The sequence below is a fragment of the Meriones unguiculatus genome, chromosome X, assembly GCF_030254825.1.
Source record: "Meriones unguiculatus strain TT.TT164.6M chromosome X, Bangor_MerUng_6.1, whole genome shotgun sequence".
Classification (NCBI taxonomy): domain Eukaryota; kingdom Metazoa; phylum Chordata; class Mammalia; order Rodentia; family Muridae; genus Meriones; species Meriones unguiculatus.
Window position 1 is genome coordinate 762,961 of NC_083369.1, and position 288,358 is coordinate 1,051,318.

Below are 288,358 nucleotides of genomic sequence, written 5' to 3' on the forward strand. Positions count from 1 at the left end.
TTTTACTTATGCCTGATTGTCTGGGTGGTGCAATGTGCAAATTAGGTCATGTGCCTGTGGAAGGCAGAAGGCAGTGTCATATTCCTGCAAAGAATGTCAGCAGATCTGATAATTCACAGTAAATTATATTAAGGCTTTGCATGAAATAAAACATAAATTGCTTGCTTTGATCATTGGTTAACTATAAAGATGCAAAGAAGAGTTCAGCAAAGGTTTACTTCAGTAAAACATATTTTATAGTTCTCATTACTTCTCTTATTTGTGAAGGTGTCATGATGCTACTATTTATTGGGGTATTTCAGCACATGCTTAGGGAGGTAGAGCATTTGTTTTTCATTGTTATTGTTTTGTTTTATTTGTTTGTTTGTTTGTTTGTTTGTTTGTTTTGGTTCATCTATTTGGGGCCTGTGACTAAAGTTGGGAAGTTTTTCAACTGTCACTGTATAAAAAGAGAATTCATCCTTCTCATTTATAGCTGAGATTACCTTATATTTTATATATTTCAAATAACTTCTTTGTCCTTATATTAACATCATTCTTGCTAACTGAGTATTGTACTGAGTATAATAAAGGGATTTTTAATTAATTTTTCTCAAACAATGTATTTTTATCACATTTCCTCTTTGCCAACTTTTTCTTGATCCTCCCCACCATCCCCATATAACCAACTTCATATTTTTTCTCATGATTTAAAAAATAAAACAGGAAAACCATCAACAAAAAGAAACTAAAAGCAAAAATGTAAACAAACTAACTTAAAAAGACATAATCAATAAAACAAACAAAAACAACAAAATAAAATGAAAGGACAAATATACACAAACACACACACACACACACACACAAATCTATGGAGTCCATTTTGTGTTGGCGCACTACTTCTAGACATAGTATGGTTGATGTACCCAGTGGCTCTCCGTTGATGAAAACCTACTTCCCCTTTCCCAGCAGATGTTAATTACAAAGTTTCTGTTTTAGAAATGGGACTTTTTGTACCCTTTTCTCTTTCAGTGGTGAGACTGCATCTGATGCATTGAACCTGAGCAAATTTTATATTTGATGCCACAGTCTTTGTGAGTTCATATATGTATCAGTCTTACTGTGTCTTGATCATATTGTTTCCTTGGAATCATGTACATCTTTTGGCTTCATAATATTTCTGCCTCCCTGTTTGCATAGAACTCTGAGCCTTGAGGGGAAGTATTTGCTGAAGACATCCCATTTAGGGCTCTGTGCTCCAAAGTCTTGTACTCTCTACATGCCCAGTTGTGGCTATCTATGCCATTTATCATCTCTTGCAAGAAGAGGTTTCTGTGATGAGGGTTTAGTGGTGTTTTGCTGTATGCATATTGAAAAATGTCATTAAGAATAATTATATTGCTATGTTCATTTAGAGGGATATTAGAATTAAGTTTTCCTCTAGGCCTTTAACATACCTGTTTATGAGTTCTTTGTCAGTTTAGTAGTGTCATATGTGGGTTCTTTCTTTGAAAGTGGGCCTTAAATCCATTCAAAAAGTGGTTGACTACTCCCATAATATTTATACCACTGTTAAACTGATATATATTGAATGCAGGACTGTGTTGTTGGTCACAGGATTTGTATCTGTGTAAAACTGACGATTACTTTTCTCCTCTACTACTCTACAAAACAGCTGCCCACACCATAATACCTAACCAGGAGGGGTGATTTCTCCTATCTCTAGGGACTAGGTTTATTTCTCCATATTGCAATAATAAATAAGCTGTATCAACAACAATAGTACCTTACCATCAGGTTATGGAGATGAAACAATACTCTTTTTTTTTTTTTACTTCAAAATTTTGCTTTATAAGGAAGTAACACAATGTAGGGTTTAGATGGAGATGCAGAGGGACTAATATGTCACATAAATGAACAGAAACATTTCTCAGAAATATTGGTCAGCATTCCCAAATTCTTTATGTAGACTTTAAAATCAGGTCCCTGAAAACAACTAAAACCAACAAAAACCAATAAACAAACAACATCAAAAAAACCCAAGTTTATGTTAAAGCCTTTTTGGGAATGTTTTTTTTTTAACTTTTATTAATTACACTTTATTCACTTTGTATCCCCCCATAAACTCCACCCTCCTCCCCTTCTAATCCTACCTTCCCTCTTCTTCACGCATGCCCTTCCTCAAGTCCACTGATAGGCGAGATACCCCTCTCCTTCCTTCTGATCTTAGTCTATCAGATCTCATCAGGAGAGGCTGCATTGTCATCTTCTGTGGCCTGGTAAGGCTGCTCCCCCCTCAGGGGGAGGTGGTCAAATAGGTCAATCAGTTTATGTCAGAGTCAGTCCCTCTTCCCATTACTATGGAGCCCACTTGGACACTGAACTGCCATGGGCTACATCTGTGCAGAGGTTCTAGGTTATCTCCATGCAAGGTACTTGGTTGGAGTATGAGTCTCTGGAAAGACCCCTGTGTTCAAATTTTCTGGTTTTGTTGCTCTTGTGGATTCCTGTCCTCTCCAGATCTTCCTATTTCCTAATTCTTTCAGAAGATTCCATTCACTCTGCCCAACAGTTGGCCATAAGTCTCAGCATCTGCTTTGATAGTCTGTAGGGCAGAGCCTTTCAGAGGTAGGTTCCCAACTTGTTTCCTGTTTTCTTCTTCTGATGTCCATCCTCTTTGCCTTTCGGGATGGGGATTGAGCATTTTAGTCAGAGTCCTCCCTCTTGATTAGTTTCTTTAGTTGTACAGATTTTAGTAGGCTGGAGAGGTTGTGGAGAAAGGGGAACCCTCCTCCACTTCTGGTGGGAATGTAAACTTGTACAACCACTCTGGAAATCAATCTGGCACTTTCTCAGACAACTAGGAATAGCGCTTCCTCAAAATCCAACCATACCACTCCTAGGCATATATCCAAAAGAAGCTAAAGTACACAATAAGGATATTTGTTCAGCCATGTTTGTAGAAGCTTTATTTGTAATAGCCAGAAGCTGGAAACAACACAGATGCCCTTCAACTGAAGAATGGATACAGGAATTGTACATCTCCGCAATGGAATATTACTCAGCAATGAAAAATAAGGAAATCATGAAATTTCCAGATGAATGGTGTGAACTGGAATGGATCATCCTGAGTGAGCTGTTCCAGAAGCAGAAAGACACACACAGTATATACTCACTCATATAGACATATAATATAGGATAAACCTACTAAAATCTGCACATCTAAAGAAACAATACTCTTGAAAGTACCCTCTGATGTTTGGGGAACCTATGTGAACCATTTGTGCAAGAACTCAACAATAGATAACACATACCTAGTGCTATAGGTTTTACTTGTTAGCATAAATATCTAGTTAAGGCATTGCCTCCTTCATTTTATATTATCTCTATTTGAGGAAGCTTTTACAGAAATAGACGTTCATGTTAATTGTTGCTACTTGTATTTCATCTTTACCCTGACATGCAATCCTTCCACTTAATACTACTATTCTAGTTTCCCTTTTATTTCTTTATAATATTATACTTTATTTCACTTCTCTTGGGAGATCTCCTCCTCACCCTGCCCCGAGACCTTTACTAGCTACCTGACATCTGTGGGTATACATACTGCAACACAGATATCTAAGGTTTAATGTCTAACACACACATAAGAGAAAATATGACATATTTGTCTTTTGTGGTATAGATTACCATAGCTGAGATTATTGTTCCATGTACGTGTAAATTTCATGATTCGTTTTTCTTAATATCTGAATAGAATTTCCTTATATAAATATATCATATTTTCAGTATCCAGGTTGATGAATGTCTCAGGTGTTTTCAATTTCTGGCTATTCTAAAAAGAACAGCAATGAACATGGATAAACCTCTCTACATCTAGAAGAATGTAGAGTCATGAAGGTATATGCATAAGAATTATAAAGCTGAATCTTGTGATAGAAATACTTTCAGCAGAACAGACATACCAGTTTCTATGGGGGCCCTGTCAGTTTACACAGCCAATGAGTTCAAGCCTTTTTCCTATCAGATGCAGGATATCTGGTTGGATGTTAAGGTCTTTGTTTCATTTTGTGTTGAGGTATGTTGTTTTTGTTGTTGCTGTCTTGTTGGTTGGTTTTTGGCAGAGTGACAGATGTGGATCTATTTTCATTCTTCTACCTGAAGTCGTCTAGTTTGCTCAGCGCCATTGCTTGAAGATGATGTGTTTTGTTGTGTTGTTGTTGTTTTCCAGTGTGTATTTTTGGCTTATTTGTCAGAATTCAGGTGTCTGTGGGCATGTGGAGTTGTGTTGAGGTCTCCAATCCTATTTCATTAGTTAATAAGTAATTTTATTCCAATAACATGTGCTTTTATAATACAGCTCTGTAATATGACTTAAAATCTGGAATGGCAATGTGTCCAGAAATCCTTGTACTATTCAATATAGTTTTATATATCTTGGATTGTGCGTATATGTGTGTGTGTTTCCATATGAAAATGAAGACAATTTTTACAATTTTCATGAAGATTTTTGTTGAAATTTTGATGGGGTTGCATTGAAATGGTAGATTTCTCTAGGTAAGATGGCCATTTTTAGTACATTAGTTGTACTGGACCAAGAGCTTGAGCATTCTTTCGATCTTCTGGTGTTTGAATTCAGTGCGTAGATTTTTTTCAGAACTGTGATATCTTCTTGGTGGGCTTTTTCTTTAAGTTATATGTAGTATCCTGTTTATTCTGATTAGCTCTGCTTTGTTATCTATTTTGACAGATATTAAAATAGCCACATCTGTTAGCTTCTTGCTTCAAATTTGCTTGGAATACTTTTCCCCATCTTTTAATATAAGATGATGTCTGTCCTTGCTGGTGAAGTTTGCTTCTACGATGATCAGCTGGGACAAGTGTCTCTTCGGAGTGGCTACAGAAAGATGAAGGTTAAATTCTGGAGAGACTGGAATGGAGGACAAGAAGGAGATGAAACTTTGCTATAGCGTTCCAGCCTAGTGTAGCAGCTTTGGATCCCTGGTAGGTTGGAGGACAGTGGAATAAAAATGGACTGGAGAAAAGGAAAAATGGGCTAGTAGAAAAGGCTGACATAGGTCACCAGGAAGAACTAAGGGAATCCCTAGCCAAATATTTTAACTCAAAGACTATAAATATGCTTATATTTATAAAAATACAATATGTGCTCTCCAAAATATCACCAAATTGTATTTTTAAATTGAGTTACTTGACATGGGATGATAATATTTCATCCAAGAACAAAACATGGTCTAACAAAAACTCCAGTGTCCTTCATGGGACACCTCCCTTTTCATTGTTATTCAAAGGGATCCATGGATGAGCATCCATGGAAACTGCAGTCCTATGACTCTTTGCACAACTTTCTGGCAGCTTTAAAATAAAACCTAAGACAGCAAATGTTTACTGTTTATATAACTTTGAATAGGAACAACCAAATCTTCTAAAATTTTGAGATTGCATAATCTTATGAGTCCTCTCTTCTCTCATGAGGGAATGCTGCAATTCAGAAGAAATTACTCTACAACAGTAATGAAAATACAGAAGAAAGAGGACTCTAGATTATATTTTCATCCTATTTTACTATATACTTTCATATCCTCAGATAAAGTCTGTGTTGACACCACGTATAAAACAATATGAAACATGAATGAAAGATCTGAAGAAAACTGAAAATGGGAGGAAGGGGAAATTCAGGCAACTTAACCTAAGAAAATAATAGTAGGTGAAAGCAATTACAGTATTGTTCCTTTTGTTGCTGCTTGTAATTCTGAAATAAGGCAAGCAATTTAAATGTACAACATGTCAGCATTTATGTTACTCATAATATTGAATAAGATGAAAACATTTAACATCATAATATAGGTGTATGCTGACATTGAAAGACATCAAAGATAAATTGTTTAACCAAAAATGTCACAAGACATGTAAATGTTTTCATATATATTATGTAAAATACACAGAATGTTCATAATGGCTTTTGTGCAATAAATGATTAAGTAAAATTTTATTTATAAATTTTGGTGTTCTAAATGTTAAATTATAATCAAAAATTTCTGTTGTGATTCAAAAATGGAAGGAAGTACAGGGATATGCATTGATAGCACATGTTTCTGAGCTGTAGAAAGCAATTAACTGGGGTTGCAGACACAGAAACCAGGTACAGAAGTGAAGACATTCTGAGTGGGGACCAGTACAAAGTATGATATTACTATGATACACATAAGTGTTGTTTCTTTCATGATGGAAACTTATGCAGAAGTTGTTTGTTCAAATATTAACAATAACAACAGAATGTTAAATATTCCATAGTTTCTCACCTCATAGGTTAGTGATTTGGGGCTCATTGAATCTAATCATGAAAGATCAATCAGTGGTTAGATATGAATGATCCACAAAGCCATTTATTTCCCTTTCAGATTATTTTGTTAATAAAGAACATTGATCTTTAGGCATTCACTTTTCATTTTACTATCTTAGAAATTTTCAGCCTTCCTCTTCCAAGTAACCAAACTAACTTCACCAAGTAAGCTATTCCCAGTCTACTTTTTGTTCATATATTTCTGGATAAGTGTAGAGGTTACTTAGTTGTATATGACGAAAGTGCATATATATTCCACGTTTTAGTCTTTCTTAGGTTAATGTTTCAGCATAGTCTTATTTGTCATTTTATTTTGTTTTAGAAACATACCACTGCAATCTGCATGCCATTCAGAACTAAAATATCACACTGAGGAGCAAGCTCCAGTTTATATACAAGTTTAAAGCTTAGGAAAAGTTTCCTGACGTTTTGGGTATAATGAGAATAAAATCAAAAGGGAGCAAGAATAAAAATTCAATCAGGCTGTCAGGGATTTTTTGTTTCGATCTTCTCACATGTGTCCTTTTATCACATGGCATTGACACAACAAGTGCCAATTATTTTCCCACACTCTGAGACCCCTAATCGCTTTTCTCAATTATCAAGAGACTTTGTTCTTGGGAATTAGGGAACAAAGGAGGATTTCTACACACAATGTGTAAGGACTGGTTTCTCAAGGTAAAGTGAAAGATGATATGTTTAGTACAGCTTAAACACTGCATATTTTTATTAATTTTTTGTTTTTTATATAACTTAGAGTTTATTAACTTTGTATCCCAGCTGTAGCCCCCTCCCCATTCCTTCCAAATCCTACCTTTCCTCTCTCATTTCCTCCCTGCCCCTCTCCAAGACCACTGATAGGGGAGGTGCTCCTACCCTTCCATCTGACACTAACTTATCAGGTCTCTTCAGGACTGGCTGTAATGTCCTCCTCTGTGGCTTAGCAAGGCTGTTCTTCCTTTGGGGGGAGAGGTCAAACTGCCAGCCATTGAGTTAATGTTATTGTTCCCCTTATCAGGGTACCCATTTGGATACTGAGCTTCCATGGGCTATATCCAAGCAGGAGTTCTAGTTTATATCCATGTATGGTCTTTGATTGAAGAAACAGTCTCAGAAAAGACCTCTGTGCCCATATATATTTGGACCTTGTGGAGCTCCTGTCTTCTCCAGGTCTTACTAATTCCCCATTCTTTCATATGATTCCCTGCACTCTGCTCAAGGTTTGGTTATGAGTCTCAGCATCAGCGTTGATAGACTGTTAGGTAGAGTCTTTCAGATGCCCTCTGTGGTAGACTCCTGTCCTGGTACTTGTTTTCTCCTACATCCAATGTCCATCCCATTTGTCTTTCTAAGTGAGGATCGATCATCTCATCCCAGGTCCTCTTTCTTTATCTTCTTTATATGTACAGATTTTAGAATGTTTATCCTATCATAGGTCTAGTACCAACTTATATGTGAGTATATACTGTGATTATCTTTCTGTTTCTGGGAAACCTCACTCAGGATGATCTTTTCTAGATCCCACCATTTGCTTGCAAATTTCATGATTTCCTTGTTTTGTTTTGTTTTTTTTTTTTTTTTTAATTGCTGAGTCGTATTCCATTGTGTAAAAGTACCAGAATTTCTGTATCCATTCCTCAATTGAGGGGCATCTGGGTTGTTTCCAGGTTCTGGCTATTATTAATGAAGCTGCTACAAACATTGTTGAGTAAATGGCCTTGTTGTGTATTTGAGCATCTTTTGGATATATGCCTCCCAGTGGTATAGCTGGATCATGAGGAAGCACTATTCCTAATTGTCTGAGAAAGAGCTAGACTGATTTCAAAAAGAGTTGCACAAGTTTACATTCCCACCAGAAATAGAGGACAGTTGACCATTCTCCACAACCTCTCCAGCATGTTTTGTCACTTGAGTTTTTGATTTTAGCCATTATGATGGGTATAAGGTGAAATCTCAGGGTAGTTTTGATTGGCATCTCCCTGATGGCTAAGGATGTTTAGCATTTATTTAAGTGTTTCTCTGCCATTCTATATTCCTCTACAGAAAATTCTCTGTTTAGCTCTGTGCCCCATTTTTTAATTGGATTACTTGATTTGTTGCTTTTTAACTTCTTTAGTTCTTAATATATGTGTGTGTGTGTGTGTGTGTGTGTGTGTGTGTGTGTCCATAGATTGTTTTTGGCAGAATGGCCTTTTTCATTACTTTAATCCATGAGCACAGGAGATCTTTCCATCTTCTGTTATCTTCTTCAATTTCTTTCTTCAGAGACTTGAAGTTTTTTCAAGCAGGTCTTTCAATTCCTTTGTTTGAGAAACAACAAGGTACTTTATATTATTAGTGGCTATTGTGAAGGGTGTTGTTTCCCTGATTTTTTTCTTGGTCTTTTTTCTTTGGTATACAGGAGGGCTTCTGATTTTTTTCTGTTAATTTTGTATCCAGCAAATTTGCTGTAGGTGTTTATCAGCTGAAAAAGTTCTCTGGTTGAATTTTTGGGGTCGCTCATGTATACTATCATATCATCTGCGAATAGTGAATCTTTTGACCACTTCCTTTAGGATTTGTATCCTCTTGATCTCCTTTATTTGTCTTATTGCTCTAGCTAGGACTTCAAGAACTATGTTGAAGAGATATGAAAACAGTGGGAAGACTTGCCTTGTCCCTGATTTCAGTGGGATTGATTTAAGTTTCTCTCCATTGAGTTTGATGTTGGCTATGTTTGCTGTAGATTGCCTTCCCTATGTTTTCTTTTCATTTTTGTTGGGACATTATCTGTATGCCCTGTTTTCTTGGGTGAATTTGTTTTCATTGGATTGGAGTTTTCCTTCTAGTATCTTCTGTAGGGATGGTTTGCTGTGTAGATATTGTGTAAATTTAGTTTTGTCTCTCCAAGACTTTAAACATGAATGGGTGTTGGATTTTTTCAAATGCTTTTTCGGGATCTAAGGAGATGATCATATGGTTTTTCTCCTTTAGTTTGTTTATATGGTGGATTACATTGATGGATTTCTGTATGTTGAACCAAACTTGCATGCCTGGGATGAAGCCTACGTGGTCATGATGGATGATATCTTTGATGTGTTCTTGGATTCGGTTTGCAAGTATTTTTTTCAGTATTTTTGTATCAATATTCATAAGAGTTTTGGGTCTGAAGTTCTCTTTTTTTGTTGGGTCTTTGTGTGGTTTAGGTATCAAGGTGACTGTGGCTTCATAAAACAAGTTTGGGAACGCTCCTTCTGTTTCTATTTTGTGGAATAGTTTGAAGAGAATTGGAGTTAGCATTTCTTTGATGGTCTGGTAGAATTCTGCACTGAAACCATCTGGCCCAGGGCTTTTTATGAAAGGGAGACTATTGTTGACTGCTTCAATTTCCTTGGTCAAGCTCTGCCAGCTCAGTGGTGCTGGAACTGCTGAACTACAGAGTCCAGATGCAGCTACAGCTGCAGAACTGGGAGGCTGGTCTAGGTGCCTGCTTGGAAGCCCTGGGAGCCACAACTGTGGTCCACAGACCTAGGTGGCCAGGCACCTGATGTGCTTGGTTTGTTTGGCTGCTCTGCTGGACTTCGTTGGCTATACAACCAGCTGTCTGCCACTGAGGGATTAGGTGGCCCATACAGTCACTGGCTGGGAGGCCCTGCAGTATTTGTATGGCCGCCTCTGTTGTCTCAGTCTCCAGGCAGTGAGTTCTGTGCTTGAGGGTCTCTGGCTCTGTGGGCCAGCTCTGCTGAGGAGGGAGGCCCAAAAGAGGGAAGTGCAAGAGGTTCAAAAGTTTGCTTCTCTCAGTCCCCAGAGAAGTTCACAGGAGACCTGAATCTAAAGATCTCAACTCATGTGATGTTCCTCTTGTTCAGGAAGCCCCGATGTCAATTTTCTGGCTTTAGCTGGCCCTCCACTCACAAATTTCAGGGTTTCAGATCCTCTGCCTCTCAGAAACTGTGTGCAATGGTTACTGCCATCTTGGATCTCCCCAAAATATTGCTTTTGCTATGGCTAATGATGTCATTATGTTCCAGACAAAAAAAGCTATGAAACTACATTTCTCCATTTTTTATTGAGATGTATGTGTAATATGTGAACTTCCTTCAATGGGATGATGATGAAAGGATTTTTAAACATTACGGCAGGAACAGGTTTTCCAGATGACTATACCTTTTGCTAACTCTATTTCACATGATTTCTCTCACTTTTCCTCAGGTTCCACTTTTTCAATAGTGTTACTCTTTAGTCATAGTCTTTAAGCTTCTCTCTCTTCCTTTTATAACCATTTTGTCTTTGACTTACTAGGCAGATGGTTAATTCCCATTGCTTTGACTACTGGTTTTCTGTGCTATTTCATTGCAATGTTCAGTATGCTATAATCTATAAAATTGAATCGCTTTTACAAGACATGAAAATTGTTTTACTTCTAAATTGGTTAAAATAATAAATCTACCAGTTAAATTAATATAATTCTGTCCAAAGTTTGGCTGTGAGTATCAAATTCTGCTTTGATTCATTGCTAGGTGTAGTCTTTAAAAGAATGTCTATGGTAAGGTCCTGTCTCGTTCCCTTTCTTCTACCACTTCCAATGCCTTTTCTGTTTTCACTTCTGAATGAGAATTTGGCATCTTACCTAGGGTCCTCCTTTTGTTTAGCTTCTTTAGGTCTGTACATTTTAGTATGTTTATCCTATCTTACATGACTAACATACACATATGTTGGTATAGACCATGCATCTTGTTCTGCTTCCAGGATACCTCACTCAGGGTTATCTTTTCTAGATCCATCCATTTGCTTGCACATTTCATGTTTTCTTTCCCTTTAATAGATGAGTAGCATTCCATTGTGTAAATGTATCAAAATTTCTGTATCCATTATTCAGTTGAGGGACATCTAGGTTGTTTTCAGATTCTGGCTATTTTGAATAAAGCTGCTATGAACACAATTGAGCAAATGCCTTTGTTGTATACTTGAGCATCTTTCTTATATATACCCAGGAGTGGTATAGCTTGGTCTTGGGGCATAGACAGTCTTACGGAAGAAGACTGTCTATAATATGACCCAGAGAGGACAGGAGTCAGACAAGGAGACCAACAAAGGCAAAAAAACCTTTACCCAGGGTCCCCTGCAGAGACTGATGGCATCAACCAAAGACCATGCATAGAGAGGATCTAGATCTCCTGCTCAGATGTAGCCCATAGACAGCTCAATCTCCATGTGAGTTCCCTAGTAAGAAGAGAAGAGACAGTCTCTAAAACGAACTCAGTTGCCTGATCCTTGATCACTGCTCCCTGATGGGGCAACCTAGCCAGGCCACAGAGGAAGAGGATCCAGGAAGTCCTGATGGGACCTGATAGGCTAGGGTCAGACAGTAGGGGCTGAGGACCTCCCCTATCAGTGGACTAAGGAAGAGGGATAGGAGAGGAAAAGAGAAGGAGGATGGGACTGAGAGGAGATGAGGGAAGGTGCTACAAGTGTGATATAAAGCAAATAAATTGTAAATAATAATTATTATAACAATAAAAAGAAGTCTTAATATATGTTATCACCAAGTTATAAAAATAAAAAAAAATTATGGTATATATCACTTTCAAAATTATGGCAGACTCAAGAACAAAGAAGAGCCAATGTATGAGCATCAGTTTGAAGAGAGGAAAATGTTAAGCTCAAAAAAGTCAAGAAGAAATTATCTCTTATTCCTGATAGAGACAACAACTGAGTTTTTCTTATTTCTGTTCTAGTGACTGAATAACTCACCTCCATTATGAAGTACAATCCCTTATACATAGTTTGTCAATGTAAATGGTAGCCTTATTCAAAAACACTAACCAAATAAATCTAAAGCAGTATTTCATAGAATATCTGAGAACCCTACCGCTTAGACAACCTGAACTACAAAATTTATGATCACACTGTATATAGTTAATTGAAATGTTGATTTGCTAGAACTAAACCTCTGAAAATAACCCTCTTGGGATAAAATGTTTTTGTAATAAATATGAAGCAGAAAACTGAGAGATACTTTAAAATATATGTATGTAAAACTTTAAGGGACAGATATTAAATATTGTGTAAAGAATTTGTGCAACACAAATATTTCATGATAGTCACTAATTTTTACTCAAACTATGAAAATTATAATAGTGAAACATCAAAGCTTCCATTTCCATTGCAAAAGGGTGCTCAGTTCCCACCACTTCTAAATTTATACACACTACATTTTCCTTATAACTAAAACTTGAACACATTGGCAGGTGAATCTGTTTGTGTTATACCAGTATTCAAAGAATAGTAGTATTATAAGACGGTAATTAATTTATATTATTCATCAGGACAAAGAGAGTTAAAATAATTAAGCTTTATTAAAAGAGAGAAAAAGTACAGAATCTAAATAAATACATAGTTCATTTAAGACATGGACTTGTAGTCTGAAATTAAATTAAGAAACAATTTAATTTACAATATCATCATTAGAATGAAATACACAGGAAAATGTAATCAAAGGTGTGATAGACATCAGAAGAGGAAGAAAACAGGGAGTAGGACAGGAGCCTTACCACAGTGGGCCTCTGAAAGACTCTACCCAGCAGGGTATCAAAGCAGATGATGAAATTCATAGTCAAACTTTGAACATAGTTCAGAAAATCTTATAAAAGAAGGGGGAGATAGAAAGACCTGGAGGGGCTAGGAGTTCCACAAGGAAAGGAACAGAACAAAAAAATCTGGACCCAGGGGTCTTTTCTGAGACTGGTACTCCAACCAAGGACCATGCTTGGAGATAATGTAGAACCTCTGCACAGATGTAACCCATGGCAGCTCAGTCTCGAAGCGGATATCCTAGTAAGGGAAACACAGGATGTTTCTAACATGAATTCAGTGTCTGGCTCTTTGATCACCTCCCCCTGATGGTGGGGGGGGGGGCATTCTTAACAGGCCACGGGGAAAACAATACAACCAGTCCTGATGAGACCTGATAGGCTAGGATCAGATGAAAGAGGAGGAGGATCTCCCTATCAGTGGACTGGGGTAGGGGCAAGGGAGGAAAAGAGTGAGGATGGGCAGGATTGGAAGGGGACGTAGGAAGGTGCTAGAGCTGGGATACAAAATGAATAAATTATACTAAATAAATTAAAAAAGAAATGTGTATAAGTGTATGAAAAATCATCATGTTTTTGGATTTAAGAGCATTTATGAAGCTCATATTGTCAATATATCCATGGTATATGAGGAAACATCAGTAAGACAAAAAATAATGCCCAAAATAATATGAGAAAAAAATTCTGTGAGCATACCCTTGAATTCATTTTGTCTGGCCATAAGACTGACCTACCCTTAAGTATGGTTTAAAGAACTCATGAGACTCATTTGGGGCAAAATACTTTTTCCTTTGCAAACAGATATCAATTGCACGTACTTTCTTGGTTAGGGGTAAGAGTACATATCTACCTTCCCCTCTCAGTTCTCAGATCCCATCTTGCACAGCGTTTGTCTCATATTATTTTGGGAGGTTTTTTTTTTTTTTCTCTTACTGATCTTTATTAATAAGACATACTTCACAGTGTTGTGTTTTTATAAAGTGTGTGTGGATGTGTTTCTTATACTTTTTCTTTCTAATTCTTCTCTAATATTTTCATTATCTTTAACTATTTCTGTTCTGGTTGTCTATTGTTTCTTTGAATTAATTTATTTTTTATTGATTACAGTTTATTTACTTTGTATCCCAAATATAGACCCCTTCCTCATTCCTTCCCAATACCATCCTCCTTCCCTTATATTCCCATGCCCCTCCCCAAATCCACAGAGAAGGAAGATCCCTCTCCCATTCCCTCTGACCCTAGCATATCAGGATTCATCAGGACTGGCTACATTGCCTTCCTCTGTGGCCTGGTAAGGCTGCTTCTCCCTCAGGGGGAAGTGATCAAAAAAATAGCCACAGAGTTCATGTCAGAGACATTCCGTGTTCTCATTACTAGAGAACCCATTGGAAACTGAGCTTCCATGGACTACATCCGTGCAGGTTATTTCCATGCATGGCCCTTGGTTGGAGAATCAGTCTCAGAAAAGACCCCTGTGAACAAATTTCTTGATTGTGTTGCTCTCCTTGTAGAGCTCCTGTCCACTCCAGGACTTTCTATCTACCCTTCCTTTCATAAGATTCCCAGCACTCTGCCCAAAGTTTGGCTGTGAATCTCAGCCTCTGCTTTGATACCTTGTGGGTACAGTCTTTCAGAGGCCCTCTGTGGTAGGCTCCTATCCTGTTCCCTGTTTACTGCCTCTTCCTCTGTCCGTCCCATTTCCCTTTCTGAGTGAGGATGGAGCATCTTACCAAGGGTCTTCCTTAGCTTCTTTAGGCGTGCAGATTTTAGTATGTTTACCCTATATTATATGTCTAATAACCACTTATAAGTGAGTATACACTGTGTGTGTCTTTCTCTTCTGGGATATCTCACTCAGGATGATCTTTCTAGTTTCCACCATTTACCTGCAAATTTCATGTTTTCCTTGTTTTTAATTGCTGTGTAGCATTCCATTATGTGCTACAATTTCTGTATCCATTCTTCCATTGAGGACACCTGGGTTGTTTCCACATTATGGCTATTATGAAAAACACTGCTATAAACATGGTTGAGTAAATGTCCTTGTTGTATACTTGAGCATATTTTGGATATTTGCCCAGGAGTTGCATAGCTTAATCTTGAGGAAGCACTATTCATAATTGTCTAAGAAAGCACCAGATGATTTCCAAAGTGGTTGTACAAGTTTACATTCCCACCAGCAGAGCAGGAGGGTTTCCCTTTCTCCACATCATCTCCAGCATGTGTTCTCACGTGAGTTTTTGATCTTAGCCATTTTGATGGGTGTAAGGTGAAATCTCAAGGTAGTTTTGATTTGCATTTCCCTGATGACTAAGGACGTTGAACATTTCTTTAAGTGTTTCTCTGCCGTTAGATATTCCTCTATTGAGAATTCTCTAGCTATATACATCATTTTTATTTGGGTTACTTGATTTGTTGCTTTTTAACTTCTTGAGTTCTTTATATATACTGGATATCAGCTCTCTGTCATATATGAGGTTGGTGAAGATCCTTTCCCAATCTGCAGGGTGTTCCTTTGTTCTGATGGCAGTGTCTTTTTTTTTTTTTTTTTCAGTCTCATGAGGTCCCATTTATTGATTGTTGATCTTACAACCTGTGCTGTTGGTATTCTGTTCAGGAAGCTATCTCCTGTGCCAAAGAGTTCAAGGCTTTTCCCAACTTTTTTTCTAACAGGTGTACTGTGTCTGGTTTTATATTGAGGTCTTTGATCTTTTGTGTAGGGTGATAAGTATGGATCTATTTGAATTTTTATGCATGTAGACATCCAGTCAGACCAGCACCATTTGTGGAAGATGCTATCTTTTTTTTCCATGGGATTTTATATTTAAATTTTCTACTTTTAAAAAGCTTTGTTGGAATAGTGCTACCTCAAGATCCAGGTGTACCACTCCTTGTCATATTCTCAACCATACAACAAGGACATTTGGTCAACCATGTTCATAGCAGCTTTGTTCATAATATCCAGAATCTGGAAACAACCCAAATGTCCCTCAAAGGAGGAATGGATACAGAAATTGTGGTACATTTACACAATGGAATACTACTCAGCAATTAAAACAAGGAAATCGTGAAATTTGCAGGCAAATGGTGGGAACTACAAAAGATCATCCTCAGCGAGATAACCCAGAAGAGAAAGACACACATGGTATATACTCACTTGTAAATCGATAATATACATATAATATAGGATAAACATACTAAAATCTGTACACCTAAGGACGGTAATCAAGAAGGAGGACTCTGGCTAAGATGCTCAATCCCCATTCAGAAAGGCAAAGAGGATGGACATGAGAGGAGAAAGAAAACAGGGAGCAGGACAGGAGCCTACCACAGAGGGTCTCTGAAAGGCTTTACCCTGCAGGGTATCGAGGCAGATGCTGAAATTCTTAGCCAAACTTTGGGCAGAGTACAGGGAATCTTATGAAAGAAGTAGGAGACAGTAAGACCTGGAGAACACAGGAGCTGCACAAGGGGAGCAACCTACCCAAAAAGTCTGGGTGCTTGTGTCTTTTCTGAGACTGATTCTCCATCCAAGGACCACTCATGGAGATGGCCTGGAAGCACTGCACAGAGGTAGCCCATGGCAATTCAGTGTCCAAGTGGCTTCATAGTAATGGGGACAGGGACTGTCTCTGACAGGAACTGATTGGCCTGCTCTTTGAACACCTCCCCCTGAGGGGAGAGTAGCCTTACCAGGATACAGAGGAAGATAATGCAGCCACTCCTGATGAGACCTGATTGTCTAGGATTAGAGGGAAGAAGGGGAGGACCTTCTTTATCAGTAGACTGGGGGAAGGGATTGGATGGGGAACAGGGAGAGAGGATGGGATTGGGAGAGGAAGAGGGAGGGAGTTACAGGGGGGATATAAAGTGAATAAATTATCATTAATAAAAATAAATAAATAAATGATGAAAAAATCATTTTCCTGTGTCTCCCATGAATCAAAATACCCATTGCTTTCGGGGGTTGCTGGTGAATCAATGATGTCCTGTTTTTGTTGGATGTGTTCTTTTGATGACTTCTAGCCATCTCCTTATCCATAAACTTAGGTGTTTGTTCCTGTACTTTAGACTGGGTCCATCTATCTCTGGTGTCTGGAGTATTCTTCAGCAAGATGAGAGAGGTACACAGATTCCAGAGGAGGTGTTGGTGTTTTGGCTGTAGCTAAGGAATCTAGAGTATGTAGATTCATAAAAGGGTAGTGCTTAAGTGCAAGAGGGGGTGTTGGCATTGTTTTAGGGCTCAATGTGCATGTGCAGGTTCTCTGAAAACGTTAGTGGCCTACAGGCCTGTCATACTGTCCTACTGGTATTCAAATCTGTCTGGGCTCCAGGGATTTTTTTACCTGGAAACCACTGGTATACCTGCAGAACAGGGGCTTCAATGTTCAGAACACAGTCACAAGGATCCCTGTGTTGTCCACTGTGGGAGTCTCGGTGAGAGGGATCTGATATCTGGCTGCTAGGGTAGAGGGACCCTGGATCTGTGGCTCAGTGCACACTCACTTGAAGGCAGCCTCACTAGCTTGGAGGCCTAATCGGGAAGAGGGGTTCTCCCTGTTCTCTGCTCTCAGATTTGGGTCAGCAGGCACAAATAAGAGTGTAAGATATCTGTCAGCTGAGTGGTGTCCACTATTTGCCCACCTGGCAGGGAGACCCATATTTGGGACAGCTGTCTCTGCTGTTTCCTCATTGAGCATGAAAGCTCCTTCTTGGGCTAGCAACAGCCACAGACCTGGAAAGCCCTTACATCCACCAGTCACAGCCCTTGCCCTAGGATGCCCATAGAGCCACCTACAGAAGCCTCTGACCTGGGATAACCTTGCAGCCACCTGCTGCAATGCTAAACTGGGATGCCCTTACTGCCACCTGCCGGAGCCACAGGCCTGTGAGGCTTTCTCCCTCCTCTTTTGATGTCTCAGTCACTGAGCTCAGAGGCTCCTTCTTGGGGCAACCAGAATGGAGTCCCTTGTTTGGGACAAGAAGGAGTGCATAGCTTAAATATTTGCCACTCTCAGTCCCAGGAAAAGGCCAAGGTTGACCTGGATACAAAAAGTCCCAGCTCACAAGTTCTCTCTCACCCAGGAAGCCTCATTGTTGATATTCTGGATTCAGCTGCCCCTCCACTAACCAATTTTGGAGTTTTGAATCCTGTGTCCCTCAGTTACTGTGCATGGTGATTGACATCATCTTGAACTCTGTTTTTTTTTAATTTTTATATTAATTACAGTTTATTCATTTTATATCCCAGCAGTAGACCCCTTCCTCATTCCCTCACAATCCCACCCTCCCTCCCTCAAATCTTTCCATGCCCCTCTCCAAGGCCACTGATAGGGGAGGTCCTCCTCCCCTTCTATCTGATCCTAGCTTATCAGGTCTCATCAAGACTGGCTGCATTATTCTCCTCAGTGACCTGGCAAGGCTGCTCCTCCCTCAAGGAGAGGTGATCAAAGAGCCAGACACTGGATTCATACTAGACACAGTTCCTGTTCCACTTATTAGGTAACCCATTTGGATACAGAGTTGACAAGGGCTACATCTTTGCAGGGGTTGTGGGTTATATCCATGACTTGTCCATGATTCGAGTATCAGTCTCAGAAAAGACCCCTGTGCCCAGATATTTTGCTTCTGTAGCTCTCCTTGTAAGTTCCTGTCATCTCCAGGTCTTGCTGTCTTCCCCTTCTTTCATAAGATTCCCTTCACTCTGCCCAAAGTTTGGTTATATGAGTCTCAGCACGTGCTTTGATACATTGCAGGGTAGAGCCTTTCAGAGGCCCACTGTGGTAGGCCCCTGTCCTGTTTCCTGATTTATCCTACTTCCAATGCCCATCCCCTTTGCCTTTCAGAATGAGGATTGATCATCTTACCCAGGGTCTTCTTTCTTGTTTAGCTTTTTAAAAATTCTTTTTTAATTACAATTTATTCACTTTGTATCCCCCTGTGGTTCCCTCCCTCCTCCAGTCCCCATCCCTCCCTTCCTCCACCCTCTGCATGTATGCCCCTCCCCAAATCCACTGATAGGGGCGGTCTTTTTTTCCTTCCTTCTGATCTCAGTCAATTAGGTATCATCAGGAGTGGCTGCATTGCCTTCTTCTGTGGCCTGGTAATGCTGCTCCTCCCTCAGGGGGAAGTGATTAAAGAGTAGGCCAATCAGTTCATGTCAGAGACAGTCCCTGTTCCTATTACAATGGATCCCACTTGGATACTGAACTGCCATGGGCTACATCTGTGCAGGGGTCTTAGGTTATCTCCATGCATGGTCCGTGGTTGGAGTATGAGTCTCAGGAAAGACCCCTGTGCTCAGATTTTTTGGTTCTGTTGCTCTCCTTGTGAAGTTCCTGTCCTCTCCAGATCTTACCGTTTCCCACTTCTTTCATAAGATTCCCTGTACTCTGTCCAAAGGTTGCCCATAAGTCTTTTCAGGTTCACAATTTTTGGTATGTTTATCTCATATTACATGTCTAATATTCACTTATGAATGAGTATACACCGTGTGTGTGTCTTTCTACTTCTGGGATACCTCACTCAGGATGATGTTTTCTAGATCCCACCATTTCCCTGCAAATTTCATGATTTCCTTGTTTTTAATTGCTGAGTATTATTGCACTTTGTAAATGTACCATAATTTTTGAATCCATTCCTCCTTTGGGGGAACACATGGGTTGTTTCCAGGTTTTGGCTATTAGGAATAAATCTGCTACGAACATGGATTTAGCAAATGTCCTTGTTGTTTACTTGAGCATATTTTGGATATATACCTAGGAGTGTTATAGCTGGATCTTGAGGAAACACTATTCCTAATTGTCTGAGAAAGTGCCACATTGATTTCCAAAGTGGTTGTAATAATTTACACTCCCACCAGCAATGGAGAAGGGTTCACATTTCTCCACATCTTTTGCAGCATTTATTGTTACTTGAATTTTTTATCTTAGCCAGTCTGATGGGTATAAGGTGAAATATCAGGGTCGTTTTGATTTGCATCTCCCTAATTACTAAAAACATTGAACATTTCTTTAAGTGCTTTTCCGCCATTCTTTATTTCTCTACATAAAATTCTCTGTTTAGCCCTGTACCCCATTTTTAACTGGATTACTTGGTTTGTTGCTTTTCAACTTCTTTAGTTTTTTATATACTCTGGATACTAGCCCTCTGTCACATAGAGGGTTGGTGAAGATCCTTTTCCAGTCTGTAGGCTGTTGTTTTGTTCTGAAGACAATGTCCTTTGCTTTACAGAAGGTTTTCAATTTCATGAGGTCCCATTATTGATTGTTGATCTTAGAGCCTGTGCTGTTGGTGTTTTATTCAGGAAGTTGTCTCCTGTGCCAATGAGTTATAGGCTCTTCCCCATGTTTTCATCTAACCAATTTAGTGTATCTGGTTTTATGTTGAGGTCTTTGATTCACTTAGACATTACTTTTGTGCAGGATGATAAATGTGGATATATTTTTATTTTCCTTCATGTAAAAATCCAGTTAGACCAGCACCATTTGTTGAAGATGCTGTCTTTTTCCATTGTATGATTTTTGCTGCTTTGTCAAAACTCAACTATCTTTAGTTTTGTGAGATTATTTCTGGGACTTCTACTCGATTCCATTGATTTACCATTCTGTTTCTATGCCAGTACCATGGAGTTTTTTATTACTATTGCTCTGTAGTATAGCTTGATATCAAGGATGGAGATACCTCCAGACAATCTGTTGTTGTACAGGATCATTTTGACAATTCTTCATTTTTTTTTTAATTTTTCCATTTGAAGTTGAGAATTTTTCTTTCAAGGTCTGTAAAGAATTGTGTTGGTATTTTTATGGGAATTGCATTGAATGTTTAGATTGCTTTTGGAAGGATGGCCATTTTCACATTGTTAATCCTACTAATCCGTCAGCATGGGAGATCTTTCTATCTTCTGATATCTCCTTCAATTTATTTCTTCAGAGAATTGAATTTTTTTAGAACAGGTCTTTCACTTGCTTGGTTAGAGTCACACCAATGTACTTTATGTTATTAGTGGCCATCGTGTAGAGTGTTGTTTGTTCTTATAGTGAAATGAGGGAAAGAAGACATGAACTTAGGATACTGATTCCAAAAGGCACAGAGAAAATCAAGGAGGCTGATGTCTGACTTTACTTGGAGAGATCTAAACAAATGTCTCCCTACTCAAGATAAACAAAAGTAATGATCCCACCAAAGTTCATCCCCATAAATCACAGAATTTACTGATGTTAATTATTTATATGATTCTGTGTGTTTGTTATTTACTGGAACAACATGGACTCAATGAAGCCTAATCATCGAATATCTTTCATCAGCATAGACAATAGACAGATTGGAGTGTCTCTTTTCCCTAGCAGTTGTTTTTGTTTAGATATTCTTTGGGGAGGAATATATATTCTAAGTTTCAGAAACTTCCAGAGATGTCATTTCTTTACTTGCTGAATATTAATGAGACTTTCTCTTTGGTGGAATATCATGATTTTTACAAAATTGCTGTACAACAGCAAAATGACCATCTTACCAAAAGTGACTTAGAAATTCAACACAACTCCCTATCAAAATTCCAATACAATTCTTTATAAACCTTGAAAGAACACTACTCCACTTCATATGGTAAAACAAACAAACAAACAAGCCCAGATATCTAAAATGATCTTGTATAATAAAAGAAATTCTAGAGATATCACCATCCTTAATTTTAAGCTGTGCTATATAAATAGAAATAAAAACCACATAATATTGGCATATAAACAGACAGGGAGATCAATGGAATCCAATTGAAGACACAGAAGTAAAACCACACAACTATAGAAACTTGTTTTTTTTTTTTTTTTTGTCAAATTAGTCAAAATTATACAGGGAAAAACAGACAGCATGTTCAACAAATGTTGCTGGCCTAGCTGGATGTCTGCACATAGAAGAATACAAATAGATCCGTATTTATCACCTGGCACAAAACTTAAGCCCAAGTGGATTAAACACATCAACAGAAAACAAGATACACTAAAGCTGGTAGAAGAGAAAATTGGGAAAAGCATTGAATGCACTGTCATAGGAAAGAACTTCCTGAACAGAACACCAATAGCTCAGGCACTAAGGTCAACAATTAATAAATGGAACCTCATGAAATTGAAAAGGTCACTCTCAAGAGCACCAAACAGCAGCCTAGAGAAGAGTAGGAGATCTTCACCAACTCTGCATTAAAAAGAGGAATGATATCTAAAATATAAAGAACTCAAGAAACTAGATATCAACAAACCAAATAAACCAATATAAAAAATGGGGTACAGAGCTAAACAGAGAATTCTCAACAAAGGAATCTCTAATAGAAAGAGACATATTAATAAATGTTCAACATCCTTAGTCACCATAGAAATGGAAATCAAAATGACTCTGAGATTCCATTTTATACCCATCAAAATGGCTAATATAAAAAACTTAATCAACAGCTCATGCTGGCAAGAATATAGAGCAAGGGAAACACTCCTCTATTGCTGGTGGGAGGGTAAACTGGCACATCCACTATGAAATAATTTTTTTGTTTTTTCAGAAAATTGGGACACAGCTATAACATTCCTTGGTACATGCCAAAAAGATGCTCCAGCATACTACAAGGACTCTTGCTCAACTATGTTTATAACAGCTTTTTTCATAATAACTAGAGACTGGAAACAATGTAGATGTCCATCAACCAAACAATGGATAAGAAAAATGTGGTTCACTTGCACAATGGAATAGTACTAAGCTATTAAAAAGCTCATTATGAAATGAGCAGGCAAATGAATGAGACTAGAAAAGATCATCCTGAGTGTGGTAACCTGGACCCAGAAAGACAAACATGGTATGTAATCACTTTTAAGTGAATATTAGCCATAAAGCACAGGATAACAATCCAGAGCCCCAAAGAACCTAAATAATAAGCCCAACAGGGGACTCTTGAATCTCATTGAGAAGGGGAAATAGAATAGATATTGGGGGTGGAGGAAAAGGAGGTTCTCAGAGTCCTTCTTCATTCTGGGCTCAGGGGTCTTTTCTAAGACTGATACACTAACCAAGGACCATGCATAAAGATAATCTACAACCCCTGCTCAGCTATAGCCCATGGCAGCTCAGTCCCCAAATGGGTACCCTAGTAAGGAGAACAGGGTCTGTCTCAAACAAGAACTCAGTGGCTAGCTCTTTGATCACCAATCCCTGAGGGTTACCATGCCACAAAGGAAGACTATGCAGCCAGTCCTGATGAGAACTGATAGGGTAGGGTCAGATGGAAGGGGAGGAGACACTCCCTTATCAGTGGACTGGGAGAGGGACATCTAAGAGTAGAGGGAGGGACAGCAGGATTGGGAACAGATGAGGGAGGGGGCTAGAACTGGGATACAAAGTGAACATATTATAATTAAAAATATAGGGAGGACAGAAAGAATCCTAGGAGAGACAACTGGAATGTGAGGGACAAGCTAGAAAACTAGAACAATGGAAATTCCCTGGAATCTACAAGGGTCATCACAGGTAAGATTCTGAGCAATGATATAGCAAGATCTTGAGGCAGCACTATTTCTAATTGTCTGAGAAAACACCAGATTGATTTCCAAAGTGACTCTACAAGTTCACATTCTCACCAGCCATGAAAGAAGGTTCCCTTTTTCCACATCTTCTTCAGCATGTGTTGTCTCTTGAGTTTTTGATCTTAGCCATTCTTATGGGTGTAAGGTGAAATCTCAGGGTCATTTTGATTTGCATTTTCCTGATGAATAAGGACCTTGAACATTTCTTTAACTGTTTCTCTGCCATTCCACATTCCTCTATTGAGATTTCTCTGTTTAGCTCTGTAACCCATTTTTTTAATTGGGTTACTTGATTTGTTGGTGTTTAAGTTTTTGAGTTCTTTATATATTCCGAATATTAGCCCTCTGTCAGATATAGAGTTGGTGAAGATCCTTTCCTAGTCTGTAGACTGTCCTCTTGTTCTGATGACAGTGTCCTTTGCTTTACAGAAGCTTTTCAGTTTCATGAGGTTTTCATGGGCTTTTCAGTTTCCATGTATTGACTGTTGCTCTTAGAGCCTGTGCTGTTGTTCTGTTCAGAATGTTGTCTCCTGTATCAATGACTCTACCTAGCATGGTATCTAATCAGATGCTGAGACTAAGAGCCAAACTTTGGGCAGAGTGCAGGGACTCTTATGAAAGAAGTGGGAGATAGAAAGACCTGAAGGGGACAGGAGTTCCACAAGGAGAACAACAGAACCAAAACCAAAAACCAACCAACCAACAAACAAACAAACACAAAACCAACTGGGCACAGGTGTCTTCTCTGAAGCTGATACTCCAACCAAGGACCATGCATAGGAGATAACCTAGAACCCCTGAACATATGTAGCCCCTGGCTTCTTGGTCTCCAAATGGGTTCCATAGTAATGGGAACAGAGGCTGTTTCTGACATTAACTCAATGGCTGGCTCTTTGATCACCTCCCCCTGAGGGGGAACCTGCCTTACAAGGAGAAAGAGGAAGACAATGCAGCCAGTCCTGTTGAGACCTGATAGGCTAGGGTCAGATGGAAGGGAGGAGGACCTCTCCTGTCAGTGGACTGGGTAAGAGGAATGGGAGAAGAAGAGAGAGGGATGGCAGGATTGGGAGGAGATGATGAAGGGGAATACAGCTTTGATCCAAAGTGAATAAATTGTAATAAATATAATCAATAAATAATTTTTAAATGTAATAAAAAAGATTCCTAGCAATGTGGGATACGTAATGTGAAGCTCCCTGTTAGACCAGTTAGATCAGCACAATTTGATGAAGATACTTTCTTGTTTCCATTGTAAAATTTTGTCCTCCTTGTCAAAAATCAGTGTCCATAGGTCTGTGAAATTACTTACAAGGGTTGGATTTTGTTCCAATGATCAAACTGTCTCTTTTTAAACCAATACCATGTATTTTTATTACTATTGTCCTGAAGTCCAGTGTAACTAGTTAAGACTCCTAGCAACGGGGGATATAGACCCTGAAATGGCCATTTTCTGTAAGCAGGGGAGACTTCCAATGCAGGGATTGGGACAGGAACCAAGGCACAAAACCTTCAACCCACAAATTGTTTTTATACAAGATGTTCAGGGATAAAGATGGGGCAGAAATTGAGAGAATGGCCAACCAATAAGTAGCTCAGCTTCAGACCCATGCCAAGACAGAGAATCCAGCCCTGACACTACTAATGAAATTTTGCTATAGTTCAGACAGAATCTTAGTGTAAGTATTATCAGAGATGCTTCACCCAGCAACTGATAAAAATAGATGCAGAGACTCAAAGCCAACCATTAGGTCGAGCTTGGGGAATCCAAGAGAAGATGGGGAGGAAAGATTGAAATAACAAGAAGTGTCAAAGACACCCCATGAAAACCTACAGAATCAACAAAGTTTGGACCATAGGGGTCCACAGAGACTGAATCACCAACCAGAGAGCATGCATGGGATGGACTTAAGGCCTCTGTATACCTATAACAGATAATGTAGCTTGGTATTCAAGTGGGACTCCTAACAGGAGGAGTAACTGTTGTCTCTGGCTCTGATGCCTACCTTTGGATCCCTTTCTTATAACTGGACTACTTTGTAAAGCCTCAAAAGGAGAAGATGCTCCTAGTCTTACTAAAACTTGATATGCTAAGGTTGGTTGATATTCATGGGAGTCTTTCTATTTTCTGAGGAGAAAGGGAAGAGGGAAGGTTGGGGAAGGGAAAGTGAGAGGGAAGTAATTGGAGGAAAGGAGGGTGTGGCAGCTGAAATCAGGATGGGATGTAAACTGAATAAATTAATTAATAAAAATTATGAAAACAAACAAACCACAAATAAATGAATACATTTTTAATGCCTTGTAGTACTGGAATGAGGGATGATATAAATATATTAATCATGTTCTCTAGGGGAAAAACAAATAAATTGAATGTACAATCATATAAGCTTAGAGGAGCGGATTATAAGTATTACTATAATGGAACAGGCTGGAAAGTTCAACCATGAATGTCTGTACAGAGAAGAGGCTGACAACAAGGCTTATTTTTGAGAAATAAAGTCTTGAAAATTTCTGCTGAGCATCTGGTCTTCTACCCTCAATTAATCTTTTTATATTAATACTTTCATGAACTACTGCTTGTTTGATCCAAGATCTAATCCAGATGATGAGAATACTAAACATAAAATGTACCAAAGAAAATCCAATGAAGAGTGAATATTCTTTTCAACAAATGATTTTAGGACAATTAATTTTACATCCACAAGTAAAGCAATCTTTGTTTCTTATCACACTCAAAATTACTTTTCCATTATCATAGACATAAACAAAAGAACTAGATGTGTCTATAATGCCCTTTTTGCTTTTACAATTCCTATCCTCTGATAACCATGATTTTACTTTGAACTTCTTTGAAATCAACTTTTTAAAACCTCACATTTGAGTAAAATTATGTAGTACTTATCACGCTGTGCCTAGTTTATTTACATTAGCATAATGATCTCTAGATAATTTAAGCTGTTGCAAAGGTGAGGCTCATATTTTTAATTGGTCAAATAACTATTTCATTGTGTACATGTACCACCTTCTATAATCCATTCTTGAGGTTATTAACTTGAGGTTCACTCTACATTCTGGGAATTTTGACCAGTATTGTGATAAGAATCAAATTGTGGGTGATGTTTTACTGTGTTAGTTTTATTTCTTAAAGATATATACTTCAGAATTATTTAAAATCAAAAGACATAAACTTATTTCAGATATATAGTAAATATAAAACCAAATGTAGCCAGGGGCTGGAAGAAAAATAATGTACAATTTTCAGAAAAATAATGTACAAATAAAGTACAAACTATGTCAAAACCCACATTTATTTTATTATTGATTTTACATTTTCCAAGGCATTAGGTACATATGAGTCTGTTGCTATTACTTCCTTTTGTATCTTTAAGAAGACATTGATCCATGTTAAATGCTTACTCAGCTAGTTTTCATAGACTTATATTATTTTTTTATATTTTTAAATTACTATCATTTAAAAATTATCTGCTTTGTATCACAGTAGTAGTCCCCTCCTTCATTTTCTCACAGTCTCATCTTCTCTCTCTCTTTTTCCTCTATCCTTCTTCTCTAGTCCACTGATAAGGGAAGTCTTCCCCTACTGTCTGACCCTAGCCTATCAGGTTCCATTAGGACTCCATCGATCCTGGACCCAGATTCTTTTGGCTTTGTTGGTCTACTTGATTCCTATCCTCTCTATGTCCATTTATATCCCTCTTCTTCCATAAGACTCCTTGCCTTGCCCTCTGTCCAAAGTTTGTCTGTGAGTCTCTTTATTTGCTTTGATCCTGCAGGGAGGAGTCTTTCAGAGGACATCTGTGGTAGGCTCAAGTCCTGTTCCCACCCATCCACTGCTTCTGGTGTCTATCCTGTTTACCATTCTGAAGGAGAATTAAGCATCCTCTCCAAGTTCTTCCTTGTTGTTTAGCTTCTTTAGGTCTGTATATTTCAGTATGTTGATCCTACATTATATGGCTAATATCTGCTTATAAATGAGTATATATCATGTATGTCTTTCTGAGTCTGTGACACCTCACTCAGTATCTTTTATAGTTCCGTTCATTTGCCTTCACATTTCATGATTTCCTTCTTTTTAATAGCTGAGTAGTATTCCATTGTATAAATGCGCCACAATTTCAACCTTTTATAATTATTAAAGCCAATCTTTTAAATAAACTTCTCCATTTATCTCCTCATTTTAAATACATTTCTTATAGATTCTGATTCTTTGGAACAAATATGAATCAGTATTATATATTCTAGTCATGTTACCTCCATTCAAAACATATACCTACCTTCAGAAAACCCTTATTTTTGTTTTTGTTCATGTGCTTGCTTGAGACAAAGCTTTACTATGCAGTCCTTGATGGACTAACTCTAACCCTAACTCTCTATGTAAGTCAAGCTGCCCTTGAACTCAGATTCATGTACCTCTGCCTCCTTATTGCTTAGAGTAAAGGCATGTGTGTGGATCACTTGCAACCTCTTTGATATCATGTAATTTCAAACAGCAACTATTCTGAGAGATAATTCTTAGTGACTCTTAAAGGTTCAATATGTCTGTAATCATGTATCAGTGTGTGTGTGGATGCATGTGTGCCTATCTGTGCCTTTGTCTGTGTGTATACTCCTGTGTGTTGAATTTCTAGTCTATTTACCACTATTGAAGTTGCATTTTGTATTTCTCATAAAATTTGCATTTCTTTAATAATATCCTTTCTCTTGGGATTCTAATTGGAAATTCTAATACAATGTTCAGCTGGAATATTTTGTTCACTAATAAAAGAAAGAAAGATTTTCGTTACTACTATATTTTCTGTGATTATGTCTCTGATACTCATACATTCTCTAAGAAGATGATTTATAATAACAATGCTTTTGTTTTGAAAGAGAAAGTTGATTAAGTATCTAACAAACAGGAATGAAGTAATTAAACATAAAATGACAACTAACTGAGAAACCCCTGGGAACCAAATATGTGAACTGAAGCTTTTTGCCAAAGAAAGTCCCAGGTAGAATGTTTTCTTTTGGGGCAGGGCTTCTAACAATGGCTTACCAACTTCTGGCAGAAACACACTGAGGAAGTCCTGTTAAGGCAGCAGCCTGTAGCACCCCAGCCAGAGTCTGGAGCAGAGTGTCCCCTCAGGAAAGACTTGCAAATGAAAAACAAACAACAGAGATTTCATCATCAAACCTTTTGCTCACAAATTACAGCAGAATTTGACTGAGGAAGTTTGTACAGTCAGCTGGAGTTTCCAATTGAATTTTCTCTCCATAAATGAATTTCCCAGTGTCTAAACCTCCAGTTTCTATTTCCCAATGTAAGCATTTTATGTCATGGGATAAGCAACAACAAACTCCTTTAGAAATAATTTGTCTCCTAGCTGTTCTCAAGCACATAATGGTTTTCCTCTTGAGCTGTCTTGTTCTCTTCCTCCCTGTTCCAGAGTTAGGTGAAGCTTCTCATTCCCACACAAATAAGTGACCTTGAAAGGCACTTAGAGACAATATGTTTGGGTCAGATATGAATGATAGGGACACAGTCCCACATCTAGAGCCATCTTCTCAAGGCATTAAACAGCATATGAGAACTGACCAGCACAATGTACATTACAACAAATGAATGAGAAGACTTGCCTAAAACTCAATCTTAAATTCAACATGAGGTTAGCTGAGGTAAATTCATTTTATTTCTCCAACCCAAGAATAGTTATAAGTAAATTTTGAAAAATAGTTGCAACTGTCTCATTTTGTGTGAAATTCCTGATGTAATAACTTTTTAGTCAATTTTTGCACCACATAGCCAATAATTATTAAATTGAAACTGCTATTAATAGAGGTGTTTGTGATGTTAGTAGATTAATTAAATCATCATTTCTAGTTTGAATAGTCACTAAGACCCATTTTCTTAGTTCCATGCATAAAATGTTTTTCTGCAAAATGTAGTTCATTTTATTTCTCAACCTGTAAAGAATGCATACAAAGATTAGTGGAACTCAGAAGCATTTTTTTAAGCCACTCTAAATAAAAGACAATAAATTTCAGCCATTAGAATATGTGATGGATCAAGATGGATAACAGAAAAAAAATATAGAAGAAACAATGAAATTATTGAAATTGTATACATAAGATATTCTACCTGAAAATTCTGATTAAATATAAGGAAATTTCAGATATAATTTTCCAAAGTAGCCAACTTTTAAATACACCTATCATAACACAGTCCCAGTCCTTGAAGAGTTTCTAAGCAATCAGAAAGCTATTACTAATATGATGTTCTTGTTGATCACAAAGAAATAAGTTTTGTATTTTTATAAAAGTAAAAATTGCCTGAATAAGTTTGCAAAATTCCTGGTAGACCTGGGTATACACATATTCTCAACAAAATGCTTTTTAATTTTTACTGCAGATATCTAAGAACACTTATTCTTTTACTTATACTTAACTTATACTTAACTTTCATAACTATATTTATTTGATTTTGGTTCTTTTTATTTTACAATTAATGATACTTTCAATTAAAATATAATTACATCAGTTCTCCCCAGCCCTCCATTATTCCTTCCTTTTCAGATTCATAGCCTCATTTTCATTCTTTTTTTTTTTTGGAATTAAATCAGAAAATTTATTGAAATTTCACCCTTCAGATTACAGAAATTCTTTTTTTCCAAATTTTTATTTTTTATATTAATTACAGTTTATTCACTTTGTATCCCAGCAGTAGCCCCCTCTCTCATTCCCTCCAAATCCCCACCCACCTTCCCTCATCTCCTCTCTTCCCCTCTCTAAGTCCACTGATAGGGGAGGTCCTCCTCCCCTTCCATTTGACCCTAATTTATCAGGTCTCTTCAGAGCTGGTTGCATTGTCTTCCTCTGTGGCCTAGCAAGGTTGCTCCTCCTTCTGTGTGGGGGGAGGGGAGGTCAAAGAGTCAACCACTGTGTTCATGTCAGAGACAGTCCTTGTTCTCTGTTCTAGGGAACCCACTTGGATACTGAGCTGCCATGGGCTATGTCTGAGCAGGGGTTCTAGGTAATAGCCATGTATGGTCCTTGGTTAGAGAATAAGTCTCAAAAAAAGAACCCTGTACCAGATGTATTTGGTCCTTGTGGAGCTCCTGTCCTCTCCAGGTCTTACTAACTCCTCTTTTTCATAAGGTTCCCTGCACTCTGCCCAGGTTTTTGTTATGAGTCTCAGCATCTGCTATGATACCCTGTTAGGTAGAGTCTTTCAGAGGCCCTCTATGGTAGGCTCCTATCCTGTTTCTTGTTTTCTCCTATTTCCCATGTCCATCCCATTTGTCTTTCTAAGGGAGAACTGATTATCTTACCCTGGGTCTTCCTTCTTTTTTAGCTTTTTTAGGCTTACAGATTTTAGTATGTTTATCCTATTTTATAGGATAAACAGTAAAGTATATACTGTGTGTGTCTTTCTGCTTCTGGGATACCTCACTCAGGATGATCTTTTCTAGATCCCACCATATGCCTGCAAATTTCATGATTTCCTTGTTTTTAATTGCTGAGTAGTATTTGATTATGCAAATGCACCGCAGTTTCTGTATCCATTTCTCCATTGAGAGAGATCTGGGTTGTTTCCAGGTTCTGGCTATTACGAATAAAGCTGCTACGAACATGGCTGAGCAAATCTTTGTTGTGTACTTGAACATATTTTGGATATATGCCTAGGAGTGGTTTATCTGAATCTTGAGGAAGCACTATTCCTAATTGTCTGAGAAAGTGCTAGATTCATTTCCAAAGTGGTTCCAAAGTGTTTCTTAACAATTATTTTTGTTACATATGCATATATGTTATATATATATATATGTGTGTTATATATAACATATATATATGTAAGTACATGTATGTGTATTTACAAATGAATAAATATATAAATATAACTTTTTAGTCCATTTAGTGTTGTTTATAGTTGTATGCTTTTTGGACTTACTCCTTGGTAATGAGCATATCTTATTTCAGACTCATTCTGTTAATTTTTTTTCTAATTCATCACTTTTTCTTCTCCTCAATTAGACATCATTGTTTGGGATTAAAGGTTTGTCCTATAGTTGTGTCTGTATTCCAGCTAGAGGGATTAAAGGTGTATACTCTGTAGTAAGGGTGTGCCAGCATTCTAGCTAGATGGCACAGACCTACATTTTTGGATGTGAGCCCTTGCCAGATTAGCCATGTTGCTGGATTAAAATTCCTCTACAGGTCATTTTTGTGGTTCATATGCTTTAGAGCTAAATAGGACTATTGGTTGATTTTCTGTCTTGGAAGCTTGCATCTACTTAATTCTCAGTCTCTATGTGGATTGCAGAGAAACAGGAGCAGAGGCTGTTTCTGTCATGAACTCCATTTCCCACTCTTTGATCAATTCTCCCAGGCAATGTGGCCTTGGCAGGCCACAGAGGAAGAGGATCTACGCAGTCCTGATGAAACTTGATAAGCTAAAGTCAGATGACAAGGGAGGTGAGCTGCCCCTTTCAGTGGACCAGGGGAAGGGGATATGAGGGATGAGTGAGGGAGGTTGGGACTGGGAGGAGATGAGAGAGGGGGCTAACAATCAAGATATAAAATGAATGAGTTGTAAAAAAATAATAAATAAATAAATAAAATAAAAGGGACTCATATTATTTAAAAATTACAATTTCATTTTTCTTTACAGTTTAATAGTATTTAATCATATATATGTACCACACTTTAATTACTTATTTATTGAATGAAGGACATTTAGGTTGTTTCCAGGTAATTACTTACAGAAAACATGCTGGTTCTTAGGAAATGAAAGATACCAAATGATCACTAGATTACTAATTTGTTCCAAGAAAATACTGAATTTATCAAATACTTTCTTGTCAATTAACAATAGAGATTGATTGATTCATGCCCTGGAGAAGCCAAACAAAGAAAAATATTCATAATGATCCAAAGTTAGGGCTGTTTGACCATGAATTAATTTTGTGCAAGAAAATGAGTTCTACAATGACCTATAACATCTTTTTAAAATCTCTGTAAAGTAAATTGGTGTAGTAGGATGTTCTTGGGATTTGTAGTGCCAATGCCTGGGATTCAAATACTGACATTCCAATTATTAATCATTCTGTTTTCAATACATGAATCATTTTTAAACTCAAGGAAGATATAAGTTAAAATTAAAGCCTATGAGTTCAAATTATTTATGCTGTGCATTTTTCTTCTCCAATAAAATTTTAATATATACTTAGGTAACTCATTTATATAATTAAATTCATTCTATTTTAGGACATGCTTAGAGGATTTGTATATTAACTAAATGTTGTGGATATAAACATGCATTGGTTTCGGTCCCAGGTGTGGATGTGGGACTGATTCAGATGGTCCAGAGCAGCAGACTATTTGCTTTGTGCCGGCTTTGAGAGGAGCTCTTTGCCAACTGCAGATAGTTTAAATCAGAGGACTCTGGAAAGAGAATGAATGCCAGAGCCCTGAGAGTGTGGAGACCTGAGAAAGAACAATGCTGTTCCTGCATACCCATTGCTGCTACTAGTTGCTGTTGGGAAACAAGAAGTTGGAGATCTACTGAAACAAGGATTGGACTGGCTCTAAGGAACCAGACAACTCTGACCAGCAGGAAGCAGCTAAAAAAAAAAAAACTAAACAACAACAACAAAAAAAAACTGTGACCCCTATCCTTTTCTATATCCTTTCTCTCTCCTACCTAGTGTTGAGGTGTTGGAATCGATTGAGGTGGAGTAGAAAGAAAAAAATTAAAGATGTAAATAAAAGAGTACAACAACAACTAAAAGACTATAAAACTAATTAAGAATTAATAGTTTATATATTTACAGAATTTTTAGTTTATACATCCATATTTTTGAAGTAAATCATTATGATAGCTCCAAATTATGACATTGATTATTTCCAAGAGTATATAGAAATGTGGTAAGATATTTCCAACAGCCAATTAGCAAACCTTTTGAATAAAATGTTCTTCAACTACTTCATTACAGGTATATCCACTCTCAAAATGTATTTTCCAATTAAAGTAATATAACACTTCTATCATGCTTCAATGGCTATGAATCATGACAATAAGAAGCATAGCAAGATATGCATAAAAGAGCAATAAGTTGTATTTTCATGTCAGTAGCAAAAAAACAAAACTCTAACTGCATTTAACACTAATTCCAATGTAGAGAAATAATGCTAGGTACTGAAAACCAAGCCAGCTTCCCAGGGCTAGTGTGGTCATGGACCTCCTAACCATGTATTTCCTCTATCATTTTGCTATAGAGGCATAATTACTTATTATATTGTAAATGTGTAAATGATTTCTTTATTAACACAGATCCATGTGGCTAACACTACTCATTGAAGAAGTCTTTCTTTATAGGTAGTGGAGAACACCATAGAAATCCACAACTGGACGTAATGCAAAGACCAGCAGATTGTGGGGAGTTTATCCTCAGCAAGATACATCTTCATCACAGTTCCTGCATCTATTGTTCAGGGAACAAGTCCAAAGAGTCAGCAAAAAGACTAAAGATCCAGAATGCCAAAATATTCTGTGAATCAGTCTGTTCGCTAATTGACAACATAAACAGAACAAGGGAAATAACATTATCAGTAGACATGTTATTGTGGAAGGGAGAACATGCTATGGTATCCCACACCTAGACAAATAATTATAGTTACAAATAACATTGTTTGTAGAAAGATTATCCTAATCCAGGGATGAGCCTATGTCTTGTTTCTATATGCACGGGAATCAGCCCTAAAATAACATAAACATGGTTGAGCAAATGTCCTTATTGTGTACTTGAGCCTCTTTGGGGTATATGCCTAGGAATGGTATAGCTGGATCTTGAGGAAGCTCTATTCCTAATTGTCTGAGAAAGCACCAGATTGCTTTCCAGAGTGATTGTACAAGTTTACATTCCCACCAGCAGTGGAGGAGGGTTCCCCTTTCTCCACAACCTCTCCAGCATGTGTTGTCACTTGAGTTTTTCATCTTAGCCATTCTGGTGGGCATAAGGTGGAATCTTAGGGTCATTTTGACTTGCATTTCCCTTATGACTAAGGACGTTGAATCTTTAAGTGTTTCTCTACCGTTCGATATTCCTCTATTGAGAATTCTCTGTTTAGCTCTGTACTCCACTTTTGAATTGGATTACTTGATTTGTTGCTGTTTAACTTTTTTAGTTCTTTATATATATTGGATATTAGCCCTCTGTCAGATATAGGGTTGGTGAAGATCTTTCCCAATCTGTAGGCAGTCGTTTTGTTCTGAGGACATTGTCCTTTGCTTTACAGAAGCTTTTCAGTTTCATGAGGTCCCATTTATTGATGGTTGCTCTTAGAGACTGTGCTGTTGGTGTTCTGTTCATAAAGTTGTCTCCTGTGCCAAAGAGTTCAAGGCTCTTCCCCACTTTTTATTCTAAGTGGTTTAGTGTGTCTGGTTTTATATTGAGGCCTTTGATCCACTTGGACTTTAGTTTTGTGCAAGGTGATAAGTATTGATCTATTTGCATTTTTCTACATGTAGATATGCAGTTAAACCAGCACCATTTGTTGAAGATGCTGTCTTTTTTCCATTGAATGGTTTTGGTATCTTTGTCAAAAATCAGGCATCCGTAAATGTGTGGATTTATGTCAGGGTTTTCTATTCAATTCCATTGATCCACCATTCTGTTTCTATGCCAGTACTATGCAGTTTTTATTATTGTTGCTCTATCGTACAGCTTGAGGTCAAGGATGGAGATACTTCCTGAAGGTCTTTTACTGTAGAAAATTGTTTTAGCAATTGTGTGTTTCTTGTTGTTCCATATGAAGGTGAGAATTTTTCTTTCAAGGTCTGTGAGAATTGTGTTGGTACTTTGATGAGAATTCCATTGAATCTGTAGATTGCTTTTGGTAAGGACATTAGCTCAACCATATTTGTAGCAGCCTTATTTGTAGTAGCCAGAAGCTGGAAACAACCCAGATGCCTCTCAAATGAGGAATAGATACAGAAATTGTGGTATATCTACATAGTGGAATATTACTCAGTAATAAAAAACAAGGAAATCATGGAATTTTCAGGTAAATGATGGGATCTGGAAAAGATCATCCTGAGTGAGCTATCCCAGAAGCAGAAAGTCACACGCCATATATACTCACTCATATAGACATACATATAGGATAAACATACTAAAATCTGTATACCTAAAGAAACTAATCAAGAGGGATGACTCTTGCTAAAATGCTCAATACCTATACAGGAAGGCAAAGAGGATGGATATCAGAAGAAGGTAAAAAGAGGAAACAAATCAGCAGCCTGACACAGAGGACCTCTGAAAGGCTCTGCCCTTCAAACTAGCAATGCAGATGCTGAGACTTATGGGCAAACTTTGGGCAGAATGCAGGGAATCTTAGGAAAGAAGTGGGAAACAGTAATATCTGGAGAAGACAGAAACTCCACAAAGAGAGCAACAGAACAAAAAATGTGAGCACAGGGGTCTTTCCTGAGACTCATACTCCAACCAAGGCCATGCATGGAGATAACCTAAGACCCATATAGCCCATGGCAGTTCAGTATCCAAGTGGGCTCCATTGTAATAGGAACAGGGACTGTCTCTGACATGAACTGATTGGCCTCCTCTTTAATTACCTACCCCTGAGGGGGAAGCAGCATTGCCAGGCCAGAGAAGAAGACAATGCAGCCACTCCTGATGAGACCTAATTGACTGGGATTAGAAGGAAGGAAGACTTCCCCTATCAGTGGACTTGGGGAGGGGCATGCATGCAGAGGGTGGAAGAAGGGAGGGATTGGGACGGGAGGAGGGAGAGAACCACAGGGGAGATACAAAGTGAATAAAGCGTAATTAATAAAGATTTAAAATAAAAAAATAAACACAAATGACAAACATAACTCAACATTTTGATATATATATATATATATATATATATACACATGCATATATATCATGTACACATATACTCCTATATGTGTAAAATGATAATTAAAAGAGAAACTATCATTTTTTGAGTGGGGATAATATCACAGACTTTTGAGGGAGGGCATTGGGGAGAGCCTTGAGGGAGAGCAGAGAGAGCAAATAAATTATGAAAATTTATGTCAGTTAAAAACATTTTCAAATGTCCTTGTTGTATACGTGAACATATTTTGGATATATGCCTAGGAGTGGTATAGCTGGAATTTGAGTTAGCACTACTCCTAATTGTCTGAGAAAATACCAGATTGATTTCCAAAGTGGTTGTACAAGCTTATATTCCCACCAGCAATGAAGGAGGGTTCTCCTTTCTTCACATTCTTTCAAGCATGTGTTGTCACGTGAGTGTGAGTTTTTGATCTTCGTCATTCTGAAGGGTGTAAGGTGAAATCTCATGGTCTTTTTGACTTGCATTTCCCTGATGACAAAGGACATTGAGCATTTCTTTAAGTGTTTATCTGCCATTTGATATTCCTCTGTTGAAAATTGTGTTTAGCTCTGTACCCCATTTTATAAATGGTTACTTGATTTCTTGGTGTATATCTTCTTGAGTCCTTTATATATTCTGGATAGTAGTGCTCTGTCAGATACAGGGTTGGTGAAGATCTTTTCCCAATATGTAGACAGTCATTTTGTTCTGATTACAGTGTCCTTTGCTGTACAGAATCTTTTAAGTTTCATGAGGTTCCATTTATTGATTGTTGCTCTTAGAGCCTGTGCTGTTGGAGTTTTTCATCTTGGCCATTCTGATGGGAATAAGGTGAAATCTCAGGGTCATTTTGATTTGCATTTCCCTAATGGCTAATGACATTAAGCATTTCTTTAAGTGTTTGTATGGCATTCGGTATTCCTCTACAGAGAATTCTCTGTTTAGCTCTGTTCCCAATTTTTCAATTGGATTACTTGGTTTGCTGCTTTTCAGCTTCTTTAGTCCTTTATATATACTGGATATTCGCCTTTTGTCAGGTAGAGGGTTGGTGAAGATTCTATCACAATCTGTAGGGGGTTGTTTTGTTTTAATGATGGTGTCTATTGCTTTACAGAAGCTTTTCAGTTTCATGAGGTCCCATTTATTGATTGTTGCTCTTAGAGCCTGTGACGTTGGTGTTCTGTTTAGGAAGTTGTCTCCTGTACCAATGATTTCTAGGGTTTTCCCCACTTATTCTTCTAACTGATTTAATGTGTCTGGTTTTATGTTGAGGTTTTTGATCCACTTGGACTTTAGTTCTGTGCAGGGTGATAAGTACAGGTCTATTTGAATTTTTCTATATGTAGACATCCAGTTAGAACAGCACCATTTGTTGAAGATGCTATCTTTTATCCATTGTATGGTTTTGGCATCTTTGTCAAAGATCAGGTGTCCATAAGTGTGTGGGTTTATTTCTGGGTCTTCTGTTCAGTTCCATTGATCAACCATTCTGGTCCTATGCCAATAACATGCAATTTTTATAACTGTTGCTCTATTGTACAGCTTAACATCAGGGAAAGAGGTACCTCCAGAAGATCTTTTATTGTAGAGGATTGTGTTAGCAATTCTGGGTTTCTTGATATTACATATGAATTTGAGAATTTTTCATTCCAGGTCTGTAAAGAATTGTGTTGGTACTTTGATGGGAATTGCATTGAATCAATAGATTGCTTTTGGTAAGATGGCCATTTTTACTATGTTTATCCTGACAAGCCATGAAAATGGTAGATCTTTCCATCTTCTGATACCTTCTTCTAATTCTTTCTTCAGAGACTAGAATTTTTTTTTTCATAAAAGTCTTTGACTTGCTTGGTTAGGGTTACACAAAGTTACTTTATGTTATTAGTGGCTATTTGTGAAGGGTGTTGTTGCCCATATTTCTTTCTCAGCCCTTTTGTCTTTTGTATACAGGAGGGCTACTGATTTTTTTTGAGTTAATTTTGTATCAGGCCACTTTGCTGAAGGTGTTTATCAGCTGTAGGAATTCCCTGGTATAGTTTTTTGGGGTCACTCAGGTGTACTATCATATCATTTGCAAATAGTGATAATTTGACTTCTTCCTTTCCAATTTGCATCTACTTGATCTCCTTCAACTGTCTTGCTCTAACAAGGACTTCCAGAACTATGTTCAAGAGACATGGAGAGAGTGGGCAGCCTTTTCTTGTGTCTGATTTCAGTAGGATTGTTTAACTTTCTCTCCATTCAGTTTGATGTTGCTTGCTGTATATCGCCTTTACTATGTTTAGATATGTGCCTTGTATCCCAGATCTCTCCAATACTTTAATCATGAATGGATGTTGGATTTTATCAAATGCTTTTTCAGCATGTAGGGAGATTATCATGTGTTTTATTTTCATTCAGTTTGTTTATATGGTGGATCACATTGATGTATTTCCATATACTGAACCACACCTACATACCTGGGATGAAGCCTACTTGGTCATAGTGGATGATATCTTTGATGTGTTCTTGTATTCGGCTTGCAAGTATTTTGTTAAGTATTTTTGCATCAATATTCATAAGGGAGATTGGTCTGAAATTGTCTTTCTTTGTTAGGTCTTTGTGAGGTTTCCTTTCCTCGGTGACTGTGGCTTCATAGAATGAGTTTGGTAATGTTTCTTCTGTTCCTATTTTGTGGAATAGTTTGAAGAGAATTGGAGTTAGCTCTTCTTTGAAGTTCTGGTAGAATTCTTCACTGAAACCATCTGGTCCTGGGCTTCTTTTGGATGGGAGACTTTCGATGACCGCTTTTATTTCCTTGGGGGATATAGGACTATTTAATTGATTTACCTGTTCCTGATTCAGCTTTGGTAAGTCGAATTGATCAAGGAAATTGTCCATTTCATTTAGATCTTCAAATTTAGTGGCATATAGACTTTTGAATTAAGTCCTAATGATTGTTCAGATTTCTTCAGTGTCTGTAGTTATGTCCCCCTTTTCATTTCTGATTTTGTTGATTTTGATGATGTCTCTCGCCACCTTTTAGTTATCTAGGCTAAGGGTTTGTCTATCTTGTTGATTTTCTCAAAGAACCAACTCTTGGTTTCATTGATTCTTTGAATTGTTTTGTTTCTAATTGATTGATTTCAGCCCTGTGTTTGATTATTTCCAGCCATCTACTCCTTTCTGGTGTGTCTCCTTCTTCTTTTTCTAGGGATTTTATGTGAGCCATTAAGTTGCTTGAATGAGCTGTCTTTACTTTCTTCTTAAAGGCACTTAATGCTATGAATGTTCCTCTTATCACTGCTTTCATTGTGTCACATAAGATTGGGTATGTTATGTCTTCATTTTCATTGAGTTCTAGGAAGATTTTAATTTCTTTCTTTATTTCTTCCCTGACCCAGCTGTCTTTTAGTAGCAAGTTGTTCAGTTTCCATGTATGTGTAGGCTTTTTGCTATTTCTGTTGTTGTTAAGGTCCAGCTTTATTCCATGGTGATCAGACAGGATACAAGGGATTATTTCAGTCTTCTTGTATCTGTTGAGGCTTGCTTTGTGACCAACTATGTGGTCTTTTTTGGAGAAGGTTCTATGAGATGCTGGGAAGAAGGTAAATTCTTTTGTGTTTGGGTGTAAGGTTCTGTAAATATCTGTTATGTCCATTTGATTCATGACCAATGTTTGAGACATTGTTTCTTTGTTTAATTTTTCTTTTGTTGACCTGTGCTGTGTTGAGAGTGGGGTGCTGAAGTCTCCCACTATTAATGTGTAGGGATCTACATGTGGATTAAGTTTTATCAGTGTTTCTTTTACAAATGTGGCTGCTCTTGTATTTGACATAGATATTCAGGATTGTGATGTCTTCCTGGTGGAATTTTCCCTTGATGAGTACCAAGTGTCCCTTCTCATCTCTTTTATTAATTTTGGTTGTAAATCGATTTTATCAGATATTAGAATGGCTACTCCTGCTTCCTTCTTGGGTCCATTTGGTTGGAAGGCCCTCTTCCAACCCTTTACCCTCAGGTAATATCTATCCTTGTGATTTAGGTGTGTTTCTTTTTTTTAACTTTTTAAAATTTTTTTATTAATTACACTTTATTCATTTTCCCCCCATAAGCCCCTCCCTCCTCCCCTCCCGATCCCACCCTCCCTTCCCTTTTTGCATGCATGCCCCTCCCCAAGTCCACTGATAGGGGAGGTTCTCCTCTCCTTTCTGATCTTAGTCTATCAGTTCTCATCAAAAGTGGTTGCATTGTCCTCTACTGTGGCCTGGTAAGGCTGCTGTCCCTTCAGGGGGAGGTAATCAAAGAGCAAGCCAATCAGATTATGTCAGAGGCAGTCCCTCTTCCCATTACTATGTAACCCACTTGGACACTGAAATGCCATGGGCTACATCTGTGAAGGGCTTCTAGGTTATCTCCATGAATAGTCCTTGGTTGGAGTATTTGTCTCTGGGCAGTTCCCAAATTTTCTTGTTCTGTTGCTCTCATGTGGAGTTCCTGTCCTCTCTAGCTCTTACTATTTCTCACTTCTTACATAAAATTCCATTCACTCTGCCTGACATTTGGCAATCAGGCTCAGCATCTGCTTTGATAGTCTGCTTGGCAGAGGCTTTCAGAGGCCCTCTGTGGTAGATTCCTAGTTTGTTTCCTATTTATTTCTTCTGGCTTTCTGAGGCCCTCTGTAGCAGGTTCCTAGATTGTTTCCTGTTTTCTTCTTCTTCTGATGTCCATCCTCTTTGCCTTTCAGGATGGGGATTGAACATTTTAGTTAGGGTCCTCTCTCTTGCTTAGTTTCTTTAGATGCACAGATTTTAGTGGATTTGTCCTATGTTATATGTCTATGTGAGTGAGTATATACCGTGTGTATATTTTTTGCTTCTGGGAAAACTCACTCAGGATGATCTTTTCCAGGTACCGCCATTTACCTGCAAATTTCATGATTTCCTTATTTTTCATTGCTGAGTAATATTGTATTGTATAGATGTACCACAATTTCTGCATACATTCTTCAGTTGAGGGGCATCTGGGTTGTTTCCTGCTTCTGGTTATTACAAATAAAGCTGCTACAAACATGGTTGAGCAAATGTCCTTTTTGTGTACTTTTGGATATATGCCTCTTTTGGATATATGCCTAGGAGTGGTATGGCTGGATTTTGAGGAAGAGCTATTCCTAGTTGTCTGAGAAAGCGCCAGATTGATTTTCAGAGTGGTTGTACAAGTTTACATTCCCACCAGCAGTGGAGAAGGTTTCCCCTTTCTCCACAACCTGTCCAGCATGTGTTGTCACTTGAGTTTTTCATCCTGGCCATTTGGGTGGTTGTAAGTTGAAATCTCAGGGTTGTTTTGATTTGCATTTCCCTAATGGCTCATGAGGTTGAGCATTTCTTTAAGTGCTTCTCTGCCATTCGATATTCTTCTATTGAGAATTCTCTGTTTAGCTCTGTTCCCTATTTTTTTAAGGGGATTTCTTGGTTTGTTGCTTTTCACCTTGTTTAGTTCTTTATATATACTGTATATGAATCCTCTGTCAGATAAAGGTTTGGTGAAGATTCTTTTTTTGTTTGTTTGTTTGTTTTTGTTTTATTTATTTATTTATTTATTTTTCAATGCAGTTTATTCAGGAATCTTGAACAATCATTTGACCCTGGGGAAAGCCAGCCCACAGCTTAAATAGCCTCTGGGTAGCCTACCCCAGCGTGCCACGTGGGCAATGCAGATAGGTCCACATACATGGAAGCAAGCCAGATCCTCAGCCTTAGCCAAATGTGGAGTTGTTCGTGACAGAGAGCACTCACCATCGGGAAGGTGGAAGGCGGAAACCAGCTCCATCTTTAAGGCACAGCATTCCGCAGCTCTCTACAGTTCCCCCTTTTTGTTTTAGACGCATCAGGCAGGAGTAGAGGTCTGATCTCTGATATTAGAAATAAATTGGGACTTTGTACTGATGTTCATTTAGGTGTCATCCACCCAAAGAGCATCAGACCCGTCCAATACCTTTTTCTCAGAGGCGGGACCTGGGACATCAACCCGCATGCAATCAGACATGCTCTTCTCTGGGTCCAAAGCGGCTGACCCTGAGTGCAGTGCTCAGCCTCGCATCCTGAGCATAACATTTTAGCTTTTTATGGTAGCCAACCATGCTTGGGGAGACTGTCCTGCTTCAATGGCTGTAAAGGCATGAATGATCATGGCTGCATTACGCTGTTGTGAGACTCTAATCTTTCTTTCCCAATTTGTAGGCTTTGTTTTGATGACGGTGTTCATTGCTTTACAGAAGATTTTCGGTTTCAGGAGGTCCCATTTATTGATTGTTGCTCTTAGAGCCTGTGCTGTTGGTGTTCTGTTCAGGAAGTTTTCTCCTGTACCAATGAGTTCTAGGGTATTCCCCACTTTTTTTTTCTAGCCGATTTAATGTGTCTGGTTTTATGTTGAGGTTTTTGATCCACTTGGACTTCAGTTTTGTTCAGGGTGATAAGTATGCATCTATTTTCAATTTCCTACATGTACACATCCAGTTGGACCAGCACCATTTGTTGAAGATGCTATCTTTATTGTAGAGGATTGTTTTAGCAATTCTGGGTTTCTTGTTATTCCATATGAAGTTGAGAATTTTTCATTCCAGGTCTGTAAAGAATTGTGCTGATACTTTGATGGGAATTGCAATGAATCAGTATATTGCTTTTGGTAAGATGGCCATTTTTACTATGTTTATCCTGACAAGCCATGAAAATGGTAGATCTTTCCATCTTCTGATACCTTCTTCTAATTCTTTCTTCAGAGACTAGAATTTTTTTTTTTCATAAAAGTCTTTGACTTGCTTGGTTAGGGTTACACCAAGTTACTTTATGTTATTAGTGGCTATTTGTGAAGGGTGTTGTTGCCCATATTTCTTTCTCAGCCCTTTTGTCTTTTGTATACAGGAGGGCTACTGATTTTTTTTGAGTTAATTTTGTATCAGGCCACTTTGCTGAAGGTGTTTATCAGCTGTAGGAGTTCCCTGGTAGAGTTTTTGGGGTCACTCACGTATACAGTCATATCATCTGCAAATAGTGATAATTTGACTTCTTCCTTTTCAATTTGTATCCTCTTGATCTTCTTCAACATTCTTATTGCTCTAACAAGGACTTCCAGAACTATGTTGAAGAGATATGGAGAGAGTGGGCAGCCTTGTCTTGTCCCTGATTTCAGTGGGATTGCTTTAAGTTTCTCTCCATTCAGTTTGATGTTGGCTATAGGCTTGCTGTATATCGCCTTTACTATGTTTAGATATGTGCCTTGTATCCCTGATCTCTCCAATACTTTGAACATGAATGGATGTTGGATTTTGTCAAATGCTTTTTCAGCATGTAGGGAGATTATCATGTCGTTTTTTTCTTTCAGTTTTTTAGTATGGTGGATCATATTGATGTATTTCCGTATATTGAACCACACCTGCATACCTGGGATGAAGCCTACTTGGTCATAGTGGATGATATCTTTGATGCTTTCATGTATTTGGTTTACAAATATTTTGTCTAGTATTTTTGCATCAATGTTCATAAGGAAGATTGGCCTGAAATTCTCTTTTTTTGTTGGGTCTTTGTGAGGTTTAGGTTCCACCGTGACTGTGGCTTCATAGAATGAGTTTGGTAGTGTTCCTTCTGTTTCTATTTTGTGGAATTCTTTGAAGGTCTGGTAGAATACTGTGCTGAAACCATCTTGTCCTGGGGTATTTTTTTTTTCAATGGGAGACTTTCGATGACTGTTTCTATTTCCTTTGGGGATATAGGAATATTTAATTGATTTACCTGGCCTAGGTTCAGTTTGGTAAGTGGAATCAATCAAGAAAATTGTCTATTTCATTTAGATTCTCAAATTTTGTGGCATATAGACTTTTGAAGTATGTCTAATGATTGTTTGGATTCCCTCACTGTCTGTAGGTATGTCCCCTTTTTCATTTCTGATTTTGTTGATGTGAATGCTGTCTCTCTGCCTTTTAGTTAGCTTGGCTAAGGGTTTGTCTATCTTTTTTATTTTCTCAAAGAACCAGATCTTGGTTTCATTGATTCTTTGAATTCTTTTATTTGTTACTAATTTATTGATTTCAGCCCTGAGTTTGATTATTGCCAGCCATCTACTCCTTCTTGGTGTGTCTGCTTCTTCTTTTTCTAGGGATTTTACCTGAGCCATTAAGTTGCTTGAAAGCGCTGTCTCGAATTTCTTCTTGAAGGCACTTAGTTCTATGAACTTTCCTCTTAGCACTGCCTTCATTGTATCCCACAAGTTTGGGTATGTTGTGTCTTCATTTTCATTGAGTTCTAGGAAGATTTTAATTTCTTTCTTTATTTCTTCTCTGCCCCAGCTGTCATTTAGTACCAAGTTGTTCAGTTTCCATGTATGTGTAGGCTTTTTGCTATTTCTGTTGTTATTGAGGTCCAGCTTTATTCCATGGTGATCAGATAGGATACAAGGGATTATTTCAATCTTCTTGTATCTGTTAAGGCTTGCTTTGTGACCAACTATGTGGTCTTTTTTGGAGAAGGTTCCATGAGGTGCTGAGAAGAAGGTAAATTCTTTTGTGTTTGGGTGTAAGGTTCTATAAATGTCTGTTAGGTCCATTTGATTCATGACCTCTGTTAGAGATATTCTTTCCTTGTTTAATTTCTGTTTAGTTGACCTGTCCTTTGTTGAGTGTGGGGTGTTGAAGTCTCTCACTATTAGTGTTTGGGGATCTATGTGTGGTTTATGTTTTTTGTGTGTGTGTGGTTTATGTTTTATCAATTTTTTTTTTTTCACAAATGTGGGTGCCCTTGTATTTCGGGCATAGATGTTCAGGATTGTGATGTCTTCTTGGTATAATTTTCCCTTGATGAGTATGAATTGTCCTTCGCCATCTCTTTTGATTAATTTTGGTTGAAAGTCTATTTTATCAGATATTAGAATGGCTACTCCTGCTTGCTTCTTGGATCCATTTGCTTGGAAAGCCGTCTTCCACCCCTTTACCCTCAGGTAGTGTCTATCTTTGTGACTTAGGTGTGTTTCTTGTATACAACAGATTGCTGGGTTTTGTTTACGCATCCATTCTGTTAGTCTGTGTCTTTTTATTGGAGAATTAAGTCCATTGATTTTGAGAGAGATTAATGACCAGTGGCTGTTAGATCCTTTGAATTTGAATTTGGCTGTGTTCATAAGGTTGTGTGCTTGGTTGCTTTTTATTTTACTGTAGTGAGGTTATTTATTTCCTATGTTTTCTTGAATGTAGTTAGTTTTCTTGGGTTGTATTTTCCCTTCTAGTGTCTTCTGTAATGCTGGATTTGTTTGTAGGTATTGTTGAAATTTGTTTTTGTCATTGAATATCTTGTTTTCTCCGTCTATGAGGACTGAGAGTTTTGCTGGGTATAGTAGCCTGGGCTGACATCTGTGTTCTCTTAGGGTCTTCATGATATCCGTCTAGGCCCTTCTGGTTTTCATAGTCTCTGTTGAGAAGTCAGGTGTGATTCTAATGGGTTTGCCATTATATGTTACTTGGCCCTTTTCCCTTGCAGCTTTTAGTATTTTTTTTTTTGTTATGTATACTTACTGTTTTGATTATTAAGTGGTGGAAGGATTTTCTTTTCTGGTCTAATTTATTGGGTGTTCTGTAGGTCTGTTGTATTCTTATTGGCCTCTCCTTTAAGTTGGGGAAATTTTCTTCAATGATTATGTTGAAAATATTTTCTGTGCCGTGGAGCAGGGAATCTTCTTTTTCCTCTATTCCTATTATTCTTAGGTTTTGTCTTTTTATGTTGTCTTGAATTTCTTGGATGGTCTGTGTCAGGAATATTTTAGATTTAACATTTTCTTTGAAAGATGCATCTATTTCTTCAATTGTATCTTCCACACCTGAGATTCTTGCTTCCATCTCTTGTAGTCTATTGGTTATGCTGACCTCTGTAGTTCTTGTTTTCTTCCCTAAGTTCTTTCTTTCCACATTTTCCTCCACTTGTGTTTTCTTTAATTTTTCCAATTGTATCTTCAGATCTTGAGCCTTTTTATTGATTTCCTTCACCTGTCTGACTATATTTCCCTGTTTTTCCTTCAATTCCTTCAGCTATTTGTTTGAACAATCCTCTGTTTCTTTTATTTCTTTCAGTGATTTAAGCATTTCCTCTCTAAAGGCCACTAACTGTTTGGCTGCAACTTCCTGTTTTTCTTTACAGATGGCCATAATCTGTTTGTTTTTATCTTCCTCTATTTGTTTATGAATGGCCATAATCTGAGTTTATCTTCCTCTAGGTCTTTATGCATTTTATTTGTTTCCTCTGTTATCCTCTTCATGAACATAGATGTTAGGTCATCTTCTTTAATTTCAATTATGCTGGGGTGTCCAGGGTTACTTGCTCCTGGATAACTGGGTTCTGGAGATGCCTTATTGCTCTTTCTTTTGTTAGTTGAGCTTTTATGCTGGCCTCTACCCTTTGGGCTATCTTAGGTGTTTGGAGTTAGTTTCTGGTGGTTCCTGCAATCCTGTGTAGGAGAGAATCCACCTGGCAGGAAGATGGGTTTTCCTGAATGAAGCCTTCTCAGCTTTTTGGTATAGTTACTCGATTGCCAGTGTTTTTCAGGAGTTGCTGCTGCTCACCTCAGGCATAGAGATGAATGGTAACTGTGGTTCTTGTTAGTCAAGAGGGCTCTCTTCTCACCTGGAGAAGTCCTGAAGACAGCTGCCTTGCTTCTGGGTTACTTGCTCAGTGATCTGCTGCTGTAACCTGTGTGTCCCGGTGTCCTGTGGTTTGGTCAGTTTTTTTAGGGATAACTGGTTGCCCCTTCGAGCAATATCTTGTGGTTGATCTCGGGGATTCTGGGCTTCTATAGGTCTGAGGTTGGGGTTCTGTGCCCCAGTACCCAAGCAGTAATCTGTGGCAAGTCCCTGGGTTGGGCCTGTCTGAGGGCCCTTTTCCAGGGATATACTTGGTAGCCTAAGTCTGTCCCCTTTGCTTTGTTCCCTGTGAGGATTTCTCCCAACAGTGACTCCCAGTCTCTGGTGCCCTGGGCGCACAGCTCTGTCTGTGCCGGAGAGCTGGGCATGAAGCAACTGTCTGTGATTGAGGCTGGAACCCAGTTCAGTGCTTTCAGCTGGAGCCCAGTTCAGTGATGGTGCCTCGTACAGGCTTGTCTGCCAGACTTTTTCCGGGGAAAGACTGGGTGACCCAAGTCAGTGCTGTTTCCTTCCTTTCCTGTCGGGTTTTCTCATGACTGGGACTCCCAGTCTCTGGTGTTTTTGTGCCCACTGATCAGCCTGGTAAGGTGATCAGGACATGCAGGCGTGTGGCTCTGGTCTGGTAACCTAGTGCCTGCTGGACCTGGGATCTCTTCCGGGTTGTGGCTGGGTGACCTGAGCATGGACCTGACTGATTCCCTAGCCATGGGGGTTTCCTCTCACCTGGGAAACATTATCGCCCAGAGTTCAGTGTCTTGGTTGATGTATGGAAAATATTGTCCTGCTCCTCAGATGCAGTGTTCTCCTGGCGCCTCAATCGTGTCCCCCACTCCCACATCTGAATTTCACCTTAGCAATTCCTGATTACATATTATTAGACAAATATTTAAATTCTCTTACTCCCAATTTCCTCATACAAAGGATTGATGACTGATTTAAAAAATTTGCATTTCTGTATATTAAACAAAATACAGTTATTTACGCAGTAGAAATTCATTTTGTAAATTTCTAATCAAAATGAAAAACAAAAACTGTGACTTAATGTACTGTTTTAACCTTGGGATAACTCAGCCAATGTCATTAAATATTTTTTTACTTTTAGGTAAGTCTTAACTGATTTCCTTCCTTAGTAAAATATTCTGCATAGCTTGCAGTTTGTCTTCATGAAAAGAAGAATCAACTGAACCAGCCGCAGTTATTTTCATTTAATCTTTTCTAGGTGTCCAGTATAGAATAGTTAACTATGTTGAATACAGGAAAAATACATACTGCAATCCCTGCACTTAATGAACTCAGTATCTAATTATAGAGGGGGAGTAAAAATCATATACACATGAAAAGTTACATTAATAGAAAAATATCTGCAAGGCTGAACAAGATGGAGAAAAAGATGCTGAAGAGGGGACTAGGATGTATTGCTTCTGGCTAGTTTCCATTGTCCACTATTTGTCTTCAATAATTACCATTTCAGTATGCTATGTTAATAAAATTGATGTGAAGCCCAATTCAATATTAAATATGAGATGAAAAATATATTTGCAATCGATTTTCATGTTTTTGATGCCCACAGAATAAGTTTCATTTTCTTGTTATTTAGAAAGCAAACATTAGTTTGGAACACTTCTTTAATATCATGATTGGGGCTGAAATTTGAACAGAAATGAAAATATGAAGAAATAATCTGCCGTTTCTTTAAGATTTCCTTATGGAAAATGAAGTATGACTACTGTGTTATTTGGTAGTGGCTTTAATTAGGGTGTGCAAAGAAACATGCATGAGCACAGCTGACACTTGTAGTTTTTACTCATTAAATCATTTGGGATTCTGTGCTTAGCTCCACTTCATTAAAAGCCTTGCTTTAGGAGTAAATTGGAAAAAAGCAGTGTATTGTTCCATGGTGTAACTAAGGAAGTCTGCTTAAGGAAATATGACACATATTATCCATTTTGTTCCAGCCTACAGTATTATTTGCTTCAATATCTCAGCACTCTAATTTCTACTGCTTCCAGAATGTTTTGTGTTGGGTCAGTATCCTCCCAAAATCTTTCTTGTTGACTAACTTAACAGATTATCACTAAATTTCATTTCAATTCTATAACTTATCTGCTTGAAGACTATCACCTTAATTAGATAGAAGTATATATAGGTAGAACACAATAATAATATATTTAGGGGGATAATAATTGTTTTGGCTCATTCATGAAAATATCTCTTGAGAGCTGCCACTGCTAAAGGTCAAAATTCCTTCTCTGATCTGTATTGTAACAAAAGGTTTTTTTGACAAAAATATGAAAATCTTACCCTAAGACTTATTTTCATCAACATCTATTAGAACAGATTTCTTTCTCCCTGTATTGCCACAAAGTTTAATCAAATAAATCACTTTTCCATATATTATATATATTAAATATATTTTCTCATATATATAATGTATTCTATAACACAGACAATATAATATATAATATGTATTATTATAAACTTAATAGAATACATAAAATCATATATTATATTATATATTTTTATCATTTATCCTATATTACATATTAAATTATATATTTCATATATATATTAAAAATGTCAGTTCCATTTTAGCTTTCTCCTCCAACTAATAAAAAGTTTTGTTTGACAACCACATGGGAACTAGAGGAGTAAATACAAATTATCTTGGATATATGTCTATGAATAAATGATGTTCTAAAATTATTTTGCTTGATTCATTATTTTTGAGACAGGGTTTAAGGTAGCTCTGAGTGGCTATGAAATCACTAGGAAGATTAATATGACTTTGAAATTTTCAACTTCCTCCAACCCCAGAAATCTGAGATTATAGGAGTATGCCACATAATCATTTTAATATTCTTAGATATAAGAAACTTAATCACAGTCACCTTCTGAAAGCAAACATTAGATATAATTGCCATATTATTATTATTTGAAGCAATAGCAGATATATACAAGATAATTTGATCACATCAAGTTTCACCATTAAAAATAACCATCCTAGAGTAAATCCAAGATGCCAGCAACCAGCTTGCACCATGTTTGTGGGGCATAGGATCTGAAATTGGTGAGTGGAGGGACAGCTTAAATCAGAACATTGACACTGAGGCTTCCTGGGCAACAGAGGACAACCTGTGATCTGGGACAGTTTGGATCCAGGTTACCCATGGACATCTCTGGAGACTGAGAGTGGTGAATATTCCAACCCCCCTGCACTTTCCCTTGCCCCAAGCATAGGCCTTCTTGCTCAGCAGAGGAAACAGAGGCAGCAGAAATACTAGCCTCCCAGGTCTGCAGCTGTGGCTGCTGAAAGCTGTATGGGCTGAAGCTAGCCCAAGAAGGTTCTGTGACTGAAACTGCAGAGGCAGCTGCCTTAAATACTAGCCTCCTTGCTCTCAGCAAAACAGTGGACACTTACACATGCACATGCGCCTTGCACCCTCAAACAGCCCCAGTTACCCCTCCTGTGCTTAAGCTCCACCCTTCGAGGCATAGACGCACTCTAACTCCCTGTCGTTCAAGGTAAACTTCCACACACAAGTCCAAGCTTGTGCACATGCTCCTGAGAAATCCCACCCTTAGTTATAACTGAAAAAACAACATCTACTCTCAAACTAGTGGACCTCTGTCATCTTCCCAAATAATATTCCAGATACCAGAGACAGATGGACCCAGTCTGAAGTACAAACTCCAGAAACAAACAGCGATTATTACAGATAAGCAGATGGCTACAGGTCAGCATAAGAGCACATCCAACAAAACTCAGGATATCGTGTCTTCATAAGAAAATGCAAAAATCAATGGATATTTTTATTCATCACAAACACAGGTCTCAAATCTATGCTTATACAGTTATTAGAGGCACATAAGGGGAAATCAAACAAAGATCTCAAAGAAATACAGGTAAATACAGCCACATAGAAGCACAAGTAAGAGGCATTTAGAGAGGAAAGGAACAAAAGCAACAACAAAAACAAAAACAAAAAAAGAGGCATTTTGGAAAGCCAAGAATCCATATTCAATAGGATGAAGGAATGAAGGAAATTGTGCAAGACACAAAACAGAATTAGAATCAAGAAAGAAAACATAAAAAGAGAAAATCCTGGATCTGGAGAACTTAGAGAAAAGATCAGGAAACACAAAGGTAAGTGTCACCAACAGAATACAAGAGATGAAAGAAAGAATCTCAGGCATTGAAGATACAATTGCAGGAATTAATATGTCTCTCAAAGGAAAAGTGATATTGGAAAAGTTCCAAACACAAAACATCCAAAAAATGAAGGATGCCATGAAAAGACAAAGTCTAAGAATAATTGAAATAGACGAAAAAGAAGATTCCAGGCTCCAAAGTCCAGGAAAAAATTTCAAGAATATCATAGGAGAAAATTGTCTAAACTGAAAGAAAAAGATGACCATAAACATATAAGAGGCCTAGAGAACACCAAATAGACTAGACCAGGAAAGAAACTCCTCATATCAAATACCAGTCAAAACACTAAGTCTACAGAACAAGGAAAAAATACTAAAAGCAGCAAGGGAAAAAGACCAAGTAACATATAAAGTAGACCTCTCAGAATCACACCAGACTTCTCATCAGAAACAGTGAAAGCCAGAAGGAACTTGGCAGATGTCATGAAGACTCTCAGAGTCCACAGAAGCCAAATTACTATACCCAGCAAATTTTTCAATCAGGATAGATGGAGGAAACAATATATTCTGTGAAAAAACTAAACAAATATATACACAGCAACGCAGCCCCTACAGAAGATACTAAAAGGAAAACTCCAATCTAACAAAATCAACTACACCCAAGAAAACACAGGATACAGATAACTTCATAACAAAAATTAAAAATATAAGAAAATAAGCATAGAAACACAGTAACATCACCAACTCTACAATAAAAAGAGGTAAGGTTCATTGGTGACTATTATCTATCAACATCAATGACTCAACTCTCCAATAAAAAGACACAAAATAACAGAATGGATGCTTAAACAAGACTCAGCAATCTGTTGCATACAAAAAAACACAACTAAGTCACAAAGATAGACATTACCTGAGAATAGAGGGTTGGGAGACTGTTTTACAAGCAAATGGACCCAAGAAGGAAGCAGGAGTAGCCGTTCTTATATCTGATAAAATAGACTTTCAACCAAAATTAATCAAAAGAGATGGGGAAGGTCATTTCTTACTCATCAAAGAAAAACTCCAAGAAGACAACACAATTCTGAACATCTATGCCCCAAATCAAGAGCATCCACATTTGTAAAAGAAACATTAATAAAAATAAAACCACACATAGATCCCCACAAATTAATAGTGGGAGACTTCAACACCCCACTCTCAACAAAGGACAGGTCAATAAACCAGAAATTAAACAAAAAACCAATGACTCTAGCAGAGGTCATGAATCAAATGGACCTAACAGACGTCTACAGAACCTTACACCCAAACACAAAAGAATTTATCTTCTTCTCAGCACCTCATGGAATCTTCTCCAAAATAGACCATATAGTTGGTAACAAAACAAGTCTCAACAGAACCAAAAAGCAGGAAATAATCCCATGTATCCTATCTGAGCACCATGGACTAAAGCTGGATCTCAAAGACAACAGAAATAACAAAAAACACATGGAAACTGAACAACTTACTATTCAATGACAGCTGGGTCAGGGAAGAAATAAATAAAGAAATTAAAGTCTTCCTAGAATTCAATGAAAATGAAGGCACAATATACCCAAACTTATGGGACACAATGAAAGCAGTGCTAAGAGGAAAGTTCATATCACTAAGTGCCTTCAAGAAGAAATTCGAAACATCTCATGCAAGTAACTTAATGGCTCACCTAAAAGCCCTAGGGAAAAAAAAAAGAAGCAGACACACCAAAAAGGAGTAGATGGCTGGGAATCAAACTCAGGGCTGAAATCAATAAATTAAGAACTAATAGAACAATTCAAAGAATCAATGAAACCAACAGCTGGTTGTTTGAGAAAATAAAAAAGATAGACAAACCCTTAGCCAAACTAACTAAAAGGCGAAGAGACACTTTCCAAATCAACAAAATCAGAAATGGAAAGGGAATAGATACTAAGAAAATCCAAACAATCATTAGGACTTACTTCAAAAGACTATATGCCACCAAATTTGAAAATCTAAATGAAATGGACAATTTTCTTGATCTATTCCACTTACCAAAGTTGAATAAAGAACACATAAATCAATTAAAAAGTCCTATATCGCCTAAGGAAATAGAAGCTGTCATCAAAAGTCTCCCATCCAAAACAAGCCCCAGACCAGATGGTTTCAGCACAGAATTCTGCCACACCTTCAAAGCATAGCTAAATCCAGATCTCCTTAAATTATTCCACAAAATAGAAACAGAAGGAACACTACCAAACTCATTCTATGAAGCCACAGTCACCTTGGTACCTAAACCTCACAAAGATCCAACAAAGAAAGAGAATTTCAGGCCAATCTCCCTTATGAACATTGATGCAAAAATACTTAATAAAATACTTGCAAACCAAATACAAGAACACATCAAAGATATCATCCACTGTAACCAAGTAAGCTTCATCCTAGGCATGCAGGGGTGGTTCAATATACGGAAATCCACCAATGTGATCCACCATATAAATAAACTGAAAGAAAAAAAAACACATGATAACCTCCTTAGATGCTGAAAAAGCATTTGACAAAATCCAACATTCATTCATGTTTGACAAAATCCAACATTCATACATGTTTAAAGTCATGGAGAGATCAGGGATACAAGGCATATACCTAAACATAGTAAAGGCAATATACAGCAAGCTTATAGCCAATATCAAACTCAATGGAGAGAAACTTAAATCAATACCACTGAAATCAGGGACAAGGCAAGGCTGCCCACTCTCTCCATATCTCTTCAACATAGTTCTGGAAGTCCTTGCTGGAGCAATAAGATAATTGAAGGTGATCAGGGGGATACGAATCAGAAAGGAAGAGGTCAAAGTATCACTATTTGCAGATAATATGATAGTATACTTAAGTGACACCAAAAATTCTACCAACGAACTCCTGATAAACACCTTCAGCAAAGTGGCTGTATACAAAATTAACTAAAAAAAATTAGAATGGCTAAGATTGAAAACTCAAGTGAAAACACATTCTGGAGAAGATGTGAAGAACGGGGAACCATCCTCCACTGTCCACTTGGGAAATCAATATACAAACACTTTGGAATCAATGTGCTTTTTCTCCTTCAGTATGTTTATATGGTGAATTACATTGAAGGATTTCAATATATTGAGCCACCATGCATGCCTTTGATGAAGCTGACTTGGTCATTGTTGATAATATATTTTATGTGTTCTTGAATTCTGTTTGCAAGTATTTTATTGAGTATTTTGGCATCAATGTTTATAAGAGAGAAAAGCCTGAATTTCTCTTTTTTGTTGGGGTTTTGTGTGTTTTAGGTATAAAGGTAACTGTGGCTTCATAGAATGAGTTAGGTAATCGTCCTTCTGTTTCCATTTCGTGGAATAGTTTGAAGAGAATTGGAGTTAGCTCTTCTTTGAAGATCTGGTAGATTACTGGCCTGAAAACATCTGGCCCTGGGCTGTTTTGGAAGCAAAACTTTTGAGGACTGCTTCTATTTCCTTGGAAGATACCGGACTATTTAATCTATTTACTCCGTCTTGATTTAATTTTGTTAGATGGAATCTATAAAAAAAATTGTCCATTTCATTTAGATTTTCAAATTTTGTAGCATATAAACTTTTGTAATAAGACCTCATAATCGTTTGGATTTCCTCAGTGTCTATCTTTATGTCCTCCATTTCGTTTTTTACTTTGCTAGTTTGAATACTTTCTCTCTGCCTTTTAGTTAGTTTGGCTAATGGTTTGTCTATCTTGTTGAATTTTATCAAAGAACCAGCTCTTTGGTATCATTGAATCTCTCAGTTGTTGTTTTTTTTTTTTTTTTTTTTTTTGTCTCTAATTCATTGATTTCTCTTCTGAGTTTGACTATTTCCAATTGTCTACTCCTCTTGTGTGTGTCTGATACTTTTTGTTTTCTAGGGCTTTTAGATGTGCCATTAAGTTGCTTGTATGAGATTTCTCAGACTTCTTTTTTTTTTTCAATGCAGTTTATTCAGAAACCTTGAACAATCCTCGGACCCTGGGGAAAGCCAGCCCACAGCTTAAATAGCCTCTGGGTAGCCAACCCAGGCGTGCCACGTGGGCAATGCAGATAGGTCCACATACATGGAAGCAAGCCAGATCCTCAGCCTTAGCCAAATGTGGAATTGTTCGTGACAGAGAGCACTCACCATCGGGAAGGTGGAAGGCGGAAACCAGCTCCATCTTTAAGGCATAGCATTCTGCAGCTCTCTACAGTTCCCCCTTTTTGTTTTAGATGCATCAGGCAAGAGTAGAGATCTGATCTCTGATATTAGAAATAAATTGGGACTTTGTACCGATGTTCGTTTGGGTGTCATCCACCCAAAGAGCATCAGACCCGTCTGATACCTTTTTCTCAGAGGCGGGACCTGGGGCATCAACCCGCATGCAACCAGACATGCTCTTCTCTGGGTCCAAAGCGGCTGACCCTGAGTGCAGTGCTTAGCCTCGCATCCTGAGCATAACATTTTAGCTTTTTATGGTATCCAACCATGCTTGGGGAGAATGTCCTGCTTCAAGGGCTGTAAAGGCCCGAATGATCAAGGCTGCATCACACTGTTGTGAGACTCTAATCTTGCATATATACCACAGGCAAACCAAGGAGACCAAGACTTCTTTCTGGAGGCATTTAGTGCTATGAACTTTCCTTTTAGCACTGCTTTCATTGTTTCCCATAAATTCAGGTCAGTCATGTATTCATTTTCATTGAATTTTAGGAAGTCTGTAATTTTTTTTGTTCCCTGACCATACTGTCATTGTGTAGAGAGTTGTTTAGTTTCCATGTGTATGTGGGTTTTTTATTTCTGTTACTGTTTTAGGCCATAGTGGTCTGTTAGGATACAAGGGATTATTTTGATCTTGTATTTGCTGATGCTTGCTTTGTGACCAAATATATGGTCAACTTTTGAGAAGGTTCCTCGAGGAGCTGAAAAGAAGTTATACTCTTTTGAGTTTGGGTGAAAAGTTTTGTAGACATCTATTAGGTCCATTTTATTTAGGATCTCTTTAAGTGTCATTATTTCCCTATTTATCTTCTCTCTCGATGATCTTTCCCTTGGTAAGGGTGGAGTGTTGAAGTGTCCCACTATTAAGGTTTTGGCATCAATTTGTGATTTAAGCTTTAATAATATTTCATTTATAAATGCAACTATTCTTGTGTTTGGGGCATAGATATTCACAGCTGTAATTTCCTCCTGTTGATTTTTCCTTTGATGAGAATGAAGTGCCTTTCCTTATCTTTTTTTATTGAGTTTGGTTGAAAATCTATTCTATTAGATGTTAGGTTTGCTGCTCCAACTTGTGTTCTGGGTCCGTTTGCTTGAAGAACATTTTTCCAGCCCTTTACTCTGAGATAGTGCATATCTTTGTTGCAGTGGTGTATCTGTCAGATTGAACAGAATGTTGGATCATATTTCCACAACCATTCTGTTAGTCTGTGTCTTTTTATTGGGGAATTACATCCATCGATATTGATATATAATAGTGACCAATTAATGTTTATTCCTTTTATTGTGGAGTTGGTGGTGTTACTGTGTTTCTCTCCTGGCTTCTTTAATATTTTTTTTTGTGAAGTTATCTATATCCTGTGTTTTCTTGGGTATAGTTGATTTCATTAGATTGGAATTTTCCTCTAATAGCTTTTGTAGGGCTCTGTTGCTGTGTAGGTATTGTTTAAGTTTAATTTTGTCATGGAACATTTTGTTTTCTCCATCTATGCTGACTGGATGCTTTGCTGGGTATAGTAGCCTGGGGTGGCATCTGTGGTCTCTTAGAGTCTTCCTGGCATCTGCCCAGCCCCTTCTGGATTTCATATTTTCTGTTTTGAAGACTGGTGTCATTCTGATAAGTCAACCTTTATATGTTGTTTGGTCTTTTTCCCTTGCTGTTTTTAATATGTTTTCTTTGTTCTGAAGATTTAATGTTTTGACTATTACATGACATGAAGAGTTTCTCTTTTGGTCTAGTCTAGTTGGTGTTCTCTAGGGCTCTTGTATGTTTATGGATATATCTTTCTTTAAGTTGGGATAATTTTCTTCTATGATTTTCTTGAAAATATTTTCTGAACTTTGGAGCCTTTAATCTTTTTTTGTTTATTCTTATTATTCTGAGATTTCTTCTACTAATGGTATCCTTGATTTCTTGTTTTTTTGTGTTTGGAACTTTTCAGATTTTACTTTTTCTTTGAAATGTGTATAAATTTCTGCAATTGTATCTTCACTGCCTGAGATTCTATCTTCCATCTCTTGTATTCTGTTGGTGATGACTACTTTTGTTTTTCCTGATCTTGTCCCCAAGTTCTCCAGCTCCAGGTTTTTTCTGTTTTTTTTTTTAATTGATACTAATTTGCCTCTATTGTTTTGTTCATTTCCTCTTTTTGTATCTCTGTATATGCCTCTATTTGTTTGGCTGTATTTTCCTGTATTTCTTTGAATGCTTTGTTTATTTCTTCTCTGTAAGCCTCAACTTGTGCTATTTTTGTTTGGCTGTATTTGCCTGTATTTCTTTGAGAGCTTTGTTTGCAACCTCTTTGTGTGCCTCCAGTAACTAGACAAACGTAGATGTGTGATCATTTTCCTATGTTACACCATGTTGGCTCCAGGAACTGTTTGCCTAGACCTCCCCTGGCAGAACCACTGAACAGGGGCTTCAATGTTGAGAATGCTGTCTCAGGCTGGAGAAATGGATCAGCCAATAAAGGCTAGGCTTACAACCATAAATATAAGAGAATGTTGTCCCAAGGTTCCCTATGTTGCCCACAGTGGGAATGTCAGTGGGAGGGATCTGATGTCTGGCTGCTAGTTTAGAGGGACCATGGATCTGGGGTCTACACACACTCAATAGAAGGAGCACTCAGTGTCTCTCATGCTTAATCAGAAAGCACAAGGATACCTCGGTTCTCTACTTAGATTTGGGCCTGCATGGGCAAGTAAAAATTTAGGAGATCCTTTAGCACAGTGGTGTCCACTGTTTGTTTGGGGGAAGGGAAACTTGTACTTAGGGAAGCTGCCTCTGCTGTCTCAGTCACAGAACAGGGAGGCTCCTGCTTGAGGTGGCAGTTGCCTGCCAGAGCTGCAGACCTTGGTAGCCCTTACAGCAGCTATCTCGGTCATCTCTGTCATGGAGCAGGAAGGCTCATGCTTGGGGCAATCATTGCTGCCTCTGCAGAGCAAGGAAGCCAATACTTGGGGCAGTGGCCACTGCCTGCCACCTCTGCCATGCAGGGAGGTTTTTTCTTGGGGCAAGGGTAAGTGTAGAGGTGTCAGATATTCATCATTCTCAGGCACTGGAGATGTCCATGGGTGACCTGATCCAAACTGTCCCTATTCACAGGTTGTCACCTCTTGCTCAGGAAGGCTCAATGTTGATGTTCTGGCTTCAGCTGTGCCATCTGCACCCCCCTCCATTCACCAGTTTTGTAGTTTCAAATTCTGTGCCCCTCAGATAAAGTGTGTGCTGTTCGATGAGATCTTGCACTCCTTAATTTAATCTTAAATTTTTAAAACAGAGAAAAATATCACTGGCTCAAAAGGATTTTGAGGTTTTTTTTTTCATTAAAACATCATACGTGAGTGCATTCAGAACTTTGCAAGTTATATATTCAGGTAATGTATGTACCTTTAGGAGAAAAGCATTGCTTCAGTCTCTTCCAAAGTAAGTATGTTATGTACGATTTCAAAAAATACTGGGGTTGATTCACCCAGCCATCTCATGTTTTGTTTTTTTTTTTTTGTTTGTTGTTTTGTTCTCAAGCTTGATTTTCCTAAGGACTACTGAAAATATCTCTATTGCACTCCCATACAGTTTAAGCAGTTTTAAATTCTAAGGTATGTGTATCTGTCCCTAATTTATTATCCACCTTTTCCCATTTAATTGTGTAAATTTAATTTCTGACACTAATGACTTGCCAAATAGCTATTTTCTCTGAAAGAATCATAGAACAATGTTGACAAGCAAAATGCACTTACTCTAACATATCTAATTGTGACAAGGTTTTGCCTGAAGCTTTGCCCTGTATCATGTTGGGACTTGATAGATATCTTCATGTTTTTCAATCAACTTCTTTTCAAATAGACACAACTGTTTAAAAATACCCCTTTAGGTAATACATTTGATTTTTCTGAATTATGCTGTCATCAGTGGAGATAGTGTTCTTAGAATATATTGTAAATGCCACATTGAAAACATCCTTTAGTGCCATATATGAATACCTTCATTCTGTGCAATCTAGCTACTTCTTGTCACTTACATGGCAATTAACAACTTCAGTACCTAATACTGATAACACGCCATTTACTGTGGTTGAAAGCAACAGCAAGATTAACGTTACTCTCTTGCTAAAATTTACTTCCATCCTACAGGAAAGCTCAGTAGCACACCAGTATCTCATTAGCTTTTTCCATCCTTTTCTGTTATACAACATAATCACTTGTATTAAATCCAGAGTTACAATGCAGGCAGGTTGATAGATGCAGGAAAAATAGAGAGGTGCATGTCATCTCAGAGGAGGAATTTTAAGGAAAAAAGGGCCAGGTATACTTTATAAGAAAAAAGTATTAAGTAGTAAGTGCAGGTTTTCCTTTTGTAAAGACTTAATAGAAGGTCACAAAACTCATAGAAGTAATTAAAGTGAGGCTGTGCTTACATCTTGAGAAAAAGGAATCACCTATTTAGCACACTTAGAAAAAAATTGAGATAGTCATAGTTTCACTGTAAATTTCTTTATTTATTGGTAGACTGTAAATATCTAATAAAGATTTCAGCATTAACCATTGTTTAAAACCACAATTAATGTTTCATTTTTCTTTTCTTACAATAATATATTTGTTCTGATTAACGTTGTTGAACTAAGTGTACTATGTTCTCACACCAGAGAAATATGGGATAGTAAAAGTTGTGCTTCTACTAAATTAAGGTTTATCGTTGCAAGGGTAGTCATTTAACCGTGTTTGCTTTGTCATGCATATTAGAATGCTTAGAACCAATACTATGTTCTACTTTTTCATATTGCAAAAGGCTTCATGGTATTTTTTCCTTCCTAACAAAGCACTATTAACTCTCCTTTCATTGCTTTCTTCTTTACCTAACATTCTCCTTTACTTTCACTTACTCTATTTTTTTGGGTTACATTGTATTTATGAACTTCCGGTTTGCCTTGTAATATGTTTGGAAAATGAGGTAAAGAGAGAGAGAGAGTGAGAGGGAATTAAAGATAAGAAAGATAGAAAAAAGTAGCTTGCCTAATCAACATGTTATATCTTTTTAACCCCAGGGTGTATTCAGATTTCTGAGAGAAAGACAGAAGGGCAATTTCAAGAAAAGTCAAAAATCTTCCTCCTCTGTGGCCTGGCAAGACTACCAAACGCTAACCCTAGGGGGAGGTGATCAAAGAGCAGGCAAACAAGTTCATTCCAGTGATTGCTCCTGCTTCCCTTACTAGGGTACTCACATGGAGACTGAGCTTCCCATGGGCTACATCTGAGTAGGGGTTCTAGGTTTTCTCCATGCATGATCTTTGTTCTTTGTTGATTAGTCAGTCTCTGCAGAGCCCCCTGAGTCCAGATTTTTTTTACCTCTATTAGTCTCTTTGTGGAGTTCCTGCTCCCACCAGGTCTTTTTATGTCCCCCTTCTTCTATAAGATTCTATGCACTCTTCCCAAGGTCTCAACACCTGCTTCCATATCCTGATGGGTAGTGTCTTTCAGAAGCCCTCTTTGGAAGGCTGCTGTCCTGTTCTCTGTCTTCTCCTGCTTCCAATATCTACCTGTTTGCCCTTCTTAATGAGGATTAAGCATCTTCCCTAAGGTCCTCCTTATTGTTTAGCTTCTTTGGGACTATAAATTTTAGTATGTTTATCTATGTTTATCCTATATATCTAATATCCACTTATAAGTGAATATATTCCATGTGTGTCTTTCTGCTTCTGAGTTACCTCACTGGGGATAATCTTTTCTAGTTCCATCCATTTCCTGCAAATTTCAGGAATTTGTTGTTTTTAATTTCTGAGTTAGTATTCTGTTGTATAAATGTATCACAATTTCTGTATTCATTCCTAGGTTGAGGGGTTCTGATGAGATCTAATAGGCTAGGGTCCGATAGTAAGGAAGGTGGACCTCCCCTATAGGTGAACTAGGGGAGGGGTATAAAAGGAGAAGATGAAGGGAAGTTGGGACTGGGATCAGATGAGGGAGGTGGCTATAGCCAAGATACAAAATGAATAAATTGTAATAAATAAATAAATTTAGAAAGAAAGAAAGAAAAGTAAAAAAAGTGAATAATTAATCACATATAACCATTTATATCTAACCAAACATTAAGTTGTACCATAACAGTAAGTTGTAAGTTCTTCAAGCTGAAAAAAACAAACAAAAACAAAAACTCTTGGAAAACATTTTTTCCATAGAGTTAGAATCACATCTCTTATCTGTTTGTTCTTTTACTGTAACTGTGTTGTGTACTTAATTATTAAGACCCTTCAACTAATTGGTACCATTTTTATCTGACTCAGAAGAAACGACATATAAGAAGAAAATGAGTTGTCAGCTCAATATAATCATTTGTATATTACCTCAACTCATTGTTCATGTTACCCCCACAGTTTTATGTGTGGTGAGTATTCTTCTTAAAATACACTAATTTCTCACTCAACAGAGTAGCAAACTAATAATTTTTCTAGGCTTCACTCAAATTGTCCTTTCCCAGGCAGTCTTTTTGAACCAACTACAGGCTTTTTGGATGTTTCCCTCAGTATTGCCATAAGATCTTTGTCTACCCCTTGGCACACATGGAATTTATTTCCACCTGTTTCTATCTAATAGATTCTGTGCAACTTGAAGGGACAAACATGTCTTCTATATTTATTGCTGTCCATAACACCTTTCTTTATATCTTTTTGCAAGATGTATATAATCAAATGAGTTGAAGGATTGTTTGAAACTATCATTCAGCAGTTTAAGTCACCAGAGCCTCAGATAATCTAAACACATTAAGAAAACAGTAGCCTCTTTGACAATTTTATGATGTGACTGATCTTGAAATGGACACATCCAGAATGTCATCTCTCTAAATATATCTATCACTATGTCTAATTTAGTGACTTCGCAGTTGGAAAATTCCTAGGATAAACCCCAGACTATTTTTAAGTATTTAAAAAATTATTTGTTTTATTAATTACAGTTTATTCATTTTGTATCCAAGATGTAGCCCCCTCTCTAGTCCCATCCCCATCTGACCCATTGTTCATCTCCTCCCATGCCCCTCTCCAAGTCCATTGATAGGGGAGGTCCTCCTCCCCTTCCCTCTGATCCTAGTCTATCAGTTCTCATCAGGCCTGGCTGCATTTTCTTCTTCTGTGGCCAGGTAAGGTTACACCCACTTCAGGGGGAGATGATCAAAGAGCAGACCACTGAGTTCATGTCAGAGACAGTCCCTGTTCCAATTACTAGTGGACCTACTTGGACACTGAACTGCCATGGGCTACATTTGTGCAGGGGCTCTAGGTTACCTCCATGAATCATCATTGTTTGGAGTATCAGTCTCAGAAAGGACCCCTGTGTCCAGATTTTTTTATTTTCTTGTGGAGTTCCTGTCTCCTCCAGATCTTTCTATCTTTCCCTTCTTTCATAAGACATGTAACATAAGATAAACATACTAAAATCTGTACAGCTGAAGAAGCTAAGCAAGAAGGAGGACCTTGGGTAAGATGCTCAATCCTCATTCAGAAAGGCAAATAGGATAGACATTGGAAGAAGGAGAAAACGGAACAGGACAGGAGCCTAGCACAGAAGGACTCTGAAAGACTACCATGCAAGGTATCAAAGAAGAGGCTGAGACTCACACCCCAGTCTTTAGGTAAGCTTACAAGGACATTCTTCTGTAGGTGGCAACTGCCCACAGAATACCTGCTTTTGGCCTATCTTCACTAAGCCCAAAATCACTAGGCAACTTTCCACCCAGTGTCTACATACATTGAAAATTCCAGTAATATTTTTCAACCCTGCAGAGGCAGTTAAATTCTTCAGTTAGTAAGGACACAACCAAATTATAGTGAAAACTGCACAATCTTTTAGATAAAATCAGTAATGCTAATACTAAGGCACTGGATGCCTGGATTCTGCACAATATTGTGGAAGAATTTCTCATTTTCCTCAATACTATGTTATAAGATCCATTTCTGAAATGCAAATGTCATGGATGCCCTGATGTGCCAAGTTCTAGACTATCATTATGGTTTTCTTCTTCTTCTTCTTCTTCTTCTTCTTATTATTATTATTATTATTTACTCAATTTGTATCCAGCCTGTGGTCCCATCCCTCATTTTCTCTCTGTCCTTCTTCTCCTTCTCTCCCTAGTATACTAATATACTAGGGAGAGTATATTACATCTGAGTAGGGGTTCTATTTGACACTATTCTATCAGGTCTCACCAGGACTGATTGCTTTGCTGATTCCATCAATACTTATCAGTGTTTTTTTTTAATGAGAATCTGAAATTCAAAATTTCTCATGCAAATGTGCTAATAGAAATCCTCATTATTTTAAAGTTCGCACAAAGACCTTAGCTGCCAGAGTACATTTAATTGTGACTTTCTGAAAATATTTGTCATTTCCTACAGTCCATAATTGTACACTTAGAAAAAATTTTTTTCCTGAACATGAGGCAGAGGAAATTATTACAAAGAAGAGGGGTTAATGAAAATTTTTGCCAGTAGGGTAAATAAACAAGGGAGAGAAAACTGAGCAATAGGCTGATTAGCAGCTTTGTGCCTTAAATCATGCCTTGTTAGAGATAGAGAGTCTACTCAGTGTGTTTAAGTGGAAACAGATAGGTTGAATTAAGCAACACTGTACACCTAATGTTTTTGTGGTGATAAGGTAGTTACTGTTTTTCCATCAAATTGAGTAAGTACAGCTGTACAAATGTATTTTACTGATCCTCTCATAACCTATTAATAGGGAAATAGTGATTACTTTTAGGAATAGTGATTACTTTTAGGAACAGTTATGAAAGTACCAACAAATATGTTCTCCTAAACATGGTACCAACTATATACATGACTGACAAATTTCAAATATTTATCATATGATTATTTGGACAGTAAATATCTGTATATTTAAGAGCTTACATGACCTTTAGGAGTATCTTATTTTATTCTCTTCCTTTAGTTTGAAAATAAGAAAAGTGACTTTGGGAAATTCACATAGCTCCTTGGTATGTTATGGACAAGAATAAGATAAGCCTGATTTAAACATTGGCATTTTAGTCATTTGTTTTCAGAAGTGGCATTTTTCTTGTCCTATATTAATGATAGACTTCCAAAGTAATGACAGCATTAGTGAAGACAGTGTCAAATTGCATATGTTTGTTTTGTAATATAACAATCTTTGTAAAGTATGAAAAGGACAATTTTGGAGTTTCTTAGCTCATTTATAGAAACAAGAGAAAGCAGAAACATGGTTTGATATCTGTTTTTTCATTGCCAAAACATATTTTAATATGAATAACTTTAGCTATTTCTGAAGATCAATGTAGCCATTGTCTCACAATGTGAAGTAGAATTAAGAAAATAGGGACACAAAGTAATTTGGGAGATAGAACAGAGGGCACGGAAGATTTAATAAGTTGAACTTCTCTATCATTAGTCAGATCCGATGCTATGTGGGAGAAAAGTAGAACATCTCTTTGCATGTTTCTGGAGAATAAGAGTGAGGCAAGCACTTGAACTCATGGGTAAACACTGAGAAAGGATTCAATAAAATTGCTCTGCCAACAGATGGTGTGGTAGTCACTGATGGCTTTGATTCTAAATTCAGAATTTATAACTATTTTAGGAGAAGAATTAAAATGCAGAAACAACCATGAGAAATAACTGATATATAATATCCAATTAAACAGTTTCATTTTGTTCTTTCTCTTTCCTTTCATCTGTTATCTCTTACAGAAAGGAAAATATGCCTGGTATGTATTATAGCAGCTTTACTGTACTCTATTATTCTTTTACCTTGAATTAGTTAAAATGATCACATTTATCATTATTTAAATTGTGAAAAACAGGCATTAGGTACTGAAAAGAAGGAAGCCTTGAAGAAGTGTCCTTGATGCTTATACAAATGGCAACCTATTGAGCTCAAAATAAATGAGGCAATTACTACTCAGTGTTACAAATGGAAAGGCTGAGTCACAAGGACATCAGTGACTTACTTAAGGTTACAGAAGAAGCCATTAGCAGTATTGTGTCTCCATATCCCTTTTCCCCTTCTTTTGTGGTTTTTGTGGTACAACAAGCAACAAAGAAAGACAAATATTCTTTTTATACTCAGCTTGGTCACTATTCTCTATCAACATCAAAGGACTCAACTCTCCAATAAAAAAACACAGACTAACAGATTGGGTGTGGATACAGGAGCCAACATTCTGCTGCATCTAAGAAACATACCTCTGCAACAAAAAATAAACAATACTTCAGAGTAAAGAGCTGAAACAAATGTTTTTCAAGCAAATGGACCAAGAAAACAAGCTGGGGTAGCTATCCCAATATCTAATAAAATAGACTTTCAAACAAAATTAATTGAAAAGATGAGGAGGGACACTACATTCTCATCAAAGGAAAAATCCACCAAGAGGACATCACAGTTCTGAACATCTATGCCCCAAATACGTGTGCCTACATTCGTAAATGAAACATTATTAAAACTTAAATCACACATGGATCCCAACACCTTAATATTGGGAGACCTTACCATCAAAGGACAGATCATCTAGACAGAAGTCAAATAGGGAAATAAAGTCACTTACAGAGGCCTTAATTCAAATGGACCTAATAGATGTCTACAGAACTTTTCACCCAAATTCAAAAGAGTATACCTTCTTTTCAGTACCTCATGGAACCTTCTCCAAAATAGACCATATAATTGGTCACAAATCAAGCCTCAACAAATACAAGAGTATCAAAATAATTCCTGTATTCTATCTGACCATCATGGACTAAAGCTGAAGTTCATCAACAATGGAAATAACAAAATACTTACACACACTTGGAAACTGAACAACTTGCTACTCAGTGACAGCTGGGTTAAGGAAGAAATAAAGAAAGAAATTAAAGACTTCCTAGAGTTCAATGAAAGTGAAGGCACAACATACCCAAATTTATGGGAAACAATGAAAGCAGTGCTCAGAAGAGAATAGCACTGAGTGCATTCAAGAAGAAATTTATAACTTCTCATACAAGCAACTTAATGGCCCAACTGAAAGCCCTCCAAAAAAGAAAAAAAAAAAAAGAAGCAGATACACCCAAAAGACTCAGAAGGCAGGAAATAATCAAACTGAAATCAATCAATTAGAAACAAATAAAACTATTCAAAGAATCAATGAAACCAAGAGCTGGTTCTTTGAGAAAATAAAAAAGATAGACAATGCCTTAGCTAAACTAGCTAAAAGGCATAGAGAAACTATCCAAATCAGCAAAACCAGAAATGAAAAGGGGGACATAACAACAGACACTGAGGAAATCCAAACAATCAGTAGGTAGTACTACAAAAGCCTATATGCCACAAAATTTGAAAATCTAAAAGAAAAGGACAATTTTCTTGATAGACTCCATCTAACAAAATTAAGTCAAGATCAGGTACAAAGATTGAATAGTCCTATATCGCCCAAGGAAATTGAGGCAGTCATCAACAATCTCCTTTTCATAAAAAGACCTGGGCCAGATCATTTCAGCTCAGAATTCTACCAGACCTTCAAAGAAATGCTAACTCCAATTCTCTTCAAAATATTCCACAAAATAGAAACAGAAGGAACATTCCCATCTTATTCTGTGACGCCACAGTCATCTTGATACCTAAACCACACAAAGACCCAACAAAAAAGAAAACTTCAGACCCATCTCTCTTATGAACATTGATGCAAAAATACTCAAGAAGATACTTGCAAACCGAATACAAGAACACATCAAAGATATCATCCACCATGACCAAGTAGGCTTCATCCCAGGTATACAAGGGTAGTTCAACATATGGAAATCCATCAATGTAATCCATCATATAAACAAACTGAAGGAGAAAAACCTGTGATCATCTCCTTAGATGCCAAAAAAAACATTTGACAAAATCCAACACCCATTCTTGTTTAAAGTCTTGGAGAGATCAGGGATACAAGGCATATACCTAAACATAGTAAAGGCAATATAAAGCAAGCCTATAGCCAACATCAAACTCAATGCAGAGAAACTTAAATCAATACCACTGAAATCAGAGACAAGACAAGGCTGTCCAGTCTCTACATATCTCTTCAAAATAGTACTTGAAGTCCTAGCTAAAGCAATAAGACAATTGAAGGAGATCAAGGGGATACAAGTCGGAAAGGAAGAGGTCAAAGAATCACTATTCACAGGTGATATGATAATATACATAAGAAAACCAAAAATTCAACCAGAGAACACCTTCAGCAAAGTGGCTGGATACAAAATTAACTCAAAAAAACAAAAACAAATACAAAAAACAGAAGCCCTCCTGAATACCAAAAGCTAAAGGGCCAAGAAAGAAATCAGGGAAACAACACCCATCACAATAGACACTAACATAAAGTACCTTGCTGTGACTCAAACCAAGCAAGTGAAGACCTGCTTGAAAAAAACTTCAAGTCTCTGAGCAAAGAAATTGAAGAAGATATAAGAAGATGGAAGGATCTCCTGTGCTCATGGATCTGTAGGATTAACACAGTGAAAATGGCCATTCTGCCAAAAGCAATCTACAGATTCAACACAATTCCCATCAAAATAGCAACACAATTCCTTACATATCTTGAAAGAAAAATTCATAACTTCATATGGAGAAACAAAAAACAGAATTTCCAAAATGAATCCTGTGCAACAAAAAATCAGCAGGTATTTCCATCCCTGATCTCAAGTTGTACTACAGAGCAATAGTAATAAAAACTTCATGGTATTGGCATAAAAACAGAAAGGTGAATCAATGGAACCGAATAGAAGACCCAAAAACAAACCCACGCTACGAAAACTTGATTTTTGACAAAGAAGCAGAAACTATTCAATGGAAAAAAGACAGCATATTCAACAAATGGTGCTGGTCCAACTGGATGTCTACATGAAAAAAAAATGTAAATAGATCCATATTTACTACCCTGCAGAAAACTAAGGCCCAAGTGGATCAAAGACCTCAACATAAAACCAGATACACTAAATTGGATAGAAGAAAAAGTGGGGAAGAGCCTAGAACTCATTGGCACAGGAGACAACTTCCTGAACAGCACACCAACAGCACAGGCTCTAGGAGCAACAATCAATAAATGGGACCTCATGAAACTGAAAAGCTTCTGTAAAGTAAAAGACACTGTTGTCAGAACAAAATGACAGCCTACAGACTGGGAAAGGATCTTCACCAATCCTGTATCTGAAAGAGGGCTAATATCCAGAATATATAAAGAACTCAAGAAGTTAAAAAGCAACAAATCAATCAATCCAATTAAAAAAATAGGGTACAGAGCTAAACAGAATTTTCTGTAGAGGAATGCAGAATGGCAGAGAAACACTTAGAGAAATGCTCAACATCCTTAGCCATCAGGGAGATGCAAATCAAACGACCCTGAGATTTTACCTTATACCCATCAGAATGGCTAAGATCAAAAACTCAAGTGACAACACATGTTGGAGAGGATGTGGAGAAAGGTGAACCCTCCTCCACTGCTGGTGGGAAAGTAAACTTGTACAGCCCCTTTGGAAATCAATCTGGCACTTTCTCAGACAATTAGGAGTAGTCTTTTCTCAAGATCCAGCTATACCACTCCTAGGCATATATCCAAAATATGCTCAAGTACACAACAAGGACATTTACTCAAAAATGTTTGTAGTAGCTTTATTTGTAATAGCCAGAACCTGGAAACAACCCAAATGTCCATCAGGAGTGGAATGGATACTGAAATTGTGATACATTTACACCATGGAATACTACTACGCAATGAAAACAAGGAAATCATGAAATTTGCAGGACTATGGTGGGATCTAGAAAAGATCATCCTGAGTGAGGTATCCCTGAATCAGAAAGTCACACATGGTGTATACTCACTTATAAGTGAGTACTAGACCTAAAGAACCGAAACAAGAAAGAGGACCCGGGTTAAGATGATCAATCCTCACTTAGAAAGACAAAGGGGATATACTTTGGAAGTGGGAGAAAACACGTAATAGGACAAGAGCCTACCACAGAGGGCCTCTGAAATACTCTACCTAGCAAGGTATCAAAGCAGATAATGAGACTTATTAACCAAACTTTGGGCAGAGTGCAGGGAATCATATTAACGAAGGGGGGAGTTAGTAAGAACTGGAGAGGACAGGAGCTCCACAAGGACCAAATATATCTGGGCATAGGCATCTTTTATGAGACTGTATCTCCAACCAAAGACCATGAATGGATATAACCTAGAATCCCTGTTCGGGTGTAGCCCATGGGGGCTCAGTATTGTGTACCCCAATAAGGGGAACAAGGATTATTTCTGACTGTCTCAATGGCTTGCTCTTTGACTCTCCCGGCCCCCACCCCCAAAGGAGGAGCAGCCTTGCTAGGCCACAGAGGAGGACATTGCAGCCAGTCCTGAAGATACCTGATAACCTAAGGTCAGATGGAAGGTAAGGAAGACCTCCCTTATCAGTGAACTTGGAAAGGGTCAGGGAGGAGGTGAGGGAGGGATGGTGGGATTGGGAAGGAATGGGGGAGAGGGCTATAGCTGGGATACAAAGTTGATAAACTGTAACTAATATTTAAAAAATAAAATTTTAATTAAAAATTTTAAAAAACAAGAAAAATTGTCCTAACAGCACGAAAAATAATTCAACTGAGTATCCATATTATGGAAATCTGAAATTGCTCTGAAATCTAAAATATTTTCTAGCCTCACATGACATGTTAAATGTTTTGGGTTTTAGAAGATATTGAAATTTGTTACATTTTAGGTTTGGGTGTTTTATATTGATAATGTTCAACTAACAATGTGTAATAATCTAAAATATCTAAAAATATCAGTTTTGAAATTTGAACCATTTACTTTCCCAAGTTATCTGAATAAGATATAATTGTATAAGATGAATGTCATATCCTTTGTATTTTAAAATTTGGAGTAGCCTTCTTTGAAAATTTAGACTTTGAGTGGGTTTCTTCTTTTTCTACATTACTTGATATTAGGATATAGCATGGAGTACTCTTAACCTGAAAATCATTTCAATATATGCTTAGAGTAGTACTGACACATATGTAATGAACTTCAAATGACCTTATTATGTTCTACCATGTTGTGGGAAATAAATATTTTTAATTAATTACAATATATTCAGTTTGTATCCTGGCTGTAGTTTGCTCCATCTTCTCCTCCCAGTACCACCGACTGTCCCTTTCCTTTCCTAAGCCCCTTTCCTAGTTTCCTGATAGCAGAGGACCTCTTCCCTTTGATATGAACATGGCCTATCAGGTCTCATCAGGGCTGGTAGCATTGTCTTCTTCTGTGGCCTGGCAAGGCTTTACCTACCAGGGGTAGGTGATCAAAGAGCTGGCCACTGAGTTTGTGTCAGAGACAGCTCCTGCCCTGCTTACTAGGGAACTCAATTTGAAACTCAAAATCCTGGTGTCTATATTTCTCAGATAAGAGGAAATAAATATTTTTAAAATAGAAAGTTTATCACAGTCTCCTTTTGTAATTTATAGCTAACATTTTCTCCTTAGCATTTGGAAAAGAAGTTTTTGCTTGATTAAACCAGATGTCACATCTATGCTGCAACCTCCAACTACTATCTATACAGAGATTAGTTTGTTTTTACTGAAAAAAAAAAAGTAGGAGACCTGTAAACAAATAAGAACTGTTGAAAACATAAAACTTCTAGGGGAGTACCCTGGATTTATGTTAGAAAAAATATGGACTACACCAATAGATGCATTATATTTATTTTGTTGTATTTTATTTGTTTGTCTGTGTGTTTGCAATGCCTTGTGTATTTTGATATGCATGGAGTCCAGGAGAGAATGTCAGATGCTCTGCAGCTCAACATCTTTAGAAATTACCAAATTGCTAAATAATGAAGACCTTCTATAAAAAGATCTTTAGGCATAAGTCAAATAAATATTTCCAAAAACATTTAAGTCTATTTGAAGGCATCACTAGGATGTTGGTCACACCTCAAAGAAGTGAGAAGAAAATTAAATAATTAAAAGAAAGATGAACTTTTTGCATGACTGGCTTGATTTTCCTCTTTCCTCTTTAACCTGTCTGCTCTTCAAAACTCAGAGAATGTGAGAGCAACAACGTTTCTGGTAAAAGCTTCTGCTATATCAAGCAGGTGTAATGAATTATAAATCTTTAGAAGATAATGACTAGAAGTATGACAATGGGATATTTTGCTAATGTTTAATGTGTTTGAGTATTCAGGATACAAGGTGAAATAAAAATAATTTTTCATAAGACATGCAAGTGTACTTGTGTTACATTCATATATCTACCCAAAAATGTTGGGAGTTATGTGTCTCTATGTCATCTGAACATTTCAAAAATACAAATAAATAAAAGTTAGATGAACATAAGTCATCAGAGACCACCTTCTGAAACTTTTATTACACTTAATATACTGGTATAGGATATATACTCCTAAACAGTATCTTTATTTGGTTTCAATAGTACTTTTATTACAGTCACTGTAGCTTTTATTTCTAAAATATGTAAGAGAAAAGTGTCATGGTGGTAATTATTTACCATGTATTTCATAGCTTCACATTTGTGATTGGTATTTCTGATGACACAGATTACAGAGGGCACACTGTATGATAATTATACAGGGTTTTATATCTATATGCAAACCATAGATATAAAGGTTAAAATGTGCCCAAACAACAATGCACCTCTTTATTCCCAGCATTTGGGAGGCAGAGACAGGAGGATATCTGTGAATTTGAGATCAGCTTGAATTTCAAGACCCTCAAGATACTTAGTGAGACTCCGACTCAGAAAAATACAAATGAAACCAAACCAAACAAACAACCCCCCCCCCAAAACAGCCCCTCTAAGTCCAAATAACCTTTTTTTCAAACTTTTATTTTTTTATTTTAATTTTTGTTAATTGCAGTTTATTCACTTTATATCCCCCCTGTAGATCTCTCCCTCCTCCCCTCCCCTCCTCACCTTCCTTTTCCCCTCTCCATCCATGCCCTTCCCACAGTCCACTGATAGGGGAGGTCTTCTTCCCCTTCCTTCTGATCATAGTCTATCAGGTCTCATCAATGAAGCCCATGGTAGCTCAGTAACCAATTGGTTTCCAATAGTAAGGGGAACAGGGATTATTTTTAACAGGAACTCAATGGCAGGCTCATAGACCTCCCCACCGTCCAAGGGAGGAGCAGTCCTGCTAGGCCACAGAGGAGGACTTTGCACCCAGCCCTGAAGATACCTGATAAAACAGGGTCAGATGAAAGGGGAGGAGGTCCTCCCCAATCAGTGGACTTGGAAAGGCGCAGGGAGGAGGTGAGGGAGGAAGGGAGGGGTTGTGGGAGTGGGATACAGCTGGGATACAGAGTTAATAAAATGTAACTAATAATAAAAGAATAAAATAAAATAAAATAAAATAAAATAAAATAAAACAAAATAGACAATCAAAAAAAGAGTGCTGCATTGTCTTCCTCTGTGGCCTGGTAATACTGCTTCCCCCTCAGGGAGAGGTGATTAAAGAGCAGAGCAATCAGTTCATGTCAAAGACAGTACCTGTTCCCATTCGTATGGAACCCACTTGGACACTGAACTACCATAGGCTACATTGGTGCAGAGTTTGGTTCCGTTGCTCTCCTTGTGGAGCTCCTGTCCTCTACAGGTCTTACTGTTTCCCACATCTTTCATAAGATTCCCTGCACTCTTCCTAAAGGTTGGCTATGAGTCTCAGCATCTTCTTAGATACCCTGCAGGGTAGAGCCTTTCCTAGGCCCTCTGTGGTAGGCTCCTGTGCTGTTCCCTGTTTTCTCCATCTTCTGAGGTCCATCCTCTTTGCCTTCCTGAATGGGGATTCAGCATCTTAGCCAGAGTCCTCCTTCTTGATTAGTTTTTATAGGTATACAGATATTAGTATATTCATCCTCTAATATATGTCAAATATTCACTTATGAATGAGGACATACGCTGTGTGTCTTTCTGCTTCCGGGATACCTCACTCAGGATGATCTTTTCCAGTTCCCACCATTTACCTGCAAATTTCATGATTTCCTTGTTTTTCATTGCTAAGTAATATTCCATTGTGTAAATGTACCACAATTTCTGTATCCATTCCTCAACTGAGGGGCATCTGGGTTGTTTTCAGCTTCTGGTTATTACAAAGAAAGCTGCTAAAACCACGGTTGAACAAATGCCCTTGTTGTATAACTGAGTATCTTTTGGATATATGCCCAGGAGTAGTATAGCTGGAAATTGAGGAAGCGCTGTTTCTAACTGTCTGAGAAAGAGCCAGATTGATTTCCACAGTGGTTGTTCAACTTTACATTCCCAGCAGCAATGGAGGAGGGTTCCCCTTTCTCCTCAATGTCTGAAGCATGTGTTTTCACTTGAATTTTTGATCTTAGCCATTCTGATGGGTATAAGGTGAAATCTCAGGGTCACTTTGATTTGTATTTCCCAGATGACTAAGGACTCTGAGCATTTCTTTAAGTGTTTCTCTGCCATTTGATATTCCTCTACAGAGAATTCTCTGTTCAGCTCTGTACCCCATTTTAAAATTGGATTACTTGGTTTGCTGCTTTTCAGCTTCTTGAGTTCTTTATATATTCTAGATATTATAGCCCTCTCTCAGATGTAAGGTTAGTGAAGATCCTTGCCTTATCTGTAGGCCGTCGTTTTGTTCTGATGACGGTGTCCTTTGCTTTACAGAAGCTTTTCAGTTTCATGAGGTCCCAATTTATTGGTTGTTGCTCCTAGAGCCTGTGCCGTTGGTGTTCTGTTCAGGAAGTTGTCTCCTGTGCCAATGAGTTCAAGGCTCTTCCCCACTTTTTCTTCTAACAGGTTTAGTGTGTCTGGTTTTATATTGAGGTCTTTGATCTGCTTGGGCGTAAGTTTAAGTATGATTTATTTTCATTTTTCTACATGTAGACATCCAGTTAATCCAGCACCATTTGTTGAAGATGCTGTTTTTTTCCATTGTATTGTTAGAAACCGCCTGGTAGTTTTCCAAAGTAAGGGGAACAAGGACTATTTCTAACAGGATCTCAAGGGCAGGCTCTTTGACCTTCCCCCCCCCCACCAGGGGAGGAGCAGTCCTGTTAGGCCACAGAGGAGGACTTTGCAGCCAGCCCTGAAGATACCTGATAAAACAGGGTCAAATGAAAGGGGAGGAGGTCCTCCCCTATCAGTGGACTTGGGTAGGGGCATACATGAGGAAGGGGGAGGGAGAGTGGGATCGGGAGGGAAGTTGGGAGGGGCTTATGGGGGAATACAAAATGAATAAAGTGTAATTAATAGTAAAAAATATTAAAAAAATTTTAAAAAGAAAAAAAATAAAAAATAAAACATAAAAAAAAGAAACCGCCTGGTGGATCAATAGAATTGAATAGAAGACTCTGAAATAAACCCACAAACTTATAGAAACCTGATTTTTGACAAAGATGCCAAATAACCTTTTTTATTTATTAAATTATGTAATTTTTTAATCATATTAAACCCTCAAAATCAATTATCCCTTAGCTTCATGTAGTCTTGGTTAAAAAATGCTATCGTGGAATAAGGAGACGATTTTAATACTTTCATTCTTAGCACCTACAATAAAAGTCTTGTATGTAGACTGTGAAAGAGACAATTTTCTTTTACGTATCCTTGAGCATTCAAAATATTGGAATATCCAACTGTCACAACGTTATTTCAATTCACAATTTTCAGTATTGTGATTTTCATTGCCACGTTAAGATTAGCAATCCTCTGCAGAATTATTTTTTTAATTTTTGTGAATTTAAAGATATATTTCCAAGTATATTTTTCATATCAATAAATTTAAATAGGATCAAAAGAGATTTAGTAACTTTCATGTATATATATGTAAATATATATGTTCTTGAAGTGTAAGTGTACATATATGTATATATACGTACACTTGAAGTATATGACTTTATGAATCCTCAGTCTAAAAAATACTCTGATTCAGAGACGTACAGAACAATAAGAATGGAATTCTATTGCTTTTTTTATTCATAATTACATATATTAAAATGGAAATTATTTTAATTGAGTAGTAGGTGAATATATTAGCATTGCTTTTAAAACTTCTTAAAATTTTATTTATTTTTTCTTTTATTTATTTATTTATTTTCTAATTTTTTTATTTATTTATTTATTTTTTTTTTCAATGCAGTTTATTCAGGAACATTGAACAATCATCGGACCCTGGGGAAAGCCAGCCCACAGCTCAAATAGCCTCTGGGTAGCCAACCCCAGCGTCCACGTGGGCAATGCAGATAGGTCCACATACATGGAAGCAAGCCAGATCCTCAGCCTTAGCCAAATGTGGAGTTGTTTGTGACAGAGAGCACTCACCATCGGGAAGGTGGAAGGCGGAATTGAGGAAAAATTTAAAAAAAAAAAGGGAAAAAATAATTTAAGAACCTTAAATGACTTTCAAAAGCAGAGGAAAACATGGAGTTAGTCAATTTACATGGAGCACATCTCGCCCCTGGGGGAAATGGTCTCCTGAACCTACTCAGACCTCAACACCACCACTGCTAGTTCTATAACTGATGCAAGATGGTCCAACGAGGGGGTTAAGGCTTCTCATAATATTTCCTATAAGCCCACACCTGTTTGTTTATATCCCCCATTTTTATTCATTATTAGCCAGATAGAGCCAAGTAATTGTGGTGATGATACTTGCTTTTTTGCCCAATGCTGGAATGCTAGTGAATTTAGGTATGCTCTGGTTACTCACATGCCTCGCTGGGTGCCTGTGCCCGTTGATGCCCCTCACGCTATGACTCTCTTCAGACAGAAAAGGGATCTTGGAATTACAGCCACCACTGTTACTGCCATCTCATTGGCGGCTGTTGGAGCTACCACCGTGGCATTAGCCATGAGTCATACTGGGCAGACTGCTCAGACCCTGAATAATCTTTTAGCCAATGTAGCTCATGACTTAGATGTACAAAAAGGAATTAATGCTCAACTAAAAGGAGGCTTGATGCACATCCCATCTGTCTTTCTAAACGAGGATTGATTATCTTACCCCATGTCCGCTCATGGACATCTGGACAGGAGTCTACTGAGCGCATCTGAAAGACGCTAACTAGCAGTGTTTTCAAAGCAAAGACTCATGACCAATCCTTTGGCAGAGTACAGGGAATCATAAGAAAGAAGGGGAGTTAGTCTGATGGGGAAAGGATAGGAGCTCCACAAGGACCAAATATATCTGGGCACAGGGTCTTTTCTGAGACTGACATTCAACCAAGGACCATGTATGGATATAACCTAGAACCTCCGCTCAGATGTAGCCTGTGGTAGCTCAGTAACCAATTGGTTTCCCATAGCGAGGGGAACAAGGACTATTTCTAACAGGAACTCAATGACTGGGTCTTTGGCCTCCCCACCCCCGAAGGGAGGAGCAGTCCTGTTAGGCCACAGAGGAGGGCTTTGCAGCCAGTCCTGAAGATACCTGATAAAACAGGATCAGATGAATGGGGAGGAGGCCCCCCATCAGTGGACTTGGAAAGGGGCACGGTGGAGATGAGGGAGGGAGGGAGGGACTGGGAGGGAATGAGGGATCGGGACACGGCTGGGATACAGAGTTAATAAAATGTAACTGATAAAAAAATAAAAATTTAAAAAAAAAAAGGAGGCTTGATGGTGTTCAATCAGAGGATTGACCTCGTGCAGGAGCAAATTGATACCCTACGGCAAATCGCTCAACCTGGCTGCCAATGAAAGTATGCTGGACTTTGTGTCACTAGCATACAACATGAGAATTTTTCCTGTGCTGCAAATCTGTCTAAACAATTGTCTAGCTATATTTTAGGTAATTGGACTGGAGAATTCGATACTACGATGGAGCAGCTTAGAGTGGCCATTATCACGGTAAATTCTACCAGAGTGGACGCAGGACTAGCCACAGGATTATCACCATGGAATGCTGCAGCCATGAATCATCTGAAGGAATGGGCGGGCATGGGAGCGTTAGCAGGCCTTCTGGTGTTGGTCTCCTTGGTTTGCCTGTGGTATATATGTAAGATTAGAGTCTCACAACAGTGTAATGCAGCCATGATCATTCAGGCCTTTACAGCCATTGAAGCAGGACAGTCTCCCCAAGCATGGTTGGCTACCATAAAAAGCTAAAATGTTATGCTCAGGATGCGAGGCTAAGCACTGCACTCAGGGTCAGCCGCTTTGGACCCAGAGAAGAGCATGTCTGACTGCATGCGGGTTGATGCCCCAGGTCCCGCCTCTGAGAAAAAGGTATCAGACGGGTCTGATGCTCTTTGGGTGGATGACACCTAAATGAACATCGGTACAAAGTCCCAATTTATTTCTAATATCAGAGATCAGACCTCTACTCTTGCCTGATGCGTCTAAAACAAAAAGGGGGAACTGTAGAGAGCTGCGAAATGCCACGCCTTAAAATTTTATTTTTGAGGTTATAACTTGAACATTTCTTCCTTCCTTTTCTTTACTCTAAATTTCATATACTTCTCCCTACTCTTTTAAATTCATGACCATTTTACACCAACTGTTATTACATGACTCTTAAAATAATTTCAGTATCATATGTTATTACTGAAATCATTAAATATCTTTAGTATCTTTAGTAGTATGGGTAATTTTATTTAAAAATTTAGAATATTCAAAGGTCAAAACTTACTATTATTAATAGATTCAAAAGAAATAATGTTATTAACTATAAGCAAAAGAGAATGTGTTACTAAATCATAAATATATAACATAGCTAAAGAATACAAGACACCACATTTAGATTAAATAGCTGAAGGTAAAACATCTGCAACTTTTTTCTCTGACTCCATTTTCTTGTCTTTAATTGAAAATAAAATATTAATATACATAATTGCATATAATTTCAAGTTGATTTTTATTATGGAACTATATTTTATGTAATAATTTATACATAAGGTCCAGGTCAAGATTTTAAGAAGTATTTCATACTATTACATGAACCGTAATTTTTTCTTACTTGTTTTCTACAGGTTTCAGTCAGTATGAAGATATATTTTATATGGTACAATGTGAAAGAGGGCTTTTAATAGCGCCTAATTAATTGTTTCTCATGAAAGATTTAAAAAAGTTAATATTTATGCTGAATTAGTGATTGGAATGTGGTAAAAACATCACAACTATTCACAAGTATTTGCTGTTTATTTTTACTTTACTTCATAGTGAAAGATCACAGTATTCTTCTCTTGTCTACACCACCTCATAGCCTCCAAAATTATTCTGCTAAGGAAGGAGAACTACTTTCAGGATAACATATTTTGGAATACCAACCATGTTGCTGAGACCTTGAATTCTAAAGTATTGACCAGAAATAGTGTAGGTATCTGTGGGGTTCACAGTATATTCAGCATATAAATATGTGTGTATCTAGATAGATTATTTGAAATATATATATATGTGTGTACATATAGTCATCCAATATATAACTTACTAATGCAATTAACATAAGTACACATATATAATATGCTATATATACTATAGTGGATAACCATGTTATAAAAAAATCAAGTAATTTTTATATCTAATTAAAACACTTAGGGCTATTTCTATTATGATAGCAATTCATTAGTAATCCATCATAAAAGAAATGTGATTAGTAGCATGGAATTGAATGAGGTTATCAAAAGACTGTCCCTAAAGTTCTCCTACACCCAGTAAATGCTTTCTCACAATTTATTTCAGTTTTGATGCAATTTTTAACACGAATATGAAGAAATCTTATAAAGAAAATGCCCTCTGTTAAGAACATGTAATGCTGGAGAGGACAGGCGCTCCAAAAGGACCTAATATATCTGGGCACAGGGGTCTTTTATGAGACTGTATCTCCAACCAAGGACCATGCATGGATATAACCTGAAACCCTGTGTACCTTAGAAAGGGGAACAGGGATTAGTTGTAACATGAATCCAATGACTAGCTCTTTGACACTCCTCCACACCCCCCCCCCCAAGGGAGGAGCAGCCTTGCTAGGCCACAGAAGTGGACATTGCAGCCAGTCCTGAAGAAACCTGATAAGCTATGGTCAGATGGGAGGGGAGGAGATCTCCCCTATCTTTGGACTTGGATAGGGGCAGGGAGGAGATGCCAGAGGGAGGGTGAGATAGGGAGGGAATAAGGGAGCAGGTTATAGGTGGGATACAAAGTTAATGAACTGTAACTAATATTTAAGAAATAAAATAAAAAATAATAAAGAACATGTAATGTAGGCTTAATACACAGTTTTTAAATCAACAGAAGGAAAACAGTGAAATCCTTAATTAAGCCATAGATAAGGTGCTTTTTTGCCACCATTTTTTTAGGTTATATCTTTGAGAGGAAACAAACCGTCACATGTCCAACTTTATCCCATTTATATTCAATAATAGATACCAACCCTACAGCTGGATCCAGAGTAAAAGAGTCATCCCTGCAGAAATGAGGATTATAATAAATAAAACCATTTTCCAATAAGATCCAGTTAATTATCCAATAACATCCCCTCCATCCACTCTTACATGTATGCATAAAAGTTGTGAAAAATAGCTCTTTCCACCTTACAATCTTTTTATTGTTTCGTTTTTGTTTGTGTCATTGGGAAATGTATAGTTGTACTAAAGAAATTTTATTTTACCTACTTTTTAAAATATAAAATAGAACACTCCTATGTAGAAGACTGAATGATTCCTTTTTATTTTTAAAACCATTAACAAAACCATATCCATCCAATAATTTGAAGATAAACATTGCAAAAATTATAAACTTGTTTTTGTTTTAACTGGGAATAATGATAAGGGAAAAGCATATATCCCATTCTGTTCTTCATCTCTAAAATGAACTGAGCTTTAGAAATATTTCCAACTTTGTTTTCTGGTTTTAAGATGTGCAGTATTTTTGACTTACCAATAGGTGGCAATATAAGATAAAGAAGATTATTATCAGAAAAAAAAAGGCGAAACAGGCCTTTGGAATATAACTTCGGTAAGGCAAATTCAGAAATATAAAATGTGAAAATTACATTAAATCTTATTTTCCTATTTAGATTATATAAAACCAGTAATTTTTTCCAGAGAAACATTCTAAGATATGAAGGTACTTATGATTTTCAAGAATTAGTAGTAGTACTAGTTAGCAGTTCAAAAGAACTTGTATTTTAATTATTTTTTATTAATTTATTATAATTTATTCATTTTGTATCCCAGCTGTAGCCTCCCCTCATGCCTTCTCAACTCCTCCCTTCCTTTTTTCTCCTCCATGCCCCTCTCCCAGTCCAGTGATAGGGTCAGTCCTCCTCCCCTTCCATCTGACCCTTGCCTATCAGGTCTCATCAGGCCTGGCTCTATTGTTTTCCTCTGTGGCCTGGTAAGACTACTACCCTCTTAGGGGGTGGTGATCAAAGATCCAGCCACTGAGTTCATGTCAGAGACATCCTATATTCTCCTTACTAGGAGAGCACTTGGAGACTGAACTGCCATGGGCTACATCTGTGCAGGGGTTCTAGGTTATTTCCATGCATGTATCTTGGTTGGAGAATCAGTTACAGAAAAGTTGCCTGTGCCCAGATTTTTTGGTTCTGTTGTTCTCCTTGTGGACTTCCTGTCCCTTCCAGACCTTAAATCTCCCCATTATTTCATAAGATTGCCTGAATTCTGCACAAAGTTTGGCTCTGAATCTCAAAATCTGCTTTCATACCCTGCTGGGTAGAAACTTTCAGAGAACCTCTGTGGTAAGTTCCTGTACTATTCACTGTTTTCTCCCTCTTCCGATCTCTATCCATTGGCCTTTCTGAATGAGGACTGATCATCTTACCCAGGATCATCCTTGCTTAGCTTCTTTAGGTGTACAGATTTTAGTATGTTTGTCCTATATCATATGTCTAATATCCACTTATAAGTGAGTATATACCATGTGTGTCTTTCTGCTTCTGGGATGCTTCACTCAGTATGATCTTTCCTATTTCCCACCATTTGCCTGCAAATTTCATGATTTCCTTGTTTTTAGTTGTTGAGTAGTATTCCATTGTGTAAATATACCACAATTTCTGTATCCATTCTTCCACTGAGGGAATTCTGGGTTGTTTCCAGATTCTGGATATTATGAATAAAGCTGCTACAAACATGGTCAAGAAAATGCATACTTGACTATATTTTTGATATACGTCAAGGAGTGGTATAGCTTGGTCTTTTAGGTACCAGTACTCCTATTTCTCTGAGAAAGTGCCAAAATGATTTCCAAAGTGGTTGTTCAAGTTTACATTCACACCAGCAATGGAGGAGGGTTCTGCTTTCTCCTCATCCTCTTCAGCATGTTTTATCACTTGAGTTTTTGATGTTAGCCATTTTGATGGATGTAGCATGACTTCTCAGGGTCATTTTGATTTGTATTTCCCTGATGACTAAGGACTTTGAGCATTTCTTTAAGTGTTTCTCTGCCATTCGATATTCCTTTATTGAGAATTCAGTGCTTACTTTGTACATCATTTCTTAACTGGATTACTTGATTTGTTGCATTTAAGCTTAAGTTGTTTATATATTCTGGGTATTAGCCCTTTCTCAGATAAAGGTCCTTTCCCAATCTGTAGGCAGTCATTTTGTTCTGATGACTGCATCCTTTGCTTTACAGAAGCTTTTTAGTTTCAAGTGGTCCCAGTTATTGACTGTTGATCTTAGAGTCTGTGCAGTTAGTGTTCTGTTCAGGAAGTTGTCTCCTGTGCCAATGAGCTCAAAGCTCTTCCCCACTATTTCTTCTAACCTATTTAGTGTGTCTGGTTTTATGTTGAGGTCTTTGATTCATTTATACTTTAGTTTTGTGCAGGGTAATAAAAATGGATCTATTTGCATTTTTTACAAATATATTCTAATTAATCCAACACCATTTGTTGGAGATGCTGTCTTCTTTCCATTGTATGGTTTTGGCTTCTTTGTAAAAAATCAAGTTTCCATAGATGTGTGGATTTATTTCTGGATCTTCTATTCCATTCCATTGATCCTCCAGCCTGTTTCTCTGCCAGTACTATGCAGTTTTTATTACCATTGCTCTATAGTACAGTTTGAAATAAGGGATGGAGATACCTTCAGATGGCCTGTTGTTGTTCAGGATTGTTTCTGCAATTACGGGTTTTTTTGTTTTTCCATATGAAATTGAGAATATTTCTTTCAAGGTCTGTAAAGAATAGTGTTGGTATTTTGATGGGAGTTGCATTGAATCCATAGATTCACCTTTTTACAGGATTGCCATGTTCACTAAGTTAATTTCGCTGATCCATGAGCATGGGAGATCTTTCCATCTTCTAATATCTTATTCAATTTCTTTCTCCTGAGACTTGAAGGTTTTTTCATACAAGTCTTTCAGTTGCTTTGTAAGAATCACACCAAGGTACTTGATATTTTTAGTTGATATTGTGAAGAGTGTAGTTTCCCTTATTTTTTTCTCATCCAGTTTGTCTTTCATATACAGTAGGGATAATGACTTCTTTGAGTTAATTTTGTATCGAGCCACTTTGCAGAAGGCATTTATCAACTGAAGGAGTTCTCTGGTTGAATTTTTTGGGGTCATTCATGTATACTATTATATCAGCTGCAAATGGTGGTACTTTAACTTCTTCGTTTCCAATTTGTATCCCTTTGATCTCCATTAGTTGTCTTATTGCTATAGCTGGGACTTCAAATATATTGTCAGTAGAAACAATAAGAAAGTGACTTGTATCTCTGATTTCTCTAAGACTTTAAACATGAATGGCTGTTGGATTTTGTCAAATGATTTTTCGTCAGCCAAGGTGATAATCATGTGGTTTTTCTCCTTCATTTTGTTTAAATGATAGAATACTTTGATTGATTTACATATATTAAACCACCCCTGCATGCCTGGAATGAAGCCTACTTGATTACATTGGATGATATCTGTTATGTTCTTGGATTCCGTTGACAAGTAGGTTACTAAGTATTTTTCCATCAATGTTTATAAGAGAAATAGATCTGAAGTTCTCTTTTTTCTTGGTTCTTTTTGTGGTTTAGGTATCAGTGTGAGTGTGGCCTCACAGAATGAGTTTGGTAATGTTCCTTCTGTTTCTATTTTGTAGAATAATTGGAAGAGAATTGGAACTAGCTCTTCTTTGAAGGTCTGATAGAATTCTTCACTGAAACCATCTGGCCCTGTGATTTATTTTTGTTTATGTTTTGAAGGGAGACTTTTGATGACTGCTTCTATTTCCTTGGGGGATATACGACTATTTACCAGATATGATTTATTTTTAGTAAATGGAATCCATCAAAAAACTGTCCATTTCATTTAGAATTTAAAATTTTGTGGCATGTAGGCTTTTGAAATGAGACCTGAAGATTGTTTAGATTTCCTCAGTGTATGTAGTTATGCCCCCCTTTTCATTTCTGATTTTGCTGATTTTGATAGTTTCACTCTGCCTTTTAGTTATTTTGGCTAAGGCTTTGTCTTTCTTGTTGATTTTTTCAAAGAACCAGCTCTTGGTTTCATTGATTCTTTGAACTGTATTCTTTGTTTCTAATTCATTGGTTTCAGCCCTGAGTTTAATTATTTCCAATAGTCTACTCCTTTTCAGTGTGTCTGCTTCTTTTTGTAATTAAATGTATATTTTTATATTCATTATAGTTTATTCACTTTTTATTCCAGCTGTAGCCAGCTCCCTCATTCCCTTCCAATAACAACTTCCCTCCCTCATCTCTTCCCATGTCCTTCTCCAAGTCCACTAATAGGGGAGGTCCTCCTCCCCTTCCATTTGTCCTTAGTGTATCAGGTCTCATCAAGACTGGCTACATTGTCCTCCTTTTTGTTCTGGCAAGGTTGTTCCCCCCTCAGGGAGTGGGTTGTCAAAATTCAGCCACTGAGTTCATGTCAGAGACAGTCCCTTTTCCCCTTACTAGGGTACCTACTTGGATACTGAGCCGCCATGGGCTACATCTGAGCAGGGGTTCTTTTTTTTTTAAGTAAGGCTTTTTATTTGTGCCATTAAGTTGCTTTTTTGAGATGTCTCACATTTCTTTCTGAAGGCACTTAGGGTCTGTCTATTTGTAGTTTCCTGTCTATATGCCTCAACTTGTGTCTCTATTTGTTTGGCTGTATTTGCCTGTATTTCTTTGAGAGCTTTGTTTGTTTCTTCTTTATGTGCCTCTAATAACTGCATAAGCATAGATTTGAGATCATTTTCCTGTGTTTTTGATAAATTAAAATATCCATTGATTTTTTTTTTTTTGTGGTTGTTGGTGAAGCCATGTTCTCCTGATTTTTGTTGCATTTGCTCTAATTCTGACCTCTAGCCTTCTGCTCATCTCTAACCTCTGCTGTTTCTTCCTGGTGTCTTTACTTCAGACTGAGTACATCTGTTGTGGTGTCTGGGGTATTTTTCAGGAAGATAAGAAAGGACAACTGGTCAGAGAGTGGGTGTTGGTGTTTCTGGTGTAGGGTAGAAAGTTGCAGGCACATGTGTGCAAGTGCAGGAGAGTGAGTGGAAGTGGCCTTGAAGGAAAGGGTGCTAGTGTGCATACATCACTGGAAGGGGGGAGCATAACGCCAGATGTGGGTGCTTGTTGCGACCTGCGTAATCGTCTCACCAGCAAGAACGCACGCGGACAACAGGATCCTTCTGCAGCAAGCTTTATTACAATGAAAAGAGGAAGACCCCGAGCCCCGAAGTGGCGCTGTTTATATAAGCCCTGCTCGCACCAGAGTGGTGTGAGATGATGTATCATTCCCTGATTGGCTGCTCACCCATGGTGTGAGATGACGTATCATCCCCTGATTGGCTGCTCACCCATCACCCCATATGACGCCCTGGGCTGGGCTCGTGACTTGGCGCGCTATTGCCGAACGGTCATGCGCTCTAGGACTTGTTTACCAGTTTTGAGGGCGGAAGCCAGCGCCATGGCGACCAAACCCCAGCTCTCCACAGGTGCTGTCACTGTTTCCAGGCACAATGCACATGCACAGGTACCCCGAATACCTCAATGGCTCCAGGACTGTTGTCCTGTCTTCCAAATATTCAGATCTGTCTTGGTTGCACCATCTTGGTTCCAGGAATTGTTTGCCTGGACAATTGTTTGCCTGTGGTAGATCCACAGAACAGGAGTTTCACTGTTGCTCCCAGTGAGGGTGTGGGTGGGAGGGACCTGATATCTGGCTGCTAGAGTAGGCTGCTTAGAGTAGGCACATTCGCTTGCTTGCATGCCTAATCAGAAAGCAACAGGGTTTCCCCCTGTTCTCTACTCTCAGAATTGTGCCTGCAGGGACAAATGAAAGTGTAGATCAGTCACCAGAGTGGTGTCCACTGTTTGTTTGTTGGGCAGGGAGCCCCGTTCTTGGGGTAACTCTTCTACTGCCTCTGCTGTTTCAGTCACCCAGTACAAAGGCTCTTTCTTGGGACAGCTGCTGTCTGCCACAGCTGCAGACATGGGAGGCCCCTACAGTGGCTGCCCTGCAGCCTCAGTCACAGAGCAAGGAGGATCCTGCTTGGGGCTACTGCTGCTGCCTCAGGGAAGCCAGTGACTGGGGCACTGGGAAGTGCAAGGGGGTTGAATATTTGCCACTCTAGGTCCTAGGAGAAGACCCCTTGTGACCTGGATCCCAACTGGCCCAGCTTGCAGGTTGTGCTCTGCCCTCCCCTAGGAAGTCTCAATGTCATTTTTTTTTTCTGGTTTCAGCTGCCCCTATCCCCCATGACCAATTTTGGAGTTTAGGATCCTTTGCCATTCAGATATAGTGTGAGTTGTTAGCAGCCATCTTGGTCTTCTCCCCCCTTGTATTGTAATTTAAATTTGTACCAAATGTATTATTTAGAACTTTCTGTAAAATTTCAGCAATTTAGAGCATTTTAGGTTTTTGAAAATGTAACACAATCAAAAGGACACACACAAAGATAGAGTTGGCAGCTTTGGCATTCAAAGAAATGAAATACAGACAAGTAAATTGTTACTTAACTATTTCAGTAGGACATACTTTCCTTCTCTTATATTTTGGAATATGTGGAGCTAGATTGCTTCCATTTATATTTTATCATTTTCTTCTTTGTCCATGAATTTGTTATTTACTTCTAAGTGTCCAATAAGCAGTCAGCTTTTTTGGGGTGTGAAATTCAAACTTTAACAAAATTAAGAAATAAATAAAATGTAGTGTCTACATATATTTGAAGTTAATTTGGGGCTCACATTTTTAACAATAATGCCTTTTAATTGAACAGAATCCTAACAAAACTTATTTCATGTTGGGGATGCAGTCAGCTAGCTATCAGCAATGAAAATCCTTCATTCATGATGAATACTAATAGAAAAGAAGCCTTAGCTTGTGTGTTACTTTGTAGTGATCTCCTGACTAGAAGAAAATCATCTTCCTTTTCTTGCTATGGCTTTTCAAAATAACTCTTCTCTTTCTTTATTGTTTTTCCCCCTTATGATATTTAGAAAAGTATGGTATGAAGTGGACAAAAATGTGGGACTTGGAGAATAAAAGGGATGGAGCTACAGTTAGGATACAAAAGGAATTACTAAATAATTAAATAAATATAAAGAGGATAAAACAACTTAAAGGATTGTTAATCCTTCTTAACCTAATTAAAATAGACCCAGTCTTTTTTTATGTGAAGGAACTGTTAAGATGAACATTTTATGGAAAGATATGTCAGAATGTTACGGCCTCCTATGGTTTTATATTCCCAATCCTTTAGGTACTAGGTTTTGGGCAATTACTTCCTTGGAAAATTGAACTGAGGTGATTTGGGGCAACTGTTTTTGTTGATTCTCTACACAAAGCAGTAATTATCAGAGGTACCATTTGGTTTTAAGAACTAGAAAGAAAATAGAAAACTCTTCTGTATAAAGTTTCCTTTGCTTCTCCCTTCTCTACAAATCCTAATACAAGTAACTCATCTAAGGTAGCTATTGTTTTTGTTTGTGCTTGTTTGTTTGTTTCCTCAGGATTATACTTAGTTCATTTTTCTCTAATGGTTTTTGAAATGTTCTTTGTCTACACCACCTAACACAGTGAATAACATAAATGTAATCTGGTAAATATCTGTTAAATTGAGGTATAAATAATGAAAAATTTCTAATTCCAATCATATCTATTTTGTTGAAAAGAACTGTTAAAAAAGTGTTTTCTTTCTAGCTGAGGTAGAAATCAAAACTATCAGATTTAGATCTCAATGTAAATGTATACAATGCTGTGCTGGAACAAAATGTAAATAGGCAAAGGTGAATTTGTTCAAATAGATCTTTTCTACCTCTTCTCCGTCAGTACTCATTACTTGCATGTAAGAAACTAATGATATAGTGAAAAAGTGTTTGGGTTTTCCCATCACATAAACTTGCACTTGATTCTTGGACTCTAATATGAGAGTGACCACTTACTACCCGGTGGTTTTTGAGTAATTCATAAACTTCAGTTCCTCTGTTCATAAAATAACAATTTTAATAACCATGTAGTTTTCTTTTCTCTATTTATCTTGCTGCCTCCCTTCTCTTCCTCTCTGTTTCTATTTTTTTCTTTCTCTCTCTCTCTCTCTCTCTCTCTCTCTCTCTCTCTCCTTCTTTCTGTCTTTTGCAAACCACTTTCTTTATAGTCTTTGCAATCAAACAGAGGATCTTAGATATACTAACAAAGCTTGCTATCACTTAGCCCAGGGTACCCACCTAATGTATACACTTACCAAAAATGACTAAAATATTCCCCAAATACCTACCACTGAGTTTGACATGAAGCTGTTCAGTAAACATTATTTCATTTCCATGATTACTATCTGTCAAAAAAGTTCATGAAGTAAACATATATATACACATGTATATGAGTATGTACATATGTGCTCTTATCAATAAGAGTAGTATCATCATGAGAATATAGGGTAGGAAATAGAAGCTAAATGTAATTAACTGACTTGACATGATAACGAATAAAAGATGAAAAATGTGTAATTCTTGAATATGCTTGAATTCTTGACATTCCAGAATCTATGCTACTAACTCTCCAGTTATTTTATTTATTTATTCATTCATCTTTTTGCATGTTTGTTTTTGTTTTTTTAAGACAAGGTTTAACTATTAAAGGTTATTCTTGGGAACAGAAAAGTGAATGATGAGTCATTGCCAGAAAATATTCTGTAGTTTTCCATAAAATGCTCTATATATTTTTTCATTTATATAGCAGAATTTCACAGATTTAACCTTTATTTTAACAAGCTCTCCCAATAATTTTCTCACTTTGTTAGGAACTCTGAACCTTACCTAGATTATTAGAAGATCAAATTAAGTTAGAAAATCATTAATGTTTTCTGGCTTGACTCTTTTGTTAACATATTTTAGCCCAGTAAGTTAATGCATGTGCCTTGCATTAGTTTAATAAGGAGAGATTCATGGAAACCAAAACTACACCACATTTGTTTCCTGAAGTGTAAGGCACTCATTAGGCAAACCAATCTAATTTAGAAAATGTTGAAAGATCCAAAGATTAGGACTGAAAAAAATATAAATCAGCACGTTCTAATACAAAGATTTTATTTTCAGAAAAAAAGACATATTTAGTACCCAATGTACCACATTTTAATAGAACACTCAACATTTTAAATGATTGTAGAAAAAATGGAAGATATTATTAAACTAGGCATGATAGTTTAGTGAATAATATTTGTGCAAGCTTTAAAATCAACAACTGTATGTAAAAAGTCTAGTTGGTTCTCAAAAGCAAATAAATAGCTCAAATTCTTGAGACTTACAAATGGTTTTACATTAGAATTCCATTATAATATATAATGCTTCTAGAAATATCAGTTCGAGTAAGAAAGCCTAGAGATAAAATAGAAGAAGTAACTTTATGCTGTTGGGTTAAAAGAGCAACTCTTAGCATATTTCATAGGACAGTTATAAATATATAGTACACATATATGCAATTTTTATTATTTGCAAGGATCAAATTTTCATTAAGGAAGTTTTACCAAACTATCCCAGAAGGTTTCTTTTCAAGAGTGTTAGTCAAATAATATCTATTGTAGTTTTTCATCTTTCTCTTAGTAATTTATCTTTTTTTTTCAATTTGTTCCAATGTTCCAACACTGAAGACACCTCCCACTGCTCTTTACCCTATTGTCCAGAAGACAAAAGGATCATCAGTGGATTCAATACACTCAATGCTTCCCAGAGTGCAAGGCTTTTGTGCCTGAGTGAGTTGACAGTGATTTACAGCAGTTTCTTTCTCAATATACAGATTTCTTTGTTGCTTATGTCCTATAAGAGAAATATTAAATTTAAAGAAAGGAGAAAATATGTTCTGAAGATATAAAACATCCCTGAAGAACGTGTTAATTTTTTCTTCTCCAGCTTTCAAAACTAAATTATCATTTGTGATTAAAATAACCTATGTATGTACGGAGGTATCAGATACATGTTTTTTTTTTTTCTTTCAAAAGATAGTTACCACATTGCAAATAACAAAAAAAAATCCATGTTTTATAACCAAGTATAGTCCACAGATTCATGAGTATAGGAAGATGGGGAATACTGAAAGAAAATTACTGCTTGATAATAAAAACCAAAGCTGTGAAATTGTAAAATTTTGATTTTTCCCTAGCTCCTCTTTTGAAGAGTAAACATTTTGTTCCAATAAAAAACAAAACAAAACAAAACAAACCTCTATTATTGTAGAGCAGCTAGTGAAAGAAGCATACACAGTCTTAATAATGACAGTTTTGAAGAACTGTCTAATGCCTAAAACACCCATTCCGAGCACCTTTAACTCTTTTAATGTTTTTGCCCCCAGGACATTGCTGCTTATTATCTGATTGGTGAACAACTGCTAGACTTGGCATAGCTATATGTTTTTCTCTGTTAAAGGTAGTTACATTTTGCTCTAACATTTTACAGAGGGTAACTTTTGGTTTAGTGTTGTTTCTCCGAATCAATGAAATAGAGTCTAACTGTAAATTTTGCTACTAACATGCCTACCAGTCTTACCCTTTAACAATAGTGAAGGTCATGTTGTTTTGAACCTAACTTTTTTTTTTGCTCTGTTTTTCAGTTTGTTCAGAAACAGATGAATCCCTTCAAACCTCAATTATATGCCAGAATATTCAACTAAAATGTTGAATGAATAACCTGTTTCATTGTTTTATACTCATTCATTGAACAATGGAAAAATACAAAGAACAAATTCAAAATTTAAGCATAAACTCCGGAAAAATATTAAAAAAATGTGTCATATACTTCAAATTCAAGAAAGTTTTGAACCTGGAAACCCTGTAACTGTGAAACTATCATGTAACTTTGTGCTGGAAATTTTACACATTTTCACAGAAAATGAAGTATAGAAAAGATAAAGCTGAAGTTAACTGAAAATATCTTTTGTCTTCCATCAGATAAAATGTGGAAAATCATTATACTGATGGACATATTTGGTTTATAATGAAAACAACTTTAAAGAATGACTCACTAACACTTAAGGATACACATACACATGCATGCACTTACATACACACACACACACGTAACATATCCATAACAAATTTAATTTATTTTTTTTATTTTTGGAAGGAGTCCAAGATTATAGCAACCAGCACACACAATATCTGATGGACACAAGATAAGAAACTCCAAAATTAGTGAGTGGAGGGGCAGGTGAAGACAGAATATTGACACTGGGCACAGGGGTCTTTTTCTGAGATTGATACTCCAACCAAGGACCATGCATGTAGATAACCTAGAACCACTTCACAGAAACAGCCCATGGCAGCTCTGTTTCCAAATGGGTTTCCTAGTAAGGGGAACAGGGGCTCTCTCTGACATGAACTCAGTATCTGGCTCTTTGATCACCTCCACCTTAGTGGGGAACAGCCTACCTAGAACACAGATGAAGACAACACATCCAGTCCAGTTGAGACCTAATAGTCTAGGGTCTTATGGAAGGCGAGTAGGACTGCCCCTTTCCGAGACTGGGAGAGGGGCAAGGGTGGAGAAAAGGGAGAGAGGGTGGAATTGGGAGGGAAGATGGAGGGCACTACAGCTGGGATACAAAGTGAAATTAATTGTAATTATTTAAATTTTTATTTCAATTATTATTATTTATTACAATTTATTCACTTTGTTTCCTGGCTGTTTCTCCTTCCTTCATCTCCCCATAATACCACCCTCCCTTCTTCTTCTCCCCCATATGCCCCTCCTCTAGTCCCCTTATAGGGGAGGACCTCCTGCCCTTCTATCTGACCCAAATATATCAGGTTTCTTCAGAACTTGTTGCATTGTCTTCCTCTCCCAGGGGGAGGTCATCAAATAGCCTGCCACTCAGTTCATGCCAGATACAGCCCCTGCTCCCCTTATTAGGTAACCTACCTAGAGACAGAGTCTATGGGGTACTTGTGAGCAGGGATTTTAGGTTCCTTCCATGCATGGTCCTTGGTTGGGTTATCAGTCTCTGCAGAGCCCTCAGGGCTCAGTTTATTTATTTATTTATTTTTATCTGTCATTCTAATTTTGTAGCTCCTGTTGCCTCTAAGTCTTTCCATTTCCTCCTTCTTTCATAACATTCCATGCATTAGGCCCAAAGTTTGTGTATGAGTCTCAGCCTCTCCTTTGATACCTTGATCAGTAGAGTCTTTCAGAGGCCCTCTGTGGTAGGCTTCTGTACTGTTCCTAGTCTTCTTCTTTTAATCTCTATCAAATTTTCCCTTATGAATGAAGATTGAGCATCTTCACTATGCTCTTCCTTATTGTTTAGCTTCTTTGTTATTATTTTTTATATTAATTACAGTTAATTCACTATGTATCTCAACTGCAACCCGTTCCCTCATCCCTTCCCAATCCCACCCTGTGTCCCTCATCTCCTCCCATGTCCCTCTCCATGTCCACTGATAGGGGAGGTCCTCCTCCACTTCTATCTATCTAACCCTAGCCTATCATGTCTCTTTTGGAGTATATATTTTAGAATTTTTATCCTAGGTTATATGTCTAATAACTATTTATAAATGAGTATATACCATGTGTCTTTCTGCTTCTAGATTACCTAATTTAGGATGATCACTTGTTCCATCCACTTGCCTGCAAATTTCATGATTTCCTTGTTTTAATAGCTGAGTAGTATTTCATTGTGTAGATATACCACAATTTCTGTATCCATTCTTTAGTTGAGGGATATCTGGGTTTTTTCCAGATTCTGGGCTATTGTGAATAGAGCTCCTATGAACATGGTTGAGCAAATATCTTTGTTGTATAGTTGAGCATATTTCAGACATATGCCTAGGAGTGGTATAGCTGGATCTTGTGGTAGCACTATTTCCTAATTGTCTGAGAAAGCAACAGATTGATATCCAAAGTGGTTGTACAAGGTTACATTCCCCCCAGCAATGGAGGAAGGTTCCCCTTTCTCGTCATTCTCTCCAGTATGTGTCATCCCTTGAGTTTTTGATCTTAGCCATCCTGATGGGTGTAAGGTGAAATCTCAGGGTTATGTTATTTGCATACGCCACCTGAATAAGGGCAATGAATATTTTTTTTACTATTTAATTTTATGAATTACAGTTTATTTACTTTGCATACCATCTGTATCCCCCTCCCCTATCCTGTCCCATTCCCAGCTTCCCTCCCTCTTCTTCTCCTATGACCCTTCCCCAGTCCAATGATAGGGGAGGTCTTCCTCCCCTTTCATCTGACCATAGTCTATCAGGTCTCATCAGGACTGGATTATTTGTCTTCCTCTGTGGCCTGGCAAGGCTGCTCCCCCTTAGCTGTAGGTGATCCAAGAGCCAGCCCATAAGCTCATGACAGAGAAAGTCCCTGATCTTATTATTGGGGAACCCTCTTGGATACTGAGCTGCCTTGGCATACTTCTGTGCAAGGGTTCTAAGTTATCTCCATGCATGGTCCTTGTTTGGAATATCTGTCTCAGAAAAGACCCTTGTGCCCAGATTTTTTGATTCTGTTGCTCACTTTGTGGAGCTCTGAATATTTCTTTAAGTGTTGGTCTATCATTCAATATTCTTCTATTCAGAATTCTCTCTTTAGTGCTGTACCACATTTTTTAAATTGGATTACTTGTTTTGTTGATGTTTACCTTTTTAATTTCTTCATATATTCTGAAAATTATACCTGTGTTAGAATAGAGTAAGTGAAGATCTTTTTCCAGTCTATAGGCTGTTGATTTGTTTTCATGACAGTATCCTATGCTTCACAGAAGCTTTTCAGTTTCAAGAGGTCCCATTTATTGATTGTTGATCTTAGAGCCTGTGCTTTGGTGTTCTGTTCAATAAGACTCCTGTGCCAATGAGTTCAAGGTTCTTCCCCACTGTTTTTTTTTTTTTTAACAATTTTAGTGTGTCTTGTTTTATGTTGATTTCCTTGATCCACTTGGACTTTCGTTTTGTGCAGGGTGATAAATATAGATCTATTTGCAGTTTTCTACATTTAGACATCCAGTTAGACCAGCTCCATTTTTTGATGATGTTATGTTTTTCCACTGTATTATTTTGTCTTCCTTGTCAAAATTCAAGTTTCTGTAGGTGTGTGGGTTTGTTTCTGGGTCTTCTATTCTATTCCATTGATCCTATAATTTCTTTCTCTGCCAGTATCATGCAGTTATTATTACTGTTGCTTTATTGGTACACTTTGGATCAGGTATGGAGATACTTCCAAAAGATCTGGTCTTCTACAGGATTATTTTAACTATTTTTATTTTTTTTGTATTTTCATATGAAATCGCAAATTTGTCTTTTAAGTTTTTTAAAGAATTTTGTTAGTATTTTGATGGGAATTGCATTGAATATGTATATTACTATTGGTAGGATGGCCATCTTAACTATTTTAATTCTACTGATCTATGAGTATGAGTATGGCAGATCTTTCCATCTCCTGATATCTTCTTCAATTTCATTCTTCAGAGACTTAAAGTTTTTTTTTTTTTTTTCCATAAAGGCCTTTCACTTGCTTGGTTAGAGTCACACAAATGTACTTTATGTTTTTTATGGTTATTGTGAAGTGTGTAATTTTCCTAACTTCTTATTCAGCCCATTTGTCTTTTGTACATAGTAGGGCCCTCTGAGCTTACTTCATACAAAAAATTAATTTTAAATTAAGTAAAATAGCAGAGTATGTTTCTTTTTTAATGAAATGATCATTGAAATCAAACAATCTCTTGGAAACTCACAATTTTCGAATGCATTATAATGTGATCTTTAAAATAATGATACATCTGTCTCTTAAACAAAACAAAAAATATTCTCTGTAATAAAAGATATTTTCAATACAATCTGATAGGACAGGGAATCATAGGTAAGAATGGGGTGATTAAAGGACTCAGAGAGGACAGGAGCTCCACAAGGAGACCAACAGAATGGACAAATCTAGTCCCAGCAGAGTCTACTGAGACTATAGAATCAACCAAGCCCTATGCATGAAGAGGCCATCGAATCCCTGCTCAGATGTAGCCCACAAGCTGCTCAGTCTCCATGTGGGTTCTCTAGCAAAGAGAGCAGTGGTTGTCTCTAGTACGGACTCTATTGCCTGCACTTTGATCTCTTCCTTGTCATGGGCAGCCATGTCAAGCCACAGAGGAAGAGGATTCAGACAGTCCTGATGAGACTTGATAGCATGGGGTCAGATGGAAGGGGATAAAGACTTTTTCTTTCTGAGTACTAGGGGAAGCAGATAGGGAGAAGATGGAAAGAAGGATTGGGAGAAGATGAAGTAATGGGTAAAAATGGGATTTACAGTGAATAAATTATTAAAAATAAATTAAAATTGAAAGCATCTTATAAAAAAAGAAGTTGTCAAAAATGTTAGTGACTCATCCAGCAGTTACCTTTGCAAGAATGAGATGACAAGCAGAGAAATCAGAAGATACAATTTTAGCACATAAATTATCATGTAGTATGGGAAAGTTTTTTCATTAGATTTTTAGTTAAAACCTAATTTCACTCACTCAGAAAGACACATATCTAAAGGTTTGTTAAGAATATAGTTGATTCTAATACATAATTTTATGATATAATAGTTACCCTCAGTGTCTCACTTAAGGATTTTGAAATCACTATAAAATAACTTTAAACCTACATACTTTTTATTTTTAGATTTTTGGTTTTGGGTGATACCATTTTAAGAATTGCAATATCCACATTGCACTAACTTAGAGCCTAGCCTGGGCTCATGGTATGTCTGTGTCACTATTTATGAACTTCTGTAATTTTCTTCTTATACTTACCTGTCACACACTTACTTGGAATATAGAGAACACTAAATAAGAAATCAAGGGAACTTGAGCCTAGTATTAAGTCTTGGTTCTATAATTTTTGAGCTATATGGTATCGGGGCAAACACTTATGGTTTTGAATTTATGTTTTCACACATATAAAATATGAGATGAACTCTTTACTCTCTTTTCTCTTTTGAACATACTAATTCTAATACTTACTGTGAGTATGGAAAGAATAAAAACAAAAGGATAAAACTTTGTGACTTAATTTTTTATGAAAACAGCCCACAGAAATCTGTGGACACATATCTTCCATTGATCAGATTAATTTGTGGCATTAAAATTGGGCATGTATGGAAGATGCAATCATTATATATATCCATATGTATATGCAAAAGATTTTATAAGCTTAACATTTGTAGAATGTTCATCATATCCTAATACATCAACTACTTAAAGTTTTTATTCTTAAACTTTTCTGTATTTTGTTGTAATGGAAATTAAAACATCCTGTTGGTGGCAGCAATATTTTAATTTTACTATTCATAAAAACATATTAAGCATAAGATTTATAGGTAATTAAACAGAAGCAAGTTACCTGTATTGTGAAAGAGAGTTCCAACTCCAAAATGTTGAAACATAATTTAGCCTGCCAGTGTTTGAAATCAGTAAAATGCAGTTCATTTTTTTCATCTGTGTATTATTCAACACCTTTTAGCTCCAGAATATGCTAATAGCAGTGACATTTACAGTGCTGCATGAATGCTAATATATTTTAATTTATATCTAGTCTTGATTATTTCCTTTGTAATTATCCATAAAAAGCTGAATATTTTACTGAGATTGGTTTGCAAAACAAAAATCACAAACTAGTGGGGACAAAACTGAGCAGCCAGATTAAGGGAAAATTTTTTTAATTCATAAGCTATTTCAATTATTTTTTACCTTTCTTCTTCTCTTGTTTTATACTAACTGTTCTATTTTCAGCTCTAAAACATCTCTATATGTACTTCTCATATGTATAAGAGTTGGATATTTGTTCTGTATTATGTACGTAAACTAAAGACATGCAAATTTTATGCTCTGTTGGTTGATGAAAATATCAGAGGCACAGCACACAGTCAATTTCTACAATGAGAGAATAAAAATGGCTTTTGCTACCCAGTCAATAGCGATAAAACCATGTCCAAACGTTATTTTGGGGACAATGAGAAATATAAGTGCTTATCTTATTTAATGAATAAGTCTGTACTTGAAAAATTTCCTCCAGGTGATCTGTATTCAGACTACATTTCCTCTGAAAAGCTCTGCCCTGCAGACTATCAAAGCAGATGTTGAGACTTATGGCTAAACTTTGGGCAGAGTGCAGGGAATCTTATGAAAGAAGTGGGAAATAGTAAGATCTGGAGAGGACAGGAGGTCCACAAGGACAGTAATAGAACCACAAAATCTGAGCACAGGGGTCTTTCCAGAGACTCATACTCCAACCAAGGACTATGCATGGAGATAACCTAGAACCCCTGCACAGATGTAATCCATGGCAGTTTAGTGTCTAAGTGGGTGACATAGTAATGGGAAGAGGGACTCTCTCTGACATAATCTGATTGGCCTGCTCTTTGATCACCTCCCTCTGACAGGGAAACAGCCTTACCAGGCCACAGAGGAAGACAATGCAGCTACTCCTGATGAGACCTAACAGTCTAGGATCAGAAGAAAGAAAAAGAAACCCTCTCCTACCAGTGGACTTGTGGAGGGCATGTGTGGAGAATGGAGAAGAAGGGAGGGATTGGGAGGGGAGGAGGGAGGGAACTAGAGGGGGGATACAAATTAAATAAAGTATAATTAATAATAAAATAAAATTTTAAAAAAGGAAAATAAAAGCACGAAAGACACACAGTAGGCTTTAGGGGGTGGACTTGGAAAGGTGAAATGTTACAGTTGTGTTAAACATACAAATAAACAAATGAGGCAACTGAAAAAAAAAGCGAGACATCAGGGGATCCAAGATGACAGCGGCAAATGCACACAGTTTCTGAGAGGAAGAGGAGCTGAACCGCTGGAGTTGGTGAGTGGAAGGACATCTAAATCCAGGGAAATGAAGGTGAGGCTTTCTGAGCAAGAGGGAACATCACAGGAGTTGAGACCTGTAGTCTCAGGTCACTAGTGGACTTCGTCAGGAAGGAGAGAAAAGATCATTTGATCTCCCTGCACTTCCCTTTTTCAGGCCTCCCTCCTCCTCCGTACAGTCCACAGCTGGCTCACTGAGATTCTCATCTCAGAACTCACTGCCTAGGGACTGCATGCTTACTCCGAAGGGTCTCCCAAGCACTGACTGTACGGCCCACCCAAATGCTCAGTGGCGTAGAGTGGGCTATATACCCACCAAAGTCCAGCAGACCTGCCAAGCAAACTAGGCACACGAGGAGCCAGGACACCCAGGTCTGGAGACCACAGTGGCGGGCCCCCAGGACTTTCGAGAAGGCATCTGGACCAGCATCCCAGTCTGCAGCTGAAACTGGACTTCCTAACCAGGCAGCTTCAGCAGTCCTCCTGCATATAACTAAGCAGTTCCAGACCAGAGAGTGGAGAGCCTGGATGCCCTAATCCTTGCTGATGTAAACTGCTTGAGAGTACAGCTGAAACACCAATGCAAACGATGAAACCACAGGACCACTCTCAACTTCCTGAGGAATTCTCCAGACACCAGAGAAAGACAGTATCAGTCTGAACTGCAGAATCCAGGAACGAACAGGGAAGGTTAAGGATAAACAAATGGCCAGGAGTAGGCGAAAGAACACTACCAACATAAAACAGGACATCATGGCTTCAGCAGCAAACCCCCAACTTGATGGATACGCCAATTCATCAGAAACACAGGAAAATTACTTTAAAGCTATACTTATCCAATTATTTGAGGCACATAAAGAGGAAACAAACAAATCACCCAGAGCAATAGCCATACAAATACAGACAATTAAATTGGAAACAGAAAAATCTCTCAAAGATTTGGCTAAACAAGTTGAGGCAAAGAAAGAGGAAATGAAAAAAATTCTCAAAGAAACACAGGCAAATAAAGCCAAACAAATAGAGCACAAGTAGCATACAGAGAGGAAATGAACAACAACAACAAAAAAATAGAGACCATACTAGAGAGACAGGAATGCACATTCAAACAGATGAAGGAAATGGTACAAGGCATGAAAACAGAATTAGAATCAATAAAGGAAACACAAACTGAGAAAACCCTGGAGCTGAAGAACTTGGAGAAAAGATCAGGAACCACAAAGATAAGCATCACCAACAGAATACAAGACATGGAAGACAGAATCTCTGGAGCTGAAGATACACTCGCAGAAATTGATACTTCTCTCAAAGAAAAAGTAAAATCAGAAAAGTCCCAAACACAAAATATCCAGGAAATCAAGGACGGTATGAAAAGACAAAAATCTAAGAATAATAGTAATTGAGAAAAAGAAGATTCCAGGCTCCAAGGTCTAGAAAATATTTTCAAAAAAATCACAGAAGTAAATTTTCCCACCCTAAAGAAAGAGATGTCCATAAATATACAAGAGACCTACAGAACATCAAATAGACTAGACCAGAAAAGAAACACATCACATGACATCATAGTCAAAACACTAAATTTACAGAACAAAGAAAATATATTAAACACACAAGGGAAAAGGCCAAACAACATATAAAGGTAGACCTATCAGAATCACACCAGATTTCTCATCAGAAACTAAGAAAGTCAGAAGGCCTTGGGCAGGTGCAATGCAGACTTTAAGAGAACGCAGATGCCAACCCAAACTAATATACCATGCAAAGCTTTTAATCAACATAGATGGAGAAAACAAAATATTACATGACAAAACTAAGTTTAAGCAACATCTATACAGCAAAACAGCCCTACAGAAGATACAGAAGGAAACCTCCAATCCAACAAAAACAACTATACCCAAGAAAACATAACATACAGATAATTTTCCAAAAAAATTAAAAGAAAACAAGCAATGAATCACAGCAAGACCACCAAATAAACAATTAGAGGAATTAATGTTCATTGGTCAGTATTATCTATCAATGTCAATGGACTCAACTCTCCAATAAAAAGACACAGACTAACAGAATGGTTGCAAAAAAGGAGCCAACATTCTGCTGCATTCAAGAAACACACCTCTACAACAAAGATAAACACTACCTCAGAGTAAAGGGCTGGAAAAATGTTTTGTTTTGTTTTGTTTTGTTTTGTTTTTCCAAGCAAATAAACCCAGAAAACAAGATGGGGTAGCTATCCTAATTTCTAAGAAAATAGACATTCAATAAAAATTTATCAAAAAAGATGAGGAAGGGCACTGCATTCTCATCAAAGGAAAAATCTACCATGAAGACACTACAATTTTGAACATCTATGCCCCAAATACAAGAGTGCCTACATTTATAAATGAAACATTATTAAAACTTAAATCACATATAGATTCCAACACCTTAATAGTGGAAGACTTTAACACCCCACTTTCACAAAGGGACATCTAGACAGAAAGAAGCTAAATAGGGAAATAAAGGCACTTACTGAGGCCCTAACTCTAAATGACCTAATAAATATCTACAGAACTTTTCAACCAAACTCAAAGGAGTATACCTTCTTTTCAGCACCTCACAGAAACTTCATAAAAATAGACCATATAGTTGGTCACAAAGCAAGCCTCAACAGATACAAGAAAATTGAAATAATCCTCTGTACGGTATCTGGCCACCATGGACTAAAGCTGAACCTCAACAAAAATGGAATTAGTAAAAACGTACACACACACGGAAACTGAACTACTTGCTACTCAAAGACAGCTGGGTTAAGAAAGAAAGAAAGAAATTAAAGACTTCCTAGAATTCAATGAAAATGAAGGTACAACATACCCTAATTTATGGCACATAATGAAATCAGTGCTCAGAAGAAAATTCATAGCACTAAGTTCCTTCAAAAAGAAATTTGTAACATCTCATACAAGCAGCTTAATGGCCCAACTGAAAGCCCTAGGGAAAAGAAGAAGAAGAAGAAGAAGAAGAAGAAGAAGAAGAAGAAGAAGAAGAAGAAGAAGAAGAAGAAGAAGAAGAAGAAGAAGCAGATACATCCAAGAGGAGCAGATGGCTGGAAATAATCAAACTCAGGGCTGAAATCAATTATAATCAAATAAAACTATACAAAGAATAAATGAAACCAAGAGCTGCTTCTTTAAAAAAAATCAACAAGCTAACCAAACCCTTATCCAAACTAACTAAAAGGCAGAGAGAAACTATCCAAATCAGTAAAATCAGAAAAAAAGGGGAGACATAACTACAGACACTGAGAAAATCCAAACAATCATTAGGTTGTACTACAAAATCCAATATGCCACAAAATTTGGAAATCTAAAATAAATGGGCAATTTTTGTGACAGATTCGATCTACCAAAATTAACTCAAGATCAGGTAGAAATATTGAATAATCTGATATCCCCCAAAGAAACAGAAGGAGTCATCAACATTGTCCCTTCCAAAAAAAGGCCTGGGCCAGAAGTATTCATTGTAGAATTCTACCAAACCTTCAAAGAAGTGCTAACGCAATTCTCTTCAAGCTATTGCACAAAATAGAAACAGAAGGAACATTACCGAACTCATTCTATGAAGCCACAGTCACCTTGATACCTAAACCACACAAAGACCCAACAAAAAAAGTTCAGACCTATCTCTCTTATGAATATTGATGTAAAAATACTCAAGAAAATACTTGCAAACCGAATACAAGAACACATCAGAGATATCATCCACCATGAGCAAGTAGGCTTCATCCCAGGTATGCAAGGTTGGTACAACATATGGAAATCCATCAATGTAATCGACCATATAAATAAACTGAAGGAGAAAAACCACATGATCATCTCCTTAGATGCCGAAAAAGCATGTGACAAAATCCATCACACACTCATTTTTAAAGTTTTGGAGAGATCAGGGATACAAGGCACATACCGAAACATAGTAAAGGCAATATACAGCAAGCCTATAGCCAACATCAAATTCAATGGAGAGAAACTTAAAGCAAACCCACTGAAATCAGGAACAAGGCAAGGTTGCCCACTCTCTCCATATCTCTTCAACATATTACTTGAAATCCTAGCTAGAACAATAAGGCAACTAAAGAAGATCAAGAGGATACAAATTGGAAAGGAAGAGGTCAAAATATGACTATTCACAGATGATATGATAGTGTAAATAAACGACCCCCAAAATTCAACAACACCCTTCACAAATAGCCCAAGTACCTTGGGGTGACTCTAACCAAGCAAGTGAAAGACCTGTTTAAAAAAAAAAAAAAACTTCAAGACTTCAAGTCTCTCGAGAAAGAAATTGAAGAAGATATCAGAAGATGGAAAGATCTTCCATGATCATGGATTGGCAGGATTAACATGGTGAAAATTGAGATCCTGCCAAAAGCAATCTACAGATTCAATGCAATTCCCATCAAAATACCAATACAATTCTTTACAGACCTTGAAAGAAAAATTCTCAACTTCATATGGAGAAACAACCCAGAATTTCCAAAATGATCCTGTACAACAACAAATCATCTGTAAGTATCTCCAACCCTGACCTCAAGCTGTACTACAGACCAATAGTAATAAAACTCACATGATATTGGCATAGAAACAGAAAGGAGGATCAATGGAACTGTAAAGAAGACCCAGAAATAAACCTACACACTTACAAATACTTGATTTTTGACAAAGAAGCCAAAACCATTCAATGGAAAAAAGACAGCATCTTCAACAAATGCTGCTGGTCCAACTGGATGTTTACATGCCAAAAAATGAAAATGGACCGTATTTATGACCCTGCACAAAACTAAATTCCAAATGGAACAAAGACCTCAATATGAAACCAGATACACTAAATTGGTTAGAAGAAAAAGTTGGGAAGAGCCTAGAACTCATTGGCACAGGAGACAATTTCTTAAACAGAACATTAACAGCACAGGCTTTAAGAGCAACAATCAATAAATGGGACCTCCTGAAACTGAAAAGCTTCTGTAAAGCAATGGACAGTGTTGTGAGAATAAAACGACAGCCTACAGACTGGGAAAGGATCTTCACAAACCCTATGTATGACAAAGGACTCATATGCAGAACATATAAAGAACTAAAGAAGTCAAAAAGCAGTAAATCAAGTAATACAATTAAAAATGGTGTATAGAGCTAAACAGAGATTTCTCTGTAGAGGAATATAGAATGGCAGAGCAACACTTAAAGAGGTGCTCAATGTCCTTAGCCATCAGAAAGATGCAAATCAAAATGACCCTGAGATTTCACCTTACACCTATCAGAATGGCTAAGATCAAAACCTCAAGTGACAACACATGCTGGAGAGGTTGTGGAGAAAGGAGAGCCCTCCTCCACTGCTGCTAGGAATGTAAACTTGTACAACCACTTTGGAAATCAATCTGACACTTTCTCAGACAATTAAGAATATTGCTTACTTAAGATCCAGCTATACCAATTCTAGGCATATATCCAAAAGAAGCTCAAGTACACAACCACGATATTTGCTCAACCATATTTGAAGCAGCTTTATTTTTAATAGCCAGAACCTGGAAAAAACCCAGATGTCCATCAATGGAGAAATGGATAAAGAAATTATGGTACTTTTACACAAAGAAATACTACTCAGCAATTAAAAACAAGGAAATCATGAATTTTTTTTTTCAATGCAGTTTATTCAGGAACATTGAACAATCCTCGGACCCCGGGGAAAGCCAGCCCACAGCTTAAATAGCCTCTGGGTAGCCAACCCAGGCGTGCCACGTGGGCAATGCAGATAGGTCCACATACATGGAAGCAAGCCAGATCCTCGGCCTTAGCCAAATGTGGAGTTGTTCGTGACAGAGAGCACTCACAATCGGGAAGGTGGAAGGCGGAAACCAGCTCCATCTTTAAGGCATAGCATTCCGCAGCTCTCTACAGTTCCCCCTTTTTGTTTTAGACGCATCAGGCAAGAGTAGAGGTCTGATCTCTGATATTAGAAATAAATTGGGACTTTGTACAGATGTTCATTTAGGTGTCATCCACCCAAAGAGCATCAGACCCGTCTGATACCTTTTTCTCAGAGGCGGGACCTGGGGCATCAACCCGCATGCAATCAGACATGCTCTTCTCTGGGTCCAAAGCGGCTGACCCTGAGTGCAGTGCTTAGCCTCGCATCCTGAGCGTATTTTAGCTTTTTATGGTATCCAACCATGCTTGGGGAGAATGTCCTGCTTCAATGGCTGTAAAGGCCTGAATGATCATGGCTGCATCACACTGTTGTGAGACTCTAATCTTGCATATATACCACAGGCAAACCAAGGAGACCAACACCAGAAGGCCTGCTAACACTCCCATGCCCGCCCATTCCTTCAGATGATTCATGGCTGCAGCAATCCATGTTGATAATCCTGTGGCTAGTCCTGCGTCCACTCCGGTAGAATTTACTGTGACAATGGCCACTCTCAGCGGCTCCATCGTAGTATCGAATTCTCCAGTCCAATTACCTAAAATATAGCTCGACAATTGTTTAGACAGATTTGCAGCACAGGAAAAATTCTCATGTTGTATGCTAGTGACACAAAGTCCAGCATACTTTCATTGACAGCCAGGTTGAGCGATTTGCCATAGGGTATCAATTTGCTCCTGCAAGAGGTCAATCCTCTGATTGAACACCATCAAGCTTCCTTTTAGTTGAGCATTAATTCCTTTATGTACAACTAAGGCATGAGCTACATTGGCTAAATGATTATTCAGGGTCTGAGCAGTCTGCACAGTATGACTCATGGCTAATGCCCTGGTGGTAGCTCCAACAGCCGTCAATGAGATGGTAGTAACAATGGTGGCTGTAGTTCCAAGATCCCTTTTCTGTCTGAAGAGAGAAATAGCGTGAGGGGCATCAATGGGCACAGGCACCCAGTGAGGCATGCGAGTAACCAGGGCATACCTAAATTTACTAGCATTCCAGCATTGGGCAAAAAAGCAAGTATCATTACCACAATTACTTGGCTCTATCTGGCTAATAATGAATAAAAATGGGGGATATAGACAAACAGGTGTGGGCTTATAGGAAATATGAGAAGCCTTAACCCCTCGTTGGAACATCCTGCGTCAGTTCTAGAACTAACAGTGGTGGTGTCCGAGGTCTGAGTAGGTTCAGGAGACCATTGCCCCCAGGGGCGAGACGTGCTCCATGCCAATTGACTAACTCCATGTTTTCCTCCAATTTTGAAAGTCATTTAAGGTTCTTAAATTATTTTTTTCCCTTTTTTCTTAAATTTTTCATCAATTACACTTTATTCATGAAATCATGAAATTTTCAGGCAAATGATGGAACCTAGAAAATATCATTCTGAGTGAGGTATCCCAGAAGGAGAAAGACACACATGGTATATACTCACTTATAACGACCTATTAGATATGATGATAATCATACTGAAATCTATACACCGAAAGAAAATAAATAAGAAAGAGGACCTGGGGTAAGATGATCAATCCTCACATTGTAAGACAAATGGGATGGATATTGGATGTAGGGGGAAAAAAAAACAAATAACAGGACAGGAGCCTACACAGAGGGCCTGTGAAAGACTCTGGCAGTGGACCAAAGTAGATACTGAGACTCATAACCAAACCTTGGGCAGAGTGCAGGGAATCATATGAAAGAAGGGGGAGTTAGTATGACCTGGAGAGGACAGGAGCTTTACAAGGACCAAATATAACTTGGCATGGGGGTCTTTTTTGAGACTCTTTCTCCAACCAATGACCATGTATGGATATAACCTAGAACCCCTGCTAGGATGTAGCCCATGGTATCTCAGTATCCAAGTAGTTACTCTAGTAAGGGGAACAGGGACTATTTCTGACATGAACTCAATGGCTGGTTCTTTCACCTCCCTCCTCCCGGAGGTAGAAGCATCCCTGCTAAACAACAGAGGAGGACTTTACAGCCAGTCCTGAAGATACCTGTTTAACCAGGGTCAAATGAAAGGGGATTAGGACCTCCCCTATCAGTGGACTAGGAAAGGGGCAGGGAGGAAATGAAGGAGGGAAGGTGGGATTGGGCGGGAATGAGGAAGGGCGATGATACAACTGGGATACAAAGTTAATAAACTAACACATATTAAAAAATAAAAATTAAAAAAGAAAGAAAGAAATAAAAACCAGACACCAACATTTATGAGACTGATACTCCGCACAAGTACCATGCATGGAGGTAACCTAGAACCCCTGCATAGATTTTGCCCATGACAGCCCAGTGTCCAAGAGAGTTCCCCAGTAATAGAAACAAGGATCATCTCTGACATGAACTCTTGGGCTGGCTCTTTAATCATCTCCACCTAAGTAGGGGGGCATGGGAGTAGTATTACCAGTCCACAGAGGAAGACAATGAAGCCAGTCCTAATGAGACCTGATAGACTAAGGTCAGATGGAATGGGAAGAGGATCTCCCCCATCATTGGACTGGGAAAGGCTCATAGGAGAAGAGGGATGGAGGGTGGGATTGAAGGAGATGGGGAGGATGCTACAGCTGGGGTATAAAGTGAATAAACTGTAATTAATAAAATTAAAACAAACAAACAAAAAATATTCAGGGTAGAATTGACTGCACTAGTATGTGTGAATGGATTTCTGTTTGTACAGGAGACTAGCAATTGTTCACTATAAAAGTGGCCAAAACACAGCCTTTTAAGCTATATACAACTTTCAACTGTGTGTCAGGTTTCAAAGTATCAATAGATTAATCTAAAAATTTTAATGAAATGAATTGGAGATGTAAACATATGTATAAATGAATCACCATACACAAAACCTGAGTGTTTCCTTAAATGTATCACCCTTGTATTCTGATATGAGTTTCAGGGTAACATCTAGCTGTAAATATATTCTGCTTCTGTAAGGAACTTAGGTTATCTGATGCTTTGCTCTTTCTTTTTATCTGTGCTATCAATATTTAAAAGACATAACCCATTTCTTCTTGGAAAACTATCATCAAAGGAAAAAACTATTTTGATAGCAGCACCTGAGAGGTTTCTTTAAACTATTTATGTACGTAGAAGTTTCTGTCAGAAAGCAAAGAAAATAAACTATCAAAGTGAAATATGAAGAAATATTAAAAGATGTAGGAAATCATGGAAATTAATATATTTGTTACTACATTGTACCTTTAGGAAACTTTTTGTAAAATACAACAGCTCTTAGGAGCTTCTGCAATTGTCCAGACCATTTCAGTTTCCTCTCACCACCCATTGTCTGAGCTTTATGGAGTTATTACTTTAGAAGCTGTAAATGTAGGAACTCATCTCTGCTTCCTTTTCTTTTCTTTTTTTGTTAATTTATTTTAAGTTTTTATAATTTATTCATTATATATACTGAATAAATGCTCTTCCCTCCCTCCTCACAGTCCAACCCTTTTTCTCTCTTCCTCCTTATCCCCTTTCTCTAGTCCACTGTAAGGGTAAAGTTCTCCATCATTGCCATCTGGCCATAGTCTCATCAGGACTGCCTGGATCTTCTTCCTCTGTGGCCTGGCAAGGCCTTATTGACAGGAGCAACTTATCAAAGAGCAGGCAACTGAGTTCCTGAAAAAGGCAGTCCCTGTTTCACTTACTCAAGGACCCGCATGGAGACTGAGCTGTCAATCGGCCACATCTGAGCAGGATCTAGGTCCTATCCATGCATGGTTCTTGGATGGTGCATCAGTCTCCTTGTGGAACTTCAGTCCACTCTGTGTCTTTCTCTTCTCTTATTCCATAAGACTCCCTGCTCTCTGCCCGAAGTTTTGTTGTGAATCTCAGCATCTGCTTCAGTCCCCTGTTTCACGGAGCCTTTCAGAGAAACCTCTATAGGAGGCTTCCATCCTGTTTCCTCTCTTCCATCACTTCTGATGTCTATCCTGTTTGTCATTCTGAATGAGATTTAAGCATCCTCCCTAGGGTCCTCCTTGTTGTTTACCTTCTTTAGGTCTGTAGATATTAGTATGTTATCCTATATTTTGTGGCCAATAATCTGAGAATAAGTGAGTGTATACCATGCACCTCTTTCTGTTTCTGGGATACCTCACTCAGAATGATCTTTTCTAGTTCCATCCGTTTGCCTGAAAATTTCATGATTTCCTTGTTTTTAATAGCTGAATAGCATTCCCTGGGTAAGGTAATCAACCCTCACTCAGAAAGACACAGAGGATGGACGTTGGAAGGAGAAAACAAGAAACAGGGCAGGAGCTTACCACAGAGAGCCTCTGAAAGACTCTACCCAGCAGTGTATCAAAGCAGATGCTGAGACTCATAGCCAAACTTTGGGCAGAGTGCAGGGAATCGTAGGAAAGAAGGGGGAGACAGTAAGACCTGGAGAGGACAGGAGCTCCAGAAAGAGAACAACAGTACCGAAAAATCTGGTCACTGATAAACTAACCAAAGATCATTCATGGATATAACCTAAAACCCCTGCTCAGATGTAGCCCATTGCAGCTCAGTATCCAAGTGGGTACCCTAGTAAGGGGAACAGGGACCGTATCTGACATGAACTCAGTGGCTGGCTCTATGCCCACCTCCCCCTGAGGTGAGAGCAGCCTTGCCAGGCCAGAGAGGAGGACATTGCAACCAGTCTTGATGAGACCTGATAAGCTAGCATCAGATGGATGGGGAGGACGGCCTCCTTTAGCAGTGGGTTTGGAGAGGGGCTTGTGAGGAGATGAGGGAAGTAGGGTGAGATTGGGAGCGATTGAGGGAGGGGGCTACAGCTGGGATAAAAAGTGAATAAACTGTAATTAATATAAAAAATAAAATTTAATTAAAAAAATAAAATGTTCTACAATTTCTGGATCCATTCCTCTGTTATGAGATATATTGGCTATTTCCTGATTCTGACTAATACAAATAAAGTTACCATGACCATTGTTGAGCAACTGTACTTGTTGAATGGTGGGTCATCTTTTGGGTATATGCCCAGAATGGTATAGCTGGATCTTTTTTAATTTTTAATTTTTAAATTTTTTATTAATTACAGTTTATTCACTTTGTATCTCAACTGTAGCCCCTTTCGCTATCCCCTCCCCAAACCACCATCCCTTCCACTTCTTTTCCTATGTTCTTCCCCAGTCCAATGATAGAGGAGGTCTTCCTCCCCATCTATCTGACCCTAGCTTATCAGGTTTCATCAGGACCGGCTTCTTTGTTTTCCTCTGTGGACTGGTAAGGCTGATCTCCCCTCAGATGGAGGTGATCAAAGAGCTAGCCCATGAGTTCATCTCAGAGATGGTCCTTGGTCTTATTATTGGGGAACCCTCTTGGACACTGAGCTGCCTAGGGCTACTTCTGTGCAGGGGTTCTAAGTTATCTCCATGCATGGTCTTTGTTTGGAGTATCATTCTCAGAAAATAAACTTGGTGCCCAGATTTTTTGGTTCTGTTGCTCCCCTTGTGAGCTCCTGTTCCCACCAGGTTTTTCTCTCTCTCCTGCTTTCATAAGATTCCCTTCACTCTGCCCAGAGTTTGTCTAGGAATCTCACCATATGTTTTGATACCCTGCTGGGTAGAGTCTTTCAGAGGACCTCTGCGATAGGCTCCTGTCCTGTTCCCTGTTTTCTCCCTCTTCCAACTTGTCTCATTTGCCTTTCTGAATGAAGATTGAGCATCTTACCCAGAGTCCTCATTCTTGCTTAGCTTTCTTAGGTGTACATATTTTTAGTATGGTTATCCTATCTGATATGTCTAATATCCACTTATAAGTGAGTATATACCATGTGTGTCTTTCTGCTTCTGGGATACCTCACTCAAGTTGATCTTTTCTAGATCCCACTGTTTGCCTGCAAATTTCATGATTTCTTTGTTTTTAACTGCTGAGTAGTATTCCATTGTGTAAATGTACCACAAGTTCTGTATCCATTCCTCAACTTTATGTTTTCTTGCCTTTATTAATTTATTCTGTGCTATTACAATAAAATATTTGAATCTAGATAACTTTACACAGGAAAGAGCTTTTTGTAGTTCACAGCTCTGGGAGTTCAAATTTATATCTAGTGATTCTGTCTTTGATGGATAGGACAGCACAGGAATTATATGGCAAGAAACAAGATAGCTGGATCTTGAGGTAGTGTTATTCCCAATTTTCTGAGAAGGAGCCAAATTGACTTCTAAATTAGCTGTACAACTTTACATTCCGACCAACAATGGAGGAGGGTTCCTCTTTCTCAACATCTCTCCTGCATGTTTTCTTACTTGAGTTTTTGATCTTAACTATTCTGATCAGTGTAAAATGGAATCTCAGAGTTGTTTTGATTTGCATTTCCCAGAAAACCAAGAATATTGAACATTTCTTCAAGTGTTTCTCTGCCATATCCTGAATACCCTCTAATTTTCAAAGGAGCAATAAGGTAATATACTGGATGAGGGAGAGGGGGGGAGACTAAGTAAAAGAGAAAATACATATATACAACACCTACATATATACTATATGTATATATGAATGAATGCATGTGTGAGAATTTATCTCCTCTGGGAAATTTATATTGCCTTTTAAAGAAAAAAATTCAGAGATCTATATCATTCTCAGTATGAAAAACTCTCACTTTGTAATGTGTAAAATGAAAGTTCCCTGTTCCCTGAATTTTTTATTTAATATTAGGTAAGATTCAGGATTTTACATTTTAATAAATAATCCAGATGTTTCTAACACAGGAGAACCAGTAAAGACACATTGAGAATAAATATCTGGACTTAGTTTGTAATCAAAACTGCATGTTAGAATCATCTGAGGCGATTTTAAGAAATCCCAGATTTTGAGCCACATCTTAGACATGGGTATTGTGATTTTTCAAAGTGTAGCTCTGACTGAAAACCAAAAGTATAAACAGATTATTTTTCCTTTCCTTCTGAAGGTGACAAAAGATAATGGGGAAAATTGGTGAGGAGAGAAAAGGAAGTAAATGTTTCTATCTGTCCATGTAGTGGCTCAAGTTGTGTTACCAGGGAGAGAGTGGGCAGCCTTGTTTTGTCCCTGATTTCAGTGGGATTGTTTTAAGTTTCTCTCCGTTCAGTTTGATGTTGGCTATAGACTTGCTGTATATCGCCTTTACTATGTTTAGATATGTGCCTTGTATCCCTGATCTCTCCAATACTTTAAACATGAATGGATGTTGGATTTTGTCAAAGGCTTTTTCGGCATGTAGGGAGACTGATTTCCAGAGTGGTTGTACAAGTTTACATTCCTACCATCAATGGAGGAGGGTTCCCCTTTTACACAACCTCTCCAGCATGTGTTGTAACTTCAGATGTTGATCTTAGCCATTCAGATGGGTGTAAGGTGAAATCTCGGTCATTTTGATTGGCATCTCCCTGATGGCTAAGGACTTTTAGCAGTTCTTTAAGTCTTTCTTTGCCATTCTATAGTCTTCTACTGAGAATTCTCTGCTTAGCTCAGTACCCCACTTTTTTCTTTTTTTCTTTTTATTAATTACAGTTTATTCACTTTGTATCCACCCTGTACCTCTCTCCCACAACCCCCTTCTTAATCCCACGCTCCCTCTTCCCAACAGTGTCCCTCTCTCAGTCCACTGAAAAGGGAAGTCCTCCTCCCCCTTCCCTCTGATCCTAGTCTATCAGGTCTCATCAGGAGTTGCTGCATTGTCTTCCTCTGTGGCCTGGTAAGGTTGCTCTTCTCTAGGGGAGAGGTGAGCAAAGAGCAGGCCAATCAGTTCATGTCAGAGACAGTTCCTGCCACCATTACTATGGAGGCCACTTGGATATTGAACTGCCATAGGCTACCTCTGTGCAGGGGTTCCAGGCCATCTCCATGAGTGGTCCTTTGCTGGAGTATCAATTTCAGAAAAGACCCCTGTGCCCAGACTTTTTGGATCTTTTGCTGTCCTTGTGGAGCTCCTGTCCTCTCCAGCTCTTAATATCTCCCACTTCTTTCCTAAGATTCCCTATACTCTGCCCAAAGTTTGGCTATGAGTCTCAACATCTGTGTCGATACCCTGCAGGGTAGAGCCTTTCAGAGGCCCTCTGTGGCTCCTGTCCTGTTCCCTGTTGTTTCCCTCCTCCAATGTCCATTCTCTTTCTTTTTATGAATGGGGATTGAGCATCTTAGTCAGAGTCCTCCTACTTGATTAGCTTCCTTAGGTGTACAGATTTTAGTATGTTTATCCTATATTAGATTTCTAGTATCCACTTATAAGTGAGTATATACCTTATGTGTCTTTCTGCTTCTGGGATACCTCACTCAGGATGATCTTTTCCAGTTCCCACCATTTACCTGCAAATTTCAGGATTTCCTTTTTTTTCCCACTGAGTAATATTCCAAGTGTAGATATATCCATATTTCCTCATCCATTCCTCAACTGAGAGGCATCTGGCTTGTTTCCAGCTTCTGGCTATTACAAATAAATGCTACAAACATGGTTGAACAAATGTCCTTGTTGCATACTTGAGCATCTTTTGGATATATGCCTAGCAGTGATATGGCTGGATATTGAGGAAGCACTATTCCTAATTTTCGGAGACAGCGCCAGATTGATTTCCAAAGTGGGTGTATAAGTTGGCGTTCCCACCAGCAGTGGAGGGGGATTCTCTTTTTTCCACAACCTCTCCAACATATGTGTCACTTGAGTTATTCATCTTGGCCATTCTGATGGGTGTAAGGTGAAGTCTCAGGGTCGTTTTGATTTGCATTTCCCTAATGGCTAATGAGGTTGAGCATTTCTTTAAGTGTTTCTCTGCCATTCAGTATTCCTCTATTGAGACTTCTCTGTTTAGCTCTATACCCCATTTTTAATTGGATTACTTGATTTGTTGCTGTTTAATTTATTGAGTTCTATATATATATATACTGGATATTAGCCCTCTGTCAGAGATGTGGTTGGTGAAGATTCTTTCCCAGTCTGCAGTCAGTCGCTTTGTTATGATGACAATGTCTTTTGCTTTACAGAAACTTTTCAGTTACATGAGCTCCCATTTATTGATTGTTGCTCTTAAAGCCTGACTGTTGGTGTTCTGTTCAGGAAGTTGTCTCCTGTGCCAATGAGTTCTAGGCTCTTCCCCACTTTTTCTTCTAAAAGATTTAGTGTGTCTGGTTTTATGTTGAGGTCTTTGATCTACTTGGACTTCAGTTTTGAGCAGGGTGGTGAATATGACTCTATTTTCATTTTTCTGCATTTAGACATCTAGTTTGATTAGCACCATTTGTTGAAGATGCTGTCTTTTTTCCATTGAATGGTTTTGCCTTCTTTGTCAGAAATAAAGTACCCATAGGTGTGTGGGTTTATTTCTGGATCTTCAATTTGATTCCATTTATCTACCGTTCTGTTTCTATGCCAATACATCAGTTTTTATTACTATTGCTAGGTAGTGCACCTTGAGATCAGGGATGGAGCTACCTCCAGACTATCTGTCGTTGTGCAGGATTTTTTTAGAAATCCAGTTTTTTGTTGTTGTTGTTGTTTTCCCATATGAACTTGATAATTTTTCATTCAAGATACGTGAAGAATTGTATTGGTATTTTGATGGGAATTGCAATAAATCTGTAGATTGCTTTTGGCAGAATGGCCATTTTCACTATGTTAACCCTACAGATCCATGAGCACTGGACATCTTTCCACCTTCTTATGTCTTTTTCAATTTCTTTTCTCAGAGTCTTGAAGTTTTTTTCATACAGGGCTTTCACTTGCTTGGTTACAGCCACACCTACGTACCATATGTTATTTGTGGTTATTACTGTTTCTCTAATTTCTATCTAAGCCCTTTTGTCTTTGATATATAGGAGGGCTTCTGATTTTTTTTTTTTTTGAGTTAATTTTATATCCAGCCACTCGGCTGAACATGTTTATCAGCTGAAGGGGTTCTCTGGTTGAATTTTTTGGGTCGCCCATGTATAGTATCATATCATCTGTGAATAGTGACACTTTGACCTCTTCCTTTCTGATTAGTACCCCCTTGATCTCCTTTAGTTGTCTTATTGCTCTGTCTAGGACTTCAAGTACTATGTTGAAGAGGTATGGAGACAATGGGCAGCCTTGTCTTGTCCCTGATTTCAGTGGGGTTGATTTAAGTTTCTCTCCATTGAGTTTGATGTTGGCTATATGCTTGCTTTATAGTGCATTTACTATGTTGACATATATGCCTTCTTTCCCTGATCTCTCCAAGACTTTAAACATGAATGGGTGTTAGATCTTGTCAAATGCTTTTTCAGTAGCTAATGAGACAATGATGTATTTTCTCTCCTTCAGTTTATTTTTATGTGGATTACACTGATTGATTTCCATATGTGGAATCATCCCTGCATGCTTGGGATTAAGCTTACTTTGTCATGGTGGATGACATCTTTTATGTGTTCTTGGATTTGGTTTGCAAGTATTTTATTGAGTATTTTTGCATCAGTGTTCATAAGAGAGATAGGTATGAAGTTCCCTTTTTATTGGGTCTTTGTGTGGTTTAGGTATCAAGGTGACTGTCTCTTCACAGAATGAGTTTGGTAATGTTCTTCTGTTTCTATTTTGTGGAATAGTTTGTAGAGAACTTGGAGTTAGTTCTTCTCTGAAAGTCTGGTAATATTCTGCACTGAAACCATCTAGCCCTTGGCTTTTATTGGAAGGCAAACTTTTTTTTTATTTTTTAATTAAATTTTTATTTCTATTTTTTCTTTTTTTAATTTTTATTATTAGTTACATTTTATTAACTCTGTATCCCAGCTGTATACCTCTCCCTCATTCCCTCCCAATCCCACCCTCCCTCCCTCATCCCCTCCCTGCCCCTTTCCAAGTCCACTGATTGGGGAGGACCTCCTCCCCTTTCATCTGACCCTGTTTTATCAGGTATCTTCAGGACTGGCTGCAAAGTCCTCCTCTGTGGCCTAGCAGGACTGCTCCTCCCTTGGGGGGGGGGTGGGGAGGTCAAAGTGCCTGCCATTGAGGAGACTTTTGATGACTGCTATTATTTCCTTTGAAGATATAGGACTATTCAGTCTTTCTACCTGATCTTGATTTAATTTTGTCAAGTGCAATCTATCAAGAAAATTGTCCATTCCATTTAGATTTTCAAATTTTGTGGCATATAGGCTTTTGTAGTAAGACTTAATGATTGTTTGGATTTCCTCAGGATCCGTTCTTATGTCCCCATTTTTGTTTCTAATTTTGCTGATTTGGACAGTTTCTCTCTGTTTTTAATTAGTTTGGCTAAGGACTTATCTATTTTGTTTATTTTCCCAGAGAACAAGCTCTTGGTTTCATATATTTTTGAATTGTTTTATTTGTTTCTAATTTATTGTTTTCTGTCCTGAGCATGAATATTTCCAGCCATCTACTCCTCTTGGGTGTGTATGCTTCTTTTTTTTTTTCTAATGCTTTCAGGTGAGCTATTAAGTTGTATGTGTGCAATGTTTCAAGTTTCTTCTTGAAGGTACTTAGGTCTATGAACTTTCCTCTTAGCACTGCTTTCAATGTGTCCCATAAATTTGGGTATGTTGTTCTTTCATTTTTAGTGAATTCTAGGAAGTTTTAATTTTCTTTCTTCATTTCTTCCCTAACCCGACTATCATTGAGTAGCAAGTTTTTCAGTTTCCATGTATATGTAGGAATTTTGCTATTTCTGTTGTTGTTGAGGTACAGCTTTAGACCATGGCTGTCAGATAGGAAACGAGGGATTATTATAATCTTCTTGTATCTGCTAAGGCTTCCTTTGTGATGAGCTATATGGTCTATTTTGGAGAAGTTTCCATGAGGTGCTGAAAAGAAGGTATACTCTTTTGAGTTTGATTGAAAAATTCTGTAGAAATCTATTAGGTCCATTTGATTTAGGGAGTCTGTAATTGCCCTTATGTCCCTGTTTAGATTCAGTCTGGATGATCTGTCCCTTGGTGAGAGTGGAGTGTTAAATTCTCCCACTCTAAAGGTGTTGTGATCATATGTGTGATTTCAGCTTTAATAATGCTTAATTTACAAATGTATGTGTTCTTGCATTTGGGCCATAGATATTCAAAATTTTGATGTCTTCCTCCTGGTGGAATTTTCCTTTGATGAGAATTAAGTACCTCTCCTCATCCTTTTTGATTAATTTTGGTTGAAAGTATTTTATAAGATGTTAGTTTAGCTACCCCAGCTTGTTTTCTGGGTCCATTTGCTTGAAAAATGTTTTTCCAGTCCTTTATTCTGAGGTAGTGTTCATCCTTGTTACAGAGGTGTGTTTCTTACATGCAGCAGAATGTTGGATCCTGTTTCCACAATCATTTTGTTAGTCTTTGTTTTTTTGTTGGAGAGTTGAGTCCATTGATGTTGATAGATAACAGTGACCAATGAATGTTAGTTCCTTTTATTGTTGGAGTTGGTGGTCTTACTGTGATTCATGGCTTGTTTTTTTTTTTTTTTTTAATTTTTATTGGAAAATTATTTGTATCCTATGTTTTCTTGGGTATAGTTGTTTTCATTGTATTGAAGTTTTCCTTCTAATATCTTCTGTAGTACTTGTTTGCTGTGTAGATATTGCTTAACTTTTGTTTTGTCATGAAGTATTTTGTTTTCTCCATCTATGTTGATTGAAAGCTTTGCAGGGTATAGTAGTCTGGGTTGACATTTGTGATCTCTTAGAGTCTCCATGACACATGGCCAGGCCCTTCTGGCTTTCATAGTTTCTGATGAGAAATCTGGTGTGATTCTGATAGGCCTACCTTCATATATTACTTGGCCTTTTTCCCTTGCTGCTTTTAATATCTTTTCTTTGTTCTGTAGATTTAGTGTTTTGACTATGATGTGACGTGATGTGTTTCTTTCCTGGTCTAGCCTATTTGGTGTTCTGTAGGCCTCTTGTATGTTTATGGACATCTCTTTCTTCAAGTTGGGAAAACTTTCTTCTATGATTTTCTTAAAAATATTTTCTGGACCTTGGAGCCTGCAGTCTTCTTTTTCATCAACTCCTATTATTCTTAGATTTCGTCTTTTCATGGTGTCCTTGATTTCTTGGATATTTTGTGTTTGTGATTTTTCTGATTTTACTTTTTCTTTGAGAGAAGTATCAATTTCTGTGAGCGTATCTTCAGCTCCAGAGCTTCTCTATTCCATCTCTTGTATTCTATTGGTGACACTTACCTTTGTGGTTCCTGACCTTTTCTCTAAGTTCTCCAGCTCCAGGATTTTCTCAGTTTTTGTTTTCTTTATTGATTCTAATTCTTTTTTCATGCCTTGCAGCATTTCCTTCATCTGTTTGAATGTGGATTCCTGTCTTTTTATGATGGTTTCTATTTTTTTGTTTGTTTCCTCTGTATACGCCACTAATTGTGCCTCTCTTTGTTTGGCTATATTTGCCTGTGTTTCTTTGAGAGATTTGTTCATTTTCTCTTCATTTGTTTCCTTTTGTGTGGCTATTTGAGAGATTTGTTTGTTTCTTCTTTTTGTCTTTCTAATAACTGCATAAGCATATCTTTAAAATAATTTTCCTGTGTTTCCTGTAGTTTCATGGTTGGGAGGGCTCTGATGTCTGGCTACTAGCTTAGAAGGACTCTGCATCTGGGGCTCTGTAGGCACTTGAAGGTGCACTCACTCTCTAGCCGGTCAATTTGGAAAGTACAGGAGTTCCTCTTGTTCTCTACTATCAGTTTTGGGTCTGCTGGGTCAAATGCAGGTATAGGAGCTCCATCAGTTCAGTGGTCTTGCAGCTGTCAAACTTGGGATTCCAGCTGCAGCAGCTGAACTGGGAGGACAGTCCAGGTTCCTTCTGGGAATTCCTCGGGTGACACAATAGTGGTTCACAAATCGAGGAGGCCAGCAGGCCTGGTGTACCTGGGTAGTTTGCCAGGTCTGGCAACTTTTTTGGTGGCTGTATAGCTGGCTGTCAGCCACTGAGGAATTGGGCTGCCCATAAAGTCACTGGCTGGAAGGCCCTGCAGAGTCTGTACAGCAGCTTGCAGTCTCAGGACCCGGAAGGATAGTACTGTGAATCCGAGACTCAGAAAGCTGGTACATCTGACAGCTGCCACTGAGGAACTAGGAGCCCCGCCTCTGCTGTCTCAGTCCCCTGGTAGTGAGTTCTGTGCTGAGAGTCTCTGACACTGTGGGCTGGCTCCTCCTCTGCGGAGGGAGGCCCGAAAATGGGAAGTACAATGGGTTTGAGTGTTTGCCACTCTCCATCCCCAAAGAAGTCCTTGGATGACCTGAATCTAAATGATTTCAGCTTATGTGATGCCCCCTCTAGTTCAGGAAGCTTCAATGTCAATTTTCTGGCTGCAGTTGCCCCTCTACTCACCAATTTCAGAGTGTCAAATCCTCTGCCTCTCAGATATGGTATGTGCTGGTAGATGCCATCCTGTATCCCTTCTCATCATATTTTTAACTTACAGTCTTTATATTTTTCAGAGTGTCAAATCCTCTGCCTCTCAGATATGGTATGTGCTGGTAGATGCCATCCTGGATCCCTTCTCATCATATTTTTAACTTACAGTCTTTATATTTTTCTCTCTCAGTTTCAGCAATAAATTTGCTACTACCCTGACTCTGCTTATATGCAAGTAACTTGTGCTTAATGCTTAGTATTCTTTATCCAAAGGGCACGAAATATATAAGGTTATTTATACTCATGGCAGCTTAAGATCATGGCAGAAGTGTAAGAAAGAGAGTAGCTGAGACTGAAAAGCAAACAAATGTAAGGTGGAGAAAAGTGTTTCAGAGTAAGATTTAGGGATATGATAGTGGGTAAGACTCATCTGCTCCGTGGCATTGTCCTCATTTTCCATCTCTGGCCAGTTGTATTGCGTGTGTGTGTGTGTGTGTGTGTGTGTGTGTGTGTGTGTGTGTGTGTGTTTCAAGCAGAGAGAAAGAGACAGACAGACAGAGAGAGAGAAAGAAAGAAAGAATCATTAATGACAAGATGCACACCTATTGGAAGAGAAATGGACCTAAATAATTCAGGAAAGAATGTTTTGAAAAATGTTTCTTGTTACATATCTACTTATTCTGGGTCCTGGCAGGAGCTCTAATTTTAGAAGTACGCACAGATTTAATTAGTTTTTCTTCCAATTTTTAAATAAAGTATTCAAATCTAACTAGATCCTCAAGCCCAGTGATCTTGAAAGAACTGCTATCATAAAAATAACCCCCAACCTGATCAAAGAAAAGCAGCAGAAGTAACTCCAAGGCTTTTTTGCCCTTATCCACAAACATATCTAGCTATGTGCTTTCCAACAAGACCAATTCATTAATTGAGTTAACTGTTAATAGCTCTGGATTAGCTACTTGAAAGAACATCTGTGTCTTCTGTGCAGAAGCAATGGAAAATGACTGGATAGAAAGAGTAACAGCCTTATTATGCAGGTCAGAGTGAAGACCTCAAGGAATTAAATATTTTTGACTGTTCATCCTCTTAATATTTACAGAAGACTGACTTTGTCTCTCCCAGGTCAATAGTCTTATATTCATATACTTTTTTAAAGTATTTTTTGTTGTTGTCATTTTTAATTTTTTTCACAATTTATTCATTATATATCCTGATTAAAGTCCGCTCCCTCAACCCTCAACTCCCCTAGTCCTACCCTCTTCCCCTCGTCACCCTCCCCTAGTCCACTTAAAGGGGGAATTTTCCACTCAGCCATCTGCCTATAACTTCTTAAGTCTCAGCACGTCTGCTTAGATCCTCTTCTTCCATGGCCTGGCAGGGCTGCATCATCAGGAGTGATTGATTAGAGAGCAGTCAACTGAGTTCATGATAGAGGGAGCCTCTGTTCCCTTCACTCGGAGATCCACATGGACACTGAGCTGGAGACTGAGAATGGAATCTCTCAATTTATGACATATGCATAAAACTTAGTATGATTGGAGTTTGGAATGTCTTCACATCTATTCATTGCAAAAGGTGATTATTACTAGAGACATCTCAATTAATTTATTTTGTTTTGGTTTATTATTTCATGACTATGGATAATTATACAACAGTTATATCATATTTTAGGTATCCCTTGTTATTATTGATAGCAACTTTCTGAGGATTAAATATCTACCTACAACCCCCCATGATGTCTGGAGACACATCAATATGGCAGTTATGAACTTTGGGTCTATACATTTTACAATGAGACAGACTTAGGTTCAGAGCCTATCTTAGTAAGGTAGATATGAAGACTGTTCTCTCATCTTTAAAGCAGGTTGAAAAAATAATATCATAATTTTATTTATAATTTGTTTGAAATTGAAGTTTAGATATTTGGAGATTCTCATGCACTTGTGATAAGTACTTTTGTCTAAAGACAAAATATTACAAAATATATGACCATGATAGTGTATTAATAAAATTTATCAAAATATCCTATTCAGGTATTGAGGTATCTTTTATCAGAAGCAAGATACAAATTTTTAAACACCACAAGGTTTTCTCATGCTGCTCTTTTATAGTCATGCCAGTCTCCTTCTACATGAGTATGTATCACAGGTAAATGATCTATTCGCCGTTTATATAAAAACTGTCAGCCTGAGGATAATATTGTGTTAATTATAATTACACAATATGTACTCTTTTGACCTTTCAATTTTTACACTTAGTATATTTGCCTAGCAATTTACACAAGTCACCAGGTGCAACCACATTCTTTTGGTTCATCTTATAGTTTTCTAGGGTGAAAATGTTCAATGCTTTTGTAAATCACTCAGCCTTTGTGAGAAACCAGAACTATTTCCAGTTTTACCAATTATAAATAAAGATGCTTTAAGCTTTTTGTTCAGGTGTTTGTTTGAAAAGGTTTTTTTTTGTCTGATATGAATGTCTAGGAAGAAAATTGTTGAGTGAAATGTTAATTGTATATTCAGCTTTGTAAATAACTTCAAAATTACTTTTATGGGTGAATTGTGCATTTTATTTTCTAATGAACAGTGTATGGCAAATCTTCATTCTTTATATTTTCATCATTATTTTTTCATGTAACAATCAATTTTTGGGAGAATTAGAGTACATGGTAAATATTCTAAGTATAAGCACAGTATATTCATATATCTCTTAAGATTTTTAGAGTTAGGATTTTGTAAATTTTAGCATGAATGTTGTGTAGTTATTGTTTGCTTTATACCTAAGCATGTCATTTTCTATGAAGTGACTGTAAGTGGTATTACATACCATTTTTTTTGAGACAAGATGTTTTCACATTGTACATATTGGACTGTATATTACTTTGTAGTCTTGAATAACTCCGTTTCTTTATTCCTCATACATTCCCCTCCAAAAGATTGAGTCTTCAGGTATATGTCACCATGCCTGACCTTAAAATCAAAGCATTCTCAAATTTTTCTTTTGAATTTCATTGATGATTTTGGCTCCATGTGATGCCTTTACTTTTTCTTAATTTGTTAAATATCTTTTTTGATGTTTTCCTTCAGTAATTTATCTGTACTCAATGTTAAAATTATTCTTTCTGCAATACTTTCTACAATACTTTCACTTTTCATTGATTTTGAAGGAACTCTTAAGTAAATCCTCAGTAATGAATTAATTTGTAACATCCTTTTGAGGCATAAAGAAACACTGTTGCTATAACTCTAAAATACATCTCATGATAGTATACTTGGGTCAAAGCAAATTCAAAATAATAAATATTCATTGATACTCCAGTATTTTTCTTTAATCTTTATATTTGATCTCTGTCAGTTACTTCTAATTCTCTGCATGTTTATTCCAAATTGTTGTCCTTTTTTCTTGAGTCTACTCAAAATTTGAACAATACTTTTTCAGCATATGAAAGGGGCAGGATACCATCTTAGACGTTCTAAAATTCTCCTGCCTATTATCTTGTGATATCCACATTCCTCATCACAAAATGATGTATATAGTTTTAAATCAGTTATGTTCAAAGGAAAATCCTCTGTATTGTTGAATATTTATTAAACTCTAAAGGCCTATTCTATGACCTGCCTAGCACCCCCCCCCCCCACACACACACACATCAATAATCAAGACAGAGACCTATTGATTTATTATAACTGCTTTAGCAAAATAAATGGGCAGATATGACTTAAACTAATTTTATAAGTTAGTCTGGCTAATTCCCCAAGTTACTTTGTCAGTAAGTCATCCTGTCTGGGCTGGATCAGCTCCGTCAGGTCAGGGCACATTTGCTTTTTTTTTTTAACTTCTTCCTTCTCTCTCTTTCTCTCTTTCTTTCTCTCCTGCTTCTCTGGCTTTGACCTCCCTACCTGAGACTTCCAGCCCAGGAACCAAAACTATTCCTACCCCTTTTCTGCCCAATAATTGGCTGTCAACTACTTTATTCAATTAATCAGAGAACATTGGGGAACAAAGCTTACACAACATCATTCAATGCATGTAAGAATGTACTTATCTGAACAACAACCAGATCTCAGAGGTGGGAGTGGGAATGTTTAGCATTTGAACTCACAGAATTAATCATTATTAATTATTTGAGAATTTTATCATATATACAAATATGTATCTGTATGTGTTTGTATATATTTGTGTGTGTATATATATTTGGGAGAGTGATCACACACACACACACACACACACAAACACACACCACATTCACCATTTCTCTTTCCTTTCATATTCACCATCTTTACTGTTCCCTTGCCACCAATCCAATATAGGTTTTGTTTTTCCTCATGGAGTCCAGTTTATGTTGCTCAACTACATTTGGGAGTGGGGATTTCTTTGGAGTATGTTGGAAATACCAGGGTTAGTAGGGGTAAAGCTTCCCAGTGACTACCAGCTGGATATTTTCATGTTCTGTGAATCCAGTATATGGTGTCTACAGCAAATATATTATTATCATGCTCTGGAGAGTAACCAACTACACTCACAAAAGTATGTCCTGCCTGTAGGTATATGGCAACTCACTGTCCAAAAACTTCAAAAGAGGTAACCTCCTTCTGGTACTGGGGTTTTATTTGTTGGTCTGTGATATCTAGTTGAAGTATTGTCCCAATATTGTGAAGTAGAGCTATTAAATAATTTCATATATGCATATTTATATATGTATATATATATGGAGCTTCTGTAGCAAGGTTTCCATATGGGTTTTTCAAAAGACCTTTTATGTCAGTTATACCTCTCCATGTTCCCTTCGCTACTCAGGCTTCTCATCTCTATCCCATTTCAACCATTCCTTTTTTTATTCCAATTTATCCCTGTATAATATTGTGTTCAGTCTTCCTGCCTTATAAGTTTTCCTCATGGCTCCTTTCTAATTTCCTGACATCTATGAGTATTTAAAATGCAAAATATCTATGAAAGTTCAATGTTAGTATCCACAAATGAAAGAAAAAACTCTGCTGCTTGTCTTTTTGTTTTGGAGTTACCTCACTTAAAACAATTGTTTCCAGTTCCATCCATTTATGTGTGAACTACATAATTTCATTTTTCTTAATGATAGAATAATATTTCACCATACAAATATTTCACATTTTTATTAACCATTCATTAGTTGATGAATTTACAGGCTATTTCATATTGAGGAAATTTTTATTTAAAATCAATTTTTCATAGAATATATTCTCACTACAGTTCTTCCTCCCTCAACTCCTCCCAGATCCTTCACATCCCCTCATTCACCCAAGTCCATGCCCTTTATTTATTTCTTTAGAAAACAAGCAAACAAACAACAAATGAAAACAAAAATCACAAGAAACACACAGAAACATAAAAATACACACACAAACAAACCCCATAAAAACAGAAACTCAGAAAACATGATACACAATCAAAAGACCAATAATGTGGATCCAAGATGGTGGCACAGGGAGGAGATGGTTTTTGACCAGCACACAGCAGGGACAGGCAGTGACCCATAGACTGAACTCCGGGCTCTAAAACACCAGTGATTGTATTTCCCAGGTGAGAGGAAGCCCCACGGTGCAGGAATCAATTGGGTTCAGGTCACCCAACTAAACAGCTGAAGAGTCCCAGGTCCCTGTGGGCGCTCAGTCACCAGCCCAGAGGCACTTGCCTGCATGCTCTGATCACCTGCCACGGATTAGCACTAGGGTACAGGGGCACACAGCTCCAACCTCAGACCTACAGAAGCCTGGGATACACTGGATTAGCTCCCAGATACTGCTCAAAGGTACAACCAGTTATCCATAGATAGACTGACGAAACCGCTGGGCAAGACTTGCAGGATCTTCAAGAGAACTGCACCCAGCAAACACAGCATAAGAGCAGCAACAGTGCTCAATAAATTCAGAGCAAGAAAATCAGCAGTAGGAAGTCTTGTCTCCAAGACTTCTCCTGCTGAAAGGAGAGCAGTTACCACACAGGACCATACACCTAAGGTGAACTGTGGCAATTTCAGAGAAGCACGGCCATTCAGTTGACCATATCCAAAAAGCAGAAGAGGCCTCCTTCAGAACCTTACCATGCTGATTGTCCCCATCCTAGGATTCCAGCAGGTACCATAAATTAACAGCCAACATCTGAGATAGCCAGATATGTAGAAGCCAGTGTGAAAGCACAACCAACAAAAGGCAAAGCAATATGGCATCCCCATAACCCAGTTATCCAGGGACTAATAGCCCTGGACACCCTAACATAAATGAAATTCAAGAAGATGACCTTACATCTATGCTTATGAAGAAATTTATGAGGAAACAAATAAAATGCGTGAAGAATGAGTGGAAGATAAAGTCAAACAGATTATGGCTATCCATAAAGAAATACAGGAAGATGTAGCCAGTTTGTGGCTTTTAGAGAGAAAATGTTTAAATCACTGAAAGAAATAAAAGAAACAGAAATGTTCAAACAAATAAGTGAAGAAATTGAAGGAAAAACAGGAAAATACAGTCAGGCAGGTGAAGGAAATCAACAAAACGGTTCAAGATCTGAAGACAGAATTGGAAAAATTAAAGAAACCTCAAACAGAGGTAATAATGGAGAGGAAGAAAGAAAACAGGAAACTGTTTTCCTGTTAGGAAAGAAAGCAGGAACTACAGAGGTAAGCATAACCAACAGCTTAAAAGAGATGGAAGAAAGAATCTCAGATGTGGAAGACACAATGAAAGAAATAGATGTATCCATCAAAGAAAATAATCAGTCTAAAAAATTTCGTGACACAAACCATCCAAGAAATCCAAGACAACATGAAAAAACAAAACCTAAGAATAATAGAAATAGAGGAAAATGAAGATTCCCTCCTCCAGGTCCAGAAAATATTTTCAACAAAATCAGAGAAGAAAATTTCCCCAACTTAAAGGAGAGGCCAATAAGAATACAAGAGGCCTACAGAACACCCAATAAATTAGACCAGAAAAGAAAATCGTCCCACTACATAATAATCAAAACAGTAAGTATACAGAACAAAGAAAAAATACTAACATCACTAAAACCACCATCACTTTGGTTATGAAACATCACAAAGACCAACAAAGAAAGAATTTTATGCCAATCTCCCTTATGAACATTGATCCAAAAATACTTAACAAAATACTTGCAAACCGAATACAAGAGCACATCAAAGATATCATCCACTATGACCAAGTAGGTGTCATCGCAGGTATGCAGGGTTGGTTTAATATACAGAAATCCATCAATGTAATACACCATATAAACAACCTAAAAGAAAAACAAAACAACAACATGATAATCTCCTTAGTTGCTAAAAAAGCATTTGACAAAATCCAACATCCATTTATGTTTAAAGTCTTGGAGAGATCAAGGATACAAGGTACTTACCTAAATGTAGTAAAGGCAATATACATAAAGCCTATAGCCAACATCAAACTCAATGGAGAGAAACTTAAATCAATCCCACAGAAATCATGGACAATGCAAGGTTGATCACTCTCTCCATATCTCTTCAACATAGTTCTTAAAGACCTTTCTAAAGCAATAAGACATTAAAGGAGATCAAGTGGATACAGATTGGAAAGGAAGAAGTGAAAGTATCACAAGTTGCAGATGACATGATAATATACATGTGTGACCCCAAAAAATTCTACCAGGGAACTCCTACAGCTGATAAACACTTTCAGCAACATAGTTGGATACAAAATTAACTAAAAAAATGAGTAGCCTTCCTGTATACCAAAGACAATTTGGCTGAGAAAAAAATTAGGGTAAAAACTCCCTTAACAATAACCATAATGGACATAAGGTTCCATGGTGTGACTCTAACCAAGCAAGGCAAAGATTTTATGAAAAAAATTTCCAGTCTCTAAAGAAAGAAATTGAAGAAGATATCAGAATATGGAAAGATCTCCCATGCTCATGGCAGGAATAAAATAGTAAAAATGGGCTTTTTACTGAAAGCAATCTACAGATTCAATGCAATTCCTATCAAATTTCCAACACAATTAAAAACAGACATTGAAAGAAAAATTCTCAACTTCATATGGAATAACAAGAAACCCAGAATAGCTAAAATACTGCTCTACAATAAAAGATCTTCTGAGAAATCTCCATCCCTGACCTCAAGCTGTATTCTAGAGCAACAGTAGTAAATGCAGGTTACTGGCATAGAAACAGAATGGTGGATCAATGGAATCAAATAGAAGACCCTGAAATAACCCATACATTTATGGACAACTGATTTTTTACAAAGATGCCACCACTATACAATGGGAAAAAAGATAGCATCTTCAACAAATGGTGCTGGTTTAACTGGATGCCTATATATAGAAAAATGCAAATAGAATCATACTTATCACCATGCACAAAACTAAAGTCCAGCTGGACCAAAGAGCTCAACATAAAACCAGACACACTAAACCACTTAGAAGAAAAAGTGGGGAAGAGCCTTGAACTTAATGGCAGAGGAGACAACTTCCTGAACAGAAGACCAACAGCACATACTCTAAGATCAACAATCAATAAATGGGACCTCATGAAACTGAAAAGCTTCTATGAAGCAAAGGACACTGTTGCTAAAACAAAATGACTGCCTACAGATTGGGAAAATGTATTTGCCAATCCTATATCTGACATAGGGCTAATATCCAGAATATTTAAATAAGTCAAGATAATAAACCACAAAAAAATCAAGTAATCCAATTAAAAAAGAGGGTACAGAGCTAAACACAGAATGCCAAACAGAGGAATATCAAGTGGCAGAGAAACATTTAAAGAATTGTTCATCTTTGGAAATCAATCTGGTGTTTTCTCAGACAATTAAGAATATTGCTTCCTTAAGATCCAGCTATACAACTCCTAGGCATATATCCAAATTATGTTTAAGTAGACAACATGGACATTTATGCAACCATGTTTGTAGCAGCTTTATTCATAATAGCCAGAAATAGGAAATGTTGGTATAATGTTCTTTTGAAATGTATACACTTTACCCTTGTTCATTCAAATGCTGATTACCCCACCCCAACTCTCTGGTTTCAATCCAGATATTGCACTGTGATACTTATTCTAAGCATTCTGTCTCAACTTTGTGTAAACATGCCAAAATAAAACAACTAGCCACAATGTTGAGCAAGGCAAGTACAGGAAAGACGGGAGGAGCCAGAGGGCAGGATATGAGTGGGAGGGAAAAGGACTAGGAGAGCTGGGAGAGCAGAGGCAGAAGCAGGGATCTTGGAACTATGTGGAGAATGAACCAGACCTAAGATTTCACAAAAATCAAGTATAATGGATAAAATCTAAATGTTAGGAAACTATGAGGGCTTGGAGGTTTAAGAGGGAGTAACTATTGCCCAACATTGTGTTCTAGGTTAACTAAATAAACCCAGTTTCTGTGTGGTGATTTGGTTATAAAGCTGTTTAGGATTAACAGCAGCTTCACCAGAAGATATATCAATAGTAAATAATAATTAGTGCCCTACAACAAGGAAACAACCCAGATGTCCCTCAACGGGGGAATGGATACAGAAATTATGGTACATTTACACAACGGAATATTAATCAGCAATTAAATATAAGGTAATCATAAAATTTTCAGACAAATGTTGAGATCTAGGAAAGATCACCCTGAGTGAGGTATCCCAGAAGCAGAAAGACACACACAGTATATACTTCCTTATAAGTAGATTGTAGACATATAATATAGGAAAAACTTACAAAAATTTGTACACCTAAAAAAGCCAAGCAAGAAGGAGGACCCTGGCTGGATAAGATGATCAATCCTCACTCAGAAAGACAAAAGGAATGGACATTGGAAGAAAGAGAAAACAGGAAACAGGATAGGAGTCTACCACAGACAGTCTCTGACTCTACCTAGCAGTGTATCAAAACAGATACTGAGACTCATAACCAAACTTTGGGAAGAGTACAGGGAATTTTATTAAAGAAGCTGGAGAGAGTAAGACCTGACGAGGACAGGAACTCTACAAGGAGAGCAACAATACCAAAATATCTGGGCACAGGTGTCTTTTCTGGGGCTGATTCTCCAACCAAGGACCATTCATGGATATAACCTAGTACCTCTGCTTAGATGTAGCTCATGACACCTTAGTATCCAGTGAGTTCCCTAGTAATTGGAACAGGGACTGTCTCTGTCATGAACTCAGTGGCTGGCTCTTTTACCCACTCCCCCTGAGGTGGGAGCATCCTTGCCAGGCCACAGAGGACAATGCAACCAGACCTTAATGGACCTGATAAGCTAGGGTCAGATAGAAAGGGTGGAGGACCTTCCATATCAGTGGATATGGAGAGGAGCTTGGGAGGAGATGAGGGAGGGTGTTTGGGATTGGGAGGGAATGAGGTAGGGGGCTACAGCTGGGATACAAAGTGAATAAACTGTAATTAATATAAAAAACAGAAATGTTCAGCATCCATAATCATCAGGAAAATACAAATCAAATTGACCCTGAGATTACAACTTAAGCCCATCAGAATTGCTAAGATCAAAAACTCAAGTGACAACACATGTTGGAGAGGGTATGGAGAAAGGGGAACACTCCTCCATTGCTGGGGGAAATGTAAACTTGTACAACCAATTTGGAAATCAATCTGGTGCTTTCTCAGACAATTAGGAATAGTGCAAGCTTAAATCCATCTATACCATTCCTAGGCATCTATACAAAATATGCTGAAGTATACAACCAGGACATTTGCTCAACCATGTTCATAGCAGCTTTACTTGTAATAGCCAGAAGTTAGAAACAGCCCAGATGCCCCTCAGTTGAGGAACTGATATTAAATTGTGGTACATTTACACAATGAAATACTACTCAGCTATTAAAACAAGGAAATCATGGAATTTACTGGCAAATGTGGGACCTAGCATGGATCATACTGAGTGAGGTAGCCCAGAAGCAGAAAGACACACAGGTTATATACTCACTCATAAATGTATATTAGACATATAATATAGGATAAACTTACTAAAATCTGTATACCTAAAGAAGCTTAGTAAGAAGAAGGACTCTGGTTAAGATGCTCAGTGCTCATTTAGAAAGGCAAAGAGTATGGACATCAGAGGAGGGTGAAAAACAGGGAACAGGACAGGAGCTTACTACAGAGGGCCTCTGAAAGACTATATCCTGCAGAGTATCAAAGCAGATGCTGAGACTCCAAACTTTGGGCAGATTGCAGGGATCTTAGGAAAGAAGGAGGAGATAGAAAGGCCTGGAGGGTACAGGAGCTCCACAAGGAGAGCAACAGAACCAAAAAAATCTGGGCACAGGGGTCTTTCCTGAGACTGATACTCCAACCATGAACCATTCGTGGAGATAACCTAGAACCCCTGCACAAATGTAACCCATGGCAGTACAGTGTCCAAGTGGGCAGCCTTGTAATATGGACGGGGACTCTCTCTGATTTAAAATGATTGGCCTGCTCTTTTATTACCTCCCCCTCAGGGGGATGCAGCCTTACCAGGCTACAGAAGAAGACAGTGCAGCCAGTCCTGATGAGACCTGATAGATTAGGATTGGATGGAAGGGGAAAAGGACCTCCCCTAGCAGTGGACTGGGGAGGGTCATTGGTGGAGAAAAGAGAGTGAGGATGGGATTGGGATGGGAAGAGGGAGGAAACTACAGGTGGGATACAAAGGGAATAAACTGTAATTAATAAAAATTAAAATAAAATATTATAATTAAATACTTCAAAAAAAACCTTTTATGTTTAAAATAATCAGGGTTTGATGAGAACCTCTCATTAATAACTGAATATTCCAAGGTCTCTCCCTTTCACATATTGTTCAGTTATGAGTAGCACTCATCTACTGCAGAATAACTCTTCTCTGATGATGCCTGAGTAAGCCACTGTGTAATGGCTATAGTTATAAGTTTTTGCATATTTCATCATGCACTTTATTCATCCACTGTCTTATTTGGTATTTATGTTGTTTTGAATATATTTGCATTATAAGTAATGCTACAATTATGTTTTGTGAACACAACTTTTGCTCAAGATTGACAAGAGTTTATTTTCTAGGGATATTATTTTAGAAGAAAATTTACTGGTTTAGTTACTGGTAGACCAAACCTTAAGGTTTATATATATGGTTTTTAATATAAATCATATATGATATATATTCCTTCAGAAAAAAACATTTTAACACTACTATCAGTATAATTTCTTACCTTCTAGCACTAAATGTGTATATACCTTACATACACCTAGATATGTAATTTTTATCAATGTGAGATCATATGATGGTTAAATAGGTTGTATTAATTTAGGGTCTTGTTAGTCAATATTTTTCATTTCAACATGTACATGTTATATTTATTGTAATTCTCTAAAGTAAAGCTCCATTGGCAACTACTAAGCAACCCATCCTCTTGAACAAAGGGTAAAATTTCTCACTGTACGACTCCCTGACGTGTATAGAAGTTGTGGGTAGAGGTAGAATATAATAATTTCTGCTATATTATAAGATTATTTCCTGATTTAAGCATAGAGATTCAAAGAAGTTGTCTCATTATACAGATAAGAAAACAAGATCACTAAATGGGTAGTCTAATAAAGAAGCTAAAAATAATGGAAAATCCAGCTATGTAAGATATTGACTATGTGTAGGGGTTCTAGTTTATCTCCATGCCTGGTACTTGGTTGGAGTATGAGTCCCTGGGAAGACCCCAGTGTTCAAATTTTCTGGTTCTGTTGCTCTCCTTGTGGAGTTCCTGTCCTCTCCAGATTTCATTATTTCCCACTTCTTACATAAGATTCCATGCACTCTGCCCAAGTGTTGGCCATAAGTCTCAGCATCTGCTTTGATAGTCTGCCCTAGAACCCCTGCACAGATGTAGCCATGGCAGTTTAGTGTCCAAGTGAGTTACATAGTAATGGGAAGACGGACTGCCTCTAACATAATCTGACTGGCCTGCTCTTTGATCACCTCCCCCTGAGGGGTGAGCAGCCTTACCAGATCACAGAAGATGACAATGCAGCCACTCCTGATGTGATCTGATAGACTAAGATCAGAAGGAAGGAGAGAAGGACCACCCCTATCAGTGGACTTGAGGAGGAGCATGTGTGAAGAAGGGGGAGGAGGGTGGGACTGGGAGGGGAAAAGGGAGGGGCTTATGGGGGGATACAAAGTGAATAAAGTGTAATTAATAAAATAAATAACAAATATTGACTCTGAAGCTCTATCTGAACATCTTAAAATGTGAGCCATTTTTCCTATCTCATAGAAATTTCATTTTTTCAGCTGATGGAAAAGTAAATACCAACCTCTTCAATTCAGAGGTTAATTTAGTAATATCAGTTACCTTTTTTTTCTTTTCAAATGAAGTATTTTTTATATTGATTATAGTTTATTCACTTTGTATCCCAGCTGTAGTGCCCTCCTTCATTCCTTCCCAACTCACCTTCCCTCCCTCATCTCCTACCATGCTCATCTCCAAGTCCACTGATAGGGGAGATCTTCCTCTCCTTCCATCTGACTCTGGCTTTCTGGTGTCATCAGGACTGATTGCATTGTTCTCTGTGGTCTGGCAAGGCTGCTCCAGGGCCTGGGTAGATGTCATGCAAACTTTCAGGGACCACGGATGCCAACCCAGACTACTATACCCAACAAAGCTTTCAATCAATATAAATGGAGAAAACAAAATATTCCATGACAAAACTAAGTTAAAACAATATCTACACATCAACCCAGACCTACAGAAGATACTAAAAGGAAAACTCCAATCCAACGAAAACAATTATATCTAAGAAAACATAGGATATAGATAACTTCACAACAACAAATTAAAAGAAAACAAGCAATGAATCACAGTAACACCACTAACTCCATAATAAAAGGAACTAACATTCATTGCTCACTATTATCTGTCAACATCAATAGATACCATTTTTAAAAGAACAAAGAGGTTAATGATGATTCACTTTGCCTAATAGCAGATGCAAGAATTTTTGGGAGCTCTTTATTAAGATATTCTTTATACAAACTCATCCAGCATCTTCTTGGAGCTTTTTTTAAAATTAATTACACTTTATTCACTTTGTATCCCCCATAAACACCTCCCTCCTCCCCTCCTAATCCCACCTTTCCTCTCCCTTTTTCACACATGCCCCTCCCCACGTCCACTGATAGGGGAGGTCCCCCTCTCCTTCCTTCTGATCTTAGTCTATCAGATCTCATCAGGAGTGGCTGCATTGTCATCTTCTGTGGTCTGGTAAGGCTGCTCCCCCCTCAGGGGGAGGTGATCAAAGAGCAGGCCAATCAGTTTGGAGTTTTTACAGATTACATGTTCACATTGATCATTCATAAGCCTCTTTTGTTTTAGCTTGGCACCAAAGTGTTTTGTTTTATAATCTTTCCACCAATTTATGTACTTATTTGATAGGTGATTTATGGTTGAAAGGCATTTAAAACCCAGATGGTAAAGTATTCATACACACATGCACACATAGCATGGCAATACACACACACGCACACACACACACACACACACACACACACACACCTACAGAAGATTTGCATTAGGTATTTCATATTTTTTTATTTCACACCCAATTTTGAGGATATTTTTGGCTCTCTTCTCTTTCCTATTTCCACAAATATTTCCTATCATTTTACATGTCTTGTTTAGACATCTATATACTTACAAAAACTAGGAATTTTCAAGGAAAAATTCAGACTAAATTTATTTCCCTTTCATTATCTCATAAACATGTGACTTTTCACCTCTTTCTAAGCCTTTCTTATGTTTTGATGCTACTCTGAGATAATGTGGGTAGGCATTTTACTCACTATTGTTAGTTTCATTCATTGTAGAAAATGTACTTTTACTTAAATTGGAAGTTTCTTTATATTTCACTTTAACCAGATAGAATTGTTCTGCTAACAAGATGGTTAGGCACCACAGTGAAGAAGACAGACATTTTTTTTTTTTTGCCCAAATTTAATTCACCAAATGAAATCTTTCCCAGATGTAGCTATTGTAGTCAAAAGCAGACAGTAGTAATTTGTAAATGGAAGGTTATTAATGTAGTATGATTGGTAAGAAAAGATGTGGGCACGCTTTAGAAAGTCCCTTCAAATGAAAGTTTCATAGATAGGTAACCTTCACAGTCATTAGTAATCAGTCTGGTTCTGAGAGACTTTTGCAATACAGTCTGGGTAAAGGAAATTGCACGTTTTATATTCTTCAGCTGTTATGAATATCTCTGCAATTGCAGTCCCAGAAGAAATGGTGACTCTTGTCATGCACATTTCTTTGTTCAACAAAGCAGAGAAGATGTGGTAGTAGATCAGAAAATAGAAAATGAAATATCAAGATATAATCACTCCTTCCTGATGAATTGCAGATAAGAAGCCTTATGTTCTGCATTCATATCTTAATTCTAATTTTAAAAGCTGACAAACAATGTTAAATACAACTTAAGTTCATAAAGGAAAAATCTACTTAATGACTAAAGTAAATACCAAGTAAGTGAATGCAATAAGTAAATACTTATTCATTGGTGCTTTTGCTATTAAAATAACTTGAAGCAGCTCTTCTGAAAGAAAATCAAATTCTAAACATATGTTACTGTTTTGTTGCCTAAAAATTATGCAAGGTCCATAAAATTTTTTAAATAGGTCATTAACTGTAGGAACTTTAGGAAAATAAACTGTGTATGTATCAAATAAATGTTAAGCAGATAGCCTTATCAAAATCGTCTATTTTTTAAAATCTATTCTAATTATTTTTTCTAAAAGAAGTATATGTACACCAGTTTAGGGGGAAAAGAAAAGTATGCTAAGAAGAGCAGATTACTGATACATGTTTATAAAAGAAAGCAAAACATAAAAGGAAAAAAGGTAGGAACAGATGACAGAAGACAGACGGACAAATATATGTATATGTGTTCAAGGCTCTTGAGATTAAATAGCCTATTCCTGGAGAAAACTGTTTCTCACTCTGTCAATAGTCATTAACTGCCTGGAGTTTTTCACTTGGGGTTGAGGCCTTGTGAGATTTCCCTCATCCATGCTAGCATTACAATATTTGTTGTCATTGTGTATATATTTTTTTGTTTCCTGGGCCTTAGATAGAGGTATTGCGTTGTAAATATACTAACCAGGGCATGAAATCCTCTGGTCAGTGGTGCTTTATATATTGACAAGTTGTAGGTTTTCTGTAATGGTCTCCATATGTTACAAAAAGAAGGTTTTTTTTTGTTTGTTTGTGTTTGTTTTTGTTTTTTAGGGTTTTTTTGGTAAGGAATGAGAACTACACATATCTGTGAGTATAAAGCTAAGTATTTACAATAAAATTAAGAATTATACGAATTATTCTGGTTTAAGAAAGTGGCAGTAGTAGGTCATCCTCTGAGATTCATGAAGTCATTAGCCACAGGTGGTTGACCTGGTTTATATTATCAACCATTTTTTCCTTTCTCTTAATTCAAGGTTATGAAGATTTATACTTATATTTTTATACACTGATTTTTGCTGTTATAGTTCTGCTCCATTTTCTGTTGATAATAAGTTTTATTTAAATAAAGTATAATTCTATAATTCATATCCTTCTCCTCCCTCAACCCTCCTTCATGGTTAACCCCACTACCTTTCAAATCCATGGCTTCTTATTCTTTAATTATGGTTGTCACATATATGCAGATTAATATATAAATACAACCTGCTGAGTCTGTATAGTGATTCTTGTGTGTATATATTTTTAGGGTTGACTATTTGGGATCAGATAGACATTTAGGGTGTTTCTCTTTGGGAACAGCTGATTGTCTTTAAGAAGATTTTATTTGTGTATATTTCTTTATCTAGATGCAGCCCTCTGTGATTTGCCTGTCCACACTGGGATGTCAACTGATGCTATAATTGCTCAAGTCTTGTCAAAGCCGTCATATTATTGAGATTTCATGGGTATAACTTCTCTGTTATCTCTATAAGACTTAGTCTTGCATCAGACTCCCTTATTCTCTGACACTGATGATCTCTCACTCCCTATGTTGCTGGGTGTCCCCCAAGTCTTAGCTATAAGCTTTGTGTTGTAGGTGTATTAATTAAGCCTGGGAATCCCCAAATCAGTAATTTTCTGAGTTTAGACTAGACTTGGCTTTCTAAAATGATCTTTCTGCTACAAAAAGAAGCTTCTTCACTGAGGTTTGAGAGATAAACTTAATTGTAGGATAAGAAAAAGAAACTATTTAGAACACACTTAGGAATTAATACTGTTTGGAAAAGTGACAGTAGTAGTTTTCTCCTCAGAAATCTTTGACCACACTAGCCACTAGCTACAGGTGGATGGCTAGGTTTATCTTGTCTATCTATCAATCAATCTATCTATCTATCTATCTATCTATCTATCTATCTATCTATCTATCTATCTATCTACCTACTTACCTATCTATCTATCTATCTATCTATCTATCTATCTATCTATCTATCTATCTATCTATCTACCTACTTACCTACCTACCTATCTATCTATCTATCTATCTATCTATTTTTTTTTAGATATGTGTTTGTGTGTACGCATGCATGCACACATACAGGTGTATGCACACAAAAGTGTTATTATGCATGTATTGATGAGAGGACAACTTCCTGGGGAGTTTGTAACCGTTTTCCTCCATATAGTCTTAGGGACTGAAGTCAGGCCATCAGTCAAGGAAGCAACTTTCTTTATCTGTTCAGCCATCTTGTGGACCTTGGTAATTTTGTAAAACATTACAGGTGTATAACTTCATTAGGAAACTGATGAGCATTTCTTCGTCAGCTTTTACTCCTCTTCATGATTATTACATTACCATATAATATTATGGCTATAATTAACTATATGAAAGAGGAAAGATGCTGTTGGGACTTTCCAATTGATAACACTTAGATTTGGATAGCATTACGATTTTCTTCTATTTTTTAAAAATTAATTTATTTTTTGTTTACAATATGTTCTGACCAAAGTTTAGCCTTTTTTAACCATTACCTCTTCTGATTCATAAACATGAGCTAGCCTGGTTTTAATCCTATTTATACTTTCAGAACTTTTTGTAGCCTTCAGAATATTTTATCTATTTTTATTTCTGAATTGTATTTAATAGTCCAGCTCTAAAATAATATACTAATTAGAAGTGAAACCCCACTGGGCATCCTTGCTTAATTCCTGATGTTAGTGGGAAACATTTTGCCAATATTACCGTTAAATATGACATCAGATTTTTTACTGGGCAACTTTTGTAGTGGTACAGATTGAACTGATGGCCTTACTCATGCCAAGCAAATAGTTTTCTCTGAGCTACATCCATGGCTCTTCTTGTGAGAATTTTTTTTATGCAGTGTATTTTGATCATATTTTCTCCATCCACAGTTCCTCCCAGATCTTCTCAAACTACCCACCTAAGTTTATGTTCTTTTTTATTTCTTTTTCTTTAAAATGTACAGAAACAAAAACAAACAAGAAATATCAAACACAAAATAAACCAGAAAAAAGAAAAAAAAAAGAAACAAGCAAAAGAATAATAAGACAAAAATGCCCAAACATATCAAAATAAAACAAACAGTCCCCAAAAACACAATTGACTACATTTTGTGCTTATAAACCACTTCTGGGCATGGGGCATGTGTGAAATGAGATGGAAATATTCAGGAAGACTGCATTGGATAAAACTTATTTCCTTCTTATCATCATGTGTTATTTGCAAATAGCTTATTGATTAAGGATGGGAGATCATGTTTACTTCCCCATCTTGGGGCTGGAATCCTGTCTAGCTTGTACCTGTGCAAACCTTCTGCATGTTTTTAAGTCTCTGTGAGTTTCTATGTGCTTCATTCCTACTGTATCTGGAAGATAGTGATTCCATGGAGTTACCATCGCCTCTAGCTCTTATATTTATTCTGCCTCCATGTCACCATACAACTCTAAATATTGAAGGGAGGGGTTTGATGAAGACTTCATATATATGGCTGAATTCTCCAAATTCACTCAGTCTCTACATTGTTCAACTGTGAAACTTTGTGATAATTTCCATTTACTATAAGAAGAAGGTTATTTGATGAGAATTATCTATAAGTATAGGTATAGTGGTATATTATTAGGCATCATTGTATTGCTAAATTCCTTTCTCAGCATAATAGGAGTAGGATATTTTTTAATCTAGTCTCAGGTTTTATTGCCACAGTAGCAATAGTGGTGTAGTTTCCATCTCATTGACTGGGCTTTAAATCCAAACAGAAAGTGTTTGATCTCTCTCCTAATATTTATTCCACTTATTGCACTGACATAGCTTGCAAGCCAGACATAGTGTTTGTATCAAGGTGATATCAATGATTATCTTTTTCTCTGGTAGCATTCTGACTACCTTTAAATTCTGGGAGGCATATTGCTTTGAGAGACACTTGTCTTCCCATCACAACTTGAGAATTTCTAAACCTAGAACTGGGGTTTGTATTAGAGAATGTATAGCTCTTAGGCAGAAAACTATTATCACATATAGCATTGTATTTACATATGTTAAATATATTTAAAGCCACATAATAAAACAGTATGTTACTTATAGCTTTTTCAATGCTTTTTGTGTTATTATCTCTCTATATTGCCTCTGCCTTTTTATTATCCTTCATCCTCCCTCTGAAGTTAAAACTCCACTTGCATTTTTCCCCATTGTCCCATTTATAAAATCAGTGTCTACTATCTCTTGTGGTTTTTTTTGTTTTGTTTTGTTTTGTTTTGTTTTTAAGTTGTATTGTGAGAAAACAGGCATCTACAATTCTACTAACAGTCTTTCTTCTGACATTTGTGTTCTCTTGCTGTGGTGAAATACCATGACCAAAAACAATGTGGGGATTAAAGGGTTTATTTGGCCTACATTTTTACATTGCAGTCCATCATGATGAAAATTCATGGAATAACCTCAAGGCAGAAACATGTTGGAAGGTAATGGAGTAGAGACCACAGAAGAATGCTGGTTTGGTTACTGGCTCACTCTTTATGGTTGTTTTAGCTTGTGTGTGTGTGTGTGTGTAGCTTGTGTATATATACATATATATGATATCACACACACACAGACACACACACACACACACACACACACACACACATATATATATATAATATATATATCACTCAGTATTGCCACCCCAGGGCATTAATTAACAAAATATCTCCATAGACCTATCCACAGACATATATAGGAACTTTTTTATAATTGAGGGTCCTTTTTCCAAGAAGACATTAGATTGTATAAGTGCTGAAAAATTTTAAAAAACAGTAGCTAGTACACCTTTCCTTGGATTAACACTTCCCTTCATTTTATGTTTTCCAATATATTCCTAAGTCTTTCCCTACTTAAATATTTTTGCTCCCAATATTTCAAGTTACTACATTCCATTTACTTATAATTTAATATCCTCACCCATTTAACACACTCTACCCATCAAAGTCACTTTTTACTTTATTAGCTTCCAATTGTGTTCTAGACAATCAAAACAAAATATTTGAGAACTATGTTGTAGAAGTTAGGAACCTGCCACAGAGGGCCTCTGAAAGGCTCTGCCCTGCAGACTATCAAAGCAGATGCTGAGACTTATGGCCAACTGTTGGGCAGAGTGCATGGAATCTTATGTAAGAAGTGGGAAATATTAAGAGCTGGAGAGGACGGGAACCACACAAGGAGAGCAACAGAACCAGAAAATTTGAACACAGGGAACTTCCCAGAAACTCATACTCCAACCAAGTACCACACATGGAGATAACATAGAACCCCTGAACAGATGTAGCCCATGGCAGTTTAGTGTCCAAGTGGGTTACATAGTAATGGGAAGAGGGACTGCCTCTGACATAATCTGATTGGCCTGATCTTTGATCACTTCTCCCTGAGGGGGGAGCAGTCTTACCAGGACACAGAAGATGACAATGCAGCCACTCCTGATGAGATCTGATAGACTAAGATCAGAAGGAAGGAGAGGAGGACCACCCCTATCAGTGGACTTGGGAGGGGCATGCATGCAGAAGGGAGAGGAAGGGTGGGATTGGGGGGAAGGAGGGAGGGGATTATGGGGGATACAAAGTGAATAAAGTGTAATTAATAAAAGTTAAAAAATAAAAATAATATAAAAAATATTTGCAGCTGGGATCCATATAGGAAAAGGAACAATAAGATTTAGTCTTCCTATGCTTGAGTTACCTTACTGAATATAATTTTTTCTACCTCTACGTATTTAACTGGAAATTCCATGGTTTCCTTTTGTCTTTGAAGCTAAGTAATATTACTTTGTGCATATATGCTATGCTTTTCTTATCAGTTCATTTGTTGATGAAAATCTGGTTGATTTCATTTCTTAGGTATTATAAACGGAGCAGCAATAAATATGGGTGTGTACATGTTTCTGTAGTAGGATATAAACTTTGTTCTGTATATGCTTAAGAGAGGTATAGGTGGGGTCACATGGCAGGTATGTTTCAAGGTTTTGTTTTTGTTTTTAGAAATTTCTTGCTGGTTGTCAACATTTACATATCCAGCAATAGTAAATAGAAGTAGTTCTCTTGACATACACATATCAGCATTTGCTGTCATTTATATTCCAGACTAGATTCTCAATCTAGTACTAATTTGCATTTTTCTGATGGCTGAGGGTGTTGAACACTTTTTAAATTCATAAGTTAAAGCATTTAATTTGGGACTCATGATTCCAGAGGGTTATACTTCATGACCATCATGGTTAAGGAATATGACAGCAATCAGGCAAGCATGGAACTGAAGCAGTGGTTGAGAGCTTATATATATATATAATATAGATAGATAGATAGATAGATAGATAGATAGATAGATAGATAGATAGATATAGATAGATAGATAGATATACACACATATGTGTGTATGACATATTTTATTTTATTTACAGTATTAAAATATGTTATTCATTTTTACTTTTTTAATTTTAACTTTTTAAAATTATAACATATTTACATTATTTCCCTGTTCACGTCCCTCCATCCACACCATCCTATATACCCTCTCTGCTCTCTTTGAAATTCATGGCCTCTCTTTTTAAATTTTTGATATATGCATATAGGTATTAATACACATTTCTAAATATTACCTGCTCATTCTGAATGTTACTCTCATGCATGTTTTTAGGACTGACCATTTGGTATTGTATAAGTAATCATCGAGCAATATTAAATGAAAGTGAACTAACTTCAGGTTATTTTGGTATATTAAGGTGGATCACATGTTTACCTGTGCACTTTCAAACTTTTAAATTGTTATCATTTTGATATTATTTTTTATTTTTATTTTTTACAGTTTATTCACTTTGTATCCTGGTTGTAGACCTTCCCTTATCTTCTCTGGTCCCACTCTCCCTCCCTATGTGATTTCCACATGATTGTTTGAAAACAAGAAAATTTTTAGGTTTTTTTTTTCCTTAAAAAAGGTAAAATTATTACCAAAGAACACTTTTACATTGTTGGTCAAAATCAGACTGACATTTATTAATTTTTAAATATTTATTTATTTTAAAATGAGTGCATTATCTGCATGTACATCTGCATACCAGAAGAGGACGTCAGATCTCACTATATAGATGGTTGTAAACCACCATGTGGCTGCTGGGAATTGAAGTCAGAAACTCTGGAATGGTAGCTAGTGCTCTTAACCACTGAGCCATCTCTCCAACCCCAAACTGATACATAAGACTTAACTACTTTCTTTGTTAAATATCTTCACTGTTCCAGTGACTTCTTTTTCTACAGTTAAAATAAAATTATACCTTTCTCTTTTCCCCCTCTAACTCCTCCCATGTCCCTGACTTTTAATGTCATGGCTTATTACTTTTCTTTACCTATTATTGTTTTAATGAAAATATGTATGGTTGCAATGAAAAGTGTTTAAAGTCTAATCAAGCAACAACAAAGAAAGTAATTACTGTGACTGTGATTTATTTTGTAAGCATTTTTATTTATTCCACATATTTTCAAAATTATATGAAGTTTGTGTGTTGAAAGGTTTCATCATATTATTACAAGGTAAATTTTGGGACTGAAAGCTATCTTCAAAAAATACAGAGATACTCATGAAGAATGTTTTCTGAAGATTAGTTTATCAAATTTAAACTGAGTAGTTGCATCAGCACAGGTGTCCAATACTAGGGAATCAACACTGACACTCAGCAGTCTTTGGGCTATATCTGAACAGGGCGTCTAGGTCCTCTGATACCCTCCTCCCTCCCACCAGGGGCCCTGCTATTTTTGGCATTGTTGTTCTCCTTGTGTGGCTCCTGTATGCTGTGGGTCATTTTATATCCCTCTTCTTCCATAAGACTCCTTGCGCTCTGTCCAAAGTTTGTCTGTGAGTCTATACATCAGCTACAATGCCCTGCTGGGTGGAGCCTTTACAGGACATCTATAGTATGCTCCAGTCCTGTTTCCTCTCTTCTACTGCTTACAGTGTCTACTATTTTGTTTTCCCTTCTGAATGAGAATCAAGCAACTTCCCTAGTGTCCTCCTTGTTGTTTAGCTTCTTTAGGTCTGTAGATTTTAGTATGTTTATCATATATAATATGACTAATTTCCAGTTATAAGTGAATATAAACCATGCATGTCTCTCTGCTTCTGGGATACCTCACTTGGGGTTATCATTTCTAGTTTCATCCATTTGCCTACAAATTTCATGATTTATTTGTTTTTAATAGCTGAGTAGTATTTCATTGTGTGAATGTACCACAATTTCTGTATCCATCCTTTGGTCATTTAGGTTGTTTCCAGATTCTGGTTATTACAAATCATACTACTATGAATATAGGTCTGCAATGTCCTTGTATGGTTGAGAATCTTTCAGATATATGCCTAGAATTGATATAGCTGGGTCTTGAGGTAGCACTATTCCCAGTTTTCTGAGAAAGCACCAGATTGATTTCCAAAGTGGTTGTACAAGTTTGCATTCTCACCAGAAGTGGAGGATGGTTCCCCTTTCTCCACAACCTCTCCAGCATGTGTTGTCACTTGAGTTTTTGATCTTAGCCATTCTGATAGTTGTAAGGTGAAATCTCGGGGTTATTTTGATTTGCATTTTCTGATCACTAAGGACCTTGAGCATTTCTTTAATGTTTCTCTGCCATTCCATATTCCTTTGTTGAGAATTCTGTGTGTAGCATTGTACCCATTTTTTAATTGGATTACTTGCTTTGGTGGTGTTTAACTTCTTGAGTTCTTATATATTCTGAATATTTGCCCTCTGTCAGATATAGGATTAGTGAAGATCTTTTCCCAATCTGTAGGCTATTGTTTTGTTTCATTGACCATGTCATTGACTTTACAGAAGCTTTTCAATTACAGAATGTCCCATTTATTGATTCTTGATTTTAGAGACTGAGCTCTTGGTGTTCTGTCCAGGAGGTTGTCTCCTGTGCCAATGAGTTCAAGACACTTCCCCACATTTTCTTCTAACACATTTAATATTTCTGTTTTTATGTTGAGGTCTTTGATCTACTTGGACTTTATTTTTGTGCCAGGTGGTAAGTCTGGATATATCAGATAATGGAAATTTCTCCTATGCTCATGGATTGTTAAGATTAACATAGTAAAAACGGTCATCCTGCCACAAACAATCTAGAAATTCAATGCAATTTCCATCAAAATACGATCATTCTTTTACAGTAATTGAAAGAATAATTCTCAACTTTAAATGAAAAACAACGACAAACCCAAAATAATGAAAAACCATCCTTTACAATAAAAGAACTTCTGGAGGTATCTCCATCCCAGGTCTCATGTTGTACTATGGAGCAACATAATAAAAACGGCATGGTACTGACATAGAAACAGACTGGAGGAATAACAGAATTGAATCGAAGACCATAAATAAACCCACAAAACTATGGACACCTGATTTTTAACAAAAACCAAGACCATACAATGGAAGAAAAGACAGCATCTTCAACAAATGGTACTAGTCTAACTCTAGGATTATATGTAGAGAAATGCAAATATATTTATTTCAGATTTGGAATTATTATTACCATATCATTTTAGCCCTCCCTTTACTATGTCTTTAAGGTTATTTTTTTACTTCTGGGTTACCTCACTCAGGATGATCTTTTCTAGTTTCCACCATTTGCCTGCAAACTTCATGATGTCCTTGTTTTTAATTGTTATGTGGTATTCCATTGTGTAAATGTACCACACTTTCTATATCTGTTCTTCCACTGAGGGACATCTAGGTTGTCTCCAGATTCTTGATATTACAAACAAAGCTGCTATGAACATAGATGAGCAGAAAGACACCTATGGTTTGTATTAACTTCTCAGTGAATAGCCCTAAAGAAGCTAAACAACAAGGAGGACCCAAGGAAAGATGCTTAATCCTCATTCAGAAGGGCAAACAGGATAGACATTGTAAGGGAAGACAAAGAATAGGACAAGAGCCTTCCACAGAGACCTCTGAAAGACTCTACCCACCATGGTATGCAAGGAGATACTGAGACTCATAGCCAAACTTTGGGCAGAGTTCCAGAATTCTTATGGAATAAGGAGATAGAAAGAAATGGATGTGATAAGAACTCTACAGGGAGAACAATAGAGCTAAAAAAAACATGGATCCAAAGGGACTGCAGAGACAGATACTCCAACCAATGGCCATGCATTGAGAACCTAAAACCCCATTCAAAGGAAGCCCATTGGCTGCTCAATTTTCAAGTAGGTTCCCTAGTAACAGGTTCAGGGGCTGTCTCTGACATGAACTCAGTGGCAGTCTCTTCGATTACCCCCCCCCCCGCCCCTGGAGTTGCAGCCTTGCATACCACCAGGGTCAGATAGAAGGGAAGTCTTCTCCTATCAGGGGACTGAAAAGGGCATAGAGGGAGAAGAGGGAGGGCATGTGGTACTGGGAGAAAACAAGGGAGGGGTCTGCAGAGGGGATACAAAGTGAATAAATTGTAATAAATAAATAAAATTATTTTTTGCTTTTTAATAATAGTTACAATTTATTAACTTTGTATCCCAGCTGTATCTGACTCATTTATTCCCTCCCAATCCCACCCTCCCTCCCTCATCTCTTCCCTGCCCCTTTCCAAGTCTACTGATAGGGTAGGACCTCCTCCCCTTTCATTTGACCCTGGTTTATCAGGTATCTTCAGGACTGCTTGCAAAGTCCTCCTCTGTGTCCTAGCAAGGCTGCTCTTCCTTTGGGGGGAGAGGGAGGTCAAAGAGGCAGCCATTAAGATCATGTCAGAAATAGTCCCTGGGCCCTGGTTAATTGGAATTGTTTTTATGGAACTCCTGTCCCCTCTGTGTTCTTCTATCTTTATCCCAATTCTTCCACAGGATTCCCTGTGGTTATACTCAGTATTTGGTTGTGGGTCTCTGCATTTGTTTCCATCAACTGCTGGGTGAAGTCACTCAGAGGACAACTATGCTAGGCTCCAATTTGAAAGAATAGCAGAGTATCGTTAATTCTGTCATGGGTTGTCTGACCTGTGGGGTGAGTCTCAGGTTTTGCCAGTCATTGGTTGGACATCCCCTCAGTCTCTGCTTTATTTTTTTCCCTCGCACATTTTGTAAGCAGGTTAAATTTGGAGTAGAAATTTTTGGAGGTGGGTTGTTGTTTCCCTCCCTCTATTAGGAGTCATACTTAGTTAGAGAAAAGCCTCTTCAGTCTCCATGACCCTGTTACTAAGTGTCTCAGCTAGAGTCGCCCTCATATAATCCCAGGAGCCTACCCTGTTGTAGATCACCAGCTTGCCACAAAGAAGTCCCTACCCAACGTTTCTTTTCTCTCTACAGTCCCTCTGTCTTCCCTCTCACTTTCTGCAGGTCTGATATTGACCCTCATTTTTCTCTGTATTCCCTCTCTTACTCTGTTTCCTTGCTTCAAACATTTCACCTTTCTGTTCCTTTTATACTTAGGAGTGGGAATTAAGCATCCTACCATGGGTCCTCCTTGTTATTTATCTCTTTGGGTCTGTGAGTTGTAGTATGGTTATTCTGGTCTGTTTGGCTCAAATCCACATATAAATGAGTATATACCATGTGTGGTTTTCTGGGCCTGGGTTAACCCACTCTGGATGATATGTTCTAGTTCCATCCATTTTCCTGCAAATTTCATGATGTAATTGTTTTTAAAAACTGAGTAGTATCCCATTGTGTAAATGTACCACAATTTCTTTTCTTTTTTTTTTTTTCAATGCCGTTTATTCAGGAACCTTGAACAATCATCTGACCCTGGGGAAAGCCAGCCCACAGCTTAAATAGCCTCTGGGTAGCCAACCTCAGCATGCCACGTGGGCAATGCAGATAGGTCCACATACATGGAAGCAAGCCAGATCCTCAGCCTTAGCCAAATGTGGAGTTGCTTGTGACAGAGAGCACTCACCATCGGGAGGGTGGAAGGCGGAAACCAGCTCCATCTTTCAGGCGCCGCATTACGCAGCTCTCTACAGTTCCCCCTTTTTGTTTCGGACGCATCAGGCAAGAGTAGAGGTCTGATCTCTGATATTAGAAATAAATTGGGACTTTGTACTGATTACCACAATTTCTTTATCTATTCTTTGGTTGAGGGACATCTAGGTTGTTTCTACCTTCTGGCTGTTACAAATAAAGCTGTTATGAATAGAGTTGAGCAAGTATCGTTCTTGTATGGTATAGCTTCATTACAGTAGATAATCAGGAGTGGTATAACTGTGTCTTAAGGTAGAGCTATGTTTGCAATTTTTCTGAATTAGTGCCATGTTAAGTTCCAGAGTGGTTATACGAATTTACACTTCCACCAACAATAGAGGAATGTTCCCCTTTCTCCATATTCTCACCAGCATGTGCTGTGAAATGTGGTTTTGATATTAGCCTTTCTGATGGTTGTAAGATGAAATCTCAGTATTGAGATGCATTGACTTGCATTTCCCTGATGACTAAGGATTGGGGCACTTCTTTTATCTTGGTCATTAGAGAATCTTCTGTTGAAAATTCTCTGTTTATCTCTCTATCCCATTTTTAATTAGATTGTTTTGTGTGTTGGTGTTTACTTCCTTGAGTTCTATATAGATTTTAGATATTAGTCCTTTGCCGGATGTAGGATTCCTTAAGAACTTTTCCCAATCTGTATGCTGCTGTTTTATTCTATTGACACTTGTCATTTTCTTTACAGAACTTTTCAATGTCACGAAGTCCCATTTGTTAATTGTTGATCTTAGAGCCTGAGCTGTTGGTGCTGTGCTCAGGAAGTTATCTCCTGTGTCAATAAGTTCAAGGTTATTCCTCATTTTCACTTCTAAGAGATTTAGTGTTTCAAGTTTTATGTTGAGGTCTTTGAACCACTTGGATTTGAGTTTTGTGTAGGGTAAGAGATATGGGTCTATTTGCATTATTCTACATGTAGACATACAGTTAGACTATCACCATTTGTTGAAGATGCTGTCTTTTATCCATTGTATAGTTTTGGCCTCTTCCTTAAACATTAAGTGTCTTTCGGTGTGTTGATTTATTTCTAGGTCTTTCAATTCCATTGAACAACTAGTCTGCTTCTATGCTAGCACAGTACTGTTTTTATTACTATTACTGTATAGTATCACTTGAAATCAGAGATGGTGATACCTCCAGAAGACCTTTTAACATATAGGATTCTTTGAGCTCTTTTGGTTTTCGTGTTTATCCATTTGATTTTGAGAATAGTTCCTTCAAGGTCTACATAGAATTGTATTGGTGTTTTGATGGGAATTCCATTGAATCTGCAGATTACTTTTGGTAAAATGTTAATTTTTACTATGTTAATCCTATCCATGAGTATGGAAGACCTTTCAATCTTCTGATATCTTCTTCAACTTCTTTCTTAAGAGACATGAAGTTCTTGTCATATAGGTCTTTAATTTTCATAGTTAGAGATACACCAAGATATTTGTGGCTATTGTTAAGGGTGTTGTTTCCCTAATTTCTTTCTAAGTCTATTTATCAATTGTATACAGGAATGGTAATTAATTAATTTTTTTTTTTTTTTTTTTTTTTTTTTTTTTTTTTTAGTTAACTTTGTATCGAGCTACATTGCTGAAGGGGTTCATCTGCTGTAGGAGTTATCTGGTATAATATTAGGATTACATTGGTACACTATCAAATCTTCTGCAAATATTGATACTTTGATGATTTCTTTTCCAATTTTTATCTGCTTGATCTCCTTTAGTTGTCTTATTGCTCTGGCTAGGACATCAATGCAGCCATTCCTGATAAGACTTGATAAGCTAGTGTCAGATGGAAGGGAAAGAGGACCTCCCTTATCAGTGGAATTGGAGAGGGGCATGAGAGGAGATGATGTGTTTGGGAGGGAATGGGGGGCTACAGCTGGGATGGAAAGTGAATAAACTGTAATTAATATGAATAATAAAAATTTAATTAAAAAAGAAACACTAAGTGAAAGTCACAAGTAATTTTTAATTACTTATAGGTTTTCCCTCTCAAATCAGATGAGTCTTATAATTTTCATGTGCTAAAGTTTGTATATTCTTGTGCTTTAAATTTTAATTTAAATATAAAAAATACAATATGGTTAATTTGAAAAAAAATTATTTCCATCAGGTATTTATTATATTGATTGTAAACAAATATTGTTTATAGATGACAATAAATATTTAATATCTAATAAAGTACTATATTGAAAAGAAACAGAGAAAATGGACAACCTTATCTTGTCTCCGACTTCAGTGGAATTGCTTTAAGTTTCTTTCCATTTAATTTGGTGCTGGCAATATTCTTGCTGTATATTGCTGATGTTATGTTTAGGTGTATGCCTTGTATCCAAGTCTTTTATCATGAAAGCATGAGGTATTATGCCAAATGCCTTTTCGGCATCTAATGAGATGGTTATGTGGGTATCTTCTTTCAGTTTGCTTATATGGATTATGTTGATGCATTTGTATCTATTGAACCACATCTGGATGCCTAGGATGAAGCCTCCTTGATCACAGTGAATGATAGTTTTGATGCGTTCTTGATTTTGGTTTTCGAGTAATTTACTGAGTATTTTTCCATCAAAGTTAATACGGGAAATTGGTCTGAAATTTTATTTCTTTATTGGGTCTTTGTGTGGGTAAGGTATCAGGGTGACTGTGGCCTCACATGATAAGTTTGTCAATGTATCTTCTAGTTGTAATTTGTGGAATAGTTTGAGGAGTATTGGAATTAGCTCTTCTTTGAAAGTCTGGTAGAATTATACATTTAAAACAATTGTCCTCTTTTTTTGGATGGCAAACTTTTAATGACTGATTCTATTTCTTTTGTGGTTATAGGAATATTTAACTTGTTTACATGATCATGATTTAACTTTAGTAAGTGGAATCTATCCAGAAATTGTCCATTTCATTTAGATTATTCAATTTTTTAAGTTCAGGATTTTGAAATAAGACCAAATATTTCTTTGGATTTTGTCACTGTTGTTATATCTCTTTTCTTCACTTTTTATTTTGTTAATTTGTATAATGTCTCTTTTCCTTTTAGTTATTTTGGTTGAGGGTTTGTCTATGTTGTTGATTTTCTCAAAGAACCAGCTTTTAGTTTCCTTGATTCTTTGTATTGTTCAGTTTGTTTCTATTTTATAATTTTTAGCCTCAGGTTTTACTTTTTCCTCTTGGTTGTGTTTGCTTCCTTTTTCTACATCTTTCAGGTGATTTCTTAAGTTTTTAGTATAAACTGTCTCTAATTTCTCTATGAAGGCACTTAGTGCTATGAACTTTCCTTTTAGTAATGCTTTCATTGTGTCCTGTAAGTTTGGGCATGCTGTGTCTTCATTTCCATTGAATTTTAAGAAGTCTTTAATTTTTTTCTTTATTTTACCCCTGACCCAGTGGTCATTGAGTAAGGAGTTTCTCTGTTTCCATAAGTATGCAGGTTTTTTGTTATTTTTATTGTTGTTGAAATTAGAATTAATTTAAAGTAATATGACAAAGGAGAGTTAGTTAATTAAATTTTATTTTATCAGTAGAGGCTTGCTTTGTGACCAAATATATCCTTGACTTTGGAGCAAGTTCCATGAAGTGCCGAAAAGAAGGTATATTCTTTTGTGTTTTGGAGGACATTTCTATAGATATCTATTAGGTCCATTGTGTTCATGACCTCTGCTAGTTTCATTATTTCTCTATTTACTTTCTGTTCACTGCTCAGAGAGATTTGTTGAAGTTTCCCACTATTAATGTGTGGGGATTGATGTGTGTTCAGCTTTAATATTCTCTCTTTTACAAATGTCAGTATTTGTGGCATAAATGTTCATAATTGAGATGTTCTCTTGGTAGATTTTTCTTTTGATGAGAATGAAATAACCTTCACCTCTTTTGGTTAATTTTGGTTGAAAGTCTATTTTATTAGCTATTAGGAGGGATACTCATGCTTATTTTGTTGGTCATTTTACTTGGAAAACTTTTTCCAGGTCTTTACTCTGAGGTAATGTCTATCTTTGTTGCTGAGGCGTATTTCTTGTATGCAGCAGAATGTTGAGCTCCAGTTATGTTTCCATTCTCTTAGTCTCTGTCTTTTTATTGGAGAAAAGAGTCCATTGATGTTCAGAAATATTAATGATTGTTAATTCCTTTCCTTTTAATGTTGGTGGTGATAGTGTTTGTGTGCTTGTTTTCTTTTGATTTTGTTGCAGTGAGTTTGTTTATATCCTGTGGGGTTTTTTTGGGGTGTAGTTAAACCACCTTGGATTGGAATTTTTATTCTAATATCTTTTGAAGGGCTGTGTTTGTGCATAGATACTGTTTAACATTTTTCATGGAATATCTAGTTTTATCTGTCAATAATGACTGAAATTTTGCTGGGTATAGTGGTATGGGCTGATGTCTGTGTTCTCTTAGAACCCCCATGACAGAATTTTTTTTATTTAATCTTTTATTTTATTTCTTCACTTGTATCTTCTGCACCTAAAATCCTCTTCTTCATCTCTTGTAGTCATTTGGTGATGCTTACCTCAGTAGCTCCTGTTCTTTTTCCTAAGTTTTCCATCTCCAGGATTTTCTTGGTTTTCATTTTGTTTGTTGAATCTATTACCATTTTTAGGTCTTAAACCATTTTATTCATTTCCTTCACCTCTTAGGTTGTCTTTCCTGTATGTCTTTGAAGGCCTCTATTTGTTATATTGTATTTTTCTGTATTTTCTTGAGAGATTACCTCTTTTTTTAAACAGTTTTTTTTTTAATGTTGTGGGTATTGGTGTGTAGGTGTCAGAGCCTGTAGAACTATAGTTACAGATAGTTTTGAGTTGCTATGTGGGCCTGGGAATTGAACCTCTATTCATTTCCTCTTTAAAGCCCTCTAACATCTTTATAAGCAAAGATTTAAGGTCATTTTCCTGTGTTTCAGCAGCATTAGGATATCCAGTGTTTGTCTAGGGTTATGGTGAAACCAGTGTGCCCTGGTTACTGTTGATTGTGTTCTTACACTGGCCTTTAGACATTTGTTTGTCACCTATGTTGACTGGTTATTCTTAAAATGAACCATAGGTTGGAGTCTGGGGATTATGTCTCTGGTATCCAGAGGCTGCACTGTTATCTGGGTAGTAGGAAGAGTATGGTTTCTGGAAGATTGATTCTTTTGTCCCTGGAATTATGGGAGTGGAGTTGTGTTCTGGTAAGTAAAAGGGGCCTTATGTCCATGTGTTTCTTGGGTTTAGGAGTCATCCATGGGGTTCTGGGACTGTTTCTCTTCCCAGAATGCCCCTTTTTTCCTGAAAAATATACACAGGGGTGTTTTGGAGTTTGCAGCTGATCTACATGTTTGGTCTGTAGTCTCTGCTTACCTGCCTCTTAGATACTGTGCACATTGTTTTGCCACCATCTTGGAGTCTCCAGTCTGAAGATTATTAAATATAGTGATCTGACAGTTTTAATGGTTATAAATCCAGCAGAGGTTTCAGCCATACTAATTCAAAAATAAAATCCAGACATTATGTGAAATTTAAATAATAGGTATCCATTGGTTGGAATATCCGTCTCAGGAAAGACCCCTGCCTGCATGTATGTTATTGCTTGTTAGCTTGATGTTTTTATGGGACTCCTAACAGTGGAAGTGGTGTGTCTCTGATTCTTTTGCCTGTTATTGAGACTCTTCATCCTATTGGGTTGCCTTGCCCAGCCTCTACATAAAAGCTTTTGCCTTGTCTTATTGCATCGTGTTTTGTCATATTTGGTTGCTGTCTCTTAGAGGCCTGACCATGTTTTGAAGTGAAACAGAGGAGTAGTGGATCTGAAAGAGAGGGGAGATATGCTTGTAAGGGAGATCTAGGAGTAATGGAGGAAGGCAAAACTGTTGTTGGGATGTATTTTATGCAAGAAGAATCTTTGTTTTCTCTTTTAATTTAATTTTTATTCTTCTGTTTTTTCACTTTACATCCTTGTTGTAGCCCCACCACTCATTCCCTCCCAGTTCCACCCTCCTTCCCACCCTCTCTCCACTCCCCTTTTCCTCAAAAATGGATAGCTCCCTTTCCATGCAGCCCAGCTCATCAAATTTCATCAAGACTTAGTGTGTTCTATTCCCCTGTGGCTTGGCAAGGCAGTCCCACCAGGGGGAAGTGAGTCAAAAGCTAACAAGTGAGTCCATGTCATATGCAATCCCCATTTCCTTTACTAAAGGACCTACAATAGGCCTAAGGTGCCTATCTCCTACATCTTTGTAGGGGGCATAGGTCCAGTTCATACATGGTCCTTGGTTGATGTTTCAGCTTCAGCAAGCCACTCTGAGCCCTGACTAGTTGGCTCTCTGGTCTTGTAGAGCACCTTTTCTCCCACTTTTCCACAAGACTCCCTAGTCATTGCCCAAATGAGTCTCAGCATCTGTTTTGAGGAACTATTGGAAGGACGCTCTAAGAGGACAACTCTGTCAGGCTCTTGTCTGCAAGTTTAGCTGAGTATCCTTCATAGAGTCAGGGGTTTGCAATCTCTGATAGGGTAAGTCATTTGCAGGCAAATGGATAGACAATATCATCCTCAGTGAGGTAACCCAGACACAGAAAGACACTGATGATATGTATTCAATTATAAGTGGATTTTAGTTGTATAGTAAGGATAAGCATACCACAAAGCACAGACCTAAAGGAGATAGGTACCATGGAGGATCCAAGGGACGATGAATAAATAGTACTTGGAAATGGAGATAGACTAGACAAAGGTAGTGGCTGAAGGGAGGCATGAAGGTAGGAGAGTGGGCACTGAACGATATGAGGGTAGATAGCAGACCTGGAGAGACAGAGGGGCTGTAGAGAAAAAAGAAACTGAGGATAAGGGTATATCTGGAAAAAGCTAAGGTAAGCTTCTAAGAGGATATGAACTGGGTTCATAGGGAACTGAAGCATCTTAGTAACAAAGGCCCTAGAAACTGAAGAGGACATCCTCTAAATAGATTCATCTCCTAGTAGAGGGAGGGGAACATCAATCCACCCACAAAAATTTCAACCCCAAATTAACCCTGGCTACATGATGTGCAGTGATAAAGACAGAAGGTATAGAGCAGAGATGGAAGAAATATCCAACTAATATCTGGTCCAACCAAAGAAAAATCTATTTTCAATTAAAAAGAAGAAAGAAAAAAGTAAATTGTTCAAAATAGTTCTATTTGAACCCAGTCAAAAATTAAAAACCTATTTGACTTCTGATACCATTCAATTTACAATTTATGCAGTCTTAAAATGATCAATAATTTATAGAATCACAATCATGCTGATCATCATCATTAAAAACACTGTGGACAAAAAAGCAAGTATCATTACCACAATTACTTGGCTCTATCTGGCTAATAATGAATAAAAATGGGGGATATAAACAAACAGGTGTGGGTTTATAGGAAATATTATGAGAAGCCTTAACCCCCTTGTTGGAACATCCTGCATCAGTTCTAGAACTAGCAGTGGTGGAGTCCGAGGTCTGAGTAGGTTAAGGAGACCATTGCCCCCAGGGGCGAGACGCGCTCCATGTAAATTGACTAACTCCATGTTTTCCTCCACTTTTGAAAGACATTTAAGGTTCTTAAATTATTTTTTTCCCTTTTTTTAAATTTTTCATCAATTACACTTTATTCATTCTGCATCCCCCATAAGCCCCTCCCTCTTCCCCTCCCAATACCACCCTCCCTCCTCCCTCTGCTTGCATGCCACTCCCCAAGTCCACTGATAGGGGAGGTTCTCCTCTCCTTTCTGATCTTAGTCTATCAGTTCACATCAAAAGTGGCTGCATTGTCCTCTACTATGGCCTGGTAAGGCTGCTCCCCTCCAGGGGGAGGTGATCAAAGAGCAGGCCAATCAGATTATGTCAGAGGCAGTCCCTCTTCACATTACTATGTAACCCAATTGGACTCTGAACTGCCCTGGGCTACATCTGTGCAGAGGTTCTGGGTTATCTCTATGAATAGTCCTTGGTTGGAGTATGAGTCTCTGGGAAGTTCCCTGTGTTCAAATTTTCTTGTTCTGTTGCTCTCCTTGTGGAGACCCTGTCCTCTGGGTGCCTGTGTCCGTTGATGCCCCTCAGGCTATGACTCTCTTCAGACAGAAAAGTGATCTTGGAACTACAGCCACCATTGTTACTGCCATCTCATTGGCGGCTGTTGGAGTTACTACCGCGGCATTAGCCATGAGTCATACTGTGCAGACTGCTCAGACCCTGAATAATCTTTTAGCCAATGTAGCTCATGCCTTAGATGTACAAAAAGGAATTAATGCTCAACTAAAAGGAGGCTTGATGGTGTTCAATCAGCGGATTGACCTCGTGCAGGAGCAAATTGATACCCTATGGCAAATCGCTCAACTTGGCTGTCAATGGAAGTATGCTGGACTTTGTGTCACTAGCATACAACATGAGAATTTTTCCCGTGCTGCAAATCTGTCTAAACAATTGTCTAGCTATATTTTAGGTAATTGGACTGGAGAATTCGATTCTACGATGGAGCAGCTGAGAATGGCCATTATCACGGTAAATTCTACCAGAGTGGACGCAGGACTAGCCACAGGATTATCATGATGGATTGCTGCAGCCATGAATCATCTGAAGGAATGGGCGGGCATGAGAGTGTTAGCAGGCCTTCTGGTGTTGGTCTCCTTGGTTTGCCTGTGTTAAAAAGCAAGATTAGAGTCTCACAGCAGAGTAATGCAGCCATGACCATTCAGGCCTTTACAGCCATTGAAGCAGGACAGTCTCCCCAAGCATTGTTGGCTACCATAAAAAGCTAAAATGTTACGCTCAGGATGTGAAGCTAAGCACTGCACTCAGGGTCAGCCGCTTTGGACCCAGAGAAGAGCATGTCTGATTGCATGCGGGTTGATGCCCCAGGTTCCACCTCTGAGAAAAAGGTATCAGATGGATCTGATGCTCTTTGGGTGGATGACACCTAAATGAACATCAGTACAAAGTCCCAATTTATTTCTAATATCAGAGATCAGACCTCTACTCTTGCCTGATGCGTCTAAAACAAAAAGGGGGAACTGTAGAGAGCTGCGTAATGCTGTGCCTTAAAGATGGAGCTGGTTTCCACCTTCCACCTTCCCAATGGTGAGTGCTCTCTGTCATGAACAATTCCACATTTGGCTAAGGCCGAAGATCTGGCTTGCTTCCATGTATGTGGACCTATCTGCATTGCCCACATGGCACGCTGGGGTTGGCTACCCAGAGGCTATTTAAGCTGTGGGCTGGCTTTCCCCAGGGTCAGATGATTGTTCAAGGTTCCTGAATAAACTGCATTGAAAAAAAAAAAACACTGTGGAATTTCTCTATACATACCACAATTTGTTCTTAAGGAGAAATCTCTCTAGATAAGGTTTGCTTAACTTAAAAAAAATCTAGGGTTTGAGTGCTTAGAGAGTTTACTCCTACAGAACATCAAGCAAAATTTTTGAAAAGAAAATTAAAGATATAACTCTAGAAGGTAGGTAAAGCCAAGAAATACCATGCTAAAATTTTTACATTGAAGGTTAAAATATACTTCAAAAGAGAGATAATGATTTTTTAAAGAATTATTCCCTGTTCCCCTTACTAGGAAACCCACTAGATACTGAGCTTCCACGGGCTACATATGAGTAGGAGTTCTAGGTTATCTAGGTTATATCCATGAATGGTCCTTGGTTGGAGTACCAGTCTCAGAAAAGGCATACATGGTATATACTCACTTATAAGTGGATATTAGACATATAATATAGGATAATCATACTAAAATCTGCACACCTAAAGAAGCTAAGCAAGAAGGAGGACACTGGGTAAGATGATCAGTCCTCATTCAGAAAGCCAAATGGGATGATATTGGAAGAAGGAGAAAACAGGAAACAGGACATGAGCATTCCACTGAGGAACTCTGAAAGACTATCTAGTAGAGTATTAAAGCAGATGTTGAGACTCATAACCAAACTTTGGGCAGAGAACAAGGAAACAAGGAATCTTATGAAAGAAGGGGGGGGGGGAGGTTAGTAAGACCTGGAGAGGAGAACAACAGAACCAAAAAATCTAGGCACAGGGGTCTTTTCTGAGACTAATATTACTCATTATTTTAAGCCTAATGTCTCAGTGCCATTTGTTGGCATACTTTTAAAAATCTCTTTTATTTATGTTTCTTATTTCTTTTTCTCCTTACTCAGTATTTTCTGCAGTTGACAAACAACTCCTTTCAGACCCCACATGAAGCAAATAGTCAGCTGCTGTAGACCACCTGAATCAGTCCCATCTCCCACACCTGGGACCAAAACAAAAACATGTTTATATACACAATACAGTGATATGAAATTTCTGGATTTCATATTATTTTTTCTCTTAGCATACAAATAATTTTTTTCAGTAACAATTACAATTCCGTATATCCTCTTTAAGAGAGATCAGAATAAGGCAGACATGAAGAAGAGACTGAAATATCAGATGTTAGATTAGAGGCCATAAATTGGAAGATTCTTTAAATCAAAATAGGGAACCTTCAAAAGATTCCAATTTGATACTTAAAAATAGCATCAAAGGGGATAGTTCCAGATAAGATAAATCCACAACAGTTTGAGGAATTAGAGTGGTAAACTATAGAAATACAATATTCTAAACTAAGAATCCAGATTATGCTTATTGATGCTACCTTAGAAAAATGTTATACAATAGATTATGGGTTTCATTTTGTAGAGTTTGGAGAACTACAATATGTAAATATATTGTACACCATAGTATTGATGCATTTTCCAAATTCAAATGAACTGCTACCTCGAATTCAGAGAAGGATGGGTATGAGTTTACAAATTTGTTAGAGATGATGACTATCCTGGAGATGCTTTTACAGATCGAAGTTGATGATGCTTTAACATATGTATCCCTTAGAATACAACAGTTTTTTTTGGACATTATGGTATAAAAATATTATAGATATATCATACATTCTTACAGGACAAGTAATTATAACGAAATCTAACAGGATTTTTTAAAGAAAATGCTCATAGAACAGAAAGAGCACAAGAAATCTCCCATAGATTAAATTGTGCTTTGTTGGGGTTGGGGATTTAGCTTAGTGGTAGAGCGCTTGCCTAGCAAGCGCAAGGCCCTGGGTTCGGTCCTCAGCTCTGGAAAAAAAAAAAGACAAAATAACAAAAAGACCAAAAAATAGGTAAATTGTGCTTTGTTGACTTTTTTTTAAATAAAAATGAAACAAGACAAATAACACAGTTGCTGAAATATACTAAAATTTAGAAAGGATTGGTGAATTATATCTGCATATATATGTGAAAACCTGAGAACGGAAGAAAGTAAATGTACTCCACTGGGGAGAATTTTATTTTTTTCCACAGGAGAAAAAAATTGTTGGAAATCAGATTTGACTTGGGGAGAGTTCCTGAAGATCTTTATTACAGACAGAAAGAAGAAAATCAAGAGAAAGAAAAAGACAAGTAGAGTATGTGCTGATCCCTCTAATAGGAACAGCTCTTAGACACAAATATTTATACAAAGCCAATAAATATTGTTGGCTACAGAGTCCTCATGGATTTTTATACATGCCATCCTTTGATATGACATAAATAAAAATTTGCATAGCACTTTGATTATACAGTCCAGACTGGCTTGGAAGAAAGACAGATGCCTTTCATCTCCTCAAATAAAAGAGTAAATTATATTTTTATACATTGCACATTCCATTCATATGTTTATATAAAATGTATGTTACCCATGAAATTTTATATATTTACAGAACCAAAGGACCAGAAAACAATGAAGTTAACATGGCCCTGACATGATTCACCCTCAAGGATGCTGGGATGATGAAAAACTGAGACATGTTTATTCTAGCACCCTACATGATCCAACCTCAGACTGCCCCAATTGCTGTTTCATCAAAACTTGCTTCCAGGACAATTTCAAAGTAGATAGTTTAATTAATCCAGCTTTTCATACTGTTCCAGTCAGGACTTCATTTTAGCCTACATTTCACAGCATATTGAGACTGGACAACAAATGTTACAGCTAGTTTTCTTAAGACTTTGCAATTTTTCCAATTTTCTTGCCATCCCAAAAAGGGAAAATACATCCCAAATCATCAGGAGGCAACTTTAAAATGTGGGATGGGGGTTTTTGGTCATTTAGTGGGTTGTGGTTGTTTGTTTTCACTTATAGGGGTTAGTTACAATTTGTTAATGGTATTGATCAAGGAGAAAATGAGGTAAATAAAGTTACATTCAGAAATTTCTCTGTTTGTTTTTATTTTCTCTATCTTTTCTTTTGTATTTAAGTCCAGACATGTTGAAAGGAAAAATGGATGATGGTGTGTAGGATTGAGGCAGGAATAATAGGGTGAAACTTTAAATTATTGAATGAAGTCTTAAACTATAGATCATTGATAAGCCAAAATATCTTACATTGGTATAAATATTTATACACTGATAGATAATTAAAGATATACTTGATTACATTTTATCTTTCTCTATTTATGCAAAATTTTGATATTGAATTGTAATGTAAGGTTATAATTACATTACAATATATTAGACACTAACTCTTATTGAGGTATTGTCCCTAAGTGATTCTTTTTTTTTTTCTGGTTATATATATTTTTTTAATTTTTCATCAATTACACTTTATTAATTCTGCATCCCCCCATAAGCCCCTCCCTCCTCTCCTCCCAATCCCATCCTCCCTCCTCCCTCTGCATGCATGCCACTCCCCAAGTCCACTAATAGGGGAGGTTCTCCTCTCCTTTCTGATCTTAGTCTGTCAGTTCACATCAAAAGTGGCTGCATTGTCCTCTACTATGGCCTGGTAAGGCTGCTCCCCCGCAGAGGGAGGTGATCAAAGAGCAGGCCAATCAGATTATGTCAGAGGCAGTCCCTCTTCACATTACTATGTAACCCAATTGGACTCTGAACTGCCCTGGGCTACATCTGTGCAGAGGTTCTGGGTTATCTCTATGAATAGTCCTTGGTTGGAGTATGAGTCTCTGGGAAGTTCCCTGTGTTCAAATTTTCTTGTTCTGTTGCTCTCCTTGTGGAGACCCTGTCCTCTCCACCTCTTACTATTTCCCAGTTCTTACATAAAATTCCCTTCACTCTGCCCAACAGTTGCCCATCAGGCTCAGCATCTGCATTGATAGTCTGTAGGGCAGAGGCTTTCAGAGGCCCTCTGTGGTAGGTTCCTAGGTTGTTTCCTGTTTTCTTCTTCTTCTGATGTCTATCCTCTTTGCCTTTCCGGATGGGGATTGGACATTCTTAAGGATACAATGTTAAGTTTTGGTCCTTTTAAAAGCTACTATTAGAAATTGTTTAGGATAATTAAGTAATTCAAGTCAATATTTAGCCAATCAAATTGTTGGTCATGTCAGATACTAGTGTAGTTTTAAAAAGAAATATTTTATTATTAAACAAATAATAAACAGCTAGAAACAAGCAATGTTTCTCTAAGATGTTATAAATAGATATGTGGTCTTCAAGAACCTCAGAGACCTACAGAATATGGCTCTTAATTCTATTTTTATTGTTTGAATAAAAATTCTTTGACAATGAAATATGTCATCACCTGAAGACCCTCTTTCAAATTCAAGGAAAATGTTAAGTTTCTAAAAATCTCCTTATGGAGTTTGCTTCAATATGGCTGGCTACCACTGGGCAAGGAAATAACATTGCTTCAACTGCTGATGGTATGCTGTGCAATATGGACAAACCTGGATGCAAAGAAGTTGACCACCAAGCTTTGCAAGGTGATGGTAAGGTAGTTCTTCATAATGCCTGCTTCATAAAAAAAAAAAAAAAAAAAATCTGTCAGATATACTGGGCCAGAGGCCAAAGACTGATCCTCCAAAGTTATAGAGGACTTTTGGGGGGGCTATCTAGGCAATTAATTTTTCCTGTCAATTCTATCCTTTTGAAAGCTGCTTGCTCTGCACTTCCTTCAAACTCAGGTAATATTTATTCCTTTTACATTTTCTGATAGGGTTTATGACAAGATAGTTATAATCTTACATATAAGCTTAAGTTGTTTAAGATTTAAGAAAATATTTTTAGGTTTAAGTAGTTGTTTCTAGATTTGTAATGTAAGTTATGACAGAAAATGACAAGCATCTAAACTCACCAAGATAGGATAGAGAGAAGAATACTTTCTCCAAAGTTAAAAAATACATATGGACTGGATATTGTTAATACAAATTATATTTAATATTTTTGTTATTGTTTCATATTTGTTATTATTGTTTATAGGATATTATTATTGTTAAGAAAAAGAACATTTTACTGGACTAAAAGGGAAGATGTAGGTATAATCTCTGTATATTGTATGGATTCTTCACGTGTCAATAAAAAACTGATTGGCCTCTGCCAGAGGCAGGGAATGGGAGGAAGGAGTTCTGGTAGATAGTGAATGCTTGAATAGAGTAAGATGCAGGGAATTTGCCTTGGGACACTTAGGAGGACCAGTGCATGAAACTTGAGCTACATGGCAGAAGTTAAAATAGCATAAATGAGATATTAGTTATGAACATGTCAAGGCTAGGCTATATTTTCCTAGGATTTTGTAAATATATTTAAGTCTTAGAGACATTATGTCCGGGAACAAGGGCATGGGTAAAAACACAGATTACGGAAAACACCCTTCTTATACATATATCACAGTATAAACTAACAAAAAACATGACAAATGGTTATGAATGGGTATAAGATTTACTTGAGCCATGATGGGCATTTTGAAAGTTAGATTACATCGATGGAAATACAATGTTAATGTACTAAAACTCATCAAATTATATTACTAAAGTAGGTGGATGCATATTTTGTTTAGTTTATGTGAAAATATTGCTTGCAGAGTATTTGGAAATAATCATTCTTAAGACAAATATATCTAATGCTAAAATGGTGAATGAATAAGGCTAGGTAGAAATTTCTGCATGCTATATTTAAGACCGTAGAGAATTAAATTTAGCTACTTGGTTTGTGAACGATTCTGTTAGGAAAGGAAACAAAGTCCTGTGTATTACCTTCTACTCAATTATTCTATATTAATATGGTAAAGAAAAGAACAAAGTCCTCCCTGAAGACTGGGGCATCTGCACAGACTACCAGCTGTTTGATTGATTTACAGTAGTCCTAATTTAAAATTGGTAACAACAAAGTATTTCTGCAATAACTTTGGATAATTTTTCTGACTCTTGCTTCTAATCTTCTTACAGGTTCTAGTAGATATTGCCTGTACTTTTGGATTAGCATCCTATCCAGCTGAAGATCATTAAATATTCTAGTTTACTGATCCACAATGCACAAAATGTTTCTTTTAATTTTCCATACTGCTGCTGTTCCAGTATATTAAAATTAAAAATTAAAAAAATGCATTTCACTCAAAGTCAAGGGTCTGACTTTTTCCTTTTGTATACTTGAACCTAGTAATTGCGCTGGCCATGAAGGGTAAATAACACATAGAATAGTCACTTCACCCTGGATTAAAAAAAAATTATTTTCTAACCACAGGATAATATAAAAATAAACAAATAAACAAATACCTTGAATGGAGACTGATGAAAAATTTCTTTCAAAGTGGGAGAAAGAACTCACCTTAGTTAGTGGGGCCTATTGATGGTACTGTGACTTATATTAAATCAGGGTGATTGAAATATGTAGGGGATTGATTATCTTACCACTTTCCATGAATTCCCAGAATTCACAAGTTGTCCAGCTTTAGTAATAAGATTATTTTACTTGATCTATACATAGAATTTGAAAGTAACTCTCTAATTTTCATTTAGTTTACTTCTGCATTTATTATAAAATGCAATGTAATTCAATCCCAAAATGTCTATTACATGAAGGAATAATTCTTTTAAAAAATTTTAATATTAATTACAGTTTACTCACTTTGTATCTCAGCTGTCACTCTCTCCTCCAGTCCCAAACACACCTTCCCTCCCATTCTCTTCCTATGCCCCTCTCCAAGTCCACTGATAGGGGAGGTACTCCTCCCCTTCCATCTGACCATAGCTTATCCGGTCTCATCCAAAACTGTCTGCATTGTCCTCCTCTGTGGCCTCGAAAGGCTGCTCCACTATCTAGGAGAGGCGGTCAAAGAGCTAGCCACTGAGTTCATGTCAGAGACAGCAATTAAAAACAAGGAGATTGGCGAGCCAAGATGGCGGTGCCGAGAGAGAGCACCGCGTTTGAGAAGCAGGACAGCACTCGCCGTGCAGAGACCAGGAGACTGAACTCTGGGCCCTGAAACTACATCAATCGTGTTTCCCAGGTGAGGGGAGGCTCCCACGGTGTGGGAATCGGTCGGGTCCACTTACGGCTACCCAGACAGAACCCGGAAGAAATCCCGGGTTCTGTGTCTCCAGGCTGGAGCCGCAAGCGTCCATGTCCCAATCACTTTCCCAGGCTGATCTGTGAGCACAAGGGTGCCTGAGGCTGGGAGTCCCAGCCGCGGGGGAACCCCACTGGGAAGCAAGTTGCCAGACTGATCACGGGTCACCCAGTCTATCCCGGAAGGTCGCTAGGACAGCGGGTACCCACCGACAACACAACTGAGCTCCTGCCGCACAGAGATCTGCCCGCTCAGCTCAGCGGTACAGACAAGCTCTGCGCCCTAGTACAACAGTGACTGGGAACCCCTGTCCAGAGAGGACCCCACAGGGAAGGAAGAAACCATGCTGCTGGGGTCACCTAGGGAAAGTCTAGCAGCCTGCAGATCGCAGGCAGGTGAGTACGCCCAGCCATCACAGATCTGGGCCCAAACAGGGAGCAAAGAGTGATCAGAAACTCAGCTTCTGCAGACTAGCAGGCAGGCGCATGCTCCACCAGCCCAGAGGCCTGTATTGTACCAAATACACCTTACAGGCAGAACTGTGCGCCCCAAGACACCAGAGCAGTACTCACCCGCCACAAATTACCTCTTGGGTTCTGGGGCACAGAGCCCCAACCTCAGACCTACAAAAGACCGGGAACCCTGAGATCAACCCCCCAGATACTGCTCCAAGGAGCAACCAGTTATCCCTAACAAAACCGACCAATCCACCATGGGACACACAGGTTACAACAGTTGATCACTAAATTTACAGCAAGAAACCCAGAAGGAGGGCAACTGTCTCCAGGACTTCTCCCGGTGAGAGGAGAGCCCTCTCGATTAATCAGGACCACAGTTACTACCCAGGTCTCTATGCCTGAGGTGAGCTGTAGCAACTCCTGAAAAACACCGGAAATCCAGTGACTATACCCAAAAAGCTGGAAAGGCTTCCTTCAGGAAAAACCATCTTCCTGCCAAAGGGATTCTCTCCACTACAAGAGTCCAGGAACAACCAGAAAATAAATTCAAACAACTAAGATAGCCCAATGGGTAGAGGACAGCGTAGAAGTCCAACCAACAAAAGCCAGAGCAATATGGCATCTCCAGAACCCAGTTATCCAGGGGCAAATAGCCCTAGACACCCCAGCATAAATGAAATTCAAGGAGATGACCTAACATCTATGTTCATGAAGAAGATAACAGAGGAAACAAATAAAATACAAAAAGAATTAGAGGAAGATAAAAAGAAACAGATCATGGCTATCCATAAAGAAATGGAGGAAATTAAAGACAAGGAGATTATGGCCATCCATGAGGAAATACAGGAAGCTGCAGCCAAACAGTCTGTAGCCTTCAGAGAGGAAATGCTTAAATCACTGAATGAAATAAAAGAAACAGTGGATTGTTCAAACAAACAGCTGACGGAATTGACAGAAAAACAGGAAAATACAGTCAGACAGGGGAAGGAAACCAACAAAATAGCTCAAGACCTGAAGATAGAATTGGAAAAATTAAAAAAAAAAAACACAAATGGAAGAAATTGTGGAGAGAAAGAACTTAGGGAAGAAAGCAGGAACTACAGAGGTTAGCATAACCAATAGGATACAAGAAATGGAAGAAAGAATCTCAGGTGTGGAAGATACAATGGAAGAAATAGATGTATCTGTCAAAGAAAATGTTAAATCTAAAAAATTCCTGACACAGACCGTCCAAGAAATTCAAGACAACATAAAAAGACAAAACCTAAGAATAATAGGAATAGAGGAAAAAGAAGATTCCCTGCACCAAGGCCCAGAAAATATTTTCAACAAAACCATTGAAGAAAATTTCCCCAACTTAAAGGAGAGACCAATAAGAATACAAGAGGCCTATAGAACACCCAATAAATTAGAATAGAAAAGAAAATCCTCCCGCCACATAATAATCAAAACCGTAAGTATACAGAACAAAGAAAAAATACTAAAACCTGCAAGAGAGAAAGGCCAAGTAACATATAATGGCAAACCCATTAGAATCACACCTGACTTTTCAACAGAGACTATGAAAGCCAGAAGGGCCTGGACTGATATCATGCAGACCCTAAGAGAACACAGATGTCAGCCCAGGATACTATAAGCTGCAAAACTCTCAGTCCTCATAGACAGAGAAAACAAGATATTCAATGACAAAAACAAATTTCAACAATACCTACAAACAAATGCAGCATTACAGAAGACATTGGAAGGGAAAATACAACCCAAGAAAGCTAGCTACATTCAAGAAAACACAGAAAATAAATAACCCCACTACAGTAAAACAAAAAGCAACCAATCACACAACCGTATGACCACAGCCAACATCAAATTCAAAGGATCTAACAGCCACTGGTCATTGATCTCTCTCAATATCAATGGACTTAATTCTCCAATAAAAAGACACAGACTAACAGAATGGATGCGTAAACAAAACCCAGCAATCTGTTGTATACAAGAAACACACTTAAGTCACAAAGATAGACATTACCTGAGGGTAAAGGGATGGAAGAGGGCTTTTCAAGCAAATGGATGCAAGAAGCAAGCAGGAGTAGCCATTCTATTATCTGATAAAATAGACTTTCAACCAAAATTAATCAAAAGAGATGGGGAAGGACACTTCATACTCATCAAGGGAAAATTCCACCAAGAAGACATCACAATCCTGAACATCTATGCCCCAAATACAAGGGCACCCACATTTGTGAAAGAAACATTGATAAAACTTAAACCACACATAGTACCCACACACTAATAGTGGGAGACTTCAACACCCCACTCTCAAAAAAGGACAGGTCAACTAAACAGAAATTAAACAAAGAAAGAATACCTCTAACAGAGGTCATGAATCAAAAGGACCTCACAGACATTTACAGAACCTTACACCCAAACACAAAAGAATTTACCTTCTTCTCAGCACCTCATGGAACCTTCTCCAAAATAGACCACATAGTTGGTCACAAAGCAAGCCTCAACAGATACAAGAGGATTGAAATAATCCGTTGTATCCTGTCTGATCACCATGGAATAAAGCTGGACCTCAGTAACAACAGAAATAGCAAAAAGCCTACACATACATGGAAACTGAACAACTTGCTACTAAAAGACAGCTGGGTCAGGGAAGAAATAAAGAAAGAAATTAAAATCTTCCTAGAACTCAATGAAAATGAAGACACAACATACCCAAACTTGTGGGACACAATGAAAGCAGTGCTAAGAGGAAAGTTCATAGCACTAAGTGCCTTCAAGAAGAAATTTGAGACAGCGCATTCAAGCAACTTAATGGCTCACTTAAAAACCCTAGAAAAAGAAGAAGCAGACACACCCAGAAGGAGCAGACTGCTGGAAATAATCAAACTCAGGGCTGAAATCAATCTATTAGAAACAAATAAAACAATTCAAAGAATCAATGAAACCAAGAGCTCGTTCTTTGAGAAAATCAACAAGATAGACAAACCCTTAGCCAAGCTAACTAAAAGACAGCGAGACACCATGCAAATCAACAAAATCAGAAATGAAAAGGGAGACATAACTACAGACACTGAGGAAATCCAAGCAATCATTAGGACTTACTTCAAAAGTCTATACGGAACAAAATTTGAAAATTTAAATGAAATGGACAATTTTCTTGATCGATTCCACTTACCAAAGCTAAATCAGGACCAGGTAAATCAATTAAATAGTCCTATATCTCCCAAGGAAATAGAAGCAGTCATCAAAAGTCTCCCATCCAAAAAAAGCCCAGGACCTGATGGTTTCGGTGCAGAATTCTACCAAACATTCAAAAGAGAGCTAACTCCAGTTCTCTTCAAACTATTCCACAAAATAGAAACAGAAGCAACATTATCAAATTCATTCTTTGAAGCCACAGTCACCTTGGTACCTAAACCTCACAAAGACCCCCCAAAAAAAAAGAGAACTTCAGGCCAATCTCCCTTATGAACATTGATGCAAAAATACTCAACAAAATACTCGCAAAGCAAAGGAGACCATCACTAAACAAAAGCGACTGCCTACAGATTGGGAAAGAATCTTCACCAACCCTTTATCTGACAGAGGACTCATATCCAGTATATATAAAGAACTAAAGAACCTGAAAAGCAGCAAACCAAGTAATCCACTTAAAAAATGGGGAACAGATCTAAACAGAGAATTCTCTGTAGAGGAATACCGAATGGCAGAGAAGCACTTAAAGAAATGCTCAACCTCACTAGCCATTAGGGAAATGCAAATCAAAACAACCCTGAGATTTCACCTTACACCCATGAGAATGGCCAAGATCAAAAACTCAAGTGACAACACATGCTGGAGAGGCTGTGGAGAAAGGGGAACCCTTCTGCACTGCTGGTGGGAATGTAAACTTGTACAACCACTCTGGAAATCAATCTGGCGCTTTCTCAGACAACTAGGAATAGTGCTTCCCCATGATCCAGCCATACCACTCCTAGGCATATATCCAAAAGAGGCTCAAGTACACAAAAAGGACATTTGCTCAACCATGTTTGTAGCAGCTTTATTTGTAATAGCCAGAAGCTGGAAACAACCTAGATGCCCCTCAACTGAAGAATGGATGCAGAAATTGTGGTACATCTACACAATGGAATATTACTCAGCAATGAAAAATAAAGAAATAGTGAAATTTGCAGGTAAATGGTGGGATCTGGAAAGGATCATCCTGAGTGAGTTGTCCCAGAAGCAAAAAGACACACATGGTATATACACACTCATATAGACATACAACATAGGACAAACCCACTATAACCTGTTCATCTAAAGAAACTAAGCAAGAGAGAGGACCCTAACTAAAATGTCCAATCCCCATCCAGAAAGGCAAAGAGGATGGACATCAGAAGAAGAAGAAAACAGGAAACAACCTAGGAACCTACCACAGGGGCCTCTGAAAGCCTCTGCCCTACAGACTATCAAAGCAGATGCTGAGACTTATGGCCAACTGTTGGGCAGAGTGAATGGAATTTTATGTAAGAACTGGGAAATAGTAAGAGCTGGAGAGGACAGGGTCTCCACAAGGAGAGCAACAGAACAAGAAAATTTGAACACAGGGAACTTCCCAGAGACTCATACTCAACCAAGGACTATTCATGGAGATAACCCAGAATCTCTGCACAGATGTAGCCCAGGGCAGTTCAGAGTCCAATTGGGTTACATAGTAATGTGAAGAGGGACTGCCTCTGACATAATCTGATTGGCCTGCTCTTTGATCATTTCCCCCTGGGGGGGGAGCAGTCTTACCAGGCCATAGTAGAGGACAATGCAGCCACTTTTGATGTGAACTGATGGACTAAGATCAGAAAGGAGAGGAGAACCTCCCCTATCAGTGGACTTGGGGAGTGGCATGCATGCAGAGGGAGGAGGGAGGGTGGGATTGGGAGGGGAGGAGGGAGGGGCTTATAAGGGGATGCAGAATGAATAAAGTGTAATTGAGGAAAAAATAAAAAAAAAGGGGGGGGGAAATAATTTAAGAACCTTAAATGACTTTCAAATGTGGAGCAAAACAGGGAGTTAGTCAATTTACATGGAGCATGTCTCGCCCCTGGGGGCAATGGTCTTCTGAACATACTCAGACCTCGGACATCACCACTGCTAGTTAGAGAACTGATGCAAGATGTTCCAACGAGGGGGTTAAGGCTTATCAAAATATTTCCTATAAGCCCACACCTGTTTGTTTATATCCCCCATTTTTATTCATTATTAGCCTGATAGAGCCAAGTAATTGTGGTGATGATACTTGCTTTTTTGCCCAATGCTGGAATGCTAGTGAATTTAGGTATGCCCTGGTTACTTGCATGCCTTGCTGGGTGCCTGTGCCCATTGATGCCCCTCACGCTATGACTCTCTTCAGACAGAAAAGGGATTTTGGAACTACAGCCATCACTGTTACTGCCATCTCATTGGCGACTGTTGGAGCTACTACCGCTGTATTAGCCATGAGTCATACTGTGCAGATTGCTCAGACCCTGAATAATCTTTTAGCCAATGTAGCTCATGCCTTAGATGTACAAAAGGGAATTAATGCTCAACTAAAAGGAGGCTCAAAGGTGTTCAATCAGAGGATTGACCTCGTGCAGAAGCAAATTGATACCATATGGCAAATGGCTCAACAGGGCTGTCAATGAAAGTATGCTGGACTTTGTGTCACTAGCATACAACATGAGAATTTTTCCCGTGCTGCAAATCTGTCTAAACAATTGTCTAGCTATATTTTAGGTAATTGGACTGGAGAATTCGATTCTACGATGGAGCAGCTGAGAATGGCCATTATCACGGTAAATTCTACCAGAGTGGACGCAGGACTAGCCACAGGATTATCACCATGGATTGCTGCAGCCATGAATCATCTGAAGAAATGGGCGGGCATGGGAGCATTAGCAGGCCTTCTGGTGTTGGTCTCCTTGGTTTGCCTGTGGTGTATATGCAAGATTAGAGTCTCACAACAGCGTAATGCAGCCATGATCATTCAGGCCTTTACAGCCATTGAAACAGGACAGTCTCCCCAAGCATGGTTGGCTACCATAAAAAGCTAAAATGTTACGCTCAGGATGCGAGGCTAAGCACTGCACTCAGGGTCAGCCGCTTTCGACCCAGAGAAGAGCAATTCTGATTGCATGCGGGTTGATGCCCCAGGTCCCACCACTGAGAAAAGGTATCAGATGGGTCTGATGCTCTTTGGGTGGATGACACCTAAATGAACATCAGTACAAAGTCCCAATTTACTTCTAATATCAGAGATCAGACCTCTACTCTTGCCTGATGTGTCTAAAACAAAAAGGGGGAACTGTAGAGAGCTGTGTAATGCCGCTCCTTAAAGATGGAGCTGGTGTCTGCCTTCCACCTTCCCAATGGTGAGTGCTCTCTGTCACAAACAACTCCATATTTGACTAAGGCTGAGGATCTTGCTTGCTTCCATGTATGTGGACCTATCTGCATTGCCCACGTGGCACGCTGGGGTTGGCTACCCAGAGGGTATTTAAGCTGTGGGCTGGCTTTCCCCAGGGTCCGATGATTGTTCAACGTTCCTGAATAAACTGCATTGAAAAAATAAAAAATAAAAAAATAAAAAAATGTAACTGATAAAAAAATAATAAAATAAAATAAACGTTATTTACCCTAAAAAAAATAAAAATAAAAAAAACAAGGAGATCATGAAATTTGCAGGCAAATAGTGGGAACTAGAAAAGATCATCCTGAGTGAGGTATCCTAGAAACGGAAAGACACACATGGTATATACTCACTTATAAGTGGATACTAGACATATAATATAGGATAAACCCTCAAAAATTTGAACACCTAAAGAAGGTGATCTAGAAGGAGGACCCTGGGTAAGATGTTCAATCCTCACTCAGAAAGCCCCATGGAATGGATATTGGAAGAAGGAGAAAACAGGAAACAGGACAGGAGCTTACCATGGAGGGCCTCTGAAAGGCTCTACCCATCATTGTATAAAAGCAGATGCTGAGACTCATAACCAAACTTTGGACAGAGTGCAGGGAATCTTAGGAAAGAAAGGAGAGATAGTAAGACCTGGAGAGAACAGGATCTCTACAAGGATTACAAGAGAACCAAAATATCTGGGCACAGGGTCTTTTCTGAGACTGATACTCCAACTAAGGACCATTCATGGATATAACCTAGATCACCTAGAACCCTTATTCAGATGTAGCCCATATAAGCTCAGTATCTAATGGGTTTCCTAGTAAGGGGAACAGGACTGTCTCTGACATGAACTCAGTGGCTGGCTCTTTGATCAACTCCTTCTGAGAGGAGAGCAGCCTTGGCAGGCCACTGTGGAGGACAATGCAGCCAGTCCTGATGAGTCCTGATAAGCTGAAGTCAGATGGAAGGGGAGGAGGACCTCCCCTATCAGTGGACTTGAAGAGGGGCATGGAAGGAGATGAGGGAGAGAGGGTGGGATTGAGAGGGGTTGAGGAAAGGGGCTATAGCGGCGATACAAAGTGAATAAACTGTAATTTATAAAACTATAAATTAATTTTTAAAAAAGTGAAAAAAATTAGGGAAACAACACCCTTCACAATAGCCACAAATGACATAAGGTACCTCAGAGTAACCCTAACCAAGGAAGTCAAAGACTTGTATGAAAAAAATTTCAAGTCTCTGAAGAAAAAATTAGAAGAAGATATCAGAAAATGGAAAGATCTCCCATGCTCATGGCTTGGCAGGATTAACATAGTAAAAATGGCCATCTTACCAAAAGCAATCTACAGATTCAATGCAATTCCCATCAAATTACCAACACAATTCTTTACAGACCTGGAAAGAAAAATTCTCACCTTCATATGGAACAACAAGAAACCCAGAATTGCTAAAACAGTCCTCTACAATAAAAGATCTTCTGGAGGTATCTCCATCCCTGATCTTAAGATGTACTATAGAGCAACAGTTTTAAAAACTGCATGGTACTGGCATAGAAACAGAATGGTGGATCAATGGAACCGAACAGAGGACCCAGAAATAAACCCACACACTTATGGACACCTGATCTTTGACAAAGACACCAAAACCATACAATGGAAAAAAGATAGCATCTTCAACAAATGGTGCTGGTCCAACTGGATGTCTACATGTAGAAAAATGAAAATAGATCCATACTTATCACCCTGCACAAAACTGAAGTCCAAGTGGATCAAAGACCTCAACATAAAACCAGACACATTAAATCAGCTAGAAAGTGGGGAATACCCTAGAACTCATTGGTACAGGAGACAACTTCCTGAACAGAACACCAACAGCACAGGCTCTAAGAGCAACAATTAATAAATGGGACCTCATGAAACTGAAAAGCTTCTGCAAAGCAAAGGACACCGTCATCAAAACAAAGCGACTGCCTACAGATTGGGAAAGAATCTTCACCAACCCTTTTTCTGACAGAGGACTCATATCCAGTATATATAAAGAATTAAAGAAGCTGAAAAGCACAAACCAAGTAATCCACTTAAAAACTGGGGAACAGAGCTAAACAGAGAATTCTCTGTAGAGGAATATAGATTGGCTGAGGAGCACTTAAAGAAATGCTCAACCTCATTAGCCATAAGGGAAATGCAAATCAAAACAACCCTGAGATTTCACCTTACACCCATGAGAATGGCCAAGATCAAAAACTCAAGTGACAACACATGCTGGAGAGGTTGTGGAGAAAGGGGAACCCTTCACCACTGCTGGTGGAATGTAAACTTGTACAACCACTCTGGAAATCAATCTGGCGCTTTCTCAGACAACTAGCAATAGCGCTTCCCCAAGATCCAGCCATACCACTCTTAGGCGTATATCCAAAAGAGGCTCAAGTACACAAAAAGGACATTTGCTCAACCATGTTTGTAGCAGCTTTATTTGTAATAGCCAGAAGCAGGAAACAACCCATATGCCCCTCAACTGAAGAATGGATGCAGAAATTGTGGTACATCTATACAATGGAATATTACTCAGCAATGAAAAATAAGGAAATCATGAAATTTGCAGGTAAATGGTGGGACTTGGAAAGGATCATCCTGAGTGAGTTGTTCCAGAAGCAAAAAGACACACACGGTATATACTCACTCATATAAACATACAACATAGGACAAACCCACTAAAACCTGTGCATCTAAAGAAACTACGCAAGAGAAAGGATCCTAACTAAAACGCTCAATCCCCATCCTGAAAGGCAAAGAGGATGGACATCAGAAGAAGAAGAAAACAGGAAACAACCTAGGAACCTGCTACAGAGGGCTTCTGAAAGCCAGAAGAAGAAAACAGGAAACAAACTAGGAACCTACCACAGAGGGCCTCTGAAAGCCTCTGCCCTGCAGACTATCAAAGAAGATGCTGAGCCTGATGGCCAACTGTCGGGGAGAATGAATGGAATTTTATGTAAGAAGTGGGAAATAGTAAGAGCTGGAGCGGACAGGGTTTACACAAGGAGAGCAACAGAACAGGAAAATTTGAACGCAGGGAACTTCCCAGAGACAAATACTCCAACCAAGGACTATCATGGAGATAACCTAGAACCCCTGCACAGATGTAGGCCATGGCAGTTCAGTGTCCAAGTGGGTTACATAGTAATGGGAAGAGGGACTGCCTCTGACATAATCTGATTGACCTGCTCTTTTATCACCTTCCCCTGAGGGGGGAGCAGCCTTATCAGGCCACAGTAGAGGACAATGCAGCCACTTTTGATGTGAACTGATAGACTAAGATCAGAAAGGAGAGGAGAATCTCCCCTATCAGTGGACTTCGGGAGTGGCATGCATGCAGAAAAGGGAGGGAGGGTGGGATTGGGAGTGGAGGAGGGAGGGGCTTCTGGGGGGATACAAAATGAATAAATTGTAATTAATAAAAAATTAAAAAAATCTTTAATTAAAAAAAGTGAAAAAAAAAAACCCATAGTATCTAGTGAAAAACCACACTCTGAGATTGATATCTCTATTGAGCTTCAATTAGGCTTCAGGTTAAGACATCATAAGAAAATCAGTATCTTATTTTTTTTCTCTAGCTTACTAATATTCTGCTCAAATTTTGATGTTTGCTGAGATATGAGATATGAGATATGAGAAGAGAGAGGACCCTGACTAAAATGCTCACTCTCCATCCCGAAAGTCAAAGAGAAAGGACATCAGAAGATGAAGAAAACAGGAAACAACCTAGAAACAACCACGGAGGGCCCCTGAAAGGCTCTGCCCTGCAGAGTATCAAAGCAGATGCTGAGAGTTATGGCCAACTGTTGGGCAGAGTGCATGGAATCTAATGTAAGAAGTGGGAAATAGTAAAATCTTGAGAGGACAGGAACTCCACAAGGAGAGCAACAGAACCAGAATTTGAACACAGTGGTCTTCCCAGAGACTCATGCTCCAACCAAGTACCAGGCATGGAGATAACCTAGAACCCCTGCAGAGATGTAGCCCATGGCAGTTTAGTGTCCAAGTTGGTTCCCTAGTAATGGGAAGAGGGACTTAGTCTGACATAATCTGATTAGCCTGCTCTTTGATCACCTCCCTCTGAGGGGAGGGGGACAGCCTTACCAGGCCACAGAAGATGACAATGCAGCCACTCCTGATGTGAACTGATAGACTAAGATCAGAAGGAAGGAGAGGAGGACTTCCCCTATTAGTGGACTTGGAGAGGGGCATGCGTGAAGATGGGTGTGGGAAGGTGGGATCAGGAGGAGAGGAGGGAGGAGCTTATGGGGGAGATACAAAGTGAATAAAGTGTAATTAATAAAAATAAAAAAATAAAAAACAAAACAAACAAACAAACAGAAAACAAACATCCTCACAGAACATCGAATAGGCTTAAGGGTTCATGATTTAGCCCAGTCATTGCAAATCTAACAAACTATGTCTTGTGAGTATATACCCATCCTTCTGTATTCAATAATGTCCACTCACTTGTTGGAATCAATTGACATTTCCCTTTGTGCATCTCATACACAGTCTACACCCTCAACTCCAAAGACTCTGCAATGAACTTTCAAAGAAAGGTACAAGGTAGCAGGAACTCTTTTCATAGGGGAATACATCTATGACATTGAAGCATACTATTCAATTTCATCATTCCTTGAAGGTGTTAAAATGTGTATCACCTTCCACTAGAGAAGGATGAAATGCTGACCCCTTTCAAGAAGATCCACTGGGAAGATTGCTGAGATATTGTGTCAGACAAGAAATACTTAAAGAATGACTATTAGTCTGAAACTTGAAAAAAGGAAAGAAAATCCTAAGCCTTAAATCCATCTCTCTTTTCCTGCTGATTTCCCCCATTCCACCTGTAGCTTATCAATAGAATTCCTGTAGGCAAGCTAATCAACTATACACGTTGCAATTAGCTATAGACAATAGTTGTCCAGAATAATTAGAATATGTATAATTAGAATATAATTATGAGATTCTAGTTATTATTAGAATTATTAGAATCATAATCTAATTATTAGAAAATTTTGAAACATTCTAATTATTCTGATCTTTCTTTTTCCCATCAGCTTAAAACAATGAAACAAATATCATTACTCTCAGTGCATGATATGGGCCTCATGACTTTGAAGTGTTTCATTCTTATTAATGTACACAAGTCTAGTGCCAAATACTGAGTATCAATATCATTCTTTTTGTCTTTCAATTCATGTACAACAGAGCACCTCTCATAGTAGGGATATAAATTATTCAAGTGTTTTATTCATTGTTACAGCACATTTGGGTATTTAACAGTTCCTCTTTAATCTGATACAAGACAAACAAAAAAATTTTATGAGGTAGGCAGGCCCTACGCTTAAAATTTTTATGTTTGCTCTTCTTAATAACATAAAGGCAATTCATGGACTAAATATATAAATAATCACAGTTTCTGGTAGGAAAGTTAAATAACATATGCACACACAGACTCACATCGGATTAGAATTAGAGTTACCACTTTTTATTTGTGTATAGTTTAGATAACAAACTAAGAGTTGTATTTTCTAAATCAGTTGTTAACATACTTAATTCTAGCATTTAACAATTTACAATTGTGAATTTACAATATGTGAATTTACAATTCACATACCTTCTACTTAGCTAATGAAGTAACTTTTAAAATTTAATTTTATTTATGCATTTATTTATTAAAATTTATTCACTTTGAATTCCAGCTGCAGCCTCCTCCCTCTTCTCCTTCCAGTCCCATCCACCTCCCTCTTCTCACTTTATGCCCTTTTCCTTAGTCCACTGATAGGGGAGGACCTTCTCTCCTTCCGTTTGACCCTAGCTTATCAGGTCTCATCAAGGCTTGCTCCATCATCTTCCTCTGTGGCCTGGCAAGGCTGCACCCCAGGGGAAAGTGACTAAAGAGCTAGCTATTGAGTTCATGCCAGTAATTGCCACTGTTCCCCTATTAGGGAAACCACATGGAGACTGAGCTGCCAAAGTGCTACACCTGAGCAAGTGGTCTAGGTCCTCTCCATGCATGGTGCTTGGATGGAGGATTTGTCTCTGGAGGCCCCCATAGGCCCAGATATTTTAGTTCTATTGTTCTCCTTTTGGAGTTCCTGTGCCCTTCTTGTCTTTCTATCTCCCCCTTTTTTCGTAAGGATGCCTGCACTTTGCCCAAAGATTGGCTATGAATCTCAGTTTCTCCTTTGATACCTGGTGGGTAGAGTCTGAAAAGAGGTCCTCTGTGGAAGGCTCCTGTCCTGTTTCTTGTCTTCTACTTATGATGTCTATCCTATTAGCCTTTCTGAATGAGGATTAATCATTATCCCTAGGGAGGTCCTTGTTTAACTTCTTTAGGGCAATGGATTTTAGTACGTTTGTCCTAATTTATACGGCTAATATCCACTTATAAGGAGTATGTATCATATATGTCCTTCTGCTTCTGGGATTCCTCACTCAGGATGATTTTTTTTTCTAGTTCCCACCCTGTGCCTGCAAATTTCATGATTTCTTTGTTTTTGATTGCTGAGTAGTATTCCATTATGTAATTGTACCACACTTTCTGTATGCAGGGCATTTAGTTTGTTTCCAGATTCTGGCTATTATGAATAGAACTGAAACAAACATGGTTGAGCAAATGCCCTTGATGTATAGTTGAACATATTTTGGATATGTGCCTAAGAGTGGTATAGCTGGAACTTTTTTTTTTGAGACAATGCATGTTGTTTTATGAGTATTTAGCTTATTGACTGAACAATGTTTCCCATGTACATATGTACTCTGTCCAGAAGCCCCTGTGTGTAAACACTAGCTAGAATAAGCAACAGTAAACATTTCTTCCCATTCATATTAATTATACTTATTTTTAAAAATTTACTTATTTACTTTTTAAATTTTAACATTAATTTTGTATGTTAATTACAGTTTATTCACTTTGTATTCCAGCTGTAGCCCTCCCATAATACCTCCAAATCCCACCCTTCCTCCTCCTTCTTCTCCCATGCAACTCTCCAAGTCCACTGATAGGGGAAGATCTCCTCTTCTTCCATTTGACCAAAGTTTGGCTATGAGTCTCAGCATCTGATTTGATATCTTGCAGACTAGAGTCTTTCAAAGAACCTCATGTTAGATTCCTGTCCTATTCCCTGTTTTCTCCCTTTTCAGATTTCTCTCTTGTTTGCCTTTCTGAGAGAGGGTTGATCATCTTACTCAGGCTCTTCCTTCTTGCTTAGCTTGTTTAGATGCACAGATTTTAGTATGTTTATCCTATATTTTATGTCTAATATCCACTTATAAATGAGTATATGAAATGTGTGTTTTTCTGCTTCTGGGATACCTCACACAAGATGATCTTTCCTAGTCTGTACCATTTGCTTGCCAATTTCATGATTTCCTTGTTTTAAATTGCTGAATATTATTCAATTGTAAAGGTATTAAAATTTCTGTATCCATTCCTCAGTTGGGAAATGTCTGAATTTTTTCCATATTCTGGCAATTACGGAAAACAAAACAAAACAAAACAAAACAACCTGCTATGATCATGGTTGAGCAAATGTCCTTGTTGTATACTTGAGCATGTTTTGGATATATGCCTAGGAGTGCTATAGCTGGATCTTGAGGAAGCACTATTCCTAATTGTCTGGGAATACACCAGATTGATTTCCAAAGTGGTTGTACGGGGTTACATTTTCACCAGCAATGCAGGAGGATTCTGCTTTCTCCACATCCTCTCCAGCATGTGTTGTCACTTGAGTTTTTGTTCATAGCCATTCTGAAGGGGTTTAAAGTGAAATCTCAGGGTCATTTTGATTTGCATTTCCCTGATTACTAAGGATGTTGAGTAATTCTTTGTTTCCCTGCCATTCGATATTCCTCTATTCAGAATTCTGTTTAGCTTTGCACCCCATTTTTTAATTGGATTGCTTGATTTGTTGCTTTTTAACTTCTTGAGTTCTTTATATATACTGGATATTAGCCCTCTGTCAGATATAGGTATGATGAAGATCCTTTCCCAATCTGTAGCCTGTTGTTTTATTCTGACTACTGGGCCCTTTGCTTTACAGAATATTTTTATTTTCATGAGGTCCCATTTCTTGATTTTTGACCTTAGAGCCTGTGTTATTGGTGTTCTGTTCAGGAAGTTGTCTCCTGTGCCAATGAGTTCAAGGCTCTTCCCCATTTTTTCTTCTAACAGGTTAGTTTGTCTCCTTTTATGTTGATATCTTTGATCAACTTGGTCCTGACTTTTCTCCAGGGTGATAAATATTGATCTTTCTGCCTTTTTCCACATGTATATATCCAGTTAGACCTGCACCATTTGTTGAAGATGCTATCTTTTTTCCATTGTATGGCTTTGGCTTCTTTATCAAAAATCAAGTATCCAAAGGTGTGTGGGTTTATTTCTCAGTCAACTATTAGATTCAATTCATCCACCATTCTGTTTCTATGTCAATTCCATGTATGTTTTATTACTATTTCTCTGAAGTACAGCTTGAGATCAGGGATGGATCTACCTCTAGAAGATCTGTTGTTGTACAAGTTTTTTGTGTTGTTTTGTTTTGTTTTTTTAGCAAATTTGATTTTTTGTTTTTCCATATGAAGTTCAGAATTGTTCTTTCAAGGTCTATAAAGAATTGTGTTGGTATTTTGATTGGAATTGCATTGAATCTGTTGATTGCTTTTGGCAGGATGGCCATTTTTACTATGTTAATCCTAACAATCCAGATCTTTCCATCTTATGATATCTTCTTCAATTTTTTTTTTCTTCAGAGTCATGATATTTTTATTTGTTTTTGTTTTTTAGACAGGTCTTTCCCTTGCTTGCTTAGAGTCACACCAGTGTACTTTATGTTATTAGTGGCTATTGTGAAGGGTGTTGTTTCCCTAATTTCTTTCTCAGCCCTTTTGTAGCTGGATCTTTAGGTAGCACTATTACTAGTTTTCTGAGGAATTGTCCAATTGATTTCTAATGTGGTTGTAAAAGGTTATATTCCCACTAGCAATGGAATAGTGTTTCCGTTTCTCCACATCCTCTCCAGCATACAACATCCCTTGGGTTTTTTAACTTAGTCGTTCTGATATGAGTGTGAGGTGAAATTTCAGGGTCATTTTGATTTGCATTTCCCAAATAAATAAGGATATTGAGCATTTATTAAATGTTTCTCTGCCTTTCAATATTCCTCTGTTGAAAATTCTGTTTAGCTCTGTACCCCATTTTTAATTGAAATATTTGGTTTGTTGGTGTTTAAGTTCTTCAGTTCCTTATATATTCTGTATATTAGCCTTCTATCTGATGTATGGTTGGTGAAGATCTTTTCCTAATCTGTAGGTTGTCGTTTTGTTGTTATGACAGTGTCCTTTGCTTTAGTAACTTTTATAAAAAGAACATGCACTGATTTCATTTGTTACCATGTCCTGCCTATATGCATGGATGTTGTCATCTTTAAAATGTGGTTCACAATTCCAAATGGATAAGAGTCTATCACCATCCTGGTAGGGAGTATGAGAACAGGCAGGCTTACATGGTGCTAGAGCAGCAACTGAGGTCTTATCTTCTCATCCCACAACCAGGAAGTAAAGAATACATCGAGGATAGAAGGATTTTAAACCTTAAGACCACAGTGATAACTCATCTCCAATAGGGCACACCTAATCCTCTTTTGCAGCTACCAACTGGGGACTACGTATTTATATTCTAGAATCTTACCAGGGACTTCTCAATAAAATCACCATAGCATACTTCATCCATATTGTTACAGATTTACTTCTGCTTCTTATGCCAAGGCTAAGCAGGACCTCAGTGTTCAGATTAACTTAATTTGAAACTTATCTCTAATATGTACCAGTGGTGTAGCTGTAATCAGGTTAATCAGATAATTCTGATTATTTTATCAATAATATTCTTAATCTACAAAGAGGGTGGTAATAATATCTACCACATAGAATTTATAGTGAAGACAAAAAAGCTTAATAAGTGAAGGGCTTATTAAACACCACCTGATTCTCAGATTCTCAGCAAACATTATGTTTTATTATTCACACAACTCAAACATTTTTTCCTATAAACTCTACTTACTGATGGTACATGGTTTTTGTTCATTTGCTTGTTTTGTTTTTAAGGATCAGTTCTTATAGTTTTGTATAGACATGAGACATAGCCTTGTATACATTTTAAATAATTTTTCTGTATTCTGATTTTAATAATATACCATGTTCTTCCCCTCTATTACATAACATTCTGGTTGTAGATGTTTTATTTAAAATATTATATTGCTTGTTGAAGGTGATCACCATGAATTTGTTGATTAGAGCAGAAACATGAGATTTCATGCTGAAGAATTTTTTTTTTTTTTTGCAAGACTGTACTGGAGAACTCTAACAATAATAGTTTTACCTAGAGTTCACCAATGCTAACATGGAAATGCCCAGAGGAAGGAATAGCACACTATTTAACCTACGTGCCTTTTCTCCACTCCTTTTTAATCATATCTTCGGCATGCCACAAACCGACTGCCAATTCAAGGACATTCCATGTGTATAATTTATTTTTGCCAAAATTGGAATATGGAAAATTGGATATGCACATATGCTGTATGACAATTAGTGCTGAGTCTGGTTTTCTAATGGAGCCTACACAATCAAACTGCATATTTTTGTTGTTATTTACCAAAACAAAGAGTTAGTACTGAGTTTCTCTGAAGCTCTTGATGTAGAGGATTTCAAATAGATTCTACCTAGTGATGCAGGCGTCTAACATGCCATGGGTTTACTCAAGATACTAAATCATGTTCAGTCTCTGCTTTACTAGAATTCATGGGACAGTAAAATGTTAGCAGATTGGTAGAGGCTACATGGGTTATCTACCATTGAGGACATGTAGAAATAAAATCTCTAAAAACAGAGTTCATCTCTTTCCAGGGTACACACCAGTGGATTATAGTGGATAGAAAACCTGAGATTAAACATATGATTCTCAACAATGTGCTCTGCTTAGCAGTTTATTTTAATAGTTTTACCAAACTATTGTCAGGTCCTTAAACCTTGTATTCTCTCTTCAAGCTTTTATTCATAATACATCAGCTACCTATGAAGTCTCTCTTCCTGTTATCCACAACTTCTTGTGTGTTTCTTTCCATCTGATGTTTCAACTGAACTTCTGAGATACCTTCTACAAAGTCAAAAAACTGTCATGTTTCCCTTGTCTGCCTTGTAGCACTGTGTTTTTATGCCATATGGTACCTGGTACCACTGGGAAGAGTGGTCACCAATTCACATGTATGCCCTCTTAAACTAAAGTGCAAAAATCAAAGACTCACACTATCTTTTATTCATCTTTGTATGTCTCAAACTTCCTGGTGTGTAATTTACAATACATTCTTATGATGAACAAAAGCATAAAAAGGCTATATTATGAATTAATCCATATAGTCATAAAGAAACAAACACTCACCCTCAGTGTCATGTACTTCTTCCCCAAATCAAGATATACACAGAAGATACAGTAGTCATTTAAAACGGCTCTAAAGTACTATATCAGTTAACACTGTTATTGGACTGAGACAGAGATTCCGATTCCAGCTGTGCCTCTTGCTTGCTCTGTGACCACAGGCAGAATTTTATCCTCTCAGAACTTCCTTTTATATACTTAGGATGTGTGAGTCATTCACTGTACTTATTTTAAAGAGTGATCATATGAATTTAATGAAATATTAAATAGGAAATTTGCAGGCAAATGGTGGGAACTATAAAAGATCATCCTGAGGGAAGAAATACACACATGGTATATACTCACGTATAACTGGATATTAGACATATAATATAGGATAATCATACTAAAATCTGTGCACTTACAGAAGCTAATCAAGAAGGAGGACCTTGGGTGAGATGCTCAGTCTTCATTCAGAAAGGCAAATGGGATAGACATCAGAAGAAAGTGAAAACAAGGAAAAAGACAGGATCCCACCACAGAGAGACTCTGAAAGACTCTATCCAGCTGGATATTAAATCAGATGTTGAGACTCATAGCCAAACTTTGGGCAGAGTGCAGGGAATCTTATGAAAGAAGGGGGAGATAGAAAGACCTGGTAAGGTCTGGAGCTCCAAAAAAAGAACAACAGAACCAAAAGTCCAGGCCTAGGGGTCTTTTCTGAGACTGACACTCCAACCAAGGACTATTCATGGAAGTAATCTGGGCCCCCTACACAGAGGTAGCCCATGGCAGCTCAGTCTCCAAATGGGCTCTCTAATAAGGGGAGCAGTGTTTGTCTCTGACATGAACTTAGTGGCTGACTCTTTGATTATCTCCACCTGAGGGGGCAGCAGACTGACCAGGACACAGAGGAAGACTATGAAAGACTGTTATGGTGAGACCTGATAGGGTAGGGTCAGGTGGAAGGGGAGGAGGTGCTCCACTATCAGTGGACTGCAGAAAGGTCATGGGAGGAGATGAGGGAGTGAGGGAGGCCAGAATTTGGAGGGGACAAGGGTGGGATTCAAAGTGAATAAATTGTAATAAATTAAAAAATTGTATTAAAATAATGAGATGTTAAAGATGCCTCGTGGCTCCTGAAAAAAGATCAAGACTCTATAAACAATAATTATTATCAATGTCCCATGAATAGTAATCATTATCTTTAAGTTTAAATATAGCCAGAAAACTGATGGATAGTTTTAATGAAGCAATATGAAAAAAGGTTCTTGATATTATTTCTCTAGATTGTTAAAAAAAAAAACAAACAACATTTGTGGTAGAACACCTGTTGATATTTATAGACTTAGAAGTGGATGTTACCCAATGATAACCATATTTAATGAGATTGACTTGGTTAAAATATGTTTATGCTTTCAGTAAATTGTTTCGTTTTTATTTTTTTAATATTAGTTAGAGTTTGTTAACTTTGTATCCCTGCTGTATCACACTACCTCTTTCCCTCCCAATCTCACCCTCCCACCCTCATCTCCTCCCTGCCCCTTTCCAAGTCCACTGATAAGGGAGAGACTCCTCCCCTTACATCTGATACTGGTTTATCAGGTGTCTTCAGGACTGGCTGCAAAGTCCTCCTCTGTGGCCTAACAAGGCTGCTCCTCCCTGGGGGGGGGGGGTGTCAAAGAACCCGTCATCAAGTTCTTGTCAGAAACAGTCCCTGTTCCCCTTATTAGGGTACCCACTTGGATACTGAGCTACCAAGGCCTACATCTGAGCAGGGGCTCTAGGTTGCATCCATACATGGTCCTTGTTTGAAGAAACAGTCTCATAAAAGACCCCTGTGCCCAGATATATTTGGTCCTTGTGGAACTCCTGTCCTCTCCAGGTCTTATTAACTCCCCCCCCCTTTTTGATTCCTTGCATTCTGCCGGAGGTTTGATTATGAGTCTTAATATCTGCTTTTATACACTGCTAGTTAGTCTTTCAGAGGCCCTCTATGGTAGGCTCCTGTCCTGTTTCTTCTACATCCAATGTCCATTCCATTTGTCTTTCTATGTGAGGATTGCTCATCGTAACCTGGGTCCTCTTTCTTGGTTATCTTCTTTAGGTGGATAGATTTCAGTACATTTATCCTATCTTATAGGTCTATATAGGTGAGTATATACCATGTGTGTCTTTCTGCTTTTGGGATACCTCGCTCAGGATGATCGTTTCTAGGTCCCACCATTTGCCTGAAAATTTCATGATTTCCACATTTTTAATTGCTGAGTAGTATTCCATTGTGTAAAAGTACCACAATTTCTGTACCCATTCCTCAACTGAGGGACATCTGGGTTGTTTCAAGGTTCTGGCTATTACGAATAAAGCTGCTACAAACATGGTTGAGCAAATGTCCTTGTTCTGTACTTGAACCTCTTTTGGATATATGCCTAGGATTTGAGGAAACACTATTCCTAATTGCCTGAGAAAGCACCAGATTGATTTCCAAAGTGGTTGTACAAGTTTGCATTCCCATCAGCAGTGGAGGATGGTTCCCCTTTCTCCACAACCTCTCCAGCATGTATTGTCACTTGAGATTTGATCTTCGCCATTCTGGTGGGTGTCAGGTGAAATCTCAGGGTCATTTGGATTTGTATCTCCGTGATGGCTAAAGAGCCATTTCTTTAAGTGTTTCTTTGTCATTCTGTATTCCTCTACTGAGAATTCTCTGTTTAGCTCTGTACCCCATTTTTAATCGGATTGCTTGATTTGCAGCTTTTTAACTTCTTTTAGTTCTTTATATATTCTGGATATCAGCCCTATGTCAGATATAGGGTTGGTGAATATTCTTTCCCAGTCTGTAGGCTGTCGTTTTGTTTTGATGACTATGTCCTTTGCTTTACAGAAGCTGTAAAGCTTCATGAGGTCCCATTTATCAACTGTTGTTCTTAGAGCCTGTGCTGTTGGTATTCTGTTCAGGAAGTTTTCTCCTGTGCCAATGAGTTCCAATGTCTTACCAATTTTTTCTTCTAACTGATTTAGTGTGTCTGGTTTTATGTTGATATCTTTGATCCACTTGGACTTTAGTTTTGTGCAGGGTGATAAATTTGGATCTATTTTCATTTTTCTGCATGTAGACATTCAGTTGGACCAGCACCATTTGTTGAAAATGCTGTCTTTTTTCCACTGAATGGTTTTGGCTTCTTTGTCAAAAATCAAATATCCATAGGTATGTGGGTTTATTTCTGGGTTTTCTATGCCAATACCATGTCGCTTTTATTGTTCTGTAGTACAGCTTGAGATCAGGGATGGAGATGCCTCCACACGATTTGTTGTTGTGCAGGATCGTTTTGGAAATTCTGGGTTTTTTGTTTCTCTATATAAAGCTGATAATTTTTCTATCAAGATCTATGAAGAATTGTGTTGGTATCTTGATGGGAATTGCATTGAATCTGTAGATTGCTTTTGGCAGAATAGCCATTTTCACTATGTTAATCCTACCAATCCATTTGCATAGGAGATCTTTGTATCTTCTGATATTTTCTTCGAAAAATTTTTTCTTTCCTCTGAGACTTGAAGTTTTTCTCATACAGGTCTTTCACTTACTTGGTTAGAGTCACTTCAAGGTACTTTTTTTTATTATTAAAGTGGCTACTGTGAAGGGTGTTGTTTCCCTAATTTCTTTCTCAGCCCTTTTGTCTTTGGTATTCAGGAGGGCTTCTGATTTTTTTAGTTAATTTTATATCCAGCCACTTTGCTGAAGGTGTTTATCAGCTGAAGGAGTTCTCTGGTTAAATTTTAGGAGTCGCTCATGTATACTACCATATCATCTGCGAATAGTGAAACTTTGACCTATTCTGTTCCAATTTGTATTCCCCTGATCTCTTTTAGTTGTCTTTTTGCTCTAGCTAGAACTTCAAGTACTATGTTGAAGAGATATGAAGAGAGTGGGCAGCCTTGTCTTGTCCCTGATTTCAGTGGGATTGTTTTGAGTTTTTTTCCATTGATTTTGATGTTGGCTATAGGCTTGCTGTATATTGCCTTTACTATGTTTAGGTACATTCATTGACTCCCTGATCTCTCCAAGACTTTAAACATGAACGGGTGTTGTATTTTGTCAAAGGCTTTTTCGGCATCTAAGGAGATAAGCATGTGGTTTTTCTCCTTCAGTTTGTTTATATGGTGGATTACATTGATGGATTTCCATATATTGAACCACACTTTCATGTTTGGGATGAAGCCTACTTGGTCATGTTAGATGATATCTTTTATGTGTTGTTGGATTTGGTTTGCCAGTATTTTATTGAGTATTTTTGCATCAATGTTCATAAGAGAGATAGGTCTAGAGTTCTCTTTCTTTGTTGGGTTTTTGTGTGGTTTAGGTATAAAGGTGACTGTGGCTTCATAGAATGAGTTTGGTAATGTTCCTTCTGTTTCTATTTTGTGGAATAGTTTAAGGAGTATTGGTGTTAGTACTTCTTTGCAGGCTTGGTAGAATTCTGCACTGAAACCATCTGGCCCAGGGTTTTTTTTTGTTTTTGTTTTTTTGTTTTTTTTTTTTTTTTTTTTTTTTTTTTTCGGAGGGGAGACTGGGAGACTGTTAATGACTGCTTCACTTTCATTGGGGGATATAGAGCTATTCAGTCTTTCTACCTGATCTTGACTTAATGTTGGTAGATGGAATCTATCAAGAACATTGTCCATTTCATTTAGATTTTCAAATTTTGTGGCATATAGGCTTTTGTAGTATGACCTAATGATTGTTTGGATTTCCTCAATGTCTGTAGTTATGTCACCCTTTTCATTTCTGATTTTACTGGTTTGAATAGATTCTTTCTGCTTTTTAGTTAGTTTGGCTAAGCGTTTGTCTATCTTGTTGATTTTCTTTCAATAGTTTTTGTTTCATTGATTCTTTGAATAGTTTTATTTGTTTCTAATTGATTGATTTGAACCCTGAGTTTGATTATTTCCAGCTGTCTGCTCCTCTTGGGTGTATCTGGTTCTTTTTTTTTTTTCTTGGGTTTTCAGTTGGGCCATTAAGTTGCTTGTATGCGGTGTTACAAACTTTTTCTTGAAGGAACTTAGTGCTATTAATTTTCCTCTGAACACTGCTTTCAATGTGTCCTATAAATTTGGGTATCTTATGCCTTCATTTTCATTGAATTCTAGGAAGACTTTAATTTCTTTCTTTATTTCTTCCTTGACCCAGCTGTCATTGAGAAGCAAGTTGTTCATTTTCCATGTAGGTGTCAGCTTTTTGTTATTTCCATTGTTGTTGAGGTCCAGCTTTAGTCCATGGCGGTCAGTTAGAATACAAGGGATTATTTCAATCTTCTTGTATCTGTTGAGACTTGCTTTGTGACCAACTATATGGTCTATTTTGGAGAAGGTTCCATGCGGTGTTGATAAGAAGGTATTTTCTTTTGAGTTTAAGTGAAAAGATCTGTAGATGTCTATTAGTTCCATTTGATTTAGGGCCTCTGTACGTGATTTTATTTCCTTATTTGGTTTCTGTCTAGTTGATTTGTCCCTTGGTGAGAGTGGGGTGTTGAAGTCTCCCACTATAAAGGTATTAGGATCAATGTGTGATTTAAGCTTTGATAATGTTTTATTTATAAATGTAGGCGCTCTTGTATTTGGGAAATAGATGTTCAAAATTGTGATGTCCTCTTGGTGGATTTTTCCTTTGATGAGAATATAGTGGCCCTCCTTATCTCTTTGAATTAATTTTGGTTGAAAGTCTATTTTATTAGGTATTGGGATGGCTACTCCAGCTTGTTTTCTGGAACCATTTGCTTGTAAAACGTTTTTCCAGCCCTTTACTCTGAGGTAGTATTTATCTTTGTAACATAAGTGTGTTTCTTGGATGCAACAGAATGTTGGATCTTGTTTCTGTAACCGTTCTGTTAGTCTGTGTCTTTTCTTTGGGGAGTTGAGTCCATTGATGTTGATAGATACTAGTGTCCAACAATTGTTACTTTCTTTTGATGTGGGGTTGGTAGTTTTGCTGAATTTCATTGTCTGTATTCTTTGTTGTTGTTGTGTAGTTATCTATTTCCTATGTTTCCTTATATGTTTTCTTAGGGTTTGAGTTTCTCTTCTAGTAACCTTGGTAGAGCTGGGTTACTGTGTAGATATTGTTTAAATTTGGTTTTGTCATGGAATATCTTGACTTCTCCGTCTATGTTGATTGAAAGTTTTGCTGGGTATAGTAGTGTGGTTTGGCATCTGTGGTCCCTTAAGGACTGCATGGTTTCTGTCCAGGCCCTTCTGTCTTTCATAGTTTCTGTTGAGAAATCTGGTGTGATTCTGATAGGTCTACCTTCATATGTTACTTGGCCTTTTTCCCTTGTTGCTTTTAAATTTTTTTCTTTGTTCTGCAGATTCAGTGTTTTGACTATGATGTGTCTTGAAGAATTTCTTTTCTAGTCCAGTATATTTGGTGTTCTGTAGGACTCTTGTATGTTTATGGACATCTTTTTTTTTTTTTAAGTTGGGAAAACTTTCTTCTATAATGTTCTTGAAAATATTTTCTGGACCTTGTAGCCTGATGTCTTCTTTTTCATCTACTCGTATTATTCTTAGATTTTGTCTTTTCATGGTGTCCTTGATTTCTTGGATGTTTTGTGTTTGGAACTTTTCTGATTTTATATTTTCTTTGAGAGCCTTGTCAGTTTCTGCAAGTGTACCTTCGGCACCTGAGATTCTTTCTTCCATCTCTTGTATTCTGTTGGTGATGCTTACCTTTGTAGTTCCTGATCTTTTCTCTATGTTCTCCAGCTGCTGGTTTTTCTCTATCTGACCCTACCCTATCCAGGTCTCATCACAACTGTCTGGATCCTCTTTCTCTGTCCTAGTAAGGCCATTTTGTCAGGGGAAGGTGATCAAAGAGCAGGCAATCGATTTCATGCCAGTGACTGCCCCTGCTCCCTTTACTAGGTAACCCACATAGACACTAAGCTGCCCATGGGCTACACCTGAACAGTGTGTCTAGGTCATTTCCATGCATGTCTCCGGTTATTCTTCAGTCTCTGAAGGTCTTCCAGCCCCAGATTTTTTGGCTCTTTTGGTCTCTGTGTGGAGCTCATGTCTTCTCCATGTCTTAGAAAGACACACAAGATATATACTCACTTATAAGTGGATATTAGCGATATAATATCGAATAAACATACTGAAATCTATGGTCCTAAAGAAGCTAAACAACAAGGAGGACCCTAGGGAAGAGGCTTAATTATCATTTAGAAGGGAAAACTGGATAGACATAAAAAGTAGAAGACAGAGAACAGGACAGGAACCTTCCACAGGGGCTTCTGAAAGACTCTGAAAGGGTATCAAAGAGATGCTGAGAATCATAGCCAAATTCTGGGCAGAATATGGAGAATTTTATGAAAGAAGGGGGAGATAGAAATACCTGGAGAGAACAGGAGCTCTTTACCTTCTTTTTATAAAGCCATCCTGAGAATACTCTAGTGACATTTGGTTTTACTCTAAACATGTTCTTTCAAAATCTTGGGCCTGTTTATTTCCTTCCCAATACGACAGTATAGAAAACAAAGATTTATCCCAGTATTGAGTCAGTGCTGTTCTACCTATGCTCAACGAATATCACATGTTTCACATATTCATCACTCTATAGAGATTTGTAGGTTTCTAAAACTAAGAATATAATTAGTAAGTTCATGTAATTTGAGAGAATAATATGATTGGGTGCTAGGAAACATGACCAAATTTTTTTTATATTCTTTGAAATTATTATTTCTCATTGCAAAATCAAATTAATAGAACTGACTCAAGATATCCCCTTTGCTGAAATTTATTTGGCTTGTAAATTGCCAACCATAATGCATTTTCTTAAATGTAGAAACTCTTTCATACTTTGTTTAATGTATTCATTTCTGAAGTAGATAAGTTTTCATTTTAACTTCTTTTAGCCTTCACTTAAGGAGTGTTGTCGTTTGCATTTGATCCAAGAACTCTCATTTTGGTGCATGCATATGTAAGTTTATATGTATGTGTTTTTATATATGTGTGTTTGTTAGTGTATATATTTGTGTGCCATGGTTCATGTGTAGAAGTTAGAAGGCAATCTTAGTTCTTGGTCTTAGCCTTCTACCTTATTGGAGCATGGTCTCTGGATCTATACCACTGTATACATCAGATTAGGTATCCAATGAGTATCTAATAACTTATTTCTGCCTCTTATCTTTCTACAGGTGTTTCAGATTTACAGATCAACATCATTATACACAGCATTATGACTCTGATCATCATACATGTACAACAAACACTTTATCCACAGAGCTGTCATATCAGTCCTCTCATTCTACATCTCTTTATGGAGTGACAAACTGTTAATAACCAGCTTTTACAGAGATTTATTGCATATATTCAATCAATTTGGTTATATAGAAAGGTAAAAAAGACTTCAATGGCTTTTAAAATATTACAGCATAGAAATAAGTATGTGAGAAAGCAAACAAGAAGCTTTTACCAGAGAGTACATACTTGGAGCTAGAAGTATGTAAGGTATGAAAAAAATTTAAGATGCCCTTTAATGTGTTATGAACAAATGGAGTTGTATTATATAATGTTGGCATTCTGGGAGACTTGGATCAAGAAGGATAAATCAATACTTCATGCATATATACCTTTTTTCTTTCAAGAAGCTTAAAACCTTGTTTTCTTCTTCATCTGAACCAAGTTCGAACAACTGAACAACTCTGACTGAAAATTTTGTTTTATTGAGTTAGTAAAGATACAATGTAATCTTTTCTTCAATTTCCTAGTTAGGGCCTAGAGTATTTGACTCTAGATTTATGTGGAGAAAGCTCATGATATTAAAAACTGCTTGGACTTTTTCAATATGTAAATGGTGTTTCATTATTCATATCATGGCGAAAATAAGTTAGTTGAGATCTTCATTTCTTCTTTTTTGTTGTTGTTGTTGTGGATTGTGCCATATATTAAACATTGGAAACTATGACTTACCCTAACATTGCACTTACTGAACTATCAAATCTCTAGCAAAAAAAAAAAAAAAAAAAAAAAAAAAAATCATGTAGTGGATAACTGAAAGGGCGAATTAAAAGAATCACCTGAAAGTAGCAAGAGCTGAAGAAATCAGCTCTTTTAGAGAAATGGTTTTATATTCTTAAAAAAGTAATATTCTACAGAAAATTAAATTTATAATTTTACTTAGGTTGGCCAGTTGGTTTACTATGCAAGCATTATACCTAAGCTACATTAAACTCTAATGCCATTTTAAAGGGATAAGCAGATACTTTTCAAAACAGATAAACCCACAGCTGTGAATAAACTATATTAAAAATGATGAAGGAAACGCTGCTTAAAATTTTATTTATATTTATTTATCTATTTATTTATTTATTTATTATTACAATTTTTTTAACTTTGTATCTCAGCTATAGCCCCCCCCCGCCTTGTCTCCTTCTAGTCTCACTCACTCTTTCTCTTCTCCTCCTATGCCCCTCCCCTAGTCTACTGATAGGGGAAGTCCTCCTCCCCTTCTATGTGGCCCTAGCCTATCAGGTCTCATAAGTGCTGGCTGCATCCTCTCCCTTTGTGGCCTGGCAAGGCTGCATCTCCTGGGGAGAAGTGATCGAAGAGCCCATTGAGTTCATATCAGAGACAGCACCTTCCTTCTTTACTAAGAAACCTACTTTTAAGCTGAGAAGCCTATGGGCTTTGTATGAGCAGGCTGTCTAGGTCCTCTCCATGCATGGTCCTTGGTTGTAGTATGGGCCTCTACAGGTCCCCCAGGGCCAGGTTAAGAATAACAAACTGCAGTCCTTAGTTGACATGATGTGTTGATGATTAATATACATTGAAAGAACATTTTCTCCAAATGGATCAGAAGGGTATGGAAACATTATATCAGAAAGAGAAAGATATGGAGTATCAATAAATAAAAGTTACATTTATGCTACCAAATACATGAGGTTGAGGAAACTCGTAAGTTTATGAGTGACTGGGGAGAGCCTTCTGTTATGGGAATGTAAGGGGTTTTTTCTTGTTGTTTATTGTTTGTTTTCCTTTTAAGGACTGGAAGACATAAAGAGACTCTTATATTTAGAATAATATGTGTTGACCTACATTCATAAAAGTTTACTCTGGGGAAATGTAAGGTATGTTCATTTATACTGTTTTTATTTTTTTATAAAGTGATATTAATAAATGTCTATATATAATATTTACAGTTTGTATTTTACATGTTTGTATTCCCAGATTATGAGCTAGTGATGATGCTGGCAAATAAAGATTCAGGGCATGGGTTTTTATTTTTGTGTATTTTTGTACAGATTGCATTTATTTTTTGCCCTGTGATTAGCACTGGTTTGGTGTAAGCAAAGCCAGAGGCTAGGTTAGTGTACTGACATCTTTTGTGAAAGAGCAAACCAAGGATATGAGAACAAATAATAAAAGAAGAAAGGCAAAGAAAGGCAGTGAGTGGCTGGGCTGAGTTTTGTTTCAGTCACTCACTGTGAGGAAAACAGCAGGATGATCTGATTGTGTTTGTTTGACACTACTGGTACTGTACTTCTCTGTAAAAAAATTTTAAAGAAATATTACTTATTTTAGTAACTCTTAGAAGGAAGCAGAAGGGAAAGTTATCTTTGCCTGAAGGTCTTTGTGGTGAAGTTCAACTGATAGGGAACTATGACTTCCTATTCCCATATCATAACTTGTAGCCACTAACGGACTACTAGGAAAAACAGACTAGCATAGCCTAACAGTTTATCTGTTTGTGGAAAAGAGGGGATGGCCAACTTTAATTTGCATTTATGGTAAATTACTGATTCCACAAAAGGGTGTCTCTGTAGTCTAGGAGGTAGAAAAACACATGAGTATTTGTTATTGATGCCAGTTATGTAGGTGTTCAGGTTATGTCCAAAACAATATTAAATGATGCATTTAAAGCTAATTTGAGGAGAAATACAAATTATGCTTCTATCAGCAGAGAAAGTATAAAATGACAAACAGAAAATATGTGAAGATTCTAGCTAGGAATTGAGTTTTAAAAATTATTTGTCTTATATTTTGAATTTCTAACATGATAATGTCATTTGGGGCTTTTCTTTCCCACTCCAAAACTTCTCATGTAATCCCATTACTCTTTTTCTCATTCATAGTCTCTTTTACATTATTTGTTGATACTACTAAATGTATTATTAATCAAAGCTATATATTGCAGTGCAACAAAAACATATAAGGATAGGAACCCCAAATATTTCTTATATTTGAAAATCAGTTATCTGTCAAAATACTGTTGTTTGGGGGAAGTTTTTGGTATATTTAACACATAACAATCATTGTATCAATATAATATATAGTAATTTTTTGACCAATTAAATTATCTATCTGTATGAATCTGATTTCTGTTGTAAATATTAACATTTGGGGTCAAACACATAATGAAATAAGATGGTAAATCCTGGCTATGTAGCTTATAAATCTGGGAGATTCAAGAATAAAATTTAAGGGACTATTTTTATTCTGAAATGAAATAGCCATTATATACTGAATATTTATTTACAATGTGAAACATCTATATAACAACTTAAGTGTGTATTCACATAAAAATTCTAAGTACTATAATGTAAAAGTGTATTGTTTGCATCATAACACTACTAAGATTCAAAAAGGCATGCTGTTTTCTCAGAGGTGTGCAGCTCCAACCATGGTTGTCACGATGGGAATTGTGGCATCCATCATCATCATTTGGTAATATATTCTAGTCAATTTTTCTTCCAGGGACACAAATAATTATGCTTCATTGTTTTCTTAAAGTTAGAAGATGCCTTATTTTCTAATTTCATATAATGTAATAAAATCAAAGTGAAAGTCAGATATGGTAGCTTATGCTTGCAATCTTACTAGTTTAGTAACCTGAAGAAGGATTGCTATAAATTCCAGGCAAGTCTTGGAAACAGAGTGAGATCTTGCCTCAAAAATAACTAATAAATGAATAAGGAAATCAATATATAAAGTCAAAAGTGTTGTGTCAGTTTCAAAATAATATTTGTAAATGCTTTTCTTAACTGATCAGCAATGACTTTCCATGCTGGAACCAACTAAGAAAATGTTATGTTGTTTTAAGCTAATGTAGCTTCTGTGAGCCTAAGATTCCATGAGATTTCATGGGCGTTGTAAATTCCTCAACCTCCACTTCCCAAACTCTGTGTTTACTTCTGAGGTAGATAAAAGTAGTGAGACGTATGTCTTTTATGTGATTTAAATCTAATATTTGCAATAACTTTTAAGACACAAAATTACATTATATTTCCAAATACAATCATATATACATATGAGAATTTTATATATAAATCCCTTAATTACATGATTTTTACCTTTCTCCTCCCTCCAACTCTTGCCATGTATCCTTCCTTCCCTCTAAAATTTATGGCCTCTTTTTATTGCTACACAGACACAACCCCCACCCTTACATACATTTGTACATAACCTACTGAGTCTGTTTAGTGTTGCCCATATGAACACATATTTAGTGCTAACCGATTGGATTTGGAAAACATAACAGGGGGCTTGTCCTTGGAAAAGTCTGCTTCTTCATTTTGTCAGTAGTCATTGATTGACTGTAGCTCTTTATCCAGGGAAAATTAGGTTCTTGAATCATTTCCTAGTCTATGTCAGTATGTCAAGTGATGTCATTGTGCTGATCTTGTTTAAGCATCCTTGTTCTTGAGATTTCATGGATGCAGCTTCTCAGTAACACATAGAAAAAAAAAACTCACAGCAGATGTCCTGTATCTGTGGTTATTACAATATCTCTGGGTCCTCTTGCATGGTTTTTATTGAGCCTTAGACAGGAATTGAAATATACTTGGAACAATTATGGCTTGGACACACCATTGCCATTTATTCTTTTCTTTGCATTTTTATATGTTATGCAAGATCACTCTTTGCTGTAAAAAAATAAAAAACAAACTCTGATTAAGGGTAAGAACTACTGTTACCTTTAGATATATGGATAAGTAATTAGAATACAGTTAGAAAATACATTGCTTTTGTGGTGTCTTTAGCAGTGTCTACAGCTAAAGGAGTCTAGTGTCTACAGCTCCTCCAGCCATGGATATTTGGCCAGGTTTAGAGTACAAGACATGAATATACTCTTTTAAGGATACTTTCAATCTAGTAAGACAACTTTTGTTTACATCTATGATAATATCGTCACTATTGCACCATTGGGGATATGTTCCCAGACAAGACATTGTTCTGGTTCAGAGGCTTTATAGCTTGGTAAGATTATTGATTGCTTTTCATGCTTGGAAGTGTGAATAGCATCCTCCCAAATTATGAGATCTGATCCTCATGGAGGAGGCTTCTTTTAGGTTAATTCCAACTTAATTCTTGCAAACCTTGTGTCTGATATAGTGTCTTTAGCATTAGGGTCTTATCTTCAACTTTAGAGAAGAAATAAAGTGAAATGGCAATACGTTATATTGTTTTGGGAAGCTTTTGAACTCCAATTACCAACAACTTGAAGGAAAATTTTCTTCACCTGGTACAAGGCTTCTTATTAGATACTTGATAGCTCTCACCCTGTGTGGTATAACTGTACTGTGTGACTGTGTTTGTGAGTCTGTGTGTGTGTGTGTGTGTGTGTGTGTGTGTGTTTACTCTCTCTTCATTAAGCTGTTAAAACAATGTTATTTTAAACAACATTATTGTAATTTACCTCTGTTTTGCCCTTTAACATTACACTTACCCTTTCCAATTAAAGTCCTTCCAAGTGTTTTTTTTTTCCTTTTTTTTTTTCATAGCACCTGATCACTATGCCCCTATTTAGAGCACCACCTCTCAATCATAATAGGCACTTTCTATTTTCCTGATTTCTGTGGTTATTTAAGGTACTATACTGAAACTAAAAGACCTAGACACAATCAAGAAAGAAAATATGCTATTTATGTCTCTGGGTCTAGTGATCTCATTCAGTATCATGATTTCCATTTGCCTGCAAATTTCATGATATAATTTTTCTTTACAGATGAATAGAATTTCTTTATGCATATGTATGGTGTTTTAATTATCCATATGACACAGATATACTACTTTTTGGCCTATAGTCAAAGAACTCAATATCTTAATATAGACATACTTGTTTAGCCATGTTCTGTGCTGTGCTATTCATAGCAATTATGAAATGCAATCAATATAGATGTCCATGTATTATACCTCTATTAATAGATAGTTAACATATTTTTAGTTTATGTGCCATCTTTTTCTACAAAATTTCTGAATGGCCTGTGCTTTGCCCAAAGATTGGCTATAAGTCTCAGCATCTGTTTTGATACCCTCCAGGGTACAGTCTTTCAGAGGCCCTCTGTGGCAGGCTCCTGTCCTGTTGAAATTTATCTGTTGAGCTTTTTTTTTTTTTTTTTTTTACTTTTTATGTTTGTAAATACTTTTCTTTTTAATTATTTTTATTTTTATAAATTACAGTTTATGTCCCAGGTGTAGCCCCCTCCCCCACACCTCCCAATCCCACCCTCTTGTTCTTCTATGCCCCACCTCCAGTACACTGACAGGGGATGTTCTCCTCCATGAAAGAAGTGATAAATAGTAAGACTTGGAGAGGACAGGAGCTCCACAAGGAGAGCAACAGAACCAAAAAATCTGGGCACAAGGGTCTTTTCTGAGACTTGATAATCCAACCATGGAACATTTGTGGAGATAACCTACAACCCCTGCACACATGTAGCCCATGGCAGTTCAGTGTCCAAGTGGGTTCCATTGTAATGGAAACAGGGACTATCTCCAACATGAACTGATTGGCCTGCTGTATGATCACCTCCCCCTGAGGGGTGAGCAGCCTTACCAGGCCACAGAGGAAGACAATGCAGCCACTTCTGATGAACCTGATAGACTAGGGCCAGAAGGAATGGGAGGAAGGCCTCCCCTATCAGTGGACTTGGGGAGAGGCATGCTTGGAAAAGGGTAAGAAAGGGAGGGATTGGGAGGGGAGGTGGGAGGGAGCTACAGGTGGGATACAAAGTGAATAAACTGTAATTAATAAAAATATTAAAAAAATCTGAATTGATTATTGTATAGCCTAAACACACAACAATCTTTTCCTTTTCCCCTCTTTCAATGCAACCATATGATTTTTTATTAATTTTATTTCTTAAATGAAATGATGAGAAGCAGAGAGTTGTCTTGCAGATTTCTTTTATTAAGCTCGGGGAAATTAAAAGGGCATCAAGGGAATCACTTTTGATATGTACAATCTGCTTAAATTTATGAACACAAAATCATTCTCTGTAATATACTTTATTGGAGTTCAGGCATGAGAGATAAATATGCATTTGTTTGGGAATTAAACTTAGTAGTCAAACTGTCAATGAAATCTTTGGCTCAGTAGCACCCGTGGGTATATGTTTTCTGCCACATCCCTGGAATTTATACAGTCAGTTTGCAGTTTGTAATGGAAGTTGGTCTTCAGCAAATTGACTAATTTATGAGTAAGGTCTACTGTGAAAGAGTAGTCACAGTCCACATGTACATTTGTGTTTTCATTGAAGTATAACATGACATATTGGAACTCAGCCAAATAAAATGATTCCTTCTCATTATTTTTGAATGCTACTTAAAGGGAATCTTGAGAAGAAGAATAAAAAGTAAAGTAGCTCTGTGCTCTGTGCTCTAGGACAGAACATGATTTAAAAATCATGTTTATGTAATCAGACTAAAATAAAGAAAACTGCTTGATTATGACTCATCAGGCTTTGACTCTAATGAGTAAATGAATTCCAGAGCATAGCCATTCTAAAAATGATGTATGGTAGCAATGGTCAAGCTCAGTATCTTTATAACTCATTATGATGATAGCCTATTTGTTCTTTTCGGCAATGTTTGGAACTATAAGCATAAAGCTTCTATAGACATTTCTAATGAGAAAACGTTATTTAAACATTTCTAAAGAATCACGTTATTTTTCTTGTGGAAATTACTTTACATTTTAGTAGATCTAGCTTTGTTTTTCAAGTACTCTGGAGTATGTAAATACTATTTTGTGAGAGACAGCTTAACATTAGAGCCAAACAAATATTTACAGTTATAATATGACTTACATTAAACATCTAAAAAAGAATTCAATTCTCAAAATTTGCAGTGCATTTATACAGAAAGCAGTGACTAGTCTTCATTGTCTTTAAATTTGCACTTTACTTTTTTAGTTTGTTTTCATAATTTCTCTTCTAATATGTTTTAATTATCATCTTGTACCTCAACCTTGAGGCTTTGCTTATGTAAAATGGTAGAGTGAATTGTATATGACTAAGAAATAGGTAGAGAATTCAGAGACTGAATAGGTAGAGAATTCAGAGATTGTATGACAGCCAGTGTATCCTTCAGGAGAATAATTACTGCTTTCTGAAACAGACTATTCAAGGAATGTTTATTGTTGACTATTTGCTATTTACATGAAATATCTCTAATGTTCCACTTAAAATTTTTCATACTGACCTTTTATTTCAGGCATATTTGCAGCATCCATTTCCAAAAAGACAATGGCCTGCTTGATGCATGAGAGACCTGACAACAATTAACCTTAACCCCATTCTAAATGCCTGTTGTGTCCTGCCCTAGGGCATCTTTGAGACAACAGCAAAAGTTAGGATGGGAAATTGTTCATTGCTGGATAAGTGCTAGCTGCAAGAACTAAGGTTTTATACAGTAAGCTTTGAAAGATAAAGAATTAAACTGTATGAATAAATACTTTGCTCTTTCTTATGCTGAATGGAGCCCATAAGCATCCTGTAACTGTAGCCCAAAGTATCTTTGGTCTGGTTTTCTCTAATTACCTGTTTTACAAACTTTGATCCTCATTCCTGTTCCATAGATTATTCCCTCAATCATGTACTGTATTTGGCTCTTGTTTTATGGAAACAGTCATCAAAATTCTTCACATATTCATTAAATTTAATCAAACTCCAAGTATATATCACATGTCACTGGTTACATTATGTTAGAAAGATTTCAAATGATATCCTTTGGAAGAAGAAGTCTGTGATGTGTCAATTGCTTTAAGAATAAAAGTAATTGCATTTGTGAAATTCAATTTATTAAAAATAGAGAACAATAAAATAATACAAAATACATAAAAATCTATATAACAAAGAGAGTACTTGTTTATTTAATTACTCACTCACCTGTTCAAAAAATATTTAATGTGTGTATGTCAGACACAATGTTGTATATTAAGAATACAGGGATTTGACAGGTTTCATCTTTTCATGGATCTTACATTTTATCTTTCTGTATCTCTTTCTCTTTTTTTCCCTCTCTTTCTCTTGCTGTGTGTGTGGGGGGTCAATTATTAAATATTCATTCAAGAAATTTAATCAGCAGAGGCAAAATTATTTTTTCCTTAGAACACCCTGAACTTTAATCCCAAATAACTCCAGAATTAAATATATGGGCAAAGAAATGGGAAAAGAATGACAGTAGTTAAAAAAATGGGAGTTCATGGAAGGAATAAAGTAAAAAAATATTATACTTCTAGTTGTTGACACAGTTCCCCATTTCACTTCATACTATGTAATTTGATTTCTTCCCTCCAAAATTCATTTGTAAGTGGTCCTGCTCATAGACTTCCTTACACAACCACTATGTTTATTTTCCCCGGTTAAAATTTTGCCAGTCTATTGCCAGCCTTTCCTATAATAATGTAATTCAAGCTTAGTGAGATGTTCTTCACCAAACTCCAGATTTGTAATAGTGCTACTATAGGAGAAATTATTTCAGAAATTGTTGAAAGAAAAAAACAAACCTCACAAATCTTGATTCCTTTAGGATTACACAGTACTCCAGTTATCTATAATAATTTGAGGCTGGGTTTGATACACCATCTAAATTATGCATCTGTGACCTGGGTTTCATTAACACTTTACATTCAAACTTCAAGGACTGTCACTTCATCTTACCTTGATATGATTAGATGTGACTAACAATGTTCACTGTCTCTATGTATTAGGGCATTTACATATCCTGCTAGGTGTTTAATCCCAGGGCCTCAAAAGAACTCACAAAACAAGACACAAAGAGAAGTAATGTTACTTTAAAGGAAAATTTACTTAAATGAAGACAAATCTAACAGTTTGAAATATGGCTTTATTGTTGACTGGGCATTCTATTTATTTTGATAATGCAAAAATATTAGATGAGGTATCTGAGATATTTTCTACTATGAAAGTTTTATATTCTACCTACACAAATACAATAAATATCTCAGTATCTTAATTTTGTGCCTGAAATATTTGATGATACTTGCTTATAATGGACACCAGCAAATGCCTCAAAATTATATTTTTAAAACAATGAAACAGTGAAGCAGATACTATTATTAACCATAATTTCCAATTGAAAATATGGAACTAGGGCAAATCCAAGCAGCTTCAGAACCAAAACTTGAGTCAGTAGAAGTCAGGTATTTGGGCACGGTCAAGTTGTAATTACTATCCTTAATAAAAGTTGGAATAGATGTATGTCATAATTGAAAGACCCAGTAAAATAAAAATTTCCTGAAATAACACAAACTTGCTCATCTCAGCACGGTACACAGGCAAGCTCTTATAAAATGCTTAGGACAAAGTATATAGTCCCATAAAATGATTGGACTTCAAGGGCAAAGAATAAAATTTACTCTGACAAAAATTATGACCTATATAGCAAGAGACAATCTCAAGCTACCCTGTTATTTCTCATTATCAGTGGTGCAAAAAGCAAAACACAGATACTGGTGAGGATGTGTATTTAAAATAAAATATTAATTTAACAGAAAATATGTAACAGCTCCTGCCAATCCGTTTTTAAGATTCTTGAAAAAGACTTCTCTGATATTACTATGTTCTACTTTAGTGAAAAATGGTAATGCGTTTCTTAGGTGGTTTATTTCCTGTCCTCTTTAAAGGCCTTATTTGCCAAACAGAGTTTTACAGTATTTCTTCTATTATAGACATCTTTGAATAGACAAAACATTACTTCTAGGGAGGTTAAGATATTAAGATTTTGGTTGATCCAAGAGGGCTGTGCCAGGAGGACACTGTGTTTGAAGAGCAGGACAACAGTGGCTGCACAGAAACCAACAGACTGAATTCTGGGACTTAAAACATGAGTGACTGTGTTTCCCAGGTGAGAGGAAAACCCTTTGTGTGGGAAGGAATCAGATTCATATCATCCAGCCAACAGCCCCTCCTGGAAGAGTTCCTGGTCCCATCAAGTGCTCTGTCAACTCCCCAAAGACACATGCCTGTGTGCTCTGATCAGCCTGCCAGACTGAACTGTGAGCACCACCATATCAGAGACTGGGATTGAGAGAAAACCCTACGGTGAAGGAAACAATTGGGACTGACCTCAGGTCACCCAGACAATCTCTGGAAAAGGTCTTAGGGTCCAGGGAGTACTCAGCCACCAGCCCAGAGACCTATCTGCGTACCCTACTCATCATCCCAACAGAACTGTGGGCTCCAGGGCACTAGAGACTGGGTTTCCCTGTTGGGAGAAAATCCCACTGTAAGGAAAACATCACGTCAGACCTCAGGGCACTCACCTTAACCCTCAACTCCGAAAAGTTTTCAGGAAAAGTTCCAGGGTTCCTGCAGGCACACAGTCACCAACTCAGAGCCACTTGCCTGCTCATGTGTGCTCTACTCACCATCCCAGACAGAAATGTGGACCCCCAAACAGCACAGATTGGGTCTCCTTGTTGGGAGGAAACCCCACATTTGGGGAAATATTAGGTCCAACCTCAGGACACCCAGCTCTGGAAAAGTTTCTGGATTCCCACAGACTCTAAGCTCTAGCGTCCTGCTACATGTATGAGTGCTACACTCATCTGCTGATTACTGCTTGGGTACTGGAGCACAGAACTTCAACCTCAGACATACAGAAGGTGTAACCAGTAATAAGTAGTTAAACTGAAAAAACCATGGGGCTTCTTGGTTCTTCAAGAGGTCTGTGCCCAATAAACACAGTGTAAGAGCAGCAAAAAGCAGTTCACTAAATTCAGAGCAAGAAACCCAGTGTCAGGGCAGCTGTCTCCAGGACTTCTCCTGGTGAGAGGACAGACCACATGATGACCAATGACCATAGTTACCACTCAAGTCCATACACTGAGGTGAGCTGTTGCAATTCCTGAGAAGCACCACCATTCAACTGACCATAGCCCAAAAGTTGAGGAGGCCTCCTTCAGGAACAACCATCTTCTTGCTAAGGGGATTTGCCCCACCCCTGGAAGCCAGCAGGCACCGGAAACTAAGAGCCAACACCTGGGACAGCCAGATGGGTAGAAACCAATGTAAAAGCACAACCATCAAAAGGCAAAATAATATGTCATGTTCAGGACCCAGATATCCAGGGGCAAGTAGCCCTGGACACCTAAACATAAGTGAAAATCAAGAAGATGACCTTACATCTATGCTTATGAAAAGGATAATGGAGGAAACAAGTAAAATGGGTAAAGAAATACAACAAGAAAAAGACAGATTATGGCCATGAGTGACCTCCAAAATTCTTCCAGGAAATTCCTACAGCTGATAAACACCTTCAACAAAGTGGATGGATAGAAAATTAACTGAAAAAAAATCACTATCCCTTCTGTATACAACAAACAAATGGGTTGAGAAAGAAATTGGGGAAACAACACCCTTTACAAGAGCCACAAAGACATAACATACCTTAGTGTGACTCTAACCAAGCAAGTCAAAGACTTGTATGAAAAAAAAAATTCCAGTAACTGAAGAAAGAATGAAATAGAAAAAGATATTAGAAGATGGAAAAATCTCCCATGCTCATGACTTGACAGGATTAACATAGTAAAAATGCCATCTTACCAAAAGCAATCTACAGATTCAAGGCAATTCCCATAAAAATACCAACACAATTCTTTACAGATGTTGAAAAAAAATCTCAACTTGATATGGAATAACAAGGAACCAAGACTCTCTAAAGAAATCCTCTACAATAAAAGATCTTCTGGGGGTATCTCCATCCCTGATTTCAAGCTATAATATAGATCAACAGTAGTAAAAACTGCATGGTTCTGGCCTAGAAACTGGCTAGTAGATCATTGGACCCAAATAGAACACCCAGAAATAAACCCACACAGTTATGGATACTTGATTATGATAAAGAAGCCAAAATAATACAATGGAGAAAAAAACCATAGCATCTACAGCAAATGGTCCTGGTTTAACTGGATATCTACATGTAGAAAAATGCCCATAGCTCCATTTTTATCGCCCTGCACAAAACCAAAGTCCAAGTGGATAAAAGACCACAATATAAAACCAGACACACTAAACCTGTTAGAAGAAAATGTGGGGAAGAGCCTTGAACTCATTGGCACAGGAGACAACTTCCTGAACAGAACACTAACAGCACAGGCTCTAAGATCAAAAATCAATAAACGGGACCTCATAAAAATGAAAAGCTTTTGTAAAGCAAAGGTCACTTTCATGAGAACAAAATGACAGCCTACAGACTGGGAAAAGATCTTCACCAACCCTATATCTGACAAAGGGCTAATATCCAGAATATATAAAAAACTAAAGAAGTTAAACAGCAAAAAAAAAGTTACCCAGTGGGAAAAAAAGTGGCGTACAGAGCTAAACAGAGAATTCTCAATAAAGGAATATAGAATGGCAGAGAGACACTTAAAGAAACGCTCAACATCCTTAGACGTCAGGGAAATGTAAATCAGAACAACCTGGAGATTTCACCCTACATCCATCAGAATTGCTAAGATCAAAAATTCAAGTGACAACACATGCTGGAGAGGATGTGGAGAAAGGGGAACTCTCCTCCATTGCTGGTGGGAATGTAAACTTGTACAACCACTTTGGAAATCAATCTGGCACTTTTTCAATTAGGAATAATGCTTCCTCAACATCCAGCTATACAACTCCTAGGCATATATCAAAATATGCTCAAGTATAAAACAAGGACATTTGTTCAACCATGTTTATAGCAGCTTTATTTGTAATTGCCAGAAGCTGGAAGCAACCCACATGTCCCTCAGCTGAGGAATGGATACAGAAATTGTGGCACATTTACACAATGGAATACTACTCAGTAATTAAAAACAAAGAAGTCATGAAACTTTCAGGCAAATGGTGAGAACTAGAAAAGATAATTCTGAGTGAGGTATATCAGAAACAGAAACACACACATAGTATATATTCACTTATAAGTTGATATTAGACTCAAGAATAATCATACTAAAATCTGTAAACCTAAGGAAGCTAATCAAGAATGAGGACCCTGGGTAAGATGCTCAATCTTCATTCAGAAAGGAAAATGGGATGGACATCAGAAGAGGGAGAAAACAGGGAATAAGACAGGAGCCTACCATAGAGGTTGCCAAACTTTGGGCAAAGTGCACTGAATCTTACGAAAGAAGAGGGAGATAGATGTGGATTGGACTGGATTTCTACAAGGAGAGCCAAAATAATTCTTGGCACAGGGATCTTTTCTGAGACTGATATTCCAATGAAGGTGCGCTCATCGAGGTAACCAAGAACCCCTGCAGAGATGTAGCTCATGGCAGCTAAGTGTTCAAGTGGGTTCCCTAGTAATAGGAACAGGGACTTGTCTCTCTCATGAACTCAGTGACATGCTGTATGATCACCTCTCCTGAGGGAGGTGCAACCTTGCCAGGTCACAAAGGAAGACAATGCAACCTGTCCTAATGAGACCTGATAGACTAGAGTCAGATGGAAGGGGAGGACCTCCCCTATCAGTGGACTCGGGGAGGAGCATGAGTGGGGAAGAAGGAGGGAATGTTGGATTGGGAGGGGATGAAGGAGGGGGCTACCGGTGGGATACAAAGTGATTAAATTATAATCAATTAAAAATAAATAAATTTTAAAGATAATATAAAAAGATATTAAGATTTAATTATCATTGATAATACCTTAGTCAATGAGCTTAATCTATCAAATTTGTCCTAATAAGAGTTAAGCAGATTTCAGGCAATCCTGCTGCAGAAGAAATGTAATATAAAGAAAAGAACATTTTGGAAGGAGTTCACAGGAGAAGACTGAGTATATTACAAGCACAGACAATAAAGTTTTCTGTACTTTTTATTCACTTTTTAAAAATTTATTTATATTTTTATAAATTACAGGTTATTCACTTTGTGTTCCCTCTGTAGCCCCCTTCCTCATCCCCTCCCAATCCCCCACTCTCCCTCCCTCATCTCCTCCCATGCCCCTTCCCAAGTCCACTGATAGGAAAGGTCCTCCTCTCCTTCCTTCTAAGCCTAGTCTATCAGGCTTCATCAGGACTAGCAGAATTGTTTTTTGTTTGTTTGTTTGTTTGTTTGTTTGTCTGTTTGTTTGTTTTTTCTGTGGCCTGGTAAGTCTGTCCCCCCCTCAGGTGGAGATGATCAAAGAGCTAGCCACTGAGTTCATGTCTGAGACAATCCCTGTTCCCCTTACTAGGGACCCATTTGGATACAGAGCTGCCATGGACTACATTTTTTTGCAGTGGTTCTTAGTTATCTCCATGCATGGTCTTTTTTTTTGCAGTATCAGTCTCAGAAAAGACCCCTGAGCCCAACAACCTATGGCAATGTTCTTCCTTGAGGTAGTTTCTTAGACATGGCAGATAACAGTATACAATAAGGACATTTGCTCAACCATGTTTGTAGCAGCTTTATTTGTAATAGCCAGAAGCTGGAAACAAGGAAGTCAAACAACCCAGATGTCCCTCAACCAAAAAATGGATACAAAAATTGTGGTACATCTACACAATGGAGTACTACTCAGCAATGAAAAACAAGGAAATCATGAAATTTGCAGGTAAATGGTAGGAACTGGAAAGGATCATCCTGAGTGAGCTATCCCAGAAGCAGAAAGACACACACTGTGTATCCTCACTCATATAGACATATAATATAGGATAAACCTGTAAAATGTAAAATCTGTACATCTAAAGAAACTAATCAAGAGGGAGGACTCTGACTAAAATGCTCAATCCCCATCCTGAGAGGCAAAGAGGATGGACATCAGAAGAAGGAGAAAACAGGAAACAGATTAGGAGCCTGCCACAGAGAGCCTCTCAAAAGCTCTGCCATGCAGACTATCAAAGCAGATGCCGAGACTTATGGCCAACTATTGGGCAGAGTGCATGGAATCCAATGAAGTTTGAAATAGTAAGATCTGGAGAGGAGAGGAGCTCCACAAGGAGAGCAACAGAACCAAAAAAGAAAAAAAAAATTGAACACAGGGGTCTTTCCAGAGACTCATACTGCAACCAAGTACCACACATGGAGATAACCCACATACTGCACAGATGTAGCCCATGGTAGTTTAGTGTCCAAGTGGGTTCCATAGTAATGGGAACAAAGACTGCTTCTGACATAATCTGATTGGCCTGCTCATTGATCACCTCCCGCTGAGGGGGGAGCAGCCTTACCAGGCCACAGAAGATGACAATACAGCCACTCCTGATAAGATCTGATAGACTAAGATCAGAAGGAAGGAGAGGAGGACCTCCCCTATCAGTTGACTTGGGGAGGGGCATGCATGGAGAGGGGGGAGGGAAGGTGGGGTTAGTAGGGGAGGAGGGAGGAGTTTATTAGTGAATAAAGTGTTATTAATAAAAGTTAAAATAAATAAAATACTTTAGTTATTCTTGAGCTTCCATTTGAGCTCATTCTTTTATTATTATTATTATTTATGAGATTAAGAACCCCATGAGCATCCCTAGATTTATCCAGTGTTATGATTGTAGCATAGGTACTCCCTGAGATTTCATGTTACACTAATTTCCTGCTTTTAATTACTTAATCATTGGAGAAAAATGTATCTTTTCCTGGACCCTAGAGAGTATTACAATTACAAAACTTACTTGTTTCAGCTGCTCTGCTTTTTTTCTTGCTCAGTATTTTTATCCCTTTTCCATCTTTCCCTTCCATTATTGTGTCTCTATGCAAACAAGTGCTTCCAGATGTTCTGGTTCTAAGTTTCCCTTGGGAGCAATGTAGAAGAATAGTGTTACATTTTTATGTTTTATAGCACCCTCAAATTCAGGTCAGGTAAACCATTCTTTTCTTCCAGTATTGTCAAGGCAATCAATCCAAACTCATGTGATTTGATCTTGGCTTTATCTTTCTAAAAGTAAACACACACAAAAAACTAATCATTTATTGTTTTATTCCCATTTGTGTGTGCCCTAATGTTTGAATGTGCACCACATGTGTGCCTATTAACCTCAGAGGCTAAAATACTGCATGGGATCCTGCAGAACTGCAGTTATAAGCAGTTATGAGCCTACTGATGTGGGTGCTGGGAACCAAACTCTGTCCTCTGGTAGAACAGCAAGTGCTCTAAACTGCTGATCCATTGTTCAAGCCTCATATTGCATATTCCTAAGTGATCCATGATCAATTCTGAAATTCTCTTTATACCTCATATTCTCCTGGTAATAGCATTTAAGACTTATACAACTGATGTGATAATTGAGGTCAATAACATATACAAGTAACTTTTATTATAGTTAGTGCATTATATACATCCAAATTCAACAAATGTTACTGACTTAGGTTCAAGTGATCTCATCACAATTCTAAGACACAGGGAGTTTCCTAAAGTAACATTTTCTGAGCAACCTTTTATGCCTTCAACTACCTCCTGCCATTTTTCCTAAGCAAAGGATTCAATAACTGTCATTTTATTTATAGTAGGAACCTGGGTTTTGTCATATATTCTTCAGGGAAGCTCAGGCACTATCAATCATGAAACCATAATTGCATGCTCTGGGTGGAAAAGGGTGAAGCAGAGAGTCAAAGGATATCAGGTCTCCAGAACCCAAGCTAGGCAACAACATGGCTCCAGCCTGACTTGGGCAAGTTCTTGGCTGCTTTGTGAGATGCCAGGAATGGAAATCAGAAACTGAGAAAGGCAGAGGCAGGACAGACAATATGGCTGGTTCAGGAACAGCAGGCCACTTCCTCCAGGACACAGGCAGTGTTATGGGGAAAGCAGTGGTACAGAGATGGAGGCAGCAATCTGAGATGACATGCTGGTGAATGGCAGAAACTCGAAGTGGTCAGCAGTGCATGGCTGTCTCATCAGTAGTCAAGCCCAGGGGATCCAACTGTAAACTCTTTGATGAGAAGGCCAGCCCATCTTTTACCAGAGTATATGAGAAGTCTCAGCCAACTGTGGTGAAATAGTTCATGTTGGACCATTTATTTCATGTGAAATAGGGACTTATAAACCTTGGGTAGTGGGAGGGGTTCTGAGGGGAGTGTATTTGATTTGATGGGGCAGTGAGTTCTAGGGATACTTCATGTACATGTAACAACACATCCCTATTACAAGAAGGGGAAAATAGTACATAATTATCAGGTTTCAAACCAAGACACCAAGACATCCCATTAGCATTGATGTGTGTTTCTAGTGATCCCCTGGTACACACTGAATGGGCTTCTTATCAGAAACGGGCTTTGCTTGTACGCTTTCTGAAGGTTATGTGACGCCCCTTAGAGGATCTGAGAGTCCCCAGATCAGGTGGAGAGTGAATCCAGCTAAGAAAGGTTTCATGTACCCTGTTCACAAGCTATCCAGAAATGACAAACTTCAGCCTTAATGGCAGGGTCTCACAAGCAGCCATCTCCAGAGTCATTGGTAGGTTTACGGGATGAAGAAGTTATTTCATGTCAAAAGAACTGACATTAGAGGTTAAGTGAACGTTTGCTTGGCTTATTAATGCTTTAGTCAGAGGATGTGGAAATGATTAGTGGTTTAACATGAGAGACAGAATATTGTTTTTCTCCAGCATTCTACATATGAATAAGTTACTGGATTCTGTCTAATCTTTGTTGTGACTTGAAGTCTACCATGTCTGTTTCTTTTCTTGCCCACCATTCTATTTGCCTTAATGAGTCTAATTAACTAAATACTTCCCTCTCACAGTTTCTTTCATTCAGCTACCACCCGGAGTGCCTCAGTAGTGTTAATATTTCCTAAACTCTACTTCCAAGAAATTTTTATTTCATACACACACACACACACAATCACTCATAAAGAACACTGTCTTCTGTTCAAATTTTACTACAGGAATAGTTGATCCAGGACTGTAGTAGAATCACATTTCCTGGATGTAACTAAAAATAAATTTAGCTTTACAGGAGTATGAAAATGCATAAGTGTGATATCTCAATTAAGTCTGTAATTTTATTGAACTTACTTGTATGCTAGCTCTAAATTTGAACAGATAATTACCTTTCTTGGTCACTTACAACAACTGAATGGGAAGTAAAACGGTAATTCTCAACTCACTCCACAAGGGGGAAGAAAATAATGATGGAGGGGTTGTATGTCCACTGCTATGTGCCTAGGAGGGAAATGGGAGACAAATTAAAGAGAACTTCAATATATCTCCCCAAGATATAATATCCAATTTTATTTTAGGTAAAGTTCAAGTTACAGAATCTTCAGAATGTTTGCTTAAAATCTAGATATCTGGGTCCTCATAACCAGAAAACTACTACAGAATTATAAGATTCAGTAAGGACAAATTATATGTACACATCTAGAATTGTGCTCTTCAGTATTCACACCATTCATTCAATGGACCAATTGCCATTTAAAGAGAAATATCTCTACTTTTGTTAAAATCATTTTTCTACTCCAAAGCTCTTATAAATAGAATCTTTCCCAGAATCATTTCCTCTACAGATTATTGCTTACGGTACAATGAATTAGCTATAAATAATTCTAAGTCTTGTAGGGGGGACTATATTGTTGTTCCTATAAAGTAGAGCATTGAGGCTATGCTACAAACGCTAATGTAAAATTAAATAAGTGTGTATTAAAGCTCTTTAAAATATTTGAGAAGTATGACATATCAAGTATACAATCAAATGGAGTATTGGTTTTTTTTCTTCTTCAAGTAGTATTCATGTGGGAGGATTCACAAATTCTCAATACCTAGACCCTACCCAAAATGTTTTGATTTAAATTGTATGGAAGTCTATATTTTTCAGTCCTCCCCAGAAGGTTTGTGCCTTACTTCCAAATTTGTAAACTAACCAATTTGTAAAAAAAAGCAGCAATTTAGAGGAAAGCTTGTGGATTGCATCAGAGCATTGGCCCTGGGGTTGGAAGAAAGGAGATAAACTATTTCCCAATAGTCTTCTTTATAAAGACAGTTGTAAGCAAGTGGGGAGAGAAAACAAGGGAGGTATCTGCTTTTACATGTACAGCTACAACCTAGTTTGTATAAAAACAGATGATAATTGACAAAGTTGAATAAAATGAACCTGAAAGAAAGAATTGTTACAGCTTTTGAGGGGTTAGATTTGTATGCAAAATTCAAATAGGAGGATCACAGATGGCTCTTATTCCAAATCCTTTTTTCTATTCTTATCAAACTTAATGTTCATTAGAATCCCTGGACAGATTCTTTTTAATTTTAAGTTTTTTTTATAATTTATTCATTACGTATCCTGAATGAGCCTCCTCCGTCAACTCTTCCCAGTCCTACCCTTCCTCCCTCTTTCCTCCTTTTCTCCTGCACTAGTCCACTGAAAGTGGGAGTTCTCCTTTGCCCTCTGTCCATAGTTTATCAAGTCTCATCAGGACCACCTGGATTCTCTTCCTCTGTTGTCTGGCAAGACCGCATAGCTAGGGGCCAAGAGATCAAAGAGCAGAGAATCAAGTTCATGACAAAAGCAGACCCTGCTTACCTTATTTGGGTATTCACATGGAGGCTGAGCTGTCAGTTGGCCACATCTGAGCAGGGGGAATAGGTCATTTACTTGCATGGTCCTTGGAAGAATGCCCTGTGCTTAGTCTTTTTAGCTTTGTTGGTGTCCTTGTGGGGCTCTTGTCTCCTCAATGTCCTTACGGCCCCTCCTTCTTCCGTAGATTTTCTGAGCTCTGCTGAAAGTTTGCCTGTGTGTCTCAACATCTGCTTTGTTCCCCTATTGGGTGGAGCCTTTCAGAAGATGCTCTATAGTAGGCTTCCATCCTGTTTCCTCAATTCCACTGCTTCTTAAGTACACATTCCTTGGAATCTTTTCCGTTGACAAATGTTTGTGTGGATTGCTGTTATTTTTAACAATAAAATATATCCTTTTCCTTTTGTTTGCCACAAAAAAGGTAAGTGTATCTTCAAGGCCAATACTTTGAAACAAACTAAAACAACAACAACAACAACAACAAAACTAGACCTGACCTAGTTCGAGCAGATTTGGGAAAGGCATTTGAATCCATCTCTGTTACTTAATCCATCTCTAGAAGAACCCTGTTGGATTTACCTCTGAGAAGATAGCTAAGTTATTTTGAAATCTACTTCATAAATTGCAACTAAAATTTAAAATTATAAAACAGTGCAGACATCATTTCATACCTTCAAAAGAATAAACACACCAATATTTTAATTTAGTACTTTAAAGCAAAACAATTTCAGCAATAATAAAACATGCCAGTCAATAAAGAACAGTTTAAATAAATGTCCTTCTTAACAATTTGAATAGTTGGTGTCAAAGCAAAATTTGCAATGAAAAAAAATTAAATAAGTACTGAAAACTCCACAGCAATTTCAACAAAGACAAAGAAAAGTGAACATTTTGAATTTAGTTATCCTAAATCAAATGATGAGAGGATTTTAATTCTCAACTACATATGGAAAAACAAAAAATCCAGAATTTCCAAAATGATCCCTATACAACAACAAATTGTCTAGAGGTATCTGCATCCCTGATCCCAAACTGTACTACAGAGTAATAAAACTGCATGGTATTGGTATAGAAAGAGAATGCTGGAGCAATGGAATTGGATAGAGGACCCAGAAATAAATCTATACAACTATGGATACTTGATTTTTGACAAAGAAGCCAAAACCATTCAATGGAACAGAGCATCTTCAACAAATGGTGCTGCTGGTCTAACTGGATGTCTACATGCAGAAAAATGAAAATAGATCCATATATATCACCCTGCACAAAGCTAAAGTCCAAGTAGATCAAAGACCTGAAAATAAAACCAGACACACTAATTCAGTTAGAAGAAAAAGTGGGGAGGAGCCTTGAATTCACTGGCACAGGAGACAACTTCTTGAACAGAACAATAATAATCAATAAATAGGAACTCATGAAACTAAAAAGGTTCTGTAAAGCAAAGTGCACTGTCCTCACAACAAAACAACAGCCTGCACACTGAGAAAGGATCTTCACCAACACTATATCTGACAGAGGGCTAATATCCAGAATATATAAGGAACTCAAGAAGTTAAAAAGCAACAAATCAAGCAATCCAATTAAAAAATGGGGAACTGAGCTAAACAGAAAATTCTCTGTAGAGGAATATCGAATGGCAGAGAAACACTTAAAGAACTATTCAACATCCTTAGCCATCATGGAGATGCAAATCAAAATAAGCCTGAGATTTCCCCTTACACACATCAGAATGGCTAAGATAAAAAACTAAAATGACAACACATTCTGGAGAGGTTGTGGAGAAAGGGGAACCCTCCTCCACTGCTGGTGGGAATGTAAACTTAAACAACCACTTTGGAAATCAATCTTGCACTTTCTCTTATAATTAGGAATAGTGCTTCCTCAAGATCCACATATACCACTCCTAGGCATATATCCAAAATATGCTCAAGTACACAAAATGGACATTTGCTCAACCATGTTTGTAGCAGCTTTATGAATAATAGCCAGAACCAGAAAACAACCCAGACATCCCTCAAAGGAGGAATGGATACAGAACTTTTGGTATATTTACACTATGGAATACTACTCAGCAATTAAAAATTAGGAAATCATCAAATTTGAAGGCAAATTGTGAGATCTAGAAACTATCATCCTGAGTGAGGTATCTCAGAAGCAGAAAGACACACATGGTATATACTCACTTATAAGTGGATATTAGACCTATAAGATAGAAAACACACACTAAAATCTGTACACCTAAAGAAGCTAAACAAGAAGGCAGACCTGGGGTAAGATGATTAATCTTCACTTAGAAAGACAAATGAATGGACATTGGAAGTTGGAGAAAACAAGAAATAGGACAGGAACCTACCATAGAGGGCCTTTGAAAGACTCTACCTAGTAGTGTATCAAAGCAGATGCTGAGACACATAACCAAACCTTGGGCAGAGTGTAGGTAATCATATTAAAGAATGGGGATTTAGTAAGACCTGGAGAGAACAGGAGCTCCACAGGGACCAAATATATCTGGGCACAGAGGTCTTTTCTGAGACTGATTCTCCAACCTAGGACCATACGTGGTTATTACCTAGAACCCCTGCTCAGACATAGCCCATGCCAGCTCATTATCCAAGTGGGTTTCCCTAGTAAGGGTACCAGGTACTGTCTCTGACATGAACTCAGTGGCTGGCTCTTTGACCCCCGCCCCCAGAGAGAGAGAGACAGCCTTGCTAGACCACAAAGGAAGACAATGCAGCCAGCCCTGGTGAGACCTGATAAACTAGGGTCAGATGAAAGGGGAGGAGCACCTCCCCTATCAGTGGACTTACAGAGGGGCAAGAGGGAGATGAGGGAGGGTGGAAAGAGATTAGAAGGGAATGAGAGAGGGGGTTCCAGCTTGGATACAAAGTGAATAAACTGTAATTAATATAAGAAATAAAAATTTGGAAAACTTTGAGAACTAGTTGAAAAGAATTCGATGACTGGGCATGGCTGCATATACCTACATGGCACACCAGAAGCAGGGTTTGAAGAATCACCATAAACTTGAGGCCAGTTTTGTCTATATATCAAGTAGAAAGTTCTAACCACCCAGGGTTATATGATGAGATACTGTTTAAAAACAAAACTGTAGGATATTAGTTTTGTAGTCATAGGCCAAAAATTTTTGGCTGTATTGAAATGGATATGAAAATTATTGTATATTTATTATAAAAACTGGCTTGAAAACTTGGGATAAGGTGAGCCTTAGAGTTAATAAGATTTCCATTCTCCTTTAGACATTTGCAGGAAGAAATGTAACACGGTTCTAAAAGACTACTGGGTTTTGGTAAAAACATTCTTGACTTGGAAAATTGACAAGACAAACGTAAAAAGATTTAGCTGACAACAAAGATGTTAACAGATAACAGTTTATTTTTTTAACTTTTATTAATTACACTTTATTCATTTTATATCTCCCCATAAGTCCCTCTCTCCTCCCCTCCCAAACAGACCCTCCCTCCCACTTCTTTACGCATGCCCCTCCCCGAGTCAACTGATAGGGGAGGTCCTCCTCTCCTTCTTTCTGATCTTAGTCTATCAGATCTCATCAGGAGTGGCTGCATTGTCATCTTTTGTGGCCTGGTAAGGCTGCTCCCCCCTCAGCAGGAGGTGATCAAAGAGCAAGCCAATCAGATTATGTGAGAGGCAGTCCCTCTTCCCAATACTATGTAACCCACTTGGACAATAAACTACCATGGGCTACATCTGCGCAGGGGTTCTAGGTTATCATTGAAGAAAATTTCCCCAAGTTAAAGGAGAGACCAATAAGAATACATGAGGCCTACAGAACACACAAGATATTTGACCAGAAAAGAAAATCTTCCCACCACATAATAATCAAAACCGTAAGTATACAGAGCAAAGAAAAAATACTAAAAGCTGCAAGGGAAAAAGGCCAAGTAACATATAATCGCAAACCCATTAGAATTACACCTGACTTTTCAACAGAGACTATGAAAGCTAGAAGGACCTGGACGGATATCATGCAGACCCTAAGAGAAGACAGATGTCAGCCCAGGCTACTATAACCAGCAAAACTCTCAGTCCTCATAGATGGAGAAAACAAGATATTCAATGACAAAAACAAATTTCAACAATACCTACACACAAATCCAGCATTACAGACGAGACTGGAAGGGGAAATACAACCCAAGAAAATTAGCTTCTGTCAAGAAAACACAAGAAATAATTAGCCTTACTACAGTAAAACAAAAAGCAACCAAGCACACAACCTTATGACCACAGCCAACATCAAAATCAAAGGATCTAACAGCCAGTGGTCATTAATCTCTCTCAACATCAATGAACTCAACTCTCCAGTAAAAAGACACAGGTTAACAGAATGGATACGTAAACAAAACCTAGCAATCTGTTACGTACAAGAAACACACCTAAGGCACAAAGATAGACATTACCTGAGTGTAAAGGGATGGAAGACGACTTTCCAAGCAAATGGACCCAAGAAACAAGCAGGAGTAGCCATTCTAATATCTGATAAAATAGACTTTCAACCAAAATTAATCAAAAGAGGTGGGGAAGGACTTGATGACTTCATACTCATCAAAGGAAAATTCCACCAGGAAGACATTACAATCCTGAACATCTATGCCCCAAATACAAGGGCACACACATTTGTAAAAGAAATATTGATAAAGCTTAAACTACACGTAGATCCCTACACATTAATAGTGGGAGACTTCAACACCCCACTCTCAATGTCTCTAACAGAGGTCATGAATCAAATGGACCTAATAGACATTTACAGAACCTTACACCCAAACACAAAATAATTTACCTTCTTCTCAGCAACTCATGGAACCTTCTCCAAAATAGTCCATATAGTTGGTCACAAAGCAAGCCTCAACAGATACAAGAAGATTGAAATAATCCCTTGTATCCTGTCTGATCACCATGGAATAAATCTGGCCCTCAACAACAGAAATTGCAAAAAGCCTACACACACCTGGAAACTGAACAACGTGCTACTAAATGACAGCTGGGTCAGGGATGAAATAAAAAAAGAAATTAAAGTCTTCCTCGAATTCAAAGAAAATGAATTCACAACATACCCAAACTTCTAGGATACAATGAAAGCAGTGCTAAGAGGAAAGTTCATAGCACTAAGTGCCTTCAAGAATAAATTCTATCTAATGAGAATATTTTGGATATATGCCTAGGAGTGGTATAGCTGCATCTTGAGGAAGCGCTATTCCTAGTTATCTGAGAAAGCGCCAGATTGCTTTCCAGAGTGGTTGTGTAAGTTTACATTCCCACCAGCAGTGGAGGAGGGTTCCCCTTTCTCCACAACCTCTCCAGCATGTGTTGTCTCTTGAGTTTTTGATCTTAGCCATTTTGATGGGTGTAAGGTGAAATCTCAGGGTCGTTTTGATTTGCATTTCCCTGATGGCTAATGAGGTTGAACATTTCTTTAAGTGTTTCTCTGCCATTAGATATTCCTCTGCAGAAAATTTTCTGTTTAGCTCTGTACCCCATTTTTTTTAATTGGAATACTTGATTTTTTGCTGTTTAACTTCTTTAGTTCTTTATATAGACTGGATATTAGCCCTTTGTCTGATATAGGGTTGGTGAAGATCCTTTTCCAATCTGTAGGCTCTCATTTTGTTCTGAGGACAGTGTTCTTTGCTTTACAGAAGCTTTTCAGTTTCATGAGGTCCCATTTATTGATTGTTGCTCTTAGAGCCTGTGCTGTTGGTGTTCTGTTCAGGAAGTTGTCTCCTGTGCCAATGAGTTCAAGGGTATTTCCCACTTTTTCTTCTAAGCGGTTTAGTGTGTCTGGTTTTATGTTGAGTCAGGGAATCTTATGAAAGAAGTGGGAAACAGTAAGATCTGGAGAGGACATGAACTCCACAAAGAGAGTAACAGTACCAAAAATCTGAGCACAGGGGTCTTTCCTGACACTCATACTACAACCGAGAACTATGCATGGATTTAACTTAAGACCCCTGCACAAATGTAGCCCATGGCAGTTCAGTATCCAAGTGAGTTCCATTGTAATAGGAACAGGGACTGTCTCTGACATGAACTGATTGGCCTGCTCTTTATTTACCTCCCCATGTGGGGGAAACAGCATTACCAGGCCACAGAAGAAGACAATGCAGCCACTCCTGATGAAACCTTATTGACTAGGATCAGAAGGAAGGAAAAAAAAAAAAAAGACCTCCCCTATCAGTGGACTTGGGGAGAGGCATGCATGCAGAGGGTGGAGGAAGGGAAGGATTGGGATGGCAGGAGGGAGGGAACCACAGGGGTGATACAAAGGGAATAAAGTGTAATTAATAAAGAAAAAATGTAATAAAAATAAATAAATAATTAAAAAAGAATAAAATCGAGACAGCTCATTCAAGCAACTTATTTGCTCACCCATAAACCCTAAAAAAAAAAAAGAAAGAAAGAAAGAAAGAAACAGACACACCAAAAAGGAGTTGAAGGCTGGAAATAATCAAACTCAGGGCTGAAATCAATCAATTAGAAACAAATAAAATAATACAAAGAATAAATGAAACCAAGAGCTGGTTCTTTGAGAAAATCAACAAGATAGAAAAACTCTTAGCCTAGCTAATTAAAAGGCAGAGAGACACCATACAAATCAACAAAATCAGAAATGAAAAGGGGACATAACTACAGACACTAAGGAAATCCAAACAATCATTAGGACTTACTTCAAAAGTCTATATGCCACAAAATTTGAAAATCTAAATGAAATGGACAATTTTCTTGATCGATTCCACTTACCAAAACTAAATCAAGACCAGGTAACTCAATTTAATATACTCATATCCCCCAAGGAAATAGAAGCAGTCATTGAAATTCTCCCATCCAAAAAATAAGCCCGAGACCAGATGGTTTCAGCGCAGAATTCTACCTGACCTTCAAAGAAGAACTAATTCCAGTTCTCTCCAAACTATTCCACAAAATAGAAAAAGGAGTGCTACTAAACTCATTCTATGAAGCCACAGTCACCTTGGTACCTAAACCTCACAAAGGCCCAAGAAAGAAAGAGAATTTCAGGTAATCTCCCTTATGAATACTGATGCAAAAATATTCATCAAAATACTTGCAAACCGAATATAAGATCACATCAAAGATATCATCCACTATGACCAAGTAGTGGATTCCAGGTATGCACGGGTGGTTTAATATATGGAAATACATCAATGTGATCCACCACAAGCTGAAAGAAACAAACCACATGATAATCTCCTTAGATGTTGAAAAAGCATTTGATAACTGTTTTCTAACTGAATGATTACAAGAAAAAAAATTTTTTTAAGTACAAAGATTAAGTTTTAGGAAGCCTGTCTATAGATTATTCATGATGAGAAGCATTAGGGTTACTCTGCAGTAGATACTAGTCTCCATTTTACAAATGATGCAATTGAGGCTAAGGGAAAGGAAGGTGTTTCTTCAACACTGCTCTTAAGTGGAGAAGCCAGAAGAACAATTCTAATGTTTAATTTATGATAACAAACGTACACATTTTATCATATAGTGTCATTATCCACATAGCAATATACCACAAAGTATGTAAAGATCTTCAAAAAGGTTAAATTCATTTTCAAATGAATAGAAAAGTTGTTTGGTATTTGGTAAAAACAATAGAACATTTATCCTTTTCTCTTTTTAAATTCTTATGAAAATAAATGAAAGTCTTCCATTTAGATTCAGGAGTTGGGATAAATTTAACTCATAGAAATTCAAAGAATTTGATGACTGGATATGGTAGAGTACGTTGGCATGGCACACCAGAAGCATAAACTTGATGGCAACCTGGTCTCTGTTTCAAGTAGAAAGTTCTAGGTCACCCGGGTTATATAATGAGAACATTATGAAATTAAGGAAAATAAAAATAAAGAGAAATAGATGGAAGATACAGTCCTAAAAGAACAGAATACTGAAAAAAATTAAGAAGTGGAAACCAAGCATGAAAGGAAAGAGAGAAGCGAGGGGGAAAGACAGAAGGGGGTGAGTATGGCTCTAGAATTTGGGATGATTACTTAGAGAACTAATGTTCTTAGTCATCATAGAAGCTAAGAAATGAAATTTAAAACATAAAAGTAAAATCTTTAATTCTATAAAAGATGACTGACTAGTGGACACAAGAGAATGGGAAATGTAGATGCCAGAAGGAAAGAGCAGTAGAAAACTCCTAGAAAAGAAAAGTACCAGTCACAAGAGATAGTGGTTTTTGTTTTTTTTTTTTTTGTTTTTTTTTTTTTTTGAGTTACATTTTATTAACTTTGTATCCCAGGTGTATCCCGCTCCCTCATTCCCTCCCAATCACACCCTCCCTTCCTCATCTCCTTCCTGTCCCTTTCCAAGACCACTGATAAGGGAGGAGCTCTTCCCTTTCATCTGATCATGTTTTATCAGGTATCTTCAGGACTGGCTGCAAAATCCTACTCTGTGGCCTAGCAGGGCTGCTCTTCTGTTGGGGGTGGGGAGGTCCAAATGCCAACCATTGAGTTCATGTCAGAAATAGTCCCTGTTCCCCTTACTAGGGAACACACTTGGATACTGAGATACCATGGGCTCCATCCTAGCAGGGGTTCTAGGTTATATTCATACATGGTCCTTGGTTGGAGAAACAGTCTCATGTAAGACCCCTGTACCCAGATATATTTGTTCGTTATGGAGCTCCTGTCCTCTCCAGTTCATATTAACCTCCCCTTCTTTCCTATGATTCCCTGCACTCTGCTGAAGGTTTGGTTATGAGTCTCAGTATCTGCTTTGATACATTGCAAGGTAGAATCTTTCAGAGGCCCTCTTTGGTGGACTCCTGCCCTGTTACTTGTTTTCTCTTACTTCCAATGCTGATCCCCTTTGTCTTTCTAGGTGAGGACTGATCATCTTACCCTGGGCTCTCTTTCTTGTTTATCTTCTTTAGGTGTACAGATTTTAGTATGTTTATACCATCTAATAGGTCTAGTTCCCACAAAAGTGAGTATGTACCGTGTGGGTCTTTCTGCTCCTGTGATACCTCATTCAGGATGATCTTTTCTAGCTCCCACAATTTGCCTGCAAAATTCATGATTTCCTTGTTTTTAATTGCTGAGTAGTCTTCCATTGTGTAAAAGTACCACAATTACATTGATGGAATTTTGTATAATTATTTTGAATAATTCATTTTAACTGTTTCCTGTATTTGTCACTAATCAAATCTAAATTTCTTGAAAATAAAATCTTTATCTTATAATTGCTTTAAGCCTTCCAATTCTTCAATATTTATTCATTCAAGTTTGTGACCTTGGAATCAGCATACTTTAATAACATTTTTGTTTAAAGACTTATTTAAAAAGAGCTCTTTTAATATAGAAAATATATCTATACATATGCAAAACTACCATGTGGTAAGTTAATTCAGGAAAAAATGCTATTGCCACATTTGATTTAATGATATTTTTCTATTTGTATTTTGCTTTGAATGTGATTTTCTTGAAAGATGAGAGCAGAGTGAGTTACTTTGACCTCTTATATGGCTTGAAAATTGGACTCAACTATTTTAAGTCTTGCAAATACATCTTAAATGCTTGGTTTTCTATTTTCTTGAATGATAGGTTTCCAAGTGAAAGTACTGCTAAAGAAACTGTATCATGAAAATTTCATGCTTCATGTAATTGTTTGGTAGCTGGGGCCTATTGAGATTCTAAAAACTACACTTAAGAAAGTGATTGAAGCTGCAACTACTTTGTTCTTTCACAGCTTGCAGTAATTCAGATCTGTTGTATTAGACCTATAATCAACAACACATATTTTAATTAATTTTCTATGTAACTAAATGTTTCTGACACAGATTTCTGTCAATTTATCAGGAAAAAAAGCACCACAATTCAAATTGATTTTTTTCCTTAATGGCTGCACAGAGACCTCTTTTAAGGAATGTGACTTTCACAAGATAGAGTTCCATTTACCTTCACTATTTTCCAGGCCTTTGGCTCTGCCGTTATTTAATACATCATTCAAGAATCAGAGCACTAAAAAAAATAAATAAATAAAAAAAAGAATCAGAGCACTAGATAGGTTATTTTCTGTGAACCATTAAATTCCACATCAAATATTTACTAGAAGAAAAAGAAACCAGGAAATATCACTTTTGAGTTAAAATTTATTACAAACCTGGTTGGGCCACCAATATAAAAATAACTCTTAAACCCCAAATTTTTACCACGGGGTCAGGCCACAGATGAAGATGATGCAGCCAGCGTTGATAAGATCTGACAAGCTAGGGTCAGATAGAAGGGGAGGAGGTCTTCCCTATCAGGGCACTAGGGAAAGGGGACAGGGGGAGAAGAGGGAGTTTGGGTGGGATTGGAAGGAGACAAGTGAGAGGGCTGCACTGGAATACAAAGTGAATAAATTGTAATAAATAACTATATAAATAAAATAAATTTATAAAAAGAAAAAATCAACCTATTTTATATATTCAGCTGTTTACATTTTTTGGAGGAATAACAATGTGGAATAAATCATTTGCCATAAATATAACAAAATCAATAATATAGGCTAAATATTTTAAGAGTTTTGTGATATAAACAAATTTGCTTTGAATTCAAATAATAATAAAAAACAAAATACTGTAAATATACAGTAATAATAAAATTTTTCTATTATTACTGTAAAAAAGAAAATATTAATAACTCAAGTTTCACTTTTAAAGGACGTTTTATTTTTATTTTTGATTATATAATTTATGAACTTGTCATGTTCATGTCTGAATATTTGACAACTTTCAGGTGTGCGCAATAAACTTTTAGCCAATATTTGAGACTGAGGCTCACAACAATGCTTGTTTAAGACTACTGGTCTTAGTTCACAAAGCTGGAGTTACAATCTGCTTAATTTCCTGAATTTTCATATTATTTTGTCTACACTATAGAGGAAAATCAATATGAAATTACTTGGAGCTGTTGTGATAGCTTTTCCAACAGTGTCCTAGGTACTATTTGTTGTAAAAACAGATGAAATGTTTATTTTCAAATGTTGTAGCTCATATATTGCAATATTAAATTTTGGAGTTTCTTGTAATATTTTATAGTCAAAAATTTCTTCATATTTTTAGCAACTGTCTTCTGATAGACTCAGGCTTGTCAAAAATCTCTCTAAGCTGAACATACACACAATAATGTGTGCAGTATAATCCAGAACATTCTTTTTTTCACATATAAATTGTTTTTAATATGGGAAGGAAGTATGCAATGATCGTCATTGAAAATCTCAGATGACCAACAATCAAAGGCAATACTACCTTAACCAATAAGAAATGAGAAACTGGTTATTAAATTGAACATTGTATAGCTAAGACTATTAAAAATAAAAGATACTGTTATTATTGAGAAATTACAGTTATATTTTTTTCATTTTTTTTAACTTTTATTAGTTACACTTTATTCATTTTGTATCCCATCATAAGCCCCTCCCTCCTCCCCTCCCGGTCCCACCCTTCCCCCCCTTTCTGCATACATGCCCCTCTCCATGTCCACTGATTGGGGAGGTCCTCCTCTCCTTCTTTCTGATCTTAGTCTATAAGTTCTCATCAGAAGTGGCTGCATTGTCAGGGTTCTAGGTTATCTCCATGAATAGTCCTTGGTTGGAGTATGAGTCTCTGGGAAGTTCCCTGTGTTTAAATTTTCTTGTTCTGTTGCTCTCTTTGTGGAGTTCCTGTCCTGTCCAGCTCTTACTATTTCCCACTTCTTACATAAAATTCCATTCACTCTGCCCGTCATTTAAGAATTTTGTTTAAGAAGACCAACAAAGGTAACTAATCAGGGCCAAGAGGGCCTTACTGAGCCTGAAGCATCAACAAAGGACTATGCTTGAACTGGATCTAGGCCAATGACAGCCAATGGACAGCTTAAGCTTCATGTGGGTCTTTTAGTAAGGGAAGCAGGGATGCATCTGACATAAACACATTTGATAGTTTTTTTGATAACTTCCTCCTGGTAAGACTGCTTTGCCAGTTCACAGGGGAAGAGGACAAGCTCAGTCTTGATAAAACTTGATAAGTTGGAGTGGATAGTAATGAGAGCCCCTTTTTTCTGAGTAATAGGGGAAGATGAGGGGTGAAGAATGGAGGGTGGCTAGGAAGGTTAGGAAGGATAGATCTACAACCAAGATATAAAGTGGATAAAAAATAGATAAATAAAAAGCTTTTGTTCAAAATAAAGAACTTTACAGATGCTAGTGGAATCCCTTAACTGTATAGAGTAGGTTGTGGTATATAATATTGAGATAAACATAGTACTACTAAATATTAACTTCTACATTTATGTTTGTGTGTGTGTGTGTGTGCTTGTACCATGGAAGGACTGTGGTAGTGAGAGGATAACTTTCAGGGGTCAGCTTATTCATTCTAGCATAACTATCCTGGGAATTGAACTCATATCATCAAGCTGGTCAGCAAGTCTCTTTACCTTCTGAGCCATATCACTGTACTCATTTTTCTTTTTTTTTTTTTTTTTTTTTTCAATGCAGTTTATTCAGGAACATTGAACAATCCTCGGACCCCGGGGAAAGCCAGCCCACAGCTTAAATAGCCTCTGGGTAGCCAACCCAGGCGTGCCACGGGGGCAATGCAGATAGGTCCACATACATGGAAGCAAGCCAGATCCTCGGCCTTAGCCAAATGTGGAGTTGTTCGTGACAGAGAGCACTCACCATCGGGAAGGTGGAAGGCGGAAACCAGCTCCATCTTTAAGGCATAGCATTCCGCAGCTCTCTACAGTTCCCCCTTTTTGTTTTAGACGCATCAGGCAAGAGTAGAGGTCTGATCTCTGATATTAGAAATAAATTGGGACTTTGTACTGATGTTCATTTAGGTGTCATCCACCCAAAGTGCATCAGACCGGTCAGATACCTTTTTCTCAGAGGCGGGACCTGGGGCATCAACCCGCATGCAGTCAGACATGCTCTTCTCTGGGTCCAAAGCGGCTGACCCTGAGTGCAGTGCTTAGCCTCGCATCCTGAGCGTATCATTTTAGCTTTTTATGGTATCCAACCATGCTTGGGGAGAATGTCCTGCTTCAATGGCTGTAAAGGCCTGAATGATCATGGCTGCATCACCCTGTTGTGAGACTCTAATCTTGCATATATACCACAGGCAAACCAAGGAGACCAACACCAGAAGGCCTGCTAACACTCCCATGCCCGCCCATTCCTTCAGATGATTCATGGCTGCAGCAATCCATGTTGATAATCCTGTGGCTAGTCCTGTGTCCACTCCGGTAGAATTTACTGTGACAATGGCCACTCTCAGCTGCTCCATCGTAGTATCAAATTCTCCAGTCCAATTACCTAAAATATAGCTCGACAATTGTTTAGACATTTTTCTTAATGTGATAGAAATCATAATTTCATTTAAATGTACAACAGTAAACAATTTGGACTAAAAGAAGTAGTTTCTCTTCCTGAAACCACAAGAGAGCCACATAAATTAGTTAAACTGTTAACCTTTAAGACTAGTTGGAGTAGAACTGAAAATCCTGTAAATTATTCTTCCATGTAGGAATTCTGTGAAACAGGAAAAGTCCTGTCTGTATCTGTTCATCAATATCTGAAAATTCTAAACTAGGTTTTTTCCCCACCCTTTTTCTTTATTTTTGAAATTTTACTATAATTACATTACTGCTCCATTCTCTTTCCTCCCTCCAAACCATTTCAATTACACTCCATGCTCAGTTTCAAATCTATGGTCTCCATTTGCATTAATTCTTGTTACATGCATATATGAGCATTATATATATTCCTAAATATAATCTGTGCAGTCGGTGTAAGGTTACTTGTGTATTTATTTATTTAGGGTTTTCCATTTGATATTAGATAAGTAGTTTAAACAAAGGCATTCTAAGTCCTTACCCCTGCTTAGTTTTCTCCTTCATCCTAACATAACTTGGACAAATATTGTTATTGTTTTCATTTGATGGATTGGAGAATGGAGTTGTAGGGAATTTGCTCATAGTTCCAGTTGGCGAATTGTTTGAGAAGGCTTAGGAGTTGTGACTGTTGGAATCTCTCTCTCTCTCTCTCTCTCTCTCTCTCTCTCTCTCTCTCTTCCTGCTACCTGTGGATTAGGTTGTAGAACTCTCAGCTACTTTTTCAGCACCATGCCTCCCTGTATGATATGATGCCATGCTCACTGCCACTCACTGCCATAATAATAATGAACTACCACTCTTAAACTGTAAACAAGCCCCCAATTAAATGATTTCTTCTATAAGTTGCCTTGGCCATGGTGTGTCTTCACAAACAGAAGAATAAAGACAATCATAAAGCATTTACCCATGAATAATAGACATGCATTTTTAATATATTTCAATTCCTGTATATTCCTATAAATCTTTTGCAAAATATGTATTGTGCAAAAAATTCAATGACATCTGAAAAGAAGTGTAAGCTTCTTCTCCTTATTTTCCAGAAAGTTAATATCTGCATATGGCTATTTATAATACATGAGCAAATAATTATTCATTACACTATAATATAAAGGGAAAACTTTGTTTTGTGGGGAAGAAAAATGAATAACAATTTTCATAGTGTTAAAACATTTGTTTATTTACCAAATGCCATATGTCGGTTTGATTGTTTATCCATATGCAGTGTAAATCCTTGTAATTCCTTAGTAATGGAACTTCATGGAAAGTTGATGCTGAACAGAATGAAACAGATCAGAAAAACAAGAAATGTTTTTGTTAGGCACAGAAATTAAACCATGAAATTGGTTTATACTTAAAGTGGAGAAAAAGGAGGACAAATCTGATTTCGATTACAGTAAGTGAGTTGAATATCAAAGCTCGAGTTCCAAGATGGCAGCGACAAGTTGCACAGTATGTGAGGGGCAGAGGATCTGAAACCGGTGGGTGGACATATGGCTAGATCTAAAGCATCAGCTTTGGTGCTTACTGGCCTGGAGGGGAAATCCTGTGAGTTGGAGTCAATCAGTTCCAGTTCCCTCACCCTACCCACCCCTTGGCCATCTCCCAGGTCTAGGAATCAGGAACTGTGAACCCCCTGTACTTTCCACATACTCTAATGAGTGCAGAGACCCAGGTCCATGGACCTTCCGCTCTAGCAGCCAGACTTCAGGATCCCTCTTGATCCTCTGAGGGCAACATCAGGATTACTGGGACAGCATCTCAGCATCGAATCCACAGTTCTGTTGGTCACTCTGTTGATACTAGGCTAACAGAAGCACATGGATACTCCGATCTGGATCCAAGACAAAGCAGCCCAAACAAATCTGAGTAGCATGAGCACACTGGCAGGCCTGTAAACCACATCCCAGCTCCCTTCTGAGTCACCCTGTGATTGCCACCCATGCCAAGCCCTTCAAGGCACATGGTCTCACTGTGAGCTCACACCTTCACCTGCACTTGAACTCTGCCCTTCAACGAACCTGTACACACACACCCCATGACCTTCTAGGCACCTGCCCTCACCCATGCCTGTGCCCTGCCCTTCAAGGAACTTGTATAAGCTCTTGATCCACACCCTTCAAGGCACCTGTGCTTGAGTCCTCCCTTCCTTTGCTGCATCCAAATTGTGAGCCCCCATTCTTGAGCCACTGAATATCTCTTATCTTTCTGAAGTCTATTCCGTACTCCAGAAAAAAGCAGAACCACTCATCAGTACAGACTCCAGGAACAAATAGCCAAGGCAATGGACTACCAGTTGGCTAGAGGTCAGTGTAAGAACACAATCAATAGAAATCAGGACAGCATGGCTTCACCAGAAGCCCCAAAAATCATTGGACATTTTAATGCCCTTGAAACACAGGAAAATCTTAAATCTATTATAATGAAGTTATTAGAGTCACATAAAGAAGAAATGAACAAATCTCTTAAAAAATACAGGCAAATAAAAAAATGGAGGCCATCATGGACAGACAGGAATCCACAATCAAACAGCTAAATTAAATTAATAAAATCATTCAAGACATGCAAATGGAATTAGAATCAATAAAGAAAACACAAATCAAGAAAACTCTGAAGACGGAAAACTTAGACAAGAAATCAGGAACCATAGAAGTAAGCATCACCAACAAAATACAAGAGCTGGAAGAATCTCAGGCATTGAAGAAACTGAAGAAATCAATCCATCTCTCAAAGAAAACATAAAAAACTGAAAAGTTCCTGACACAAAACATTCAAGAAATCAAGAACACCATGAAAAGATGAAACTTAATAATAATAGGAATAGAAGAAAAAGGTTTCCAGAAAATATTTTCAAGAAAATTTCCTCAACCTGAAGAAAGATATGCCATTTAACATACAAGAGACTTACAGGAAACCAAATAGACTAGACCAGAAAAGAAATTCTTCCTGCATATAATAATCAAAACACTAAATCTACAGAACAAAGAAAAAAAATATTAAAAGTGGCAAGGGAAAAAGGCCAAAGTACATATAAAGGCTGACCTATCAGAATCACACCAGACTCCTCAACAGAAACAATGAAAGCCGGAAGGTCCTGGGCAGATGTCATACAGACACTAAGAGACTACAGATGCCAACCCAGATTACTATACCCAGCAAAACTTTTAATTAACATAGAAAAAAGAAGATATTTCATGAAAAAACTAAATTTATACACTATCAATGCTGCAACCCAGTCCTACAGATGATAGTAGAAGGAAAACTCCAACCCAACGAGATCAACTACACCCAGGAAAACACAGGATATAGATAACTTCACAACAAATAATTCTAAAGAAAAAAAAATCACACAAACTATCACCACCAATTCCACAATAAAAGGAACTAACAAGATAAAGACTAACCGAGTGGTTGTGGAAACAGGATCTAACATTCAGCAGCATTCAAGAAAGAAACCTCTACCTAGATTCCCTTTTCAAAGGAAGCTTGTTGGCTGCTCTGTTTCCAAGTAGGTTCCCTAGTAAATGGTACAGGAGCTGTCTCTGACATGAATAGAATAATTGGCTTTTTGATCGCCTCTCCCTGAGGTGTGAAGCTTTGCCAGGCCACAGAGGAAGATGATGCAGGCAGTGTTGATGAGACCTGTTAGGCGAGGGTCAGATAGAAGGGGAAGAGGTACTCCCCTGTCAGGGGACTAGGGAAAGGACATTAGTGGGAGAAGAGGAAGGGTGTGTGGGATTGGGAAGAGATAAGGAAGGGGCCTGCAGCACGAATACGAAGTGAATAAATTGTAATAAATAAATATATAAATAAAATTCAATTTTAAAAAAGATTACATTCTTAAAAAAATAAAAGAGAAAGAAAGAAACACATCTCTGCAACAAAGAAAGATTGGCTGAGAAAAAAAGGATTTTCAAACAGAGACATAAGAAGCAAACAGAAACAACCACCCTAATATGTAATAAAATAGACTTTCAACCAAAATTATTCAAAAGAGATAGGGAGGACAGGACAGGGCAGGAGAGAAAGAGAAAGAGAAGAGGCTTGGAGTTCTCTTATAAGGGGATCTAGAGCATGGACAGTAGTTTCAGGTAGTCCATAGGTGGTCTGGTTGTATGCAGGTGGCCTCACAGATGTTGGATATACAGTTTGTCCAGTCCCTTGGGGCTGGCCATTGAAATGCCTGCTTACTGATCCCAACATTCCTCCCTTTTTGTTTTGTTAAAAAGTGAGGAGCTAGAAGAGGTGATGGTGGGGGAGGGCATAGGGGCGACCTTTGCTCTTCAAACTACTTCCTACTGATTAGGGGCATTGTCATTCTCAGGGTGTAGCTGGTCCCCTACCATCAGAGTCTGTTGGAGGGTCATTGTCATCCAGTTCTGTGGGCAGAGGTTGATAATCCTGTAAGAGTAACTGATTAATGGTTTGGTTAGAGAATTTTTGTGTTTGTTATTGGAGGAATGTTGAGAGGAAGTTAATTAAGCAGGGTGGAAAAATTAAAAGCAGAAAAACAAGCAGAAGAAGTGTGAGGAAGGGCAGAATCCATTTTCATATAGGGTTCTCTAAGGCCCAAGAGCTAGAAGCCTTGAGCTGTTCCCTCTGTTTTTGTAAATCTGTCTGAAGTTGTTGAATTTTGTTTTTTACTATACCTGACTGGTTGACATAAAATCAGCATTCCTCCTGGAGGAAAACGCAAAGGCCACCTTTTTTTAGCTGCGAGGAGATCCAATCCGCATTGGCTTTGAAGTACTACTGCTGCCAGTGAATCAGTCTGTCCTTGGAGGGTTAGTATTGTTTGAGCCACCTTTTGAAGGTCCTGGATGAACTGGGAGGAAAGCTGATAATACAAAGTTAGTGAAGTGGCTAGTCCTGCTGTCCCACTCACAACAGCTGCCGTGATTCCTGCAACAGCCAAGAAGATCAGGCTTTGAATTGCCCTCTTATCCTGCTGGGCAGCTATTGAGTTCACCACTGGGATTGGTAGGGGCTCCTTTTCATTTATCACTTCCAGCTCAAGGAAGAGGAACACAAGCGTGCAATCTCCTGACCAACCAGCAGACAGATGATGGTATGGTAGACCTGAGAGCCACAAAGAATCGAGGTGTTATTAGCAGTAGGGCATTGGGGTTGAGATGAGGTATCAGGGATTATAGTTTTATTACACTCTAAGGAACTTAGCCTTCTTACAGAGTGTGTCCCGGATGCCTTGAAACAGCTTACCACACCAAAGAGTGATATGGAAAAGGTAGGGGGTTGTGACAACATCAGAGTCAGGGCAGTTAGTAAATGGTGAAGTAAGGTTACTTGACAGAGTCACCAGAGAAACTGTCAGCAGTACGTGAGTTGGTCCCAGGTGGGACACACAGCCAGAACGAGTTAAAATTGCCAAGTTGGGTCACATTAAGGAACTAGTAGGCCAAGGTCAGAGTCTGAAATATGAGACAAAATGACAGGTTTTTATTATTTAGGAGATGGTATGCTAGAGAGGTAATGATTTTAGAGGAGTGTTTAATTACCTTCTCTACTTCTCCCATCTCCAGGGAGTGGGTAATTGGGATTTTTTTTTCTGGATAGGGATAGTACTTATCAGCAAATTGGGTGTGTAGTGGCAGTAGAGTTTTCCAAAGATGCCTGCTTCCCATCTGGGATCCCAAGAGTCTTGGATGTTTAAGTAGAGAGTCTTTTTGTACAGGTGAAGGAGCTTGTTCTGTGCTGGTGCATGGGACCAATATGGGCAGCCTCTATATCTGTCAGGTCATTTTTTTGCAATAATCCTTTGTTTGATCAAAGAGGAAGCAAACAAAAATTCTAGCAAATAAGAGAGATGTGGGGGTGATGGCTATTTCAATCAGCTCCTGGCAGCCTCCCATAGAGTAATTTCCCAACCCTATTTGGAGAGACTGTTTATTATCAATGATGGTTTCTTAAACCTCGAATCTCCATATGTGGGGATTACCTTGGACAGAAATATGCAAAAGGGAGAGGAGTAAAAATACATATCCAATCCAGTAGGGTCGAACACAGCTTCTGTAGTGAGGCCTCATTTCTCTGAAACCGGAAATAAGGTGGTTGATCCTGGCACCTTCTAGAGCTTGAGGGAGCAGGGTCCTGCTGGAGTTGATATGTAGGAGGGGGCATTATCTTGCAGAGAGGGAATGAAAGGCTTGAGGTGGGATAGATGAATCCAGTGAGGGAAGCCTTCAAGTTTAGCAGCTGTCGGGGTCACAAGAATCACCTTGAAAGGACCCTGCCATTTAGGAGAAAGAGATGGGGGACTTTGGTTTGGAGGGGAGAGAAGGACTTGGTCCCCAATGTTAATAGGAGATGGACAGGGGTTAGTGTAAGGCCGTGGTAAACAATGGTCGGTAAAGACCCGTAGAAGAGATCGGAGATGACAGAGTAAGGGAGTAAGTAGGTGGTCAGGGAGAGGAGAGGAGAGCTGAAAGACCAGAAGTTAGGACCTGTTTCCTATACACGAGCTCAAAGGGAGAGATAAAGTTTTTTTTGGGGGGAGAGCTCATAGCCTGAAAAGGGCCAGGGGGAGGGGTTTTACCCAATCTAGGTGAAGTTCTTGTGATAGTTTAACAAGAGTATTTAAGGATCGGTTAGTTTGTTCTATCTTTCCAGAGGAATGGGGATGGTATGAGATATGAAAACACCAAGAAATGTTAAGGTCTTTAGATAAGGTCTGGGAAACCTGAGAAGTGAATTCAGGACCACTGTCTGACTGGAGGGAGGTAAGAATTCCAAAACTTGGGATAATCTGGAGGAGGAGATCAGAAACTGTTTGAGCTCTTTTGTTAGTAGTAGGAAAAGCCTCCACCCATCCCGAGAATGTGTCCAGGAGGTACCAGACACGTTTGATTGCTGGCATGTGGGTAAAATCAAGTTGCCAGTCAGTCCCGGGTAGAGAGCCTCTAGCTTGGTGGGTAGGGAAAGGGGGGCTATGCTATCCTGAGTTAAGATCTGAGATCTGGCAAATCTTACAAGAGGCAGTAATAGTCTTTAGGAAACGCAAGTCCTCAGGGGTAGGTTGCAGGTGAGTCCTGACAAAATTAGACAAGGCTAATCTGTTAGGATGGAAGAGCTGGTGTAGATAGGACAGAATCTGATGAGGCTCAGGAGATGACAGGGGAGATATGAGTTGTAGTGTAAGGATGTCCTGTGTTGAGTGGGATGAGTCTAGGCCTTTTTAAAGGCCAAGGCCTTAGCTTCCTCATCAGCCCAGTTATTTCCTTTGGAAACTATGGAATCCTCTGTCCAGTGGGACAGGCAGTGGACTATTCTGATGGTGGTGGGAAGGTGGGAGGCTTCTAGCATGGCCATAATTTGGCCTGTATTTGTTACAGATCCTCCTTTTGTCTCTCCAGATGGCAGCATGGGAGAGAAAAATATGAAAGGCATACTTACAGTCTGTGTATATATTAAGGGATTGTCCCTAGGTCAACTGGAAGGCGAGGATAAGAGCTATTAGTTCATCCTGTTGATTAGTGGAGTGGGCAGGGAGGGCTTATGTCAACCACCTCAGTATCTGACACTATGGTGTAGCCTGCTTTTCAAGCTACCTCATCTACAAAGGAGCTGCCATCCGTATACCAGGTATAGACATACAGGTAATGTGCCCTCCTGTATGTGTGAGGGGTGGGGCAATAGTTCCTCTAAAGTTTCAGTGCAAGAGTGAGATGGGGAGGAGTCAGAGTTAGGTCAAGGAAGAAGGTTTGAAACATTAAGAGGTGGTTATGGTTAGAAAGTAAGAGTAGAGTTTTCTGTTAACGCCACCTGGAGGGAAAGGACCCTGGAAGGAGATAAAGTTTCTAAGTCTTTATATGTTAAAAGGTGTTACAGATTGTGAGAAAAGAAGACAGTAATAGGTGACCCAAAAGTTAGTTTTTTTGGACTCTCGAATAAGGAGCTCTGCAACCATTTAGAAATATACTAAGAGAACTTTAGCTAGAACCCTCAAAACCAAACTAGGTACCTAAGAACAAGTTTATGAATGAACCTGTCTATGTAGCAAAATGGTGGGAAGATTTTTAGGTAGAGGTGAAAAGCCTAACGAGCTTGGTGATAGTTGGTTACCCAACAACGAATTTTAGTTCAACTTTAACATTACCACAAGAACTACGAATCCCAATGTAAGCTTAAAATATAGCCTACAAAGGTACAGCTCTTTAGGCAAAGGATACAGCCTTTAATAGTGAATAAATAATAACTAAAAACCATAGTTGGCCTAAAAGCAGCCACCAATAAAGAAAGCGTTTAAGCTCAAAACATACAAAAATATAATTCCAAAAAGAAAAATCAATAACTCCAATAATTTAAATTGGGTTAATCTATAAATGTATAGATGAAACAATGTTGACATGAGTAACAAGAATTCCATTCTCCAAGCACAAGTGTATAACAACCCGGATAGCCATTGTTAATTAATCAACTTTAGAATAAAATCACATAATAAAACTCTATCTATATTCAAATATTAATCTGACAGGAGTACTACAAAGGAAAGATAAAAAGAAATAAAAGGAACTAGGCAAACAAAAACCCCACCTGTTTATCAAAAACATCACCTCTAGCCTTACAAGTATTAGAGGCATTGCCTGCGCAGTGACTAAGGTTTAAATGGCTGCGGTATTCTGACAGGGCAAAGGTAGCATAATCACTTGTTACTTAATTAGGGACTAGAATGAACAGTTAAACAAGGGTTTAACTATCTCTTATTTCTTATTAGTAAAATTGACCTTCTCGTGAAGAGGCAGGAATAACAAAACAAAACGAGAAGACCCTAAGGAGCTTAAATTTATTAGTTTAATTTCAATAAACTCATAATCTAATGAAACAAAAACTGAAGACTAAATTAATAACTTTGGTTGGGGTGACCTCGAAGAATAAAAAAAAAACAACTTCAAAATATTATAATTAAGGCTGACAAGCCAAAATAAATATGCTTATCAAATTGATCCATTATTTGATCAACGAACCAAGTTACCCTAGGGATAACAGCACAATCCTGTTTAAGAGTTCATATTGAAAACAGGGTTTACGACCTCGATGTTGGATCAGGATATCCCAATGGTGCAGCAGCTATTAATGGTTTGTTTGTTCAATGATTAAAATCCTACGTGATCTGAGTTCAGACAGGAGCAATCCAGATATCTTCTATCTATTAACAATTTCTCCCAGTATGAAAGGACAAAAGAAATAGAGCCAACTGTAAAATAGAGCTCTTAAATTAATTAATGAATTTATCTAAATTTAGTAATTAAGTTAAAACCCTTTTCTAGACAAGATGATTAGAGTGGCAGCATCAAGCTAATGCATAAGACTTAAAACCTTATTTATAGAGGTTCAAACCCTCTCTCTAATAGTGCATTTAATTAACATCCTCTTATTCCTTATCCCAAGTCTCATCGATGTAGCATTCCTAACACTAGTAGAAAGAAAAATCCTAGGATACATACAATTACGAAAAGAACCAAACATTGTAGGACCTTAAGGGTTACTACAACCATTTGCAGATGCTATAAAACTATTCATTAAAGAGCCTTTATGACCATTAGCAACCTCAACTTCCCTATTCCTAATCTCACCCACACTATCCCTAACCTTGGCATTAAGCCTGTGAATTCTACTCCCTTTACCTCATCCACTGATTAATCTAAACCTAGGATTACTATTTATCCTAGCTATATCTAGCTTTTCAGTCTATTCAATTTTATGATCCAGATGAGCCTCAAATTCAAAATGCTCCTTATTTGGAGCTCTCCAAACAGTAGCCCAAACCATCTCCTATGAAGTAACCATAGCCATCATCCTACTTTCCACATTCTTAATAAGCAGATCCCTTTCTCTACAAACCGTAATTATCACTAAGGAAGCAACATGACTTGTTATTCCAGCATGACCCATAGCCATAGTGTGATTTATTTCAACCTTAGCAGAAACAAATCAAAGCCCATTTGGCTTAACAGAAAGGGAATCAGAATTAGTCTCAGGTTTTAATGTCGAATATGCTGCTGGACCATTTGCTCTATTCTTTAGAGCTGAATACACTAACATTATCCTAATAAATGCCATCTCATCAATTGTATTCCTAGGCCCATTCTAAAACACCAATTTTCCAGAAATCTTCACTATCAACTTCATATTAAAATCATTATTCCTAACTATTCTATTTTTATGAATTTGCAGTTCAATATGATTATCACCTTAAGGATTGGTAATAAGAGAACTCAACCTCTGTATTTATATTTACAGTCTAATGCTTACTCAGCCATATTACCTATGTTCATTAACCGCTGACTATTTTCAACAAACCATAAAGATATCAGAACTTTATACTTAATTTTTGGTGCTTGAGCAGGAATAGCAGGTACAGCTCTAAGTATTCTTATTCAAACAGAATTAGGCCAACCAGGCTCTCTACTAGGAGATGACCAAGTCTATAATGTAATCGTAACTGCTCATGCCTTCATTATAATTTTCTCTATAGTAATACCTATAATAATCGGAGGATTATTGGCTTGTCCCATTAATAATTGGTGCTCCTGATATAGCTTTCCCATGAATAAATAACATGAGCTTCTGACTTCTACCCCCTTCATTTCTGCTTTTACTAGCATCATCAATAGTAGAAGCCGGAGCTGGAACAGGTTAAATAGTATATCCACCTCTAGCTGGAAATCTAGCCCATGCAGGAACATTAATAGACCTTATAATTTTCTCTCTTCACCTAGCCGGAGTCTCATCAATCTTAGGTGCTATTAATTTTATGACAACTATTATTAATATAAAACCACCAGCCATAACACAATACCAAACACCCCTATTTGTATGATCAGTATTAATCACAGCAGTACTTCTTCTACTTTCACTTCCAGTACTAGCCACAGGAATTACTATACTCCTAACAGACTGAAACCTGAATACAACTTTCTTTGACCCTGCTGGAGGAAGTGACCCAATCCTTTATCACCATCTATTCTGATTTTTTGGCCATCCTGAAGTGTATGTTCTTATCTTACCAGGATTCAGCATTGTTTCACATCTCCTCACCTTTTATTCGGATATATAGGAATAGTATGAGCCATAATGTCAATAGGATTCTTAAGTTTCATCATATGAGCACACCATATATTTACAGTAGGACTTGATGTAGACACTCAAGCTTATTTCACATCAGCTACTATAATTATTGCTATCCCAACTGGAGTAAAAATCTTTAGTTGATTAGCCACACTCCACAGAGGAAACATTAAATGATCTTCAGCTATACTATGAGCTTTAGGATTCATCTTCTTATTTACTGTAGGAGGACTAACAGGAATTGTCTTATCAAACTCTTCTCTAGATATTGTACTACATGATACATATTACATAGCAGCCCACTTCCACTATTTACTGTCTATAGGAGCAGTGTTTGCTATTATGGCTGGATTTATCCACTGATTCCCTCTATTCTCTGGATATACTTTAAATGACACTTGAGCAAAAATTCACTTCACCATTATATTTGTAGGAGTTAATATAACACTCCTCCCACAACATTTTTTTAGGACTTTCAGGAATACCTCGACATTATTCTAATTACCCAGATGCCTATACTACATTAAATATAGTTTCCTCTATAGGATCATTCATTTCTCTCACAGCAGTACTAGTTATAATCTTTATTTTTTGAGAAGCTTTAGCCTCAAAATGAGAAGTAATTTCAATTCCATATTCTTCTACTAACCTAGAATGACTACACAGCTGTCCTCCACCATATCACACATTTAAGGAACCTACATTCGTAAAAGTAAAATAAGAAAGGAAAGGCTCAAACCACCTAAAACTGATTTCAAGTCAGTTTCATAACCTCTATGTCTTTCTCAATAAGATATTAGTAAATTCATTACATAACTTTGTCAAAATTAAGTTATAAGCTACAACTTATATATCTTGAATGGCTTACTCATTTAGAATTGTCTATATATATAACAGGTAGCAGGGTGGCTAATAGTTGTTGGTGGGGTGAAAGTGGGTGCCAGAGTAGGATGAATAGGACAGCCTGTTACTGGGGAAAGGGGTAAGGATTCTGGAGAAGCCAAAAAGGAAGAGAAAGGAGTAGAAAGTGGGGGAGACCCCAGAGGTTGGGAGCTACGAGGTGGAGGTTATCTGCAGGGTCAAAGGTAGAGAACTCTTGGGGTTGAGACTTTATAGTAAGAAGAAGTTGGGTAGGAGGGCAGGAAGAGCAGAGAGAAGGTTTAGAGCAGAGAAGAAAGAAATCATGAATATAAGGTACCTCGTTCTATCTAGCAGATCACTGACAGTAATTAAAAAGATCCTGTAAAATATTGGGATTTAATGTGCCGTTACCCGGCCAATTTGAACCATTATCTAAAGAATACATAGGCCAAGTTTTATTACAGAGGCATATGAGCTTAGAGGCCTTTAACTCAGGCTCCACGGGTAATGTTTTAAAATTCTACACAAGACATCTCAATGGGGAAGCTGGAGGAACAGATGTCTGGGCATTTCCCATTGGGAGGAAATGAAGTCAGTGACCTTCCAGAGGCATCCCAAAGGCAAGGTATGACCCAGTAGATATGGTCTTACCTCATGCAATAGCTAGTCAGCTTTTTGCCAGAGACCAGGGGCACGGGTGCCCAAGGAGGTACAGTTCACCTAGCACTAGGATTTTTGTAGGTGAGAATATGGGGGGTGCTGTGCACATAGGGGGGAAAATATCTCCCAAGGGAAAGGGAAGCCCTACATGGAAGTCAGCAAGAAGGGACAAGCATAGCCAGTGAAGACCATGGTTGGGGGTTCCTCCTCCTCAAAGGGTACTGGGAAATTGCTGGACACTTGATGATCAATCTTCCCTTACCCAGAGAAATATTTATGCTGACCAATGTGGGAATGCACCAATCCAGCCAGTGTTGAATGCAGCAGGTAGCAATCTACTTGCCAAAACGTGAGTCACAGGCAAATATGGAATGAAATAGGTTTCCAGTGGCTCTAGTGGGTGCCGGCAACCACTACATGGTGTGGGCCTTGGAGGCACCTCTTCCTGGCCAAATGCACCAATGATAGGATCGTGCAAAAGAGTTACACAGCAGGTACACAAATCAAGCTACACAACTGGTTCCACGTGGGAAGTTTATTAGGGTAAGGGAAAGGGGTCGCAGAGACTGTCTCTGGACAGGGCAGGAGAAAAAGAGAGAGAGGGGAGGTTTCACATTCTCTTATAAGGCAATCCAGAGCATGCACAGGTAAGTTCAGGTAGTTCATAGGTGGTCTGGTGAACTGCAGGTGGCCTCACAGATGCCAGATAACCAGTTAGTCCGGTCCCTTGGGGCTGGCCATAGAGATGCCTGCTTACTGATCCCAACATACTCTCCACTCGGGGGTCAGTGGTCAAAGAGCCAGCCACTGAGTTCATGTCAGAGACAGTCCCTAGTCCCCTTACCAGGAAGCCCACTTGGATACTGAGCTGCCATAGGCTACATCTGAACAGGGGTTCTAGGTTATATCCATGATTGGTCATTTGTTGATCAGTCTAAAAAAAGACCCCTGTGCCCAGATATTTTGGTTCTGTTGCTCTCATTGTGGAGCTCCTGTCCTCTCCAGGTGTTACTATCTGCCCCTTCTTTTATAAGATTCCCTGCATTCTGCCCAAGGTTTGGTTATGAGTCTCAGCATCTGCTTTGATATACTACTGGGTAGAGTCTTTCAGAGGTCCTCTGTGGTAGGCTCCTGTCCTGTTTCCTGTTTTCTCCTTCTTCCAATGTCCATCCCATTTGTCTTTCTGAGTGAGGATTGTTCATCTTACCCAGGGTCCTCCTTCTTGCTTAGCTTCTTTAGGTGTGCAGATTTTTGTAGGTTTATCTTATATTATATGTCTAGTAGCCACTTACAAGTGAGTATATACTGAGTGTGTCTTTCTGATTCTGGGATACCTCACTCAGCATGATCTTTTCTAGATCCCACCATTTGCCTGCAAATTTCATGATTTCCTTGTTTTTAATTGCTGAGTAGTATTCCATTGTGTAAATGTACCACAATTTCTGTATCCATTCCTCTGTTGAAGGACATCCGGGTTGTTTCTAGGATCTGGGTATTACGAATAAAGCTAATACATACATGGTTGAGCAAATGTCCTTGTGTACTTGAGCATATTTTGGATATATGTCTAGAAGTGGTATAGCTGCATTTTTTAATTAAATTTTTAATTTTTTACATTAATTACATTTTATTTGTTTTGTATCCCAGCTGTAGCCCCCTCCCTCATTCCTTCCCACTCCTACCCTACTGCCCTCATCTCCTCCCATGCTGCTCTCCAAGTCCACAAATAGGGTGGTCCATCTCCCCTTCCATCTGACACTAACTTATCAGGTCTCATCAGGACTGGCTGCAATGTTCTCCTCTGTGGCCTGGCAATGCTGCTCCTCCCTCACGGGGGGGAGGGGTCAAAGAGCCAGCCACTGAGTTCATGTCAGATATAATCCCTGTTCTCCTTACTAGGAGACCCACTTGAGCTGGAGAAATGGCTCACCTGTTAAAGGCTAGGCTCACAACCATAAATACAGCTGGATCTTGAGAAAGCTCTATTTATAATAGTCTGAGAAGGCACCAGATTGATTTCCAAGTTGGTTGTGCAAGTTTACCTTCCCACCATCAATAGAGGAGGGTTCCCCTTTCTCCACAACCTCTCCAGCATGTGTTTTCACTTGAGTTTTTGATCTTAACCATTCTGATGGGTTTGAGATGAAATCTCAGAGTTGTTTTGGTTTGCATCTCCCTGATGACATTAAACATTTCTTTAAGTGTTTCTCTACTATTCTATATCCCTCTACAGAGAATTCTCTGTTTAGCTCTGCACCCCATTGGATTACTTGATTTGTTGAATTTTAACATCTTTAGTTCTTCATATATTCTGGATATTAGCCCCTTGTCAGATATAGGGTTGGTGAAGATCCTTTCTCAGTTTGTAACCTGTCATTCTGTTCAGAAGACAGTGTCCTTTGCTTTACAGAAGTTATTCAGTTTCATAAGATCCCATTTATTGATTGTTGATCTTAGAGCCTGTGTTGTTGGTATTCTGCTCAGGAATTTGTCTCCTATGCAAATGAATTATAGGCTCTTCCCCATTTTTTATTCTAACCAATTTAGTGTGTCTGGTTTTATGTTGAGGTCTTTGATCCACTTGGACTTTATTTTTATAAAGGGTAATAAATATGGATCTATTTGCGTTTTTTTACATGTAGACATCCAATTAGACCAACACTATTTGTTGAAGATGCTGTTTTGGGTTTTTTTTTTCCATTGTATGATTTTGGCTTCTTTGTCAAAAATCAAGTATCTGTAGGTATGTGGATTTATTTCTGGGTCTTCTATTAGATTCCATTGATCCATGACATCTTTTTATCTTGAAATGTATTACCATCAGACAAGCTGTTATGACTGTTATACAAAATATTTAAATCTGGAAATAGTACATCCAAATAACTACTTCCATAAACATTTAATATGACAATAACATTTTTATTTACACAGTTCATAAGTTGAGGATCTAAGAAAGATTCATTTGAAGTATAAATAAATCCAAAAATGTAATTAGAGAAAATTTAGAATGTCTTTAGTGTAATTAGATACTTATTACTGCAATAATTTTAGTTATTTGTGTTAAGCAAAAGTCAATCATTAAACTATAGAAACCTAAGCTTAAGTAACAGTAATTGGACAAATAGTCAGTACTGTGTGCTCCCATAATATATTTTGTATTCATCGGAAGTTATAACTATTAAGGTCTACGTTACAAGGCAATGATTATTAAATTAAAGTTGAAAGTAACATAAATATACTTATTTAGTCATAAAAAAAACCCTAAAATCTGTCCATCTAAAGAAACTAATCAAGAGAGAGGACTCTGACTAAAACGCTCAATCCCCATCCCAAAAGGCAAAGAGGATGGACATCAGAAGAAGAAGAAAGCAGGAAAAAACCTAGGAACCTGCATCAGAGGGCCTCTGAAAGGCTCTGCCCTGCAGACTATCAAAGAGGCTGAGACTTTATGACCAACTGTTGGGCAGAGTACATGGACTCTTATGTAAGAAGTGGGAAATAATAGGTTATGGAGAGGACAGGAACCCCACAAGGAGAGCAACAGAACTAGAAGATTTGAACACAGGGGTCTTCCCAGAGACCCATATTCCAACCAAGTACCAGGCATGGAGATAAACTAGAACCGCTGCACAGATGTAACCCATGGTAGTTTAGTGTCTAAGTGGGTTACATAGTAATGGGAAGAGGGACTGCCTCTGACACAATCTGATAGGCCTGCTCTTTGATCCCCTCCCCCTGAGGGGAGAGCAGTCTTACCAGGACACAGAAGATGACAATGCAGCCACTCTTGATATGATCTGATAGACTAAGATCAGAAGGAAGGAGAGGAGGACCTCCCCTATCAGTGGACTTGGGGAGGGGCATGCATGAAGAAGGGGTAGGAAGGGTGGGACAGGGAGGGGAGGAGGGGGGGCTTATGGGGGAATACAAAGTGAATAAAGTGTAAATAATAATAATAATAATAATAATAATAATAATACCTAACCAAATAACACTTGTGGGATTTTTCTGGAAAAAAAAGTAACCTGAGAATGTGCTGGAGTGATACTTTGAAGAATAAAGACCTGAATTCACAGTATCAGCTCTTATATAAATGCCAAGAACTGTGGGACACATCTATAAACCATATCACTAATTCAAACAATGACACTTGCATCCATGGGGCATTCTGGCAAGCCAATCAATAACTCCATCTTCAGTAAAGGACTCTGAAAGTTAGAAGTAAAAAGTGATTAAGGAAGACTACAGATGTCTACCTCTTGCCTACTTATATACATATACACAGAGACACACACACATACATTGAGAGAGAAAGAGAGGTGAATGTATGGGTAACATATATGTAAAAAAATGAAAATAACAATCTTATTACATTCTTATATTTTGGTTGATATACCCTAGGGTCCTGCTAAGTTAATCAATGTTAAACGTGTCTGACACACAAATTAGCAAAAAATGATTTTTCAGTGACATAAAACTAGCCTGAGACAAGGGGTTAGCCTCTGGACCTGCAATATTCCAACCTGCCAATATCACTGAAGTTATAATCAGTCACTCATTCTCTGTAGACAGAGCTTTTTCCAGGAATTCTAGCTGACAGTTCCCATGAGTTGGTTCTAGAATATCAAATAAAACCTGATAATATCTTGTTTCATGACTAATGATTTGATACACATGAAGGTGCTGGGGCTAATGTCATAGGTCAATGAGTAAAAGAGTAAAAGGAAAGTGGAGGATTTTGTCCCAAAATTTGATATGATCCGAAACTTTTGTTAGATATCATATATAAACTTAATAAATAAAATAAAATAAGTGTGTAAATATAGCATAGTTTGTGACAGAAACATTTTCTCTCAATTATTTTGTCCTGTCAATTAAGTGTTATTTTACACTGACCTCCCTTTTCTACTGTCTTTTTTGTATTTCTTAGACAGTTACATGTTATACTGAATCAAAGAAACGGCACTGCTTTCTTGTCATTAATCATCTCAACTGTATGAATTTTGAGATATCATGAATCTTATTTTCTTCAGTAATGTTTATGGTAAACTATATTCACTGTCCAATTTCTGAACCTGTCCTATTCAGTATGATTATGTATGTTATTTCATTCGATAAAATGTATTTCTGGTAGCCAATCAATAGTCATTCATCTTCATATGCCAAAAACAAAAACATATTGGAATTTATACCTATGAAAATTTTATAAGATATTCTTTAAGCATATAACTTAATTCTTTTGCCCATATTATGTTTTATAATTAATATGTATCTGAAAGCCGGTGTCACATTATAGCTTACACTCTGAAATTAAATTTTTTTGTATTAACTGTTCATTTGTTGTTATTCTTTAACATGACATACATCATCTACCTTATTCTCTGAGAAAATCAATGGGCAAACTGACAAAAAAGAAAACTTGAAAAGAGATGAGAGTGAAAACTTGAAAAGAGATGAGAGTGATGTTTTTATGTTTTCATATAGAAAGACACATTGATATGTAAACTATTTTTTATTATTTCTATTCACAACAAAATCATTTTAAAAATATTAAGTATTGTACACTTTGGAATTGTGAAAAAAGTGGAATCTATGTTTTTAAAATCTAATATTAATAGAATAAAAATATGCTCATTTACTTTCTCACCAAGTGAGTGCTCACTCTTGGCATTGTGTGTTTATGCCAAAATTGTTATTTGGTAAGATAATGTTAAAAAAAAAAAGATGTCCTAATTTGAAAAGAAGTATGACTTGGTAGAGGAAATTTACTTAAATGTGTTAGAAAAAAATTACAAAGATAATTTGGCAGTATTAGTTCAAAAATGATTTTCTAACATGCTATAATGTCATATCTGTGATTTCAAATTTGCAAATAAATGTTATAATATTTTCCACAAAGGTTATACTAATTATATTTTCACAGTTTTCTAAACATATTCAACAATACTTGCTTGATTCTATTTAATAATAGCCATTTTAACAAGTGGGGGTGTCACCTTATTTTGGTTTTGATATCTATTGACCTAATGATTAGTCATATTGAACTATTCTTTTTTTTTAACTGTCATTAATGCACATTTTATAGAGTGGTATGTGAACTCACATATATGTGTACGTGTGTGTGTGTGTTTGTGTCTGTCTCTGTGTGTGTCTGTTTGTATATGTATGCCTGGGGAGACTTGCAGTTGTCAGAAAAAAACCTGTAGAAGCCAATTCTCTCCTTCCATGATGTGGGTACTAAAGACTGAACAAAGGTCATTAAGATTTGGAGCAAGCTCTCTTTTGAATAATTTTGCTAGTCAACAACAACTTTTTAATTTAAAATTTTAAAGAACTCTATATGTGACTACAATATATTACATCATTTCTACTACTCCTTATCCCTCCTCCAACTGTTCCCTCCATTCACTCTCAAATTTATGATTTCTATATTTATTATTGTTACATATATAATAAATGCACACACACACATATGCTTTGGTGTACTTGCAAGGCATAGATTGAGTCCATTTAGTGAGATGAACATTTGCAGTTACATAATCTATCAGAGGATTTGTCTCTTATGAAAAATGTTTCTTTCTTCCTAAATAGTCATCAACTAATTCTTCAACAAGAGCTAGGACCCTATACATTTTCCCCAATTTACATTGCCACGTCAACTACTATGATCATTATGCAGGTCTTATTTATGAAAACATATTATTGAGATATCTTGGGTACTGCATTCCTGTCATGTCTAGGAGACATTACAGCAAAGCAGGTATTCAGGTTCTCTGGATCTTAAAACTTTCCCATTCCCTCTTCAATGGATAGTCCCTGAACTTTTGCCAGGGAACCTCTTGAGCCAGGACCAGACAGTTCAAATCACCCCCAGCACCACCATTCTCCATGTTCCTACTAAGATGACCCATTAAGCCCCACTTAAATCATTCAATTGCTTTTGGAATACAAATCCACATTCTTTCAAATAAATGCATGGTCAGTCCTATCACAAAAATACCCCAGTCCCTGGTAGAAATTCTGTCTTAGTTGGGGATTTTATTGCTGGGAAAAGACATCATGGCTATGGAAACTCTTATGAAGAAAAAAATATTTATCGGGGCTGGATTACAGTTCAGAGGTATAGTCCATTATTGTCACATGGGAAACATGACAGTATTCAGGCTGACAAGATTCTGTAGAAGGAGCTGAGATTTCTACATTTTGACCCACAAAAAGCAGGGAGAGAACTGACATGTGGTTCTGAGACCTCAAAGCTACATCCACACTGACATACTTTGTCCAGCAATGACACACCTGTGCTAACAAAGCCACACCTCCTAAAAATAAAATCCCTATGTGCCAAGCATTTGAACACATGAATCTATGAGGGGCATTCATATTCAAACCATGACAGTATAAATTATAGCTATCTCATTTAGAGAAATGAACGGTCTTTTATTTTATATAAAATGATCTATTCTGGGTCTTTGTACTAATTTCCATCTATTGTAAGAAAGAGCTTCTGTTAATGATAGCTGATGTAGACACTCATCTATGGGTATAACAATAAGTCAATAACAGTTGTTTTAATACAATGTACACCTGAAAAGTAAGAGTAATATGTTCCCCCATAAACTCTTTGATCATTATATTTAACCAAAAATTCTTGTTTCTGGTAATATTTCCAGGTATATGGTACATCTCAAGCATCATGTCTTTAAAATAATTATATAGTAATTTGTAATTTCATAACTTTTGTGCCACTATCACACCAGTGTTCATATTATCCCATGATAGTTATTACTGGGTATGATTGCTGATAACTTTTCTTTTCCAAGAGTAGGATGACTAGAAGATTCCAGAAAAAATGAATTCTTGCCAGTAAAAATGAAGCTTCCTTGTTAGTGTTCCCTTGATTGCTCCATGTATTCTAATTCAAATATGCAGGCAAATGAAGGGAACTAGTAAAGATCATCCTGAGTGAAGTATCCCAGAAGCAGAAAAACACACATGGTATATCCTCACTTACTCAGCAATGAAAAAATAAGGAAATCATGAAATTTGCAGGTAAATGGTTTGGACCTGGAAAGGATCATCCTGAGTGAGCTGTCCGAGAAGCAGAAAGACACACATGGTATATACTCACTCATATAGACATATAATATAGGATAATCATACTAAAATCTGTACACCTAAACAAGCTAAGCAAGAAGGAGGATCCTGGGTAAATGGATCAATCCTCATTCAGAAAGACAAATGGGATAGATATTGGAAGACACTGAAGACAAGGAACAAGACAGGAGCTTACCCACAGAGAGCCTCTGAAAGACTTTACCCAGCAGGGTATTAAAGCAGTTACTGAGATTCATAGCCAAACTTTAGGCAGAGTGCAGGAAATCTTATGCAAGAAGGTGGATATAGAAAGATCTGAAGGGGACTGGACCTCCACAAGGAGAGCACTTCTGGACAAAATATCTGGGCACAGGGGTCTTTTCTGAGACTGATACTCTAAACAATGTCCATGTATGGTGATAAGTTAGAACCCCTGCACATATGTAACCCATGGCTGCTCAGTGTCCAAGTTGATTCCCAAGCAATAGGAACAGGGACTGTCTCTGACAGGAGCTCAGTGGGTGGCTCTTTGATCACCTCTTCCTGAGAGGGGGTCAGCCTTACCAGGCTACAGAGGAAAACAATGCAGCCAATCCTATGAGACCTGATAGGCTAAGGTCAGATGGCAATGGGAAGAGGACCTCCCCTATCAGTGGACTGGGAAAGGGGCATGTGAAGAGAAGAGGGAAAGAGGGAGAATTGGGAGGGAATAATGGAGGGGGCTACAGCTGGGATACAAAGTGAATAAACTGTTATAAATAAAAATTTAAAAACAAAACAAAAACTAAGTGGTATCTTTATGAATAGTGTCTTACCATCAGGTTCTATAAGTAAACTGAGATCTGTGCTACTGTAGTGTTTCTTTTTATGTGATAAAACAGCATGACCAAAATTATTTGTGGGAAGAAAGTGTTTACATTTCAGCTTAAAATTCTGTCACAATTGAACCCTGAGGAAACTGAGGCCAGGAATCCAAAGGAAGAACCTCAAAGCAGACACTATAGCAGAGAACATAGAGGAGTGTTCCTTACAAACTTACTTCTCATGCATAGTTCAACCTGCTTTCTTACACAACTCAAGACCAACTTGACCCAAGTTTGTCAAGACATAAACTCGGCTGGGCCCACCCACAGCAGTAATTAATCAAGAAACTGTTTGGCAGGCTGTACTATAAGCCAATGTTGTGGAGACACTTTCTCAATCAAGATTCTTTTTTTTTTTTTTTCAGATATTTCTAAGTTTTTATAAATTTGACAAAAACCACCCAGCACACATAGTAATAGACTGTTTGGGGACTATGGGTTTCCATTGACTACCAACTCAAAATATATCTCATCAATAAATATTTTATTTGATAGTCTCTGGTGCATATGAGAGTAATTTTTACCCCATTAAAGGGTAACTCAATTTAAACAACTCTTAATATATATATTTTCAAATGTATATTTTCATTTTGAAAATGTCTATACATGGAAATTGTAAATCTTAAAGCCATAACATTTGTTACTCTATTAGCCAGGGTTCTCTAATGGAACAAAACTGATAGGATAAATATATATGTATCTATATTAATTACATATATTTGAATTATATATCTATGCACATGTACATATATTAAATCAATGTATTCATATATAATTTATGTACATACAGATATATGTATGTGTGTGTATGTGTATTAGTATGGCTTACATGTTGTTGTCTTTGTAGTCAAATAATAGATGCCTCCTGACAGAAAGGCCAAGAGTCCAGTACACAAAACTGAATGTGTCAGTAGTCCAAACTGGTGCTAAAGTCCCAAAGAAGACCTAGAAAGCTTCCAGTATCCTATTTATGTTGGAATACTTAAGATACGTGCTCCAACACTACTGAACGAATTACTTAGAAACAGGATAGAAAAACTACTCAGAGTGAGTATAAAGAAGTACGCAAATTCAAAGTTTCTTTTTTCCACATCCTTTTACAAGAGCTGCCACTATAAGGTGTGGAACAGATTTAGGGTGGTTCTTCCGATGTCAAATGATCTGATCACGAAAATCTCTCATAGGCATGGTCAGATTTTTGGGTTTTAGGTAATTACAATGTAGTCAAGTTCACAAGAAAGATTAAATATTACAATCACTGAATTAAAATTCTTAAATATATTGTATATTAACAATTATTCATAAGTATTTTAATTGAAATTCCTTTATTTTTATACTACATGTATGAGTGTTTTTTTTTTAATTTTATTGACCTCATTACACAATAGTGCAAGCATGAAGTAATAGCTGTACACTTAAAGGTAGATATTTTAGTATATAAAACACAGTTTATAAGTAAAACATAGGATGTTAATACTTGTCAATGAAAATTTTATGTTAAGGGTTTTTTTGTTTTTTTGTCTTAAATTCTCCCATGAATGAAAAATAATAGTTTAGGGATGACCAGGATTATGAATAGCTCAAATCGCTGTCTTACCAGCAAGGATTTAATCAGGGTGGCAATTTTGCAGCAATTGTTAAACTCTGTTGAGAGTTCAATCAAATCTAAAATTGTAAGAAACACGTTTTCTTTTTTTTTTTTTTTTTTTCCAATGCAGTTTATTCGGGAACCTTGAACAATCATCTGACCCTGGAGAAAGCCAGCCCACAGCTTAAATAGCCTCTGGGTAGCCAACCCCAGCATGCCACGTGGGCAATGCAGATAGGTCCACATACATGGAAGCAAGCCATATCCTCAGCCTTAGCCAAATGTGGAGTTGTTCGTGACAGAGAGCACTCACCATCGGGAAGGTGGAAGACGGAAACCAGCTCCATCTTTAAGGCACAGCATTACGCAGCTCTCTACAGTTCCCCCTTTTTGTTTTAGACGCATCAGGCAAGAGTAGAGGTCTGATCTCTGATATTAGAAATAAATTGGGACTTTGTACTGATGTTCATTTAGGTGTCATCCACCCAAAGAGCATCAGACCCGTCTGATACCTTTTTCTCAGAGGCGGGACCTGGGGCATCAACCCGCATGCAATCAGACATGCTCTTCTCTGGGTCCAAAGCGGTTGACCCTGAGTGCAGTGCTTAGCCTCGCATCCTGAGCGTAACATTTTAGCTTTTTATGGTAGCCAACCATGCTTGGGGAGACTGTCCTGCTTCAATGGCTGTAAAGGCCTGAATGGTCATGGCTGCATTACGCTGTTGTGAGACTCTAATCTTGCATATATACCACAGGCAAACCAAGGAGACCAACACCAGAAGGCCTGCTAATGCTCCCATGCCCGCCCATTCCTTCAGATGATTCATGGCTGCAGCAATCCATGATGATAATTCTGTGGCTAGTCCTGCGTCCACTCTAGTAGAATTTACCATGACAGTGGCCACTCTCAGCTGCTCCATCGTAGTATCGGATTCTCCATCCAATTACCTAAAATATAGCTAGACAATTGTTTAGACAGATTTGCAGCACAGGAAAAATTCTCATGTTGTATGCTAGTGACTCAAAGTCCAACATACTTTCATTGACAGCCAAGTTGAGCGATTTGCCATAGGGTATCAGTTTGCTCCTGCACGAGGTCAATCCTCTGATTGAACACCATCAAGCCTTCTTTTAGTTGAGCATTAATTCCTTTTTGTACATCTAAGGCATGAGCTACATGGGCTAAAAGGTTATTCAGGGTCTGAGCAGTCTGCACAGTATGACTCCTGGCTAATGCCACGGTGGTTGCTCCAACAGCCGCCAATGAGATGGCAGTAACAATGGCGGCTGTAATTCCAAGATCCCTTTTCTGTCTGAAGAGAGTCATAGCGTGAGGGGCATCAACGGGCACAGGCACCCAGCGAGGCATGCAAGTAACCAGCTAGTAAATTTACTAGCATTCCAGCATTGGGCAAAAAAAGCAAGTATCATTACCACAATTACTTGGCTCTATCTGGCTAATAATGAATAGAAGTGGGGATATAAACAAACAGGTGTGGGCTTATAGGAAATATTATGTGAAGCCTTAACCTCCTCTTTGGAACATCCTGCATCAATTCTAGAACTAGCAGTGGTGGTGTCCGAGGTCTGAGTAGGTTCAGGAGACCATTGCCCCCAGGGGCGAGAAGTGCTCCATGTAAATTGACTAACTCCATGTTTTCCTCCACTTTTGAAAGTCATTTAAGGTTCTTAAATTATTTTTTCCCTTTTTTTTGAATTTTTCATCAATTACACTTTATTCATTCTGCATCCCCCCATAAGCCCCTTCCTCCTCCCCTCCCAATCCCACCCTCCCTCCTCCCTCTGCATGTATGCCACTCCCCAAGTCCACTGATAGGGGAGGTTCTCCTCTCCTTTCTGATCTTAGTCGATCAGTTCACATCAAAAGTGGCTGCATTGTCCTCTACTATGGCCTGGTAAGGCTGTTCCCCCCCAGGGGGAGGTGATCAAAGAGCAGGCCAGTCAGTTCATGTCAGAGGCAGTCCCTCTTCACATTACTATCTAACCCAATTGGACTCTGAACTGCCCTGGGCTACATCTGTGCAGGGGTTCTGGGTTATCTCTATGAATAGTCCTTGGTTGGAGTATGAGTCTCTGGGAAGTTCCCTGTGTTCAAATTTTCTTGTTCTGTTGCTCTCTTTGTGGAGACTCTGTCCTCTCCAGCTCTTACTATTTCCCAGTTCTTACATAAAATTCCATTCACTCTGCCCAACAGTTGCCCATCAGGCTCAGCATCTGCTTTGATAGTCTGTAGGGCAGAGGCTTTCAGAGGCCCTCTGTGGTAGGTTCCTAGGTTGTTTCCTGTTTTCTTCTTCTTCTGATGTCCATCCTCTTTGCCTTTCCGGATGGGGATTGGACATTTTAGTTAGGGTCCTCTCTCTTGCTTAGTTTCTTCAGATGCACAGGTTTTAGTGGGTTTGTCATATGTTGTATGTCTATATGAGTGAGTATATACCATGTGTGTCTTTTTGCTTCTGGGACAACTCACTCAGGATAATCCTTTCCAGATCCCACCATTTACCTCCAAATTTCATGATTTCCTTATTTGCCATTACTGAGTAATATTCCATTCTGTAGATGTACCACAATTTCTGCATCCATTCTTCAGTTGAGGGGCATCTGGGTAGTTTCCAGTTTCTGGCTATTACAAATAAAGCTGCTACAAACATGGTTGAGCAAATGTCCTTTTTGTGTACTTGAGCCTCTTTTGGATATATGCCCAGTAGTGGTATGGCTGGATCTTGAGGAAGCGCTATTCCTAGTTGTCTGAGAAAGCGCCAGATTGATTTCCAGAGTGGTTGTACAAGTTTACATTCCCACCAGCAGTGGAGAAGGGTTCCTCTTTCTCCACAACCTCCCCAGCATGTGTTGTCACTTGAGTTTTTGATCTTGGCCATTCTCATGGGTGTAAGGTGAAATCTCAGGGTTGTTTTGATTTGCATGTCCCTAATGGCTAGTGAGGTTGAGCATTTCTTTAAGTGCTTCTTTGCCATTCGGTATTCCTCTACAGAGAATTCTCTGTTTAGCTCTGTTCCCCATTGTTTTAAGTGGGTTATTTGGTTTGCTGCTTTTCAGCTCCTTTACTTCTTTATATATACTTGATATGAGTCCTCTGTCAGATAAAGGGTTGGTGAAGATTCTTTCCCAATCTGTAGGCGGTCGCTTTGTTTTGATGGCGGTGTCCTTTGACTTGCAGAAGCTTTTCAGTTTCATGAGGTCCCATTTATTGATTGTTGCTCTTAGAGCCTGTGCTGTTGGTGTTCTGTTCAGGAAGTTGTCTCCTGTACCAATGAGTTCTAGGGTATTCCCCACATTTTTTTTTTCAAACTGATTTAATGTGTCTGGTTTTATGTTGAGGTCTTTGATCCACTTGGACTTCAGTTTTGTGCAGGGTGATAAGTATGGATCTATTTTCATTTTTCTACATGTAAACATCCAGTTTGACCAGCACCATTTGTTGAAGATGCTATCTTTTTCCCAGTGTATGGTTTTGGCGTCTTTGCAAATATCAGGTGTCCATAAGTGTTTGGGTTTATTTCTGGGTCCTCTGCTCAGTTCCATTGATCCACCAATCTGTTTCTATGCCAGTACTATGCAGTTTTTAAAACTGTTGCTCTAGCATACAACTTAAGATCAGGGATGGAGATACCTCCAGAAGATCTTTTATTGTAGAGGATTGTTTTAGCAATTCTGGGTTTCTTGTTATTCCATATGAAGTTGAGAATTTTTCTTTCCAGGTCTGTAAAGAATTGTGTTGGTAAATTGATGGGAATTGCATTGAATCTGTAGATTGCTTTTGGTAAGATGGCCATTTTTACTATGTTAATCCTGCCAAGCCATGAGCATGGGAGACCTTTGCATCTTCTCATATCTTCTTCTAGTTCTTTCTTCAGAAATTTGAAATTTTTTTCATACAAGTCTTTGACTTCCTTGTTTAGGGTTACTCCGAGGTACCTTATGTCATTTGTGGCTATCGTGAAGGGTGTTGTTTCCCTAATTTCTTTGTCAGCCCTTTTGTCTTTTGTATACAGGAGGGCTACTGATTTTTTTGAGTTAATTTTGTATCCGGCCACTTTGCTGAAGGTGTTTATCAGCTGTAGGAGTTCCCTGGTAGAGTTTTTGGGGTCACTCACGTATACTATCATATCATCTGCAAATAGTGATAATTTCACTTCTTCTTTTCCAATTTGTATCCCCTTGATCTCCTTCAACTGTCTTATTGCTCTAGCAAGGACTTCCAGAACTATGTTGAAGAGATATGGAGAGAGTGGGCAGCCTTGTCTTGTCCTTGATTTCAGTGGGATTGCTTTAAGTTTCTCTCAGTTCAGTTTGATGTTGGCTATAGGTTTGCTGTATATTGCCTTTACTATGTTTAGTTATGTGCCTTGTATCCCTGATCTCTCCAATACTTTAAACATGAATGGATGTTGGATTTTGTCAAAGATTTTTTCAGCATCTAGGGAGATTATCATGTGTTTTTTTTTCTTTCAATTTGTTAATATGGTAGACCACATTGATGCATTTCCGTATATTGTACAACCCCTGAATACCTGGGATGAAGCCTACTTGGTCATGTTGGATGATATCTTTGATGTGTTCTTGTATTCGGTTTGCGAGTATTTTGTTGAGTATTTTTGCATCAATGTTCATAAGGGAGATTGGCCTGAAGTTCTCTTTTTCGGTTGGGTCTTTGTGAGGTTTAGGTACCAAGGTGACTGTGGCTTCATAGAATGAGTTTGGTAATGTTGCTTCTGTTTCTATTTTGTGGAATAGTTTGAAGAGAATTGGAGTTAGCTCTTTTTTGAATGTCTGGTAGAATTCTGCGCTGAAACCATCAGGTCCTGGGCTTTTTTTAGATGGGAGACTTTCGATGACTGCTTCTATTTCCTTGGGGGATATAGGACTATTTAATTGATTTACCTGGTCCTGATTTAGCTTTGGTAAGTAGAATCGATTAAGAAAATTGTCCATTTCATTTAAATTTTCAAATTTTGTTCCGTATAGACTTTTGAAGTAAGTCCTAATAATTGCTTGGATTTCCTCAGTGTCTGTAGTTATGTCCCCCTTTTCATTTCTGATTTTGTTGATTTGGATGGTGTCTCTCTGCCTTTTAGTTAGCTTTGCTAAGGGTTTGTCTATCTTGCTGATTTTCTCAAAGAACCAGCTCTTGGTTTCATTGATTCTTTGAATTGTTTTATTTGTTTCTAATTGATTTGTTTTCAGCCCTGGGTTTGATTATTTCCAGCTGTCTGCTCTTTCTTGGTGTGTCTGCTTCTTCTTTTTCTAGGGTTTTTAAGTGAGCCATTAAGTTGCTTGAATGCGCTGTCTCAAATTTCTTCTTGAAGGCACTTAGTGCTCTGAACTTTCCTCTTAGTACTGCTTTCATTGTGTCCCACAAGTTTGGGTGTGTTGTGTCTTCATTTTCATTGAGTTCTAGAAAGATTTTAATTTCTTTCTTCATTTCTTCCCTGACCCAGCTGTCTTTTAGTAGCAAGTTGTTCAGTTTCCATGTATGTGTAGGCTTTTTGCTATTTCTGTTGTTACTGAGGTCCAGCTTTATTCCATGGTGATCAGACAGGATACAGGGGATTATTTCAATCTTCCTGTATTTGTTGAGGCTTGGTTTGTGACCAACTATGTGGTCTATTTTGGAGAAGGTTCCATGAGGTGCTGAGAAGAAGGTAAATTCTTTTGTGTTTGGGTGTAAGGTTCTGTAAATGTCTGTTAGTTCCATTTGATTAATGACCTCTGTTAGAGATATTGTTTCTTTGTTTAATTTCTGTTTTGTTGACCTGTCCTTTGTTGAGAGTGGGGTGTTGAAGTCTCCCACTATTAGTGTGTGGGGATCTATATGTGGTTTAAGTTTTATCAATGTTTCTTTCACAAATGTTGGTGCCCTTTTATTTGGGGCATAGATGTTCAGGATTGTGATGTCTTCTTGGTGGAATTTTCCCTTGATGAGTATGAAGTGTCCTTCCCCATTTCTTTTGATTAATTTTGGCTGAAAGACTATTTTATCAGATATTAGAATGGCTACTCCTGCTTGCTTCTTGCGTCCATTTGCTTGAAAAGCCGTCTTCCATCCCTTTACCCTCAGGTAATGTCTACCTTTGTGACTTAGGTGTGTTTCTTGTATACAACAGATTGCTGGGTTTTGTTTACGCATCCATTCTGTTAGTCTGTGTCTTTTTATTGGAGAATTAAGTCCATTGATATTGAGAGAGAGTAATGACCAGTGGCTGTTAGATCCTTTGAATTTGATGTTGGCTGTGGTCATATGGTTGTGTGCTTGGTTTCTTTTTGTTTTACTGTAGTGGGGTATTTATTTCTTGTGTTTTCTTGAATGTAGCTAGCTTTCTTGGGTTGTATTTTCCCTTCTAGTGTCTACTGTAATGCTGGATTTGTTTGTAGGTATTGTTGAAATTTGTTTTTGTCATTGAATATCTTGTTTTCTCCATCTATGAGGACTGAGAGTTTTGCTGGGTATAGTAGCCTAGGCTGACATATGTATTCTCTTAGGGTCTACATGATATATGTCCAGGCCCTTCTGTCTTTCATAGTCTCTGTTGAGAAGTCAGGTGTGATTCTAATGGGTTTGCCATTATATGTTATTTGGCCTTTTTCTCTTGTAGCTTTTAGTATTTTTTCTTTGTTCTGTATACTTACGGTTTTGATTATTATGTGGCAGGAGGATTTTCTTTTCTGGTCTAACTTATTAGGTGTTCTGCAGGCCTCTTGTATTCTTATTGGCCTCTCCTTTAAGGTGGGGAAATTTTCTTCAATGATTTTGTTCAAAATATTTTCTGGGCCTTGGTTCAGGGAATCTTCTTTTTCCTCTATACCTATTATTCTTAGATTTTGTCTGTTTATGTTGTCTTGAATTTCTTGGATGGTCTGTATCAGGAATTTTTTTAGATTTAACATTTTCTTTGACAGATACATCCATTTCTTCCATTGTATCTTTCACACCTGAGATTCTTTCTTCCATTTCTTGTAGCCTATTCATTATGCTATCCTTTGTAGTTCCTGCTTTCTTCCCTAAGTTCTTTCTCTCCACAATTTCTTCCATTTGTGTTCTTTTTAATTTTTCCAGTTCTATCTTCAGGTCTTGAGCTATTTTCCTTCCCCTGTCTGACTGTATTTTCCTGTTTTTCCGTCAATTCCTTCAGCTGTTTGTTTGAACAATCCACTGTTTCTTTTATTTCATTCAGTGATTTAAGAATTTCCTCTTTAAAGGCCACATACCGTTTGGCTTCAGCTTCTTCTATTTCTTTTCCTATTTTATTTGTTTCCTCTGTTATCATCTTCTTGAATATAGATGTTAGGTCGTCTCCTTGAATTTCATTTATGCTGGGGTGTCTAGGGCTATTTGCCCCTGGATAACTGGGTTCTGGAGATACCATAATGCTCTGGCTTTTTTTGGTTGAACTTTTATGCTGTCCTCTACCCATTGGGCTATCTTAGTTGTTTGAAGTTAGTTTCTGGTTGTTCCTGGTCTGTTGTAGTGGAGAGAATCCCTTTGGCAGGAAGATGGTTTTTCCTCAAGGAAGCCTTCCCAGATTTTTGGGTATAGTCCCTGGATGTCTGGTGTTTTTCAGGAGTTGCTACAGCTCACCTCAGGCATAGGTGGTAACTGTGGTCCTGATTAGTCAAGAGGGCTCTCCTCTCTCCGGGAGAAGTCCTGTAGACAGCTGCCCTCCTTCTGGGTTTCTTGCTGTAAATTTAGTGATCAGCTGTGGTAATCTGTGGTGGGTAAGTACTGCTCTGGTGTCTTGGGGCACTCAGTTCTGTCTGTTTGCAATCTGCAGTCTGCTAGACTTTCCCTAGGTTACCCCAGCAGCACGGTTTCTTTCTTCTCTGTGGGGTCCTCTCTGGACAGGGGTTTCCAGTCCCTGTTGTACTAGGGCGCATAGCTTGTCTGTACTGCTGAGCTGAGCGCAGAGTCTCTGCGCATGGCAGGAGCTCGGCTGTGATGGCGGCAGAGACCTTCCGGGGAAAGACTGGGTAACCTGCGATCAGACCCGCAACCCTGCTTCCCCATTGGGTCCCCCCGCGACTGGGACTCCCAGTCTCAGGTACCCTTGTGCCCATGGATCAGCCTGGGAAAGTGGCTGGGACATGCCCGCTTGTGGCTCCAGCCCGGAGACCTAAAGCCTGTGTTACCCGGGATTTCTTCCGGGTTCTGGCTGGGTAGCCGTGAGTGGACCCGACTGATTCCCACGCCATGGGAGCCTCCCCTCACCTGGGAAACACGATTGCTGTAGTTTCAGGGCCCAGAGTTCAGTCTCCTGGTCTCTGCACGGCGAGTGCTGTCCTGCTTCTCAGACACGCTGTTTTCCCGGCGCCGCCATCTTGGCTCCCTCGAGTGTTTTTTTTTTTTTTTTTAATGTTTGTACACATGTGTGCAATTAGCTTGAAGGTCAGAATAGGGCATCTGGAAAAGTGCTTTAACCATGAAGTGAGCTATCTCTCTAGTCATACATAGGTTCTTAAAGTTGTATTTTTATTTTGTTGGTTGTTTTGTCTACTGTTTAGAAGCCTTTGGATCTGACATAGTCTTTTTTGTCTGTTTCTCTTTTTATTACCTGTGATTTTAGGATCTTAGAAAATAACCATTACCTTGGACAGAGTTAAATAGTGTTTTGTAGTGTTTCCTTCTAATATGTATTTTGAATTTCAAAAGACAATTTTATCTAGGCAGAAACCTGAAATAGAACATAAAGAACATGGGCAATGTATAATACATTCATGTCAAGTGATATAGCATTAGAATATAATGGGGAATGAAGAAATACACAGCAACTAATCCACTTCAGGATGGGAGTGAGACCCTGGAGAATAAACAGATGAAGGCAAAAGTCACCCTTTTCCCACAAACTTCTACTTTCAACCAGTCTCCTCTTCTCTAGGAACCTTCAGAGAGAGAGAGAGAGAGAGAGAGAGAGAGAGAGAGAGAGAGAGAATTAAAACAATATTCAAGGCCCTTTATTCCACTTTAGGTAATAGCAAAAGAATGAATCAATTTGTGTTTTGTTTTTTTTTTTTTTTTTGTTTTTTTTTTTCAGGGGCCCTGGTGTAGAGAGTTCTTCAGCAGCAGGAAAATTATGTAGGCAGGCCACTTCATGAAGAAGCCAGGGTTCTTTTCTTATTAGTGTCCATCCAATAGGTGAATCAACCAGGTAGAAATCTTGAAAGCCACGGTTAAACCCCCTCCTTATATTTATACTCTACAAGTAGCAGAGCAGGCTCAAAGCAGAAATCATCTGAATGAAACTACTCTGGTTCTAAACTCTAGAGGCCAACATCCCAGTGTTGCTTCTTGGAAGATGGAATTACAAAGATATACATTGCTCACAGCAGAACATGAGGAGACAATGTCTGACCTAGCACATCCTGGTTTTTCCATGTACTTTGTTCTTGCCCCTGCTGGAAGTGGGCTCCAAATAAGGCCAACCACCACAGCATCTTTCACCCTGAAGCCAGAACTAGACAGACCACAGACAGGCCCTGGGAATCTTTGGGATGTTAGCACTAATCTTAGTGCCCAAAGAAATGAATTGTTCCAACATGTACCCCCAAGTCTTTTGTTAAGCCTTTTTTGTAGATACAGACAAATAAAACCATCTTTGAAAGATGACTACATCTGTCTTCTTGATTTTCTTGTTCAAAGCCCAACTACAAGCCAGTATAACTGTGCCTTCACACTGGGAAGGTGAGGACACTTGTGTCTGCTTCTTCCCCTGAAGATAGTTATGCCCAGTGGACTACCCCAACTCCAGAACAGCCCCAGTCCAACTCACAGCTAAAATACAACCTAAATATCTTGTCCATCATAGAATGACTAAGTATTTCTCATCAGTCATCTTTCTGGTACTGGATGAAGGTACTTAGGATGATCCATGTGCTTGGCAGATGCCAATCCTAGCTAGCAGACAGGAAATATAATCAGGTTCAGCATTTGTGGGATACAGTGACCACTGATTTTAATGGGCTAACTTTAAATTGATCTCCCTCTAAGGCCTGTGGTTCACTGGAGTGAAACTGTGGAGTGTTCACACTCTGATTATGCTAATCCTATCACTTGAGACCTCTCCTCTAGCAACATATATGTGAGAGTTAATATTGTTAAGGTAAATAAATTAAATAGTCTTATATCCCCTAAGGAAATAGAAGCTGTCATCAAAAGTCTCCCATCAAAAGAAGCCCTGGGTCAGATTATATAAGTGCAGAATTCTACAAGACATTGAAAGAAGAGCTGATTCTAATACTCTTCCAACTACTTTACAAAATAAAAAAGAAGGAACATTACCAAACATTCTCTGTGGCCACAGTCACCTGGATGCCTAAACTACACAAAGTAAGAAAGAAAATCTCACACCAATCCCTCTTATGAACTTTGACACAAAAATACTAAACAAAATACTTTCAAACTGATTCCAAAGACACATCAAAGATGCCATCCACTATGACCAAGTAAGCTTCATCCCAGGCATTCAAGGGTAGCTCAGTATATGGAAATCCATCAATGTAATCCACCACATAATCAAACTAAAAAAAAAATCATCTCCTTAGATACTGTAAAAGCATATCACAAAATCCTACACCGGTTTATGTTTAAAGTTTTGGAGATATCATGGACATAAGGTACCTACTGAAACATAATAAAGGCAATACAGAGCAACCCTATAGCCAACATCAAACTAAATGGAGAGAAATGTAAATATATTCCACTAAAATCACGGACAACACAAGGTTGCCCAGTCTTTCTGCATCTCTTCAAAATAGTACTTGAAGTCCTAGCTAGAGCAATAAGACAACTAAAGGAGATAAAGGGGATAAAAATCAGAAAGGAAGAAGTCAAAGTAACAATATTCACAGATGATATGATAGTATATATGATTGACCTGAAAAAAGTCTACCAGAGAACTCCTTCAGCTGATAAACAATTTCAGCAAAGTGGCTCAAACAAAACAGTAACCCTCATCTATACAAAAGACAAAATGGCTGAGAAAGAAATTAGGGATATAACACCCTACACAATAACTGTAAATAACATAAAGTACCTTGTTGTAACTCTAACCAAGCAAGTGAAAGACCTGTATGAAAAAACTTCATGTCTCTGAGGAGAGGAATTGAAGAAGATATCAGAAGATGGAAAGATCTCCCATGCTCATGGATTGGTAGGATTAACATAGTAAAAATGTCCATCTTACTAAAAGCAATCTACAGATTCAATGTAATTCCCATCAAAATACCAATACAATTTTTTACAGACCTTGAAAGAACAATGCTCAACTTCATATGGAAAAACAAAAAACCCAGAATTGCTAAAACAATCCTGTACAATAAAAGAACTTCTGGAGTTATATAAATCTCTGATATCAAGTTGTGTTATAGAGCAACAGTAATAGAAATGTCATGGTACTGGCATAGAAACAGACTGGAGGATCAATGTAACCAAACTGAAGTCCCAGAAATACACTCACACACCTACAGACAACTAAATTTGACAAAGAAGCTAAAACCATAGAATAGGAAAAAGACAGCATCATCAACAAATTGTGCTGGTCTAACTGGATGTATACATGTAGAAAAAGCAAATATATTCACATTTATCACCCTGCAAAAAGAAAATTTCAAGTAGATCAAAGACATAAACTTGAAACCAGACACACTAAAGCTGTTAGAAAAAAAAAAGTGAGGAAGTACCTTGAACACATTGGCACAGGAGACAACTTCCTGAACAGAACACCAAGAGATCAGTCTCTAAGATCAAAAATCAAGAAATGGGACCTTGTGAAACTGAAAAGCTTCTATAAGCAAAGGGCACTGTCAACAGAAAAAAAAAATGGCAGGATAAAGACTGGGAAAACCTCTTCGTCAACCCTTCATCTGACCAAGGGCTCATATCCAGAATTTATAAAGAACCCAAGAAATTAAACACCAACAAACCAAATAATCCAATTAAAAATGTGGGAAGATCAGGTGTCCATAAGTGTGTGGGTTTATTTCTGGGTCCTCTGTTCGGTTCCATTGATCCACCATTCTGTTTCTATGCCAGTACCATGCAGTTTTTAAAACTATTGTTCTATAGTACAACTTAAGATCAGGGATGGAGATACCTCCAGAAGATCTTTTATTGTAGAGGATTGTTTTAGTAATTCTGGGTTTCTTGTTGTTCCATATGAAGTTGAGAATTTTTCTTTCCAGGTCTGTAAAGAATTGTGTTGGTAAATTGATGGGAATTGCATTGAATCTGTAGATTACTTTGACAAAGACGCCAAAACCATACAATGGAAAAAAAAGATAGCATCTTCAACAAATGGTGTTAGTCCAACTGGATGTCTACATGTAGAAAAATAAAAATAGATCCATACTTATCACCCTGCACAAAACTGAAGTCCAAGTGGATCAAAGACCTCAACATAAAGCCAGACACATTAAATCGGCTAGAAAAAAAAAAAAAAAAAAAAACGTGGGGAATACCCTAGAACTCATTGGTACAGGAGAAAACTTCCTGAACAGAACACCAACAGCACAGGCTCTAAGAGCAACAATCAATAAATGGGACCTCATGAAACTGAAAAGCTTCTGCAAAGCAAAGGACACCATCATCAAAACAAAGCGACTACCTACAGATTGGGAAAGATTCTTCACCAACCCTTTATCTGACAGAGGACTCATATCCAGTATATATAAAGAACTAAAGAAGCTGAAAAGCAGCAAACCAATTAATCCACTTAAAACAATGGGGAACAGAGCTAAACAGAGAATTCTCTGTAGAGGAATATCGAATGGCAGAGAAGCACTTAAAGAAATGCTCAACCTCATTAGCCATTAGGGAAATGCAAATCAAAACAACCCTGAGATTTCACCTTACACCCACGAGAATGGCCAAGATGAAAAACGCAAGTGACAACACATGCTGGAGAGGTTATGGAGAAAGGGGAACCCTCCTCCACTGCTGGTGGGAATGTAAACTTGTACAACCACTCTAGAAATCAATCTGGCGCTTTCTCAGACAACTAGGAATAGCATTTCCTCAAGATCCAGCCATACCACTCCTAGGCATATACCCAAAAGAGGCTCAAGTACACAAAAAGGACATTTGCTCAATCATGTTTGTAGCAGCTTTATTTGTAATAGCCAGAAGCTGGAAACAACCCAGATGCCCCTCAACTGAAGAATGGATGCAGAAATTGTGGTACATCTATACAATGGAATATTACTCAGTAATGGAAAATAAGGAAATCATGAAATTTGCAGGTAAATGGTGGGACGTGGAAAGGATCATCCTAAGTGAGTTGTCCTAGAAGCAAAAAGACACACACGGTATATACACACTCATATAGACATACAACATAGGACAAGCCCACTAAAATCTGTGCATCTAAAGAAACTAAGCAAGAGAGAGTAGCCTAACTAAAACGGTCAATCTCCATCCGGAAATGCAAAGAGGATGAACATCAGAATAAGAAAACAGGAAACAACCTAGTAACCTGCTACAGAGGGCTTCTGAAAGCCAGAAGTAGAAAACAGGAAACAAACAAGGAACCTACCACAGAGGGCCTCTGAAAACCTCTGCCCTGCAGACTATTTAAAGCAGATGCTGAGCCTGATGGCCAACTGTCGGGCAGAGTGAATGGAATTTTATGTAAGAACTGGGAAATAGTAAGAGCTGGAGAGGACAGGGCCTCCACAAGGAGAGCAACAGAACAAGAAAATTTGAATACAGGGAACTTCCCAGAGACTCATACTCCAACCAAGGACTATTCATGGAGATAACCTAGAACCCCTGCACAGATGTAGCCCATGGCAGTTCACTGTCCAAGTGGGTTACATAGTAATGGGAAGAGGGACTGCCTCTGACATAATCTGATTGGCCTGCTCTTTGATCACCTCCCCCTGAGGGGGGAGCAGACTTACCAGGCCACAGTAGAGGACAATGCAGCCACTTTTGATGAGAACTGATTTACTAAGATCAGAAAGGAGAGGAGAACCTCCCCTATCAGTGGACTTGGGGAGTGGCATGCATGCAGAAAGAGGAGGGAGTGTGGTATCGGGAGGGGAGGAGAGATGGGCTTATGGGGGGGATACAAAATAAATAAAGTGTAATTAATAAAAAATTTTTAAAAAATGTGGGAAAATGGGGTCAGATGTAAATAGAGAATTCTCAACATAGAAATAATCAAATGTCAGAGAAACACTTAAAGAAATGCTCAGTGTCATTAGTCATCAGGGAGATGCGAATCAAAACGACTCTGAGATTTTACCTTACAACCATCAGAGTGGCTAAGCTGAAAAACTCAAGTGACAACACATGCTGGAGAGGTTTGGAGAAAGGGCAACTGTCGTCTATTGCTGGTGGGAATGTAAACTTGTACAACCACTTTGGAAATCAGTCTTGCACTTTTTCAGAAAATTGTAAATAGGGCTACTTCAAGACCCAAGTATACTACCTAGTGTCTAAATAAAGAGGATTATGTTTATGTGTATCATTAGAAAAGTATGAAGTCATTAGGAATCTTCTTTTTCTCCAATAGACTAGTTAGTTTTATCCTACAATGGCTTCTATCATCTCTTATCTTGCTGTGATTTTTCCAGTCTGTCTTTTAAAAAAAGTTATTTTGACATTTTCTTTTTGACCTTTCCTAGATATGGCATTTATCAGTTATATAACTTTAGGGTTTTTTTTTCCTCAGGATTATGTTATGCATAACACTGTAAAGTGACTCAGTCTTTCATGAAAATAGAGCTATGTACATTTTTTTTTATTTATTCACTTTGTATCTCCCCATAAGCCCCTCCCTCTGTACCTTTTTAAAATTGGTCAAATATGTAAAAACCATTGTTGAAAGATAACGTCTAAATGGCTAGCAGCAAAGCTCAGAAAGCAAAGGCCTTGATACTGTTTTTTTTTTTTTTTTTTTGCTGGTTTTGAGCAAAATTGTCCAGAGAGCCATGGTGGAGTGTTGTATTTTTTTTAAATAACATTTGTGTTTGTCTCTTCTCAGCCCAAGGAAAATAATCTATGGAGAATATCATTTAAAGATAGCTTGTATCCTTTGCTTAAGATTCTTGTACCTAAAGTAAAAATACATTGGTAGGCCACAATCTAGAGGCTCAGCACATCTAGCAGAAGCAGCACAGTGTGAGGCTTGAAGAAAAGCATAGAAAATCACTTTTTACATGTACATTTTTGTCTGAAATGCACAAACATTGATTATAATACTGTGATTTGGAATTGAATATGATATATCATTGAGTTTTTTCTATTTCATCTCCATTGAATAGGCACTTATGTGTATACATATTTCTCTTCTTTTACATTTAATAATAATGAGCTAATTTTGAATTTCTACATTGAAATTCTCTTTTAGGCTTATTTGACTTTTATTTCCTGTGAATTTATTTTTATTTGACTAAAAATTAAGTCTCATCCATAACAAGATGATGACCATTTGTGCTAGTCTTCCAGTTCAGACATTGTTTGAAGTGTTTGAAGAACTCATACTCTTTCTGTTTTCTTCTCGATAAACTGCATTTGCATCAAGATAGTCTGTATTCAACTGTTCCCTTAGAATGTTTCATCTCATCCCTTCCTAGCTTGTCTTTGCTCTGAATCTTCTCCTTTACCATTGTCAATACTTCTTCACTGGTCTTTCCTCCTTTTCTTATAAATAACCTTAGTATGCCAGATCCTTTGAAATTGCAAATCATTAAAAAAATAACTTATAATTTATCTTTGTTTAGACCTTCTTAGCAAAGATTCAGAAATTGTCTTTCTTTTACCACCAGATTTTCCAAAAACAAAAATGTTACTGTGCTGGGGTTGGCAACCCTCTTGTTACTGTGACTTTCTTTTCCTCCTGCCTATCTTTTGGTCCCACTACTCTAAAGAAACAATTCTGGTTAGGGGTCTAGAGATTGTGAAATAATTAAATATAGCTTCTTTTAGTTTTCCCTTCCTCACCTAACAATTTTTTCTTGGGTGAGTGTTTATCTAGGTATAAAGTAAAATGGGAAAAGTTCTTTAACACACTCTGAATTATGTCATACTCCTAAGGAATAATAACTGAAAGAGTTGATTGGATGGCCTTCTGAAAATGTTCTGTGTATATATTTTGTGGCTCCACTCTCAATCTCTGTTGTGTACTTTCATATGCTTTGGGGGAAGCAGAAAGAAGAGATGGAATCCAATTTTTTTTCTTTACTCATTTTTTTCTTTTTTAAAAATTCTTTATTTTTTTCAATGCAGTTTATTCAGGAACCTTGAACAATCATCTGACCCAGGGGAAAGCCAGCCCACAGCTTAAATAGCCTCTGGGTAGCCAACCCCAGCATGCCACGTGGGCAATACAGATAGGTCCACATACATGGAAGCAAGCCCTATCCTCAGCCTTAGCCAAATGTGGATTTGTTCTTGACAGAGAGCACTCACCATCGGGAAGGTGGAAGGCGGAAACCAGCTCCATCTTTAAGGCGCGGCACTACACAGCTCTCTACAGTTCCCCCTTTTTGTTTTAGACGCATCAGGCAAGAGTAGAGGTCTGATCTCTGATATTAGAAATAAATTGGGACTTTGTACTGATGTTCATTTAGGTGTCATCCACCCAAAGAGCATCAGACCCGTCTGATACCTTTTTCTCAGAGGCGGGACCTGGGGCATCAACCCGCATGCAATCAGACATGTTCTTCTCTGGGTCCAAAGCGGTTGACCCTGAGTGCAGTGCTTAGCCTCGCATCCTGAGCATAACATTTTAGCTTTTTATGGTAGCCAACCATGCTTGGGGAGACTGTCCTGCTTCAATGGCTGTAAAGGCCTGAATGGTCATGGCTGCATTACGCTGTTGTGAGACTCTAATCTTGCATATATACCACAGGCAAACCAAGGAGACCAACACCAGAAGGCCTGCTAATGCTCCCATGCCCACCCATTCCTTCAGATAATTCATGGCTGCAGCAATCCATGATGATAATCCTGTGGCTAGTCCTGCATCCACTCTGGTAGAATTTACTGTGACAATGGCTACTCTCAGCTGCTCCATCATAGTATCGAATTCTCCAGTCCAATTACCTAAAATATAGCTAGACAATTGTTTAGACAGATTTGTAGCACAGGGAAAATTCTCATGTTGTATGCTAGTGACTCAAAGTCCAAAATACTTTCATTGACAGCCAAGTTGAGCGATTTGCCATAGGGTATCAGTTTGCTCCTGCACGAGGTCAATCCTCTGATTGAACACCATCAAGCCTTCTTTTAGTTGAGCATTAATTCCTTTTTGTACATCTAAGGCATGAGCTACATTGGCTAAAAGGTTATTCAGGGTCTGAGCAGTCTGCACAGTATGACTCCTGGCTAATGCCGCGGTGGTTGCTCCAACAGCCGCCAATGAGATGGCAGTAACAATGGCGGCTGTAATTCCAAGATCCCTTTTCTGTCTGAAGAGAGTCATAGCGTGAGGGACATCAACGGGCACAGGTACCCAGCGAGGCATGCGAGTAACCAGCTAGTAAATTTACTAGCATTCCAGCATTGGGCAAAAAAGCAATTTTCATTACCACAATTACTTGGCTCTATCTGGCTAATAATGAATAGAAATGGGGGAATATAAACAAACAGGTGTGGGCTTATAGAAAATATTATGAGAAGCCTTAACCCCCTCGTTGGAACATCCTGCATCAGTTCTAGAACTAGCAGTGGTGGTGTCCGAGGTCTGAGTAGGTTCAGGAGACCATTGCCCCCAGGAAATTCTTTATTAATTACACTTTTTTCACTTTGGATCTCCTCTGTGGTTCCCTCCCTCCTCCCATTCCAATCTCTCCCTTCCTCCACCCCTCCACCCATGCATGCCCTTCCCCAAGTCCACTGATAGGGGAGGTCTCCTTTTCCTTCTTTCTGATCCTAGTCAATGAGGTCTCATCAGGAGTGGCTGCATTTTCTTCTTCTGTGGCCTGGTAATGCTGCTTCCCCCTCAGGGGGAGGTAATTAAAGGGCAGGCCAATCATTTCATGTCAGAGACAGTCACTGTTCCTATTCCAATGAAACCCACTTGGATACAGAGCTGCCATGGGCTACATCTGTGCAGGGGTAATCTTAGGTTATCTCCATGCATAGTCCATGGTTGGAGTATGAGTCTCAGGAAAGACCCCTGTGCTCACATTTTTTGGTTCTGTTGCTCTCCTTGTGGAGTTCCTGTGCTCTCCAGATCTTACTGTTTCTCACTTCTTTCATAAGATTAGCTACACTCTGCCCAAATGTTGGCCATAAGTCTCAGCATCTGCATTGATAGTCTGCAGGGCAGAGCCTTTCAGAGGTCCTCTGTGTCAGGCTCCTGACTTGTTCCCTATTTTCTCCTTTTTCTGATGTCCATCCTCTTTGCCTTTCTGGATGGTAATTGAGCATTTTAGCAGGAGTCCTTGTTCTTGATTAGTTTCTTTAGGTGTATGGATTTTAGTAGGTTTATCCTATATTTTATGTCTATATGAATGAGTATATACCGTGTGCATCTTTCTGTTTCTGAGATAGCTCACTCAGATGATCTTTTCCATATCCCACCATTTACCTGCAAATTTCATGATTTCCTTGTTTTTTATTGATGAGTAATATTCCATTGTGTAGATATACCACAATTTTTTACATCCCGATCGTAACCTTCTCCCTCCTCTCCTCACAGCCCTATTCTTTCTCTCTCTTTCCCTTATCTTCCCCCGACTCCACAGAAAATGGGAGGCCCTCACCTTATCAATCCACCCTGGCACATCAAATTGAATCAGAACTGAATGCATCATCTCCCACTGAGGCTGGGCAAGGCAGCCCCACCAGAGGGAAGTGATCAAAAAGCAGGAAACAGATTCCATATGAGAGACAGCCCCTGCTTCCCTTACTAAGGAAATCACATGAGGGCTACTTTGCCTATCATCTACATATGTGAAGAGGGCCTAGGTCCAGTCCATGCATGGTCCTTGATTGGTGCTTTAGTCTCCATTAGCTTTCCTGGGCCCATTTTTGTTGACTCTGTTGGTCTTCTTGTGGAGTTCTTGTCCTCTCTAAGTCCCCTTATCCTTCCCACAACTCTTCCACAAGACTTCCAAAGCTTCACCTAATGTTTGGTTGTGGGTCTCAGGATCTGTTTCAATCCATTGCTAGGTGGAGTCTCTCAGAGGACAGTTATGCTCGGCTCCCATCTGAAATCATAATGGAATATTATTAATAGTGTCAGGAGTTGGCTCTCTCCCATGGGGTGGGTCTCAAGTTGGGCCAGGCATTTGTGGGACATTATCTCAATTTTTCTACTGTAACTTTATCCCTCCACATTTTGTAGACAGAAAAATTTTGGATCAAAGTTTTTGTTGAAGGATTGGTATTCCCCTGCCTCCATTAGAAGTCATGTGTGGCTTGAAGGTGGTCTCTTCATCTCCATGACCCCTGATACTAGGAGTGTTATCAAGAGTCATCCCTATATCCTCCTAGGAACCATCCTGTCATAGGTCTCTAGCTTGGAGACTGACTCCAGTTTTTTAATAAACACACATTATATGTGCTTTGTCCTATAAGTGGTTTTCTCCATGTGAAAATATGCCTTTTATGATATATTTCATGCAAGTATATAGAGATTTGCATTGTCGAAATGAATGTACACACTTGTATGAATTAATTCAAGTTTCTTGAAGTGATCTCTTTCGAATGGACATTTGTGCTATACCCTAATTACTGTTATCAAAGTGTTGCAGCTACCATTTTAAACATTTAAATGCGTTTCCATTTTATTGTTTTTATGATTGTATATCTAGAGTATGGATTTCTAGGATTGGACATGCTTTTAAGCTCTTTCTCTTTTTACAAAGTTTGGCAACATAGCAAATAGTATAACCACTATCAGTCAAAGAAACAATGGTATATTTCCTTATATCTTTCTTTGTGCCTATTTCCCAACTAATCACTAATCTGAAATATAGATTAATTTCTTTCTTTTTTCAAAAAGGCATTTTATTGTACATATACACTCATAGCCTTTCTCCACAATAGTGCTATGTTTTCTGTTTTTCATTAATCTGTATATATATATATATATATATAATTATCTTTGTGACTTGCTTCTGTATTATGTATATGTGAATCATCCACAGTGATAAGCCCAACTCCCCTACCTTATAAACCATTTCTCCATTAACTTTCTAACATTCCATGCTTCATCTTATGTACCATTATCATTTTTGTTTTATTCCCCATTTTCTTCCTCTGTATTTATGGTAGCTCTTATCTGTGTTTTAGACAAACTCTGCTGTCTATTCTTCTCAATCTCCATCCTGTTATTTTTGTTATATTTTAATATTTTATTTTCTGTTGTCTCTTTTGTGTATAGCATTCCGACCTATAGCATTCCACCCAGACTCTTTCCTGAACCTTAGTCTACTATCCTCATAAATTTACCATATATCTTGCTACAGCACTTTGCTTACAAAGAATTCATATATCATTTAGTGAGTATGCATTTATCCCAAACCCTGTGAGGAGTCGGAGAAGAGTGGCATGGTTGTGTATTTTAACATGAGAAACAAATTTGAAGACCTGAATAAGCGTTGACATGAACTTATTTCATTCTTTTGGGTACACCCTAACACTTAAATTTCCAATGTATTATCATTGTCCTGTGCCTTAAGGTCAGACAGTTATGTCAGCCTTCCCTACTGGCCAAATTCTTTTCTCAGTAGTGTCAGATTTTAGCCCCTCACTCTGCATGAGGGATGAATTACTAATTATGTCAGTTTTTACTGGTATATACAAATATTCTTTTTTTAATCTTTAATATTAGTCTTATTTTTTTTTCTTTTCCTACTGATAGTACCACAAAATATTTTTGAAATCTCATTTATTTTGTAAACTGTATTATATAGAAATGCTCTCATTGCACTCTATATTGTGGTTCCTCACCAACTCAAACAACTCCATAGTAGTGTGATCCTCATCAAATAATGTCTAAATTCCACACTGTTACATGTAGAACCATCTTCAGTCTGAACTTTAGACCCCAAAACAGCGATTCTGTTTCCCATGTGAGAGGAACCCCCAAGGTGTGGGAATCAATTGGGTCCATTCTCAGGTCACCCAGCTAAAACCCAGAAGAGTGCCCAGGTCCTGGCAGACACAGGGTCACCAGACCAGAGCCACATGCCTATGTGTCCTGATCACCATCCCAGGCTGAACTGTGGGCACCAAAACACCAGAGACTGGGATTTCCAGTCATGAGAAAACCCTACATCGAAGGAAGCAAAGGAGACCAACCGCTTGAAGGTCACCCAGTCAATCCCTGGAAAAGGTCTCAAGGTCTGGCTGGGGCCCAGCTGCCAGCCCAGAGGGGAGGTGCCCAACTGCCATCCCAGAGACATGGTGTGTGGCCAACTCACCATCCCAGACAGAACTGTGGGCCCCAGGAAACCAGAGACTGGGTTTCCCTATCGGGAAAACCCAATAGCAAGGGAAACAGCAGGTCTGAGCTTAGAACACTCAGCCAACACTCCCCCCCACCCCCTCCGCCTCGTCACACATGGAAAAGTTCTCAGGGAAAGTTCCTGGGTTTCTGCAGGCACCCAGTCACCAGCTTGGAGCCACAACTAGCCTGCGCCTGCATGCTCTGTGCACCACGACAGACTGAACTGTGGACCCTAAAACACAAAAGACCAGGTCTCCCTGTTGAGAGGAAACCCCACAGTGGGGGTGAAACATCTAATCCCACCTCAGGACACCCAGCTCCAGAAAAGTTTCTGGGTCCCCACAGGCTCCAGGCTCTAGCCTCCTGATTCACACAAGAAAGTTGTGGTCACATGCCACTGATTACCACTTGGGAACCGAGGAACAGAGCTCCAACCTCAGAACTACAGGAGCCTAGGATCCCTTAGATCAACCCCCAGACACTGCTCCAAGGGGCAACCAGTTATCCCTAGCTAAACTGAACAAACCACAGGGCTCCCAGGTTCTTCAAGAGGGCTGTGCCTAGAAAACATTGTAAGAACAACAGCAGCAGCTCAATAAATTCAGAGCAAGAGACCCAGAAACAGGGCAGCTGTCTCCAGGACTTCTCTGGGTGAAAGGAGAGCTCCCCTGACTAACAAAGACCACAGTTACCACACAGGTCTATACGACTGAGATGAGCGGTGGCAATTCCTGAGAAACACCGGCCATTCAGTGACCATACTCAAAAAGATGAGGAGGTCTCCTTCAAGTATCCAATGTGTAAATGTACCACAATTCCTGTGTCCATTCCTCATTTAAGGAGCATCTGCGTTGTTTACAGATTCTGGCTACTATGAATAAAGCTGCTATAAACATGGATGAACAAATGTCCTTATTGTATACTTGAGCGTCTTTTGGATATATGCTTAGGAGTGGTATAACTGGATATTGAGGTAGCACTATCCCTAAAAGTCAGAGAAAGTACCAGATTGATTCCCAAAGTGATTGTGCAAGTTTACATTCCTACCAGCAATGGAGGAGGGTTCCCCTTTCTCCACATACACATACCATGTATTGTCACTTGAGTATTTGATCTTACCCATTCTGATGGGTGTAAGGTGAAATCTCAGGGTCATTTTGACTTGCACTTCCCTGATAACCAAGGATGTTTCTCTGCCATTCGATATTCCTCTATTGAGAATTCTCTGTTTAGCTCTGTACTACTTTTTTTTTTTAATTGGATTATATGATTTGTTACTTTTTAAATTCTTTAGTTCTTTATATATTCTGGGTATTAGCCTTCTGTCACATATAGGATTGGTGAAGATCCTTTCCCAGTCTTTAAGATGTCAGTTTATTCTGATGACAGTGTCTTTTGCTTTACAGAAGCTTTTCAGTTTCGTATCATTGATCTTAGACCCTGTGTTGTTGGTGTTTTGTTCAGGAAGCTGTCTCCTGTGCCAATGAGGTCACGGATTTTCCCCACTTTTTTTTTTCTTCTAACAGGTTTAGTGGGTCTAGTTTTATGTTGAGGTCTTTGATCTACTTGGATTTTACTTTTGTACAGGGTTATAGATATGTATCTACTCACATTTTTCTACATGTATACATACAGTTAGACCAAAACCATTTGTTGAAGATGCTGTCTTTTGTACATTGTATGGTTTTGGCTTCTTTGTAAAAAATCAAGTATCTGTAGGTGTGTGGGTTTATTTCTGGGTCTTCTATTTGATTCCATTCATCCATCATTCTGTTATTATTCCAGTACCATGAAGTTTTTATTGCTATTGCTCTGTAGTACAGCTAGAGATCAGGGATGGAGATACTTTCAGAAGATCCATTGTTGTACAGTATTCTTTAGCTATTCTGGGTTTTTTGTTTTTCTGTTTGAAGCTGAGACTTTTTCATTCAATGTCTGCAAAGAATTGTGTTGGTATTTTGATGGGAATTGCATTGAACTTGTAAATCCAGCTTCTGGCAGGATGGCCTTTTTCACTATATTAATCCTATTGATCTATGAACATGGGTGATCTTTCCATTTTCTAATATCTTCTTTAGTTTCTTTCTTCAGAGTCTTGAAGTACAAAAAATTGAAGTTTTTCAAACAGGTCTTTCACTTGTTTGGTTAGAATCACACCAAGGTACTTTATGTTATTAGTGGCTATTGTGAAGGGTGTTGTTTTCCTAAATCCTTTCTCAGCCCTTTTCTCTTTCATATAGAGGACGGCTACTGATTTTTTTTTTTTTAGTATATTTTGTATTCAGCCAGTTTGCTGAAGGTTTTTATCAACTGAAGAAGTTCTCTGATAGAATTTTAGGTGTCACTCATGTATATTATCATATCATCTGCAAATAGTGATACTTTGACTTCTTCCTTTCTGATTTTTATCTCATTAATCTTCTTTAGTTGTCTTATTGCTCTAGCTAGGACTTCAAGTACTACATTAAAAAGATAAGGAGAGAATGCCTTGCCTTGTCCATGATTTTAGTGGGACTGATTTAAGTTTCTTTTTGTTTAGTTTGATGTGTGCTCTAGGCTTGCTGTATATTGTCTTTACAATGTTTAAATATGTGCATTGTGTCTCTGATCTCTCCAAGACTTTAAACATTAATGGGTGTTGGAATTTGTCAAATTTTTTCAGTATCTAAGGAGATGATCATGATGTTTTTCAACTTCAGTTTGCTTTTATGATGGGTTAGATTGATGGATTTCCATATTAAACCACCACTGTCTACTTGGTCATACTGGATGTTAACTTTTATGCATTCTTGGATTCAGATGTGAGTATTTTATTGAGCAATTTTGCATCAAAGTTCATTAGAGAGATAGGTCCGAAATTGTATTTTTGTTTTGTAGTGTCTTTGCGTGGTTTAGGTATCAAGGTGACTGTGGCTTCAAAGAATGAGTTTGGTAAAGTTCCTTCTGTTTCTATTTTGTGGAATAGTTTGAAGAGAATTGGGGTTAGCTCTTCTTTAAAGGTCTGGTAAAATTCTGAAACAACCTCCTGGCCCTGGCCTTTTTTTTTTTTTTTTTGGAAGGGAGACTTTTGATGATTGCTTCACTTTCTTTGGGAAATATAGGAGTATTTAATCTATTTAACTCATCTTGATTTAATTTTGGTAAATGGAATCTATCAAGAAATTTGTCCATTTCATTTAGATTTGCAAATTTTGTGGTATAGAGGCTTTTGTAGTAAGACCTAATGATTGTTTAGGTTTCCTCAATGTCTGCTGTTATGTCCCCCTTTTTACTTCTAATTTTGCTGATTTGAATAGTTTTTTTTTTCTGCCTTTTACTTAATTTGGCTAAGGGTTTTTCTAGCTTGTTGATTTTCTCAGAGAACCAGCTCTTGGTCTCATTGATTCTTTCAATTGTTTTCTTTGTTTTTAATTCATTGATTTCAACTCTGAGTTTGTTTATTTCCAATCATCTAGTCCCCTTGGGTGTATCTGCTTTTTTTTTTTTTCTTCCTATAGATTTTAGGTGTGACATTAAATTGCTTGTATGAGATATTTCAATTTTCTTTCTGGAGGCACTTAGTGCTATGAACTTTCCTCTTAGCACTGCTCTCATTGTGTCTCATAATTGTAGCTAAGTTGTGCTTTCATTTTCATTGAATTTTAGGAAGTCTCTAATTTTTTTTTTATTCCCTGACCACACTGTCATTGAGTAGAGAGTTATTTAGTTTACATGTGTATGTAGGCTTTTTTTTTTTCTGTTGTTGTTGTTGAGGTCAAGCTTTAGGCCATGGTGGTCTGATGGGATACAAGGGATTATTTCAATCTTCTTGTATCTGTTGAGGGTTGCTTTGAGCCCAAACATTTGGTCAGTATTTGAGAAGATTCTATGAGTTGCTGAAAACAAGGTATAATTTTTGATATTGGGTGAAAACTCTGTAGACATCTGTTAGGTCCATTTGATTTTAGATCTCTGTAAGTGTCATTATTTTCCTATTGAGCTTCTGTCTTGATTATCTGTCCCTTGGTGAGAGCATAGTGTTTAAGTCTCCCACTATTAAGATATTGGTATTGATGCATGATTTAAGCTTTAATAATTTTTCATTTTCAAATGCAGGTGCTCTTGCATTTGGGGCATTGATATTCAGGATTATGATGTCCTATTGGTGGATTTTTCCTTTGGTGAGAATGAAGTGCTCCTCCTCATCTTTTTTGATTAATTTTGGTTGAAAATCTATTTTATTAGATAATATTATAGATTACCACAGATTATCTGTGTTGGTTTCTTGAAAAACATATTTCAGCCCTTTACTATGAAGTAGTATCTATCTTTGTTGCAGGGGTATGTTTCTTGGATGTAGCAGAAGGTTGGATCCTGTTTTCAATCATTCTATTAGTCTGTGTCTTTTTATTGGCCAGTTGAGTCCATTGATGTTGATAGATAATAGTGACCAATTAATGTTAGGTCCTTTTTTGTGGAGTTGGTCGTGATACTGTGTTTCAAAGCTTGTTATCTTTATTTTTTGTTGTTGTTGTGAATTTATCTATATCCTGTGTTTTCTTCATTATAGTTGATTTCATTGGATTGGAGCTTTTCTTCTTGTATCTTCTGTAGGTCTGGGTCGCTGTGCAGAGACTAAGTTTAGTTTTGTTATGGAATATTTTGTTTTCTCTATATATTTTGATTAAAAACTTTCTGGGTACAGTAGTTTCTGATGGCACCTGTGGTTTCTTACAGTTTGCATGGTATCTTCCTAAGCCCTTGTGGCTTTCATAGTTTCTTTTGAGAATCTGGTGTGAATTTGATAGGTCTACCTTATATGTTACTTGGCCTTTTTCTCTTGCTGATTTTAATATTTTTTTCTTTGTTCTGTAGACTTAGTGTTTTGAGTATTATGTGTTGGTCCAGTCTATTTACTCTATTTAGTGTTCTATTCTTTTTGTATGTTTGTGGACATCTCCTTCTTTACGTTGGGAAAATTTTCTTCTATGATTTTCTTGAAAATGTTTTTAGGAACTTGAAGCCTGGAATCTCTGTTTTTGTCTATTCCTATTATTCTTACATATATTGTCTTTTCATGGTGTCCTTGATATCTTGGATGTTTTGTGTTTGGAACTTTTCTGACTTTCCTTTTTCTTTGAGAGTTGTATCAATTTCTTCAATTACATCTTTAGCTTCTGAGAGTCTCTCTTCTCAGAGTATTCTGTTGGTGATGGTTATCTTTGTAGTTCCTGATCTTTTATCTAAGTTCTCTAGCTCCTAGTTTTTCTCTTTTTTTTATTGTAATTCTGCTTTCATGTCTTGCACCATTTCCTTCATCTGTTTGAATGTGGATTCCTGTCTTTCCATGATGGCCTCTATTTTTTGTTCATATACTGTTTATATGCCAATACTTGTTCCTCTACTTGTGCCTTTATTTTTTGGCTGTATTTGCCAGTATTTCTTTGAGAGCTTTGTTTGTTTCCTCTTTATGTGCCTCTAATAACTGAATAATCATAGATTTGAGATCATTTTCCTGTGTTTCTGATAAATTAGAATATCCATTGATTTTGGGAGTTGCTAGTGAAGACATGATGTCCCAAATTTTGTTGTGTGTGTTCTTATGCCGACCTCTAGCCATCTATATATCCGTAACCTTCTCTGTTTGTTCCTGGATTCTGTACTTCAGACTGAGTCTGTCTGTCTCTGGTGTCTAGAGTATTCTTCAGTAAGATGAGAAAGGTCTACTGGTTTGAGAGTGGATGTTGGTGTTTCAGCTGTTGCTAAAGGAGGAAAGTCACAGGTGCCTGTGTGCAAGAACAGCTGTGTCTATGGAAGTGTGCTTTGAAAGACAGGTTGCTAGAGCATGTAGATGAATGAAAGGGTGGAGCTTAAGAGCAGTAGGGGTGTGGGTTCTGGCACTGTTTGCAGGTGCAATGCACATGCACAGGTGCCCTGAATACCTTGGTAGCCTATAGGCCTGTTGAATTGTCCTCTTGGTATTCAGATCTGTCTGTGCTACAGGAATTGCTTGCCTAGACTCCACTGGTAGACCCACAGATCAGGGACTTCAATGTTGAGAATGCTGTCCCAAGGATCCCTATGTTGTCCACAGTTGGGTTGTGGGTGGGCATGATCAGATATCTGGCTGCCAGCTTAGAGGCACCCAGGATCTGGGGCTCTGCAAGCAGTCACTCAAAGGCATACTACTTGCTCACAGGCCCATTTGGAAAGCATAGGGATTCTCCCTTGTTCTCTACTCTCAGATTTGGGCCTGCAGGTGTAAATGAGAGTGTAGGAGATGCCTCAGCTCAGTGGTGTCCACTGTTTTGCCACCAGTCAGGGGATCCACACTTGGGGTAACCACCTTTGCCATCTCAGTCACAAAGCATGAAGGGTTATGCTTAGCCTAGCAGTGCCCTGCTGCAGTTGCAGGCCTGGGAGGCCAGCCTCTGCTGTCTCAGCCATGAAGAGCAATGACTCCCATTTGAGGCAACAACTGCTTCCTCTGCTGAGCAGGTATGACTGTGTTTGTGGCAAGGGGAAGTGCAAGGGGATTGAATACTTGCCACTCTCGGTCCTGGAGACATGCATGGGAGACCTGGATTCAAACTGTCCCTGGACATGGGTTGTCCCCTTTCACCTAGGAAGCCTCAGTGTCAATGTTCTGGCTCCAGCTGCCCCTCCACTCACCACTTTCCGTGTTTTCAGATCCTGTGCCCCTCAGATACAGTGCCTGCTGGTCAATGACATCTTGGACTCAGGGATGTTTTTCTTGGATACAGCAGAATGTTGGATCCTATTTCTGCAACCATTCTGTTAGTCTGTGTCTTTTTATTGGAGCGTTGACTCCATTGATGTTGATAGATAATAATGACCAATGAATGTTTGTTCCTTTTATTTTGGAGTTGGTGGTATTACTGTGTTTCTATGCTTGTTTTCTTTTTCTTTTTTGTTGTGATGTTATCTACATCTTCTGTTTTCTTGGGAGTAGTTGGTTTCATTAGATTGGAGTTTTCCTTCTAGTATCTTCTGTAGGGCTGGGTTGCTGTGTAGCTATTGGTTAAATTTAGTTTTGTCATGGAATATTTTGTTTTCTCCATCTATGTTAATTGAAAACTTTGCCAGTTATTGCAGTCTCGGTTGGCATCTGTGTTCTCTTACAGTCTTCGTGACATCTGCCCAAGTCCTTCTGGCTTTCATAGTTTCTGTTGAGAAGTATGGTGTGATTTTAATAGGTCTAACTTTGTATATGACTTGGTCTTTTTTTCCTTGCTGCTTTTAATATTTTTTTTCTTTGTTCTGTAGATTTAGTGTTTTGACTATTATGTGACATGAGGAATTTCTTTTCCGGTCTAGTCTATTTGGTGTTCTGTAGGCTTCTTTTACATTTATGAACATCTCTTTCTTTACATTGGGAAAACTTTCTTCTATGATTTTCTTGAAAATATTTTCTGGACCTTGGAGCCTGGAATCTTCTTTTTTGTCTATTCCAACTATTTTTAGATTTTGTCTTTTCATGGTGTCTTTGATATCTTGGATGTTTTATGTTTAGCATTTTTTAAATTTTACTTTTTCTTTGAGATATGTATCAATTTCTGCAACTGTATTTTCAGCGCCTGAGATGCTGTCTTCTATCTCTTGTACTCTGTTGGTGATGCTTCCCTTTGTGGTTCCTGATCTGTTCTCTAAGTTCTCCAGCTACAGGGTTTTCTCAGTTTGTATTTCCTTTATTGGTTCTAATTCTGTTTTCCTGTCTTGCACCATTTCCTTCATCTGTTTGAATGTGGATTCCTGTCTTTCCATGATGGCTTTTTTGTTGTTGTTGTTGTTCATTTCCTCTCTATATGTCTCTACTTGTGCTTCTGCTTATTTGGCTGTATTTTCTTGAGAGCTTTGTTAGTCTCCTTTTTATGCTACTCATCTATTAAAAAGAAGGAAATCATAAAATTTTCAGGCAAATGAATGTGACTAGAAAAGATCATCCTGAGTGAGTTAACCAGACTTAGGACACACATGATATATACTCACATATATGTAGATATTAGCCATATTATATAGGAAAACCATTATAAAATCTACAGACCTAAAAAAGCTAAACAACAAGGTGGACCATAGGGAAGATGCTTATCCTTCATTCAGAAGAAAAGGTGGTAGAAATGAGGCAACAGGATGGGAGCCTACCACAGATGTCCTCTAAAAGACTCCACCCACCAGGGGATTGAACCTAATGCAGACTCACTTCCAAACTTTTGAGAGCACAGGAAGTTTTATGGAAGAAAGGACTATAGAAGGACCCAGAGGGAATAGGACCCCCATAAGGACACCCACAAATAAAAAAAATGGATCAATAAGGTGTGCAGAGACTGATGCATCAACCAAAGTCCATACATTTAGAGTACCTAGACCCCCTGCTAATATGTAGCCCATAGACTTCTCAGTCTCCATGTGGGCTCCCTAATAAAGGTAAACTCAGTTTCCTGCTCCTTGATCACTTCTCCATGGTGGGGCTATTTAGCCAGCCCACAGAGGAAGAGGATCCTGGCAGTCTTATGGTACCTGACAGGCTAGGGTCAGACACTAGGGGAGTAGGCCTGCCCCTATCTGTGAACTAGGGAAGAGGGATAAGGGAGGAAGAGGAAGGGATGGTGGGACTAGGAAGAGATGAGGGAGGGGGCTACAACTGGGATACAAAATGAATAAATTTAAAAAAATGATAATAAACAAAAAGGGAAAAATTTTTCATGTGTAAATGAAAACATAAGTCTTGCCTTGGATTGGGATCAAGATTCCCTATCACAGTACCATGTGGGATTAGCTAAGAATAAGCTCTTCAGCAACTGGAGCACCATTCAGAGTTTATGGTTTCATTTTCATAACATTACAACTCTGAGGACCTCAAATGCTTTCCTCAAATCACAATATACTATGAGACCTTGAATTTTCTCACCCTTAAACCATTCCCCAATTCCTCTTAGAAATATCAAGATAGTAAAAATAAATAAATAAATCCAGTCAGCCTTACTAAAAATCCTCTTCTAGGGCTTTGCTTCCTCTCTAGGGGCTGTAGTTCTGTGTGACCTGGCAATTCAGCACCTGCCTTTATGGCCTGAATCACAATTTCACAGCATGAGTCTTATTTGTGGGAAGAGTTAAAGAAGACTTTCGACTGTATTTCCAGTACTTCTGAGTTGTATACAAAGTCATCAAGCCTCTCCTCTCACTCTTATAAGACTCCATGGGATTTTGTAGTGATTTTTGTCTTCTCCAGTTCTGCTTTTATTTTACTAATGAGATCAGCTTCCCCCAAGTTCTGCTATCTCTTAAGATCATCATCCAGGGCTGTGTATTAGATTGTATATAGCCAGAGCTCTTACCAGCCAGTCTATTCTATCAACCTATTTGGATAATTTTTCTAGTACCTTTTTTCAGGTAAAGGCTACCCTGCAAGGGTATTCACTGTCAGCAATGGTGACACCTGCAAGACCATCACCTCAGATATAGAAATGTAAAGGTTATTTAGTTCTTTAACAGAAACTCTTTCACTGTTCACTGGATGTTCCATGTTCAGTGAACTCAAAAAAATCATAAATTCCTGAACACTAGACCTCTGGAAGAAGCTGAAGAAAGACAGTTCATGCATGGCTTTCATCAGTAGCACTTTGGACTTATTTTGGAGGATGACACAGAAGCTACACAGTTTCAGGGTGCCACAACTTTGGCTGGTTGAATGGATTCAGTATTCACTAATGCAGATGTAGCTGGTGTCCCCAAGAAAAGCCATGAACAGCTGATCCTTCTACCAGTTTTAAAACTTCATATCTTATGTTTAATTTTTAATATTTTGTCCATTTATTTCTGTATCTAGTATACCATGAGTATCTTACTTTATTATTTTATGTACAGATACATTCAACAATATTTATTGAAATGTTTGACTATATTGGTTGTTCATATGTATTGAAATTCAATTAAATACAAATGTTTTGATGTGATCACATGTTCTCCATTCTATATCATTGTTTAAAATGTCATTTTGGGAAAATGCTCATATGACATTATATTTTAGATTTTGATATCTTTATTCTTTATGGTCAAGAATGCTTTGGCTCTCTGATATTAGAAATAAATTGGGACTTTGTACAGATGTTCATTTAGGTGTCATCCACCCAAAGAGCATCAGACCCGTCCGATACCTTTTTCTCAGAGGCGGGACCTGGGGCATTTATTTCTAATATCAGAGATCAGACCTCTACTCTTGCCTGATGCGTGTAAAACAAAAAGGGGGAACTGTAGAGAGCTGCGGAATGCTATGCCTTAAAGATGGAGCTGGTTTCCGCCTTCCACCTTCCCGATGGTGAGTGCTCTCTGTCACGAACAACTCCACATTTGGCTAAGGCCGAGGATCTGGCTTGCTTCCATGTATGTGGACCTATCTGCATTGCCCCCGTGGCACGCCTGGGTTGGCTACCCAGAGGCTATTTAAGCTGTGGGCTGGCTTTCCCCGGGGTCCGAGGATTGTTCATTGTTCCTGAATAAACTGCATTGAAAAAAAAAAAAAAAAAAAAAAAGAATGCTTTGGCTCAGTTTTATGGAGTGTGTCTTTCCTACTTTTTTTAAATTGCTTTGTCTTAATTTTGTGGACTGTTTTTCCTACCTTTCTAAAATATTTTTGAAAGTTGGTAGAGATTGCATTAAATCTATAAATTGTTGTACATATTATATATAATTTAATTATATTCTTCAAATCTAAGAACACACATCTTCATTTTTTTGAGAAATATAGATGTTCCTTTATTAAATCATTAAAGAAGACATAGGGGTAAGTATGTAATTACTGTGAATTCAAAGTAAATGTAAATCTAAGTTGCATTTTGTGACACCTGCAAGGACTCTTACGAGGGATGGAGATTATCCAGACCTTCTTTTGTTGCAAGAACCATGTTGTTTCTACTACTCCAAGCCTGCAATAATGGAAGGAATCACTCAGTTTCAGTTGGAGTTAGAAAGAGTAAAGATATATCCCTTCTAAGATTCCTCTGTAATCCCCTTGCTGCCTTTTGTGGAGAGAAGGGCCTATGAAAAGAGGATGAATGAATGAAAGTAGATCATGTTTCTCACTTTTTAATTATTTTTTTATTTTTATATTAATTACAGTTTATTCACTTTGTATCCCAGATGCAGTCCCCCCCCATTCCCTCCCTATTCCACCCTCCTTCCCTCATCTCCCCCATTCCCTTCTCCAAGTCCACTGATAGGGGAGGTCCTCCTCCCCTTCCATCTGACCCTAGCTTATCAGGTCTCATCATGACTGGCAACATTGTCCTCCTCTATGCCCTGGCAAGACTACTCCCTCCTCAGGGGGTGGGGGTTTGAAGAGTCCACCACTGATTTCATTTCAGAGACAGTCCCTGTTCCCCTTACTAGGACACTCATTTGGATATTGAGCTGCTATGGGCTACATCTGAGCAAGAGTTTTAGGTTATATCCATGAACAGTCCTTGAAAGAAGGGGGAGATAGAGGGATCTGGAGAGGACAAGTAGCTCCACAAGGAGAGCAAAAGAACCAACATATCTGAGCCCAGAGGTCATTTCTGAGACTGCTATTCCAACCAAGGACAAGGATATAACCTAGAACACTTGCTTGCATTTTTGATGGCTCTCTTAGGTTTTGCTGTTGGCCATCTTAGATCCCAAGAATTCCTGGCGACTGAGGTGCCTAAGAGCACCTTTTATTCTAGACATCCAAGGAAAAACACTGATGCTTCAAAATTTTTGCCGTTTCTGACTGGTTTCTTATTGTTAGAAATTGCTGGGTGTCTGGAGTATTGTCTGCTTGTTTCAGGCAGTCTCTACAGCTGCAGGTAACCCAGTTCACTCTCACTGGGGGAATACCTCATCCTAGCTGTGGAAAGGGTGACCTATACATCTTTCAGTTTATTTTGTCTTCTTAAAGTTTTCATGTCATAGTTTGTACTCTTTTTCAATCCTAATTAAATTTATTTCTATTATTTTACATTATTGATGATTTCAATTTGTTAAGTCATTCTGATTTTTCTATAATTCATTGTCTGTCTTTACTTTATGTCTTAGTGAATGGTTTCCTTTAGCTCTTCAGAATAAGACATTTTACGTAATGCCTGTGTATCAAGTGTATCAAGCCCAACTCCAGACTTACCTGTGATAGTTTCTCCCAATCCTTTTTTCCCCCTTTCCTTTTCATTACATGACTCAATCCCTTTTCAGAAGATGTATGTTTTCAAACTTATCGTTTTGTAATGCTGGAATACAGAATCTTCCTATTCCTTAGAGCTTGTGTTTGGCTGCATTCCTGTTTTCCTGTCAAACTATTCGAAACTATTTTTCCTAAAGCAATTTCTTTTTATGCACTCCCTCTTCTTTCTCCATTCTGTGAGTTCATGTGTGAGTCCTTTCTCCATGTGAATGTTTAAGAAGCAAAGGAAGCAAATAATGAGAAAAAAATGTTGCCACATTTTGCAGATGAATTTAAGGATAAAAGAAGTCTCACATACTTTGAACACTCTTATCCCAGTTTCCTGCTTCTCCTTTACTTGTTTTTGCTTTGTAGTTTTGCTGCTGCTGAAAAAAAATCACAAATGTATTAGTTTAAACAATGCATTATCTCACTTCAAGGGATCTGAAATCCAATGTTGTCCTGGACTAATTCTTTTCTGTGTGCTAAGGAAAAAAAAAAAAAAACACTTTCTTATATTTTCCAGCATTTAGAGTCTTCTATATCGCTTGAATTTTGGTCCTACTTCTTTCATCTTCATAGCTAGCAGCACTAAATTTTTTATTTGAAACTTCTGTTATCACATCTCCTTTTTGGATCACAGCTATGAAAGAGCTCTTAAACTCAGCATTCATATTATTAGGCTGGCCCCATATGGTTAATCCACAATAAAGTCCCCACACAAAGGCACATAACACTGATTATCTTCAAAGTCACTTTACTGTGTAAGTGGACATATTCACAGTTTCTAAAGATTAGAGCATGAACATACATAGAGGTTATATTTTCTTGTCCAATACAATATTTGTCATGGACTGTGATTTTTCACTTACTGAGCTCTAATCCACTAATCTTTGTGAAATATATCTACAAGTCCCTTTACTTTGATAAACCTGTGGTTTTATAATCTATTTGAAGTGATTTTCAGGTAACCTCTAAATCCTTTACATGAAAACACTGATAGAAGTGTGTATATCATTCAAGATGGTTTAAAATAATAATACAAACTTGGCAAGTTTTACACTGCAAAATTTTGTGGGTTTTTTTCTACAGTTACATTAAGCCTCTTTTGAAGTCTAATTCCTAGTAGGTGCCAGTCTTCTTTCTATCTCTTTTCATTATAAAAGTAATAAGGCAATTATTTGTGAAATTATGAGGAAAAAGCTCTCATGGCATTCCCATGTTTCTATATCTTACCTTTTCAGAAGAACATTTTGGGGTTAGGTTGTAACAGAGGGCTTAAGAGACATGCAACATTCAGAACAGCAAATCTTCACAACAGGATTAGTTTCTTTATAACAAGCATCATGGGAAAAAAATACTTCCTGTAGCTTTCCATTATGTGAAGACAGAGCAGGAAGAAAATAACTCACCAGACACTGGGTCTTCTGGTACCTGGTCTTATATTTCTTTCATAGGAGTAATAAATGTTTATTATTTATGCCATAAGTATATGGTAATTACTTGCAGCAACAACAATATAAATTATCACTGATATTTAAATCTTTTTTGACATATAATATGATTATATATTCAGTCTCAACCAAGACATTTTGTGTATGTAACTTTGTGTAAGTTATATATAATATTCCTTTCAGAGACTATAGGTTATAAAAAAATAAAAAGCCAATGACAGATTTCAGATGCCGCCCTTAAAAAATTCTTCTTAAGAGATGTCATAGAGAACTGCTTCAAGGAGTATAGAATATTATCATTGTTCTTTATCATCTATCAGAAATTGGTAGTAAGACTGTATTAAGAATGAATCACATACTGCAGAAGAAATCTAGCTGGTCCTCAATGGAAAGATTCTTCTCTGGAGGCTAATTTTCATAGTATGAAAAGGTGCTTTGTAGGCTGATAGGAAAGAAAGTCATCAGCAGTCTTATCCAGCAGTCAACCTTATGAGCTACATTAATAATCAACTTGCAAGATATGGGCATTGGTACAATAAGACATGAATGATTTAGAATTAATGGATTTTATTCTGTTTGCATTTAAGGAAATTTCTACAAGAGGAAACACATTTATGTTTCTGTAAATCTTGCCAAGAATCCATTATTGTGAGTCCCAAGGGTGAGCTTACAACTATATGTTGCTGAATGAGCACAGTATTGAACGGCTTTCTGAATTCTTATACCATTGCTAATAAATTACTAGTTCTTCGACTTCATCGGAGAAATTTCTTTTTGCATTGAACAGTAGTTAATACAGAATCTCACAAACAGTCAAAATGTGGAGAATAGGTGGCTGTCAAGTGGTAAACCATAAATTAGATATCTATTTCACACCCATTCTACCAAAGCTCATAGATGTCTGTGGAAAATTGTGCTGAGAGGTTATAAGGGTGGAAACACTGCTGTAAAACAGTTTCTTCAAGGTATGACAAAGCCAGACCTCTGCACTAATAAACTCAATAGTGGTGATTGTTTGCATAAGACTGACACAAGGTCAAGCTACTCAACATCCTAGCATGGATGGGGTCTCCTCCCTTAACTGAGGAACTATTGATAATGTTAATGGAGGCTAGAGGAGGCATAGAGAGTTTTGTTTTTGTTTGTTTGTTTCTTTATTTGTTTTCTGAGAATGTGGTCCCTGGTTTTAAGCTTTGCTTAAGTGGGTGGTCTTACACTCATGAATATTTGGCCAGCATATATTACACTCAGTGGATTATAAAGACAAAAAAAAAAGAGAGAGAAAAGGAAAGACAGAGAAAGAGAGAGAGAGAAAAAAGAAAAAGTACATGAAATTGGTGATAGGGTAACAACTGGAGCTACGTCAAGGAAAAATTAGTGTAAAGAGTAAGGGTAAATATGTTGAAAATGTTTTGCATGAAATTCTCAAAAAATTAGTAAAATACTATATTAAACAAGAAATTAGACTTTATTAAGATTCTGGGTTTCTAGTTTCATTCATATTTTATTAACTTAATGAACTTAATTAGACAAATGCATGCCATTTAAACAGACTTAGTAATGGAATAGTAAATTAAGTTTTTAAGAAGTTCAGATAGTACTTTCAGCACACAAAAGATAAAATTTCATAACATTAAAGGGAATTAATATGTGACTTAGCAAAAATCAAGTAATGTGGTTATACATTTATTAGCTATATTTTTTTTCCTGTAAAAATCAGTTTAGACTTTTTGACTACCTTATTTTGTTTTAGGAAAATTGTTATCTTAAATACTTTATTTTTAATAAGTCTTGCTATAATATGGATATGGACCAAAAGCAGGATTTCTCATTTCATGAAAATATACTGGCTACTTTTAATGTCTTTTTTATTTTCTCCCCAATATTTTAAATTATTTATCTAGTAAAGGCACTTGCCACCAAGTCTGAAGACCTGAGTTTAATGTCTAGAGTCCACAAGGTGATACATGCACCCCAAATATACTTATTTTAAAAGTACAATAAAATTTCATTTAAAGTAAAATTATTCTTAAAAAAATATTTGCTTATATAACCCCTAGAATAATGTTATATATTATCAATGTTATAGGACCTCATAATCATTTAACTAAAGAAAATGCTGGCAACCAATACCTATTTCTCTATCCGAGTTTAATTTAACAATAATATTGTTGCAAAATGAGAAATACCAATTTAACTATTCTAGGGTGAGTGGATTATGACTTAAGAAATATATAGGCTTAGATCTAGAATTTTTGTCATTTTGAGATAGGGTTAGGATGATCAATTATTTGGAAAAATGCACATCATGATCATCAGTTCATGATTTCCTCAGGCACTGTATCTAAAAGCGATTATATGAATTAGTGCAGCTGAAACTGACTACTTATTGAGCAGTTACAATGCACCAGGTACTATGACCAAAATATCTTTTTAAATTTAAATTCATTTTTAAATTTATTTACTTTAAATCCTGATAGTAGACCCCTTCCTCATCTCTTACTGGTCCCATCCTCCCTACCTCTTCCACCTGTACCTCTCCCCTAGTCCTTAGATAGGAGGAGCCCTCCTCCCCTATTAACTGACCCCAGCCTATAAAGTCTCATCAGGATGGACAACATCCTCTTCCTCTGTGCCCTGGCAAGGCTGCCTTAACAGGACAAAATGACCAAGGAGCAGGCAAGAGAGTCCATGCCAGAGACTGCCCCTACTCCCCTTAGTAGGGAACCCACATGGAGACTGAGCTCCCTATCAGCTACATCTGAGCAGGGCTCCTAAATCCTCTCCATGCACTGTCCTTGGTTGGTGCATCAGTCTCGCAAGAACTCCTGGACTCAGATTTGTCAGCTTTGTTGGTCTCCTTGTGGAGTTTCTGTCCCATCTGTGTCCTTCTATTCCCCACTTCTTCCATTAGACTCATTGAGCTCTACTCAAAGTTTGATTGTGAGTTTCAGCATCTGCTTTGATCTTATGTTTGGTGGAATCTTAGCATAGAGAACATCTATAGTAGGCTCCTGTACTGTTCCCTTTCTTAACTACTTAGGGTGTCCCTTCTATTTGTTCTTCTGAATGAGAATCAAGCATCTGCCCTAGAGTGCTCTTTGTTATTTGGCTTCTTTAGGTCCATGAATTGTGGGACAATTATTCTGTATTATGTGGCTAATATCTGCTTATAAGTGGATATATACTTTGCTTGTCTTTCTGTGTCTGCCTTACCACACTCAGGATCTTTTCCAGATCATCCACTTGCCTGAAATTTTCATGGTGTCCTTGTTTTTAACAGCTAAATAGTATTCCATTGTGTAGATGTACTACAGTTTATTTTTTCTTTTATAATTTTAATTTTTTATATTGATTACAGTTTATTTACTTTCAAACCCAGCTGTAGCCCCCTCACTTACTCCCTCATAATCCCACCCTGCCTTCCTCATCTCCTCCCTGCCCTTCTCACTTTCTTTGTCCATTCTTTGATTGAAGGACATATTGGTTGTTTCTGGCTTCTAGATACTGCTATTAAAGCCACTATGAACATAGTTAAGCAAGTGTTTTTGTTGTATGGTGGAGCATATTTTGGGTATATGTTTAGATGTAGTATACCTGAGTCTTGAGGTTGACCTGTTTTCCAATTTTCTGAGAGACCGATAATGTCTTAAATGTCATTTCATTTAATATTCCAAGGATATAGTGAGGTAAGCAACAATATTTCTCTTAATACTTACAGTTTGACTGAATGTTCTCATTCAAATTATTGCCAGTAATTTTCTTGCTGGCTCTGTTGGGATAAGATTTATTAACCCAGAAGGATGCATTAAAGCCTTCATTACTAAATTACAAACAAAAGAAGGAAGATAAATATTTTTACATGATACTCACAGAAAGAGCCAAGTTATTTTAGGTAGAGAAAATTACATAACTGATAAAAGTCAGTCAGTCCAAGAACGACTTGGAGTAATCAGGCACTGATTTTGCTTATGAACTTTAAACAAATTGTACAAGTTCTTTATGCACAAGTAAAAATCAAGGTAGTCTCTACTGTGAGTTATAACTTCCTTTAATCATGAGTGTGTTAGGGACAGTGTCTGAACTTATCTACCCATGTGTTACTTGGGAAATGTTATTGGGCTGATCATTTGTCATTGTTCATTATCTAACCTGTCACCTTTTGCATTTTTGTGATTTTAGAATAACAACACAATTTGAATAGCTTGAGAAAAACCTTCTAAAACTTGACCTTCACTCCTTCTCAGCATAGCACAGAGTGTTGTTGAAAACAAAAAGCCATAAAATAGATTTTTTTAAAGGACACTGCTTGCTATAGAACAAGAGAAGTGTATACTCATATATTCAAGATAATGTATAATATTCTAGTAAACTCTCAGTAGTAGATGAGATTATGAGAATGTAAGATTATATCTTAAATTCAATCATTTTGACTTTTTCTTTAAGTTTGTTATATGACATTATATAAATTTAATAGCCATTCAGTGGAGAGTATTTAGATTTCTACTGTTCGTTCTAAAGGTAAAGGAGAAAACTACAGAAAGGAAGCACAGTAAACACAGAAATGCTAAAGGAAAACTGTATTGTTGTGATTTTTTAAAATTTTTTATTAATTACACTTTATTCATTTTGTATCCCCCCATAAGCCCCTCCTTCCTCCCCTCCCGATACCACACACCCCTCCCTTTCTGCATGCATGCCCCTCCCCAAGTCCACTGATAGGGGAGGTTCTCCTCTCCTTTCTGAAATTAGTCTATCAGTTCTCATGAAAAGTGGCTGCATTGTCCTCTACTGTGGCCTGGTAAAGCTGCTCCCCCCTCAGGGGGAGGTGATCAAAGAGCAGGCCAATCAGATTATGTCAGAAGCAGTCCCTCTTCCCATTCCTATGTAACCCACTTGGACACTGAACTGCCATGGGCTACATCTGTGCAGGGGTTCTAAGTTATCTCCATGAATAGTCCTTGGTTGGAGTATGAGTCTCTGGGAAGTTCCCTGTGTTCAAATTTTCTTGTTCTGTTGCTCTCCTTGTGGAGACCCTGTCCAGTCCAGCTCTTACTATTTCCCAGTTCTTATATAAAATTCCATTCACTCTGCCCAACAGTTGGCCATCAGGCTCAGCATCTGCTTTGATAGTCTGAAGGGCAGAGGCTTTCAGAGGCCCTCTGTGGTAGGTTCCTAGTTTGTTTCCTGTTTTATTCTTCTGGCTTTCAGAGGCCCTCTGTAGCAGGTTCCTAGATTGTTTCCTGTTTTCTTCTTCTTCTGATGTCCATCCTCTTTGCCTTTCAGGATGGGGATTGAGCGTTTTAGTTAGAGTCCTCTCTCTTGCTTAGTTTCTTTAGATGCACAGATTTTAGTGGGTTTGTCCTATGTTGTATGTCTATATGAGTGAGTATATACCGTGTGTGTCTTTTTGCTTCTGGGACAACTCACTCAGGATGATCCTTACCAGATCCCACCATTTACCTGCAAATTTCAAGATTTCCTTATTTTTCACTGCTGAGTAATACTCCATTGTATAGATGTACCACAATTTCTGCATCCATTTTTCAGTTGAGGGGCATCTGGGTTGTTTCCAGCTTCTGCCTATTACAAACAAAGCTACTACAAACATGGTTGAACAAATGAATGTCCTTTTTGTGTGCTTGAGCCTCTTTTGGATATATGCCTAGGAGTGGTATGGCTGGATCTTGAGGAAGCGCTATTCCTAGTTGTCTGAGAAAGCGCCAGATTGATTTCCAGAGTGGTTGTATAAGTTTACATTCCCACCAGCAGTGGAGAAGGGTTCTCCTTTCTCCACAACCTCTCCAACATGTGTTGTCACTTGAGTTTTTGATCTTGGCCATTTTCATGGGTGTAAGGTGAAATCTCAGGGTTGGTTTGATTTGCATTTCCATAATGGCTAATGAGGTTGAGCATTTCTTTAAGTGCTTCTCTGCCATTCGATATTCCTCTATTGAGAATTCTCTGTTTAGCACTGTTCCCCATTTTTTAAGTGGATTACTTGGTTTGCTGCTTTTCAGCTTCTTTAGTTCTTTATATATACTTGATATGAGTCCTCTGTCAGATAAAGGGTTGGTGAAGATTCTTTCCCAATTTGTAGGCAGTCGCTTTGTTTTGATGATGGTTTCCTTTACTTTACAGAAGCTTTTCGGTTTCATGAGGTCCCACTTATTGATTGTTGCTCTTAGAGCCTGTTCTGTTCAGGAAGTTTTCTCCTGTACCAATGAGTTCTAGTGTATTCCCCACTTTTTTTTCTAGCTGATTTAATGTGTCTGGTTTTATGTTGAGGTCTTTGATCCACTTGGATTTCAGTTTTGTGCAGGGTGATAAGTATGGATCTATTTTCATTTTTCTACATGTACACATCCAGTTGGACCAGCACCATTTGTTGAAGATGCTATCTTTTTTCCATTGTATGGTTTTGGTGTCCATGAGTGTGTGGGTTTATTTCTGGGTTCTCTGTTTGGTTCCATTGATCCACCATTCTGTTTCTATGCCAGTACCATGCAGTTTTTAAACCGTTGCTCTGTAGTACAACTTAAGATCAGGGATGGAGATACCTCCAGAAGATCTTTTATTGTAGAGGATTGTTTTAGCAATTCTGGGTTTCTTGTTATTCCATATGAAGTTGAGAATTTTTCTTTCCAGGTCTGTAAAGAATTGTGTTGGTAAATTGATGGGAATTGCATTGAATCTGTAGATTGCTTTTGGTAAGATGGCCATTTTTACTATGTTAATCCTGCCAAGCCATGAGCATGGGAGATCTTTCCATGTTCTGATATCTTCTTCTAATTCTTTCTTCAGAGACTTGAAATTTTTCTCATACAAGTCTTTGACTTCCTTGGTTAGGGTTACTCTGAGGTACCTTATGACATTTGTGACTATTGAGAAGGGTGTTGTTTCCTTAATTTCTTTGTCAGCCCTTTTGTCTTTTGTATACAGGAGGGCTACTGATTTTTTTTTTTTTTTAGTTAATTTTGTATCCGGCCACTTTGCTGAAGGTGTTTATCAGCTGTAGGAGTTCCCTGGTAGAATTTTTTGGGTCACTCACGTATACTATCATATCATCTGCAAATAGTGATAATTTGACTTCTTCCTTTCCAATTTGTATCCCCTTGATCTCCTTCAACTGTCTTATTGCTCTAGCAAGGACTTCCAGAACTATGTTGAAGAGATATGGAGAGAGTCGGCAGCCTTGCTTGTCCCTGATTTCAGTGGGATTGCTTTAAGTTTCTCTCCGTTCAGTTTGATGTTGGCTATAGGCTTACTGTATATCGCCTTTACTATGTTTAGATATGTGCCTTGTATCCCTGATCTCTCCAATACTTTAAACAAGAATGGATGTTGGATTTTGTCAAATGCTTTTTCAGCATCTAGGGAGATTATCATGTGGTTTTTTTTCTTTCAATTTGTTAATATGGTGGATCACATTGATGGATTTCCAAATAATGAACCACCCCTGCATACCTGGGATGAAGCCTAATTGGTCATGGTGGATGATATCTTTGATGTGTTCTTGTATTCGGTTTGCGAGTATTTTGTTGAGTATTTTTGCATCAATGTTCATAAGGGAGATTGGCCTGAAGTTCTCCTTTTTTGTTGGGTCTTTGTGAGGATTAGGTACCAAGGTGACTGTGGCTTCATAGAATGAGTTTGGTAATGTTGCTTCTGTTTCTATTTTGTGGAATAGTTTGAAGAGAATTGGAGTTAGCTCTTTTTTGAATGTCTGGTAGAATTCTGCACCGAAACCTTCAGGTCCTGGGCTTTTTTTGGATGGGAGACTTTCGATGACTGCTTCTATTTTCTTGGGAGATATAGGAGTATTTACTTGATTTACCTGGTCCTGACTTAGCTTTGGTAAGTGGAATCGATCAAGAAAATTGTCCATTTCATTTAGATTTTCAAATTTTGTTGAGTATAGACTTTTGAAGTAAGTTCTAATGATTATTTGGATTTCCTCAGTGTCTGTAGTCATGTCCCCCTTTTCATTTCTGATTTTGTTTATTTGGATGGTGTCTCTCTCTGCCTTTTAGTTAGCTTGGCTAAGGGTTTATCTATCTTGTTGATCTTCTCAAAGAACCAGCTCTTGGTTTCATTG